The sequence below is a fragment of the Mercenaria mercenaria genome, chromosome 4, assembly GCF_021730395.1.
Source record: "Mercenaria mercenaria strain notata chromosome 4, MADL_Memer_1, whole genome shotgun sequence".
Taxonomy (NCBI): domain Eukaryota; kingdom Metazoa; phylum Mollusca; class Bivalvia; order Venerida; family Veneridae; genus Mercenaria; species Mercenaria mercenaria.
In genome coordinates, this window is record NC_069364.1 from 4148575 (window position 1) to 4387872 (window position 239298).

Here is a 239298-nt window from a genome sequence, read left to right on the forward strand (position 1 = left end):
GCTCACCATGAGCCTTTGGCTCAGATGAGCTAAAAACTAGATACATCTGAAAAAAAAAAGAAACATAATAATTTAAGGTTACATCTCATAAAGATTTATTGAGCGGTGCCCTCTGGCAATCAGGTGATTTTATCCTTCTCAACTTTTTATTTAGCTTATAAAATATAGGTAAAATCTTCCCCATCAGCTTGGGACCATAATTATCTGGGGATCATCTTCATTTCAGCTACTTAAGATCATATAAGCTAAATCAAGATGATGAGTTGGTTGGTTTGGGCTTTATGGCGTACCAAATCAGCTAAAATATTAAGAAAGTAGATCAGTAGATCATATTTATGGTCACTGAAAGTCAGTTTAAAAGTCACTATGCAAAACTGTAAATGTCATCCGAAGTTCAAGACTGTATCTTAAAAAGCAAGAAAGTAGGTCAGTAGGTCACATTAACCATTTGACCCGTATTTAAACTTTTCCTTTCATTTCACCTGGTGACCTAGTTTTTGACCCCACCTATCCCAGATTTGACCTTGGTCTAAACGTCACCAAGATTAACATTCTGACTAAAGTTCATTAAGATATGGCCTCTAGTGTTAACAAGCTTTTCCTTTGACTTGACCTGGTGACCTAGTTTTAGACCTCACAAGACCCAGATTCAAAATTGACCAAAACATCATCAAAACAAACATTCTTACCAAGTTTCAGGAAGATGCAGTCATAAATGTGGCCTCTAGACTGTTAACAAGCTTTCCCTTTGATTCGACCTGGTGACCTAGTTTTTGACCCTACATGATCAAAATTAACATTGACCTGAAAATGATCAAAATAAACATTCTGACCAATTTTCAGGAAGATGCAGTCATAAATGTTGCCTCTAGAGTGTTAGCAAGCTTTTCCTTTGATTTGACCTGGTGACCTAGTTTCTGACTCTTCATGACCCAAATTTGAACTTGACCTGAAGATCATCAAAACAAACATTCTGAGGAATTTTCAGGGAAATGCAGTCAAAAATGTGGCCTCTAGAGTGTTAACAAGTGAATGAAGTATTGCCATGCAATACAAAGTCCCCTACTGGAAGGCATCTAATTTTCTCTACTGCAGTATAACATAATGAACTGATATCTGTCAATGATGTATAAACAATATTGTACTACATATACAATATGTTATAACAACACACTTGGATTAAAATGTGCATATATAAAAACCCAGTTGTTCTCATATTGAATTTTTTTGGCTGATTATAAAAATGTTATCATGTAGTAACAACAAAGGGAAATTAATCTTTAAAAAAAAAAAAAAAAAAAAAAAAATCTATATAATATAAGTCCACAAGAAACTCTTTACCAGGTAGAGATAGGTCAAAATACACCTAAAAATTGGATGTAACATGCATGCTGTACCACAGAAAAGTGGTCTCGATTTTTCTCTACCGCCAGTAATAAAAAAGTTACAATAAAATCTATTTATAGTAACAACAAAGGGACGTAATTCTAAAAACAAGGGTGCCTCATGGTGGTGAACATTTGGTCCAAGTTACATCAAAATCCCTCCATGCATGAAGAAGAAATGTTCCTTACAAAGTCATTCTTGAATTTGACCTTTGACCTCTAAATATGACCTTGACCTTAGACCTAGGGATTTGGTTCTTGCGCGTGACATGTTGTCTCATACAGGGGAATATTTGTGCCAACTGATATCTAAATCCTGCTTTGCATGACAAAGTTATAGACCGGACAGGGAAAAAATCCTCTTGACCTTTGATCTCAAAGTGTGACCTTGACCTTTAAGCTAGGGTACTGGGTGTTGCGCATGACACGTCGTCTCACCATGGGAAACATTTATGCCAAGTAATATTGTAATCCCTTGATGGATGACAGAGTTCTGGATCGGACAGGGAAAACACCTTATTGACCTTTGACCTCCAATTGTGACCTTGACCTTTGAGCTAAGGGTCTGGGCTTTGCGCATGACATGTTGTCTCATCATGGGGAACATTTGTTCCAAGTAATATTAAAATCCCTTCATGGATGGCAGAGTTATGGACGGGACAGGAAAAAAACTCTGTTGACCTTTGACCCCCAATTGTGACCTTGACCTTTGAGCTAGGGGTCCGGGATTTGCGCATGACACGTCGTCTCATCATGGGGAACACTTGTGCTAAGTGATATTAAAATCCCTTAATGAATGTCAGAGTTATGGACCGGACACGAAATAGACCCTGTTCATGCTATGTTAACATTTGACTGCTAAGTGTGACCTTGACCTTTGAGCTAGGGGTCTGAAAGTTGTGCATGACACATCGTCTTATTATGAGGTACATTTCTGCCAAGTAATATTAAAATCCCTTCATAGATGGGAGAGTTATGGACCGGACAGGAAAAAAGCCTTGTTGACCTTTGACCTCCAATTGTGACCTTGACCTTTAAGCTAGGGGTCCGGGTTTTGCGCATGACATGTCGTCTCCTCATGGGGAACATTTGTGCCAAGTAATATTAAAATCTCTTCATGGATGGGAGAGTTATGGACCGGACAGGAAAAAAGCCCTGTTGACCTTTGACCTCCAATTGTGACCTTGACCTTTGAGCTAGGGGTCCGGGATTTGCGCATGACACATCATCTCATCATGGGGAACATTTGTGCCAAGTAATATTAAAATCTCTTCATGGATGGGAGAGTTATGGACTGGACAGGAAAAAAGCCCTGTTGACCTTTGACCTCCAATTGTGACCTTGACCTTTGAGCTAGGGGTCCGGGTTTTGCGCATGACACGTCGTCTCATCATGGGGAACATTTGTGCCAAGTAATAATAAAATCCCTTCATGGATGACAGAGTTATGGACCGGACACGAAATTGCGGACGGACGGACGGAAAAGTGCATTCCTATAGTCCCCGAAACTGGTTTTCAACCAGTAGAGGACTAACAAGCTTTTCCTTTGATTTGACCTGGAGACCTAATTCATAACCCCAGATGACCAAATATCGAACTCGTTCAAGATTTTATTGAGGGTAACATTCTGACCAAGTTTCATTAAGATTAGGCCAAAATTGTGACCTCTAGAGTGTTAACAGTCAAATTGTTGATGACGGACGGACGACGGACAAGGCGATCACAAAAGCTCACCTTTGAGCACTTTGTGCTCAGGTGAGCTAAAAACATAAAAGGGATATTTATCTTGCATTTCAATTACAAATCATCTATGGGGGGCCTCTGTGGCCAAGTGGTTTCAACATTCTGGGTCAAGAGCTCTCAAGTTACGCAGACCGGAAATGGTTTTCAATGTTCAGGCCCCCTGTAACCTTGATCTTACATAGAGTGATCCCAAAATCATTAAAAGACGTCTACTCTGCATGTCCAATCATCCTATAAAGTTCTTGGTCAAGTGGTTCTCAAGTAACTGACCGTAAACTGTTTTCCATGTTCAGGCCCCTGTGACATTTACCTTTAATCGAGTTATCCCAAAATCAATAGGGGTTCATCTACTCTTTATGTCCAAGGGTCACTGTGACCTTAACCTTTAATCTACTCATTCGTAAAACTGTATGGTTCTTGAACTGTCCACAGGTCAATATACTTTATTAATTTTGACATCTGTAGGCCAAAACCTTCTTTAATTATTGTGCAGAATCCATTTTCATTCTCAAGGTCACTATGAACTTGTAACTTGACCTTCTGACCCAAACACAATCATCCTCTGAAGTTTGACCATTCTGGGTTAAAGCATTCTCTAGTTCCCGATTGGACCAAATGGTCTGATGACTGAATGACAGGCAGACAGACAGACCATGAGTGAATCAATAAAACTCACTCATTTCGAAGAGAAAGGTTTGGGGGGATAGAAGTAATGTCTGCCAAGAAAAACACAAGACGATATTTGTTTGCATAATCATTTTTATTAAAACTTTATAATTTATCATTATACAAATATATACATTATGTACACATAACTCATTATTAACAGTTTTGTAATGAATATTTGTTGCAAACACCTAAATAAAGCCAATAAAATAATAAATCCTTAAATAAAAGGTACTGTTTCAAAGGAAATTTAATGACAATAGAATTTAGGCTATTTCTAAAATGGCAAAAGATCTAATCTCTAAATCACCATAACTGATGTCTTGGCTTAAAACTACAAATATCAAATTACAGATTTTATCTAATTTTGTTGAAAACTTGGGCAAAATTTTTTAAGGTGTTTATTTACTTTTATTATATAAGAAAATTTAGGTGTGACCACAAATTCCAAGACATGTTCTCTACAAATACTTAGGATTTCAAAGTAAAGTGAGTAAAATTGGAGAAAAAAACAATTCATTCAAAACATAATAAGCAATTCTTTCAAAAACAACAAGTTACAGAAACACACTGAGAATACATAACAATTCATTCAAAACAGTATACAAATATATCTGCCTATAATCTTACAGTGCTTTTAAGATAATTTGTCAGTAACAAAATCAGCTATGAAATTTTACATTTTCAAAAAGGTATATCAGTGTATTTTGCATTAAATTTAGTTGTATTCTAATGCTTCACTTTTTGATGTAAATCAAACTTATCCCTCATGATCCAGTTTCAAACTTGATCTAGAGTCATCAAGACAAACATTCTGACCAAGTTTTGTAAAATTTGACTCACAACTGTGGCCTATAGTGGCCATAACTTTTTCCTTTGATTTGACTGGGTGACCTGGTTTTTGACTCCATGTGACGCAGATTTGAAACTGACCTAGAAGTCACCAAGACAAACATTCTGACCAAGTGTCATAAAGATCGGAACACAACTGTGGCCTCTAGAGTGTTCACGAGCTTTTCCTATGATCTGGCCTACTGACCTAGTTTTTGACCCAACATGATCCAGTTTCAACCATGGCCTAGAAATCATCAAGACAAACATTTGGACAAAGTTTCATAAAGATTGACTCAAAACTGTGACCTCTAGAGTGTTCAATTTTTTTTTCCTTTGATTGACCATGTGTCCTAATTTCTGACCCCATATGACCCAGAATCAACCAAAACATTCTGTCCAAGTTTCATAAAGATTGGGTCATAACTGTGGCCTATAGAGTGTTCACAAGTTTTTCCTATGATCTGGCTTAATGACCCAGTTACTGACCCCACATGACCCAGTTTCGAGCTTGACCTAGAGATCATCAAGACCAACATTCTGACAAAGTTTCATAAAGATTGAGTCACAACTGTAGCAACTAGAGTGTTCACAAGCTATTCCTTGATTTGAGCGGTTGTCCTAGTTTTGATCCTAAATGACCCAAATTCAAACTTGACCAGCAGATCATCAAGGCAAATATTCTTACATGTTTCATTAACACTTGGTCACAACTGTGGCCTCTGGAGTGTTCACAAGCCTTTCCTATGATCTGGCTTACTGATTTAGTTTTTGACCCCACATGACCGAGTTTCGAACTTGAACTAGAGATCAACAAGAATAACATTCAGACCCAGTTTCCTATAGGTCTGGTCACAACTGTGGCCTCTAGAGTGTTCACAATGCAAATGTTGATGCACGACAGATGGTGGACAATGACAGGTCACAATAGCTCACCTTGAGCACTTCCTGCTCAGGTGAGCTAAAACAAAATCTTAATACATTAGATTTCTATTTGAGTCTGTGTTCATCAGTGTTCAAAGTCTGTATTTTAGACTGGAACATATAAAGTCATGACTTCTAAGTTACATTATTTTGCATTACGATTATCAAATGCTCAAGAAAGCTGTGCAAAATTCAAACACAGTGAAAATTGAAAATTGAGAACTTAAAATTTTAATCCAAAATATCAGAGAGAACACTGATGAAAAATAGACCATGTACCAGAATTAAGTACATATAAGTCTTATAATATAACTAAATATATATGCGAGTCATCATTTTTAAATAGGACGTACCATAAATATGAAATCCTAGTTTTTGTTTTAGTAGGAAATATCATTATATTTTTTCTAAAAATGTTCATTTTTGAAATAAAAGTTTCTAAGCAAAATCTTGCATGAAAAATTGCCAACATATCAATTTATGCATAAATTGTGTACAAAGTGGTCCTTTTAACGTGAAGGCATTCATTCACGTCTAGTTATTCTGTAGATACGTACATACGTGAAAACATTGTAAAAACATTGAATTACATAATAGTTTGAAGAGCAGGCCTTCCTGTCTTCTGAAGCTGATAGTCAGGTGTCCAAGCCTTAAAGATATGATTTGTAAGCTAGAAATTATGCAAATATACCACCCAGGTAGAAATCCTTTAACATGTTCATTGAAACAAAATATGTTTGAAGTTGTTTTTTTTTTTTATATTTTGCTGCCAGGCACCAAAAATGCATAATGATCAGATGCAATCATTATGTGAAAAGAGCAATTCTATTGTAATTATATGGCCTAAGTGCCCCATTTTAACAGATGTTGCATAAGACAATACAATAAAGTTACAGAGCATGTTTGATAAGATCCATTCTTGAGACATACTTTAAAAATACTTTTATTCTAAACTCCAGTAGTCCCTAAAAAGAGACCAAATTCTCCAAGTTGAACAAATAATTGGTAAAGGGCTACATAATGATGCTACAGAACAAGGTTTAATGAAGACTTATCAAGCAGTTCGTGAGAAGAAGTTATTTTAAGCTATTTCTATTTTCAACTCTAGGAGCCCCTTAAAGGTGCCAAGTGTCTCCATTTGAGCACATTTTTAAAGGACTTTCTGATGATGTTACAAATGAAGTTTGATGAAGATTTATCAAGTGGTTCATGAGAAGAAGCCATTAAAAGGCATTTCTATTTTTAACTCTTTGGGCAAAAAGTGGGGACCAAATGCCCCAACCACAAAGTTATATTTTATAACAATTTCAGTAATTATCATCTCTATAATGACCTATTCACCTACTTTTTTGAAGCTTAAGCAAACATATTTGTTTCAGCAAGCAACTCAACTCAGGTGAGTGCTATAGGCCCGCCATGGTCCTCTTGTTAGATATTTGACTTAGAATCTTTTTTTGTGTGTTTGTGTCATTTGGGTTTTATGCCAACTGGGTTGGTATTTAGTTCAAATTAATTATCTTTTCATCACAGAGCCTACAAGCAGCTGATCTCTTGAAAACTCACATTGCTAGAGTGATCAGTCATGGCCATGGTGGTTTCCATACATTCATAGCTAAAACCCGCATGACCAAAATTTCGCTATAAATGTTATTTTGATGATGCTGGGTAGAAATGCTCAACGTAATATAAGTACATGTATTTATTTATATATAATGCCCCATATTTTGTTGCATAATTCTTATAACTCACATTACATAATGTGTAGATAATACTCATATGTCACAAAACATTATGAGTTACAATTTCAATTGTTGTATAAAATTTTCAACATGTAATTTACAAACTTTAATTGTTGTATAAAGTTTTTCTTTTCATCATTTAAAAATGTAAAAAAAAAATGTATAAAAAAATATAACAATAAAATAAAGGAGATTAATAGAAATGGAATCTTATAACATTTCTGTGTTTCAACAACATTTTTAGTTGTTTGTATAAATATATATTTTTCAAACTTTGGATTATGACACTTTGTACTAAGCTGTTACTTATTCTACTTATAATTTTGAGAACTTCCTCTTTTGAATGTATAGCTAAATTAAGAAATCGGGTGCACGACATTTCGTCGAAACACGTTTGGTCGAACAGACAAATGGACAAAAAGACATTATGCCTAATGGGCATTATGCAGAATGCGACAATTAGTCGATAAAATCAAAGAAGTATAAAATACACAGAATGGCAACTGGCTGTAATCTCGCGTGAGCTCGTGTCAGAGCGTGATTCGGCGTTATCTTACTAAAAACAAACATCGGCGAGCATGGAGTTACAATTTGTACCTTTAAAACTACATTTAAAATACATGTTAGCTTCTAAAACAAAATTAGTTTAATGTGAAATGGTCTTAAGACACGAAGTACATGTTTTTTTTTGCCATCGAAAGAAGCGTGGTCATACGGTGATAATTATTTTACCGATGAATAATTGCTTTCGCATACAAAATGGCGCGTGGAGAAAGCGCCACTTTCGGTAAACGAGATCTCGTTTTTTTGTCACGGGAGGTTGGCGAGATTTGCTCTATATGCCTGTCAAGTTGCCAATCTATTTATTTTTATAGCTCTTTGATAAAATTAACAGGCCACGACACTTGGTCGAAAATAAATTATTATTGATACATTTGTAATTACTCAAATTACACGATCAGTAAATGCCTAAAGGTGTTGTTTGTTGTTGATTCCCTAAAGTCCTTTTGATTAGAAAGAATATTAGACGAATTATGTTCACAAACGAGAAATTATAATCCGGTCTTGGATTTTCTGAAGGGAATAAGCTTTAACATCAAATATTGACTTTATGGTGTATCTAGACAATGTTATTTAAATGGAATTTCAAGTTCTGCTGTCATCAACTGTAATGTAACATGTGATTTTTTAACAGTATATTGTGTACTGTTCGAATAGAGTTGAGGTTAAGTTATGATGAATAAATATTTGATGATGAATCAAGCTGAGTCTACTTTAATCGAGTTGAAAACTGTAAACATATCGGCAAAGTGGGTAAGTTAAGTTCGACTAAATTCGACCAAATTCAATGAAAATTCTGTTAAATATTCATTCGACATAAAGTCCTATGAGACCAATTGTACACTCGACTAATTGTCCTTTCTGTCTAATGTCTTTTCGACCAAATGTCTTTCGACGAATAGTCATGGAAGCTAAGAAATCAGCCTAATTATTTGACTTTCAAAACTGCCTAGCACCTTTTTGTCTAGAGCATAATTATGTTTTATGAAAATATACTAATTGATAGCTTGTGAACAGAATATGTTTTCAAGTAAAATGTCATCAAGTTGTTTGCAGAACAACTGCAAACATCCTCTTACTGGTGATAACTTTTTAGCTTCTTCAAAAGAATGTTTGTTTTCAAGATTTTAGCACCTAATCCCTGGGATGCTCACATTTCCATATAAAAATGAAGCAAACCTAGAGTCCAGCATAACCATTTTATGCTCAGAATTGAATAGTTAATAAAAGTATTACAACTCTAGGATCTGCTGACTTCTTTTCCAGGTATGTTGAATTAAAATTATTGTCATTTCTTATTCTTTTTCATAATGAATGTTGTAAGCAAAATATTTAATTTCATTTGGTATTAACTCTTTATGTTAGTTTACAGAAACTTGGATATATAATGTACATAATGTAATTACAAATTAAGTGAAATCAGTTCAGATCAATTGCTATTACTGGATATTGGAATTTTGTTAGTATTATACAGTTCGAATTGTCTGAATATTAAAGTTTACAGATTTGATTAAGTGATACAGTCTGCATACATAATGATATGTTGCATTGTACATTTAAAATACAGAGAAGTTTTTTTCATTTTATTTTTTTTTCAGCAACATTTTCTTCTAGTTATCGATAATTTTAGCAGTTTTCCCTTAATAAAATGTCTAACTTTGATTTGACTAATTAATTTATGTATGAATTACGGATAAACTTAAAATTCGGATAGAACAAAGGAACATGGCAATGACCTTTATTTGGCAATTTATACTGCGTGGGTTGTAGCCGATTCCTTTGTTCTTTTTACTACTGTTAAAACTTTACGGGAGTCACTATACATTATTAACTATGTCATTTCCCATTAATATTCTTATACTAGCTCGAGCTAGGTCATTCATTCACTCGAAGGCTACAGAGATGGAGTGTTGAAAATCAGCAGATAAATATGAATGTAGATTCCAACCGGTTGCAGATATTCTGGCATAGAATAAGCGGAGGAAATGGCATTGACCCTTGTCATCAGAAGTTCATTTGGCCCGAAACACAGTATTTGGTGTCTGCATTGGATATTCAAATAACATTTTTAGATATTGGAAGCAACAACTTATGTGATCCTGCTGTGGAACCACCCTAAAGAAAACAGAGCATGACTGAATTGGCTTGCAAGCTACATGGCTATGGGTGTAGAATTATTGTTTTCTGAAATTCTGCCAAGGAGGAATGCTGAAAATTTCAACCACAAGGTGAATCAGACTAATGCCCTGCTCCAAGAAATATGTTCCACAGATCCCTCTTCAATTATTTGGTCACATTCCAGAAACAACTACAACAGACATTTTCTGACAGAATAAGTGGCTCAAGATGGCATCCACGAAAGACAGTGTACGTGGTATGCCATGTTATTACAACTTGGTTAGGGGAGCACTCTTGTTTGATGAAAACCATCTGTAAGAGTGTTGTATTATCCAATACCTTGTATATTCATGTACATTATGTCAATATAATTATGTTATTTTTCTACGTTTGATTACTCATGTTTACTGTACATTTCAGATACATTATATCTAACTACAAGCTCCAACTACAAATCTGTTCTTCTACATTTTGGAAACAGGAAGGGTACATTTGTTTGGACCTGGTCCTTCAGAGATACAAGGAAATAATTAGAAAAAGATAAGAAAAAGGTTATTAGACCATGAGCCAAGATCCCAAATTTAATAAATTGGTACTAATCTACCAATCGGACTGGCAAAACAGTTTTAGAGTTTTTGGATAGATAAATGCCTTGAGTCTTTGAAAAAGTTGGAGGCGGGGAGGGGGGCTTCTGTATGGCACAGCTTAGTGACCAAGTTTGATATGTTTCTATGACAACAATAATTTTGTTAAAATCCTAAGCAAAATATCTATCATATTTTGAATACAAAAATTCTGTATCATTTTGTAAAGATTGGGTAAATATATTATCATACTGGTACTGATGATAAACCCGGACAAATGATAAAGTCGACCACCTTGGAAATATTCGAGCGCAAGCGGTCATTTTTAAAACTGAACTCACCATCTAATAGTTTCCACTTACAACACCAACTGGTGTAAATAAAAACAAAATTGGTAAATATTCTGTATAAATAAATGTCATTTATTTGTATAAAAATATTTATCCAAAATTACTGGGGAACAGGGTGTTTTTTGCGCATGCTCACTGTCGAAACATGAAGGCCTGACATTGGGTAACTTTTCATTACTTGATCAGGAATGACTGTTGCAGCTTTTTGGGGAAGGTTTCAATATAATAATATGAAGAAAATTTTGTAAATGACAAAGTGGTCGAATTTATCATCAGTCAACGTTCATACAGTCCCCATTTTACAAACCCCTTTCAGGGCCTCACTTTGTGCGAGTTTGCTTACTAAATATAAAATTTGAATTATGTAAAGTTTTCGGCAAATGTTAAGCTTTATTTTGATACCAACCATTGATTTCAATTTGTAAAAATAAAAAAATTAAAATTTTCTGTTCAGGTTTATCATCAGTACCAGTATTATCACTTACTTAGATGCAAAAAGCACTTGCAAAGTGAAAATGTCAAGTTGAGTTAAAATGTAACACATTTTTAGCTCACCTGAGCAATGCTGTATTTTTCAATCGATCTTCATGAAATTTGGTTACAATAATTGCCTTGATAAAATCAAGGTCAAGTTCGAATACACATCATCTATGGTCAAACACTACGTCACTAGGTCAAATCAAAGAAAAACCTTCTGTATGCAATAGAGGCTAAATTTTTCTATTATTGATCTTCATAAAAAATTTTTTTGTTGGATTTAATGTCGCACAGACACATGATAGGTCATATGGCGACTTTCCAACTTTAACCGTGGAGGAAGAACCCAGGTATCCCTCCGTGCATTATTTCATCACGAGCGGGCACCTGGGTAGAACCACCAACCTTCCATAAGCCAGCTGGATGGCTTCCTCACATGAAGAATTCAACACCCCAAGTAAGGCTCGAACCCACATCGGTGAGAGGCAAGTGATTTGAAGTCAGCGACCTTAACCATTTGGCCACAGAGGCCCCCCTCATAAAATTTGGTCAGAATGATTGCCTTGATAAATCTAGTTCGAATATGTGTCATCTGATACAAGGCAGAAGGTGGAAAGCAGATAGCCGTATGGACAGACTTATAGCAACTGCCCTAGCAAAGGATAAAAGAACAATACAAGAACTGACATACGAGCAGGATACAACAGTTACTGATGACAAGGATGTGCACACAGATCAGAGAGAAGATGGTACTTATGTAGATAAAAATGACAGTGCCATTGTCAATCTCAAAGATGAGGGTACTGCCTCTAGCTCCGGTGATTCATTTGAGGGGTCTGACTCGGAGTTGGATTATGATCTGATAGGTACCTGCGCTCCGGGTAGCCACTCCGGAGAATCCGCAGACCTAGGTACTTTCTCGGCAGTACACTCCCCTGTAGATAAAAGACTGAAAGAAAAAATATTGAACATGCAGTATTTTGACTTATCTCACCTTTACTACAAAAATTCTCTTTCTGAAACCACTTCCATGAAGAAGTCAAAGTCAGAAATAGTAACATCTGTGCAAAAATCATACCATTCCTTCAACTAATACAAGTCAAGCCATACAGAAAACAGAAATGGCTTTAAATGATACACCAGCTAATGCTTTAACTGAATCTTAGTGGATTATAGGTCTCTATCGTGAAAATGGTTGAAAAGCAGGAGTTAGAACAAAAGGTATTCATTTCATGTTTTTCCTTTGTAACAGATTATACTTTAAAATAGCAAAGTATAAAATTATTGGTGTTAGACAGTCAGATACATGTAGTTAGATTTATAACCTATACCAGCATGACAAATGCAATAAAGATAATTCCTGTGTTAAAAAAAAAAACTTCCTCAGGGTAAACTAGCCTCCTCTGGGTAAACTAACCTCCTCAGGGTAAAAGAATCTCCTCAGGTTCAGTTTTGTGTGTAAGTGCGTGTGTGTTTGCAAAAAAAAATCGTTAATGAGTTGAATAAGGAACCCTTTTCCACTAATCACAGGATAGCATAACTTTGTTTTTTGCTGTTTTTTATTATTTTTTTTTTTTTTTACATTTTAAACAGACACTCTTTTTCAATCTAGTACTTTCATTTAACCAGAGTATAGTGCGTAGACGTGCATGCACTGTATTGATATAAATGAAGGGCATCTAAGCGTTGGAACCACCCTTTCTTACATAAAAGGAAAAGTACATACCTCACACAACTATTTATATTTTCAAATTAACAAGAGCTTGTCGAACATGAAATGCCCCCTTGATGCATTCAGTTATTGCACAAGGAACAGAAATTATTTGCTCACTGTAAACAAAAGTTCTACTGTTCTGGTTTAATGCGACATTGACCTTTGACCTATTGACCTCAAAATCAACAGGGGTCAAATGATGGTCATGATCAACCCCCTATTAAGTTTAGTGATCCTAGACCCAAGCGTTCTCAAGATATCGTCCGGAAAGGGTTTAACTGTGCCGGGTCAATGTGTTCATTAATCTGCATTTGTGTTGTGAATTAATTATTTCAAAATTCAATACCAAACCACTTATTTCACAAGTCAATGATAACGGTGCGAAATACCATTCATCATATAATATCTTATTAATATTATAAAACATACTTTTGTTTCAACTTAAAAACAAAACGTATCAGTGGGTGCCACCAGTCATTTCTTTAACTAATACATACAAAATACCCGCCACTGGACACCTGTCAGTGACGCCGACTTACACCAAAAGCAGCCAAACGAGCGTTTGTTGTCTGGTCATGTTTTCTCGTCTGCTAATGGTCTGCGACAGTGCTTTCACGTGACGTCTGGCCTGTAGGCTTATAGGCAACTATTACAGACTATTTTTGTCACACGCATTTGAATCACTTAAAGTGTTAAGATGATATTTGTTATGATTCTGTAGGCATTTTTGCCACTTGTGGACTCTTCCGGTCAACGAAATGGAGAATCATCGAGATGCTCACACAGGTGGAATGGACTTGGAACAGACATCAGGGAGTTGACCGTGTACCAATGGGACGGCACTATCTTGTTTCCTGCCAGTACCAGTGTGAGAGTGTACGGCAGCCCCAGAGCAGATTGTACTTCTTGCAAGTATTTTGACAATTCGGTGACGGTCAACGGAGAGAAATGTTCTTTAGACAAGGTAAATTTAAATTAATTTGTATTTCTGTTTAAATGAAATTAAAATACTTCCTTTAAATGAAAACTAAAATTACATGATAGTAAGGTAGTGAGTGGCTTAATCGAATAGATTTACATTGCACAGTGCACTTCAAATAATCGATTAATAAATACATTAATAATTTAATAAAATCATACAGACTAAGCATCGGACAGACAGAGAAGAATTTTTCCTATTTACGCAAAGTATTTTTGCAAATTAAGCAAGTTAGAAAGTAGAACATAATTATATATACATTCTGAAGCATTATATAGGCAGAAAAAATCTATCCGTGAATACGATCGATAATGAAAAATGACTGGGTGTTACAAAATCCCCTTCACACATTTGCAGAGGGTATCATAATCCCCTCTGTGATTAACATTATAGATATATAGATATCAGTGCTCCAAATTATACTATGTTTGGTAAAGGCATTGTATTTACGTGTTTTATGCAATAGACTTTTAAGTTGTAAATATATATTATGATACCCCTCTGCAAAAGTATGAAGGGGATTTTGTAACACCCTGTTTTTTTCAGTGTAGGGGATTTTGATTGTCCCCATATTTTAGCAGCTTGGTTCAATTAGATTCAGATGACTGTGGCACCTTTTAATCCTGGGTGCTAATAGTTTGGCTTCCTGAACTTGTGTTATGTTGTTGTTAAAACAAACACAGAAGTCTTTTTAGGAAGGAAATGTCACAAGTAGAGGAACTCTTTTTTTCAAACAGGGTGATAACTTGTTAAACTTAATTGTTTGTTTTTATCAGGACAGCGTACTATTGATTGTACAGCTTTTGAGGACGAAGTAGTTGTGGGAATGGTTGACTTTATGTATGGCATTAATTGCACCATAAATGAAAGGAATGTTGACGACCACTTATCATGTGCCACCTATTTTGGTGTTGCTGACTTGAAAGACAAGTGTGAAGAGTTTCTTAGTGTTAACTTGAGCTATGATTGTGTTTTCAAAGTGCTAATTTTATCAGATAAATACACTCTTCAGACCTTATATAAGAAATGTATTGAATTTGTAGACTATCACTTCGAAGAGGCAGTTGCAGAAAGTGAAGATTTTTTTTATGCTTCCCTTGGATTTACTGCTTGAAATATAAAAAGACATGAGTTGTCTGTTAATGAAGAATTTCTGTTTGATCAGATAATATTGTGGGTGCAGAGGAACAATGGTAACTGGAATCATATCTTGAAGTATGTCCGCTTTTTAAGTATGAACATTGAGTATTTTGTTTCGAAATGTGTACATCTTCCCTTGAGTGAGAAATGCAAGGAGAAGATTTTGGTGTTTCTTATCTGATAAATTTTCTATATTATTGTCTTGCTTCTTGTACAGGTAAGTACCTTTTTCGTATTACTTATAGTAACTGTAAAATGCAAATTTAAGGTCAATACAAGATGCTCATTTTTGCAAATTATTTAGGAACAGTTAAAATATGAGATTAACATTTTCATGCTTGTAAGTTGTATTCTGTCTGACAACAATTTATTACACTTAATATTTGATAATGTCATCACATTTTCATGCTTTATTATGTATTTTAAAACAGTTTATTACTCTTAATATGTGATAATAAGTAGTTACATATTGATGATATAATGTATTAAAAATTAATTATGCATATATGTTATTATATGTACACAAAAAAATCTCATTATACAGTGGACTGCCGGAATAAAATATCTGTTAAATTTTCTATATTATTGTCTTGCTTTTTGTACAGAGACGTAAATAAAATCCGTCATATGCTTACGGCATAAAATATATATAAAGTGCCACTTTAATTAAATGGGCTTCCCATTACATTTCATCGCTCCTTGATTGTAATAACTTTATTTCATAATTTCATCATTTTCATTAGTTTACGAATAATAAGTCTTAATAATAATACATTTTTTTTATTATTATTACAGATTCGACATAGTCCATGGAAACTTTGTGGGAACATGTCTGGCACAGAGATCGTGCTCGACAAAGGAGCACTGATGGAGCACTGATAACCATGGCTCAATCCTTCAGGCTTTTGCTAACAAGGTGTGAAGAGGCAGCTGGTGCAGCTGCTGCCGCTGCAAATCATCAACTACCTCTGTCTGGTGACGAGGAAGCGACGCCAATGATGCCTGGATTCAGGCGTCTGGGAAGAGTGTTAGACTACAAATCCTCCCCAGAACATGACAATGGTGACAACAAACTTAGCGCTGATGATGATGAAGGGATTTTTGTCACACAGAGATTCCCAGACGATACAGACACAGAATCGGAACACTCTATTCAATACACCCGAGATGAGGACAGCCAGCATTGGTTTACGGACGGCAAGGATAGTGACGATGACGGAAACAGTGATGAGATGTAAGTTGATGTCATAGATTTAACAAGTGACACTGACAATGATAATGATGATGAACCAATTGTGGATCTTACTGCTGCTGACACCAACGATTATAACGAGAGTATTGTTGAGGATGACTACTATCTCCAATGACTACCAGACTCAGTCCTCTTGAAAATAGCCAGAAACCTAAGTCTTAGATATCTTGCTAGTTTCAAGAGAACTTGTCTAAGGATGAATTTCATTACGGAATTAGGAGTGTTTTGGTTGGCAAAAGTCAGATTGCATTTTTGCACGGACATTAGCATAGACAGCCTCGGACAAAGCAAAAGTGTTTATACTTTTGAGTGAATGCCGTTTTGTTGATGGAACATTTTCGTTGTGAACACGTTGACATTCAGCCAACAGGACTTATTTGTTGCATATCATGATGATAGAGGCTGGCTTATATTTTATATTCATTCCATTTATTGTTGCCACTTGTTTTCATTTTATTTTCACGCTATTAAAATCAAATTCAACTGAATGTTTACTTCGTTGTTGGCTCACAGATCAATCAGTACACTGCTATACTACTAGGATTGCATACAAAATCAAGTGCCTAAGTTTTGAGTAATAAAAGTGAAAACATTAATTTGTTTATGGAAAAAAATGTTTTGTAAATGTCATTATTTTTATCATGACAGAACTGTAGCACTCTAGTTTTATGTTTTTCCTATTTTGCAAATGTGCATACCCTTATAAAAAGGAAGTATAACAACAACAACAACAACTGCACAGAGTTAGCCTTGGCCATTTTAATATCATAGTCACTCAAAAGACAAGTACTTAAGCGAAATAAAGTTTTTTTTGAGCATTGCTTTTTTTGAGGCTATTAGAGTGACTGTCTAAATGTAACGCAGTGCTCTTTCGCGGGAATGAGGCTAGACAGCATACAAGACACAATGGATCACAGCACTTATGTGAGTCTACAAGAATAGCCAACCCAAAGTATATTAACCCGTCAGGCGTTAACAAACAACCTTTTCCTTCACTACAACAGAGGAAAGACATGGAGAAAGAAAAGCAGCTGGAAGCTGAAAGGGAGAAACAGCAAAGGAAAGATGAAGACAGGGAAGCCAGGAGGAATGTTCAACATGTAGAACTTTTTGGATTAAATTCAATGTCCCCTGTGGAGTAATTTTAGACTATTACGATGAGATAAGTCACTGGTTGTTCTAAGTGTTAATTTTCAGTCATTTATACTGGTACAGTTTTAGATCTCTAGAACACTATTTTGTCAATTATTTTGGTCTTATTTTCATAGTGAAATTTCTATCCTTTTATTATATAAAACTGTTATGTAAAATTGTTACTTAAAGAATCTATAGATATGCATGCAAGTCATTACTATACTATTTTATAATTTAAGAGTTATATGTTAAATCAGTAGGTTTCAAGTATATTATAAAATTTTTTTAGGACGGTTTGTTCTTTACCCATTTTTGGTTTTGATTCTGAATTTAGTAACTCTTAACTTAATACTTAAGTCAGCATTAAATATAGATCTACTTTGATTTTTTATTCACATAGATTTTTTCATACTTAAAATCTTTTCTCTAGCTATTCTTGTTCACTTGTTGTTGTAATTCATGGGCGCCGCCATATAGTCTCCATTGAATGTATTTTACTAAGTATCATTTCATTGGTTAATAATATTGTTTAGAGTATTTTCATTGGTTTATGTAGAATCCAATTATTAATTGTTTATATCTGTCATGTGACTATGTGCGGGAAATTTCATTTATATAGCCTTGCATAGCATTTTGTTATTTGGATAGGCTGTACTGTGCAACCGGTACGTCACTGAAGCCTAAGCACTTCATCTATTTAATTGAGATTATTCTCACATATTTACTTGCTTATAGCAAAACACAGATAAATTTCTCTTCTTCTCTTGGATTAATGGATTAATTATGGATGCTTAACTTACACTGTTTTTCTAAAAGTTTTGAACATCACTACGCTGGTATTAAAATTATATGTCATTTAAAACAGCCATTCATTGAAACAAGAGGACCATGATGGTCCTGAATCGCTCACCTATCCCCACATGACCCAGTGTTGAACTGAGTATGACATCGTTATTTCTATTATTTGACATAGTGACCTAGTTTTTGAGCACATGTGACCTAGATATCATCAAGATAAAAAATTCTGACCAATTTTCATGAAGATCCATTGAAAAATATGGCCTCTAGAGAGGTCACAAGCTTTTTCTATTATTTGACCTAATGATCTAGTTTTTGAAGGCACGTGACCCACTTTTAAACTTGACCTAGATATCATCAAGGTGAACATTCTCACCAATTTTCATGAAGATCTCGTGAAAAATATGGCCTCTAGAGAGGTCACAAGGTTTTTCTATTTTTCGACCTACTGATCTAGTTTTTGACCCCACGTGACCCAGTTTCGAACCTGACCTAGATATCATCAAGGTGAACATTCTGACCAATTTTCATGAAGATCTCATGAAAAATATGGCCTCTAGAGAGGTCACAAGGTTTTTCTATTTTAAGATCTACTGACCTAGTTTTTAACCCCACGTGACCCAGTTTCTAACTTGATCTAGATATCATCAAGGTAAACATTCTGACCAATTTTCCTGAAGATCCATTGAAAAATATGGCCTCTAGAGAGGTCACAAGGTTTTTCTATTTTTAGACCTACTGACCTAGTTTTTGACCCCATGTGACCCAGTTTCGAATCTGACCAAGATATCACCAAGTTGAACATTCTGACCAATATTCATGAAGTTCTCATGAAAAATATGGCCTCTAGAGAGGTCACAAGGTTTTTCTATTTTTAGACCTACTGACCTAGTTTTTGACCGCAAGTAACCCAGTTTCGAACTTGACCTAGATATCATCAAGGTGAACATTCTGACCAATTTTCATGAAGATCCATTGAGAAATATGGCCTCTAGAGAGGTCAAAAGGTTTTTCTATTTTTAGACCTAATGACCTAGTTTTTGACCCCACGCGACCCAGTTTCAAACTTGACCTAGATATCATCAAGGTGAACATTCTGACCAATATTCATGAAGATCTCATGAAAAATATGGCCTCTAGAGAGGTCACAAGGTTTTTCTATTTTTGGAGCTACTGACCTAGTTTTTGACCGCACGTGACCCAGTTTCGAACTTGACCTAAATATCATCAAGGTGAACATTCTGATCAATTTTCATGAAGATCTTGTGAAATATATGGCCTCTAGAGAGGTCACAAGGTTTTTCTATTTTTAGACCTAATGACCTAGTTTTTGACCCCACGCGACCCAGTTTCAAACTTGACCTAGATATCATCAAGGTGAACATTCTGACCAATATTCATGAAGATCTCATGAAAAATATGGCCTCTAGAGAGGTCACAAGGTTTTTCTATTTTTGGAGCTACTGACCTAGTTTTTGACCGCACGTGACCCAGTTTCGAACTTGACCTAAATATCATCAAGGTAAACATTCTGATCAATTTTCATGAAGATCTTGTGAAATATATGGCCTCTAGAGAGGTCACAAGGTTTTTCTATTTTTAGACCTACTGACCTAGTTTTTGATGGCACATGACCCAGTTTCGAACTTGACCTAGATATCATCAAGGTGAACATTCTGACCAACTTTCATAAAGATCCCATGAAAAATGTGACCTCTAGAGTGGTCACAAGCAAAAGTTTACGCAAGCATGCACGTCCGCACGACGGACGCCGCGCGATCACAAAAGCTCACCTTGTCACTTTGTGACAGGTGAGCTAAAAAGATATTCGAATATAAAAATATGAAAATTGTAAGTATTTCAAAACTTTTTGAATTTTGAAAATCTATAAAAAATGAGCAAAAAGTTATTAAAAGTTAAAAATTCCGATCCCATACACAAACGATGTAAAAAAACATTTGTTTTGCCCACCACCAGATAAACAGATGTTAATGCATGATGTCACGATGATCTCTCCTATTTGATTGATTTCTTTCTTTCCCCATCATCTTAGTAACCAAACTGGAAGAGCTGTATTATCAGCATACAAAGGTAAGCGTGTTGCTACAGCTTTATTTTGGCAACAAGTAAAACTATGTGTATGCCTCTCCCCCAGCCAGCTCCAATACACCTAAATCTCAGTCAAATGGAATATATCCATCCATATAAGTTTACTCTTAAAATCTCAGAAAAATCTTTTGTTCTTAAATTGAACGGCAATCTACACCAATCAGCACATAATTGATAATCACATCAATGTGAAGGACAATAAGTCCACATTTTGAATTCCAAAGTGGCAGAAAATGCTATTTCTTACACTGTGCTTCATTGAAATAGTTCTGTGAATGGTGACAGACTAGTCTTTCAGTGTACTTATCAGTCGTAGATTGAAAAGAAAAGACCTTTGCGCTCTTGCTGAGTTGTTCTTGGAAAGAACAAAAGGATTATAACTGCCTTTCCAGTAAAGACAAAATGAGAAAGTTGTGTTTCTGCGATCCAATGAAAACGCCATATTTCTTTTAACATTTCGCTTTTTCGGGGTGTTAATTTCCTTAAAACGACAAAATGTTAACTGTCTTTCATAAAATGTTTAAATCACTTCATAGAACGAACATACCATGTCCAATGAAATACGGTGTTTTCATTGGGTCGCAAGTAATGCTTTGTTTTTTACGGTAACAGTTTACGGTCTCCTGGCGCCCTTTTTCATAGAACATATTCATAATTATATACTACTTATATATACTAGCTGCTTTAAAGAAGGAATATATCGTTGTTGTGTTTTTTTTTTCAGTGTTACATACTACCACACTATTTTGTCATGGCAGATGACCATTACTTAATGTCTTTTTTGTTTCCAAATGAAACCCTTTTGTACACAGCCAGCACAGATGAAATCATCCGAGAAAGACAGAGGCTCGAAAACAGACTTGGGATATAAACAAATGTCCACATTGTAATGTAGACTTTCAAGAGATGGCAACCTGAAAAAGACTGACAATACACCTAAATCTCAGTCAAATGGAATATATCCATCCATATAAGTTTACTCTTAAAATCTCAAAAAATCTTTTGTTCTTAAATTGAACGCAATCTACACAATCAGCACATAATTGATAATCACATCAATGTGAAGGACAATAAGTCCACATTTTGAATTCAAAGTGGCAGAAAATGCTATTTCTTACACTGTGCTTCATGGAAATGGTTCTGTGAATGGTGACAGACTAGTCTTTCAGTGTACTTGTCAGTTGCAGATTGAAAAGAAAAGACCTTTGCGCTCTTGCGGAATTGTTCTTGGAAAGAACAAAAGGATTATAACTGCCTTTCCAGTAAAGACAAAACGAGAAAGTTGGGTTTTTGCGATCCAATGAAAACGCCATATTTCTTTTAACATTTCGCTTTACCATAAAACGACAAAATGTTAACTGTCTTTCATAAAATGTTTAAATCACTTCATAGAACAAACGTACTATGTCCAATGAAATACGGTGTTTTCATTGGGTCGCAAGTAATGCTTTGTTTTTTACGGCAACAGTTTACGGTCTCCTTTTTCATAGAACATATTCATAAATATATACTACTTATATATACTAGCTGCTTTAAAGAAGAAATATATCACTGTTGTGTTGTGGTTTTTTTTAGTGTTATATACCACCACACTATTTCTTCATGGCAGATGACCATTACTTAACATCTTTTTTGTTTCCAAATGAAACCGTTTTGTACACAGCCAGCACGGATGAAATCATCCGAGAAAGACAGAGGCTCGAAAACGGACTTGGGGATATAAACAAATGTCCACATTGTAATGTTGACTTTCAAGAGAGGGCAACCTGAAAAGACATGATCAATACACCTAAATCTCAGTCAAATGGAATATATCCATCCATATAAGTTTACTCTTAAAATCTCACAAAAATCTTTTGTTCTTAAATTGAACAGCAATGTACATCAATCAGCACATAATTGATAATCACATCAATGTGAAGGACAATAAGTCCACATTTTTGAATTTCAAAGTGGCAGAAAATGCTATTTCTTACACTGTGCTTCATGGAAATGGTTCTGTGAATGGTGACAGACTAGTCTTTCAGTGTACTTGTCAGTTGCAGATTGAAAAGAAAAGACCTTTGCGCTCTTGCGGAATTGTTCTTGGAAAGAACAAAAGGATTATAACTGCCTTTCCAGTAAAGACAAAATGAGAAAGTTGGGTGTCTGCGATCCAATGAAAACGCCATATTTCTTTTAACATTGCATTTTCGGGCGTTTAATTCCATAAAACAACAAAATGTTAACTGTCTTTCATAAAATGTTTAAATCACTTCATAGAACAAAACGTACTATGTCCAATGAAATACGGCGTTTTCATTGGGTCGCAAGTAATACTTTGTTTTTTACGGTTACAGTTTACGGTTCTGGCGCCCTTTTTCATAGAACATATTCATAATTATATACTACTATATACTAGCTGCTTTAAAGAAGAAATATATACGTTGATGTGTTGTTTTTTTTTCAGTGTTACATACCACCACACTATTTCTTCATGGCAGATGACCATTACTTAACAGTCCTTTTTGTTTCCAAATGAAACCGTTTTGTACACAGCCAGCCGGATGAAATCATCCGAGAAAGACAGAGGCTCGAAAACGGACTTGGGGATATAAACAAATGTCCACATTGTAATGTTGACTTTCAAGAGAGGGCAACCTGAAAAGACATGATCAATACACCTAAATCTCAGTCAAATGGAATATATCCATCCATATAAGTTTACTCTTTAAATCTCACAAAAATCTTTTGTTCTTAAATTGAACAGCAATGTACATCAATCAGCACATAATTGATAATCACATCAATGTGAAGGACAATAAGTCCACATTTTTGAATTCCAAAGTGGCAGAAAATGCTATTTCTTACACTGTGCTTCATGGAAATAGTTCTGTGAATGGTGACAGACTAGTCTTTCAGTGTACTTGTCAGTCGCAGACTGAAAAGAAAAGACCTTTGCGCTCTTGCGGAGTTGTTCTTGGAAAGAACAAAAGAATTATAACTGCCTTTCCAGTAAAGACAAAATGAGAAAGTTGGGTGTCTGCGATCCAATGAAAACGGCATATTTCTTTTAACATTTCGCTTTTTCGGGGTGTTAATTTCCATAAAACAACAAAATGTTAACTGTCTTTCATAAAATGTTTAAATCACTTCATAGAACGAACGTACTATGTCCAATGAAATACGGCGTTTTCATTGGGTCGCAAGTAATACTTTGTTTTTTACGGTTACAGTTTACGGTCTCCTGGCGCCCTTTTTCATAGAACATATTCATAATTATATACTACTCATATACTAGCTGCTTTAAAGAAGGAATATATCGTTGATGTGTTGTTTTTTTTTCAGTGTTACATACCACCACACTATTTCTTCATGGCAGATGACCATTACTTAACGTCCTTTTTGTTTCCAAATGAAACCGTTTTGTACACAGCCAGCGCGGATGGAATCATCCGAGAAAGACAGAGGCTCGAAAACGGACTTGGGGATATAAACAAATGTCCACATTGTAATGTAGACTTTCAAGAGAGGGCAACCTGAAAAGACATTTGAAACAAAATAACTGCAGAATAGTTTCCGAGAGTCGTGACAAACGTTACAAATGCAAAAAGGTGACGGTTTTCTTCAACGTTCTGTTTAAAGAGACATGAACAAACATGCAGAAAAAAGTCTGTACATACATGTGAAATATGTGGGAAAACATTAATGAACGACCATTGCTTAAATAGACACATAAGATTACGCATTATGCTGCCCGATATGTAAAGAGACAATGAGTGACAAGAGTGAACTGAAAAGTCATGCGCGAGGCCACCTCTTAGATGACTTTTGACGCTTCCTCAGCCGCGAACACTGAGGAGAACTGTAGGAAAATCTGCTATTGTCCAGCCACACACATCTTCTGGATCAGCAGCCTCCTCTGCTCAACCTGTACCTTCCGCCTCCCCTCAACCTAGGTCTTCCGGGAAAGGGCATGCAAATCGGGATCATCAAGCCTCACCTTGGCCATCCGGAGCAGAACGTGTTGTGATGCCACCAGTATTCCAGCAAATGTCGAGACAATTACATGGAAATGCCGGAATGGTGACAACACTGTACCATTGGGTTAAGCAAAATACTCCATGTTAAACCTGTTCTCAGAGAAGAGGGAAAATCTAGCCTGGAATCTGAAAACACGTGTGCTATTTTTAACTTTTATTGTTGTTATTCTTGTCTTTGGTCTGAAGGAAGTAACCCAGAGCTCCAGGTAAGATTTTAGGTTAAAGGGTATTTCACCCCCTAGTTTTTTTTCAAAGGGTATTTTACTTCTAGATATTTTTCGAAAGGGTATTTTAGAATTTCTAAATGGTATTTCAGTTTTCGAAATCATTTAAAGGGTAATAATAATAACTGTTTGTTTGTACAATTTTCCGGAATTCTTGTGCTCCACTGATGTACCTTTGTCGACTAATGCCGTTTTCCTGAATATTTTTTTAACCTTCATTCAGATGGTTTTAACATTTTGTTTACTGCATACACTACATCTTACACTACATCTTAATTTCAGGTACTGACCACATCAATCTATCCACAGCCAGTGATATTTTGACTGCAAGTGATACTTTGACTTTCAGTGGGTTTTTTTTGTGTTTTTTTTTTCAGAAACACCCACATGGTACTTCGGCTTTTTTCTTGGCTGTTTCAACAGTTACCCATAATATGTCATAGATCATGGACTTAGCAATCTGACAGGCATTGTCCGAGTCATCTCTTGTCACACACTTTAATATACTTGAAGAAGAAAATGGCATTTCTTTACGATATCATCAGCATTTGCTTTATGAGATGCCATTTTTGTTTGTTGTACTCGATTACAAAAAGGATGTGCTTAATTTACAATAAAATTGGATTACGCACTTTAATCGTGTAAAATACATATCCTGTTTTTTTCAATGCATACCAGTACGTGTAGGTTTGATTTTAAATGCATTTTTCGTAAATTTCAAAAGGTATTTACGCAAATACGCATTTTATCTGGAGCTCTGAGTAACCTGCTATGTATTTCTGTTGTCTTTAACCAAGTTTAAGGGAGACAATTCCTCCTGACTTGTCTTACTTATCAGATTATGGAATTATACTTCATATTCCTCTACTATTAAATGACTTGTTTATGTAGAACATAGAAATGTACAGCAGCAGAAACATGTGTGTACACAATGTCATGCATTATGTTGATTGAATTTCAGATGGAGCAACGTGAAGTGGTACCTTTCAATAAGGACACATATGATTCGGCTTGACAGTGAAGAGAATATAAGGTAAGATGACAGCGATGTAGGTCGTCTGTGTTCGTTTACAATTCCATTATTATCTCCCTTTATCAATAATGACTCTACAAAGGAGAATTCTCGTTTTACCAGAAATGAAATATTCCGAAAGAGAAACTCTTAAACAAATTAGAAAGTAAAACCTGCCGAAGAAATGTAGGTACTCGCATCTGATTTAGATCCATGCAAACGCAGTTACTTAGATATGTATTCTTGTTAAACCGAGACTTGTCAACATAATATAGGGTACTGACTTGTTGCGAGATATTACAACACTAGAATTTTTACCAGTTGTTTTTGGCCTTTTATGTTTGGGGTACTCAGTTTGAAGGATAAAAGATTATCTTGCACACTGACAATCAGAGCTTAGTCTGCATCTTGAACAAGAAGTCTGCACAGTCCAAGCGCATCATGCATCTTATGCGTCCACTCGTATTGCACTGAATGTTACAAAATATTCAGTTTAAAGCCAAGTACTTATCTACTAAGCAAAATGAGTTAGCCGATTCTCTCTCCCATTGCCAATGGCAGTGTTTCAGGTTCCTGGCCCCAGCTGCAGACAGACGGGCAACCCCAGTGCCAGAAGGATTTCTTCAGCTGGCATCAGAGTACAAGGAAATCATACAATAATGCAATTAAGGCATTTAAAAAGTTCAGGGTTGATAACCATTTAAATTGTGTATGGCTGCCACTTCTCAGTAAAGTCATAGACTTTATTGCCTATTTGTTGATAAATAATTTTTCGCATAATACGGCACGCTTGTACATATTTGGAATTTCCTATCAATGCAAAATATCATATCTTAATGATGTAACTCAAAATTTCATTATTAAAAAACTGCTACTAGGATTTGGTAGATTAAGCAAATCTCCTGACTCCAGGCTTCCCATCACAAAAGATATTTTAGAAAAAGTTTTAGGTACTTTGTCATTTATCTGTTATTCTCAATTTGAAGCTGTGCTGTTTAAGGCTGTTTTCATTGGCATTTTATGGTCTTTTTCAGGTGGGTGAGCTGGTAGTTGATTCTGGCAGAAGTATCAACAATATCCATGCTCTAAGGTTTGCAGATGTCACTTTTGTCAATACTGGCGTACAGTTGCTGCTCCATTCATCTAAAACTGATCAATGTTCAAAAGGGGTGGTTATTCATATACAAGCAGTTGCTAGTTGTGCATCTGCAGTCAGATCACTAAAGTCCTACACTGATTTAAGGGCCAATATTCATTGCCCATTCTTGTTCTGTCATATGAATTGTCTACTGGTAACGCGTTATCAATTTTGTGCCGTTCTAAGGAAGGCTTTATACCACCTAGGCATCCCGTCTGAGCATTACAAGTCTCATTCTTTTAGAATCGGAGCAGCTACCACCGCTTTGCTTAATGATTTTTCGGACGAAACCATTAAGCTGTTAGGGCGTTGGCACTCCAACGCATTCAAAACCTATGTTAGAATCCCATCAAGTCATTTTTATTTACAGTTACCAGTCCGCATGCCGCACATTAACATAGTGGCTAAGCATTTCAGGCAGACGAATATGGTTAATCTGGTCCTCCATCATCAAGTGGGGTTTCTGTCATGCTCGAAGGACTACATGATCGCACATGGGACTAGATGAAGCACAAGCCAAGGTCTTCTGGCAGAGGTGCAGCGGTATGAGATGGAGTCACCTTATTCCTTTATTAAAGCATTTACTCAAATATGAAGATTCACCGACCATACTAATAATACATTGTGGGGGAAACGATACTGGACAAACAAATGGTGTTAAACTAAAGTTTTTAATTCGGAATGACCTAGTAAAGATAGGGGAAATGTTCCCATCGTCACTTATAGAGTGGTCCCAGATTTTGCCACATTTAGAATGGCATGTCGAGCATTCGCACTCGGGGGTTGAAAAAGCCAGGCAACGTTTGAACAATTATACTGCTAATTTTTGTATAAACAGGAAATTTGAATTTTAACTTGGAACTAGGAAATCTTGTTTGTGTTTGTGTCATTTGAGTTTAATGCCAATTGAGTTGGTATTTTATAGTTCAAATTTATTACCTTTTCATCACAGAGCGTACACATAACAACAAGATTAAACAAGAGCGCCGCCAAGCAGGGCAATATACGCACGAAGGGTTACATCAGAGGATGGGAGTAAAATTTCAAGAACTTGACTGTTGAAGCCCAAAGGACAGGAACAACAAAAAGAAAAAATTCCAAAAAGAAAACTTCTAAGTCCAAAAAAAAATTCTTACCAGGTAAAGTTATGTCAGAATACATCTAAAAATTGGATGTACCATCCATGTTGTACCACAGAAAAGTGGTCTCGGTTTTTCCCTACTGCCAATAATAAAAAAGTTTCAAAATAAGCTATTTATAGTAACAAAAAAGGGAAGTAATTCACAAACAAATTCTGTGAGAGAACAAAAAGGGATCTGCAAAAATAAAAATAAGAGCACTGCAATGCATAGCAATCTACACAAAGCAAAGTCATATATGACCTTTGACCCCTAAGTGTGACCCTGACCTTGAAGCGAGTCATCCAAAACATGCGCTCTGCACGTCACCTCAGTGTGGTGAACATTTGTGCCAAGTTTCTTTGAAATCCTTCAAGCAGTTCAAGAGTTACAGAGCGGACACAGCAAAGTCATATAAGACCTTTCACTTCTAAGTGTGACCTTGACCTTGAAGCTAGTCATCCGAAACAAACGCTCTGCACGTCATCTCAGTGTGGTGAACATATGTGCCAAGTTTCTTTGAAATCCTTCAAGCAGTTCAAGAGATACAGAGCGGACACGAAACACACTCATATGATCTTTGACCCCTAAGTGTAACCTTGACCTTTAAATGAGACATCCAAAACATGCGCTCTGCACGTCATCTCAGTGTGGTGAACATTTGTGTCAAGTTTCCTTGAAATCCTTCAAGGGGTTCAAGAGTTACAGAGCGGACACGAAATTGCTAACGGATGGATGGACAGACAGACACCGAGACCATAACATAATACGTCCCTTCGGGCGTAAAAAAAAGAAAGAAAAAAAAAACCACACAGGTGTTTAATATAAATAAAAATTGACTTTCTTTCAAGACCTATCATATTTCATCTACTATTAACTTCACACAGTTTGTCAGTTACCCTTTTACAGAAATAACATTTGACTTCAAAACATATAGAAACATAACAATACCTTACACTTGGGGAAGGTTCTATAACGGAGTCATTGTGTCAAAAGTATTGTTAAGTTTCAATGCATTGATGAATATGTTGACACTTAGCTTATTGAACTTCACAACTGCTTTTGATACCGGGTACTTATGAAAAACTTAGCTTTCACTGTACCTTTCGAACACTTTCTGGTATTTCTCCATTCTTTTTTCTTGTGATAATGGACAAACCTATCAGGATAAAGATTGGTTTCCATAAAAACATTACAGCAAAACAAAGCGACTAGTACATCAATGTTTACATAAATGACAACGTGTTTGAAGATGGAAAACTGGTAAAGGACAAATCTCAATCTGTGTGGCTTAAATGGAATGTAACTGTTGAGCTGAGGGATGCTATTAATGGATTTTCGTGAAGGTTTTACTACTAAGTCTGCCACTAAGCCTGCCCCTAAGTTTGGCAGAAGTTTTTCTGAACCACAACTGTAAGGAGGAGGATCAGTTACTGCATTGCCGGGGCAGGGTAGAGAGAAATATGGGTACAAGTTCTTGAATACAAACATCCGACAGATTGCATGGACTGGGTCTAGCGAGGGACTTGTCTGAATCTGTATTTACTGTTTCCATACATTCAGATTTCAGCCAATACCCGCATGTACCAAATCTCACCATAAATGTTATTTTGATGATGCTGGGTCTAAGAACTGCTAAAGGTAATTTAAGTATTTATTTATAGAGTTCAAATTATTTTTTTTATACTTCTTAATTTATACTCCTTAAGGCTGTCCTATCCAGTTAAACTCTAGATTCATGCAAAATGGCTACTATGATATTATCATAATGATAATATGACAAGAGGATTGTTGAAAGTTGCAAATAAACTCAACCAGCATCCAAACTTATCACTCAATCAGTTCTTGGATAGCTGTTTATTTTTCTTTTCAAAATAATACAAATTTACAACTATCGTATAGGATCAATGAAATTTCAATTCACAGGATAGAGTACTTCCTACAGTTCTCTACATACAGGAAAGAAAAAGGAATTAACTGTTTCAAACCTTTTAGATGAAGATAAAAATAGAATCAGGTGAATAACTGTGCGAGGGAAAAAAAAACAGATATGTGCTTGCCTTTTTACAGCTGATAGTAGAAAAGAAAATATTTAAGGTGGTTAAAAGCTAATTTTCTTGTTTCACAATCTGGGTAAACCACTCCAAGTGGCAAATAGGTTGCTTTTGTGTTCAAACCAACTCAGATCACTGGGCGCAAATGGTACCTTGAAAACAGCGCTTTTTGAGTAAAATTGTTGAAAAAAATAAAAAAAATAACAGTTTCAACATAACATTCAATTATAGATTTGTTAAATCACTGGAAAATGTAAGAGTCGGTGAATAAATGTCCACTCCATTTTCACAAATCTGTTGTCACTGAACCTCAATATTTTGAGGCGTGTTCTGCAAAAAGATACATTTTCCATGCATTAAATGGCTTGTTCTGGCAATTTTAAAGTTAATACTGTTGATTAAATATTAAATAATACAACATGCCAGATTTTGTTTAAAGTCTGAAACTATGTGTTTGATCCTCTTAATACATTTAATGGGTTTACTATTATAACAATTTTGGCACCATATGTCAAGTTTACCTGTTGGACATACTCACGAAGACACTGATGCAAGGTTTTCGCTAATAGCATTAGGCAACTGTATCAGAATGACACAGAAGCCTTTGAGGATTAAAAAAAAAACTATTAGAACAGCCAAAAGCTATAAAGACTATGATGTGAAGTCCTGTTATGGCTAATGCCATGCTTACCTGACTACACTAGTGGTACTTCGGACCCTTTACATCATAAATTTAAAAGAATCAACAAGAGCACCGCCTTGCGGGTGCTGACGCTCATCTGATTTTTTTTGTGTAATAGAAATATTGTCCTACCCATGATTTTCTAAGTCTAAAAAGGGCCATCATTCTTGCAAAAAGCAGGATAGAGTTATGTTTCTTGATGTACAGTGTCCACTTATGATGGTGAAAAATGGTTGCAAGTTTTAAAGCAATAGCTTTGATAGTTTATGAGAAAAGTTGACTTAAACATAATACTCAACCAAGAAAATGATTTTCTAAGTCAAAAAGGGGCAATAATTATTGCAAAAATCAGGATGGAGTTACGCTGCTTGCTGTACAGGGTCAGCTTATGATGGTGAACAAGAGTTGCAAGTTTCAAAGCAATAGCTTTGATAGTTTAAGAGAAAAAGTTGACCTAAACATAAAACTTAACCAAGAAATCTGATATTTTCTAAGTACAAAAGGGGCCATAAATCTTGCAAAAAGCAGGATGGAGTTATGTTTCTTGCTGTACAGGGTCAACTTATGATGGTGAACAAGTGTTGCAAGTTTTAAAGCAATAGCTTTGATAGTTTAGGATAAAAGCTGACCTAAACATAAAACTTAACCAAGAAAACTGATTTTCTAAGTCCAAAAGGGGCAATAAATCTTGCAAAAAGCAAGATGGAGTTATGTTTCTTGCTGTACAGGGTCAGCTTATGATGGTGAACAAGTATTCCAAGTTTCAAAGCAATAGCTTTGACAGTTTGGGAGAAAAGTTGACCTAAACATAAAACTTAACCAAGAAATCTGATATTTTCTAAGTACAAAAGGGGCCATAAATCTTGCAAAAAGCAAGATGGAGTTATGTTTCTTGCTATACAGGGTCAGCTTATGATGGTGAACAAGAATTCCAAGTTTCAAAGCAATAGCTTTGATAGTTTAGGAGAAAAGCTGACCTAAACATAAAACTTAACCAGGCAACGCCGACGCAGACGCCGACGCCGACGCCGACGCCGACGCCGACAACCGCTCAAGTGATGACAATAACTCATCATTTTTTTTCAAAAAATCAGATGAGCTAAAAATGTGGTTACGCTATTAAATAAGCTATTTAAATTAACTGAAAACAATAAATCTTTATTTAAAACAACTAACATATAAGAAATAAGGAATATAGAAGAATAACAAGAGGGCCATGATGGCCCTATATCGCTCACCTGAGTACCATTGCTCTTAATGATAAGATCAAGTTTTGACATAGATCACATAGGCATACACATTAAATATCATCAGGATAAATATTTTCTTGTAACAGTCCCTTTTGACCTATGGATCATTTTACTAGTTAAATCTTCGTAACAAGTTTGAGGGTCCTAGGCTCAAAATAATGCTCCATTTTTGTACTAACATGACTATTCCTTACCCTGGAAGACTTAAATAACATTTAAAACCAATCTCATTAGATGCTGCTGAGGTATATTCATTTACATAAAAAATAAAGGGAAATAATTTGTCATAAATTCAGTCAAAAGTTATCTACCCTGATTGTCCGAGTCCATCTGATGGCATAAATGACATTACAAATCAGTATCTTCATTGATTACTGAGATACACCCATTTTAATTTGAAACAAAGGGAGGTAATTTGACATAAAATCAGCCCATAGTTATCTAACCCTGATTGTCTCAGTCCAACTAATGACAATAATGAAATTTCAAATGAGTCCTATAAATACTTACTGAGATAAATCCATTTTTATTAAAATCAGGGGAGGTAATCATGCATTTATGTAGAAGATACAGAGTACAAGCCTTTACAACAATATATTAGAAAAAGTAAGTAAAAGATGGAAGACATAAATAACGTTTCAAACCAATCTCATTAGAAGGTATATTCATTTACATAAAAAATAAAGGGAGGTAATTTGTCATAAATTCAGTCAATATGTATCTTCACTGATTGTCCAAGTCCATCTGTTGACATAAATGAAATTTCAGATCAGTATCTTCATTAGTTACGGAGATATACTCATTTTAATTTGAAATAAAGGGAGGTAATTTGACATAAAATCAGTCCATAGTTATCTACCCTGATTGTCTCAGTCCAATTAATGACAATAATGAAATTTTAAATAAGTCCTATAAGTACTTACTGATATAAATCCATTTTGATTACAATCAGGGGAGGTAATCAGATATAAAATAACTCCAGAACCTATGACTGGATCTGACAGATTCGTCATAGAATCCAAGTTTTATTGTTGTTGAAGATATTTTGAAAGTTTGTATCAAATCAAACCATAAATGAAGTCTCTATATGGCTGCAAAAGCCAAAATAGCAAATTTTGGACCTTTAAGGGGCCATAAGTCTGGAACCCATGATGGAATCTGGCCAGTTCAAGAAAGTAACCAATATCTTGTGGTGATACAAGTTGTGTGCAAGTTTGGTTAAAATCAAATCATAAATGAAGCTGCTATTGTGCAGAAAAGTTAGGGGCCATAACTCTGGAATCCATAATGGGATCTGGCCAGTTCAACACAGGAATCGAGATCGATGGTGACACAAGTTTTGTGCAAGTTTGATTCAATTCAAATCAAAAATGAAGCTGCTATTGTGCAGACAAGGTCAAAACAGCTAATTTTGGACCTTTCAGGGGCCATAACTCTGGAACCTATAAAGGAATCTGGCCAGTTCAAGAAAAGAACCAAGATTTTATGGTGAGACAAGCTGTGTGCAAGTTTAGTAAAGATCAAATCATAAATAAAGGTGCTATTGTGCAGACAAGGTCAAAATAGCTAATTCTGGCCCTTTCAGGGGCCATAACTCTGGAACCATAAAGGAATCTGACCAGTTCAAGAAAGGAACCGAGATCTTATGGTGATACAAGTTGTGTGCAAGTTTGGTTAAAATAAAATCATAAATGAAACCTCTATTGACGGATGGACGGACACACGGACTGACGACGGACGAAGGGTGATCACAAAAGCTCACCTTGTCACTATGTGACAGGTGAGCTAAAAAACCAAACAAGTCAATGAAAAATGAATCCTTCCAGACCTGCCAATATAAACAGACCATATGCCTCTTACTGTGAGAAGGATCATTACCTACCATAAACAGTTCATCAGTTACTGCAGTTAGCATAGTTAGTTAGGTATTTATCCTTAATAATATTTCTTTTCTTTTCATATACATCAATCTACTTTTCTTTTTATATACATCTATTTATGTTCTTTAGATGTCCTTGACTTCTTTAGATTTTTTTCCACAAAAACGTTCATGTTTTCACAAATTAATTGGGTTGTGTTGCAAATAATTTTGTTTGTTTCACATTTTATATATTATTTTCTTTTGTTTGTTTTGGGTTTAACGCCGTTTTTCAACAGTATTTCAGTTATGAAACGGCGGGCAGTTTACCTAACCAGTATTCCTGGATTCTGTACCAGTTCAAACTTGTTCTCCACAAGTAATTGCCAACTTCCCCACATGAATCAGAGGTGGAGGACGAATGACTTCAGACACAATGTCTTTTATCAAATTGTCACGGAAGACATAAGCCCTGCCCGCAGATCGAGTTAACAACCCCACAATCCATAGATCTGCACTCTCCCTATTGAGCTAAGCGGTGGGGGGGAGGAGGGGGGGCTTTATATATTTTACTGTTATATGGTTGGGGTATATGCCTTTTCAAAACTGCTATAAATATTAGTTACTATTATTCAGATAATATAAATCATGCCTCATTAAATCGTCGAAGGATTTTGATTGAATTTGAAGTATAAGGCGCATTTGGTGGAAACTGATATTTATAAAATCCTGATTTGCATATATACAAAATGATGGACTCATTTTTAGGGATTAAAACAGAAAAACTTGAAGTAACTTTTTCTCATGAACCACTTGACGGATCATTACCAGACTGTAGATCCTTCTTCAATAACTCTTCAATATTTTCAAAAGGTTCAGCTTGGCCCTTAATATTAGGGGTTGCCAGAGCTAAAAATAGAAAAACTCGTGATGGAGAAAAAACAATTCAGATGTTTTTTTTCAGTGCCTGCAAGTGATAGCTGCATAATTAATTAGTGTGATCAGTCAGTCAATTTTATTACAGCTCAGATTGAATTGATTCCTTGTAAGATATGTGGGAACAAGTCAACAGGTGACCATTATGATGTCATTTCATGTGAAAGTTGTGCAGCATTCTTTCGACGCAGTCAAGAAAGATTGGTTAACTATCAGTGCAAAAGAAACAAGCAGTGTGTTGTAGACAGGGTGAGTCTCCATTATGATGTCATCTCATGTGAAAGTTGTGCAGCATTCTTTCGACGACACAGTCAAGAAAGATTGGTTAACTATCAGTGCAAAAGAAACAAGCAGGTGTGTTGTAGACAGGGTGAATAGTCTTTGCAAGTATTGTAGATTGAAGAAATGCATTGTCCTTGGCATGTCAAGAGATGGTAAGTGTTATAACAGGAACATATTTTATGTTATTTTAGGGAAAGAAACTTATCTGCAGCTTTCCAAAATCTGGCCTGATAAGGGGCCATGTTTCAGCTTGGTAGTTTTAATCTAAACTAGAAATGTGTCCATGGGACACAGATGCCCCCACTACATGACATTAAAATGACAATTTTTTCCCAGGTCAGGGGCCAAAAACTCTAGGTCAAATACTTTTGGAGCTACGCACGACACAACATTAAAATGACCCATTTTTAACTAAGTCAGTGGCTATAACTCCTACATGACTGAATGAATCCGGACGCGAAACCCCAGGTGCACAACTGCATATGCTGACCAACATTCCTGTAAACTTTGATGATTCTAGGTCAAATACTTTTGGAGCTATGCGCGACACAACATTAAAATGACCAATTTTTTACTAAGTCAGGGGCCATAACTCTTACATGACTGGATGAATCCGGATGCAAAACCCCAGGTGCACAACTGCACATGCTGACCAACATTCCTGTAAACTTTGGTGACTCTAGGTCAAATACTTTTGGAGCTATGCGCGACACAACATTAAATGACCAATTTTTTACTAAGTCAGGTGCCATAACTCCTACAAGACTGGATGAATCCGGACCCGAAACCCCAGGTGCACAACTACACATGCTGACCAACATTCCTGTAAAGTTTTGTGACTCTAGGTCATATACTTTTGGAGCTAGGCGCGACACAACATTAAAATGACCAATTTTTACAAAGTCAGGGGCCATAACTTCTACATGACTGAATGAATCCGGACGCGAAACCCCAGGTGCACAACTACACATGCTGACCAACATTCCTGTAAAGTTTTGTGACTCTAGGTCATATACTTTTGGAGCTAGGCGCGACACAACATTAAAATGACCAATTTTTACAAAGTCAGGGGCCATAACTTCTACATGACTGAATGAATCCGGACGCGAAACCCCAGGTGCACAACTACACATGCTGACCAACATTCCTGTAAAGTTTTGTGACTCTACGTCAAATACTTTCAGAGCTACGCACGACACAACATTTTCGGAAGGACGGATGGACGGACGGACAGACGGACGGAAGGACGGACGGACAAGAGCAAATCTATATGCCCCCCCCCCCCCAAAGTGGGGGCATAAAAAATTAATAATTCCATATATTCAGCCCCAACCCCTACAAAACATGTTCCAGATTGAGAATCCACCACTGCAGCATTAGAAATTTTCCTGTGTACTTGACCAATACACCAGGGAGGAATAGGTACTTAAGGCATATGAAATATAAAGCTTGAATAATTAGGGCAGTTTAAGTCGAAATTAAAAATATATGTTTGTTTGTGCTCCCTACCTACCGGCTTTATTAAAAATCTGCTACCCAAAAGTTTTTGTTGGACATTGCTGTTGTCGTCAACAATTTGACTGTTAACACTCTAGAGGTCACAATTTTGGTCAAATCTTAATGAAACTTTGTCAGAATGTTACTCTCAATTAAATCTTGGATGGGTCTGATATTGGGTCATCTGGGATAAAAAACTAGGTCACCAGGTCAAATCAAAGGAAAAGCTTGTTAACATTCTAGAGGTCACAATTTTGGCACAATCTTAATGAAACTTTGTTAGAATGTTACCCTCAATAAAATCTTGAACACACTATCTAAACCTTTTCACAACTGTTTTTCAGCAAAAAGTGACGAGGGTGTTATTTACCCCCGCCCTTGAGGGACAAAGAAAGGAAGAAATCGAGAGAGAAGAGAAGCAGGGTGTGCCATGGCATTCAGGGATTTTACGTATCGTGAGAACATGTTACTTTAGTGTTTATTTAAGAATGTATAGCAAACAAGTTTTCAAGGCTTTTCAAAAATGTCTACACTATATACAACTGCATTATGTCACGTATGCGATTTAGCCACTAATTTCTGGAAAGAATATAAATGTCAAAGGCTGTAAGTTGTAGCATCAAGTCACATATGTTATTTAGCCACTAGGTTCCAGAATTAATATTCTGAAAACAGTAAAAGGAGTACATTCATTAAGATATCAAGTCACATATTTCATGAATTATCTTAAATAACACATGAGCTAAACATCAGTTTTATTACTTTCATAAAAGATGTGTTTCTTTGTTTTCTAGGCTGTGGCTTTAAGAAACATTGATATAACAGAAGAAAACTTGTTTAACTTAGCAAATCAGCTGAAGATAGTAAAAGACCAAATAAGAGAAATGAAAGATGATTTTTAAATGTAAAAAAAAAATAAAACATGGAGCTGCATTCAATAAAGGCTTGATGCCCCCAGTGGCATCCTTGTCGATACAAAGATACCTAAGTTCAAAAAGTTCAAAATGAGGTCAAGTTCAAGGTCAAACTGAGGCCAAGTGATGTCTGAAGATGAGAAATGGTCACAGGTTACATCTGCATTAGTATCGAGTCATTCTAGTTAGGGGTATTGATGCTAGACAAAACGGTCCCATTTGGTTAACCTCGTATGGACGGATGGACGAACGGATGGAAGAACGAACGGACATTTCTACATATGCATACTTATGTTGCTACTCTTTTGTTCTCTCTATTAGATTTTGCACCCAAGTCCAAAACGAGGTCAAGGTCAAGGTAAAACTGAGGTCAGGTGATAATGTCTAAAGATGAGGAATGGTCACAGGTTACATCTGCAGAAGTATCAAGTCATTCTAGTAAGGTGTATTGATGCTAGAGGAAACGGTCCCATTTTTTAACAAAGAGATGGCCCATATAAAGCAAACTAAGTCCAAAAATGAGGTCAAGGTCAAGGTCAAACTGAGGTCAGGTGATGATGTCTAAAGATGAGGAATGGTCACAGGTTACATCTGCAGAAGTATCAAGTCATTCTAGTAAGGGGTATTGATGCTAGACGATACGGTCCCATTTGGTTAACCTCGTACGGACGGACGAACAAACGAACAAACGGATGGACCGACAGGACAATCACTATATTATGCCTCCCGCATCAGTAGATGCTGGGGGCATAAAAAAATAAATATGATTCAATCTACAAAGTTCGTTGACTTTTTCTTCACCACTTATTTTAGTAGAGATCATGTTTCCACCTTACCACACACACTGTAATCTACACCTATGTGAAAAGGTTTAAATATTTAAATACAACCCTTAAGTTACCACTTGTTACTGCTAGTATTATGATATTGATGAAATGTTAATTGAATAAATTTCTTTACGTTTAATATAGTTTTAATATAAATTGGAACTGGGAGCGGTTTACGGTTATATAGTTAAGAAATCTATTATGTTAGAACAATAGAACATTGATAATGAATAATATATAACTACGTTAACAGTAAAAGAACACCATTATAAAAGATCCTCTATTGGCGATTGGTTTATTTGTGTTATTTTTGTTACTTTTTTTGTCAAGATGACTGTTTACTTCTACTTTTTTTTTCTTTCTAATTAAACACTATGTGACAGGTGAGCTAAAAACATATATGAAAAGGATTAAGCACAAAGAATATCATTACTGTTTATAGAAACAGGACACTTAGACTGACATTCATTCTACCTCTACTACAGGAACTGTTGGTGAAGTTACAAGGAAACTTAATTATATAAATATATATTATATATACATTAATTTTGATTCTTCCAGACAGCACATATATCTTCAACAACGGGAATACAGAAAACAGATTTTATAGATAAATGGGCTGATACCGAACAAGTTCTACTGTGACTCTGTGTGTGCATGTATGCTCATATTTATGACCGTTGTAGACTACAGGGACTGTTCGTGAAGTTACATGGAAACTTCATTATATAAATATATTATATATACATTAATTTTGATTCTTCCAGACAGAACATATATCTTCAACAACGGGAATACAGAAGGCAGATTTTATGGATAAATGGACTGACATCGATCAAGTTCTACTATGACTATGTGTGCGCATGTATTCTCATGTTTATGACCGTTGTAGACGATACTCCTATTGTTTCTTGCTTGAAATGTTAAGTTTTATTTACAATCATACAGACAAGAGGGCAAAGATGGTCCTAGGTCCCTCACCTGTGTAACATACCATAACAGTGTAAACTGTTTTACCTAGTGATTTCATGGAGACAAATATTCGAACCAATTAATAAACAAGAGGGCCATGGTGGCCCTGTATCTCTCAATTGAGTTGATCTGGCTTACTGACCTAGTTTTTGACCCCACGTGAGCCAGTTTCGAATTTAACCTAGTGATCATCAAGACAAACATTCTGACAAAATTTCATGAAGATTGAGTCACAAGACTGTTGCCTTTAGAGTGTTAACAAACTTTTCTGTTGACTTGACCAAGTGACCTAGTTTTTGACCCCAAATGACCCAGATTAAAACTTGTGCTAGAGATCATCAAGAGAAACCTTCTGACTAAGTTTCATAAAGTTTGAGTCACATCTGTGGCCTATAGTGTCCACAAGCTTTTCCTTTGATCTGGCCTAGTGACCTAGTTTTTGACCCCACATGACCCAGTTTCAAAACTGATCTAGAGATCATCAAGGCAAACATTCTGACAAAGTTTCATAAATATTGGGTCACAACTGTAACCACTTGAGTGTTCACAAGCTTTTCCTTGAATCTGGCCTACTGACCTAGTTTTTGACCCCACATGACCAAGATTTGAATTTGACCTTGAGATCATCAAGACAAACATTCTGACCAAAGAACATAAAGATTGAATCCCAACTGTGACCTCTTGAGTGTCCACAAACTTTTCCTTTGATTTGACCCCTGTGACCTAGTTTCTGACCCAACATAACCTAGATTCAAACTTGGCCTATAGATTATCAATACAAACAATCTGACTAATTCTCATGAGTTTCAAACTTAAATTGCGGTCTTCGAGTGTTGACAAGATTTTCCTTTGATCTGGCCTAGTGACCTAGTTTTTGACCCCACATGACTCAGTTAAAAACTTGACCTAGAAATCATTAAGACAAACATTCTGACCGAGTTTCATAAAGATTGAAACACAACTGTGGCCTCTAAAGTGTTCACAAGCTTTTCCTTTGATTTGACCGAGTGACCTAGTTTTTAACACAACTTAACCCAGATTCGAACTTGACCAAGAAATCATCAAGACAAACATTTTGACCAAGTTTCATAAATATTGGGCCACAAATGTGGCCTCTAGAGTGTTCACAAGCTTCTCCTTTGATCTGGCCTAGTTTTTGACCCCACATGACCCATTTTCAATCTTGACCTAGAAATCATCAAGACTAATATTCTAATTAAGTTTAATAAAGATTAGGTCACAAATGTGGCCTTTAGAGCGTTCACAAGGCAAATGTTGACTGATTACGCATGACGACCAGTCACAATAGCTCACCTAGAGCACTTTGTGCTCTGGTGAGGTAAAAATGTGCCCCTAGGGTGTAAACAAGCTTATTTTTTGACATGACCTGGTGACTTTGTTTTTGACCCCACATGACCCAGATAAAAACTCATACCATATTTCATGGAGACAAACATTCCGACCAAGTATCATGCACATCATATGAATAAGAGTGTTAACAAGCTTTTCCTTTGATTTGACCTTATGACCTAGTTTCTGAACCAATATGACCAAGTTTCAAACTTGGCCTACATATCAAGATAAACATTCTGACAAAGTTTCATGAAGATAGGGTCAAAAATGAAGCCTCTAGGTTGTTAACAAACTTTTCTTTTGATTTGACCTGATGACCTAGTTTTTCACCCAACATGACCCAGTTTTCATCCCAGCCTAGAGATTATTATGATTATCATTCTGTGAAAGTTTGTATCAAATCAAAGCATAAATGAAACCTCTTTATGGCTGAAAGGGCCAAAATAGAAAATTTTACCGCTTTCAGCATGTTCAGGGGCAGTAACTCTACACCAATGATGGAATCTAGCCAGTTTTCGAAAGGAACTGAGATCTTATTGTGACTTAAAAATCAAATACAAAATGTGGTCTCTATTCTGTTCACAAAGAAAATGTGGACGAACGGACGAAGGGCGATCATAAAATTTCACCCTTAAGTGACAGAGGTGAGCTTAAAAAAGTTGGGAAATCATAAAAGAAATGACTGTAAATAATCAAAACATTATGGTTGCAATAAGGTAAAGATAAAATACTTTGCTTACATATTCACAGTATATTCATCTGACTTACTTATTGTTACTTGCTTTACAGGTCAAAGTCACAAGGGACAGGTCATAAGGAAAACAAGACGTCATAGAACACGAAATGACCCCCATGATGCATTCAGTAACTGCACAAGGAACAGAAATTATTTCGTCACTGAACACAAAAGTTCTACTATTCAGAGTCAATGAGACCTTGATCTTAGACCTCCTCACCTCAAAATCAATAGGGGGTCGTCTGCTGGTCATGATTAACATCCCTATCAACTTTCATGATACTAGGCCCAAGCATTCTTAAGTTATCATCCAGAAACCGTTTAACTGTTCCTGGTCATTGTAATTAACCTAGGGGTCATTTGCTAGTTATGACCAACCTCCCTTGCAACTTTCATGATCCTAGGCCCAAGCGTTCTCAAGATATTATCTGGAAATGGTTAAACTATTCAGAGTCACTGAGACCTTGACTTTTAACCTACTGACCTACAAACCTAAGAAATTTATTTCTTGCTATTTGTTACATATTTGCAAATACTTTGCATATTATTTGCATATAATTTGCAAATACTTTGCTATCCCTTTGTGATGTATTTACCGAAGTTGCAGCTGCGAATTGTAAATTGTTTGCAAAATATTTGCATTCTGTGTGTGTGTGTAGTGTATATTTGCAAAAGCTTTGCAGAATAGTTGCACATTTCATTCCATTTCTACTCGTATGTGGAATATATTCAGCAATCATGTGCTGCAACTGTTCTGCAAAGGTTATGGCAAATATTTGGCAAAGATAAAAAGTATATTCTGCAAAGGCCCTGCTTTTGCATGGGAACCATAAGAAAGACATGGCCACAAGAAGGTGCAATTTAAATCGAACTTGACCTGTATTTTATGATGTTACACCTGCGTACCAAACAATATTTTATATCTGTAAAGAACTGTCACTGGAGTGTTTAATGACTCCAACGGTGGATGAATATTGCACAATAGCTTCAGTCTGTGTAAAAATAATAAAGATAGAGTGTACAAAAACACTAAGTATAATTCTAAGCAAAAAGGGGACACAATTCAGGAAATATTGGTGCAAGAGTTATGTACATTGTGTCATATGGTGTGGGCGATGATGTGGAACAACTACTTCAAGTTTGAAACAAATGCATTTCATAATAACTGAGATATAGTGAAATGCATCAAAATTAACCTTAATTCTATGTAAAAGGGGGCATAATTCATGAACAAGAGGGCCATGAAGGCCCTGTATCGCTCACCTGACCTATTGACCTAAAGATCAACAAGATTAACATTCTGACCAATTTTCATTAAGATATGGTCATAAATGTGGCCTCTAAAGTGTTAACTAGCTATTCCTTTGATTTGACCCCGTGACCTAGTTTTTGACCCGACATGACCCAGATTCGAACATGACCTAAAGATCATCAAGATTAACATTCTGACTAAGTTTCATGAAGATACAGTCATAAATGTGGCACCTAGAGTGTTAACAAGCTTTTCCTTTGATATGACCTAGTGACCTAGTTTTTGACCCCATCTAACCCAGATTTAAACTTGACCTAAAGATCATCAAGATTAACATTCTGACCAAGTTTCATTAAGATATGGTCATAAATGTGGCCTCTACAGTGTTAACTAGCTTTTCCTTTGATTTGAACTGGTGACCTAGTTTTTGACCCGACATGACCCAGATTCAAACTTGTCCTAAAGATCATCAAGTTTAACATTCTGACTATGTTTCGTGAAGATACAGTCATAAATATGGCCTCTAGTGTTAACAAGCTTTTCCTTTGATTTGACATGGTGACCTAGTTTTTGACCCGGTGACCTAGTTTTTGACCCCACCTAACCCAGATTTGAACTTGAGCTATAGATCATCAAGATTAACATTTTGACCAAGTTTCATTAAGATAAGTCATAAATGTGGCCTCTACAGTGTAAACTAGAAAATGCTTTTGTAAAAAAGCGCATGTCTCCCCCAATGCAAAGTCCTATAGGCAAGAAGTCAATAGGGGTCAGGAGCAAAAATCAAAGAGACACTGATGGTTGGCTGCAATAGGGATCATCTACTTGGCATGTCCAGTCATCCCGCTAAATTTCAACACTCGTGGCCTAGTGGTTCTCAAGTCACTGTTCAGGCTCCTGTGACCTTGACCTTTCATCAAGTGACCTCAAAATAAATAGGGGTCATCTACTCTGCATGTCCAATCATCCTATTAAGTTTCAACATTGTAGGTCAAGTGGTTCTCAAGTTATTTCCAAAAAATGATTTTACATGAACAGGCCACTGTGACCTTGACCTTTAACAGACTGACCCCAAAATCAATAGGGGTCATCTACTCTGCATGTTCAATCATCCTATGAAGTTTCAACATTCTGGGTCAAGTGGTTCTCAAGTTATTGATCAGAACTGGTTATCAATGTTCAGGCCCCTGTGACCTTGACCTTTAACGGAGTGGCCCCAAAAACAATAGGGGTCATTTACTCTGCATGAACAATCATCCTATGAAGTTTCAACATTCTGGGTCGAGAGGTTCTCAAGTTATTGATTGGAAATGGTTTTCCATGTTCAGGCCCCTGTGGCCTTGACCTTTAACAGAGTGACCCTAAAATCGTTAGGGGTCATCTACTCTGCATGACCAATCATCCTATGAAGTTTCATCATTCTGGGTCAAGTGGTTCTCAAGTTACTGACCGGAAATGGTTTTCAATGTTCGGGCCCCTGTGACCTTGACCTTTCACAGAGTGATCCCATAATCGTTAGGGGTCATCTACTCTGCATGACCAATCATCCTATTAAGTTTCAACATTCTGGGTCAAGTGGTTCTCAAGTTATTGACCGGAAATGGTTTTCAATGTTCAGGCCCCTGTGACCTTGACCTTTAATGGAGTGACCCCAAAATCGATAGGGGTCATCTACTCTTCATGACCAATCATCCTATGAAGTTTCAACATTCTGGGTCAAGTGGTTCTCTAGTTATTGATCGGAAATGGTTTTCAATGTTCAGGCCCCTGTGACCTTGACCTTTGACAGAGTGACCCCAAATTCAATAGGGGTCATCTACTCTTCATGACCAATCATTCTATGAAGTTTCAACATTCTGGGTCAAGTGGTTCTCTAGTTATTGATCGGAAATCGTTTTCAATGTTCAGGCCCCTGTGACCTTGACCTTTGACGGAGTGACCCCAAAAACAATAGGGGTCGTCTACTCCAGCAGCCCTACAACCCTATGAAGTTTGAAGGTTCTAGGTCAAATGGTTCTCCAGTTATTGCTCGGAAATGAAGTGTGACGTACGGACGGAAGGACGGACGGACGGACAGACGGACGGACGGACAGGGCAAAAACAATATGTCTCCTGGGGGAGACATAACTAGCTTTTCCTTTGATTTGACCTGGTGACCTAGTTTTTTATCCTACATGACCCAGATTCAAATTGGACCTTAAGATCATCAATATTAACATTCTGACCAAGTTTCATGAAGATACAGTCATAAATGCGGCCTCTACAGTGTTAACAAGCTTTTCCTTTGATTTGACCTGGTGACCTAGTTTTTGAACCCAGATAACCCAATATCGAACATGTCCAAGATTTTATTAAGGGTAACATTCTGACCAAGTTTCATTAAGATCGGGCCAAAAATGTGACCTCTAGAGTGTTAACAAGCTTTTCCTTTGATTTGACCTGGTGACCTAGTTTTTGACCCCAGATGACCCAATATCAAACTCGTCCAAAATTTTATTGAGGGTAACATTTTGACCAAGTTTCATTAAGATTGGGCCAAAAATGTGACCTCTAGAGTGTTAACAGTCAAATTGTTGACGACGGACGGACGGATGGACAACGGACGACAGACACAGGGCGATCACTAAAGCTCACCTTTGAGCACTTCGTGCTCAGGTGAGCTAAAAATTGGTGTCACAGTTATTCACCTTGTAACACATGATTTGGGGGATAAGGTGGAACATGTATTTTAAGTTTGAATAAAATCTATTTTGTAACAAGAGCTCGTCGAACACGAAATACCCCCCTTGATGCATTCAGTAATTGCACAAGGAACATAAATTATATGCTCTCTGTAAACTAAAGTTCTACCATTCTGGTTTAATCTGACCTTGACCTTTAACCTATTTACCTAGCAAGAAATTACAGAGTGATCTTGGCACCATCCACTGAGCCCTTTTTGAATGTTCCAAATTTCAAGACTAGCTAAAGGTCAAAATCAAGGTCAAATTTCATATCGGTACAAAACAATGCTATGTGGTCCAAATTTGAAAGCTGTGGCTTGAGAAATGCGAAAATAGGTCACTAAGTCAATCTCAAGATCAAAGTTCATTTCAGTACACAAAACTATGCTTGTGGTTCAAATTTGAAGACTGTAGCTTGAAAAATGTGAAAGTAGGTCACTAGGTCAAAATCAAGGTCAAATTTTATTTCGGAACAAAAAACTATGCATGTGGTCCAAATTTGAAACATGTACCTTAAAAAATGTGAAAGTAGGTCACTAGGTCAATAACAAGGTCAAAGTTTTTTTCAGTACACAAACCTATACATGTGGTCCAAATTTGAAGGCTGTATCTACAGAAATGTGAAAGTAGGTCACTAGGTCAAGATCAAGGTCAACTCATGTCAAGGTTCATCTTGCCACTCAAAACTATACATGTGGTCCAAATTTGAATGATGTAATTTATGGACGTGAAGATTCTAAGTTTTCCCTATATAAGTCTATATGAACCATGTGACCCCTGGGACGGGGCCATATTTGACCCTTGAGGAATAATTTGAACAAACTTGGTAGAGAACCACTAGATGATGCTACATTACAAAATATCAAAGCCATATTCTTTGTGGTTTGGACAAGAAGATTTTCAAAGTTTTTCCCTATATAAGTCTATGTAAACCGTGTGACCCACAGGGCGGAGCCATATTTGACCCTAGGAGAATAATTTGAATACTCTTAGTAGAGGACCACTAGATGATGTCATATACAAAATATCAAAGCCCTAGGCCCTGTGGTTTTGGACAAGAGGTTTTTCAAAGTTTTTTCCTCTATAAGTCTATATAAACCATGTGACACCCGGGGCGGGGCCATATTTGACCCCAGGGAAATAATCTGAACAATCTTGGTAAAGGACCACTAGATTTTGCTACATACCAAATATCAAAGCCCTAGGCCCTATGGTTTTGGACAAGAAGATCAGAAACCATTTAACTGTTCCTGGCCAATGTGACCTTGACCTTTGACCTAATGAACTCAAAATCAATAGGGGTCATCTGCTGGTCATGGCCAACCTAACTATCAATTTTCCTGACATTAGGCCCAAGCGTTCTTGAGTTATTGCCCGGAAACCATTATACTGTTCCTGGTCACTGTGACCTTGACCTTTGAAATACTGACCTCAAAATCAATAGGGGTCATCTGCTGCTCATGATCAACATCCCTATCAACTTTTGTGACCCTAGGCCTAAGCGTTCTTGAGTTATCATCCGGAAACCGTTTAACTGTTCAGGGTCACTGTGACCTTGACCTTTAACATACTGACCTCAAAATCAATAAGGGGTCATCTACTGATCATCATCAACCTCCCTATCAACTTTCATGATCCTAGGTCCAAGTGTTCTTGAGTTATCATCCGGAAACCGTTTTACTATTCAGGGTCACTGTGCCCTTGACCTTTGACAAACAGACCTAAAAATCAAAACGGGTCATCTGCTGGTGATGACCAACTTCCCTATCAATTTTCATGATCCTAGGCCTAAGCGTTCTTGAGTAATCATCCGGAAACAGATTGGTCTACATTCTGACCGACCGACCATCTGCAAAACAATATACCCGAAGGGGGGCATAATAACTTAGAGATAGTGATAATGCATCAAAATTAACATTAAATTCTAAGCAAAAAAGGGACATAATTCATGCAAAAATGGTGTCAAGAGTTATGCACCTTGTGTCACATGATGTGGGTGATAAGGTGGAACATCTATTTTAAGTTTGAATCAATCAAATCCATTCATTAATAACTTATATAGATTTCGGGACGGGACAGACATGATGGGTCAAAACTGACTCCTTTATAGCCCCCACAACATGTTTGGTGGGGTATAATAATCGAAATATTATGGTTGTAATAAGGTAAAGAAAAAAGATGTTGCTTACAAAGCAGTATATTTATTGATTTACTTACTGTTAATTGTTTTACAAACGAAAGTTATAATAGACTGGTTAAATGAAATAGCCAGAAAGAAAATATGCAAAAATCGTCATACATTTTTCTTTCTGCTAGACAGCACACATAGCTTCAACAACAAGGATTCAGGAGACAACGTTTATACAGAAATGGTCAGAAACAGAACAGGTTATACTACCACTATGTGTGCGTACATATGCTCATGCCAATGCACTTCGAAACGATAGTTATATTATTAGGTATATTATTCATAAATATATAAAAATATTTTTTGTTTTTTCCAGATAGCACTTAAATGACTGGTATCCAGCAGACAACCTTCCAACATAAATGGATGGAAATTGAAAAGGTAATACTATGACTGTGTGTGTGCACATATATTCAGGCTAAGGAATGAAGAGGATATTCCTATTTTTTTCCAGTTCAAAAAGTTAATTTGTATTCACATTTAGAACAATCTTCTTAACATTGGGAAATTCTCAATAAAAAAAACAACAGACTTTAAATAATTGAAACCTTCTGGTTGTAATAACATAATAGCAAGTAAAACATATGCAAAAATTGTCATACATTTTTCTTTCTGCTTGATAGCTCTAGCACACGTATCTTCAGTAACAGGATCCAGCAGTCAACATTTACAAAGACATGGTCAGAAATAGAACAGGTAATACTACGACTGAGTGTGTGTACATATGCTCATGCTAGTGACTGTATACATACCACATAATATCTTATTATTTATTGGTTAAGGGTTTTAATTTTATTCTTTTTTTAAAATAACGTTTGTTTGGAAATGTGTGTAAATGATATATCAGCTTTTACTAAGGTATGATGTTTTTCTTTTCAGCAAGTTGGCCTAGGGGTCAACGTCAGAAAGCTGTGGATCAATTTTTTGTAGCTAACGAAGGTGTACAGATTGTAGTAAACCAATCCCGAAGACCAGAGAACGTGGAAAGATACCAACGCCCAGGGAAGCGGTATCAGCCGTACTAGTGCATTTAACGCTGTTGAACTAGAACTTACATAATCAGGACTTATAATTTATGTGTTCATATAAACAATGTCACATGCTGACCTGTGGGATCACACACCCTGGGAGAATTTGAGTGAAAGAAATACGAAACAGTGCTGTTTATGCGGAAACATTTCTCTAAATGCTAACTTTAGAAGACTAGAATGACACAAACATTGTGTTTGCGTTGTTTATACAGACTTGAAACCGGTTGGGACTGTTATTGTTGGGTAGAATATCCCATCTATCATAACAGAATAACACGTTATAGCATCAAAACCATGGATGAACGTCTTAAGAAACAGAAGGAAATCTCTGTGTCTAATGTGGATTAAATTGTCTTTTTCTATTACTTTTTTTTAAACAAAATGACTCAAAAACAGTTGAATCTTGTCAATTTTCGGTTAAATTTCGGTCATTATTTTGATCTAAATCATTTGCAGAATGAAGTGATCTATCATTTGAATGACCGTTTTTCCGTTGTTGTGAAATGTTATAATCACACTGTGTATATTTTGCTTAAAGTGGACAGAAATACATAAAACTACCTTTTGACATTTTTAATGCCATCTGCGATGCGCAAAGAAGTATGAGGTACTTAAAACATTTCTTAGAAGAGAAAGATAGTACAGAATAAACCTTTTTTTTTGTGTGTGTGTGTGAAAATGTTTAAGCCGAAAACTGAGGAGAGAAAGGTTTGCTTTAAATGCAAACAATTTAAACTGTGTTGTTTTTTTTTCTGAAAGACATCTTTTCCTTGGACTTATATATCACTGATGGATACCTATGCATGTCTTGTTTCGAACTCATAAAACTTAGAATTCTACAAATGAATCCCAAAGTACGTTAACACAGGGAAATAAACAAGATATCGAAATGTTTGTAGTGTGTATCGTTATGATTTCATTGTAAGAAGATGCTGTAGATTGCTGGACATTGTTTCATTTCAAGTGCAAGACACGAGAAGCTGCAGAACATTTTGTTCAATGTTTTGAGAAAAAGGAAAAAAATAAAGATCCATTAACAAAATTCGAGTTCAGAACTGTTACGGACACCGAGTAGTACGGACTATCAAACTATAAATATTTACCATTACCAGAAATAGTTTTCAAAAGAAAAGGTAATGCATTGTTGTTGCTTTCAACGTGAATAAGAGTTTCTTGGGACGTTATTATTATTACTTTATTGTAATTATATATTTGGAAATGTCAAACACAGACTTATCCATTGAGGGCACTGAACTTTAAAATTCTTACTATTTTCGTTAACTGAAATTTCGAAATATTGGTGGTAATACATAATGTTTTCCATAATAATACCAAAATCGTAAATCAATTACATCCCCCATCACTGATACATGTGGAGAATTGTTGTTGTTTTTTTATGAACATGGGTTAGTAGTGACCAGTTTCTTACTAACTTTAACTCAAGCTAATGTATATACATTCTAAAATCTTTTTTTCCAGATGGGAAGACCTTGTAGATGATGTGGGTGTTTTATAGAAAATACGGAACAGTTACTTATCCACGAAGATGCCTACAGACAGATTGAATTTCTTAGTAGAACTGTAAGCAGTACATTAAAGTATCAAACTTCCACTTGGTTTAAGGGAATCTAAGTAAAATGTGAATTCGCAGCAAATTATCAGATCGATTTTTTAGCAAAAGTTTTTTCTTTCCCCCTTTCTTTTTCAGTGATTTGAACAAGAAATACAGACAGGAGAAATTCCAGCACAATCTGTAAACGAAAACATAATTTTTGATGTGTCATTTAACAAGAGGGCCATGAAGGCCCTGTATCGCTCACCTGACCTACTGACCTAAAGATCATCAAGATTAACATTCTGACCAAGTTTCATAAAGATATGGTCATAAATGTGGCCTCTAGAGTGTTAACAAGCTTATTTATGATTTGACCTGGTGACCTAGTTTTTGACCCCACCTGACCCAGATTTAAACTTGACCTAAAGATCATCAAGATTAATATACTGACCAAGTTTCATTAAGATATGGCCATGAATGTGGCCTCTAGAGTGTTAAGTAGCTTTTTCTTTGATCTGACCCGATGACCTAGTTTTTTACCCAACCTGACCCAGATTAGAACTTGACCTAAAGATCATCAAGATTAACATTCTGACCAAGTTTCATTAAGATATGGTCATAAATGTGGCCTCTAGAATGTTAACTAGCTTTTCCTTTGATTTGACCTGGTGACCTAGTTTTTGACCCCACATGACCCAGATTTGATCTTGACCTAAAAATCATCAAGATTAACATTCTGACCAAGTTTCATGAAGTTACAATCATAAATGTTGCCTCTAGAGTGTTAAAAAGCTTTTCCTTAGGCCTCACCAAATTAAAAAGTTGTTCATCGGATTTGCCGCACGTATATTTTCAGAAACACAAAAAAAATATTTTTTTTTTTTGGCTTGCGCTCGCCCCATTGAAAAAAATCAATCCAAATTTTTTGGTGCGCTACTTTTTACGGACCAAATAACTGTTCTAAGTTTCAAATCAGAAGCTTTAATAGATCTAGTAACACTCACATAGATATTTGATGTATCAAAAACTTTGTAAAGTCAGCTAAGAATGCTACATTTTCATAGCAGTAAATATTCAAGTCACATATGTATGTGATAAGAATGGTGTAAGGTTATGCACTGTTGTTTATTACATATTTTCTAACAGCATTTTTCAAAAGCATGCATTATTTGATTACAGTGTACTGTATGACAATGTTATTACCTTTTTTTCACGAGTTCGCTTTGTTGTGCGTCTGCAGGTCAGATTTTTTCAATCCCTGGGGACTTACTTTTTAATTTAAAAGGGCTATACATTCTATTTTAAGGTTTTTATTAGTCAGTCGAGAGCCAAATGAAGACAAATATATTTCTTCGCTCTTCACTCTCTCCTGATTTTCTCAAAAACCTAAAAAAATATTTAAATTATTTTTTCGCTCACCGCCTCAATTTTTTCAGAAAAAAATCCGATGAACAACTTATCAATTTGGTGTGGCCTTAGATCTGACCTGGTGACCTAGTTTTTGACCCCAGATGATCCAATATCGAATCTGTCCAAGAGTTTATTGAGAGTAACATTCTGACCAAGTTTCATTAAGATACAGTCATAAATGTGGCCTCTAGAGTGTTAAAAAGCTTTTCCTTAGATTTGACCTGGTGACCTAGTTTCTGACCCCAGATGACCCAATATCGAACTTGTCCAAGATTTTATTGAGAGTAACATTCTGACCAAGTTTCATTAAGATTGGACTAAAATTGTGACCTCTAGAGTGTTAATAAGCTTTTCCTTTGATTTGACCTGGTGACCTAGTTTTTGACCCCAGATGACCAAATATCAAACTCGTCTAAGATTTTATTGAGGGTAACATTCTGACCAAGTTTCATTAAGATTTGGCCAAAATTGTGACCTCTAGAGTGTTAACAGTCAAATTGTTGACGACGGACGGACGATGACGGACACAGGCCAATCACGAAAACTCACCTTGAGCACTTCCACGTGCTCTGGTGAGCTAAAAATTGAATTACACCTCTTAAAAGTGTCTTTGTCCCCTATTTTTATCCTTTGATATTTCATGTTCAGAAATCCACAGTTTCTTTTCAAGCTGACGACCAACCTGTGCAGACTACTTCAAAACTGACTTGTGACCTTAGCCATAAATCGTATCAACACAAAAAACATTTAAAGACCCATGTTCGTGCCGTTCATATCGGGAAAACCTTTTCGTGCTCAAAATGCGGAAAGATATACAAATATTCTACCCACAGAAACCATCTCGAAAAAGGATGTGGAGGCACGATAAATTCTGTTTGCAGTAAATGTAACAAACGTTGTTCAAGTCCCTATGGGTAGAAACAAGACCTTAAGTGGCACAAGAAACCGTCATTGAAAAAGTGAGTGGAAAGCACTTAACGAAAATCTTCACATTCAGCAAAGAAAAGCAGTAGCAACAAGACACAAAGTGAAAACAACATGACTGGGCCATCGAGTTACTACTGTTTGAATTGTACAAAAGTATTCCAATCTCGACGTCTTTTACATCTACATCGTATGTCCAATCATTTTCAAATGGACGGCACCTTACAGCAACCAACTTGTGCTGACCAAAATACCCCTTGGAGTCGTGATGGCATAAATGACGGATTGGGCCAGGCGTACGAGGCGAATGCACCCTTGATTCTGAAGCCCCATCGCTTAGGTCCCGTTCAATTGGTCTACAATTTTCCATTAGACAACTCATGTGTCATTAACTGATTAAGGAGATACCGCTGGGAACACACGCCTTTCGTTTAAATATCGTATTTGACTCGATTTTACAACACAGAGAAACAGGAGAGTATAGATACTTTGTTGCCTACAACAATGCCATTTTCGAGTGCCCTCTGTATGTGTCTAGATGAACAGATTTCCAACGCATTCGTCTGCGTCTAAGAAACTGAGATATTTTGTCAGAACTTCTACATCAAAGACCAGACAAGAAAAGGATTCCAGTCTTGGTCACCAACGTCCATTTCATGGTGTACACCACTTATTATCCTCTCGGGAATGGCAAACTTCCCGAATACCTATTGAAAAAAGATAGTTCTTATCCCTTGGTCAGAAATCAAAATACGGGGAAACCGTACAAAGACAACCTTTACGGCTTTACATCGAGGTCACAATATTAAATTTCTAGAAGGTTCTGTGAAATCATTTTTTTGAGAATGGTTGCAGACACCTCACAATCCTGAAAATGGATTAACATTTGAGGATTTTCCCGCATTCAAAACACAGTTTAACGTCAACCTCAACGTCTACAGTTTGCAAGAAGACGGATTCACGCGTTCAATGTATAAATCGAGAGGATTACAGGAAACCACCATGTACGTCAACCTGTACGAGAACCACCTTTCGTACATTCGCGATTTCTCTATGTACCCCCAAAAATATCAGTGCAAAACTTGTGATCATTATATCAAGCAACTGAGTGACCTTCATCGACATCAAAGGGTCTGTAGCAATAAGACCAAATACATCTACCCCAGTGGATTTTACTAGCAACCCCAGATAAGCCAATAATCCCTTTAGAATAATGCAGGAAATCGTGGGTGGTTGGTTTCAATTTATGATTTAAACCACTTACTGTTAATCAATCTTAAAATGAATAAAACATTTTAAAAGCTAACAAAATTATCTTTAATTTGATATAATTTTCATATACCTGAAAAATACTGATTTTATATCTTTATCAATGTAATTTGATTTTATTATCAAAATTCCAATACCCGCGATTATGCGAGTCCGCGGACGCGTGCCTAGAGGGGTCATTGTATTTCTATGCAAATGCGAGATGTTGCTTCCTCATGAATATTAATGAAGTTTTGTTATCCAATCAGAAAAAAGAACTGGCTTCACAATGGTGTAAATGATTATTTTCTAGAACAAAAAATGGCCGCTCTACGAAGGCATGAAGTTTACCGACTTTTGTAGAAAAGTTACCAGGTAAATATTATAATCATGTACATATTATTAAAATATAAATCTTTATCTTCAAAATGATACTAAAATTTTAAAAATCGGCCGAAAATTAATACCTCGCATTGTTATTTAAATTTGAAAGGTCATCAAATCTCGGCGAATGAAGCGCCGTGAATTATCGCCGCCATTTTGGAAATTTGCATGTGTGCTCTCGTCCAGAAAAAAACCAATAAAGTGGAAAGATAAAGCAACAAAAAAGTAGATATGTACTTAAAAGTACGAAGAACACATTTAAGAAATTAAAATATTAAAATTTATATAGTTTTTATCTATATAAATACGATAAATATTAGGCGAAATTACATCGCTGCCCGTGCGATGCCATTTACCGGTTGAACTTTGTCAAAATTTCTGTATAAAAGATCGATTTTCCCCCTTTCAAGACATATATTTTGAAAGTTATATCATTCTTCTATCAAAATTTATGTTTTACAACAAAAATGTATGAAATATTAACTCAATTTATCGTCGAATCTAGAAAGTGGTTTGAAAAATCTGTCCACGTTCTCGGCGGGCACCTGTCCCGGTCGCGCTAATTCGGACAAGCTGATTTTCGGATATAAAAATACTTATCCATTTGTAATAATTAAAACGTCGAGTAATAACAAAGAAATGAATTTTAAAGTATGTTATTCTATTTCTTACAGGTTGTTGGTATACGTGATACATATTTGAATGATGGAAAAACTGTGCCCAGGGGTTTTCTGTCATCAAATTAACTTGGATAGTGACAGTATAAATTCTGGCAAGATAGCAGCAATACCTTCAGAAACTTTAAAATATGGTGTTGTTATAGAATTAATAAGATATGCAACAAAAACTAAAACAGTAGCCAGTAAAGTTGAAGAATGGGTCTGTTCACTTCAGCCAGGCTTCCTAGAGATGAAGAGATCAACACTAAAAGCGCGCATAAAAAATGCTTTTGAAACACACAAGAAGATAGAACGCAAGAAAAAGGTTGCGTCTTATATGTCGTTATCAGAATTTCATAACGATGTATTTCTTCCATCTGGAAAAAAGCAATCGGTACAAAATAATCTTTGTGAAAAACCAACAACTGCTGAAACAGATTTATACATCTCCACAGAAAGTGCTCCGAAATCACAGGAAGAGACGGCAAAGAAATCCCCATGTGATTATGAAACAAAAGGTGATCCAAATTCCCATGAACAGAAAGAGACTGCTAAGAAATCCCCACCCCTGTTTAACAGTGAAACTGAAAGTGCTCCAGTCCCCCATGTTCAGACAGTGACTGCTAATATTGATAAATCCCCCTCCCAGTGTGACTTTGAAACAGAAAGTGCTCAAATCCCCCTTGTTCAGACAGTGACTGCTAATAAATCCCCTTCCCAGTGTGACAATGAAACAGAAAGTGCTCCAATCCCCCATGTTCAGACAGTGACTGCTAATAAATCCCCCTCTCAGTGTGACAATGAAAATGGAAGTGCTCAAAAATCCCATGTACAGCCAGAGACAGCAATTAGTGCGAAGAAACGCCACTACCCATGTGAAACAAAAAGTTCTCAGGCTGAAGCTAAGCAATATAACTTATTGCAGCATGAAATTGAAAAACGTCAAAAAGCCCTCCACAAGATGAAAACACTTGTGAAAACTGAACGTGAAACACTGGAACACATGAAAATGGTGAAGGGACACTTCTCGATAAGAAATGTTACCAAAAGAGATGAAACTGCAGCAAAAACAAGGAAAACTCTGCGGGACACTCAAGCTACGGTTTCCAAACAAAGGCGTCAACTTGAAAAAATGGCACAAACAAACCATGAACTAATCACCACTGTGCAGGACCTTAAGCGCCAAATGCAGAAGTTACAGACCAAACTTGAAAAGCTGAAGGACATTGACCAAAAGAAGACAAACGCACAAAAATTGACTAGTTATTATCGAACAACCTTAAAGAAGATACGTGAAAGCCCACATAGTAAAGAAGAACCTGGCAATGTTTACAAGAAAACTTTAATGAAGTCAGAGACTGAAATTGAAAATTTGAGAATTGAAAATGAGATGTTAAAAGAAACGCTCAATGAGAAAACAACCAGAACAAAAAATGAGGATGGAACATTTAGCAATGAAATAAGACTTTGTGTCATGGAACTTTTGGACTAGAAATAGCAGTTGAAAAGATACCGCATGCAATAGAAACTGTTTGTAAACATCTGTTTGGTATAAGCTACCAAAAACACGACCTACCCAACCGTACATCTGTCCAAAATATAGTTGATGAGGGCCACTTTCTAGCGAAGACATTTATAGCGGCTAAGATTGAAGAGTCGACAAACTTCGGAATAAACCGTGATGGCACAACAAGGCGGAAGGAGAAAATAGTTGATACATCTGTGACATTAGATTCTGGAGATATTATCAGCTTGGGCTTCACAAAAGTTTCTCGTGAAACAGCAGCAGTGATAACGGACGTAACAAAAAAACACTTTGAAGAACTTGCTCAGACTAGCGGTGCTAGAAATAAACAAATGGATAATGACTTCATTGCCAGATCATTAGAAAAGATAGCATTCACCATGAGTGACAGAGCCAGCAATGAGAAGCTTGCAGACAAGCTTTTGACAGAGTGGCGTGATGATATCATTAATCAGTGTGAAAATGAAACACAAAGAACAACTGTCCTCCATTTTCATTGTATGGCACATGTACTTCTCGGGTTCCATCGGTATGTGTGTGAAGACCTAAAAAAACAGGAAGTGATTTTAGTAGAAAAAGAAGGTCCAGTTGGTCGGGATCGTCTTCCAGTTTTTAAATACTGGTCAAAAAAGCAAAGTGTGATTGAAAGAGTAGTGTATACAACTTCTGGAATATTTGGTCCTGCAGGTGACCATCTTGGAATTCGTGACAGGTGGGAAGCCTACTGTGCAAGTAGAGGCATACGATCAGTCATTGGGAACTATAAAGACAATCGTTTCAACGCCGTTTTCCAGACATCGGCTGAAATTCTCCTTCACAGAGAAGACTTTCTTCACGTTTTGAAAACTGTTCAGAACCCGAACCTGAAATTGAAGGCTGTGCAAGCAGATCTTGAATCAGAAACCGTGCAAACAATGCTGAAATGTATGTCAGTTATGTATGTTAAAGTAACAGGACCATACTGGTGGCTAGTAACATCAAGTTCTGTAAGCTATCTTGAATTGTATTCATACATCCAATCCCTTGAGAAGTTCCTGAAAACCGGTGAAATAAATCCTGAAAATCTGTTGTTGGAAGATACAAAATGGCTGAATGACGATAACATGACAGTACCACACATGGAGAAATTTACGAAGAAACTCGCAGGTGTCGAGAAATCTGGCCTTCTGTTAACACTGTTAAGTGTCTGCTGCGGTGCTATGCTCCGGACTATCCAGAAACAGTTAGTCGATTTCCTAGAGGGAGGTCAGTACAGTCGGGCTCCAACCAAAGACGATCTTCAAAGAACGGCATATGCTCAAGTAACAAATCTTGGTTGTGAGCACCATTTCGGTGATCTGGACAGTAGCCAAAAACGACGTCCAAATGCTTCATTTCACCACCATTCTTCTGTCCAGATGTTAAAGAGAAACAGAAAGAAGCTGTTTCAATGGATTGGTGATATGAATACCGAAGAACAGGATGCACTTCTGAAAAGTGCTCGAAAAGGTGGTCGCGATTTAAGAAATCAACATAGAATTCATGATGCCGGTGTTCTCGATGAAATTGAAACCATGATGAATAATCAACCTAACATTAAACGCAGAAAAGTGTGTGACTCTCCAAACATTGACACTGAAGAAGAAGACGACTATGAGATGGAAGCACTTGAAAACTTGTTGCCAAAAACAAACTGTTTCAAAGATAATGAATATGTAGCAGTTGCCTACCAAGATGCTTGGTACCCTGGTGTTATAGTGAAATCTTCAAGCAATGAAATAGCAACTGTTAACTTTATGGCTCCTTGTAGAAAGCCTGGAACATTCATGTGGCCTGCTAGAAAGGATATTCAGTCAGTTGACAAACAATTTGTATTGAAGCAGGGCTTGATTCCAGAATGTTGCAACTCTGGTCGTCAGTGGTTCTTTTCAGAGTTTGTTGAAATAGACAAAGTGTATGCTATGTACAAGGACTATTATTTCAGTTGAACATGCTTTGTCAGTATATAGATAGTGTGGTCAAATTGTGTAAAAAGTAGTGATTACCAAAAATGCTATTTACTGAAAATTTCAAGCCGACAGATAGTTTTCATGTACTAAAATTCTCCAAGGTTACTGTGATTCTTGATTATTATTGAAGAAGTTGTTCTGTACAAATATAACATACTATAAAGATCTCATTGATGTTATCATGCATTTAATTTATTATTTATTGATATGTGATAGTTAATTGACTCTAAATAAAATATTTTTACATGATGAAATGTTGCTATATGATATGAAATTACAAACATTAAAATTGTTGAAATTTGACCATGCTTTTTTACTTTTCCTGTCCACTAGAGTCAGCTGATTTAAAATTAAGTGCCAGAAATGAATAGAGCAGGAAAAAATACATAAGTACACCAAATTTTATGAATATATGTCTGTGAATAAGAAAGTTATACTTATTTTAGTGAAAAAACCACCGAAAAGAGTTCCGTCGCGGCGTGTCTCCGAATGCCTATTTTATATAAGGAAATATTCTAAAAAATGACCGAAATTTGCGAACTTTAATTTTTCATAACTTTTGATCTAGTTAAGATATTTTCAAAATTTAAACTGTTTTGTGAAGCTATTTTCAAGCTCTTTTATTTACAATATATAACTTCAACATGGAAATACTTCTTAAAAATGGTCTGGGGTTGCTAATTTTACCAATCCAAAGAGAGTATTTTCGAGGAATTAGATCACTATGGAATTTATGTTCCAGAAGACCAACGTACGTTTCCTTGGTTCTCATACGAGGATTTCAAGGCGATACTTCAAAAGGTGAATGATCAGCCTACTGAGTTTCTACAATGGACCCAGCAGAACATGCCCATCAGTGTCCCCATCTGCAGCAATGTTCAAGGTCATACGGAGCCTATTTGTATCGTGGAACCAAATCAAGACCAACTCCTTCAATGTATGGTGGCGGTCATGACTAATATATCCAACACCGTTTACGAGTTGGTTAAAGATAAATGGGATTGGGTGTTGGAAGAAATCGATGCTAAAATGGAGAAGGAGACCGATTTTGAGAAAGTGTATAACGTAACTGAGGAAGGGTCAGAGGAAAAAAGTAACTAGAATGTGTCTGTAGGACACAGGGTGTGCCCCCCACTGGTACATTTGTCACAAATAAGGGGAAATAATTCAAATGTTTGCAGTCTTAATGGGGTATAGCCTCAACAAACATTTTATGAAAAGGATTCATTATTCTGAAACTAACTCTGAAAATAGGGGGCAGAGGCAGACAGAAAATAGGAGGTTCACAAGTTCATATCATGATAAAACTCGTGCAAGGTTTAATCAATTTATATGTAATACTTTTTGAGCTAGGTGCATAACAAAGGTGAAAATGTGCATTTTTGACTATTTCAGGGGCCATAACTTTGAAAATAGAGGCAGACTAAAAATTAAAGGTGCGCAAGTTAATACCATGATAAGACTCATGCAAGGTTTAACCAATTTGTATGTACCGTAGATACCCATGTATAATGCGCAGTTTTTTGACCCCCGGGACCACCCCCGAATCGTGGGTGCGCATAATACACAGGTATAGACAATTTTTTTAAAAAGGTAAAACAACAAATAAAACAATATTTTACTGGTTTTATTTTCGAGAAAACAAAAATCGATAGTACCGCGAGACCGATGCTGCTCTCCGCCGTGGAGATAAAATTTATTACCGGTGTCGATGTAAACTCTACTTTCGTTTTCCATCCACCTCAAAATTGACCAAAAATGTTTTTTTCCCAGGATTTTGGGGCAAAATCGGGGGTGCGCATTATACATGGGTATCTACGGTAATACTTTTTGAATCAAGCGTGTCACAAGGTGAAAATGTGCATTTTTTACTATTCAGGGGCCATAATAGCCTGGGAAGCTGTTGATAATATTTGTGCTTTGTCAGAAGAAATCATACCTAATATCTATGCATTAAAGATCACACTTAATTTGCGCTAATAAGTGTTAATTGGCATTCATGGAGTTTCTGATATTATCAACGCCTGGGGAAATCTGAAAGAGTTTCCATGTCACTGCTGATTATCAATTTTCTATAATTAGACTAATTAACATGTGATCATATTTGCTCTTGTATGAAACGAAAACGAGGCAATGCTGCCGAATATTCGGCAATTTTCGTAGATCACTAGGTCTGCATTAATATAACATCTTGATAGCTATGATACAAATTTAAGTTTATGTTGACGTATTTTAGGATGTACAAACTGGTATTTGGCCGGAAATGTTCGGAAACCTTCGGTAGTACACGATTCCGATCTGTCTTTTCCGTGAGAATTCCGTTTCTATTTTTAGCCATGGATTATTGCTTTCAGAAGTTATCGTTCTTTATTAAACACCAGCATATTTCGGGTGTAATATAGGTGACACTGCTGTCAATTTGCAGGTAGAAAAAAAGTTAGAAATTGTCAGACTGGATTCCCAGGCTAGGGCCATAACTCTGAAAATAGGAGGCAGACCCAGATGAAAAATAGGAGATGCACAAGTTCATATCATGATAAAGACTCATGCAAGGTTTAATAAATTTATATTAAACACTTTTTGAGCTAGGCGCGTCACAAGGTGAAAATGTGCATTTTTGACACTTTCAGGGGCCATAACTCTGAAAATAGGGAGGGGACCCAAATGAAAAATAGAAGGTGTGCAAGTTCATATCATGATTAAGACTCATGCAAGGTTTCATGAATCTATATCAAATACTTTTCGAGCTATGCGTGTCACAAGGTGAAAATGTGCATTTTTTACTATTTCAGGGGCCATAACTCTGGAAATAGGGGGCGGAGCCTGACGAAAAACAGAAGGTGCGCAAGTTCATATCATGATAAAGACTCATGCAAGGTTTTATCAATTTATATCAAATACTTTTAGAGCTAGGCACGTCACAAACTTCAGACGGATGGATGCACGCACGGACAAGAGCAAATCTATTTTGGGGGGGGGGGGGGGGGCACAAAAAAAGATGTTGCTTACACAGCAGTATATTCATCTGAATTACTTAGTTACTTGCTTTACAAGTCAAAGTTAAACAGACAGCTCAAAAGAAAGGGCCAGTGAAACATATGCAAAAATCATCATACATTTTTCTTTTTGTTTCAGATAACGCATATATCATCTACTTCAGGGATTCAGCAGACAACATTTCAAAACATATGGAACGAAATAGATCAGGTAATACTATGACTGTGTATGAGCCCATATGCTTTCACTAATGACTGTAAACAATACTTTTATCTTTTTCTGTTTTAAATTTTAAATTTTATAAGGTAAAGGATAGGAGGTTGGTTACAAAGCAGTATATTCATTTGATTTACTTACTGTTACTTGTTTTACAAACCAAAGTTACAACAGACTGCCTACAAGAAAAACACTATTGAAACATATGAAAAACCACCCTACATTTTCTCTTTCTGCTAGATTGCGCACATATCTTCAACAACAGGATTCAACTGACAACATTTCAGAACACATGCAATAAAATCAAACAGGTTATACATGGCTGTGTGTGTGTGGACCTACACTCACATCATTGACATTAGACACTGTTCTTATCTTTTTCTTTATGAAATGTTAACTTGTATTCACATTTACACAAAAAGTAAAACACTATAGTCTTTTAAAGGGGAAATTATAAGAGAAATGCCAAAGGACTGTAAAATAATAAACAAAACATTTGGTTGTAATAAAGTATAGAAACAGGAGCTGTCTGAGGATGGCAATACTCAACTATTCAACAGCCTTGTCAATTGAATGCATATAAGTCAAACAAGAGGGCCATGATGGCACTAATGACAGGTTATTGTGTTCAGAGGTAAACTAAAGCTGCTTTTGAGAAAAGCGAATGTCTCCCACAACTGCCTAATCATCTAAATAGCAAGTCAGTCTTTATATACTGTTTACTCACTACAATTCAAGGGCCAGAACTCCAAAATGCCTGGACCAATTTGGCTCATTATCGAACTTGTCCGAGGTCTTATGGTCAAAAACATTTTGTTCAAGTTGGTGAAGATCGGATGAGAAATGTTCGACTTAAGAGTGCAGACAAGAGTAAAAAGGCTGATATTTTGGTAATTCAAGGGCCGTAACTCCAAAATGCCTGGACCGATTTGGCTAGTTATCAAATCTGGCTGAGGTCTCATGGTTAAACACATATTGTTCAAGTTTGGTGAAGACAGGATGAAAAATGCTTGACTTAGAGTGCGGACAAGAGTAAAAAGGCCGATTTTTGGTAATTCAAGGGCCGTAACTCCAATATGCCTGGACCGATTTGGCTAGTTATTAACTTGGCCAAGGTCTTATGGTCAAACATACTTTGTTCAAGTTTGGTGAAGATCAGATGAGAAATGTTCGACTTAGAGTGCGGACAAGCTTTGTGACAGACAGACAGACAAACACACACAGACAGGAGTAAATCAATTATGTCTCCCACACCACTGTGTGGTGAGAGACATAGCAAGTGGAAACGCATCACTAGGCATGTATCACTAAGATAGTTTGAATGAGATTAAAAGAAAATTATGCTGAAAGAGAAATCAAAATGTTCATGAGTATGATGTATCATGAGACACGTTCCAGAGAATAAAAGCCAAACAAATATTAGAAATCTGTAATCATGGTAGAACATTTTAGGACTGCAATCACCATATTAAATTTTTACAAATGACTTAGTTTTTCATTTAAAGTTACTGCTGTCAAAGCTGATACCTTTGCTTTCTGGTATTTATAGGTCTTTGGAGCAATTAGAACAAAGGAAAGTAGACTTATCACAAGAGTGACGAATTATACCTCCACAATATGGCCTTGTCACAGAACTAAGCCAATGTCAAAGTAGAACTTGCTTGACCTTTGACCTACTGACCCAAAAATCAATACAGGTAATCTGCTGGTTGTGATCAACCTCCCTATGAAGTTTCATGATCCTCAGCCCAAGCATTCTCAAGTTATTGTCTGGAAAAGGTTTAAATGCTCTGGGTCACTCTGACCTTTGGCCTTTGGAACTCAAAATGAATAGGGGTCATCTGCTGGTCATGATCACCAACCTCCCTATTAAGTTTCGTGATCCTAGTCCAAAGCGTTCTTAAGTTATTGTCCAAAAACCATTTTAAATGTTCCAGGTCACTGTGACCTTGACCTGTGACCTACTGACCTCAAAATCATTACGGTCATCTGCTGGTCATAACCAATCTCCCTGTTCATTTTTATGATCCTAGGCCCAAGCGTTCTCAAGTTATCATCTGGAAACCGTTTAACTGTTTCGTGTCATTGTAACCTTGACCTTTGATCTAATAACCTCAAAATCGAACCTGTATTTTATCATGTTACACCTGTGTACTAAAAAATAATTATGATCCTAGACCCAAGCGTTCTCTAGTTATCTTCCCGAAACCGTTTAACTGTTCAGAGTCACTGTGACCTTGACCTTTGACCTAGTGACCTAAAAGTCAATCTTGACCTGTATTTCATGATGTTACACCTGTGTACCATAATTTATGATCCTAGGCCCAAGCGTTCTCAAGTTATCATCCGGACACCGTTTTACTGTTTAGGGTCACTGTGACCTTGACCTACTGACCCCAATGTCGAACTTGACTTGTATTTTCTGATGTTATACCTGTGTACCATAAATTATTTAAATCGATCAAGCTTTTCCTGAGTTATCATCCGGAAACCATGAAAACCAAAAGACGGACAGACAGACCAAACCGACCAACAAGCTCACTCCTATATTTCCCCACAAACTTCGTTTTGTGGGGGTATAACTACTCTTAAGAAATACTAAAAGAACATAATATAAATGTACACAATTATTTCAATTTTTTACGAGCAGGAGGATCTACCACAACAGTATCTTTGAAGAAAGAATATTTTTAAACCGAAACTTAACCAAAATTGATGACGCCACAATAATTATGTTGTGTACACATGTGTATGCAAAAACGACTTTTCTTGGCAATTACACATTTTTTAACGCCATATTGTATTATTTGCCCTGATGAGTAATAATAAACAAAACCGGTAGGCAAATATTATGTAACCCATTTAATGTTGTTTATTTTTTCTTTATAATTTACTTGATCCCGCATAGACTTCTGCATTTATAATATATAAAGACTAGCTGCTTCTTCACTAATTCAAATTGTTCCCACAATCAAACTGTATTTTCCTTCCTTAACCTTAATGCTTTTTTCAAAATAACTGTTTTCTGTGTGGTTGGAGGACCATTTTAGGGTATCAACATATAACAAACTGAGGACAGCAAGTTTTCTAACATACAAATCATATCTAGTCTTCAAAGACAGGATCAACCAGTTTATATAACAAGGCCCTATATCGCTCACCTGAGTACCATTGCTCTTAATGATAAGAATTAAGACCAAGTTTTGGCATAGATCACATAGGCCTACACATTAAATATCATCAGGATAGACAATTTCTTGTAACAGCCCCTTTTGGCCTACGGGTCACGCACTAGTCAGGGCCAATCTCCATACCAAGTTTGAGGGTCCTAATCTTAAATGCTGCATTTTCGTACTAGCATGACTATTCCTTACCCTGGAAGACTTAAAAACCAAATCTCATTAGATGCTGCTGATGTATATTTATATACATAAAATAAAGGAAGGTAACTTGTCATAAATTCAGTCAAAATGTATCTCCACTGATTGTCCAAGTGCATCTGATGGCATATATGAAATTTCAGATCAGTATCTTCATTAGTTAAGGAGATATACCCAATTTAATTTGAAATAAAGGGAAGTAATTTGACATAAACTCAGTCCATAGTTATCTACCCTGATTGTCTCAGTCCAACTAATGACAATACTGAAATTTCAAATGAGTCCTGTAAGTACTTACTGATATAAATCCATTTTGATTAAAATCAGGGGAGGTAATCAGATATAAATAACTCTGGAACCTATGATTGGATCTGACAGATCCATCATGCAATCCAAGATTTATTGTTATTGTAAATATTTGTATCAATTCAAACCATAAACGAAGTCTCCATACGGCTGCAAAAACCAAAATAGCAAATTTTGGACCTTTAAGGGGCCATAACTCTGGAACCCATGACGGGATCTGGCAAGTTTTGGAAATGTACCAAGATATTATGCCAATACAAGTTGTGTGCAAGTCTGATTAAAATTGATTGCAAAATGTTCGTCTCCATCATGTTCACAAGCCAAAAATAGCAAATTCTGGTCCTTTAAGGGGCCGTAACTCTGGAACCCATGAAGGGATCTGACCAGTTTACAAAAGGAAGCTAGCTATCATGCCAATTCAACTTATGTGCAAGTTTGATTAAAGTTGATTGCAAAATGTTGTCTCTATCATTTTCACAAGCCAAAAATAGCAAATTTTGCCCTGTAAGGGGCCCTAACTCTGGAACCCATAATTAGATCTGGCCAATTTTCGAAAGAAACTGAGATATTATGCCCATACAAGTTGTGTGCAAGTTTGATTAAAATCAAATACAAAATGTGGTCTCTATCTTGTTCACAAGGAAATTGTGGACGGACAGACGACGGATGAAGGGCGATCACAAAAGCTCACCCTGTCCCTGCGTAACAGGTCACTGGTGAGCTAAAGATTCACCAACTGCTTTCCATGAACACTTTCATTATTGACTATTCTTAATACTCAACCTATCTGACTTTTTCTGTTAAATTGCATACTGATGAAAATAACTGGTTTGTCTAAAAAACAAATTAAGTCAAATCTATGTACATTTACTACAACTGGATCCATATTCATCAACATCTTAAAGTCTGAATTAAGAACAGCAAACATCTTATAAAATATCTATTATGCTGCAATTTTGAAAAACTGTATACTGTTGCTACAGAATTCATCTACATGCTATGTTTCAGCACATTATGAACAAATTTAACAATGACTTAACTCAATAGAAAATTTAGCCTTTTAAAGTCAAAGTCAAAGTTTCAGACATAAAATGTTGATGAATTGATTACTACATAAATATAGTCTTTTCTTTACAGGAGCAACTGTAGATCAACACTTTCTTTCTAGGGACATGACTCCAGAAAAGCATCTATGTATAACTTCATCTAACATAGAATGCATCATACACTTTATGTCAAAATACAAATAACAGACTATAGGCATGTTTTTATAAACTCAATGAATCAAGTTAGTTTTAATTTTGACCGGTAGTAAATAATAATAGGAATTGTAAATTTGGAAATATAATGACATGAATCTGGAAAAATGCCCCTTTGAAAGGTCTTATAAATCTAGAAAATAATAATCATATCAGAGCTAAAGCTTACTCTTACATTAAGTAACACCAAACCTTTGATCAGCTCAGCCGGAAGAATCACTCTCGGAATCAGAATAATCTCCTATTAAACCCAGAGCAGAGGTTTTGTTCCCTGAAGTAGCAGAACTAGTTGTAGATGATGATTCACTTACAACTGAAACTACATTCGATTTTGTCTCTGAACGATCTTCCGTTGATTTTACTTCTTGAAATTGTGTACCAACTTTACATGAATTTTCCAAATCTGAGTCTGTATTAGTTTCAGATGCCTCTTTTATGTTGGCACACTTTCCAACATCATTATCACTTTTGTTTGCATTACCATTATTAACTGTTAACTCAACACTATCTAAAGTCTGTCCATTATTGCTTGTAGCTGTGGTAGACACTGATGGTAGGGTAGACGGCTTCTTCTTCACCACTAAGCCTTTCAGTTTCTGTTTGGATGAAAGACTTCCAACACTCTTTTGCCATGACTCTTGTGGTTTTTGTGATAGCTGTTTTTTTGAATCCTAAAATGATATAAAAACACATTGCGAAGAACTTTTCATATGTGCTAAATTGGAAAATGAACCAGGTACAATATTAGACATCAGGCCTAACAAAAAAAATTGTTTGTTTCCAGTGACATGGCCAAAAAAAATAGGGTAGGTAGGTAGGCATTTTTTTTTTTTTTTTTTTTTAACCTAACATCCTAGTTTCAAACAGGGAGATTATAAACCTTATAAACATGCATCCTATTGTTATGTTTGATTTACACCTGAATGTACAATGACTTTGATGATGTTTTAGCAATATAAAATGCCATTTGATTGTGTATTTAAATATTATGAAATAAATATATGCTTTATGTTTGTGTTTTGTTGTTGTTGTTTTTTCATTTCCAGAGTAGCCCATCCGATTAGCTCAATAGGTAGAGCAGTCGATCTACGGATCAAGTGGTCATAGGATCGTTGTGTCCTATATCATTCATTCTCCGCCGCTAATTCATGTGGAGAAGTTGGCAATTACTTGCGGAGAACATGGTTTATATTTGATTAAACATGAAACTTGAATGAAATCTTGCTGTGGATTCTCTCTTTAAATAATAATTTTAATATTTTATATTATTCAACAACCAACATTTATATTTCAAACTAAAACCAAGTAAAAGCACACTGGCCAGGAATATGATTTGCATCTTTGATCTGCATTGAGATTAATACCATCACCCCCTACCCCAGTCTAAAATTCTGGATTAACTGGAAATGCTAGACAATGGAGTTTTGACTGGTATGCCCAAATTGTGAATTAATAAAGCTGCAAGTGGTTGTTCAACGTCTTACTACTATAAATCCAGGGTTTTCCCCTCGGAAATTTATTTTGAGGGACATCATGTCCCCCCAAATTTATTTTTCTGGAAAAAAAGAGACTATTTTGGGGGACATGTTAGGATTGCTTGAATACTTTGATACTCTTTTGGGCTTTTAATAGTTTAAATTGATTGAAATTAACTTTTAATTAATTTGAAAAATTGTTTTTTTGGGAAAACTCATGCCCCCCTTTGCTAAGACAAGAGGACCATGATGGTCCTGAATCGCTCACCTGTCCCAACATGACCCAGTTTTGAACTGAGTATGACGTCGTTTTTTTTTCTATTATTTGACATAGTGACCTAGTTTTTGAGCTCATGTGACCCAGTTTTGAACCTGACCTAGATATCATCAAGATGAACATTCAGACCAACTTTCATACAGATCCCATGAAAAATATGGCCTCTAGAGAGGTCATAAGGTTTTTTCATTATTTGACCTACTGACCTAGTTATTGATGGCACGTGACCCAGTTTCAAACTTGACCTAGATATCATCAAGGTGAACATTCTGACCAATTTTCATGAAGATCCATTCAAAAGTATGGCCTCTAGAGAGGTCACAAGCTTTTTCTATTTTTAGACCTAATGACCTAGTTTTTGACCGCAGCTGACCCAGATTCGAAACTGATCTAGATATCATCAAGATGAACATTCAGACCAACTTTCATACAGATCCCATGAAAAATATGGCCTCTAGAGAGGTCAAAAGGTTTTTCTATTATTTGACCTACTGACCTAGTTTTTGATGGCACATGACCCAGTTTCAAACCTGACCTAGATATCATCAAGGTGAACATTCTGACCAATTTTCATGAAGATCTTGTGAAAAATATGGCCTCTAGAGAGGTCACAAGGTTTTTCTATTTTTAGACCTACTGACCTAGTTTTTAATCACAGTTGACCCAGTTTCGAACTTGGCCTAGATATCATCAAGATGAACATTCAGACCAATCTTCATACAGTTCCCATGAAAAATATGGCTTCTAGAGAGGTCACAAGGTTTTTTTATTATTTGACCTACTGACCTAGTTATTGACGGCACGTGACCCAGTTTCAAACTTGACCTAGATATCATCAAGGTGAACATTCTGACCAATTTTCATGAAGATCCATTCAAAAGTATGACCTCTAGAGAGGTCACAAGGTTTTTCTATTTTTAGACCTAATGACCTAGTTTTTGACCGCAGCTGACCCAGTTTCGAACTTGACCTAGATATCATCAAGATGAACATTCACACCAACTTTCATACAGATCCCATGAAAAATATGGCCTCTAGAGAGGTCACAAGGTTTTTCTATTATTTGACCTACTGACCTAGTTTTTGAATGCACGTGACCCAGTTTCGAACTTGACCTAGATATCATCAAGGTGAACATTCTGACCAATTTTCATGAAGATCTTGTGAAAAATATGGCCTCTAGAGAGGTCACAAGGTTTTTGTATTTTTAGACCTACTGACCTAGTTTTTGACCGCACGTGACCCAGTTTCGAACTTGACCTAGATATCATCAAGATGAACATTCTGACCAACTTTCATAAAGATCCCATGAAAAATGTGACCTCTAGAGAGGTCACAAGCAAAAGTTTACGCACGGACGGACGCACGACGGACGACGGACGCTGCGCGATCACAAAAGCTCACACTGTCACTTTGTGACATGTGAGCTAAAAAGGGGGACATGGACCTCGAAAAGTGGTAAATTTACCACCTTTTTTGGGGCTAGGGAAAACCCTGTAAATCCCATCTAAAACCTGACTTTTCAAGACTCTGCAGGCCTCGACCTTAACTTTTTTCAGCAGGTCCACCAACTGCTGAAATCTAGGAGAGCTGCTCAGACTTTAGTGGACCTCCAATTCTATCACATAAATTATGATGTGTTGTACACGTCATAACTTCATATGACTCAAAGAAACAGGACTTATTTCTAAAATAATTAAAAATGGAAGACTGTAGCAATCTGTTATCCCGAAAAATAATTATTTTGAAAAGTGTCCCAAAATATGGACACAATAATCATCATCCACCCGACGTCGACCCGTGTTGAAAGTGAAAAAAAAAACATTAATAATTATCGGTAATTATTCTGATGATAAACTAAGTAATTAGCCTTGTTTTCATCATCAATTAACACCCCCTCAAAGAAGTGTGTCCGCTATTATGGCATCTGAAGTGGAGATCAAAGCGGTATAGTTGCCCGAGATTGTCATTGCATTACGTCATGTTTTCGCGCCATGTGACACATCACTGTCTGATCGTACTTTCTCGATTCCTTAAATTGTTGAGAAGAAATCAATAAAAAAGTTTTTTCTTTATCTTTTTTTAAAAGCAAATGTGCAATATCCCGAATAAACTGACATGTAAATGTGTCGTGAACGATGATAGTGGATAGCCTACCTCTGTGACCTATTTGCCCTCAAGGAATTTACATTATTGTTTGAAAAGAATATCTAACAAAATGTTGTGTCAAAAAATACATGTACTATGAATAATTTAAAACTTATTAAAATCCGCAACAGCATCATACTGCTTTATTTTAAAACCACATTTCTATTTACGTTCACGAGGTCACGTAACCTATTCTGCCGTGCTAACAGAAATCTGTTTGCCAAAAATCGTTTTACTCCATGTATTTAAATTGCTGCCGCTTTTTCATTATTTAAGATTTTTTAATTGTGTTTTTTGTACATTCTGGTCAAGAGTCTGAATTTTATTACCATAGTATGTACCGTTTATTTACTTTAAGAAAGAAGTAAATAATCAAGATCGCGCTGTTTGAAATTTTACAAAACATTATATGAAAATCTGAACGTTTTTAAAGAATTTTGCCTACATTCCTGTCGATATCTTATTAAAATTGTTATAGAACTCAAACTGTATTAGTTCTCATGCGGTGTTGAAAATTTGAAGCGATTACATTGAAAAATGAATGCACCACGCGCGTTTATTGTTTCAAAAGTAACCGCGATGTAAATAAGATATTACGATAGGGCGCACGTGTTTGTGGAATGGAAAATTACCAGCATGACGTTTTGATATTTTTACGATTCGCGGGTAAATTCCAGTCAATCCAGGTAATTTTACCTGATGTATTAATTTCTCAATTTGGTAAAGTTACCACGTAAAAACCACTCGCCCGATCGGTGGAGTAGTCCATTCGTGCAAAGAGCTATAAAAAATAATAATATACTTATTTGCAAAAATATGCGGCCCGATTTTACCGCTAAAAAAAGTTTAGGGTCGGCGGTAAAAAAATAGGGTAGGTCGGGCCACCGGAAACAAACAATTTTTTTTTTTACGCCTCAGCAGTTTATTAGAGACCGTTATCGAAGCATTTACAGTTCAAGTATTACTGTACTAGTAAAATATGGTATATCACTGACTTAGATGTGAAACTAAATGTAAAACTTTATATGAGCTGCCCCATGAGAAAACCAATATAGTGGCTTTGTGATCCATGCTGTTTGCTAACTGCTTCTTTAGATGCAATAGGCTTTGGTTTTCTCATGGTGCGGCTAATCTATGTTTAATGACCAGAGGATGGTCAACTGATATGACAACTCTCTTAAAACATGACTCCATTGCCTTTAGAAAGGTTTCAAACTGAATGTCAGCCTCATTACCCAGCAACTTAAAATCAGTCCACCTTACCAGTTACACTTTGCTACATGTGTGAAATTTTTTTTTAGCCTAGATTCTAGAAATGTTTAAATTCTAGATTCTAGAAATGTTTAAACACAGATACTAACAGAGCAGTCACATAAACAAAGGCAGTCCGTAAGACAGCCAATGCTTGACTATTCGAATGATTCAGAAGGGGACATAATTTGACCAAAATGCAAGTCAGAGTTATGGGACTTGATGCAATCAACTAGTTTTATAACCCCGAAGGCACATGTGAAGTTTCAATTTAATATCTGCATTTGTTCTGCAGACAGTAACTTGCACACAAAACTTTAGTCAGAATTTGTAAGTCCAAAATGGGAATAATTTGCCCAAAATACATGTCAGAATTATGGGACCTGACCCAGTGAGATTGGTCATTGATCTAGAAAAAGAAAAAATTAGTTTCAATTCTACATGCCTTTAAGTAATAGCTGTATGCACTTGCACGCAAAACTTTAACCAGGATTTTCTAAGTCCATAAGATGGCATAATTTGGCCAAATTGCATGTCAGAGTTATGGGACTTGATGCTATCAACTAGTTTTATAACCCCAAAAACACATGTGAAGTTTCAATTCAATATCTGCATTAGTTTTGGAGATTTTAAGTTGCATGTAAAACTTTAATCAGGATTTACTATGTCCAAAAGGGGGCATAATTTGCTCAAAATACATGTCAGAGTTATGGAACTTGACCCGCTGAGGTTGGTAATTGACCTAGAAAAAAGAAAAAAATAAGTTTCAAAGCTATATGCCTTTAAATGATAGCCATATGTACTTGCATGCAAAACTTTAACCAAGGTGTGACGCCGATGCCTGGGTGATTCTTTGGATAGTCAAGCTAAAATGTTAAGCAATTCATTCAATTACAACGATTAAGCTGAACTGCAAGCAAATCTTGAATTTTTTCAATAAATTTACGTTAAATCAGCCTTTGTGGAAAACCATTACTGCTGTCATATGACCAAAGTCATTCTGAACCTACGACTCAAGTCCAGACAGGACGGGCAATAACTTAGCCACAGACTAGACCACTGCTCCCCTTACAATAATAATGTGCAGAAATCTTTACCACAGCAAGTATGTCTGTAGGTTTGCTGTCTGAAGATAGATTCACTGCAAGTTTCTTCTTTACAGGACCTTCCTCTTCACTGTCAGAATCATTCAGTCTCTTCACAACCTTTGTACCTTTCTCTCCAAATATATCTCTGTTAATAACACAAAATTTTAAACTTTAAATACATCAAATTTCAATGACATATCCCAGTTAGTTATATCTATACATCTTCTAAAATGATTTGTTTTTTTGTGAATGTCTCTTAATTTTACAATCAACTGCTGGACTAATCCAACAAACTAAATTAAACAAGAACAAGTCACTCACCCAGTCTTATCAATTTGATCTTGTTTCTAACCAAGTGTGGCGAGCATCTGTGACCATTGGTTCAGCAGCTCCAAATAGATGTGGGGAAATTATGTTTAAGTGGTAACTGACCACCGAAGACCAATCAGTCAACAGATATTTTGGAGTGTGGTCATTGCCCCTGTATGGTCGCACAAATGATAAACTCCATGTTTCAGTTCAGTAATTAATTCTTTTATTTCATGGTGGACACCAATGTGCAGTTTATGTAATATTATAGAACTGTTTAAGTATAGTCCAGTATTCCAAGTGTTATCAAAGATCTATTTTCCAAATACAGTTAAAGATAAACACATCTAAGACAAGCACCAAAATTGTATTTTATACTGTCAAATTAGTTTAGTGATGTTGCTTGTTCAAAATTGCAAAGAAGACTGATTCTTAGTTCTAAAACAAATTGTAAGTTTTCAAGGACAATCTGATTCTCTGTGGTAACCATATTAGCCAATAAAAAATTAAAAGTGATTTTATATTTAAACCAATGAAAACTATTGTAATAAAAAGGTGAAATCATTTACTTAAGCATTAAGAAGTTTACTTAAGAACATTCTTGGGCTTCACACTTAATCAGTAAAGGAAGCCAAGGTGTTTGTTAACAATAGCTCCTAATGCAAAGTGCTAAAAGCAAAATCTGTTTTATAATCAAATTTGTTTAGAAAGTGATTAAGTAAAAATAAGCAGGAAAATAATAATGTTAAGTAACATATGTCCAAGCAAATAATGTTACAAAGTAGAAAAATCAATTTTGAATAATTCTTACCTAATTCACACAAAATATGAAATTAAAATTAAAATTTTAATTTATCATTAAAATTTTATGAAAGAATTTGGCTGATTTTATAGCCTGGTTACACATCACACAAGTTCTTTTTGAGAAAAAGTTTTTTTGTTGTTTTTTTTTTTTCTTTTTAAACTTTAAACAGTTTGAAATGGTGCTGTTGCCTATTTTAAAACACAACAGTACATGCTATGTATTCAAGTTTGATGGCTACAAACCTTCATGTTTGAGATATATCATTGGGTATGTTACATGCATTTCAGTGACTCTTTATTCTAAGATGTTTTTTTTTTAGTTTTAAAAGAAACATTTTTTTATAACCAGTAACATTTCTGCTTACTGTCAACTCTAGGTCTGAAAAAGTGTTCTATATTCATGGTTTTGCAATCACCAAATTTACCAATTTTATCTGATTAATCAACACAGAATTAAGATGAGCCAAACTGGGCAATAAAGGAGTCAAATGGGCAATGTATATATGAAGTTTTGCAATATCAGAGTTTGCTACAATCAAGTTTTACTATAATTATATTCATTTTACAAGACTATATTCTGTTTTTTTTTTTATTTAAAGCACTGTAGAGTTAACTAACTTGATCTCTTCTTCCTCTTTTTCCATCTGAAGCTGTGCGAGAAGTTCCTCGTATTTCCTGTATTTCTCAATCATTTCCTCTGTGTTTACCTGGTTCTTCTTAGAGTTTATCTCTCTTAATTCTTCCAGTGTGTCAATCTGATCCATCTCAGCTCTACTTGCCTTTGTTCTGTTCTCCAACATCTAACAATAAATTGAACAAGTAATGTAATCTGAAAATACTGCATCTTCTAACTATTTTCCAAAATGGCAGGGAAAAAACATGTACAGTTGAAACAACACCATACCCCTAGTCTCAAAACAAAATATGCTTATATAGTTCTGCAGATCTGCTTTTTGTTTCATCATTGTTTTGCAAAATCACTGTAGATAGTTTCCTCAGTCTGTTGTAACAGTACTAACTTATCGTCTGCAAGTAGCTGAAAACAAACTCTCATGAATCAGACGTGAAAAACCATTGGGTGCAATGTACATCAACAACTAAAACTCAGCCTTATGTTGCTGAATTTGATTGTGCTCTGCAAGTAACTGCCAGATTTCCTACAACATTACCTAAGAGGTCGGAAACCAAAGGGAATTAATCTATGATACACAAACCTTCATAGGATTCATCTCATCCTCCTCCTTCGCTTTTCTCTCTTCTTCTGCCATCTGTTGAGCTATCTTTTCAGCCTCAAACAGCCGCTTCGCTCCTGCTTCTAATGTATAATCTGTACGCTCCAAGTCAGTCTGAAACAGAACAGTATAAACATTACTAGAGTACTATTTACAACACTAATGAAAGCATCTAAGAAAACGAGATTTCTCAATTATATCCATTTCTGAATGTTCGCTGTTTCACAATGACTGACACACACCTAAAGATGTCAACATATGCAGCCAAATTTGACTAACAATGGAAATAATTACAGCCATTTGTTTTTTGAACACCATTTTGGGAAAGATTGCCTTTGTTTTTAAAACAATACCTGCAATACTTAACAAGTAACAAAAGTCCTTAACTAGTTGTGAAGATACCAAATCAAAACAAATTGATTACTACACATGACCATAATTTTATACACCTACTTAAAACCTGGTAAACTTTAATTAGAATTAACATTAAGTACATACCTTGAATGCTATTTCTGAGACACATCGAGGGCATTTGATGTAGAATCGGAAGATTTTGAGACCTAGGTATGTTTCATCCATTACGTCCTCCTTTCTGGAATTGAATTTCTTCCCTTTATAGATGTATTCTTTGCACATATTGCATCTGAAAATAATTAACAGGGACAAAAGCCAATTAAATGTAATAAAACAATGTCCCTACAATGGCAATTTCGACACGTAAAACCACAAAATAAATATAGACCATATCTACTTTAGCATTAGCGTAATTTAATCAAAATATGATTCGACTATTTATGGACAAAAATAGTTTGTTTGTTTGTTTTGGGTTTAACGCCGTTTTTCAACAGTATTTCAGTCATGTAACGGCGGGCAGTTAACCTAACCAGTGTTCCTGGATTCTGTACCAGTACAAACCTGTTCTCCGCAAACTTCCCCACATGAATCAGAGGTGGAGGACTAATGATATCAGACACAATGTCGTTCATCAAATAGTCACGGAGAACATACGCCCCGCCCGAGGATCGAACTCGCGACCCCGAGATCCGTAGACCAACGCTCTTACCTATTGAGCTAAGCGGGCGGGCTGGACAAAAATAGGTATGCTAATGATTATGACTTATAATTCTACATATAATAAGGCTTCTAAACATTGAAATTTATATTAATAAATTACCATTAATAATCCTAAATCTATAACAATTAATATTTACCTAGCAAGGCTAAAAGCTAGTTAAAAACCCCTGCAGTACAAGTTTGAGCATAGGAAGATGTAAATGATAATATTTAAGCATCTCTGGTTAAGTAACTGACTTACCTCATATTGAACGGAGCCATTATACGAATGTTAAAGGTAGCATTTCTATTTCTCTTGCCCTTTGGGATCTTTGATGGATCATAGTCAGCTGGATAGTATTTCTAAAAATAGAAACAAATCTTCACTAAAGCTTAAATATAGCATGTCTAATAAAAAGTTGATTTGATTTTGAACTTGAAAGAGTTTTGGCCTATTTCTACTTCGAATGTTTTTTTATTGTTAAAGTTTCATATAACTCCCAATATCTCTGTCAATGTTTCAACAATATTTCAACAAAGTATCCGTTGAAATTCGAGGCCAAATTTCACCAAGAGGGCCATGAAGGCCCTGTATCGCTCACCTGACCTATTGACCTAAAGATCAATGAAAGTAGTATTTTACGACCTCGGCAAAACAATTTTTGCCGGAATAATTTGTTAACCTTGAAAAATGCGAATAATTTCACACTAGGGGTGTAACCATATGCTAGTCTGACGATACAATACATATTGTGATACAGATGCAACGATATGGTACATACCGCGATACACATTGAGTATTCATGTGACAAAATGAAAAAAACAACAACAAAGCTCCTATATTTGGAAAGTACTTACAATTTTGTTTTAAAGTTAAATAAACTGTTATAATTGATACATTTATTCAGTTATTATCTTTAACACCGATTTTATTAAAGTCTACATTCAATGTTTTCACTTTTCACTGTATTGTTACTCGTGAAACAGGTGTATGATACGATATGCGTATTGTTAGACTAAGGTATTGCGATACAGTTACTTGCGTTATATAGTTACACCCTTATTTCACACCTTCGGTTTTCGAGCAATGGAAGCGGCAGAGTAAAATAAAAGATAAAATTTCAGAAATAAATAAACTTTGAGGATATTTTTGCTAAATCTTAATGACAACAATGTTTTATGATAATCTGCAATACATTTTTATTCATTTTCTTTGTTTAAACCTTGAAAAAAGGATAATATTAAGCACTACCACTATACAGCGTAATGGCCGATACCCCCCTCACCATAAAACTGGGAACGGGTGAATATTGGTGGGTAATACTGGAAAACAGGATTTTATCATATGTCGATATCGAGAATAGCATAAATTATTACCGCATATAAAACTCCTAAAACACATCAAAAATCTACAACCAAACAGTACTGAATGGTGGTCCTTTGTACCCCTTTTGTGGTTCTGATATGCTTCCTTGTATGACAAGTCAAAGGTTCGAACTTTCAAAGTCCTTTGGTTATCCGAAATTATTACACAGGGCTTTTTTCCCCTATAAATCTACCTTCGGTAAAAGGAGGTAATCCCAATGCAAAAAAGTATGTTTTTTTTCCCAAAGTTGAATTTAAAATTCCCAAATGATTATACCTTTCAGGGTTTTTGCTGTTTTAAGGTTCATGTTAAGCGTTTGACTCTGAGACCACCCCTCAGGTAAATTTTCATTTTGGAAATTATACCGGACAGTCTCATAATATTCATAACATACATATACAGAGTTGTTTAGAAGAAGTAGAAAATACTTTCTATAGAGGTCACCTTGTTTGGTAATATGTATTTTGTCTTACAAAACATGTACTTCAGCTGTCCACATTCTATTTTGTACAAACTATCAAACTTCTTTTTCAAACATATTTTTTCTCTAAGTTTGTTTTTGTTGTGTGTCTTACATACCTATCTAGGTACTCCGGGAAATAAAAAAAAGTTTACTTTTATATTTGTTGAAATACTGCAGTTTTTTGTCAATTTGACAGCTCTACTTTCACTTTCATTTTGCAATTTTTGCCCTTTTTTTTTTTAAATGTACATGCTTTGTAACACTTTCAACTCCCGGAGTACCTGGACAAATATGTTAGACACACAATGATTATAAAAGTAATGACAAAATACTTTTGAAAAAGAAGCTTGATATCTTCTACAAAATAGAACATGAACAGTGAAAGCACATGTGATATAAGACAAAATGTATTGTTCAAAATGGAATAACCTGTCGTGAAAGTTTCTTCTACTTATTACGAACATTTTGGTGTATTCTTTATGATAGACCAAGGCCTATGTGCCTTAAAAAACTAACACAACTAGAATGTGTCTGTAGGACACAAGGTGTGCCCCCCACTGGTATATTTGTCACAAATCAGGGGAAATCATTCAAATGTTTGCAGTCTTAATTGGGTATAGCCTCCGGCTCAAAAAAAAATTATGAAATTGATTCATTATTCTAGACCATATACTTTTTGAGCTATGAGCATCACAAACAAAAAATCCACTATTTTGGCTATTTCAAGGGCCATAACTCTAATAAACGCTAAAATTCTCAAGAAGAATGCCAAGTGTGCAAGGTCACATTATGATAAAGACTTAAGCAAGGTTTCATGAATTTACATTAAATACTTTTTGAGTGCGGCACATAATTAGGTGAAAATGTGCACTTTTTACTATTTCAGGGGCCATAACTCTGGAAATAGGGGGCAGACCCAGATGAAAAATAGGAGGTGCGCAAGTTCATATCATGATAAAGATTCATGCAAGGTTTCATCAATTTATATCAAATACTTTTTGAGCTAGGCGTGTCACAAGGTGAAAATGTGCATTTTTGACTATTTCAGGGGCCATAACTTTAGAAATAGGGGGCGGACCCAGATGAAAAATAGGAGGTGCGCAATTTCATATCATGATTAAGACTCATGCAAGGTTTCATGAATCTATATCAAATACTCTTTGAGCTTGGCGTGTCACAAGGTGAAAATGTGCATTTTTGACTATTTCAGGGGCCATAACTCTAAAATTAGGGGGCGGAGCCAGACGAAAAATAGAAGGTGCGCAAGTTCATATCATGATAAAGACTCATGCAAGGTTTCATTAATTTATATCAAATACTTTTTGAGCTAGGCGTGTCACAAACTTTGGACGGACGCACGGACAAGAGCAAATCTATGTGCCCCCACCACTCATGGGGGGGCACAAAAATTCACTCGAGGGGTTGTTTCAAAAGACTTTACATGAACCTTAAGATAGTTTTGCTAATTTGTATGTATATTTAGGTAAATTATATACTGCTGAACAATTACTGAAATGCAATTCATTAATATTTCACATAAAAACACATTTATGTAAATTTTGGTAATTTGCAAATTGTCCCAATTAAGACAATTTCCGAGAGCTTATCTAGAAAAAAATCAATCATAAAATATCAATACACCCTTAAAAATACTCCCCTGGAATTTCTGAAGTCAATCAAATATTTGGGGGTTAATATAACATGTGATCTTACTTGGAATAAACATATTGAAGAAACGTGTAATAAGGCATACAGAACACTGGGATTATTAAGACGGAATCTACAGGCTTGTCCTCAGGATGTCAAACTTCAAGCGTATAAAGGTTTAATAAGACCAGTTTTAGAATATTCAAGTACAATTTGGGACCCACATCAACAATATTTACAAGAAAAAATCGAAGCGGTACAAAAACGATCAGCAAGATTCATCACATCAAACTACAACTTCGACCCAGGAAGCATGACCGGAATTTTAAATGACTTAAAGCTAAAACCTCTAAAGGAAAGAAGAAAACAGAGTCGTCTAATCTTAAGGTTTAAATAACACTGCGTCAGTACCAGTGGACCATCTAGTTAAACCTATACGTGTCACTAAAAACAAGCACGAGTCACATTTTAACCTTATATATGCAGGGGTGTGGAATTCCTATGTCCGACTTGTCCGACTCGGGACTTTTTGACGGCGGACAAGTGAGTTTTCGCATTCCGTTTGTCCGCGGACAAGCACAAACTTTCTGGTTTGAAATGAAAGAAGGAAAGAATAATTTAGGAACGCTGAACAGTACTTCAAGCTTATGGAGTTAATAAAAGAATTTGATGTACGAAACGGATGTTTCACCCACCAAGGGCCTCTCGATTTCTCCAGTTTTGGGAAAACCATACTGTGTCTAAATTTAGCAGTTCTTTCTCTGCGTTCTGATTGGTTCCCTGTCATGATCTCGTGTGATTTTTGCACACGTTAACTTGTCGAATAGAAACCGGAAACGTAAACAATTATCACAATGTTTTGGACAAATTCGTTCAATGGTTACAACTTCGTCTGCCAACAAAAATTGAAGTAAATAGTCAAAGCACAAAGAGCTCGCTAGTACAAGTCAGGAAGTTTCATGTTTGTTTTTCTAACAGCGAAAAAGTGTCATGCTTTCTCACATGGGTTCACATGGCATGATGAGCAGTGTTTAGGTATTTCTGTTGAATGTTTGATGGCCTCGCGGACGAACACAAGCTAGAGTGTCGAAAACTTATTTTTTGAAACAGCTACAGTATTACACTTTGTTATGTTCGCTTTTGTTACTACTTGTAGATTATTGTCCAAAATAAAGAATTATTTGCATGCTAAAATGTTGAAAATGCGGGCAAGTAAGTTTTGACTGCGGACAAGTAGATTTTTAAGTCTCATTTGTCCGTGGACAAGTGAAAAATATTGGGATTTCCACACCCCTGATATGCCAGGACAGACGTTTATAAGTACAGTTTCATGGGCAGCACGAAAAACCCAAATCTACCCAAATCTTACCCAAATCTACCCAAATCTTGAAAGGAATGATCAAATCTTCGTACATTATGAATATTTATAATATATTTCAACATAAATATATCATTTTGATGTATTATAACGATAATTAACTAGAAAAATCGGCGTTGAATTGAAATCGCTCAATATTTGTAAATATCACAGTCAAGTATTCTTACATAGGTGCTGTACGTAAGAATAATCGACTGTGATATTTACAAATTTCCCCATTTGGAGATCTATTTTCTTAATTTCATTTACTTCAAAACTATGGAAAAAAATGAAAATAAAATCTTTATCATTATTGATGAATTATATTAACGCTTTACAGTTAGCACTGTTTGGGATGATAAGCGCGACGAGATATAACATTCATTTTCAGGATTTAAATTTTCTGTGATTCATGTCATGAAACGTGAGATTCTGTGCTATTTTCATATCAACATACGATATGTTGATGAATTTTGTGCGGTGACATCGAATAATGGCTGCATCCATATCGTTTTCGGTGGCAGCGCCTACGAATTTAATTGGGAGAGAAGTTTTTGAATGAATAACAATATTATTCTCAGGATCAGAAATGGACAGGAAATATTAGTTCCCGCTTTTGATTTATTTTTGGACCCAAAGAGAGGCTGGAGTAGCCCTTCCGCAGACACAATATCCGTCATGGAATGCACGTGATTCTTTCCCGCCAAAATGCTACTAACGCGTCCACAACGTAATTGTTTTCACAAGGTGCACAATCAATCTCATTTCAAATTTATCGTAAGTATCCTCAGATGTAAAACAAGGGAATTGCTGTCTTGATCATGCTTTAAATTTCATTGAGAGCGTTGATGGTCACCGAAAGAATTATGTCAATCAAGATGTCATCGTGCCACCGATTTTTCTGTATTTCGCACTTGAGTAGATGTCTATAAAACTGATTTTTTCATTTTCCCGCCATGCACGTGGCGTTTATAATGGAGGCAGCATGCCTCCAGATTTGGCTAAAAAAATAATTTTTCTTTCAAATTGAAGTTTTGGTCATATTATGAACATTAGAATATGAATCTTTGTTTCTAAAATATTTTAAAAAGACGACCGCGTCGGGAATCAAACTCGGGACTGCCGCGGCAATAAAGACATTTTCCCATTGTCGTAACCAATAGTGCTATAGCTGAAGTAGTGAATAATGACTTCAAAATATAGATATTTATAATCGAAACAGTTTACCTTGAGTAAAAGCGTGACAAACGCTTTTCGATTTTCAACAGCAAATTCTCGAGCTGTTCTTCCGAAAGTTTAAATTGAGTGGAATTTATGAATATTACTTTCGAACTCCATTCTACTTGAGGTCTACGTGTATGATACTTACCCGAGTTTGAGTCAAGTGTGAGTTTCAGTAACGGCTATAAATCTTGGCCAAAGTTTGCTGACATTCTGTTAAATTTTTTTTTAATTTATTTTTATTTTATCCAGTCAATATTTTCAACGATGTTATCAAAAATAGGAAGTTTTGAAATAATCCGTGAACAAAATTCATCTCTTTGTGTACTGTCCCGTTTATATCAAACATTTGTGAATGTACAATACAATGAAAAATGCCACGGAGCAGGATCACTCCACTCATTTAAATCACCAACAGTAAAGTTAGATAGCAGTTGAAAGCCTTGTCGGCGTCGGGACATGATACGTGCAAGTTTTAGAATAAAAATGCCCTTGGCTTTATATGATTTTTTTTCCAAAACCGTATTTCCGTAGAAAATATGCTAGCTCGACATAGATCTTCTATACATTTTCCTACACTGACGGGCAGAATTGTCCGAATATTTGGTTGCACGTGGGAGTAAGTTGTAAAGAGCCAGCCTTAACGAAAACGCGACTAAAATATACTTAAATATCGTGTAATCCATGACTGTTAACAGCAAATCTAGTACATTGTTTTTGTGTTATATTTCGTAATATCAGGCCATCTTCTACGTTTCTTCAATTGTTTTGGCAGGAAAATTGCACGTGCCTTCAATGATGTTCTTTTGCTACTGACCGCGTTTTACATGCATTTTATTTTCGTGTCAGTAGCTATGATAAATTTTCATGGAATTGTAAGCAAAATGTTTTACAACCAAATGAAAATACATGCTTCAGAGCTTGAAATTATTTCATTTCTGTAGACCAGTGACCGTCTCTAAAATGGTTGAGGTTATAATATATTTCATTCAAGTTCTAAGTATATAAATGATGTGATCAGCTTCCAAAAAGAAAGGATGTTAATGTTTAAACAGCGGTTGGCTGATAATGTCAATTCTTTCCTTTATACTCGTAATAGTGATACACTAAACCCAGTGGCCTGAATAAAAAAAGGGCTTTTTAGCTACGTGCCAAAAAAAACACAACGAAATCATGACTTTTTAAAGAAAGTTGCGTTTTGATTCTTGTTCAAACTCCCCTGGCCTTTTTTATTTAGGTACTGATTTGTTCTTTCAAACAAGGTATTATGTACTGGCTTGTTCTCATGTTCCAACAACGTATTATTTTAATAAAATCGGACATCAGGTAATAAAGACATATTCCACCCCTCATTGATATATTTTAACGGAAAATAGTACATTTTGAGAGGTTCCTACGACTGAACCGTATGAATTATTATATATGAATTATGTATCTGTTTAGACAATAACTTGATTTAATTTTAAAGCTATTTCACTAAAATATCTTGCGTCTGTGGTAGAGAGGTACTAAAGTTACAATCAGAAATTTTATAATATTTTACAACAGCTGAAATACAAAGGAAATTTAAGAATTTCATGAAAAATTAAACCCAAAGTAAATTGAAAGTAAAGAAATTTAGATTGCAATTTGATAGTAATTTACATAAATTCAATTCAATGCAAAATATGCATTCCACATTTAGATGTGATTTAAGTTACATATATATTTTTTAATGCACCACTCAGGGAAACGCCTTCAGAACGTAATTTTTTATTGGTGATAGCTGATTGGTCAGTAACAATGATTATATCAAATAATTAAATAGCCAACGGTTCCGCCTATCTTTATGACCACCAGCCAGGCGCAATACACAGCCACTGTGCACTACGGCCAGCATTCAATAAACAGAATCGAGCTACTGGAATACATGACCTGTATATTTTTGTGACGTAAAATTAATTAAATTTACAGCTTTTAAATACAAAGTAATTCATATAAAGTTAATTTTAAGGACACTGCCGACTTTATATGAGCCGGTATACCTTTTTAGGTTCCGCCTATCTTTATGACCACTAGCCCGGCGCAATACACAGCCACTGTGCACTACGGCCAGCATTCAATAAACAGAATCGAGCTACTGGAATACATGACCTGTATATTTTTGTGACGTAAAATTAATTAAATTTACAGCTTTTAAATACAAAGTAATTCATATAAAGTTAATTTTAAGGACACTGCCGACTTTATATGAGCCGGTATACCTTTTAAATTAAAAGGACAGACAAAAAAGCTAGACATGATGGACATGATCGGAATACACTTTCCATAACCTGATTGTTTTTAAAAGAATTCGATCATATGTAACATAGATAATTAACGAAAGGAAAAACTAACACATTCGCGCAGAATGTTTTATACGAAATTGGAATTGTGAACTCGTGGGAAATTTCCATTGCCGAAATGCAGCCGTAGCTCTTTTTTTTTTTTTTTTTTTTTTTTTAAATAAATGGTGTTTTTGCAGGACGGTTATGGCAGCATTCAGGGGTGTGGAAATCCCAATATTTTTCACTTGTCCACGGACAAATGAGACTTAAAAATCTACTTGTCCGCAGTCAAAACTTACTTGCCCGCATTTTCAACATTTTAGCATGCAAATAATTCTTTATTTTGGACAATAATCTACAAGTAGTAACAAAAGCGAACATAACAAAGTGTAATACTGTAGCTGTTTCAAAAAATAAGTTTTCGACACTCTAGCTTGTGTTCGTCCGCGAGGCCATCAAACATTCAACAGAAATACCTAAACACTGCTCATCATGCCATGTGAACCCATGTGAGAAAGCATGACACTTTTTCGCTGTTAGAAAAACAAACATGAAACTTCCTGACTTGTACTAGCGAGCTCTTTGTGCTTTGACTATTTACTTCAATTTTTGTTGGCAGACGAAGTTGTAACCATTGAACGAATTTGTCCAAAACATTGTGATAATTGTTTACGTTTCCGGTTTCTATTCGACAAGTTAACGTGTGCAAAAATCACACGAGATCATGACAGGGAACCAATCAGAACGCAGAGAAAGAACTGCTAAATTTAGACACAGTATGGTTTTCCCAAAACTGGAGAAATCGAGAGGCCCTTGGTGGGTGAAACATCCGTTTCGTACATCAAATTCTTTTATTAACTCCATAAGCTTGAAGTACTGTTCAGCGTTCCTAAATTATTCTTTCCTTCTTTCATTTCAAACCAGAAAGTTTGTGCTTGTCCGCGGACAAACGGAATGCGAAAACTCACTTGTCCGCCGTCAAAAAGTCCCGAGTCGGACAAGTCGGACATAGGAATTCCACACCCCTGAGCATTCATTCGTATATATATTATAATAATAAATCTTTCCATAGGAAAGTAATATACATCCGCTTAAAACGTTTTTATAATAAATACGAGTTAGAATTTCCACGAGAGCACGCGAAAATTTGCGCATTCGTAAATGAATTTCCTAAATCTATAAGAGACTACTTTTTTTTTTTTTTTTTTAAGATGCACAACCATATTCAATCAGATTGAACATAAATGAATAAAACCGAGAGAAGTTTATTAAAAGTTATTTCTTTGAAAAGTTCGAAGCATTTATGTTTTTATTCTAAAATCATTTTCATTTTATTTTAAATATTAAATAATTATAGTATAAATTGGTAAAATTTGGTGCATTTTTAATTTTATTGACTCTATTATACCCGTCAGTGCAAACCCTAAAAAATAATTGAATGTTAAGACTATGAAAAACTGAAATATATTTACAAATGTGTAGTGTGTTACCTGGGAGAGTTCATTTTCAGGGGTCACACTGGGAATTTTTTTCTCTGAGCCACTGCTTTTTCCGAAGATAAAATTATGAGGCCAACAACGGCGAAAACATAGCATTGACATTCTTGTAGGACTACATTATATGTACCAAAGTACTCATACTACTCAAGAAAGTAATGTAGTTATTACATATTTCTTAGTAACCCTTTAAAAAGCTATTTAGAAAATAAATTTGTGTTAAATAGTGATGGGCCGATTAGCGGATATAATCGATTGACGGCTAGAAAAGTCCAACCGATTCCGATAATCGATTATGTTTTCTCAGAGTCGATAGCGGGTACGAATCTACACGGGTATGGACGAAGGTTTCCGAAGGGAAATACGGTGCGTGAGAATTTATGTTTACCTGTTAACACTGTTAAATTAATTTCTAAAATTATCATTTTTATAAACATCATTCTGCCATTTAATAAAAAAATTCTGAAAATCACATTGAAAATAAAGATGTCAAAAAAGAAAAAAAAACATTGTTTAAAAAAAAACAGTGTCTTTTTTTTTGCACATTGCCTATAAGTGGGTGGGGTTCGATGCCTTCGCATGTTGTATTCTCGAAAAATACTTCAAAATAAGAGCTCCTTTTGCAACAGTTGTCATATTTTTCTTAAATGTAGACTTTTTATTGGCTTTTTATTAAGATTGCGCTAAAAAATCTCGTCAGAAATGACAGAAATATCCGAAAATCTTGGTCGCGAAAACGGGTGACAAATTCAGAAAACGTAAGTTAGAATTAAATATTTGATAAAATACCTATGTTTTATTGCTTTTCTATCATCATAGCTATTCAATACTTACAATTTCTGCTTGTCTAAAGCATTTTTATCTGCTTTTGCCCGAACTAACCCTCGGCAATCATAGAAAATTTGTCAAACGGCCGACTGCTCATAAAACCGTATCAAGTGCACAAAATGTTGATTATAATTATCCAGTTTGTTATTCAATAATCTAATTATCGCCAATTAACTGCCTGATCAAATAAAAAAAATGCAAATTGGCTCCCTCCCTTTCAATAACGGATGTTGTGTCTACACAGATTATCGATTTTTCACACCTTTTGGTTCGTAAAACTGGCAATATTCGTAGTTTTGCAGACAGACATAGCTTCGGGCCATTTTCGCCAATTAGAAAATTTCGGAGCCACATTTAATTTTTTGTCGCAAACGGCTCAAGTGGCGATCGACAGCGTGACCCCTGATTTTCATTACAATTAAATATATATTTCTTGCAACTGAAGATTCTTTGCGAGTTAAAACGTGAAGTTAGGATTAATACATATATGAAACTGACATGTTTAAAAATTAGGGAACTGAAATTGCACGTGCCTGTTTTAAAATTGCACATCAGCCTCTACAGAGAAAACACATTTTAATAAGAATAATACCGTCTTGCAAATGATACAAGTTGATAATTTTTCCTCAAAAGATATTAACTCTATACCAACTTACTAAAGATACACATATTTCATTGGATGTCTGACATATAATTTTTACTATATGCGACTATGCACGAGAAAATGATTTAGCTGTATTTCGTGTAATTATGCGAAACATTATTTTTACTGAAAAAGCAGTGTTTCATTTTTTTTTCAAAATATATTAACACTATACTGACGAAATATTTTATTTGAAAGTCACTATATTTTTGGAGCACGGGAACTTTGATTTGGTTTTCCGACTAGCTTTGTATCGACTATGTATTCAATATACATAAGTCTTTTTTTTTCCATTCTTTATCCGAGACAACACACCCCTATTAAAGATGTTCTACTGGAGTAAGATTTTGGCATTTTGCTATCAATCTTATACTTATTTTATGGAAATTCTTGTTATACGTGTCTGTCGAGCAAGAGTGTAGTTCCATAGTACTATATATACTAGAACACACAGCAAAAGGAATTAAAATGCAAGATAAAGTTACTCGTTAGAGCAAACCCTGTAACAGAAATAAACACATTCTCAGATTGTTTGTTTTGAATGAATCACATACGGTTGAAGGTTGAATTTCATGAAAGAAGTGTTAGATTTAACTAAAATTTGTGCAATGCTTCAAAAGACTAAACAATATTTCTTGACAAATCCTTTGTCGCTGATGTTTTTTTCCGACCACATTTTAGATACCAAGAATATAACCGATACATATTTGATAATATTACTTTCGCGTGGTACCCTATATAGGCTTTGTTGGCCCGTGCCTTCACTCAAACCCCCCCCCACACCCCTCCTCCTCCAAAAAGAAAAAAAAGACATGGTAATACATCCGGAATGCATAAGATTGCACGAATATACATGCATTTTCATTATTTTTCTGTGGGGCATGCCTACAGACCCCCTACCCAATCCTACCTTCGGTTTTCTTATCTTATAGAAAGCGTCGTACACAACAAGAAACTATTCATATGCACATAGTTGTCTGCTGTTTATTGCTGTCCGTTCTAATGAAATATCATTTTGGCGGGAAAGAATCACGTGCATTCCATGACGGATATTGTGTCTGCGGAAGGGCTACTCCAGACTCTTTTGGGGTCCATGTAAACAAAAGCGGAAACTAATATTTCCTGTCCATTTCTTAGCCTTAGAATAATACTGCTCTTCATTCAATAATTAATATAATTCATCAATCATGATAAAGATATATTTTCTTTTCATTTTTCCCCATAGTTTTGAAGTAAATGAAATTAAGAGATTCATAGATCTCCAAATGGGGAAATTTGTAAATATCACAGTCAATTTTTCTTACGTACAGCACCTATGTAAGAATACTTGACTGTGATATTTTCAAATATTGAGCGATTTCAATTCACAACGCCGATTTTTCTAGTTAATTATCGTTATAATACAGCAAAATGATATATTTATGTTGAAATATATTATAAATATTCATAATCTACGAAGATTTGATCATTCCTATCAAGATTTAGGTAGATTTGGGTAAGATTTGCATAGATTTGGGTGTTTCGTGCCGCCGCAGTTTCATACCTAATACACTACGCGATTGGAATTCTCTACCACGCGAACTCATTCAGAGCTACAGAACCTCAGAAAAACCAGTGGATTTACTTATTTGTTGTATCAAAAAGTTGGACTAATTATAAGTTCCCAACACTTGGCGAAGGCGCGGTGAGAAAATGTCGATGAGATGTATCACCGTAAAATGTCAAGATCAAGATCATTTTCCCAATTCCACTGGTGTCGGTGGCATTCCCAAATTGATGAAAAAAAGGCCTGTTACAAGTTAGCTGTCACTATCATCATCATTATCATCTTCAATAATTGGCAAGCAGTCCTTTTGGAATATAATGGCCATGCGTGGGGGTTAGGAAAAGTGAAAGATTATCAAGCCTCCCAAGTAGTCGAACTAATCCGACGTATACAGTTTGTTTTATTATCAAGCCTCCCAAGTAGTCGAACTAATCCGACGTATACAGTTTGTTTTATATTGTGACGGTCAAACTGTAACTGCGATGGCTGCAAAAGTCAGAAATTAAAAAGCAGCCACTCAGCGACAGTAAGCTTGTCTAGCCTCCCAAGCTACTCAATCCACCCAGGAGGACATTGACAATGTGATAAAAAATATCAATATACCACTCATTTCCTTGCTTAAAACCGAGACATGAATATATAAAGCATTAAATTTATCTATCAAACATACATTTAAAACTTTTCTTTCCGACATTGTTTACCGTCAGGCAATATTTTTCTTGACAAAATATCTGTGTAGTGAACAGCGCCACGAACGTATTTGAAAGCGTCTGCTTGATGCAGATCACATATTAAAAGCAACAATGGAAAAATAAATACCACAAAGGCCACTCTGAAAGTTTTATAGCTGATGACAACGGTTATGTTTGTAAACTTTTCAATATCAGTGCATATTCAACAACCACAGGTTATAACATTTACTCAAGCGATAAGAATGGTATGTTGCATATTGACTGGAGATACTAACTTTGCAGAGAAAATACAGAACTATATTCTCTTCAAGAGACGCATACTTTATTGTTAGGTGATGTTCACAACTGAAAAAATAGATAGAGGATATTTGTTTGTTTCAGCAGAAAGCATAACACAAATGACGTCATTTTAACGACGTCATCGTCATTATGGTCCCCAGTATTCATAACGCTCGGTATACAATTACACTTCAATCGCTACTCCGTCAGGTTGTCAGACTATTCCCCCCCAAGATGATTCCCCCTCAAGACAATTCCCCCCCCAAGACAATTCACTCCCGGACAATTCCCCCCACAATGTTATGTAAGGGTGACAGTTCCCCCTCTCCATATTATAATATGTTTAAAGGGTTGTAAAGTTTATTTAATATGGAAAAATCCTATACTCCAATACTGTATATTTAAAAATAAATAGAAAAACTTATATTTGATGCATTAATTTGGTACCCAAAATAAGGATTTTTTTATGTGAAGTAGTAGCATTTTGGATAAGTAGCCATGGCTGAGAACTTAATTATTTTTAAAGCAATTTATTTATTTGTTAACGGTATCTATAATGGAACCTCTATGCAAAGATGTATGTAAAAAAATAGAAAATATTTACATTTAATAAGGTAATCTGATCGTCAAAATAGCATATTTTTCTATGTGAAAATGTGGCATTTTCGGGAATGTGGAAATCATAAAAGTGCTTAGAACTTAAATACACTTAAAGCAATTAAGTTAATTTTTGTATTTATCTACAGAGAATTAACCTTTATGCTACCACATATATAAAAAGAAGTAAGAAATATTTACATTTGATAAGGTTGTCTGATCGTCAAAATAATGCTTATTTCTATTTGAAGTTGTACTACTTTGGATAATAGCTAGCTAGTGCTATAAAGCATTAAAGTATCATTTTTAGCATTTTCATTAGTGTTTTATATACATAATTATTTTACATTCTTTCTATTTTTATGTAAGTAGTTTATATATTATTATACTAGAATAAAAAACGAATCAAATATCTAATTACATGAGAGATAATCTAACCATAATGTTCTTTCAGGTTTTCCGAGTTTCCCGATGTTGGACAATAAAACTATCTTAATCATATTAATTGGGGAATACTAAAAAGATTACAGTTATGTTAATAAAAGCCAATAATACCACTTTAAACATTAATATGAAAAACTTGATCAAAAACGAAGCTGCAAACATGAATTAAAAAAACGATGAAATATCAATACAATTTTACAAGTTGAAACGTCCTTGGAATTCACCATGAAATTTATTAAGGATGTTACATGTGTTAGTTTGCTTTCATTCCAGAAAGCATGGAGTAATAGTATTTTCTCTGGATAAAAAGTACTATATCCTTACAATACAGGTTTTGATAAATTTCTTACAAGAAGAAGTTGATTGGCATTATCTAATTTTGGTTTATCACAATTTCCAACAAGTGCTTCATCAAAAGTATCACACAAAGTTAGTAATACTGAATACTGATAATTGTCATTATACATGGACAAATTGTTATATTGTTTATAAATATCATAATCCTAACACATAGAACACAATTAAAATGTAACAACAACAATATCATAATTGATTGATAAAATTTAATGTCAGCTTTGATTACTGTTTTACAGCTGGTAATTCAATCAAGAGGTGTGAAAGATTGACTGGTTACCATTTTGATTAAATTTGTTTATTGCAATAATGTCATTACGCGATTCTGGTAATCAGCACCTTTCAATCGAATTGAGAAGTCAAAGGAACAATGATTTGTTTGTATGTATCCCTTAATTATTATACATTTTAGGTTTTTTTTCTGGAATAAAATATCCCAAAAAGGTTTGAGATTTATTTTATACAAGTACTATTTCCTGTTTCATGTGTAAATAATCATTCTGTAAGATGGAAGTATTTATCATATTCTACATATATATAAAATCAAATAAAGCAGATGCAGTGGTCCTGTGAGTTATAATTGTCCGTAAGTACTGACCTGGCACTCTTTTTTTATTTATTTATAAAACAATATTTTCTGGCGTTCTCATATTTTATGCGATATTTGTGTCCTGAAAATATCTACATTAGTTAAAATAATGGATACAGTTAACATAATTATTTAAAAATCTCTTTTTGAGTCTTTTGGCTGAATTTTGTTCTTTAATAAGTCTAAAGTGCATCAGTTATCGATATTATACTCTATGATTATAATTATTTTCAAGACACCTCTTTCCATTCACATTCATTAGATGTAGATAATTATAGATATTGAAAAATCCGCAGAGGATTTTGTCCTACACTCAATATACAGATATTAGAAAGAAGAACCTTGGTAATAGACAATGGCCCACTATTCAGAAAAATAATAATAATTCAATGTCTTCGAAAAATGCTAAGCTGCTTCTAAGATAGCTAAGTTTATTAAAGAAGCCTCACAATATAGAGTCAATACACTTAAAAATGATACCACATAATATACACTGCCGCTAAGATCCAAGGAATTAATGAAAAAAATTAAGAAAAATAATTGTCATGTTTTTTTTTATGGAAGAGGTAATTAAGTATTAAGATTTATCACACCGCTAATATGTAAGGAATTAATTGCATAAATTGTTTTTACTCAAAAATTGATATTTCAAACAAAATAAGAAGTGAAGTTTAACTTACGTCATATCTTTTATAATACTCATAATGGATACTCCTAACCAACCACTAAATTTCAAATTTCCAAAACGCACTTTTGGAATAAAAAATCCTGAACAGTGCTCATTCAATGTTCAGTGCTTGGCTTCACTATGATGAGGTACGTATTCTCTGATTTCACATGTTTTCATCATGAAAAACTTTTTAAATCATTTCTTAAATTTGTAACATTATGTAAATAGTAAGAAAATACTGGAGTCAATACCCCTAAAATGTACCAGAACAAAAATTTTCTGGGGAGCCTCCCCGTACCCCCATTATGGGAGGAGGTATCTCCCTCCAGTACCTACCCCACCTTTCGCAGCCCCAATATCAAACACCTTCCGACGCCCGTCCTAAGAATATTTTCACAATGTCTAACTAAAAAATGTAGATAATAGAATAAAGGATATAAATATAATTATCCAATGAACTGTTAGTTACCAGGTCAAAGAATAATAATTTCTTCAAGTAGAATAATAAAAAGCTCACCTTAGGACAAAATTAGTAAAAAAAAAGATATTTTTACATCAGTATAAAGAAAAAATAATATAAATAAAATAAGGTGACAATTTCCCCCAGTTTGGGGGGGAATCGTCAGGGGGGGAATTGTCAGAGGGGGAATAGTCTTGGGGGGGAACTGTCTGGAATTCCTCCGTCATGCGACGGAGAACCGGAACTAGTTCGCCAAAAACAGTGAAAAATAAAATTATAATCTACTGTTTCAAAACTGTGGAACAGTGAAAAATAAAATTATAATCTACTGTTTCAAAACTGTGGATTATCACTTTTATTTCACTGAGAAAACTCTATAATTCACTGGAAAACATAAAATAAATGGACATAATGTTCATTATATATCTATCACACAGTAGATATATAAATTTTAAGCATTTGTTTTAATAATTGTTTATATTAAACAAATGTCATTTAATTGTAAGGAAAGTACAATAAGTTAGTTTTATAAAACCATTCTCAAGCCTTTCATAACGCTGAAGGATTTTTTGAAATAGGACCACTATTGAAAAAGATATGGCAGTTTGAAATTTAAGAAATTGGCTGATCATAGAAGCAGCCATTTTAGTGTGTTTATGCAAAGAAAAAAAACACCTATAAAATACATTTATCTCAATATTTTCCAAGGCGTTTGAAAAGGTCGATCACATAAGACTAATTTATAAACTACAAAGCCTTGGTGTCAACCCACAAATTACCAAATGGGTCAAATCTTTTCTGTCCAACCGATCCCAGAAAGTCGCTGTTGATGGTCATTTTTCCAGTGAACTTCCTGTACTGTCTGGAGTTCCCCAGGGGTCTGTTCTTGGGCCTTGTCTCTTCCTGGTATATATCAATGACTTACCAGACTCGGTCAAATGTAACGCAAGAATGTTTGCAGATGACACCATAATATACCTTACCATCAACTCCATTTCAGATAGCATATCTCTGCAACAAGACCTCATTAGCTTAGAAACCTTGGAGAAGTCATGGTCCATGGAGTTCAACCCGGACAAGTGTGAAGTCCTTAGAATCTTTAGAAAGAAAAATCCTGTGGTCTACCCCTACAAACTTCACAATATAGAGTTAAAAAATTGTGAGGCAGCTAAATACCTAGGCAAAACCATTCCAAAAATCTAAACTGGTCCAAACACATTGACAATATCACTTCCAAAGCAACTTCCACTCTTCGCTCATACAACGAAAATGTCAAAACTGACAATAAAAAGGTCAAAATTACTGCCTATAACACCTATGTCCGCCTCAATTGAGTACTGTTCAAGCGACTGGCATCCTTGGCAAAAAACCCCACTAGCAAAGTCGAAAAATGTCCAAAGGTCAGCTGCTAGGTACGTCATGTACGACTACAGTTACACCAGTAGTGTTACACAAATGCTGAAAACTTTAGAATGGAATACACTCCAATATAGAAGGTTACACAATTCATTAGTAATGTTTTATAGAATAAGGACCCAGACAGTTGCAGTCGACCAATCTCATCTTATTCCAACTAGAAACCTAAATTACTTAATCCCCATGTCTCACACTCAGTACTTTTTATAACTCCTACTTCCAAGGACCATCCGACTCTGAACTCCCTACCAACGATGTTAAAACTAGCCCCAGTCTCAGTATCTTTAGAGAGAGGCTGGCGGTGGTCAGTTTGTAATTCTATTGCCTCTGTCCCATTTTAACTGTAGCATATACTGTCTTTTTTAGCTTTTATTCTTTTAACATTGTAACATATCATTTCTTTAACAACTGTTTCTCTGACAGCGCCATCCAGTGATAGTCGGAAATCGACGGTTGGGTGAAAGATGTAGATGTAGATGTAGATAGCTCTTCTTTTTATGACGTCATTTACACACTGCTGAATTCTTTTTTTAGCAAATAACATTTCAAATAGATTAATCTTCATATTACTGTATGTTTCTTGAGTGTAAGGTGTAAAACATGAAAATGTCTGTCATTATAACTTGAAAAAGTAGAGAAAATTGTTTTCAAAAATAAATCTATACAGTTCAATTGTGTATCTAAAATTTATTAAATCCGCCATTTTGCTTTTTGTTGCCATGAAAACAAAATGGCCGTCAGTTTGACCAAATATTTAACATAAATAGTCATAACTTTCTCATTTTTACTCCGATTTTGAAAATTCTTTCACTTCTTTAAATGCTTTCAGAATTCCCAGCTGATGAAATTAACATCAGAACAAAGTTGTCTTTCCATTTAAATATGGGGTATTCAGAATCGCCACTGTGACACTTAATTTGTATCTGATTTATTTGTATCAACTATTTGTATACTAATAACAACAGTGCCCCATTTCTATTTCATCATAATTTTGACATGGCCAAAACATTGAGGAATAATACTAATTTCACCTAGGTAATGATTATATTATACTCGGACTTTATCATTGATTCTCTTTGTAAAGCGTCAAACTTTAAACTAAAATCAAAATGTTAAATACATATTATATTTCAATGAAACTTCAAAGTTTTGTAGTTTGTAGCATTGTTTGTTGCATGTACAGTCAAAAGTCTAGTTTGATGTCTGAAATGATGTGGTATTTATCATTATTATGCTCATCGTAAAAATACTTCATTTTACCCAAGTGGAAACTGGAAGGTACTTGAAAATGTAGCTCTCTGATTGGTCAGTGAGAACTCCTGATGTCATGATTAAATTATGAATGTACGCTTAAATATTTACCAATGTCACCCAATTCAAGGCCCCCTATTCTTTTGAAAATGTCTTGAACGTGTCAATAGCTAGTCTGGACCATTCTAAATGCTACTATATGTTACATGAATTGCGGTTTGTTTCAGTATTGAAATTGTAACAATGAATATAAACAACATTCATTATGGTCATATTTTTTAACTTAACCTTATCATTTGTATTATCTAAAGGAATATAAAGATTTTATAGCATTCTGAAAACCACTTCACTAAACTAATACCACTTGGTAGACTTCTACAACTATAATTCGGTAAACCCTAAAATGACTCAAAATAGCAGAAGTCATAGAATTCGGTAAATTTAGATATAAAATCATGCAAAGTAACCAATATTTTATGAGTCAAATAATGTCTTTTTATTGGCAATATAATCATTTATTCATAGATTAAATTTAATTTCTTATGAAATCCTATTTTGAATCCTAGATGAGAACAATTTATAAAGTAGCAGACCTCCGTCCAAAATATATATATATATATGCAATAAGGCAAGGCCTCAAAGAATGTCCGAGGAAATCATATATTACATTTTCATGGTCACTCTAAAAAGCGACCAGAACCTTTTGACGAAAAGGATCCCAATCCTCAAGAAAGTTTATTTATATTCTGAGTCATTTTCAATTAGTAATAATGATTGCAACGTTCGATGATGACTTTAAAGACATTATAACATTAAAAATATTCTTATCTTTAAGTAAGTTAAAACAAAACAAACAAAAAATCATGAATGACAATTTGTCTTGTCGTTTTCAATATTAAGGGAAGAAGCGTCAAGAAGTTTTATTTTTATCATGACCTTTCTCTATAACTATGATTGAAAGCTAAACATATTAGTACTTTTAAAAATAACATTTGAGCCGCGCAATGAGAAAACCAACATAGTTGCTTTGCGACCAGCATGGATCCAGACCAACCTGCGAATCCGCGCAATCTGTCAGGATCCATGCTGTTCGCTAACGGTTTCTCTAATTGCTATATAGGCTTTGAAAGCGAACAGCATGGAACCTGACTAGACCGCGCTGATGCGCAGGCAGGTCTGGATCCATTCTAGTCGCAGAGCCACTATGTTGGTTTTCTCATGGCGCAGCTCATTTTATCATTATGTGTCTTCATTAACATAAGTAATCAAATCGTGCTCGGAAGATCATATTCTTGCTATTGGACCTGCCTTGCATTATGAAATGTCAAGACTTACTGTAATTCTAACTTTTTTTTCCAAATAATAATGATGGACTTTCGACCGTAATACTTTAGAATAACATTGAGGTTGTTACATTATAGGCTAGTCCACTGGCGAATCACAGCTATCAGATCTACTGATAAGCACCGCCCACTGACCACTCTCTTACTTGTATGTTTGTTGTACATAGAATATTCATTCCTATAGATTAAAGCTTAGAAATCAGTTGTGTCTCCTTTATATCCACCAACATTATAACAGAGGTTATTATATTATTGTTTCAGCAGTCTAGCCTCCGGATCTAGGGGTCCGTAACCAGACCCCCAGTCGCTGCCGATCCGTATTGCAACCGAACTCCAGAAAAAACTTCCATGGGAGCTAACTTTTGTCAAATGAAGTATAAAACACCAATTTATTCTGTGTGATATGCAGGCTCCATAACCTCAGATCCCCTATCTAGATTTCAATTTGTTTTATTCAGCGCACGTTTTCTCGCTTTAACCGAAGAGATATGTCGCGCTTTATCGAACTACATTCTGTGTATCATTGAACAATCAAAAGTTGAGGGTAGATTTCTTTGAGGCATAGAACATAGCAAACACAGCCATGTATAGAAAAATAGGCCCGAAACAAATAAAAATTGTAATAGAAAGATATAAGAGATGGTCTGTTAAAATATCACCTACAAGGTACAGAAATTTTAAGATGCAAATAAAAAAAGATACAAAATTGGGATAGTGGAGGGGGGGGGGGGGGGGGGGGGGGGCGGGGGAGAATAAAGGAAGGGCGAAACGAGTTAGAGGAAAAAAATGGAAAAAAAAGGATAGAACAAGCAGAATGAAATGTTCAACAGGAAAGCCGGTTCGAAAAAACGCAGTTTCCCTAAGCGCAAACGATACTGACAACCACAGCCATAACATGTGACATGCATAGACAAGGAATGCAAAAAACATGTGTTTCCTGCTCATATCAGGGAGTCTGATGTTTAGGAACCTCATTAGTATATGTTAGACTGATTGATATTTATCGTAATTGCTGAGAGATATCATGCCTTTTTTTCTTTTCGATTCAAGAGATATATGTTCTTAAGCGCAACTTTTGAATAAAATGTTTACGACAATATTTCTCTTTTACTTATTCTATTAGTGTATTTGGATCTTGTCTGTGCTATATCTCAGCAATTATAGACCAGGATCCAGCAGTTGTTCGAAACTTTAACTGACTGTTAAACTAACCGCCTGTTGTTAATTTGGTTCAAAATTATCTTGGTGGGAAAAACTTGCACGTGTATTGCTTTTACTGAAGAAACTTTTAGTGTTACATAATCCTCAACTCAAACAACTGCTTTTCTTAGTCTTCTAAATTGCCATAATATAACTGTTACAGTTAATCAGCCGTTAGCTTAATCGACTGTAAAGTTCGAACATGGCCGGATTCAAGCATTCATACGTTGTAACTACGATCAATAAACTTTTTCCGGTGAATGTTCAGTTTTGGTGCAAATTGCTACTATTGTGTTCCTTGTCCAAAATGTAACTTGAATTTTTTTTGTTGAAAAAATCTATGTGCGGGGTTGCAGAAGCTCGGGGTTACCTGAATTTCCGCTGTTACTATATAATCTATATGGAATTAGCGGGGGTCCTTTACGGCTTTCCATACACTTACAGATTGAAGGATGGGAGAAGAGGGTCAGGGGAGCGGGGTAAGAGAGAACAATTTCTTCTAGTAAAACTTCGTTGTGGACTGACAAATATATTATAACTATTCGTAACTATTACCGCCCTTTATCTCCAATAAGATTTATAACGTCATTTCATTTCGGAAGGTGAAAAGACAACGTTTGACAGGGCTACGTTTTGCTACGTTTTGTCGGGGCAACATTCGGCGGGGCGAATGTTTGGGCGGGGCAACGTTCGGCGAGGCACCATAAAAACTTTTGTCATAGTGCCGCTGCGACAGAACGAAATAACGAAATGGCACAAATCAGCCGCCAAAGCCATCTGATAAATATTTTTATTCTTTTAACAATTACTTTCATTTTCATATTTTGGAAAGCGGGGTCTGTTTACAGTAAAAAAATTAACACAGTAGTTTTGTAATGAGACTATGAAAGGCCGGTGTGCCATGCTAATTTTCAAAATAAGATGTCGTCCTTTCGAGATAAGATGTCGTGCGCACGAAATAATTTAATCTGAAAAAATGAATGCCTTTCCTAAACATACCTCTGTAATATTTATACCAAATTTCGGATTTAAATTATTTTGGGTTTTATTTCGTGTAAATAAATGAGTCAAAATGAAGTTAAAATATATGCTGCAAAGGTACAGTTTTACAATAATTGTATACACGTGTAATACACATCTTGTAAAAAAATACGGAATGTAACTCTAATGCCAAGAACTGAAATATAAGTCGAGCAAAAACAGCAAATATTTTTAGGTATAGATAAAGTTTTACAGACTGATTTGCATAACATTTGGTTAGCCATTTATACTGCTCATAAAACTGATGAGGTTTTTAAACAATTAACTAGACAGAGGAGACTGTGTGGTGTGCATGCTATTTATTATTTATGAAACATTTGCATAGCATTTATGTGATATTTCAGCAGATCATTTAAAAATAATTCTATGTATTTTTTTTTTCATACGAAATTATTTTTCTAGCGCTGTATCCACTTGTAAATGAAAGTACAATTCGATATTTAGGGAAAGTGAATATTTTTGTAGGGGATGACTATCGATCCCTACGATTTTAATGGACTCGTCAGCAGAGTTGTGACAAATGTTTCAAAAAATGAGCCTGTACATATAAGCCAAAAATAAAGCCAGTGATTCCCTGAGTCAATCTTAAACATATTTCCATATAATTTTCTGGTGGCAAAGTAATATTATCAGTTTACGAACAAAAATCATATAAAAATAGGTATGCAAATTAAACTAAAAATAAGACTAACTTCGAGTAAATTTTCAATTTGTAATCAAAGACCCAACTTCATGTTATGACTTTACTCCAACCAAATATACCAAATTCCCGTGTGTATAAATTACATATTTGTTGATTTATTAACTAATTGATAATTAAATGTCAGTGTTAGAACACGAGTATAATAAATGTCCAGTATACCATATTGCGCATTTGCAGAACAGATAGCGTAGGCGGATCATTTATGTAAATAGCGACAGTCCATAACTCGAAAAATACAAGTGATTCAAGGGACCTTAAAGCGGGGAATTCTAAGGATTTACAAAGGAAAACAGAACGATTGAAAATATTGAAGCAGACACGCTTCCTTCTTATTGTAAGCAGTGCTCTACCGTGAACATTGCTCTACAGTGAACATCATTATTGTTACCTTATTGTGTTTCCTTGTCCGGAACATAACTTGAAAAAAAAAATCTTAAAATATTTTAGCGAAACTTAGAATATAGACATACATTAATGAATGTTAATTCATAGCATATATATAACGATCAACGAGCCATTCTCAAAAGTCAACTACATAGCCAAGAGAAATATAAAAACACTTAACAACAGGAAGCATGATATTAGTGTCTTCCTATAAATACCTGTATATTTATTCAAAACGAAACTGAAGGGTAAAGTGATGAATATGTAAAGTGTAGTGTTAAAATTTGCGAATTATGAAAATCAATGAAAACTTTGAACGTAACCAAAAAAAAAAAAAAACAACAAAAATGTGATAAATATTAAGTTGATTGGGCGAAAACCCCGAGACGCATGCCATCACTTGGATGGAATAAAAAAATTCTCGAAGAATCATATACATGTAGTTGAAAAGATTTAGCATTTCAAACAAGAATAAGACTGAATTCTTGCCGAAGCTAAGTTAAATAGTTTTCTTAATTTTTAGAATAAATGATGCATTTTGAAAATTAGTCAAAGCGCATTGAAGGAGACTCTATATTAGACGCCACAGACCACAACATGAAGAATATCAGTTAGGAAAAAATGAATATCAGTACGGACCGATCAAATCACATCGGATATAATTACACTAACGGATATAATTATAGCACCGACGGATATAATTATAGCACCGACGGATATAACTATAACACTAACGGATATAATTATAGCACCGACGGATATAACTATAGTATTATTAATAATGTCAAAAGTACGCATCTCTTTGATAAAATCCAGTTTTATTTTGTAGTCGTTCAGTGCATTATAGGGCTAACTGGAAACACAATATCTCTGATTGTCTGGAATGCAGGCAGAAAATGTAGACATGTTACATGTTCTACATATTTTAAATTACTTTCAGCCACCGATACATTTGCAGTATCATATCGACTAGTTCACGAACTTTACACCAACAGTTACTTTGGGATTCATAAAATAAAATCCCAAATGTGGTGCAAAGTAGATCAGTTTTGCTTTAACTTTACACCACAACTCTCAACCTGGATTATCGTGTATTTGTCTACCGAGAGAATGTTGAGTTTGTGTTTTCCGTTACGGTTTAATATGACCGATTCAAAAAGAAGGGTAAAAATGGCATTTTCTGTGATTTTGATGGGTGCTGCTGTACTCAATACGCCACGTATCTTCGAATCATCGGAAGACGAGGACGGGTACTGTAACCATACCGAGTTTGATAAAGCAATCGAAACAATTTCTGAAGTTTATGTACTTTGTGTACTTCCGTTTGTAGTGTTGACAACAACAAATGCAATAACTATGACAAGAATAATGTTTCTGAAAATAAATCAAAGTAATGTTAACAGCAGAATGGGGATTTTCAGGACACAGATTACAAAAATAACTTTAGGGACAAGTATACTTCAGTGTTTGTCTATTCTTCCTACGATGGTTTTAGAAATTGTATGGGACAAAAGAATTGACAACGGTATTAGAAACATTCCTGAAGTACTTTGGCCAGCTGTTGTTTTCGGTCAAACCACTCTTTATTTAAATAACTGTCTAAATTTTATTTTGTATAGCTTCACTGGAAGGCTTTTCAGAAATGACTTTAAGGAAATCTTTATCGGCCGAAGTTGCTAGATTCGTTTGTTGTCATAAAAACGTCAGTGTAATAACAATGAATTAAAGTTTGAGAACAATGGCAAATATATGTAGTGTGCATGTCACTTTATATTCTCAGAACTGCAAAATAGATTAAGATTGCATCGTACATGTGGTTATAATCTCAGAATTGAAATGTATGAAATCTGGAAGTTCTTGTATTGTGCATGCGATGTTATATTGCCAGAATTACAAAATACATGTGAGCCGCGCCATGAGAAAACCAACTCAGTGGCTTTGCGACCAGCATGGATCCAGACAAGCCTGCGCATCCGCGCAGTCTGGTCAGGATCCATGCTGTTCGCTAACGGTTTCTCAAATTGCAATAGGCTTTGAAAGAGAACAGCATGGATCCTGACCAGACTGCGCGGATGCAAACAGACTAAATTTGTTTTCATTTTTAAATACTGACTTTATGATTTTTGAAAATAAAAAATGACTAACCCTAAAAGGTGGCAAGTACTTTTGCATTATTTTATATATACTTCAGTATCATAGTCATATGTGTGTCCTTGTTAATATGTTTATTAAGAAAATGATTCAGATTGGTTTAACCAGTTGAAAGATTATGTAATATTGTAGGTCTCCAGTAAATGACAACAGGGGCATTTTGAGCTCACAGAATGAATGCCCACTTGTGCCTCCGTTTCGTATAGCAATATTGTTTGTCAACGCAACTATTACTATACAGAATGATTGTTCCTAAAATTGGCAAGTCACTCTTGACTGAGCAACTGATGCGAAAGCTGTGGTCATTACAAGCTGGCCAATCTAACTCCGTGACCTTAGAAATAACCTATGACGTTAAACTTGTTCTTTCCAAATTGAGGCGACTCTCTGGCTGTATTACTAAACCCAAGGATGGAAAAGTGGCGTTGTTGAAACATGCCAAGCATCTTCTTTGTTTACAATTCTTATGACGGCCACATCATGAATGCGCCCTTGTGTTTTGAGAGGTATCATATATCACGGTACGGACTTGGTCACATAAGTGGAGAAAATGTGTCAGGCAGCCGGTTAGCTCAGTTGGTAGTGCGCTCGCTCCCAGGTTCGAGCCACGACTGACTGCACGTTTTCTCATCCTGTGACACTTGACGTTATTTTGATGGTTCAACTAAAAATAGATTTGCGAAAATAAAAATAGTCGTTTGATTGGTTCAAATAAAAATAGATTTGCGAAAATAAAAATAGCAACATCGGAAATCCAAATATACAGAAAGATGACTATGAACCGGTCATCCTCACTGACCTCAGATCTTCGTTTAGAAGATCAAGTACTTTAGTCAGATTGGCACAAGTGAAGCTTTAAAGAATGAACGTTGCTTTTTCTGACCAGTTTACAAGAAGACAAGAATTATCGATATTTTACGAGTAACTTTCAAAGAAACTTCAACAAACGAAAGTTAGTATGGACCACTGGCACCAGACCAGAAAGAAAATGCCTCTGTACATGTTATACCCTATCCGAACTGAACAATCTCGGACGACAACACTTTTAGTTTCCACTATACACATACAGAGAAATTTACCATACCCGCTAGAAGCAAGGTTTTCGACGATTCGAAACAACATAAACAATTTAAGAGACACTCCTGCAAGGGACATTTGTGTGAAATTATTTTGTAATATGACAAGTACTTTCTGATATGAAACGTTTCTAATATATACATACTGGGGAAAGCGACCATACCCATTGGTGGCCACGGATCTTGTCCAGGCTAAACAATTATGGTAGAGAGTCAACCAACGTTCAGTTTTGTAAATTATTTCCAAACGGGGCTAGAATATTTTTAAACATACTAGGAAAAGTTGGCATGATGTCTTACGAATCTAAGTAAAATTTGAACAATCTTGCTAGGGGCCACCTAAAGATCATTTATGTGAAACAATTTCAAAATCTGTGCAGCAGTTTCTGACAAGTAGATTTCAATGTTATTGGTAGAGGGCCACCAAAGGAACAAGTACGTGAAATTATTTGGAGATCCTTGCGATATTTTTTCGTTTCTCTTTTCATTGTAATGGCAACCACTGGAATTCTTTGAACGATTTCGACAAAAGACCAGGCAATGAACATTCCTGTGAAGTTTGAAATTTGGTTCATATCTGCCAAGTGGTTTAAATGTCGTTTGAAGTGTGGACGGACATCCACTGGACGGACGGTGACTGATCCAAATACTAGTAGTTCACCCTAACATTTGGTATTTGTCAGCTAAACATCATTGAAATGATCTCTATCTTAAACTGAAAATATGAATAAGTTCAGTAGATGGAGAAAAGAGCCGGAATATCAATGGTGCGAAATTCTTAATAATAACGGTGGTAGGGGACACGAGAGGTTTTGCACATTTCATTACCTCTCTTGAACAAGTCTGCTGTTTTTGTTTTTTTTTAATTTTGTTTTTGCTTGCGTGCGTTCTATGCTGGAATGATCTTTTTATCCCCCCCCCCCCCACACACACACACACCCCTCCCTTTTTCTGTATTTTGCATATAATTAAAATTTGGATTTTTGGAACAACTCGTCTACAATATTTTTCCGTTACAGCATCTGGTTGTTGTGGGCCTAATTTGCAATGCATGGCACTATGACTGTGTTTGGGGTGCTCTATGCTTCCGGGAAATCTACCCTTACCTTTTATTATCCAGTTTTTCTTCGATAAATGGTCGGAAATTATTAAGATTTTAAAATTGCAATTTAAAAACTTCAGACCAAATTTCACAATATTTCGATAAATAATTTATAAGCTATTTATTTTACTTTTACGTAGAGTTAAATAACCTTGCGGAATAACACCTACTTCTTTGAAAACCTATGAAATTATTAAATTTCACATATAAAATGTACTTGCCAAAAATGTGTAAAATATTGTAAAGAATATACTTCTTACAAAGCATTTTTGGAATAAAATGACAGGAGTGACGTGATTTAAACTATAATGCTTTTATACCACTTTAATGCAGAGACTGAAAGCTCACAAACTTTTGTCTTTTAACTATTCAACCAAGGATATATTATTATTTCTACTAAAATGTTGTCTTCAAATCTCGTTTACATCGAAATAATGAGATTTTGAATTAAAACTTTCATACACGTGTTCATACCCTATTAATTGCCTCTTACGATCATGCAAGGGTAAAGCAGCGGTTCCAGTTCTTGTCTTCTCATAACCACATATTTCTACTATTCTAAAGACATGTCAAAAAGCCTTAAAATGAGCATTTCTGAGGGGTAAGATGTCACATTTAGTAATAGCTCAGTCACGTTTGGATTGTGTCGCCTCTTTTATTGTATGTAAATACTATATTTAGGGGAATGCTTCAAGGCGTCAGTGTTACTTTACTAATAGTCTCTTCTTTGATAAGAGTGGATGTGAAACAAAGTGATAAAGAAATGGAGTCCAACAATTGCTTTTAACCGTTTGGTTTGGGTTTAGCGTCATTTTTTTCAACAGTATTTCAGTAATATAACGGTCAGCAATTAACCTAACCAGTATTCCTAGATTCTGTAGCAGTACTATCTGCCAACTCCTCCACAAAATGATTTAATTAGACACAATGTCTTTTATCGAGCGTTCGGACACACTCTTGACCTAAAATGAACTCATGACCCTGACCACATATAAAGATCTGAACTCTCCCTATTGAGCTAAGCATGCAGACTTTGCTTATGATAAAATATATTTGTATTAATGATATATTGTAAGGGATAAGAGAGAAACACATAATTTTGGACAATCTCAATTCAGAAGAAAAAATAAATTCCACAGTGTTTGATATCTTGGACCTGCATTGAGAAATCATACACATAACTAAGACATGAAGAGAAGACCCTAATGCAAATCAGACTCTAAAAAAATCCATTCAGCGTACAACTTTCCTGTGACGAAACGTGTGGTTTGCCACAGATCCTCAATGCCTCCATACAGTTTCTGGTGGATTGAGGTAACTATCGGCCAAGTCGCAGCTCGTCCCTGGTCATGCCTTTTACATCTCTGAAGTATATGCTCCGCAGTCTGATCTTCCTCACCACATGGACAAGTTGGCGATGATGCCAGTCTGTATTTCTTGAACATGTGAGCATTGAGCTTGTTGTGCCCTGAGCGAAGCCTGACCAGCATCACTTGTTCAGACCGATCAAGGAAATGAAAAGCATCTTCCGCCATCCTTAGTGCCTTGGTGATGGTGACTTTCTCCTTGTAACTCATGTTTTGTTGGTTATTCTGACTGAGCTCCTAGCTTAGCCAGTTTGCCTGTCTCTTCATTGCCTGCAAGTCCACATATGGATGGAATCTACTGAAGTGCTACTTTGCAGGTTATACTCAGGCTCTGCATTCTCCTGGCTAGCTGCGGAGCTTTATCGTTGATCAGCGCTTCCATGACAGACAGTGCATCTGTGAGAAAGACGACTGAGGAGTTTTCTTCTGCCGAGTCTTCAACCATTGAGACGGCCTTCTTGAGTGCTTCAGTCTCTGCCTTGTAATTGCTGCTGCATTTTCCTGTGGCTGCATGTAGTGTTTCTCTCCTGCCAGATGGGTATTGAATGAAAACTACTGCTCCTCCATCTTTGACGGCGCATGTGGCTGATCCGTCTGTATAGACATGAGTCCATGATTCCGGAGGATATTCTTCATTGATCATAGCAAGTATGAGGCTCTTCCGAATACCTTCATCCTCTTGCTTCCCACGGTCAAGACGAGGAACAGCAAGTCTCACAGTCACTGAGGACAGATCATTCGCTAGTGGGTTCATTATGTCTTCACTACCTAGGGGAGTCGTTGGTATGTTCAGCTCAGTTTTGAACTCTCGGTTGAGTTTCTTTGCCTCATAAACGAAGATGTTACGTTTGAGCCGATTTATGGTGTAGCCATATAGCTTGGCTTTCATGGGATGGTCTTGAAAAGACCTGAACCTCTCTGCTTGAAGCAGGACCTTTGCATGTCTCCTGTCTTGTAACGCTGTGTGCCTGTTAGCTTCTCCATGAAGGAGATTGGTGTAGACTTTGCAGCACCCGTCATGATCCGCAATGCTTGGTTCTGAACCTTGTCTAGAGCCTGTTGGTTAGTTTTGGCAGTAGTGGACCAGGCAGTTGAGCTATACTCTAAATGGGGTCTCACTGTTCCCTGATATACTGTCTTGAGTATTTGCTCATTTGCTCCCCGCGTTGTTCGAGCAAGTTTGCGCATCATGGAAAGCTTCCTACGAGCCTTCCCTTCTGCTTGACTAATGTAGGGCTTCCAGGTTAGCCGTTTGTCAAAGGTCACTCCAAGGTATTTTGCCTCGTCTGCTTCAGTCAGCGAAGTATTTCCCATCTTGATTTTACCCGCCCTCTGCTTTGACGTCAGGGAGAATAGTGTAGTGGACGATTTCTCTGTATTGATCGATACACACCAATCTTCAGCCCAAACTGAAAGCTTGTTGATGGCTTCTTGCATTCTGTACCTGGCTGTAGTGGCATGGTCTTCCTTACACCATAACACCAGGTCATCAGCATAGAGTGCAGCCTTAACTCCTTTCGGTAGTTCAGACACCAGATCATTGACGAAAAGCAGGAAGAGTGTAGGGGATAAGACTCCGCCTTGTGGGACACAATGACGCAACAGGAACTTCCTACTGCTGGCATGTTTTAAACTGACTCTTTCTCTCCTGTTGTAGAGGCATGACTTAATCCACCTCAGCATGTGACCTCCTAGTCCATCAGTCCAGACTTTGTCAAACGCTCTCTGCAGATCAATCCATGCTGTAAGCACGACCTCCTGCTCTTGGAAGTCGTCCTCTATCTCTTGCGATAGTTAAGTGGTCTGGTCCTCAGTGGAGCGGAATTGTCTGAAGCCAGCTTGTTGCGTTACAAATAGGTTGTTAGTCTCCATGTACCACTACAGGCGTGCATTCACAATCCTCTCCATGGTCTTTCCAACACAGCTGGTTAGGCTGATTGGGCGATAGCTTGCAGCCTTCTTTGGATCCTTCCCTTTCTTGTGGATGGGGATCACGACTGCCTCTTTCCATATCTGTGGAAGCAGTCCTTGTGTCCAGCTGTAGTTGTAAATTTCCAGGAGTTTGCAAATTGCTGCAGTGCTTAGATGGGTCAGCATTTCATTTGTGACTCCATCTGGTCCAGGAGACTTCTTTGTCTTCAACTGCCTAAGAGCTGTCTGTAGCTCATGCAGTTTAAGACTCTGCTTCATGCATTCTGATGTCGCTTGGCTTGTCTGCCTTTCCCTTTTTAGTTCACCTGAGCAATGCTCAGGTGAGTTATTGTGATCGCTCGATGTCCGGCGTCCGTCGTCTGTCAACATTTAGCTTGTGTATGCGATAGAGGCTGTATTTATCAATTGATCTTCATGAAATTTGATCAGAATGATTGCCTTGATAAAATCTAGGCCAAGTTCGAATATGGGTCATCTGGGGTCAAAAACTAGGTCACTAGGTCAAATCAAAGAAAAACCTTGTGTATGCGATAGAGATTGTATTTTTCAATTGATCTTCATGAAATTTGGTCAGAATGATTGCCTTGATGAAATCTAGGTCGCATTCGAATATGGGTCATCTGGGGTAAAAACTGGGTCACTAGGTCAAATCAAAGAAAAACTTGTGTATGCAATAGAGGCTGTATTTTTCAACTGATATTCATGAAATTTAGTCAGAATGATTGCCTTAAAGGCCTAGATTTTGGCAGTGGGCCAAGGGATTTCTGTCTTCACCAGCACAGTTGGGGTCTAATGACCATCACAGTATGGTTCCAATAAACAAGGGTCATTGTTTATTGGAGAGTCAGTCTACCTTTCAATTGTATTAATTAGTGAGAAAGAGAAACCATGTAATTTATTTTAAATTAATGAATAATTAATAACATTTAAAGTTATACTAGGTTTTTTTTGCATTTCTATGTAGATCTAAAGAAAACTATTGTTGATCAAACACAATAATAAAATAATCAGAAACTTATTTTCACAATAATAAAATAATGAGAACTTTCTTAAAGAAATATGCAAGTTTTTATTTTTTCAAATTCTGTCTGGAGAATTGTGATATTTCAGAAAAGTGTGACTTTCACTGGCAGAATACTGTAGATAACATTTGTCTAAAATTGAAAACAGTATGTGCATTTCAAAGTTACAAAGCAAAGTGTGAAAAAAGTCACTTTTGGCAACAAACTGAAAATGAAAATTGAGTCTAGATGGAACACAATAATTTTACCTTAATTTTTTGTCAGCACAAAGAACTCGTGAAGTTTTCACTATACTTGTGTTTTATTATCATTATTATTTTCAATATTGTTACTGTATCTTTTATCATTCTATAATTATTATGTAATATAATAATAATTATTATTATTATGATTAATTTTATTATTATTATTGTTATAACATTAAAGTAATAGTTATTATCATCTATATAATATCAAAATAATAATTATTATTATTATCATTCCACATTCACTGAAGAAAAATTAATTTCTTTCAACTCCCCTGCACACATCTTCATGGTCTAGTTGGGGTCCCTGCTGTGCTAATTGCCCTCTAATCAGTTACTGTTACATAATCGCTGATAAGCAGCAGATAAGATGGGAGTTGTATATTGGATTTGGGGGGGGGGGGGGGACACTTATATAGTAGTGAATCTAGGCCTTTAATGAAATCTAGGTTGAGTTTGAATATAGGTCATTTGGGGTTAAAAAGTAGGTCACTAGGTCAAATAAAAGAAAAACCCTGTGTATGCGATAGAGGCTTTATTTTTCGATTGATCTTCATGAAATTTGGTCAGAATGATTGCCTTGATGAAATCTAGGTCAAGTTTGAATATGGGTCATCTGGGGGGTGGGGGGGGGGGGGGGTCAAAAACTAGTTCACATCAAAGAAAATACTTGTTTAAACTCAAGAGACCACATGTAAGGTCCAATCCTAATGACAATTGGCAAGAATATTTGTTTCCATGAAATCACTAGGTCAAACATGTTTACACTGTTATGGTGTGTTTTTCAGGTGAGCAACCTAGGGCCATCTTGTTTCTCTTCGGGCTTCCCTTTGCCGTTCCCTGTTGATGGGGATGTTGGAAACATCTTTCTAGTTAGGGGCAAAAGTGTTTGCCACTTGTTTACCCGTCAACAGTTCACCATTCTCTTCCAAAATTACTGAGCCTCTTCCTGTGTCTTCGTCGTTCAGCTGTCTCGTCAGTCTCCACAGCTTTTGGCCATCTCGCTCTAGGTTGAGCGGGGCTGTTTTGTTTCTCCAGCATTTCCTCTGTGCTTCCCATTTGTGCCTGTGGAATTTGGCCTTGGCTCGCTGTAGAGAGAGGTTACTTTCTTGTGAGGGATTGTTTTCTGCTTCCTCCCTTGCTTCTGATAACTTTGCCTGTAGATTCTCCAACTCATCACTCCAGTAGGGCTTATAGTCCTTTCTTGCTCCCCTTGGAATGGCGCTGTAAGCAGTCTTTAGTATACTGGCGTTGAAGTCTTTGACAACACGGTTGATGTCTCTACCTTCCACTCTGATGTCTTTACAGAGCTCATCACTCAGACTTTGGTAAAAGGTCCATCTGGCCATCTTGTAGTTCCATCTAGGGATGTTAGGTGAAGTAGAGGCTATACGGTCCATAGTAAGATGGACTGGGCGACAGTCGCTACCTGCTAGTTGTTCATCGACTTCCTGCTTGACATGTCCATGTATGTCATCAGTACATAAAGCAAGATCAGGGGTTGATGTTGTTCGCCAGCTTCTGGAGTAAAAAGTTGGGGGATCTTCTGGCTTGTTGATAAGGTTTAGCTTGTTATCATCTTGCCAGGTCTCCACTTCCTCTCCACGTTTATCTAGGTGGTCATATCCCCAGCTTTGTGAGTGACTTTTAAAGTCTCCTATAATGATGAACCTGGTTTCATCAGTTGTAACTTTGTCAAGGGACAGAGCTTTGTCACTTAAAGAGTATATATTCACAAGTTTAAAGTTGAACTCGTTCTTTCTGAGGCTCAGAACTTGGAACTCGGAGTCATCCATATGCGTGTTGGTCTGGACAGCGCTGATGTTGTTCCTGACCAATGTCATTATGCCTCCTTTTCGTCTGCCAATTCTGTCACAGTGAAAACACTGGTATCCTCTGACTTTGAAGGATTTCTCTGGCTGTAGGTGTGTTTCCTGAATGCAACAGACATTGATGTCTTTCTCATGGAGGATATGCTCAAGTTCAGCTTTCTTGTTGAAGACACCCTCCGCATTCCAATGTATCAAACTGAAAGGCTGATGCGGATTGGTTCTTCTCCTTGGTATGTTCCTCCTTCTTCTCTTTGCATGTTGTGGACTGAAGGAGGGACCCCAAGTGGCTGTTGGTGGACTCTGTCGAGGCTCAGAGCCCGGCACTGAATCCCCCGGGAGGGACCTCAGAGATTCAGCACCACATTGTTGAATACCGGATGGCTGTGTAGTCATAGCTGTGATTCATGACATGTATTGTGAAATTTTACAATCAAAACCATAAAATGGATGCCATTAAGTAAAATACAGATAGTTTTTTGATATTTATTATGCATTTTTAAAAGCACATATATTATGTATACACAGATCAACCTTAATTGTATATTCAATAAAATATATTAACCATTCCTAGTTAAAACAAGGGTTACTAACAATATCGGTGATGTCATTTGCATAAGAAAACACAACTATGTACACAAATGATTTTTTTCATGTAGATATGAACAAATTGGGAATATACTTACATTGCTGCTTATTGAACAAACTGGTTACATGTATGCTTATTTTACTGTAACTACAGTAATTCAGTCAGAGGTAACAGGTGTGTATATACACATTAAGCATATACCCAGCTTGTTGCAACTGTTATAAATGTAAATGTTTACAAGGTAAGCATATACCTTTTAGTAATTTGTTGTAACTGTCACAACAAGAGTGTGTACACAAAGTAAGCATATACACAGCTTGTAAGCATTTACCTAACTGTTTCAACATTATGTGTTCACAAAGAAAGTATATACCCAACTTTTATATGATACATTCAATAATTATTCATCACCTGATCTTACCATATCACTTTGTGCAAGAAAACCCTATCCATTTTTGCACAGCTTAATTCTAAAAATATTCATCAAACAAGAAGAAATGAACAAACACAGATGTAAAAATGCAGATTAAAAATTACTGCATTGTAAGCATAATCTCATAAAGTCTAAATGAAGCAAAGTCAAGGAAAATTTTTAATTTCGAAGATTTAAAACAGCTGAATTACATGTGTTTTGAAATCATTAATTTTCATTGTCGATTAATTGCCATGGAGTTTTTAAGGCAGAGTCAACCCATCAAATTAAATCTCCAATGAACAAGTAAAATCTCCTTTCCTTTGAAACCAACTAATCCATATCACCATGAAATAGTTGTTTTGGTCATGACCACAAGATTTTGTACCTACTAAATCAATCAATTTCATAGTATTTGAAACAAGATTCATAAAACTTTAAAAACATTCAATTTTTGCTCAAAATCAGTGCTCTGCAAATGCTAAATATATGCAAGTACCCTTAGGTATATTAACTTGAGTGCTTAAACATATAAGCATATGAACATTAAGACACATTATAATAATTTCAAATCATCCTGTAATTTTGAAAAGAAGTGAATAAGGACTTATAACAACATAATACAGTTATGTTTTATCATCTTTAAGCATATAATTTTGAAAACAGTGGCATGAAAAGTACATGTTTCAGCCAAAAACAAAACAAAACTGTGACCAAGACAACAAATAAACTCCAATTCTAAATGCACAATAATAATGCTTATAATACTTTCAGGTTGTATTTTACAGAAAAATAAAAAGAGAAAAAAAACATGGCCATTGTAAACATATGACTAGTTGAACTGTTTCGTATAATTCATATCAAAATTAATACGCTTAGTTTCACTGTAATAATGGAACATACTGGTCCAGTACCAGTACCTCCAAACATATATGGTGTTATTTTCATGAAATCATCATGTTTGTTCTGTCTGTATAAAAACACTTCTACACAAGACTCGATTTGTGTTAAATTCTATATCTCACCTGTTTACAAAACAACCTCCAGTCTCATTAAAGCACTGAGACAGCATTGTGCCTAAAATAATTTACAGAGGGGCACTTGTAGATTTCCTCTACTATTTAAAGCTGGTGGGTTATCATATTATCTAAACTGTGTTGCCGTGTATTAAATCCAAGAAAGTATAAAACAAATAAAAAGCAAAGCAATTCGCTTACAGCGTTGTGCAGTTCCCTGATTCTGTATTGCATGGCCTTTATTGCCAAATTCATGTCTCCTAGCATAAGGCTAATGACACGCCAGACATTATACATCTTTATTTTTTAACTATCAAATATACAATGTTTTGAGATCACTTCATTTGATAATATATTCAAACAGAATATAGATTTTATAATACTGTAACATTCCGAAAGTTGATTGTTCATCTTATCACAAAACTGTAGGATAATGATGTACAGACATATTTTAACATCTCAAAATTTTAATATTTGTTCACTTTCATAAAAACAAAATGCATGAATGTAAATCAGTTTACACACTACATTAACCACTAGGTTTGCTGAGATTCTGTTGAAAATGGTAATATTTGATTATATGACTGCACCATGCGTCAGCTAGTTAAACCTTCACCTTTTCACATGACTATAAAGTCGCACTTTAACATAAAAGTCAATAAAAGTTCCTTCACATTTTTATATGACAAGGAAGTCACACTTAGAGATTCAAGATCCTATAGGCAAGCAAAAATAAAATACAGTCAAACCTGTCTATAAAGACTACCCTTGGGAGAGCCAAAATATGGTCTTTATTCACAGGTTAAAATACACTGTAAATGTTAAAATGGGAAAGTAAACATGTGGTCTTTAGAGCCAGGTGGTCCCTGTTCACAGGTGGTCTTTAACACAGGTCTGACTGTAGCAGAAAGCTCTTTAACAACTGAATATTGAACTTCACATCTTTTTGTTGTATTTCAGCATAAAAATTAACACCTTAATTACCTTAAATCCATACAAAAATCTCATAGTTCTAGTGAGTTTTTAATTTTTCAATGGAAATAAAACTTTGAAAATGTTGCATTCAGACTGTTTTGGTAGTTATAAAAACAGGAATACCATTATATTTTGGTCCAAGAGTCTAAAACTGAGTTTGAACACCAGTCTCAAATCCCAAGCATCTCAATGGTAGTTTTTAAGAACAATTTTCAAATGAACCAATGGCAAAGCAGTATTTTGAGACTGGTTTTCAAACTCTTGTTTTGATATCTTGGCACAATGTTTAGAGTGATTATACATGTATACCATAAATAGTCTTTACTCAGAAATTCACATAGGTTAGTTGATATCAACAACATGAATGGCTCACCCACATGGTATTTACTAGTGAAGAGATAAATGAGCCGTGCCATGAGAAAACCAACAGTGGGTTTGCGACCAGCATGGATCCAGACCAGCCTGCGCATCCGCGCAGTCTGGTCAGGATCCATGCTGTTCGCTTTTAAAGCCTACTGCAATAAGAGAAACCATTAGCGAACAGCATGGATCCGCGCAGTCTGGTCTGGATCCATGCTGGTCGCAAACCCACTATGTTGATTTTCTCATGGCGCGGCTCATTAATAACCTCAACACAAACAATCACAATGAAATACACTCAGTGATCTCTATAAAATTTTGTATCACAAAAGGTCCCATATATCAAATCTGTCAATGGAGATCCAGTATTCACAGATCTATGGAAGACTGAGCATCAACTGTCCAGCACAATTACTTCTTCTGTTTCTTACTTGGTGGACCTAAAACAAAAGACTGTAGTTAATATTTGTATGTATTAGAGAACTGGATTTTCATTTAATATGGTCTATGTCTAACTGATTTCAAATATATTACTGTAAACCATCACTGAATATTGTTAACACATGAAGATTACAAATACTGGCAATTATAACGGAAGAAATTTGCTTCTAAGTTAATTCGAACATATTTACTTGTTGCATCATTTGTCAGTCAGTAGTCAGGAAAAATCACACCAGTCTATAAAAAGCTAAATGAACTGTAACTAATCATAAAAAGTCTACTATAATTTTGAAATGAGAGGGCCATAGTGGCCCTAAATTGCTCACCTGACATTGACTGCACTTGAATATATGTATGACACACTAATGTTACAGATCAAGTTGGATGAAGATCTATCAAGATGTTTATGAAAAAGAGTTCTTTAAAGATATTCTAATTTTAGCTTTAGCAGACCCTAACAGGTCATGCACCCCTATTCAGTAACAAGACCTTGGATCGCTCACCTGAGTAATATGAGCTACTTGTTTCAAATGTCAAACTGATGCAATGCTACATGTGAAATATCTAAGCTCTAGGCCTTCTGGTCTATTTTTAGAAAATTTTTGAAGATTTTCCTATGTAAAATCAAGTGACCCCTGGGGCGGGATCAATTTTCACCCCGGGATTACGATTTGAACAATTTTAGTAGAGGTCCACTAGGCAATGCTACATGTCAAATATCTAAGCTCTAGGGCTTCTGGTTTTTGAGAAGAAGATTTTTTAAGATTTTCGTATGTAAAATCAAGTGACCCCTGGGGCGGGGTCAATTTTGACCCCGGGTTCATGATTTGAACAAACTTGGTAGAGGTCCATTAGGCAATGCTATACACCAAATATCTAAGCTCTAGGGCTTCTGGTTTTTGAGAAGAAGATTTTCAAAGTTTTTCCTTTTGGTTGCCATGGCAACCAGAATTCTGTATGGAATTCAATTCTTTGAATAATTTTTAAAGAAGACCATCCAAGGAACATCCCTGGTAAGTTTCATCAAAATTGGCCTGTTGGACGGCCGGACGCCGGACGGTGAGCGATCACAATACCTCACCCTGAGCACTTTGTGCTCAGGTGAGCTAAAAATAGGAGGGGACCTTATGATGATGCTACATAGCAAATTTCATGAAGATCCATGAAGCGGTTCATAAGAAGAAGTCATTCACAGGAATTTCTACTTTTACCTCTAAAAGGTGTCAAGCTCTCCCATTTAAACTTATTTGGGAGCGGATCTCAAAATGACACTACAGACCAAGATTGATAAAGATCCATCAAGTGGTTCAGGAGAAGGTGTTGTTTACAGGAATTTCTGTTTTTAGCTATAGTGGCCCCTAGAAGCTAAGAACACAATTGGGAGAGGACCTTTAATGATGCTACTGACCAAGTTTGATGAGATCTATCAAGTGGTTCATGAGAAGAAGTTATTTAAATGTACTTCTTTCTTAGTCTACCCGAGTCTGGTGTAATTCTGACCATTTTTTTCAGAACAGCAAATGTTTATGTAAACTTTGGATGATGGACGACAGCTGATCGATGCCGGACCAGCCACCTACAATAATAGCTCACCCTGAACCTTGGGTTCAGGTGAGCTAAAAAAATTATGGTAATATTTCTCATTGCTCATAATAACATTTACAAAATAACATTTTTGCAATAACATTTACACAATATAAGCAGTCCTGAAAAATGAAATCAACAAGCAGCAGTAAGAAGAGGTGGAGACTCAGCCCTGGACTATTTTGATGCTGGATAGAACAAAACACCCTTGTGATACATAGCAACTGTTTTCAGTTTGAATCATATCCATAAAGTAATAACAAAGATAGACAGACAGTGCATCAAAACATGGACCATGCCGCAAAGGTAAGTAGTACAGGTTTCCATATATTTAGTATAGTCAAGCTAAAATCAATGTTGCTTCTCTAATTTGGTTAAAATCAGCAAATACTTAGATGAATGAAATGTTAAAGGTGGATAATCAGATTTTGGCCATGTAACGGATTTGTTCGAAACTTTAGCATCTGATCATTTACACTCATTTATGTTCACTTAACACTTAATACAAATTAGATTTTCACTGGAGGTATTTTTAAAATTTCATTTTCCTATCCTGGTTGCCCAACCAAGATAGAGTTATTTTATCATAAGTATAAATTTGATAAACATACTTTGCCTAAGGAAATGTATAAATATTAGACATATTGTAATATATTTGTAAAATATTTGCATTAAAAATTATGTATTTAGATGGAATTCATTACAAACGCAAGTTTGAAAAAATATTATTACCTCCCTTTGCCTATCTTGGTTGCGCAACCAAGATAGATTGGAAATACATGAATTCAGAAGCTACACACAGCTTTTAAACTTGCATTTTGGTTCAGATTGTTCAATAGTTGATATATCTATCAAATGCAAATGTAAAACTAGACATTGTATCGAAATAAAAAGAAATACCCAGCTTTTTATATACTTTCATATTAAAGGGGAGTAATTACAAAATTTTATAAAAAATAATAAAACAAACATTTCTAATAGGAATCTAACTCTATGTAATGGGTCTTTTTGTTCCTTAAATAAATCTCTACCAGATTATACAAAAAGTAAAAAATGGCATTAAATGTTGTTTAAATGTGATTGACCACCTTTAAATATGTGAATTTTAGCAAAATCATTTAATCCAGTCTGTGATATACAATGGACAAAAACAAGGACATCTTGTTTCTTAAAGTAAATATTTTTGTAATTTAAAACAAAGCGCTATAAAAATAAATAGATCGGCAACTTGAAAGGCATAAAGAGCAACTCTCGCCAACATCACTTGGGAACTGAATGAGATCTTGTTTTACCAGTGTATGAAACAGACAGCAGAAGGATAAACAAGAGCTGTCTCCATAGGATGACACATGCCCCCAATGGCACTTTGAATGAATAGTTATGGCGGATGTTAGAGTTTAGGACCTTTGACCTACGGAGCTGGGTCTTGCGCGCGACACGTCGTCTTACTGCGTCACACATTCATGCACAGTTATTTTAAAATCCATGCATGAATGACAAAGATATGGAATGGACATGCCCATCAATGCACTTTGATGAAAAATGACCTTTAACGTCTAAGTGTGACCTTGATCTTTGAGCTACGGACCTGGGTCTTGCGTGTGACATGTTGTCTTACTGTGGTACACATTCATGCCAAGTTATTTGAAAATCCATCCATCGATGACAAAGATATGGACCGGACACGCCAATCAATGCACTATCCTTTAACGTCTAAGTGTGACCTTGACCTTTGAGCTACAGACCTGGGTCTTGCGCGTGACACGTCGTCTTTTACTGTGGTACACATTCATGCAAAGTTATTTGAAAATCCATCCATCGATGACAAAGATATGGACCGGACACGCCAATCAATGCACTATCCTTTAACGTCTAAGTGTGACCTTGACCTTTGAGCTACAGACCTGGGTCTTGCGCGCGACACGTCGTCTTTTACTGTGGTACACATTCATTCCAAGTTATTTGAAAATCCATCCATCAATGACAAAGATATGGACCGGACACGCCCATCAATGCACTATCCTTTAATGTCTAAGTGTGACCTTGACCTTTGAGATACGGGCCTGGGTCTTGCGCGGGACACGTCATCTTACTGTGGTACACATTCATGCCAAGTTATTTGAAAATCCATCCATCGATGACAAAGATATGGACCGGACACGAAAATTGTGGAGAGACCGACAGACCGACAGACAGACGGTTCAAAAACTAAATGCCTCCCTTTGGGGGCATAAAAATTGTGCCGTGAAAAACTTTCTATCAGATCGTTTGTTTATAATGATAATGGTGTTTTTTAATGTTATTAGTATTTTCTACACGGGGAAGGAATGAATTTAAATTTGGAAGTCTGCGAAATCAACACCAGTGTAATACTTCATAAGCGTCTGTTGATTTTATCACGACTGATCAAGTCAGCAAACGCTTCAATAAGATAATGCGCTGACACGAGCTTATGCGAGATTATCTCCTGTTGCCATTCTGTGTATTTTGTACTTCTTTATTCAAAATGAATTGATACAAAATATACTCCGAATATTAAATATACATGTACATGTAAATACAAACTTCATGCCAGTCAAACTTAAATATGCATCACAATAACAAGCATACAAAACTTACTCAATCACACGACAGCTGATAACAAACAGGTAAAAAACTTTGTATTAATTTTACAAACATGATCTAGAATTCAGTGTTATAATTTAAAGTTTTCATTGATTTTGGATGGTTTTAGCATGATCCAAATACTAATGAAATTTCAAGCACTTTCATTAATTTGTTTTATCAATATTTACCTTTAACAGTGACATCTTAGTGTTATTTGCTTCTCAGCAGAACTTGCATTTGCAGTTTTTCTATCAAATCTATTAAATTATAAATGACCCATTTCTTCTCAAGAAGAAGTCCAGAATTTTAAAAGACCCATTGTCAGGCAAAGTCACTCTTTCAACTCTTTGCTGAGGTGGTGAAACAGAAGTTAAACTAGAATGTGTCTGTAGGACACAGGGTGTGCCCCCCACTGGTACATTTGTCACAAATAAGGTGAAATAATTCAAATGTTTGCAGTCTTAATGGGGTATAGCCTCAAAAAAAAATATGAAAAGGATTCATTATTCTATACCATATACTTTCTGAGCTATGAGCATCACAAACAAAAACCCACTACTTCGGCTATTTCATGGGCCATAACTCTGAAATAAATGCTAAAATTCTCAAGAAGAATGCCAAGTGTGCAAGGTCACATTATGATAAAGACTCAAGCAAGGTTTCATGAATTTACATTAGATATTTTCTGAGTGAGGCACATAATTAGGTGAAAATGTGCATTTTTTTACTATTTCAGGGGCCATAACTCTAAAAATAGGGGGCGGACTCAGGTGCGCAAGTTCATATCATGATGAATTTATTTGCGGACCCAGATTAACAAGAGCTGTCACAGGAGACAGCGCGCTCGACTATTTCGATGCTGGATAGTGAAACTGGGCACATCTGAGGAAACTAGAGCTGTCACTGGAGTGTTTAATGACTCCAATTGTGGATGAAGATATTGCACAATAGCCTGAGTCTATGTCAAAAATATCAACTTAAAGAAATAAGAGAGGTAAAGATAAAATGTATCAAAACACTATATAAGTATATCCTAAGCAAAAAGGGGCATAATTCATTAAATATTGGTGCCAGAGTTATGCACCTTGCATCATATGGTGTGGGTGATGATGTTGAACAACTATTTTAAGTTTGAATCAAATCCATTCAGTAATAACAGAGACAGAGTGAAAGTGCATCAAAACTTTAACCTAAAATTCGAAGTAAAAAGGGGAAATAATTCAGGAAAAAATGGTCCCAGAGTTATGCACCTTGTGTCATATGATAAGGGTAATGATGTTGAACAATTGTTTAAGATCCATTCAGTAATAACAGAGATAGAGTGAAAGTGCATAAAACTTTAACCTGAAATTCTAAGTAAAAAGGGGAATAATTCATGAAAAATTGTGCCAGAGTTATGCATCTTGTGTCATATGATGTGGGTGATGATGCTGAACAACTATTTTAAGTTTGAATCAAATCCATTCAGTAATAACAGAGGTAGAGTGAAAGTGCACCAAAACTTTAACCTGAAATTCTAAGTAAAAAGGAGGAATAATTCATGAAAAAATGGTGCCAGAGTTATGCACCTTGTGTCATATGATGTGGGTGATGATGTTGAACAACTATTTTAAGTTTGAATCAAATCCATTCAGTAATAACAGAGATAGAGTGAAAGTGCATCAAAACTTTAACCTGAAAATAAAAGTGAAAAGGGGGGATAATTCATGAAATATTGGTGCCAGAGTTATGGCCCTTATGTCAGATGATGTGGATGATGATGAGGAATAAGTATTTCAAGTTTGAATCAAATCCATCAAGTAATTACAGAGATAAGTTGAAAAAAGAGAAAGTACACCAAAACTTTAACCAAGGTGGGGACGTGGAAAGACGCCGACGCCGGGGCGAGTAGGATAGCTCTCCTTATACTTCGTATGGTCGAGCTAAAAATAGGAGATGCATAAGTTCATATCATGATAAAGACTCATGCAAGGTTTCATCAATTTATATCAAATACTTTTTGAGCTAGGCGTGTCACAAGGTGAAAATGTGCATTTTTGACTATTTCAGGGGCCATAACTCTAAAATTAGGGGGTGGAGCCAGACGAAAAATAGAAGGTGCGCTAGTTCATATCATGATAAAGACTCATGCAAGGTTTCATCAATTTATATCAAATACTTTTTGAGCTAGGCGCGTCACGAACTTCGGACGGATGGACTGACAGACAAGAGCAAATCTATATGCCCCCACCACTCATGGGGGGGGGGGGGTGGGGGGCACAAAAAGATTTATTGTTGTGTACCTACTTTTACTTTATCCAGAATAGCAGGAAAAAATTTCATATTTCCGATATCCACTTGCTAATTTTGTTATGATATATAAATGAACTATAACCAAACTTTGCTATGTGCAAAATTTCATGTCAGCTTTACAGTTCTTATTTAGTGTTACCTGAACTCTGACCTATAATCGACCTTGTTTTGACTTGGCGTGTGAAATGTTTCCGCCAGAAACTTAAGTAGCTTAAATCACATTGAAGTTTCTTTCACATTTAAATATTGCAGGACAAAGTTATTTAACACATAACAATCATGACAACTAGAGCTATCAGTTAAGATGATTATTATCCCAAGACACCACTTTGACACATGTAAAGACCAACCTATGAATGGAATGACCAACCCTCAAATGTGGCCTTGACCAAAGACTTAGTGACCTTGGTCATGCCCTCTGCATGTTGTTCTGACGAGGGAAACCTTAATTTTGGACTTACTGACCTGAATACTGTGCTATACATGTTGTCTTGATGTGGTTAAACACATACTTATTTAAAAAACAAGAGGGCCAAGAGGGCCCTAGGTCGCTCACCTAAGAAACTCTCCATAACAGTGTAAAACATGTTTGACCTAGTGATTTCATGGAAACAATTATTCTGACCAATTTTTATTAAGATTGGACCAAAAAATTGGTCTCTTGCAATAAAACAAGCATTTTCTTAGATATGACCTAGTTTTTGACCCTAGATGACCCATGTTCAAACTCGACCTAGATTTTATCAAGGCAATCATTCTGACCAAAATTCATGAAGATCAACTGAAAAATACAGCCTCTATCACATACAGAAGTTTTTTCTTTGATTTGACCAAGTGACCTAGTTTTTGACCTCAGATGACCCATATTCAAATTCGACCTAGATTTCATTAAGGCAATCAACCTGACCAAATTTCATAAAAATCAATTGAAAAAAACAGTCTCTATCGCATACACAAGATTTTTCTTTAATTTGACCTAGTGACCTAGTTTTTGACCTCAGATAACCCATATTCAAAATCGACCTAGATTTCATCAAGGCAATCACTCTGACCAAATTTCATGAAGATCAATTGAAAAATACATCCTCTATTGCATACACAATGTTTTTCTTCGATTTGACTTAGTGACCTAGTTTTTGACCCCAGATGACCCATTTTTGAACTCGGCCTAGATTTTATCAAGGTAATCATTCTGGCTAAATTTCATGAAGATCAGTTGAAAAATACAGCCTCTATTGTATACACAAGGTTTTTCTTTGATTTGACCTAGTGACCTAGTTTTTGACCCCAGATGACACATTTTCGAACTTGGTCTAAATTTCATCAAGGTAATCATTCTGACCAAAATTCATGAAGATCAATAGAAAAATACAGCCTCTATCGCATACACAAGGTTTTTACGTGATATGACCTAGTGACCTAGTTTTTGACCCCAGATGACCCATTTTCGAACTCGGCCTAGATTTCATCAAGGTAATCATTCTGACCAAAATTCATGAAGATCAATTGAAAAATACCGCCTCTATCGCATACACAAGGTTTTTCTTTGATTTGATCTAGTGACCTAGTTTTTGACCCGAGATGACCCATTTTCAAACTCGGCCTAGATTTCATCAAGGAAATCATTCTGACCAAAATTCATGAAGATCAATTGAAAAATACAGCCTCTATCGCATACACAAGGTTTTTCTTTGATTTGACCTAGTGACCTAGTTTTTGACCCGAGATGATCCATTTTCAAACTCGGCCTAGATTTCATCAAGGCAATCATTCTGACCAAAATTCATGAAGATCAATTGAAAAATACAGCCTCTATCGCATACACAAGGTTTTTCTTTGATTTGACCTAGTGACCTAGTTTTTGACCCCAGATGACCCATTTTCGAACTCGGCCTAGATTTCATCAAGGTTATCATTCTGATCAATATTCATGAAGAAGAATTGAAAAATACAGCCTCTAACGCATACACAAGGTTTTTCTTTGATTTGACCTAGTGACCTAGTTTTTGACCCGAGATGACCCATTTTCAAACTCGGCCTAGATTTCATCAAGGTTATCATTCTTACCAATATTCATGAAGATTAATTGAAAAATACCGCCTCTATCGCATACACAAGGTTTTTCTTTGATTTGACCTAGTGACCTAGTTTTTGACCCGAGATGACCCATTTTCGAACTCGGCCTAGATTTCATCAAAGTTATCATTCTGACCAATATTCATGAAGATTAAATGAAAAATACAGCCTCTATCGCATACACAAGGTTTTTCTTTGATTTGACCTAGTGACCTAGTTTTTGACCCGAGATGACCCATTTTCGAACTCGGCCTAGATTTCATCAAGGTTATCATTCTGACCAACATTCATGAAGATTAATTGAAAAATACAGCCTCTATCGCATACACAAGCTAAATGTTGACAGACGACGGACGACAGACGACGGACGACAGACGCCGGACATCGAGCGATCAGAAATTGCTCAGGTGAGCTAACAAGAGGTGTCTCCATAGGATGACACATGCCCCCGATGGCACTTTGAATGAATAGTTATGGCCAATGTTAGAGTTTAGGACCTTTGACCTACGGACCTGGGTCTTGCGCGCGACATGTCGTCTTACTGTGGTACACATTCATGCCCAATAATTTTAAAATCCATGCATGAATGACAAAGATATGGACCGGACACGCCCATCAATGCACTATCATGAAATATGACCTTTAATGTCTAAGTGTGACCTTGAGCTTTGAGCTACGGACCTGGGTCTTGCGCGCGACACGTCGTCTTACTATGGTACAAATTCATGCCAAGTTATTTGAAAATCCATCCATCGATGACAAAGATATGGACCGGACACGAATGCACTATCATGAAAAATGACATTTAACGTCTAAGTGTGACCTTGACTTTTGAGCTACGGACCTGGGTCTTGCGCGCGACACGTCGTCTTACTGTGGTACACATTCATGCCAAGTTATTTGAAAATCCATCCATGGATGACAAAGATATGGACCGGACACGAATGCACTATCATGAAAAATGACCTTTAACGTCTAAGTGTGACCTTGACCTTTGAGCTACGGACCTGGGTCTTGCGCGCGACACGTCGTCTTACTGTGGTACACATTCATGCTAAGTTATTTGAAAATCCATCCAACGATGACAAAGATATGGACCGGACACGAAAATTGCGGACAGACTGACAGACCGACGGTTCAAAAACTATATGCATCCCTTTGGGGGCATAAAAATCCCTTCAGGGCTTTAGAAAATACTGAGCGGAGACAAAATAAAGCTATCTGACATTTTACCTCAAAGTATGCCCTTGACCTTGATCTAATGACCTTGGTCGTTAGTGTATACCCTCTTCTTATCATGGTGAACATTCATCATCAGATTCCATCCAACTTAAACATTGCAGGACAAAGTGACTGAATGCACAAAGACTATAATACTAACAGTAATATAAAAACATAATTTTAACTTACCATCAACCTCTTTTTTACTGGGAGATGCCTGACCAGGTGTGAAATGTTTCTTCAATGGCTGCCAGCAAGTATAGTAATCCTCATCTACTTTAGTTTTGTTGGCCCACTCTGTCACTCTCCAACTCAGAGATGATTCAAACATGAATGCCTATTGGAAATTTGTACATACACACAATTAGAGTGAGTTGGGTTTTACAGCGAATCGACACAAAATGGTCATATATAGCTGAGACATACAATTAGATAAAAATATATTAGAACACGAAGTAAGAGAAAACATGAAGAGTTTTATTTTGGCATTTTTTCTTGAAAATGAGCACATTTTCAACAACATTTAAAATGCCAACATCTGCCACTGCCGATATAAAGCAACATAGAGTAACAGAAAACCAGAATTTATTTCAACAGTGACATTAACATACCTGTGTTCCGTCTGCTACACGGACAGGTTTGAGTTCTTCATTGGAAGCCTTCTCAAAACAATCAGCATCAGGCCCATGTGGTGTCATTATACTGTGTAATGTACAACCGCCTGGCAGAAAACCACTCTCCTGCAAACACACAACATAAAACATGGTTCATTCCATACCAAGCAGTCAACATAAAATATGGTTCATTCTGTACCAAACAGACAACATAAAACATGGTTCATTCCATACCAAGCAGACAACAAACTATGGTTCAGTCAGCAGTAAATCTCTCTTCAGCATATCATGAACTCAGACTTGTTATATTTTCTGGTCCTTTGGGATCATACAGTCCATTCAATTTTACTATTACAAAGTTCCGATTAAGCTGGTGCTAGAGGTCTGAGGGATGTTGCACATTTCATAACCTCTCATGAATGGATTCAATCAAACTGAGTCTGCTGTTATTCAATATGGCTGGTTCTGTGTTTCAACTGATTTCATTAAGGTAATGTTGCTGAATTTCAATTCATTTGCCCTCTTATCAAAGTACCCTTCAGGCTAACAAGGTAAAGTTGTCATGCCAGAAGAAAGTTGACTTTCGAAAGTTCAAATAAATTGCAGAAGGGCACATACATTCCTCCTTCACCATTTGAGCTGGAAATAGTATCAGGTTACAGAAAACACATTTACAAAGCCAAGTTTTCATCTAAATATTGGTGAACCCTAGGAAACCTTTGCCACTGGGGCAAAATACAAACCTTAAGCTCATGTAGACTAAAGAATGGTTCAGGAAAGAATACATACCTTAGCCTCATATTTTCCAAGTATCAGTCCCATAAACTCACTCATACAATTTCCTGAAAAATATCACAACTAAATATGAAGTTTCATGTGCCCCTTCAAACCTTGTGCATGTAGTGCTCGCGTACGGTCTGGTACGGCCTACAGGGCGATAGCCTGAATCCGGAACACAGCAAGAGTGATTTCCCTTGGCGCGGGCAGCACGAAAAGACATTGCTGGTGTTGCTAGTCAATATTATTTGGCTATTGTCCCGAACAGCATAAAGTACAGACTGATTCCACCTGGTAAGTTTCCCACAGTTACAATATTGGTGGCAGCGGTTCATTTTGAGCCCATATTTCGCCGACCAATAAATCGCTACCGAACTTCTATTTTTAGGCTTGGCCAACTTGCCAGTCTAAAAACGGTTGTGACTTGTGTTGGAAAAGGGACCAGGTAAGGCGTAATTGAATTTAGTCGATTATGTTCTAGGTCTAAAACACTTATTTAAGTGTAATAGGTTGAATAATTGAAAAATTATTCGACATTTCCAGACAGTTTGTTGGGACTTATACAATTGGAAATCCCTATAGTTGGCATTGTAGTTTACCTTTGTTGAAGCTTTAGGATCCTTAAAAGAATTTTTTTGGATCATTCTGGAATTGAAATAATTAAATTTATTTCTGATTTTGTGTTGTTATTTTGATTTTTATCAAAGATGTCACAACAAAAGAGTCCAGAAGGTAAGTCAGTTACATCTGGTATTAGTGCACAAGTGGTTTCAATTAATTTTGCTACCCTTGAGCAATTGAGAATGATACCTGGAATTAATACAAAAATTGCCAGTGCAATTTTGTTGGTGCGTGAGGCAACGGGGAACATAACCCCGGAAGTCTTGTCTGTGCTGTGTCGTAAGAAATTTACAGAGTCTGAGCTGGGTCGAATTGATTTTACCCAGAATAAACTATGGCCACTTCAGGACAGTGATAAGGAGCCTGAGGCTAGAAAAGAGCCCAGTGCTTGGTCACAAATTAAGACCGGAAATACTCTAGCTAGGCATGGGGACTTGATCACCCCTAGACCGAGAATGCATACTGTAACTTCTGGTATGCAAAGGCCATTTTTGAAAACTCCGGCTGAATTCCTTGGGACACCAGCATCGGGCAGGAATAAGGTATCGTTACCAGAAACGAAACTGAATTTCAACCTTGGTGAAGGTAGCACTCCTTTTGGTGATGATGGTAATGCCAATGCAAGTAGACCATCATCAGATGGGGGAGTGGGAGCCAACTATAGTCAGCTGGCAAAGAAATTAAGTTCTTTGCAAAAGCATTTGGCATTTGATGGTAAGGGCAGCTGGGAAGCTTTTGATTTAAAGTTTTCCAGATATGCTGAGGCATGCGGATGGTCAGATGCTGAGAAATTTGAGGGCTTGTGCTGGTGTCTTACTGGCAAAGCTATGGACTATTATGTACTGATACATGACAGTGGTGAGGTGAACTCTTACCAGGGTTTACATAGTAAGCTTGAGGCGCGGTTTGGTGAGCACGAGTTGCCAGCTGCGGCTCAATTGCAATTTCAACAGGCTTGCCAGGAAGAGGGCGAGTCGTTAGATGATTTTGCAGACCGGCTTTTGACACTTGCAGAAAGAGCGTTCAGAGGCCTGCCAGATTCATTTGTGACTAATCAAGTCATAAGTCGTTTCTGTCAGGGCCTGTTAGATAAGGATGCAGGTCACCATGTGTTTATGCTTGATCCTATGAGTATCCAACAGGCCAAGCAGGTAGTCCGTAAATACCAACAGGCACACATGGCTATATTTGGTATGTCAAAGCACCAACCTAAGCCGTTCGAAGAGGAGGAATGGTGCGAAGAGGAGGAACATGTTTTTGCAGTGGGAGAAATGGCCGGTAGCACACAAGGGGCACCAGATAATAGGACTGTCATTGAGGCACTTAAGCAATTAGAGCTTAAATTTGAAGAAGTCATGACAGTCAGATCCAGTAGAGGTGAATCTGGTGAACTACCACAGAGGCTTTATAAAAGCAAAATCTGTTTTATGCTTTGACAGGCAAACTTCGGTTTGTGTGGCGGGGAGAGTGGGTCAGAGCTTTTGAAGTTTTGATAAGAGGCTCTGATGCAACCGCCTGGGTTAGCCTTGCTGATGGGGATGATGAGTTTATGCTTTACACCAATGCATGGAATAAATAGATCAGTGCATGGGTACCATAGGTCCAGGTCGGCAAGAAAAAGGTCATTGCATATGGTAATTATGGTAGTTTCTTATTTGGTAGACTTTATTGTACGGAATGACCACTCAAGTTTGAGGTGGTTCATGGGGTTCCAAGAGCCTCAAGGTTAACTGGTGAGACAGTGGCCGGAGGAGCTGTCTCGGTTGAATATTGTGCTGCAGCACGGGGTAGGTCGTGAGCATGATAAAGCTAAGGCAATGTCTTGAATGCCGGTTGGAGGCATTGCAATGAGTATCATGCTGGGACACGACTGGAGCAGTTACCTTGTGGCAGGTGTAATTACTGTTAAGAAGACAACGAAAGTTGGGGTCCTTTAACCTTGTAGACGACGCAGTGCCGTTGGTCATAGGGGACACCGAAGCTTCCATCATAGAGCGTTTGAGGAACCTGAGACCAACATTGGCATGGGTACGACTGTCTACGGGTATCAGGATGGAACCACAGATGACAATGAGGGTAAGAGTGGCAAGCCAATCCTTACAATAGTAGTCTCAGATGCGGGATGACCCTTCTGAGAAAAGTAGCCTACCAGATGCTGGTATGGATTTAGACTACTGTGAGGTAGTAAGCTTCTTTGTGGTAGATATGTTTAAACATGCTGTTGTAAACATGAACATGGTGACCACAAGGAGGGTTGTGACTGAGGCTGTTTAGGGCCTCGGTAATCGGTAATACAGTCACGTCTGGACAGTCAGTTCAGTGCCTACTGTAGGACGACCAAGTTCACAGTCTAAGGTCCTTTCCTCCGGAAAGGACAAACTAAAGACTTGCCGTGCTTAAGGGTGCGACAGGTACCTCTGACTCTACAAAGGGTCTGGGGTCTAGCCTTCAGAATTCCATCTCGGTACCGGATCTAGGAGCTCTGAGGGATAAAACTGGACTGTATAGTTGGTGGTTCTCAGTGGAGCTGAGTAAAGTGTTGAAACAGGATTAGAGATGGCTGTTTGTTTTTTGGTAACGAGGTAGGACAGATCAGGCATGGTCCGATCTGTTTCGTGCCAGTCAAGCGGCTGAGTCAAATCGGTGAAACAAGGAACAATTTCTTCTGTTAGATTGTGTTTTATGTTAGTGTGACTAAGGTCAAGATGGCATACATCTTGGTATGCTGAAAAGTCTGAAGGAGGAAGCTATTGAACTCCCTCATAGCCTTCCCTCTTTGAGACATCGGACTCTGAAACAGATTAGTCCGATGAAGCCTCGTCCAAGAGACCCCAGACGAGGAAAGTGTGGTCTCACACAGTTTTACTAGGATAGGGCAGGCACTGCAAGGCCCTGTCACAGAGGAGACTTGAGCTCTGCTTGGACTAGCAGTAAGGTTACCTAGGCCCCCCTCTGTTAGGCAAAGCTCAGGTAGAGGCAACTGTGTGAGGTAAAAGTCAGCCGCCTGTTTGACTAAAGGTTGTTTTATGGTAAGTGTTCGGCTGCTGACCATTCTTGGAGTAGGAACAGTTCTTATGATAGCATTGACTATCTATAGAAGAACTGAGTCTGTTTAAGCCATAGGGGCTGATCCCGGTGCACTATGGATGCGGAGATCCATGGTCGCCGGTAGCGATGGTATTGTGGCTAAAGTGACACAATACTAGTACTGGTTAAACCCAGGAACATCTCATATTTATGAGCAAGAGACCATGGTATACTTCCATGGTCTAAGGGACCATGGTATACCTCCATGGTCTAAGACACCATGGTCTACTTCAATGGTGTAGGGACTACCTCCTTTCAATAGGACGGGGAGGAGTGTAGTGCTCGCGTACAGTCTGGTACGGCCTACGGGGCGATAGCCTGAATCCGGAACACAGCAAGAGTGATTTCCCTTGGCGCGGGCAGCACGAAAAGACATTGCTGGTGTTGCTAGTCAATATTATTTGGCTATTGTCCCGAACAGCATAAAGTACAGACTGATTCCACCTGGTAAGTTTCCCCCAGTTACAATATGCATGAGGGAGTGGAGAGTATATAATATGTAACATATGGTAAAATCAGTAAATTAGAATATAGACACAGCAAACATAAAATTCTACTGAAGTATTTATGTGTATATTAATTTAAACATATTTATTTTGAAATTTACATCAAATCAGAATTTTACAAGTATACATATATCACACAAATACCAAAGGGATTAGAATGAAAGAAAACTTACGTACATTTTTGTAGTTCTTCTCCCTAAAATGTGTATATATTGTTATCAGGTCCTCAAGTTCCAATGAAACAATTTTAATTTTAGGACAAACTGAATAAACCAGTTCTAATTTTGGCCCCTACTTACTGTGGTAGTATGGTGGACGGAATGTATGATCAGCAGTTCCCCACCGTGGGGGAAATATCACAAAATCTGCTATGGCAACACCTGGTTTGGTAGACTGGCATGTTAACACAGTGAAAATAGATGGATCCTGAAATCATGAAAAAAAATTTTCATTAAAGAAATGAACAACTGTTTTAAAATTTATCTGGGCATGAAAAACAATTCCAAGTTTAAAGAGTATGCCATCTGACAGCTTCAACACATAGTCTGAAGACAATCTATCTACAAATTTAGTTATGAATCTCTTAAATAAGAAAATCATCAGCAAACATTCTGAAGTTACATGTCAAAGCATGCTTTTTATATGCAGCCAAGTACCATGAATAAATCTCATAAATCATGATGATGTGATGTATGTTAATACATGTAGCAAGGGGAGCATTATGACCAAAGGATCGTTCTACCATTAAGGTAAAATGTAATCCATAGGACCTGAAATATGATTGCTGTATAGTTTTTAATATCAGTTAAACTATAATTGCAAAAAGGATTCCTTACATGTGCTACATGTTCCCTGTGTGGAACTGAAAACTACTCCATAAGACACTGATTGTGAGTTTACACTTTTTCTTCAGGGGTGGGGAGGGGATGAAACTTTACACTGACAAAATTTAGGTCCTATGGCGACTTTTCCAGCTTTCAATAGTAGAAGAAGACCCTAGGTGCCCCTCCAGGAATTATTTCAGGCATAAGCCAGCTGGTTAGCTTCCTCAACAAGTTTTCGAACCAACATCATCAAAGGGCAAGTCCATGACCTTAACCTTTAAACATGTTTTGCTGATTAACTGGCATGAAAAACAATTGCTTTGTCTGAAGAGCAAACTTGATCAACAATCAGGTGTTTCCCTAATGAGCTAGGTAGGAAGACAGACAGGTAAACAGAATTTTAAAAGTGAGGAGGGAGAAGTCATTTGTTGGAATATATAAGCTTACAGCATGATCAAAGGCCACGGCATTGATCACCATGAAGTTTTTCAGGTTGTACTTGTATGGTGTATAGTTACCATGCCATGCTACTACATCAAATGGTGAATGGTCCTGAAAAAGATCAAAGTCAGAAATAAAACATGCATTTATCCTGAAAAAGTTAAATTTTGCTGGCATTAACCCTTAACCTGCTAAATTTCTATAATGAACTTGTCCATCTTTCAATTTGGACAGTGCCATTGACTGTTTAAAAGGGTGCTTACTAAAAAGATACTAACTGAATGGTGAACAGTGCAGATCTTGATCAGACTGCACAGATGTGCATTTATCTATTTTATTTTGTTGGGTTTAACGTCGCGCCGACACAATTATAGGTTATATGGCGACGTTCCAGCTTTGATGGTGGAGGAAGACCCCAGGTGCCCCTTCATAGAACCACCGACCTTCCGTAAGCCAGCTGGATGGCTTCCTCACATGAAGAATTCAACACCCCGAGTGAGGCTCGAACCAACATCGATGAGGGGCAAGTGATTTGAATGTGCAGGCTGATCAATATCTACACTGGACGCAAAGGCAGAATCAATCAAGTCCAGCATGATAATGGTTAAATTTCAATAGTGTTGGCTGAAAAGACTATTTCCTGGGGACTTTAATTCATGGCTTTTAAATTTTTAAGATAAAATAAAATTGATCTGCACTTTCAACCAGAAATATTTTTTATCATGATTGTATCATTTACAGTTTTAATATCACAGACTGGTAAACAGACCTGTAAAGCTTGGAAGAAATGTCCCTGGAACTTGCTGATCACCTTATAACCCTTCACCTCCTTGTCCTCATACCAGGCTTCAGGTGTGAGGAAATCACGGGGATTGGCTAGACCATTAGCACCTGCAAATATATTCTATACTCTTGTTTGTTTTGTGGAATGCTGTGTTTCAACAGAATTTCAATAAAGTAATGGAAGTTGATTACACTGAGATCCTTGATTTCTTACCCGTGTGATCGTGCTGTCAGTAACCAAGCTGGAAGACTGTCAACATATAGACAGTTGTATGAATCAATATTGGCAAAAAAAAAAAGAAGCCTATTTAAGATTGTATGCATCTGCAACTGTCTGTTATATTTGGGTTCTTTTTTTCTGAAAGGCCTGTTAACATAACAGTGTATTTAGGAAATGTAAAAGAAATATATTATTTATTTGTTTGATACAGGTTTAAAGTCATTTTCAACAATATATAAATTACCGGTAGATTATAGTGGTTAGTTAATATAACTAGGATAATAGTCACTGTATCAAAACTAACTTGTTCTCCAAGAATAACTGACAACTAGGTAGACAATGAATGAATTTTGTCAAGTGAAAATGGCACACATTTCCGTTACCCTGAGACAGACCTTTTCCTCTATTGACTGAGCTAACCTGAGGCAGGCTCTACCATAGAAATATTTACATGACAGGTAAATAAAAGACAATTTTACAAAGAGGGAAATGTTTTTAAAAAAAGTTAAAAACAGTTCTAATATGGTCAGTACAACAAACCTATTGGTCCGAGATCTGGAAGCTGGAAATGCCCATCAAACACTTCTAACATGTACCCTCTAGTTGGCCCCGACACTGACACATTGAATCGCATACCTTGCTGAAAATACATACACATCCTTGGCAACATTAATACTCTTAGGTATAAAAAGTCTATGACATTGTGACCTCCACTTTTGAAAGTCTGTTGAATGTTGGCTGTCAAATTATGTCATTAAATATTACATATGTCTTAACAGAGCAAGAAATTTTTCAGACTTAAAAGCCATTCAAATAAATCATTCAATAACAGAATGAGGACAGTCTCTGTGAAATTTTACACACACATGCTCGACACTACAGTTAAATTTGTGGTTCATGACAGTATTTTACCCATGCTTCAAATTCTTAATTTAGTGTCAAATCTTCATTTGAATAATTAAGGGCTGTAACAACTGTGTTTCCACTTAGTGTTATTCTAAAATATTAAATCAAACAAATATCAACATATCCATAATTTATTTTCTGTGTAAATTTCAAACCTAAGTGAGTATATGTCAGATACAATATTAACATGCTGAATTTAGCACCCACCTGTATGACACAGATTTCATTTGGCTCCACCAACATCCTTCCAAACTCTGTTGTTATGAAGAGATTTCCCTGCTGTGGCACTGAAACATTTACATGTACTACACCTTACAAAATTATATCGACATTGCATTATTAATTATTGCATTTGTAAGTGGTCTTCCATGGGTGAGGCGTTAGTCACCTCCCTATAATTATTATACTGACACTGCATACCAGTATTTCTGTGGAGGGTCACTAAAAACCCTATAATTGATATTGTTGTATCGACAACTTATTTTTAGCCTACTATGACATGAAAATCCACTGATCCTCCACAGAAATACAGGGGGTCGTCACTTGACTGCCTTTTATCCAATGAAAATGCTTGTCAAAGTTACAGTCCTTTCAAGATCAGACAGACACTAAAAAATATATACAGTTCAATCTCTCTACAGCGGCCCTCTCTTAAGCAAAAACCTCTCTATAACAACATCATCAAATTTTCCCTAAGCTGAAATATACTATCAAATTTACCTCTCCAGAACAACAACCTCTGCATAACAGTCAATATTTATATCTCCCAAAGGGTGTTGCTCTACAGAGGTTGTACTGTACACTATATATCAAAATACACTGAACCACCATTTTGAAGCCTTTCGCTCACAAAGTGGGCTAGACGTAAAACAGATGTTTTAACGTCTTAGTTGAGTTTAACTCAAGTGATACAACTTAAACCATTAATCCCATTGCACACTGTATGAAGTATTCAAATAAAACTTACCAATTAAAAAATCTCCATCTGCACTGTAGAAACATCTGGTATAAAAGAAAGACTACTATATTTATAAGATAGATATAAAGTTAATATACCAATTTGGCTTTTTTTTGCAGTTGCACCAATCCACTAAATGAAACTACAATGAATGTACGAAATTCCAGTTCTTTGTAATCCATAACAAGAAGAATACTCAAATTTATGTTGGCTTAAATTGAAACGGGAAAAGTGAAGACGATCACCTACCCAGTTAACCTTGTCTTCCCCATGTATTGTAAAAGCAAATATTTTTGCCTAGTTAAAATTTCATGAACTTGAAATTTTGAGTATGTATTTAAATAGCTATGCAGGTCATACAATTTCTATTGTTAAGAGAAAACTAACTCTTCTTCTTTGACTGAAATGATACCTTATTAACCTTACCCTGCTAAATTTCTAAAATGGACTGGTCCACCATTCAATTTGGACAGTACCATTTATCATTTGAAGGGGTGTTCAATGAAAATTTACTGACTGAATAGCAACCAGTGCAGACCCTGGTCAGTCTGCATGGACGTGTAGGCTGATCTTGGTCTGCACTGGTCACAAAGGCAGAATGACTTGCTGACAGCAGGCTAAAGATTAAATAAAGTTAAAACATATACATCACATATACTTCATTGGCAGGTACCTAAATATGACATGTATAATTTCTGATAAAGAAAACACTACCAGTACATACTTATTTCCCATGGGAGAGTTACATGTATACATGTAGATAGCAGCACCATGTCTGGACATAGGATCCCCAGCTCCACAGACAGTGGACAATCCCTGCAGAAAAATAGAATTGAATTTCAGCCATCACATCAATTCATTTAACGAAGACTAGCAAAACTATTTTCTGTAGTTATGGTTTTATCTGCATACACAATAAAATAAAGAATAACGAAAGGTTTGCTACCACCTTTTGAAATGAAAAAAAAAATGCAGTCTTTGTTAACAGGTGTTCTTTTAAGAAATGTTTCTGTATTTATATGCAGTTACATACCTGTACAAAATCTTGTGTTTTTTCCTTCTTGCTTGGAATGTCGAATGGAAGCCATCTCAACTATAGAGTAGGAAAACAAAACTGGTTTGTTTGTTATACCAGTTATATGATTTAACAATTTGGTTTATACAGATATGCTTCAACTTGTGGGAAATAGTCAAAGCTTCAGTCCAGTCACTCTCAGAGATTATTAAACTAAGTTCAGACACTTGCCTAATCAATGCAAGCTGCAAGTTTGACATTGGTAAATTTCAAAACTTTTTTCTCAAGAACCAATCAAACACTGGTCTGTAAACATAGTTGTATATGACTAGGGCCAAGCACCGATGCATAGCACATGGTTTACATAGATTTAACTGATAAATTTCTTATGATTTGCCCATGACCATTTTCATTTTCCCGCAACATTTTACTCTAAGACAAATAGCTCAAAACCAACACTTCTGGTTACAAGAATCAGTAGGAAATGGTACAGTAGGAAATGGTACATTGTTCAAATGATTACCCTTGGAAATTATCTGGACAAAAATATGTACACATCTGACTTTGTAACACATTTAAAATTGCATTATCACAATTTTATCAAAGAAAGTAGGTAAAAACTCAATTTTATTTGACTGATTATCTTTTGTAATTTTAATAAGGCTATCTTTGAGAACTTCCCTGACTTTTTCATGACAAAACCAGCAGTTTTTAAATTCCATGACTTTGAAGAAAAAAATTTGTCCATGACTTTTCCTGGTCTGTGTGAACCCGGATTCTGAAGACTACCTGTTGTACTATCAGTCTCACAGTAGATAAAATGTAAAATGTAAACAAGACTCTGATGTTACCTGGTTAGGGTTTGGATGGGCAGTGTGCCAGTCATCAGTCATCTGTCCTCGGTCTGCCTTCTCAAATGGTTTGTGTACTGCTGATGGCCTGATCCTGTATAACCAGCTGTCAACACAAGTTTACCACTGGTTAGAGCTTATCAAATATTGGTTTTGTTTTCTTGGTTTTTAATCAAGTAAAATCAATAATTTTACTTATCTGGTGATATTACAGCTTTAACCTTTAGCCTGCTAAATTTCTAAAATGGACTGACCCATCATTCAATTTGGGCATTTCCACTTATTATTTGAAGGGGTGTTTACTGAAAATTTTCTGACTGAATAGCGAACAGTGCAGACCACGATCAGACTGCACGGATGTGCAGGCTGATCTTGGTCTGCACTGGTCGCAAAGGCAGAATCACTTGCCGCCAGCAGGCTAAAGATTAAAGGTCTCATGTGCCTGTGCATGCATTAGTTTAGATCTTTAGACACAGGAAGACACCTAGGTAGAATGAACAACCATCTGCAATACATCTGATCCATAGCTTCACCACAACTTCCAAACATGTAATAACAGTGGAGTACATGGGACTTCAGACACAACGCTGCTTGTCAAGCCATCAAAAAAATTATTTACCCGGATGGGATTCATACTTAAAAACTGCGGATTGGTAGACAAGCCTTGTGTTTTCATTTTTTTTAATTTCATAATAGGTTTAAGCCCGAGAATGATTTTCAAGTGACTTTCACAATATGTGGTATCAAAATGAAGAGTACTGAACTTAAAGTAACGTATTACCTTCTTTCATTGGCTTTCCGAGGAGCTGTAAAGGCTGTACCAGACAACTGCTCCGCGTATAATCCATAGGGACACTTCTGTGGGTTGTTCTAAAATTAAAATACACAATAATCCTTTGTATGCTTTAAAAAGATAAAGTGAACTTTTATTTTGCAACAGTACCAAAGCAATGTTCAGATATAAAAATATTTTCAAGAATAACTTGTAGATTTCCAGGAATATACAATATTGAAACATTATTTAAGAGAAAATATTGAACAAAGTTCATTTTACATTTTAAATCATTTAGCTTGTATAAAAAGTCATCATTGCAATTAAACTTATTGTACCATACCACAAATCCCCTTAAGAGTGAAGCCTCATGGTCTATAGATATAAATGTATATTATCTCACCTGTCTTTTGGGTAAAGCTAAAAGCTCTTTACATATCCAATATGAAAAATAAATATCATCTGTTCTTGTGGCAAATTTAAGCTACATGTAATTTACATATCTAATATAAAGTAAAATCCCACCATTCTGTCCTTTTAGCAAAGCTATAGAGCCTTCAAATCTCACCTGTCATCTAATATAAAACCAAACCTCACCTAGTCTTTAGTTGTAAATCAAATGTCATCTGTCCCTTTGGTAAATCTACAGGGTCTTTTTACATCTAACATAAAATCTAACCTATCAGTGGTAACATAAAATCAAATCTATCTGTGGTAACATAAAATCAAACCTATCTGTGGTAACATAAAATCCAACCTATCTGTGGTAACATAATCAAACCTATCTGTGGTAATATAAAATCCAACCTATCAGTGGTAACATAAAATCCAACCTATCTGTGGTAACATAAAATCCAACCTATCAGTGGTAACATAAAATCCAACCTATCAGTGATAACATAAAATCAAACCTATCTGTGGTAACATAAAATCAAACCTATCAGTGGTAACATAAAATCAAACCTATCTGTGGTAACATAAAATCAAACCTATCAGTGGTAACATATTATCAAACCTATAAAATCAAACCTATCTGTGGTAACATAAAATCAAACCTATCAGTGGTAACATAAAATCAAAGCTCACCTGTCCTTCAGGTAAAGCTCCTGGACACCTAGGATCTGATGAGGCAAACTCATTGCCAAACCCAGACATATACTGCAATTAAACAATTAAGTCCATTTACTGGCTTTAAAATGCTTGATCCATCTGGTAGAAGTAGCCACAAATTGCAGGTAAACTGTGGAAAGTAAACTGCATCACAAAAAACTGGTACTCTCCCACGCATCGGTCGAATATTACAATACATTTTCATGTGTGAAGTAACAGTAGTGTATTCTCAACACTGATAAAGAAGCGTAAAACAAGAGGGCCATGAAGGCCCTGTATTGCTCACCTGACCTATTGACCTAAAGATCATCAAAAATAACATTCGGACCAAGTTTCATTAAAATATGGTCATAAATGTGGCCTCTAGAGTGTTAATTAGTTTTTCCTTTAATTTGACCTAGTGACCTAGATCAGCAAGATTAACATTCTGACCAAGTTTCATGAAGATACAGGCATAAATGTGGCTTCTAGATTCTTAACAAGCTTTACTTTTGATTTGACCTGGTGACCTAGTTTTTGACCCCACCTGACCCAGATTGTAACTTAACCTTAACATCATTAAGATTAACATTCTGACCAAGTTTCACAAAGATATGTTCATAAATGTGGTCTCTAGAGTGTTCACTAGCTTTTCCTTTGATTTGACCTGGTGACCTAGTTTTTGATCCCACTTGACCCAGATTCCAAACTGGCCTAAAGATCATCAAGATTAACATTCTGACCAAGTTTCATGAAGATACAGTCATAAATTTGACCTCTAGATTGTTAACAAGCTTTACATTTGATTTGACCTGGTGACCTTGTTTTTGACCCCACATGACCCAGATTCGCACTTGACCTAAAGATCATCAAGACAAACACTCTGACTAAGTTTCAGGAAAATACAGTCAAAAATGTGGCCTCTAGAGTAATAACAAGCTTTTCCTTTGATTTGACCTGGTGACCTAGTTTTTGACCCAAACTGACCCAGATTTGAACTTGACCTAAAAATCATCAAGTTTAACATTCTTACCCAGTTTCACAGAGATTTTATCATAAATGTGGCCTCTAGAGTGTTAACAAGCTTTTCCTTTCACTTGACCTGGTTACCTAGTTTTTGACCCCAGATGATCCAATATTTAACTTGTCCAAGATTTTATTGAGGGTAACATTCTGACCAAGTTTCATTAAGATTGGGTCAAAATTGTGTCTCTAGAGTGTTAACAGTCAAAGTTGACAACGGATGACGGACACAGGGCGATCAAACTGGGTAAACTGCAACAGAGGACACTATGTGACTAGATAGATACATATACATATCTATATTTATGTTTTTTTATGTGTCTTTTTTTTTTTTTTTTACATATAAGTTCTTGAATTTCATCTAAAAAACACTTAAAACAAAAAAAAATCCCCTCTATCATAAAAATTTTCCCCTCTATCATAGCACGTGACAGATCCCTATGTCTTCATGAAGCTTGGTCAGAGCGTTTATCTTGATGATTCCAAGTTCGAAACTCGGCCATGTGGGGTAAAAAACTAGATCACCACTCAAATCAAAGAAAAAGCTTGTTAACACTGTAGAGACCATATTTATGACCCTATCTTCATGAAACTTGGCTAGAATGTTTATCTTGATGATTCCAAGGCAAAGTTTAACAGGTGAGCAATATAGGGTCATCATCAACCTCTTGTTTATCATATAAACGATGCCTATGGGCCAGTCTGTTCACAGCCCATGCACAGTTTAAACCATACTGTGAGACTACTCTACGTCCATTCTACAGATAGAGGAGCAACTTGGACAGTAAAAGTGTCCCCACATCTGATGTTCCCAAATATAATCAGATTTTATTTTATTTAGTTGTTTCATGCCTTTGGAGTACACAAATTAATTATTTTAGTTAACTATCGACAATTTTTCGTTATTTCATTAATTTTGCAAAGATAGCTGTAAATCAGCGACAGATACGTTACACTGTGAATTTCATTCAAAAAAACTATTTTAATATAACAGTTATAACAATATTTGTGTCGGTTATTTACCTGTCCAGACTAAATACTCTTTATAGTTTAATAAGAAATGAAGTTAATAACTGTTATTTATATATCATGATTGATAAAATAAATCAAATTGTATGGAAAAACTAATTTAATTTACACAAATATCAATTATCATAAAACGCACTTCAAATTGGATTATGAAATAAGATCTACGTCATTATGTAGATTAAACGCACTTGAATTGATGAGGGAAAAATACTACATGAACAATATAACTGTTGGTTTTTAGATATATCCGAAAATACAGTCTTTTTGGTGAAAATAATCTACCCATTTCGTATAAAAGTATCTGTCGCATTTTTAAATTGATTAATTGGCGTTACATTTGCTTTATATTTCATACATTCTGATATGATTCTATCTGAAAATAAAGAAATATAACACAAAATGTATATGTTTTGTATAAAAAAAAACTTTAACTTGAACATCTAACATAAAAATAGAAATTGTAACGTATCTGTTTTATTCATTATCTATGATGTCTTATTAACTCCAGATATCAATAATAAAACCGTAATCAACTTTTTTCTAAAACTTTAAGTTAAGGTGATGATTATTCAAACAATTCAAACATTTTTACACATTTATAGCACAGTCGTATAACGTATCTGTTGTTTGTAACGTATCTGTTTTTAATACGTTTTCTCAAATGAAAAATATGAAATCTGGACTAAAAGTTAAATACTTTAACTCGGATACAAAGTTAAACACATGTTCTACTACACTGTCCAGTAACATTTCTAGATAAATGCAGTATAAATGTATGCTGAATGAAACACTTCGTAACGTATCTGTTAAAAAGAAATTGAAACACGGTGGCAGTTGAACATCATCTTATTTTATTTTCTACAATATGTTTTTTTCGTTAATAAATAAATATTATTTTGATAATCATATCATTAAACATTCAAACTGTCAATAGTCGTTCCGGAACATGCATTACACACCTGAGTATTTGAGGTGAATAGATGTTGTAACGTATCTGTTGTCAAAATTGCCGACACAAAATGTACGTGGTCAATATACAAATGATTGACACATATTGAAAAAGGCGACGTTTTGTTCAAGATATATATCATTAACTAATCATTTGAGCATAACAGTTTAATAATTGTCCAGATATTTAAATTTCAGTACCATGCAATTTAATTTAACCCTAGATCGCCGACATAGATTTTTGATCTCATGTGCATGTGTAAACGTCTGATTTCGAAAATTAGTTATCTCTAGTGGACATTTCAGTGCGATTTTAGACACTATAAAACATGCCTACTTCATTTTGAAAGCAAAATAATGATAATACCAAACAGTATAAAAAGTTGAACTGTGTCGACATGTTTAAATTGGAGTTGATCCTCTATCTGTAGAATGGACGTCTAGATCATTATTAAATGAAGACGATCATCTGTGTAATTCATCTGGATAAACATCCCAAAGGGTGTTGTATTTTGCAAATCGGGGGTATTTTTTTATTGGCCATCTTGTCACCTTAATGAAGTGGTGGCTACGCCCATGCAATTGCCTATCTCAGTAACCAATCAGATTCTGTAAAATTGTCACACCTCCACGTGAATTTTCCCTTTTTCAAAGACTTTAACATATTCTTAGATTGTATATACATAGTGAAAGTGATAAAATCAAACATTTTTTACCGCAATCACAACATTAGCAATTGTAAAACAAGATTTGAACAATGACATTGAAACGTCCTGAAAATAGGTCATTTCTGTTTATTTTTGTGAAAATACTTAAATAGCTTACTCAGAATTGAATGACAGTTGAAAATAACAAATGAAAACGTTAGAAACAATGTGTATAAAACGAATATTACAGTCATTTTTGAATGATTGCGATTAATTTGCAAGTTTTCTTTTAAAAAATACCTTTAGATCTTTCGTCATGATTGCATGAATTTCGGCACGTTTCGGTTGATAATTTTCTTTGGATAGGTTAAAAATGTCCCAGTCTAAAAAATTTTCCTATATCAAACAAAATAACATATTTGAGGTTCTCAATGCTGGCAAATATATCCATAGAAATATTTAATGTGCTTGTTAGTATCTTATATAATTTAATTTCAAAACCTTTACAAGAATTTAAACAATGTGAAACCAGTCCATTCTGACCTTGACCTTTTACTTGGAAAAACAAAAATCACACCTGTCAGTGCATAATTTGTTGTTATCTTGTTAATTTCCTCGCAAAACGGGATGCGTTTTCATGCTTTTGTACTGCAAGAACCGTATTTAAGTAAGTACCATTGCATCATGCAAGTGCAGCATAAATTGCGTTGTTAAGTTGGAGTTTATTTTCCAGAACTTTTTTGCACTTGTAATCAAGTTTGCACCGAACTGAACTGGATTCTTTAAACATTAATGAACTGACTTCTACTTCCTAGTAATATGCAAGACCTGCGCTGTAGCATCTTCTAGTTGACTTGTAAAGTATGCAAGCATGTACATACAGATAAAATACTGTGAAAGAGTCCTTGTATAAAAGGTGCCACCTCTCTAGTCTAACTCAAACTTTTAGAAGTGTTCAGAACGCTACGGAACTTGGCTCCAAATAAAAAGACAGATACATTTCTGAAGAAGTACTCAAACGTCTGTCCAGCAAAATGGCTTGATCCAGCCATATTAAAAGAAAGTTGCCATTAATAGAAAAGACCTGTAATTTTTAATCCAAAATGTTGTATCCAAGTACTGGTACACATTCGGATACTGGTTCACATTACTTTTATGTGATTTTTTTCTAGTTTGCTTGACAGATTTTGGTTAGCCTAAGATAGTTCATAAAATTACCACTTTATTTATCATTAAAAAATTATAAGTGACATTTCTTTTGATTAGAATATCTTGGCGGTAACTCACTAACTGATGCCAGTGATTGAATGAACACAGTCATGTACTTTTGTCGTCAACTCTGTACTGTATTCTCTTAGTACTTTTACTTGTGTTACTTATAAAATAGCTAGAGAAATATCATTTTAATTTAAATCTTTTTAGTTTTCATTATGAAATTTTAAAAGGCAGCAGCTACTTCTCTCTTTGCCATTGGAGCCTCTCCAGTTACCCCAGCTATACTTAAATACTTTAAGGGTGACAGCAATATCATTTCTGTAGAGTGATTCCTCGGTGTATTTCACCACTTTTAAGGAATTACAGAAAAATTGCATAAAACATAGATCTCGTATATTAGAAGTGTCAATGAGCATTCAAAACTTATTTTTGTTTTTGAAATTCAAAACGACTAATAGTTTTTCAGTTGAAAAAGACCAAGCTGCATTGATATACCAGTAATGATCTCTTTACATCAGTTTCAATATATTTGGTAGAACCACAATGTCACAGGATGACAGTTTAACTTACAGTGTAATTCATGTTGGACAAGACATGTCACAGTGTGAGAAATAAGTGCAGCCAGGTTGGAACTCAAACATGGGGTCTGGTGCTGTGCCACTGCTTTACCATATTAACTACTAGGCTGCTTACATATTCTGTTTATAATAAAGCCTTATACTGTGACAAAGTAACATAAGTTTCAGTACTGATTCTGGACAAATATACTTGGTAACTGGTTACTATCTAAAACTTGAATTTCCATTGCAGGATACATGTGCCTTTTCTGGTTTTGTACAAATTAAGACCCTACACTGACTTTGGCACTTCAGCCAAGAAAGTGGGTCATACTTGTATCATACATATAGCTCTTCAGATTGTGGCATATTGAAAGTGTAAGCAGGGTATTACCTGTTTATGTGCAAAGAATTAACACAATCAATAATGGCATATTTTTTCTAAAGCCAGTACCAGCATGGCTGCCAATCAGAATATAGCTTTGAAACAAAACATACAACTTAGTTTCACACAAGAGGTCCTAGTCTTACAACTTAGTTTCACACAAGAGGTCTTAGACAAGCAGATTTTACATTTTGGATTTTAGCAAGACTTTCAACATGGTTGATGGTCATAATAATCTCATTAACAAACTTGAATAGCTGAGAGTGCATCCTCTGGCACCATGGTAGGTTAAAGCGTTCTAAAAGAGTGTGCACATTGGTTGGCCAAGTGCCATTTGACTTGACTCAGTCTGGTTGAATTTGTCAGTAAGAAGCCAAAGGTTACTATATTTGAAATCTGCATACTAAGTTATCTGTATACAGAGTAAAGTATATGGGTAATCATTGAGTTTTTTTCAAAACGTGGGAAAATCTTTATTGCACCTATGTTTGTGTTCGTACTTATATAACTGAAAAAATCTATGTAAAACAGAAAAGAATTAAAGTTACAGATCATTATAAAACTATTATGAGAAACATTTACCTAACTTTTTTATATCTGCAGGTAATTTACCATGAAAGTGGTATCAGTAGTTGATGTCACTACCCCAGGGGTAACTGCCCCCGGGGTAACACCGGATCCTAAGAATGTGAATCCAATAACTTTGCTGACCAATAGGAAAAATGCATTGGAGCAAATTGACAAGGCTTGCAAAAGGTATTATTTTGTTATAGTTAACTTTAAAAGTCTATTGGCATTATGTGTAAAGTATACATTTTAAAGTTAGAGCAGAATTTGAATTTGAAGCATTAGGCTTAGGCTTTTAGCACCCTATGGCACCATGTGGTTCTGGGACTATCTGTATATAAAAAGAATTGGAACCACTGCCTTACCCTTGCATGATCGTAAGAGGCGACTAATAGGGTCTTAACACTTGGTTTTGCAGTAACTCTGTGATTCCAGCAGGTATGCAAATTTTGATGAAATTCCATACCTCATGTTTTTATTTCAATGTAAATGAGATGTGGAACCAAAATTTGTAGTCCTGTTTGGTGCAATATAACCTATACTGTGTTGGTGCGCCGTAAAACCCAAATAAATAAATTTAGCACCCTATGGGTTCACCAAATGCATAAAATGCCAAATTCATAGTCTTGAAAATCCCGAACCTGAGGAAAAATACAGAAGTTCATGTCCGTCTTCCACTATAATCAATATAGAAAGAAGAATTAATGTCTTGAACAAAATGAATATGTGTAAAAATTAATAATTATTTTTTACTGTTTTCCATTGCAGTATTGAAGCTACATTAGAAAATATTCAGTTCCAAAAGCTGGATTTTGGTGAGACCCAGATTCTGGACACATTCTACAATGCAGATGTTGTAATAGTGGATATGACCATAGCAACACAACAGTCATCTTTATTTTACCATGTTGGAGTGAGACAGAGCATGGGAATGAAATATAACGTTGTTATAGCAAATGATACTGATCCAGAGTTAACTGTTTCTCTCAGGGTGAGTCTTAAGCTTTTGTCCAATGAGGCCTTTCGTAACAAATATATGAAAATTGTTAATGCTTTGGCACTGCTTTGTCAATTTATTTCTGATTTAAATGTTATATTGTTATTTGCAGCATGCTGTGATTTTATTGTTTTCATTTTGTTTAGTAATATCATAGAAATTTTGAAGTGAATTAGAAATTTTCATTTTCTAGTGGGCTAACAGTAGGCATTGTCAGTGATTAGGGAGTTTCTAGTTTTGAATTAAGTTATATGAAATAACATGGCCTTCTGTGGGAGCTTGATTAAGGGGTGGGTGAGGAGGTTTTCCTGTGCTATTGTGGTCTGACGCCCCATCTACTTTTCCTGTAGTAAGTAAAATTGGAGGGCCCCATGCCCACTCCCAGTACCCCTTCTATTTTGCAATTTCAATGTACTACTTCAATAATTAATGAAACCCCTGATTCCTTAAATAGTTGTGAATAAAACACATAGATATGTGTTAACATGCATGCTTTTCAAGAAATTATTCCTCAAATTGTATCTTGTATTGCAGTTCAGGCTAAAACTTAAAAAAGACTAACAGACTGTTTTTGTAATTCAGGTATTTAGCTTTGAAGTAGTTTTATACATGGTATAGGAGGTTCCAGTTAATTTACAATTAGTCTTTTGAAAAGAAAAATTTAGATTATGTTTATTTTTTTTTTTTCAGTTATTTGTTTTAAAAAATAAATATAAATCGCATGAGCCATTATAATGGGGCTTGAATGTAAATGGTTCTCCCTTTTTTTCCAATCAGAATATACAGTCGGATCATAAAAACAGTACATTGCATCATCAGAAGGTTTGAATTAATACACTGAATATATATACCTATATACATAATATAATGGTGAAAGCAATTAACAAAACCAGAAGACTAATTGATTTTTGCCTGCTTAACTTTTTTGTGTACCTTATACCTGATAGAATAAACTAGAAGGATTTTATTGACCTTGGTTAGTGTTTGGCCGTTTTACATTAACGTTCAGCCAATGATTTCTTAGATCCTCTTGTAACTTCTGTGTCTAACTTTGATTGTGTTTCTCATAGTCTTGTATACATGTACCAGCAGAAGAAAGGATGGAAATTTCTTGTGTTTTTATGCCCCCACTATTAAAAATGGGAGTGCATATCATATACCCCTAGCCATGTGTTATATGCACAAATTGTGACCGGTCAACTCAGTTATGCATTGTCTGATCTTGAAGTACATTGTAAAGTGGCACCAACCTTCACCATAACAAGATTTCATGTTGTGTGAAAATCCCAGGCCCTACATTAATGATTAAAGGTTATGGTCACGCACGGAGGTGAAAGATTTATGGTAATTATTTTTGTTCACAGTATGAAGTTTTGTGCATACATCAAAATTCAAGTAACAAAGTACAAACATTAACAATAACAAGATCTGTTGTGTTCAACACTCTTTCTGAATCTCCTACTCAAATGGTCAAGGTCACAGGACACATTTAGAAGTAAAGGGGACCTCTGCTGTAGAGTGGTTAAGGTCGCTGACTTAGAATCACTTGCCCCTCACTGAAGTGGGTTCAAGCCTCTCTCTTGGCATTGAATTCTTCCTGTGTGGAAGCCATCCATCTGGCTTACGGAAGATTGGTGGTTCTACCCAGGTTCCCCGCTCATGATGAAATAATGCACGGAGGGGCACCTGGGGTCTACCTCCACCATCAAAGCTGGAAAGTCGCAATATGACCTATACTTTTGTCAGTGCAATGTTAAACCCATTAAAAGCAAAAAAAAAAAACATTTAGAAGTAAAAAAACTTACATTATTTTTTATGTCCAGTGAATAACTTTGTATGAACGGATGGATATTCAAGGAACAACATACAAACATTCACTATAACTAGACAATGTTTCGTGTACAAGACCATTAGAAGTCAGAGATTTTATTTCTTTAACTTTTGTATGATTGATTAAATATTCACTTAACTTGGCATAAACATTCACCATTACTAGATGATGACCCTTATCTTGAAGGTCAAAGTCACACTTAAAAAGGTCAATGTTTACTTCATTTTTCTTTTTCGGTCCATAACTTTTGTATATTAAGATTGATATTCAGATAGCTTGGCACACATATCAGAATGTGACATGTGCAAGACTTGGACCCATACGTCAAAGGTCAAGATCATAATTGCAAGAAATGTGGTTGTCAAAGGTTTTATATCATTAGCTCGACAATTTGAAATTTTTCAAATAGTAGAGCTATTGTTGTTACCCTTTCATTGTCATCTGCATCCAAATCACAAAAGTTTTAAATGTAGATAGTAACTCTAAACTTATGCAGACCTCACACATGTATTCTGTATCATGAAATGACCTCACAGGACAAGTTAAATAACTTCTGTTTTGTAGATTATTATACCCCTATTAACTCAGATTTACAGGTTTTGCATGTAAGCACCTTTCTCAAAAACAACAAGTTAAAATGCTTATGAACATAATAATAATTATGGCATTGCATGTCTTCAGAGTCATGAGATAACCTAAGGGGACTTAACAAAGTGACATAACTCTAGCTTTCACTTTGTCAAAATTATGCCCCTTTACATACATGTAGAACTTTAGGTTAAAAATGTGCATGTAAGCAGGTTTCGTAAAAAGTACTAGACCAAATGCTTTTAAGCTTGATGCATTTCTTTGGCATCATTGGATGACATCACAATGCAAGTGACATCTCTGTAGCTTATAATATATTTAATAAAGTTATGCCCCCACCCCACCCTTGTTTAACAGTTAACAAATTTCTCAGTAATTACTTGACCAAATGTTTCCAGATTCTCTGCACATCTTTTGCGTCATGGGATTATCTCACTTGGTAATCTTCATAACTTTAGCTTACAATTTAGCAAAATTATAGCCTTTTTCAACTTAAGAGTATTTGCTAAACTAGTACTTGGTTGAAGGGCTTCAAACAGTGGAGCTTGCTGTCATAAAACAGCTCTTGTTTTTCTTGTCTGGTCTATAAGTGTTTTTGCACAGAAGGATATTCAGATAGCTGAAAGTAACAAGAAGGTGTGACATTTAAAGGTGAAATAAATTGTCCATATCTTTCCTACATGTATATGTATTCTGTTGTCATAGTACTCACACTTCTGTGTCGTAATATCTCATGGTGGCTGCATTCATTCCTATGAACACATTTGTAGAGAAATAATCTACCAACAAAAGAAAATTCATTTACCCGACCTTAGCGGTGGACCGTTGGACCGACGCAACCAAAATATCGACAGGTCCACTAACTATAAAAAGTTGGGTAGACCGACGGTCAACCAATTTTCAGTCACGGTCTGCAAATAAAATAAAACCCTTAAAAGTAAAAAATAGGAGGGAAAATCGTACCCATATCCGCGAATTCACAAAATGAAAGTTGATTTTGCCTTAAGGATAACATGGTGTAATAGCGATATTTCATATCTTGTAACTGGATGGTAATATTTAAATGAAATTAGGTAACTTTAAAGACATTCAAAATTAAAAACGTTTCACCGAGAGATTTTTGGAATTTTATCATTTTTGGGGGAGATAACCGGTATTGAAGTTAACATTGATGCCTATGGGAAATATATAATTTCTTTGATTATGAGAAAATGAGCTTGAGTTTTGAGAAAATTTGCGGTAGAAAGCTGCATTATATGATTCTGATACAAATATCAAAAAGAAATCTAAAATTCCCCGTAGGGAAAAAGAGAAAATTAATTTTTTTCTAGTTTTCAGGGGAGATAACTCATGAAAAACCAAAATTATCAGGGGAGGTAATCTAAAGGAAATTTTTGAGAACATCTGTCACTATATAACTTGTCAATATGCACCTTGTTTCTATCGTTTGACATTTTCAAAGCTTACATTATCAAGTTTCATGTACGCTTTTGGTGAAATTGAGGCCTATTACGGGTAGTCATCCTTAAGTACCGCATTCTACCGTTATAAGCATTGGCGAGTTAAAGTCAGGAGAGCACGAATGGACTACTCCACCGATCGGGCGAGTGGTTTTTACGTGGTAACTTTACCAAATTGAGAAATTACATCAGGCAAAATTACCTGGATTGACTGGAATTTACCCGCGAATCGTAAAAATATCAAAACGTCATGCTGGTAATTTTCCATTCCACAAGCACGTGCGCCCTATCGTAATGTTTAATTTACATCGCGGTTACTTTTGACACAATAAACGCGCGTAGTGCATTCATTTTTTAATATAATCGCTTTAAGTTTTCAACACCGCTTGAGAACTAATACAGTTTGAATTCTATAACAATTTTAATAAGATATCGACAGGAATGTAGGCAAAATTCTTTAAAAACGATCAAATTTTCATATAATGTTTTGTAAAATTTCAAACAACGCGATCTTGATTATTTATTTCTTTCTTAAAGTAAATATACGGTACATACTATGGTAATAAAATTCAGACTTTTGACCAGAAAGTACAAAAAACACAATTAAAAAATCTTAAATAACGAAAAAGCGGCAGCAATTTAAATACATGGAGTAAAACGATTTTTGGCAAACAGATTTCTGTTAGCGCGGCAGAATAGCTTACGTGACCTAATGAACGTAAATAGAAATGTGGTATAAAATAAAGCAGTATGATGTCGTTGCGGTTTTTAATAAGTTTTAAATGATTCTTTGTACATGTATGTTTTGACACAACACTTTGTTAGATATTCTTCTGAAACAATAATGTAAATTTCTTGAGGGCAAATAGGTCACAGAGGTAGGACATCCACTATCGTCGTTCACGGTTTGACACATTTACATGTCAGTTTATTCGGGATATTGCACATTCGCTTTTAAAAAATTAAAGAAAAAACTTTTTTGTTAATTTCTTCTCAACAACTTACGATCAGACAGTGATGTGTCACATGGCGCGAAAACATGACGTAATGCCATGACAATCTCGGGGAAACTATACCGCTTTGATCTCCGCTTCAGATGCCAGGAATAACCGACACACTTCTTTTAGCTCTTTGTGGGGGTGTTAATTGAAAATGAAAACAAGGCCAATTACTTAGTTTATCATCAGAATAATTACCGATAATTAATTGTTGATGTTTTCTTTTTTCACTTTCAACACGGGTCGGGAGGATGATGATTATTGTGTCCATATTTTGGGACACTTTTCAAAATAATTATTTTCGGGATAACAGATTGCTACAGTCTTCCATTTTTAATTATTTTAGAAATAAGTTCTGTTTCTTTGAGTCATATGAAGTTATGACGTCAACAACATCACAATTTATGTGATAGAATTGGAGGTCCACTAAAGTCTGAGCAGGTCTACTAGATTTTAGCAGTTGGTGGACCTGCTGGCAACTGCTGAAAAAAGTTAAGGTCGAGGCCTGCCAACAATTAAAGGCTTGTGTCTTAAAAAAACTTTGTTAACCTTGAAAAAAGGACATTTCAGCAAGTAAATTATGTGACCCTTTTTTTTATCGAAAGCTTGAAGAGGGCATGTCAGTGTTAACGCTTAAATGCTGCAAGTGCAAAGAATTGAAATGAAGTTTGAAAGCATCTTCCAGTGTAATCATTAGTATCAGAAACATTATTTTGTAAGAATTACAGCTGAAATAGATTTCAGTAATTGTGTCTCCCACATGTTGAGGGGGAGATGTATTGTTTTAGTGCTGTCCATCCTTCAGTCTGTCTGTCACAGTTTGTCTACACAATTCCCCTGACCCCATGGATTGACACAAAAATTTACAAGAGTGATCGTTGCCAAACCTAGTTGTACATATCAGCATTTTCTGGTTCGATGATTTTCAGCATTTGATAATTTCAGCGGGGTTATGTCCCGTGATTTGTCAAATGACTCGTCTTATATTACTGGGCCAGTTTTCACCAAAACTTACAGAAATGATCAGTGCCAAGCTGTATTTTGTATATTATCAGCATTTTCTCTTTCGATGATTTTCAGTAGGGTTATGGCCTTTGATTCATCCAATTTTATGATGTTTTGTCCACTTCTCTTATATTTTTGGGTGGATTTCTACCAGTCCTTGCTGGAGTAATAAGTGCCAAGCCTAGTTATACAAATCATTTACATGTTCCAGTTCAGTGGTTTTCAGTGGTGTTATGGCCCTTGATTTGTCATATGTTACAACAGGCTGCAAACAGTGGGGCTGAATTTCACCAAACCTCATGAGTGATTTATGTGAAGTGTAGAATGTGTATATTATTGTCAGGTTCTGATTAAATGATTTTAAGGGGAGTCATGACCCTTGATTCGTCAAATTCTTTGCTCTATGCTTCCCTCCTATACCACTGGTGAATTCCATCAAACTTCACAGTAGTTACCACTGTCAAGCCTTTAGTTGTGTACATTGTTAGAATGTAATGGTTCAGTGATTTTCCTTTGAGTTATGGCCCTTAATTTGCTGCATTTTGCAATTTTTGCATGGAGAATGGGGGAGACATAAGTTTTTCGTAAAAAACGATCACTAGTTTTTATATGCTTTGGCATAATTGCTTTTCCTTGCTGATGTAAGGTTATCTAACTTAGAAGAGATAGAAATAGCTGTATATAGATTAGTATATGTTAAAAGAGTATTAATCATTCATCATATTGCTTATCAGTGGATGGAATATTTGCAGTGTATTAGCTTGACTATTTAAAGAACCGATAGCACTATTGGACTCACCTTGTGTCTGAGCCCACGTCTCACTTTGGTTATTATAAGTTTTTGTATGTAAGCTGGTATCTCAGTACCCATTAATGGGAATGGATTGAAACTTAACATCACACTTGTTCATTGTGCTGATTTGACATGCAGTGCATATGTTAATTAACTCTACTTCACCATGTTTTTTAGCTCACCTGAGCCAAAGGCTCAGGGTGAGTTATTCTGATCACTCACCGTCCGGCATCCGTAAACTTTTGCTTTAAATGACGTCTCCTGATAAACTGCTAGGCCAATTTCATCCAAACTTCACAGGAATGTTCCTTGGGTGAAGCTCTACAAAAATTGTTCAAAGAATTGAATTCCATGCAGAACTCTGGTTGCCATGGCAACTGAAAGGAAAAACTTTAAAAATCTTCTTCAAATCTCAAAAACCAGAAGCCCTAGAGCTTAGATATTTGGTGTGAAGCATTGCCTAGTGGACCTCTACCAAGTTTGTTCAAATCATGACCCCGTGGTCAAAATTGACCCCGCCCCAGGGGTCACTTGATTTTACATAGGAAAATCTTAAAAAATCTTCTCAAAAACCAGAAGCCCTAGAGCTTAGATATTTGACATGTAGCATTGCCTAGCGGACCTCTACAAAATTTGTTCAAATCATGACCCCCCGGGTCAAAATTAACCCCGCCCCAGGGGTCACTTGATTTTACATAGGAAAATCTTCAAAAATTTTCTAAAAATAAACTAGAAGGCCTAGATCTTAGATATTTAACATGTAGCATTGCCTAGTAGACTTCTACAAAATTTGTTCAAATCATGACCCTGGGATCAAATTCCCTATGGGGTTACTTGATTGTACATAGAAAAATCTTCAAAATTTCCTAAAAATAAACCAGAAGGCCTAGATCTTAGATATTTGACATTGTAGCATTGCCTAGTGGACCTCTACAAAATTTGTTCAAATCTTGACCCCCCCAGGGTCAAATTGACCCAGCCCCAGGGGTTACTTGATTGTACATAGGGAAATCTTCATAAATTTGCAAAAAATAAACCAGAAGGCCTAGATCTTAGGTATTTGATATGTAACATTGCCTAATAGACTTCTACAAACTTTGTTCAAATCATGACCCACGGGGTAAAATTGGCCCCGTCCCAGGGGTTACTTGATTGTACATCGGAAAATCTTTGACATTTGAATGTAGCTCATATTACTCAGGTGAGCGATCCAGGGTCATCATGACCCTCTTGTTTTACAAAATTATGCCTTGTTTTCAACAATTTGAAAGTAATTAAAATTGTTAAGTTTCTGTATGAAAGCTTGTATCTCATACATAATGGGAATTGATTGAAACTTCACACACATTCACTGTGATTATCTGACATGCAATACAGAGGTTCCATAACTCTGATATGCATTTTCACAAAACTATGCCTTCTTTTTCAACTTTTATATACATTCAGTTGATGAGGCTATTGAATAGTGGAGCGTTGCTGTCCTCCGCCAGCGCTTGTTTTTTAGTTTTGCAAATTTTCATGCACATGTATGAGCTGAAGTTATACAGATCACTTGAATATATTACCAGTAGTGCCTCCAAAGTATAACCACATGAGAGGTGCACATTGTTGAGAACACAAATTTGGCTGCTGTGTACCAAATCACCATAAAAAGCTCAGTATATAGTAGGTCATAGACAAGAAAGGGTGACAGAATGAATCCTGCTTCTGGCTGTTCAGGAAATATGGTCATATCAGGGCCGTCGCCGGCTTCGGATAAGTGGTCCGGCCTTCAGTGTCCCGTGAGTGCTGAAGGCAGGAGAGGGGGAAGACCACGAGAGAAAGATGTCCCCTTCTTCCCTATGCCCCCCCCCCCTCTCTCTCTCTCTCTCTCTCTCTCTCTTTCTCTCTCTCTCTCTCTCTCTCTAAGAGGGGTTCGGGGGTTCTCCTAAAAAAATTTAAGATTTGGGATGCCAGTAAGTGCGTTAGTGCGTTTTTCTTGCATCTCGAAAGCAGTTTCTGTTAAGATTTCAGTCAATTTCATGATATTTTTCAAGGATAACTATCCAACATTAGACCAATTTTAGCTGGTTCTCTTAATGTCGATGCATTGTTTTATAGTTGAGATGTATTTCGGTATTTTTTGGATCAAAAACAATTATCTAAGATAGAAAATCATATCTTAAAACAATAACCAAATGGTGTCCCGCGAGTGCCGAAGGCAGGAGAGCGGGGAAGAGCACGAGAGGTGAATCCCCACCACATCCCCACCCCTACCCTGTCTTTCTTATATGAGGGATTTGGGGGTTCATCCCCGAGAAAATTTTAAGATTTGGAATACCAGTAGGTGCGTTTTTCTTGCATCTCGAAAGCACTTTCTGTTAAGATTTTCAGTCCATTTCATGATATTTTTCAAGGATAACTATCCAACATTAGCAGATTGCTATAAATGTTGATGTAAATATTATAGTTGATATGTATGTTTGCATTATTTAAGATAAATAATCATTACTGAAAGTAATAACCAAATGATCTGAAGAAATTAGCTTTCGGTAAGTTTTGTTATAAACAAAATTATTTTCCATTGTTTTAAGATACGGCATGTTTTTTTATTATTATTATTTAAACAATTATTGTATATTATAAAAGAAATCGTCTTTTAAATCATATCGGATTAAAGATCCATCAGATAATTGTTAAGTTATGATTAATCCAGTCAAGCAGGGTTGATAAGTTTGAGACGAAAAATGCCGAAGTTGTTTTCACACCTCAGGGCAATCATAAGGATACCGCTCTTGGTGGATAATTGCATAAACAAGGCAATATTTCGACACTTTTAATCAAAGCAAAAGATGACATTTAATGCGAAAAACTGGTCTGGATGATTACAGCCGAAGTCATGCTCGGCCAAAAAGTGGTCCGGCCATGGCCGGACCGGCCGGACCGTCCACGACGGCCTTGCATATTCTTAGATGCAGAAACTGCACAGCTTGCTTTTTGAAAGCTAATGACTTACATAGGTACTTTGGTGCATGCTCTTGCTCAGTAACAGGCTGGGCAGGGCACCTGCCGTGTTCGTCAGTTAATATTGTTAAGAGCTTGAAGAATGCTATCTTGTTTGTTGCTTAGGGAGCAGATATGGTAGAAACGATTATACGTGGTATTATAATGTGATTTTTTTTTTGCATGCTGCCTAACAACATTTTAATTTTTTTTTTAAATGAAAGTTTTATCTTAGAAATTAACTTTAAGACAGAGGTTGTTTGACCAACTCGAGGTATTAACATTGAATAGAAACTTGTATGTGTTTGATTGAATATGGTTTACTAATTTTCATTTCATATTTTTTGCTGCATATAAAATTATAAACTTTTGTGTAATTGATATTTTCAGCTGTCTTGTGGGCCAGGTGTTGTGTTTTTCCCCTACACAAAAGATGCCAGTGGTGTGATAATAGTGCAGGACGGCACAGTGGCGTATACTGATGTTTGTGTACACCCAGAAACTGGACCGTCATTGTTAAATAAACTGAAGAAATTTCTCAGTGATGTAGATGATGAGAGTGTGTAAGTTGTGTAAAGATATAGGTTTTCATGCTGTACTTCAGTTTTTAGCCCCTATTTAGTGCACTTTTTTTTCTCTAAAGTATTATTACATGACATTATACATAGTTTACAGTTTTTATACACCGAAATAACAAACATGGCATTGATCATTATATATATATATGAGAAAGGTCTTAAGTTTTTATGATGAAGACTGAAGGAATATTGACTGGAAGGTTATATCAGGTGAAATTATAGTTGCTTTAACTAAGGTTTTATTCATGACTGTATGTTCATTTGAAATGATTTTATAAAAAAAAAGAAAGGTTGAACTTCAGCGTGTTATGATGTTATGTTGTTTAGTCATACAACATTGTTCTTTGAAAAAACTTTTTCCCTTGACTCGTGTTTCTCAAATGTTTTATATTTTAGGACTCACTTAAAAGAAAGATTTTTGGCTGATCTTAGAAAGGCTCGGGACAATTACAAGGGAGAAGATCTAGTCAAGGTATATGGAGATGTTCTAATCCATTCAAAACATAATAAGCATTAAATATATATAGTCACTTCTGTTTGTTTTAAAGGTGGTCAGATTTAAGCAATATTTTGATATTTTTCTGTATTCTGGTAGTGATTTTTTTAAGAAACAAAAGACTATTTATATAGCATTAGATCCCTATTGGAAACTGAAGTACTTGCAGAGAACTGATTATTACTGGTACAGAATCAATGTAAATTGGTTAGGATCACTTCCAGCCGTTACTAAATTGAAATACTGTTGAAGAATGGTGCTAAACCCCAAACCAGCAAACAGTACATGTCTGCATTATTATGTAACAGAAGTATTTAAAACAAAAACTTATAAGTATTATAAAAGAGAGAATGGCATGATGTATTGCTGATTTATGTTATATATATTCTCTAGGCTTTACATGGAATGAAACGTAGACTGGATGACCCTCAACTCCTGTCTGTGGATGTGGTAGTCAATCTGCTTATCTCATTTAGAGAAATACAGGTTTGTCCTCAACAAGACATGTTATAACTAGTTTATTTGATAGAGTTATCAGTCATCGCACTGAGTAAACATGTTGCTAATTAAAATGCCAGCTTTTCAACAGATGATGGTACATCTTTCTATTTTACATCTCCTACCTTGTCAGTAAGGATTTGCAGATGAAAGATATTAAGCCACAACAGTATCCTTGAGTTGCAGTATTTGATTTTGTCCATCTGCTTATTATCTCCAAATTTAGATATAGGAAGGATTGAAAATATTGAAGGTAGCTGAAAAAAGTATTGTATAAATTATGAGTATGCTTGGTAAAAAACTACAAATCTACATTTTGTACACTCGAGAGTTACGGCCATCTAATTGAATAAGAATTTTGCTGAATTTTGTTTCTGACTAAAGAATTCTGTCACTACTTACTCCTAGTACTCTGTCATTTGTTGGAGATCTTTGAGGAAAGTTGTAAAACTTTTAGATATACATGAACAATTTACATACATGTAATAGTGACATTGTTTCTGACTGAAGGACTATAACTCTATGGTAAAGCTGGTTGAAGACTTGGATACGATACCAAACTTGAAGATATCATGTACTGTAGCTGTACAAAATCTGTATGCCTTTGCACTCAACAGGAGAAATAAAAATGGGGACAGAACGAAGGCTCTCAGTGTTATCTTGAAGGTTAGTCAGTGTATGCAAAAAAACTAAATTTATTACAGACAGAAGTGCTAATTCCAGTTTTAGTTCTTAATTATTTTCTCTTCTAAGTATGTAGCAAGCAGTATTGATTTCTTTATGCTAAAAGTGTTTTGGCACCAGCGTGAAGACCTACAGATTGCAGGGACAAACACAAAAATATGTGCTAATTTGTTTTAGTTTATACTAGTTTATTTGAGGTCTAGTGTGATAAAAACTTTAGGCTTAAGACTTAAGACTGCATCCTGGAAAAACCAGTACTATTGTCAAAAGATAATGTTATTGTTACCTCAGTAGGGCTCAAACCAATGACCTCTGAGTTGAGCTGCAGGCACTATCTTCTATACTACTGTGCCTATTTATACATGTTATGTCTGCTTCATACAGGTTGCCCTTATGAATTTTTAATGCAAACTGAGAAGATACAAAAGATTCATTTGTTCAGATTTTTGCGCAACTCGAGAATAAGGAGGGCTATTGCACTTGTCACAGCATCAGCCTTATTGGTTAAAGTTTTTTTTATGAAGTCCATTGGCCTTTTCATTACTTAAAATATTCATTTGAAACATGCTGTACTTACTCGTAGTCACAATCTACGTAAGTGTTCCATAATGTGTAACTGTACCTGCAGTATTTCCAGAGTAACATCCCATTTTAGCTCATCTGAGTTTTTTGGCGAAAAAATGATTAGTTATTGTCATCACTTTATCGGTGTTGGCGTTGGTGTTGGCTTTGGCGTTGCCTGGTTAAGTTTTAAGTTTAGGTCAGCTTTTTAGCTCACCTGAGCACAAAGTGCTCAGGGTAAGCTATTGTGATCGCTCACCGTCCGGCGTCCGGCCGTCCGTCCGTCTGGCGTCCGTCCACACTTTCCTTTAAACAACATCTCCTCCTAAACCACTGGGCCAATTTTGATGAAACTTCACAGGGATGTTCCATGGATGGTCCTCTTTAAAAGTTGTTCAAAGAATTGAATTCCATGCAGAACTCTGGTTGCCATGGCAACTGAAAGGAAAAACTTTAAAAATCTTCTTCTCAAAAACCAGAAGCCCTAGAGCTTAGATATTTGGTGTGAAGCATTGCCTAGTGGACCTCTCCCAAGTTTGTTCAAATCATGACCCCGCCCCAGGGGTCACTTGATTTTACATAGGAAAATCTTAAAAAATCTTCTTCTCAAAAACCAGAAGCCCTAGACTTTAGATATTTCACATGTAGCATTGCCTAGTGGACCTCTACTAAAGTTATTCAACGCATAACCCTGGGGTCAAAATTGACCCCGCCCCAGGGGTCACTTGATTTTACATATGAAAATCTTCAAAAAATTTCTAAAAATAAACCAGAAAGCCTAGAGCTTAGATATTTCACATGTAGCATTGCCTAGTGGACCTCTACAAAATTTGTTCAAATCATGACCCCCGGGGTCAAAATTGACCCCGCACCAGGGGTCACTTGATTTTACATAGGAAAATCTTAAAAATCTTCTTCTCAAAAAGCAGAAGCCCTAGAGCTTAGATATTTGACATGTAGCATTGCCTAGTGGACCTCTACTAAAGTTATTCAAATCATGACCCCGGGGTCAAAATTGACCCCCCCCTAGGGGTCACTGGATTTTACATATGAAAATCTTCAAAAATGTTCTTAAAAAAACCCAGAAGGCCTAGAGCTTAGATATTTGACATGTAGCATTGCCTAGTGGACCTCTACAACATTTGTTCAAATCATTACCCCCGGGGTCAAAATTGACCCCGCCCCAGGGGTCACTTGATTTTACATAGGAAAATCTTCAAAAAATTTCTAAAAAATAAACCAGAAGGCCTAGATCTTAGATATTTGACCTGTAGCATCGCCTAGTAGACTTCTACAAACTTTGTTCAAATCATGACCCCCGGGTCAAATTGGCCCCGCCCCATGGGGTTACTTAATTGTACATAGAAAAATCTTCAAAATTTTCTAAAAATAAACCAGAAGGCCTAGAGCTTAGATATTTGACATGTAGCATTGCCTAGTGGACCTCTACAAAATTTGTTCAAATCTTGACCCTCCAGGGTCAAATTGACCCAGCCCCAGGGGTTACTTGATTGTACATAGGGAAATCTTCATAAATTTGCTTAAAATAAACCAGAATGCCTAGATCTTAGATATTCGATATGTAACATTGCCTAGTAGACTTCTACAAACTTTGTTCAATCATGACCCCTGGGGTAAAATTGGCCCCACCCCAGGGGTTACTTGATTGTACATCGGAAAGTTTTCCAAAAAAATTCTAAAAATCATCAGTTTGACATTTGAAACATGTAGCTCATATTACTCTGGTGAGCGATCCAGGGTCATCATGACCCTCTTGTCTCCTAAACTATCAAAGCTATTGCTTTAAATCTTGCAACACTTGTTCACCATCAATAGCTGACTCTGTACAGCAAGAAACATAACTCCATCCTGCTTTTTGCAAGAATTATGGCCCCTTTTGGACTTAGAAAATATCAGATTTCTTGGTTAAGTTTTATGTTTAGGTCAATTTTTCTCCTAAACTATCAAAGCTATTGCTTTAAATCTTGCAACACTTGTTCACCATCAATAGCTGACTCTGTACAGCAAGAAACATAACTCCATCCTGCTTTTTGCAAGAATTTTGGCCCCTTTTGGACTTGGAAAATATCAGATTTCTTGGTTAAGTTTTATGTTTAGGTCAACTTTTCTCCTAAACTATCAAAGCTATTGCTTTAAAACTTGCAACACTTGTTCACCATCAATAGCCAACTCTGTACAACAAGAAACATAACTCCATCCTGCTTTTTGCAAGAATTATGGCCCCTTTTGGACTTAGAAAATCAGATTTCTTGGTTAAGTTTTGTGTTTAGGTCAGCTTTTCACATTAACTATCAAAGATATTGCTTTAAAACTTGCGACACTTGTTCACCATCAAAAGCTGTCTCTGTACAGCAAGACACATAACTCCATTCTGCTTTTTGCAAGAATTATGGCCCCTTTTGGGCTTAGGAAATATCAGATTTCTTGGTTAAGTTTTGCCTTTAGGTCAACTTTTCTCCTTAACGGTCAAAGCTATTGCTTTAAAACTTGGAGCAGTTATTCGCCATTAAAAGTTGACTCTGCACAGCAAGTACCGTAACTGTATGTTGCTTTTTGCAAGAATTATGGCCCAATTTGGACTTAGAAAATCATTGGTAGGACAATATTTCTATTATACAGAGGCAAAAAACTCAGCCCGTAAGGCGGTGCTCTTGTTCAACATTGCAATTTTCGTTTAAAGATTTTCAAATGGGAACAGTTTTGTGTTCTGAACCATTGAAGATACTATGTTAAAACACTCATCCCTGGAGTAATAACACAAGGTTACAACATCAAGTCCCATAACTCTTACATGAATTTAGGTAAAATTATCCTCCTTCTTGGACTTGGACATCTAGGTTAATGTTTTGCATTCAAATTGCACCCTCCAGTACTAATGCAGGTACTTGGTTGAAGTTTCATACAGATGTTAGGTGCAGTTGAACAAGATCACAGCATCAAGGCCCATAACTCTTATTGAATTAGGACAATATAATTATCCTTAGATAGAAAATCCATTTTACTTTGAATAGTCAAGTGTGCTGTCATGAGACGGCTGTTGTTTCATTCACTCACATTGTTATTGACATTTGAAAGTACTGTAGGTGATAGAGACTACAGAGAACCCGGTACCAGATCTGCTGTGTTTGGCTGGGAGGATTTATAAAGACAAGTTTGTAGAAGCGGACTATGAGGATAAATCGGCTCTGGAAAATGCTATTGTTTGGTAGGTATAGGCAAAATCTGCACCAGTTACTGTAGTTTCAGAAGCATTAAATTATTATTTTGGGCTGTCATGGATTGAATATTTTGTATTGATATATCAAAATGTAAGTATTGACATTGTCGTATAGAAATCAGTCCTATACAGAAGTTATGGCATTTTCAAGATAACCATTCTGATTTTTTTTTAATCAATAAAGACTGTACAGAGAGCAAGTGGTAATGAAAATCATCTTTAATAGCTACAGTTATTTTATTTTGAATAACCATCTGAGAGTTTTTCTCTATTTTTCCATTTCTGATGGTGTAAATCTTCCAAATATCTATTGGTGTTGATATTTTTGGTTGTATCATACTTTTTCTGAAATAAAAATGAAGAAGATTTTTAAAGTTAACTGCCATTTGTAAGTTTTCTTGTTCAGCCTGCCTTTATGCAAAAAAAAAATGTATTATAGGTATAGGAAAGGCTTTGAGATACAGCCTAATGAGTATGCTGGTATCAACCTTGCCACATTGCTTGTCATCTCGGGGAAAGAGTTCTCCACTTGCAGTGAACTGAAGAGAATAGGTGAGTATGACTATAATCTAGTATACTTACAAGGGTCATAAATAGTAATATTGTTACGGCTTGGGTAGAATTTTTTTTAAAAATCGGCACTAAGCAGAGGGTACTCTTCTTGCTTTATACCTAGCTCAAAACTAGACGGCTTTCAAAAGTTTTTATTTGATTATTGCATGCTTGAGTTCTGTGCCATGTTAAAATTCTGTATTTTGTGGATGATACTTGGTGCCCTGAAGTTTAAGATTGATGATTAGACTTTTCATTGGGGATTAGTTAAAAGTGTTACTTTTTTGCTTTTCTTAACCTTTACCCTGCTAAATTTCTAAAATGGACTGGTCCATCATTCAATTTGGACAGTACCAGTTATCATTTAAAGGGGTGTTCACTGAAAATTAACTGATTGAATAGCGAACTGTGCAGACCATGATTAGCTTGCACTGGTTGCAAAGGCAGAATCACTTGCTGACAGCAGGCTAAAGGTTAAAAGTAACATTTACACACACTTGCATGTATTTAGATTTGTTAGCAAGACATTATACTTTAAAACTAAATTTAAATATTATTGATTATATTTCAGGTTTGAAGTTGAACAATTTGATAGGAAAGAAGGGTAGTTTACAGACATTGACAGATTACTGGGATGTAGCCACCTTCTTCGAGATCTCCGTGCTAGCACAGGATTATGGGAAGGCTGTACAGGCAGCTGAATGCATGTTTAAATTGGAACCACCATACTGGTTAGTCCATGATGCTAGTTGAAAGTGTAATGTTTTTAATCAACTGTTTAGTAATGCATGCATGAAGGATAATGGAATGTAAAATAATATGGCTTAAATTGTTGCAAAGAAGCAAACATTGAAGGACAGAACATGCTGCCATCAATGGGTCAGTTTGAAGCATGCAGTATGCACTTGAATTCCATTTTAAACTGTTGCAATATTGGTTTGATAAATAAGAGGACATATGGAATCTCATTTCAAATGCCTTAGTTTCCAACCTGAAGCCATATGAAAGCTTACACACTATCTTATTGATTTATGGTTGCTTTGACACTTTTTCTTATGCATGAACATTTGTAAAAATGTTGCACCTCTTTTAACAAAATTTCATTGCATTGGTATGAAGTGGCAGTTTTAGTGTACCTACAAATTGGATGTATAAACTGAGATTTCAGTTTGAAATTGGGATTTCATAAACATCATCATATTATATGTGGCATATCTTTGCCCATTATGTGGTTTTATGGCTTGTAATTCAGGTATCTGAAGTCAACACTGGGAAATATTCAGCTGATCAACAAGTTCCGTAAACCAAGCACTCACACCAATCAGGAAACACAGCTGTTTAATTTCTGGATGGAGTTCTTTATGGAGGCAACCAAGTCGGAGGTGTCACCACTGTGGTACCCAGTAAGTTTGGAAACCAGTAACTGGGGATTCAAGCAGATTTATTGCAATTTCATTGCAGATAGAGTTATATTGATAAATAGATGCTCATTTGAAAAAGCAAGTTTAATATGCAAATATTACTTACTCCATAAACTGGATTAATATCAATATTTATAAATCTCAGTTTTGGCAAAGGGCCTCCATGGCCAAGTGGTTAATATTGCAGACTTCAAAGACACTTTAAAACTCCATGTTTGGGAAGAATACTTATATGTGCGGAAGCTGTCAAGCTGGTTTGTGAAAGGTCTGCCTCACTGTGCTAGATGTAATGATCAGAGGGGCAGCTGGGATTTTTCTATGATGATTGGACTTAAAAAAACAAAATATGTCCTCTCAAAACTTGCAGTACTATGCACTGAGGAAAGATTTAGAAAATATACATGTATTTTCACAGGTACTGATATTGGAACCAAACAAGGTATTTGTACCAAGCTACCTTCAGGTGAACATGGATGAAGATAATAAGGTACAGTATTGAATATATTCACCCTTAAATTACAGTTACATTCTGCAGAAATGCTAGGAAAGCCAACAAGTTGATATACTGTTTTGAGGCTATACTTAGAGCCTTTGTCTATGAAGTCAGTAATTGTGAACTAGATTGCTGTCTGGTCATTAACACTGCATCAGTCAACTGATATTGGAAACTTGTCATTATTTGCAGAGAACTGGAAAGTATTGAGGCAAAACCAGAAATACTTTGTGGCCTAATTGACCCTTTTATGGCCTAACATACCCCCTTAGTTTCTAGCTAACAGTCCTTATGGTCTAACTAACCCCCTTTTGATATAACTAACTCTCATGTGGTCAAATTTACTATTTAATGGTTAAGCTGACCCCCTTATGGTCTAACTTGGCACTAAATGGTATAACTGACCCTCTTATGGTAAATTGACCACCTAATGGTTTAACTGACCCTTTATGGTCTAACTGACCACCCTATGGTTTAACTGACCACTAATCATTTAGCTAACCCACCTTACCTCTTGTGGTTTAACTGACCCCTTTATGGTCTAACTGACTTGCTAATGCCTTAAATAACTGCCTAATGGTCTAACTTGCCACTTTATGGTCTTACTGACCCACATATGGTATAATTGACTACCTTGCGGTATTAACTGATCCCTTATGGTCTAACTGACCCCCTTAGGGCCTAATTGACCACCTCTTAGTCTAAGCGGCCCACCTAGGGTCTGACTGAAACCCTTTGTGGTTTAACTGACCATCTAGTATTCTAACTGACCCAATTACGGTATAACTGACCACATAGAAAGCTAATTGACTTCCATAGTCTAACCTGCTGTCTAACTGACCACCAAGGTACGACCACCCTACCTAATGGTATACCTGGCCATCTAGTATTCTAACTGATTACATTATGATTTAACTGACCACCAATTGGGCTGATTGACCACCTAAGGGTCAAACTGACCACTTGGTATCTGACAATCGCTTAATGGTTTAACTGAATTGATTGTATTTTTACAGTCTGTTCACATCTATGGATTGTTTAAAACTTATTATATGTTTATTGTCTGTTCATAGCTGTAGGTTATTGAAAAGTTTCTTGTATATTTACTGTCAGTTGACATCTATAGATAGTTCAAAAATTGTTACTATGTTTACAGTCTGTTCACATCTACAATGTGTGTAGATCTGAAAAGTTACAGCATGAGTGGGTGTTTCCTGTACCAGCTATAAAAGGAGTCAGGTAAGTCTTCCATTTGTACTTTATACACAACCAATGTATTTCATACCCCTAAACAAGCATGATGTATGTTAATAAATGTGACAGAATAAATTTCATGACATAAATTTCCTGACCTGATAAATGCTCAGCTCTTGACAGTGTAATTCATCAGATATTGAAATACAACTGCTGTTTGAGGGTTTCTTTGGAGGAAATGCCTTTAAATAGGATACTGTTGATATTGTTTTTATATTAACGTATAATTTTACAGTCTGTATAAAAGAGATGTTCGAGCAGTGTTTCTGTATGTGGTGGATAACTCGGATGATTTTCACATATTCTTCTCATCAGAAATGCAGAGACAGTTGTAAGTCAAATATTTTACCATTTATATTACCGGTATTTGGCTATTGAACATATTCTGTGTAATACAGTAATGTATTTGGACTAGTACCCATTTGAAAAAACATACTGAAGGAGCTGATAGGTGGGTTCAGTATGTTATTTTGATGAGTAGGAGTCCAAATATATGTCATATTGTGCCAGACAGTGTTAAGTAATCTTTTTATGCCCCCGGCATCTACTGATGCGGGAGGCATATAGTGATTGTCCTGTCCATACGAGGTAAACCAAATGGGACCGTTTCGTCTAGCATCAATACCCCTTATTAGAATGACTTGATACTAATGCAGATGTAATCTGTGACCATTCCTCATCTTCAGACATCACCTGACCTCAGTTTGACCTTGACCTTGACCTCATTTTGGACTTAGGTTGCTTTATATGGGCCATCTCTTGGTTAACCAAATGGAACCGTTTCGTCTAGCATCAATACCGCTTACAAGAATGAATTGATACTAATACAGATGTAACCTGTGACCATTCCTCATCTTCAAACATCACCTGACCTCAGTTTGACCTTGACCTTGACCTCGTTTTGGACTTAGGTTGCTTTGTATCGACAAGGATGCCACCGGGGGCATCAAGCGTTTATTGAACGCAGCTCCTTGTTATTCTTTGATTAGTTTCCTCAGTAAGATATTGGACACCATACATACACAACTCCATCTTAAAGGTACATAGAAACATCACAAGTATTTTTTGAAGTTTATATTCATTCAGATACTTTCATTGGTCAACAGTTTTTATTGGTGCACTAATGTTGAGATTCGAATAACAAATTTGCATTGTCCAATAAAGAATATAATGTATACAAAACAGTAATAAAATAGATGATCAATGGTACAAAAAGGTCGTATTTTTTTACAGATTTTATGATGATATGTGTAAACTTATAAAGGAACACCAGCGAGGGTTTGAGGCTGAGCTGGAAGAGAGGGACAATATTGAGGTACGACTGTAGTAAATTGTAATAACTTGTAGGTGTGATTGTAATAATTATTGCTCTTTTTGCTCGCTTACTTGATATTCCTGCAAAATATGGCACAAAGTTAGAAGTTGACCTTGATGAATTGAAGTTCTCTGACATGGCTGTTGTGAAATGGCTTCATTTCTGTTTTTGGAATGTTTGTCTAACTAAACATTTGTTTCTCATGGGTGAAAGAGTAGCCTGATATTTTATTTAAAATGCAGTAATTTTGCATGGACAAGATGTATTTTTCCATTAATATTTTTGAAAGAAATAAGCTCTGCTTTGAACTTGAAATTTGTATTACAGTGTAAGGGTTGAATATATGGTGTCTAATTAGCTTAAAAAATCAAACAGATTATACCCCAGTTACATAGGAAATCCACATGATTGAGTTCCATTTCCTTTGTGGTTGTTTTTTTTGTCACAAGAAGGTTTCTTATGATAAATAAAATTCTACTTTCATTATTTGATAACGTATTGACAACACCTTAAAACTTTTAAATATTTCAGTTGTTGAAAACTTTGCAATCTGATTTCTTGATTTTGCCTACCATTGTAAGTATCATCAACCGTTCGACTTGTAATCTCTGTTACTCAAAATACCTTTCTGATTCTTATACACTACACCTGCACCTGCAGATCTTTTCCTCTCCTCAAAACAAATCTTCTCATTGTCTTTTCCTGTTCTACTTGTACATTATTAATCCTCACAAGTAGTGCAACAGAATCATTTTCAGCTCACCTACAGGGGTGAGTAATCATCACATTTTGGTCATCCAATACTTGTCCATTGTACACCCACACTTTACCTGTATCAGTGATACACCTAAGGTAAGTGTTATAGGGCAGCATTTGCCATCTTGTTTGAGATTTATCTCCACTGAACTCTATGTTTATTTTCTCTACTCGGCAAGTTTAAAAAGCTCAGTTCCTGTTTTCTTTTCCTGACTTCTTTCTTTACCTGGTATTTATCTGGGTTAATTCAAGTTCTATGAGGTTTTGACAGCTCTTTGCAGTGGTTACAGTGTAATTCCCATTAAACATCAAGACATCTCTTATTAAGGAGGTAGGTTACCTTGTTACCAGGGTAAATTCAAATTAGTTTAACCGCAGCAATTTTTTGTATTTCGTGTAATTTAATGTTTTGACTGCTACAATTGCGATTTCTTTTATCTCTGGCCCTTCAAGTACAATTTTTATACAGGTTTGAAGAACATGACCCTCTAAATGTATTTTATATAGAAAGAAGAAGGAAAATACGTATATTTAACAGTTTTCAGTGCATTTTGGTTTCATTGTTATCCGTAGAAGTCTGCATAATTAATAATTTTACTAGTATGCGCGTTAGCTTTCTAATATAAGCTTAAAATATATATGTCGCGGGGCTCGTGTTTCCATGGTAACGCATTTTCTCTCATTTTTAAACAACTATGTATGAAAACGGGTTTTTCAACGGCTTTAGTGCCATTCTGTCAATGACCAACATGGAATATTTGGGTAATATTATTAGCAAAATACCAAACACTTTACATGGTTCACTATTTTTCTTAAAGTTTAAAGTAACCATGGCAACAGAGATGTTTAAAATAGCTTATATCTTGCTTTTTATCATAATTTCTTGTAAAAAAATATTAAATAAGATAATCTTTCTTGTTAATGTAGCTTTAAAACATTTTAATTCTAACGTAAGTAATATTTTCGTGTTATTTGCATTTACTTAAACAAATTTCACAGCTTAAAATACTTACAGCAGTACTCCTCGTCTGACATTTTTTATGGAAAAATCGTTCTGCATGCTGCTATTATTATTATGGATATTTATGAAATGAAAATAAAATGCCGAAGCTGTGTTCCTTAAATAGACCAGTGTTAACGCTTTTGAATTTTACATTTAGATATATAGGTCACGGGCTTCGTTTCCATGGTAACATCAATTCAATTCAATAAACCACAATTTTGTAGTGAAATTTGAACAGTTTAGAGCTTAGTTTTAATATATAAGTAACAAACTATCAACGGAAAGTGAAAAATGGGTATTACAAATCAAACTGCCCAATTTTTATTTTAAAATGGCCGTATTAAGTAACCTTTCACCCAGCTATATTCCCAAAAACATTGGTTACCATCATCCATTTCTTACATTCTGCATAACATTTCAATTTAACTATATACAAGAAGCAAAATATTGATTATTATTCAGAGCGAAAGATACATAAAAAATATTTCAGTAAATAATGGCTGTTTAAAAATAGTTCAAATAAAGAAAATGCACAGAATTACGTACTTTAAAAATAAAAGCTATTATTTTTACGCGGTAACTGGCACGTAACGTCATGACGTCAATGACGTCATTTTAAAGCAACAATGTTTTGAAGCGTTTCTGCGGCAATTTATTAGTTATTTCTGCATAATTAAACCATTAAGCATCAGATCGGAGACAGGTACATGTTTTCTTTCCAGACGAATGGATATACAAACACATTTGGTTTGTCGTAAACGCTGTCGTAAATCGTCACGTTAGCTTCCGGTTGGGCATGCGCACATACAAATATGAAGGTAACCTACCTCCTTAAGGCATCAGATCTTGCTTTAAAAGAAATCAGATGCAAGAATTTCCCTTTTTACAGTGAGCAGATAATAAGCAGTATAAACAAACCTAACCAAACTCATGTAAATAAGTCGGCATTTAACCCTTACCATGCTAAATTTCTAAAATGAACTTGTCCATCTTCCAGTTTGGACAGTGCCATTAACTATTAAAAGGGATGCTTACCAAAAAAGATACTGACTGAATAGCGAATAGTGCAGATCATGATCAGACTGCATGGATGTGCAGGCTGATCATGATCTACACTGGTCACAAAGGCAGAATCAGTCGCGTCCAGCATGGTAAGGGTTAATGTATTTTTTTCACTGTCCTAAATTCCATACAAAAGCACATGAAATAAATCTGCAAGCAATGATACTGAAATTCTAATTTGGATACTAGTACATGTATACTCTAAATCTACAGAATTTTAAAGTCATTTTTTGAACACAGCATTTTTGTTTTGTATAAAAAAGAATATTGTAGGATGAGTAGCAGAGATAAAGGTCTAGGCAGATTTGAAAGAAGGGAAAAATTTGTATTAACTACTGTATGATTTGCATATATTCGGTGACTGCAGTTTTTCAAAATTTTGCTAGAATCACAAATCACTATTATTCTGAAGGTCTCCAGAGTAGTTGCAGGAATTCTTTGAATTTTAACCGTTACCCTGCTATAATTCTATAATGGACTGGTCGATCATTCTATTTGGGCAGTACCACTTATTATTCAAAGGGTTGTTCACAGAAAATTTACTGATGGAATAGTGAGTTGGTGTGCACTGGTTGGAAAGGCAAAATCACTTGCTGCCAGCAGGCTGAAGGTTAAAGAGATTTAGATTGATATTATGGTAAAAAATCTGTAAAACTCTGTTGCTGAATATGCAAATCAGACATTAGTTAAGTGACTGCTTGTATAGATATATTTAGCAGACTAGTAAAAGGTTGAAGTGTTTTAAAGCAGTTTCTTCAACAGGACATGTCCAAAGGAAGTGCATGGAAAATAGGGTTTAGCTTTATATTGTCAAGATTTCATCAGTGTCCACGTCCAAGTCACAAAAACTTTCGCTTATAAACAAGTTTCCCGGAAACTTCTTTACAGAATGTTTTCAAACTTTACACACCTCTTTGGCATCATGGGATGATCTCACATGGCAGGTTTCATAACTCTGGCTTACATTTTGGCAAACTTATGCACCTTTTTAGCTTAGAAATATTTTGAAAGTTTTTCTTTTAAGCATGTTTCTTGGGAACTATTGTACTGAATGCTTTAAAGTCTTTATAAGTCTGCAACATCATGTAATAATCACTCTGAGTTAGGTTCCATAACTGCAACTGAAGTTTAAAAATTTATGCCCCTTTTTTTAACTTGCAAAAATTTTGATATGGCTTTTGAATGTAAGCTAGTATCATAAGTAGTACATGGAATGGTTTCATATAGTCAGGCATGCTGTCATTAAACAGCTCTTGTTCTATTAATAAGAAATACCAGGTACCGTAGTTTGTCTGGAGAATTTTTTTCTACATTATAAGAAATAGCTTGTGTGGATAATGAATTGTTGGAGCATGTACAAACAGCAGATTGGGATAAAGCTACCACAGCATGTGATTATACTTAAGCATGATTTGATCACAGATTTTCTTGCACAATTTAAATCCATTCTTCTGAGTATAGACATGAGGTGTGCTGTTATCATTTATATAGATAGAAAGTTATCAATTTAGAGTACATGCATATACCAGACAAGCCCTATTCATAATAAACTCAGACTTTCTCCATCAGATGGATTTTTATGCAAAATTATGTTCTAGATAAACAGGTGGGTTCTTATAAAATCTTTTAATTAAGATATAGGGGCCTCCGTGGCCAAGTGGTTAAGGTTGCTGACTTCAAATGACTTGCCCCTCATCGATGTAGGTTCGAGCCTCATCCGGGGCGTTGAATTCTTCATGTGAGGAAGCCATCCAGCTGGCTTACGGAAGGTTGGTGGTTCTACCCAGGTGCCCGCTCGTGATGAAATAATGCACAGAGGGGCACGTGGGGTCTTCCTCCACTGTCAAAGCTGGCAAGTCCCCATATGATTGTGTCGGTGCGACGTTAAACCCAACAAAATAGATAAATAGATTTATTTAAGATATAGAAGGATTATAAGGAAAAGTATTGTGGCATTATCTCCTGGAGCCTGCCCAATGTGCATATATCTTTACTTGTATCGGTTCGCTAGTATAACTTTCCTTTTTTTTTGTAAGAACAGTCTTGATCACAATGTTTTTACTGTTGCGATATTTCATACAAATTTTAATGTTTATTTAGTAATGAGTTTGTGAATGCCTAGTTCTGCATTTCTTTGCTTTTTTTCTTGCCACCAGGACAGGGTTCTTACATGTGCATTTTGTCTACTTAGATTGATTGTATACCCATGCAGTTTGCTTTTAACAGTGATTGTGAAGGACACATGTTATTGTATCATATCAGAATGATGGGAGTGAGGGAAGGTGGGATGGGGACCTAAAGACTTAAGAGATAGGTTTTTTTTTAACATATTCCATTATTATTACTAATATGATATTATGTAGTTTTTCAGCCAGTACCAAAGAGTGATGTAATGTTTTTTGAGATCCATCTTGTATTCCTTATTTTCATCCTTTAGATATAGACTTTTTCAAAGTTATAACTTTGTAATATTCACTAAAAATCTTTTTTAAATGTTGAATTACTAGTTTATCTTTGGAATGTGAAGTAAACATAAGATTTATACAAAGATTTTGTGTTTGTTTGATTGACTTCCATTATTAAACTGTAAGTTGAAGAATTTCTGAGTAATTGGTGAATGTATTTCTGTAGTTTCCTATAAATATGAGTACATGTTTGTTCCAATCCAGTTTGTTGAATTTTGCTTTTCTCTTCATTTTGGCAAAGCAGCAGTAACAGAAACGCAGTCATTTCTAATTAATAGTAGGTAGTGGGCTGTATGATACGTCATATGCATGCTCTATGTTCTGCATGGACAAGGTAGAAATAATATGAGTGACTGTTTCCTAGCTGACATTTCAGCATTGATTTTTGTTGTTTTGCTTGCACACTAAGTTAGGAAGGTATTTACTTCTCTAATTATAGTATGAGTATGAAACAGATGAAAAAGGTAACCGTGTTGTACTTGGACGTGGATCATATGGGGTTGTCTATGCAGCAAGGGATAATCGTACCCAGGTCAAGGTCGCTGTGAAAGAAGTGCCAGAGAAATTCCATGAGTATGTTCATTGATGCAGCAGTACTTTGTTTTATCAGAGTGATCTATATCTTTTCAAAATAAAGATAATTACTGTTTAACCTTTAGCCTGCTGGCTCCAAGTGATTTTGCCTTTGCGACCAGTGTAAATCATGATCAGCCATGCAAGTCTGATCATGATCTGCACTGTTCGCCATTCAGTCAGTATCTTTTTGGTAAGCACCCCTTTTAACAGTTAATGGTACTGTCCAGATTGAAAGATGGACAAGTCCGTTATAGAAAATTAGCAGGGTAAGGGTTAAGGCATTTGTCTTTCACGTGCATTTTATATCGGGAATTTATGTCACAGTCATGTTCTTCACTTCTGGTTTATGTAGGAAAGTTTGAGGCCACAGAATTTGAACAAGTAATTAACAAGAAATCATTGAGACTCCTAGATTGCTATTTCTTAAATTTTTTACTAAAATGGCACAGATTAAAAAAAAAATATAATTGAAGAAAAGTAAAATTTCTTGGCAGAAAAATATTTTTGTAACTGCATCATGTAGATATGCACCTGATATTTTTATTTATTTTCAGAGAAGTTCAGCCTCTTCATGAGGAGATCAAGCTTCACTCGAGACTGAGCAACAAGAACATTGTGAAATATCTCGGTTCTTTAAGTGAAGATGGTTTCTTTAAAATTTTCATGGAACAGGTCCCTGGAGGTTTGTACTTGATATATTCACTATATGCTTTGTACAGCGTAATTTATTCATAGCTAGTGTCTCTTTAAATGGTTATGATATATAATTGTAGCAAATGTCAGTTCAAAATTTTTTTGTTGAAATTTATATTTAAAAAATGAGCTGAGAAAGATCAAATGCATTTCTGTTTAAAATTTAGACTCTGTCATCTCCATATCAAAATAGTTCAGCACAAAATTTACTTTGGTGAACCTCTCTGTGCTTTTGCTATTTAGAGGATGTCGCAGTCTGTGGGGGCATCCGTGTCCTATGAACGCAATTCTAGATTTTTAATTAATCCCCCGCCGTGGCGGAGGGATTATAGGAATGGTCTGCGTCCGTCCTTCCGTCCTTCCGTCTTTCCGTCCTTCCGTCCGTAACAAAATCGTGTCCGGTCCATATCTCCTAAACCCCTTGAAGGATTTTCATGAAACTTGGGTCAAATGATCACCTCATCAAGACGATGTGCAGAACCCATGAGTCAGCCTTGTCGGTTCAAGGTCAAGGTCACAACTCAAGGTCAAAGGATTGAGCCTGCCATTTTGTGTCCGCTCTATATCTCCTAAACCCCTTGAAGGAATTTTATAAAACTTGGGTCAAATGATCACCTCATCAAGACGATGTGCAGAACCCATGAGTCAGCCATGCCGGCTCAAGGTCAAGGTCACAACTCAAGGTCAAAGGTTTGAGCCTTCCATTTTGTGTCCGCTCTATATCTCTTAAACCCCTTGAAGGAATTTGATAAAACTTGGGTCAAATGATCACCTCATCAAGACGATGTGCAGAACCCATGAGTCAGTCATACCGGCTCAAGGTCAAGGTCACAACTTAGGGTCAAAGGTTTGAGCCTTCCATTTTGTCTCCGCTCTATATCTCCTAAACCCCTTGAAGGATTTTCATCAAACTTGGGTCAAATGATCACTTCATCAAGGCGATGTGCAGAACTTACGAGTCAGCCATGTCGGCTCAAGGTCAAGGTCACAACTGAAGGTCAAAGGTTTGAGCCTTCCATTTCGTGTCCGCTCTATATCTCCTAAACCCCTTGAAGGAATTTTATAAAACTTGGGTCAAATGATTACCTCATCAGAACGATGTGCAGAAATTATGAGTCAACCATGCCAGCTCAAAGTCAAGGTCACAACTAAGGGTCGAAGGTTTGAGCCTTCCATTTGGTGTCCACTCTGTATCTCCTTAACCCCTTGAAGGATTTTCATCAAACTTGGGTCAAATGATCACCTCATCAAGAACTCATGAGTCAGCCATGTCAACTCAAGGTCAAGGTCACAACTGAAGGTCAAAGGTTTCAGCTCTGTATCTCCTAAACCCCTTGAAGGATTTTCATGAAACTTTGGTCAAATGATCACCTCATCAAGACGTTGTGCAGAATTCATGAGTCAGCCATGTCAGTTCAAGGTCAAGGTCACAGCTAAAATCAAAGGTTTTACCCTTTCACTATCCATAGCAGTGGCGGGGGATTTAGCTGTCATTCAGACTGCCTTGTTAATTTTGAATTTTTATTTCACAGGGAGTTTGTCACAGCTCCTGTCATCAAAGTGGGGACCACTGAAGGATAATGAACCTACTATAGCCTTCTACACCAAACAGATCCTGGATGGTCTCAAATATCTGGTAAACATTTACACTTCCCAGTGTATGGTACAGTCTGGTTAGCTGGCTCAATTGTGTGCTTTGAACTGCTAGTTGAATAATCAAATACACAAATGTTCTGAGTAACAGTTTAAGAAGAATAATTCTGATGTGCCTTATATTACTTCCCTTCATATGTTGTATGTTTAGAATTTGTCAGTAATTAACTGGTTACAGAGTGAAAGTTTGTAAATTTCATGTTCAGTTTGTTTATTTTAATCAGAGGATGAGTTGGTTAACTTGTTTTAATGTGATAAAAATATGATAGATGAAGCAAGGGAGTTAACTCTTAAAGTAGTCACATATTTACATGATATAGAATATTACTGTGCAACTTGCATTAAGAGACCACAAAAATGAAGGACAAAATGTGGCATGTTAACACAACTGGTCTCTTAATACAACATAATTTGTTCATTAACAACACAAAAGTAAACTGAAAAAGTGGACTCCCAAAGCAAGTGGTCTCTTAATAAATGTGGTATCTCTGGCAATTTTGACCGTACTTAGAGATATCAAGGGAGATAATCTGGGGTTTTTTTTTTTACAAATTTTGTGGTTTATTTTCAGCATGATAATAGAATAGTACATCGAGACATCAAGGGAGATAATGTGTTGGTAAACACTTACAGTGGAATATTGAAGATCTCAGACTTTGGCACCTCGAAGAGATTGGCTGGAATTAACCCTTGTGCTGAAACATTTGCAGGTTTGTATGAAGATGTTGGTTTCATTGTTCTTAAATTCTATGACTATGGTATTGATTTCTTGCAAAATTTACATGGTGATTGGCGGCCCCAAATGTCGAAATCTCTATTGTCAAATATACAAATAGTGTTTTTTAAAGATTTAGCTTTTTCTTTTTAGCAGTAATTTTTTAATTGCTGCATAACAGAAGAACAGATCAGGGATTTAGCCTCCACATCAACAACTGTATGATTGTGCAAGTTGAGTTCTGCAAGCAATGTGTATTAAAATGTTAATAAAGTATGTATATCTTCAGGCACAATGCAGTATATGGCACCAGAGGTTATTGATCGTGGAATGAGAGGTTATGGACCTCCAGTAAGTATTTCTGACATCATAATGTTCCACTTTATGTCAATGTCATTTTGTAACAGCTTTTAGTGTAAATTGGATTTATTGATAGAAAGTGGGTTGTGTGTTAATTAAAAACTTAATAGTGTAATAAGTGCATTCTAGATAACATGATAGCTTACTGTTAATTGAATGATTAACTTGCAACAGCAAATAGATAGAAGAATGTCAGCATAGTGTAAGTTTACTGTGCATAGAAGAAAAGTAAGAATCAAGGTCAGTGTTTGAAATTGTGGCTTCTGATAAAACAGTCAAAAGTTTTATTATAATTTTGACCATGTCTGTATATGATGAATTATATTAGACTTTTCAGTTTCTTGGATTAAAAAAATCTATGAGAGATATTGTCACTTTATTGTCAGTGTAGGTTGATAATTTTAGGTCCACTTTTCTTTGAAAACTATTAGGAGCAGTACGAGGGCTGAACGTAATACTGTAGTAACTCCTATTAAATAAAGAAGGACTTACGCTTCTAAAGGCTTTTAAAATTTGTACACTTGTTTCTCATCATAAAATAGGTAAGTAGGCAGAACAATAACTCTCCCTTGCAATTTAACAGAATTTAGCCCCTTTTATAATGTAAAATTGAAATTTCTGTTTTAATTGTTCAGTTTAGGTTCACATTTTCTTGAAAACTGAAAGAGCTATAACTTTGAAACTTGGTACAGTTTGCTTTTATTACAGACAGATGTTGGCACCCACAAGCAGTGCTTTTGTTATATGTTTAAGATGATGCATTACCAAATAACCAAATAAGCATTACTATTTCAGGCTGACATCTGGTCATTAGGTTGTACAGTGATAGAGATGGCTACAGGAAAACCGCCTTTCATAGAGGTTAGTGACATGTTGTCCATCTTTATTTGTAGGGTGTCGAAATTAAGGTAGTTCTAAATGGATAAACTAAAACTTGAAATGTCTAATATGAAGTTTTTCAATGTAAAAGGTGTTAATAGTTGATTTACATGAAGCTCTTCCACTGCAGTGTGGATAATATAGATGCATTTACCTGGTGTTAGAAATGAAGAAAAGAAAATGTAGATATGTAGGAGATTCCAATTTCTAATTCATTGATATTTGGTGTATTGTCTACTGCCAAACATTTCTTAAGAGTTATGTCAACACCACCTTTTAGTGAGAGACACATTCAAATATAACAACTTTCATGATGTGCATATTTCCCAATCACCAGTAGCTAGTCAGACTTTATCAACAATAACAGCAGCAAATTTGTCATATCTTGCAGAATGTTACTCAGTGGGAAACCATATCAAATACTGATGTAAAAATTCTTGCGGTAACATATTGTTGCTTTTGATTACACTCTTTTTAATACAGTTTATTGGAATATAAGAAACATACATATGGTAACTTGTCATATGACTTGTATATTGTCTGTTTACAGCTTGGCAGTGCAGAGGCAGCCATGTTTAAAGTGGGATTCTACAAAATGCATCCAGAAATTCCAGATTCCTTGTCCGATATAGCTAAAGACTTCTTGCTCAAGTGAGTTCTCATCTGTACTTTATCTGGTTCCAAGGTTAAAAAAACAAGTATGTGGACCAATCTTAAAACTCCGACATCTGATTGGCTGTTTCTGAACACACAAATTTCAAATTGATCAATGGCAAGGCTGCTTTCTGGCAGTAGCATCTAAACTTTGTTCTAAGTCTTATGAATATGAACCAGTTCTTGATGTTGGCAAAATGCCGAACTCACTTCATTCAGAAACTGGTCTAAAAACAGTTTTATAATCTAAGACCTTGAAATCTACCATGTAAGAATTTTTTTAAACAAACTATTGTACACTTGTAACATTTTTTTTCTCATTCAAATTGCCATTATATATACATTCTTCAGAAAAGTATAATGTGATAACTACATTTACACATCTTGCATTTTATAGGGTAATAACCTTTTCTTCAGACAGAAAACCTGATTTAGATAGTAAACAACATTTCCCAGTTACTTGTAGGTGATTGAACTTGTCTCTCTCAGTGAAGGTCATCTCTAATTGTACTAGAATGCTGTTGGAATTGGTGTTACTTAAAGCCATACATTTGCTTTTATAGAAATCAATATCCGTAAACTCACAGTTTGATATTATGATTATTACCCTACATAATAGTTATACTGACAGTTAAAAACAGCAGTATTAGGCAGATGTAGATGTAAATTCTTATTCATTCGTATATAATTCATTTAGCAGTGTTTCTTAGTCTTTCAAAGCATGAGTTTTGTGCTTGCCAAATCCTTAGAATTGTATATTATACAGATATATCAAAGAAACTTAGTAAAACAAAACAGATTGTTTTTTTTACGTTTTTAGCTCACCTGAGCAATGCTCAGGTGAGTTTTTCTGATCGCTCGATGTCCGGCGTCTGTCGTCCGTCGTCTGTCGTCTGTCGTCCGTCGTCTGTCAACATTTAGCTTGTGTATGCGATAGAGGCTGTATTTTTCAATTAATCTTCATGAATATTGGTCAGAATGATAACCTTGATGAAATCTAGGCCGAGTTCGAAAATGGGTCATCTCGGGTCAAAAACTAGGTCACTAGGTCAAATCAAAGAAAAACCTTGTGTATGCGATAGAGGCTGTATTTTTCATTTAATCTTCATGAATATTGGTCAGAATGATAACTTTGATGAAATCTAGGCCGAGTTCGAAAATGGGTCATCTCGGGTCAAAAACTAGGTCACTAGGTCAAATCAAAGAAAAACCTTGTGTATGCGATAGAGGCGGTATTTTTCAATTAATCTTCATGAATATTGGTCAGAATGATAACCTTGATGAAATCTAGGCCGAGTTCGAAAATGGGTCATCTCGGGTCAAAAACTAGGTCACTAGGTCAAATCAAAGAAAAACCTTGTGTATGCGATAGAGGCTGTATTTTTCAATTCTTCTTCATGAATATTGGTCAGAATGATAACCTTGATGAAATCTAGGCCGAGTTTGAAAATGGGTCATCTCGGGTCAAAAACTAGGTCACTAGGTCAAATCAAAGAAAAACCTTGTGTATGCGATAGAGGCTGTATTTTTCAATTCTTCTTCATGAATTTTGGTCAGAATGATTGCCTTGATGAAATCTAGGCTGAGTTCAAAAATGGGTCATCTCGGGTCAAAAACTAGGTCACTAGGTCAAATCAAAGAAAAACCTTGTGTATGCGATAGAGGCGGCATTTTTCAATTGATCTTCATGAATTTTGGTCAGAATGATTACCTTGATGAAATCTAGGCCGAGTTCGAAAATGGGTCATCTGGGGTCAAAAACTAGGTCACTAGGTCATATCACGTAAAAACCTTGTGTATGCGATAGAGGCTGTATTTTTCAATTGATCTTCATGAATTTTGGTCAGAATGATTACCTTGATGAAATTTAGACCGAATTCGAAAATGGGTCATCTAGGGTCAAAAACTAGGTCACTAGGTCAAATCAAAGAAAAACCTTGTGTATGCAGTAGAGGCTGTATTTTTCAACTGATCTTCATGAAATTTAGCCAGAATGATTACCTTGATAAAATCTAGGCCGAGTTCGAAAATGGGTCATCTGGGGTCAAAAACTAGGTCACTAGGTCAAATCGAAGAAAAACGTTGTGTATGCAATAGAGGATGTATTTTTCAATTGATCTTCATGAAATTTGGTCAGAGTGATTGCCTTGATGAAATCTAGGTCGATTTTGAATATGGGTTATCTGAGGTCAAAAACTAGGTCACTAGGTCAAATTAAAGAAAAATCTTGTGTATGCGATAGAGACTGTTTTTTTCAATTGATTTTTATGAAATTTGGTCAGGTTGATTGCCTGAATGAAATCTAGGTCGCATTTGAATATAGGTCATCTGAGGTGAAAAACTAGGTCACTTGGTCAAATCAAAGAAAAAACTTCTGTATGTGATAGAGGCTGTATTTTTCAGTTGATCTTCATGAATTTTGGTCAGAATGATTGCCTTGATAAAATCTAGGTCGAGTTTGAACATGGGTCATCTAGGGTCAAAAACTAGGTCATATCTAAGAAAATGCTTGTTTTATCGCAAGAGACCAATTTTTTGGTCCAATCTTAATGAAAATTGGTCAGAATATTTGTTTCCATGAAATCACTAGGTCAAACATGTTTTACACTGTTATGGAGTGTTTCTTAGGTGAGCGACCTAGGGCCATCTTGGCCCTCTTGTCTTAAGAAGTACTTTGAGTTGAAAAAAAAGTCTGTTAGAATTGAAAAAATAAGTGAGATCATATATTTTTGGATCCGCCAGCTTAGTACTCTGCACCCAGTAGGGATCAATATTTCCGGATAGAATGGGAATACTCAGCCACTTCATTTAACTAGAATGGAAAAAGGGTTAGGTTTGAAGATGATCATGGAGTGTTGAATATGATCATGGAGTGTTGATTATAATCACTTGTTTGTGTTTTGTTGTACAGATGTTTTGCCCCGGAACCTGAGAAGAGATTTACAGCACAACAGTTGTTAGAACATCCTTTTATAAAAGAGTAAGTAATCACATTTCTCTATTATATCTCTTTCAAAAAAAATAATCTGAAAATATCTAAACTTTCAGTAAAGATATTTGATTTCTTGTCTGTCTCATTCAGATAACAAATTAGTAAAGGAGGAGACAGAGTTCATATGAATAATATTGAGTTTCAGTCTTTGCTTTTTAACCTTTAGCCTGCTAAATTTCTAAAATAGACTGGTCCATCATTCAGTTTGGGCAATACCATTTATTATTCGAAGGGGTGTTCCCTGAAAATTTACTGACTGAATTGCGAACAGGCAGAATCCCTTGCCGCCAGCAGGCTAAAGGTTAAGTATGTAACAAGGCTTTGTTCTTTTGTTTGAAAGGAAATAAATTTACAGCTGGATGATAATTTTCTTCCAATTTATCAGCCTAAGTGTTCTATTTTCTGCACCAGTATTTAGCTCGTTGTAGCGTAAAAAAATTCCCATCAACCTCTATTAACGAGGTTTTCGAAACAGACCTTGTTTTTAGAATGGGGTATGTTGTTTTTCAAACTGGCGGGTGGTTGAGCAGAGTCAAACACATTGTTTCCACTGAGCAACTTTGGTTTTGATAGGCCTTTTGTTACCAAATTTGGTCTGTAAGAAGCTTTAATCAAGACAAAGGTTGATTTATATTTTTATAAAAAAAATAAATGTAGAAAAAAAGTTTCTGCTCAGTATCACTTTAGTTTAGGTATACCTTTTTTCACCTTACTTGGTATGTATATAATCTTTAAATGAAACAAAGATTGTGATTTTATTTAGGGTCACTCTTGTCAAGGTCAAGGTCACTGTTACTAAAGTAGATAACTGTTTTGAGTCAATAACTTTAGTTAAAAATTAGTGGTAGTGATGAAATTTTGTCTGTAAGGTTACTGTTACTGAAAATATAAAAGTAGTTCTGTTTAGTATATTTAGTTGTACTAAATATACAATAATGGTTTCCTCTCAATAACCAGTTAAGAATGGCATATATATAGTGATAAAACTTGGTTTCTAGGTAGATTAGGTAGAGATGAAAGCTGTAATTGTATTTGGAGTCACTTGGGTCAAGGTCACTAAAATGGAAAATGGTTTCTGCTCAATATCTTTAGTTTGGGTAGCCATGTTGTCCTCAAACTTACAGTGTAGATAGCTTTTAGTATTGTGACTTACATTACAATTTGGATTGCTAGGGTTACAAACATTCTGGTATTAAGTTGATGTTAAATGTGACTGGAATCTATACGTTTCTGTCTGACATACAAGGCAACTTGTACTTAAGTTTTACTTTTAGAGAAGATGTATATTGATACTTGATATTTTTGTAGGACTCTTGCACCAAAAAAGAAAAGGAAGAAAATGACAGAGGTAGAATACTTGAGAAGTACATCAGGTAAGAGTTACTGGCCTTTAAAGTTTTTAAGGAATATGAAATACAAAATACAGCTGAAATACAGGGCTGTACCATGAGGCCCTCCAGGGTACCTCATAAAGATGAGCACAAACTTTCTATCAGACTGTTTAAGGGTTGAATCTCAGTCAAGGCATGTGTTCTCCATGAAAATCAGTTGAAGACAAGTATGTCTAAAGGTCATTGCATATTTTCAGAAAAAAAGTAGACTAAGTATTTTTACATATGTTCAGAAATGCAGTGTCATATGTTTTTGTATATTTCCAGAATACATACTTCTTTCATTTTCCCACAGAGACTACAATAGGGATGATCATCCTATATACATCTGCTGTTGTTCTTTTTGTCCATCTGAAAATACTACATTTCTTGAATGTGCTAAAATTTAATTTTCCAAAAAAAACTGATGAGATGGCATTGTTTTTTTGATGTAGCATCTTCCCTATATTTACAGTTCCAGCAAGCAGTATTGCTAGTAGGAGGACAGACATGACCATGAAATTGAAGCTTCCGCAAAAGTCAGGGTAGGTAACTGTTTTGTAATGTGGCATGACATTTCTAGAGTGTATTGATGCCTTGATGTGAGAGGATTTTTTTATACCCTGACTATTGTGTTTGTCTTGATTTAGCTTGTTTTATCACCCGCTTGTCATTGATTGGATATCCTACAAAATGGAGTGATGTAAATTCTTAAATAAACCAAGTAGACATGATTTTATTGTCTGTAGCATAAGGTGTAGAAATGATATTTATAGTTTATTAACTTTGTATCGAGAAATATGCACTCGTTCTCTAGGACCGCATTATTATTCTAAAGAATGGGTGCATGTTTCTCAATGCAAAGCAATAATCTTTTTATTACGTATGTATCTGTTCGTATTAATATATGAATATTACGAATTTGTTCAATAGGCTGAATAAAATTGACTATACAGGTGTAAATTTTAAAAAACAACGTAAAGACACCGGTTAGAAGGACATCACGTACCCGATATGAAATTCAGTTGTCAGTATGGAAAAATATTGACGTTTCTGATTCCATTGTAACTAAATACGGAGAATGAAATAGAGTATGTAATAAAGGATGGGAGTGGAAAACTATCCCATTTCTCTTGTCTCTGGTCCAATTAAAAGTTCATAGGTCAGAATCTGATTATTGGTAGAACTTTGCTGTGGTTTAAAAGCTGCCTAGGTAGCCAAGTGCCTGCTTCGATTGTGGGTTTCTCCCTGGCTAGGTCATACCAAAGATTTAAAAAATGGTACTAATAGCTTCCTCGCTTGGCACTCATTATTAAAAGTATAGTACTAGGACTGGTCAGTCCAGTGTCAGTATAATGTGACTGGGTGGAGTATCATGTCACATGACTACAACTTGATATTCCAGTGAGGCAGCACTATAAAGTTCAAGTTAGTTGGGCATTGCACTCACTGCTACAAGTAGACAACATTGTTCACCCTTACCATGCTGGACATGATTGATTCTGCCTTTATGAACAGTGTAGATCATGATCAGCCTGCACAGCACTTCGCCATTCAGTCAGTATCTTTTTGGTATGCACCCTTTTTAACAGTAAATGGTACTGTCGAAATTGAAAAATGGACAAGTTCTTATAGAAATTTAGCAAGGTAAGGGTTAAATTAAAATATGACTGAAAAATTGTTTAAAAAAGTCGCAAAACTTGAACACACTAACACACACACACACACACACACACACACAAAGCTGTGGTCTCCACAAATCCTGTCATTGGCAAAGAATCAGGAAGCATTTATCAAAAAGAGCTGAGAGAACTTTGTAACTTTGTAAAATGCATATTTTAATACAAGTTAACAAGTTTAACAGCTTAGCTTTAAAGGAGTCCTACTCTCTATTATTTTTACAGCCCGGCTTCGGTGGTGGCTAGAAATACCATTGGATTCTCTGGAAGTATGGAGAACATTCTGGATGACATTGACACTGTTCAGGAAGAGCGGTATGTTTTAAGTCCTCGCTAAAGTTCCTTCTGCGTCCTATATATAGAAATTATATGTAATTGAGCATTGTGACCGTTTTTACGTAGTCGGAGAAACATGCTGAAATACCTAACGCTAAATCTAGTAGATGTTTCTGTGCTAGTGAGCATCTAAAAGCATTATCTTTTTAATTAGGTATGTTAACAATGTTGTTTTAATATTACTTTAAAAATATCAAGTGCATAACAATAAAGACAAATGTTATATCAGAGTATAAAAATCACCTACACTGTTAGGGATAGTTCTTGACTGAAAATGTTACAATATAACTAAGTAATAAAAAAAAAAAAACAGGTAAATTTTATTTGACTGTTTTTTGCTGTTAGATATTTTGGCATTTTATGTTAAATGTTTAACCATAATTAAAAAAAAAGGTATTTAGGTAAACTTACCCGGGACGATTGTTTTGTGGTTTTATATAAATAATACTAAATGTATAAAGAAATTACATGTAATATCTGCATGTTAGAATTGTGTAATGGTAAACTCTCTTTCATGAGGGGAAGTTACCATTTACTCGTAAGTGTATCAAGTGGGAACAGACGTTGATTATCTAGGCAACATTTATTTGAAAAAAAAAAAAAACGGCTTCAGTATAAAACCGTTCTTCAAAAGCATAGCATCATGCTTAGATAATTATTAAAACCACCCCATAATATGTATTTAACCACACATAATATGACTGATATTCTAAGATATTCTAAGTTTTCTTAGTTACTTTAATTATTTCAACTCTGTTATAACTACAGTTTAACACTAGTTGCTTAAGATGCAAAGGAATGAGCAGACCTTTCAAGTTATGCAACCAAAACATGGAAAAATGGTTTGGACCATAAAATTGTTGGAGTGAATTTGGGCGCTTGAGCCATCGATGCCAAAGCCAGGGGTGTTTCACTGTCTTGTTAATTGTAAATTTGCTATAGCAGTGAATTTAATCATTTTAAGCAACTATAATTGCCCCACATACCGTCTTTCCAAACAAAAACCTGCAGTTATGATTATTTACTCACAAAAATATCACCCTGTTGAAGCTTGTTACATTATTGAAAATTTTGAATCTCTTTGCTTACTATTCATTTTATCATCTTAGTTATCAGTTTTGTTAGTCTCATTGTATGCACATAATATGAGTCGTGCCATGAGAAAACCAACATAGTGGGTTTGCGACCAGCATGGATCCAGACCAGCCTGCGCATCTGCGCAGTCTGGTCAGGATCCATGCTGTTCGCTAACGGTTTCTCTAATTGCAATAGGCTTTGAAAGCGAACAGCATGGATCCTGACCAGTCTGCGCAGGCTGGTCAGAATCCATGCTGGTCGCAAAGCCACTATGTTGGTTTTCTCATGGCACAGCTCAATTATGAACACCATTGCTTAAAAATCTTTCAAATATATTTTGTTTGGTGAATACATTTTGGTGACAGTATTTTTCCTGATACGCAGGAGAGTTTGACAAACTGTAGGGAAGTTTTTATCGCTATCCAGGATAAAGGAAGCTTTTGTTTATGCTGCCTTTTTTCTAAAAAAGATAAAAAACATGGACTTAACTAAGAGGAATATTTTCTAAAATACAATAGAAGAACTTTGTGGTAATAAATGTTGTAAGTGACGGTGGTTGATGTTGGAATTTATTTCAAAGGTTGAAATGTTTTACAGGTTATAAATATTAACTGAATAGCACTAATTACTGGTTTAATGTTTCCATTTGGTAGATTATTATATATTATCTACTTGATATTAAATGTACCAAAATACAGTAGCTGTGACATAAACATAGGAACATCATAGAGAATCATTCACCCCATATAGTATCATGTTATATATGGAATGAGTGTTTATGCCACATGTATATACCAATTATTAGTTTCCTCCATATTTGCTACTTATATACTTTTAAGTTTGAAAAGTTATCCCTAAATATATTGCATTTTTGGTTTTCCCTCATTTTCTTTGTTGTCTGTCCAAAGTAAGATAGTACATTAGAATAAAGTGTTATTAGTTTATATCCTGTAGCATCCAGATATTTTTAGATTTTAGTTCAGTTTTCCTGTTATAAATGGTTTTTAAGGTTTATACTGTAGATCCAGCTAAATTTCACCGTATTGTGTCACCCACAGTTTTGGAACGGGGGTTTGGGGTCACTTAGATTTTCCCTTGTCTTTGTTTCATTATAGAGTATATCTCAGAAGATATTTAGCGTAGTCATCAGACTTGATAGCATTGTTATTCAGCATGTGAAGTTGAACACCTGGGGTCTTGTTTGGGACTTCACTTAGTCTGACCAGAGTTATGGCCCTGAACTTAGACAATAATATGCATAAAAGGCCCTAAAAGTTTGTCACACGTGTCTCAAAAATATATGACCTAGGGTCATGAAACCGTGTAGATTTATTATTCTGCTTGTGAAATGATGCATCTAGGGTCTCATTTGGGATTTCACTCAGCCCGAGTAGTTATGGCCCTTGACTAAATAAAAATATACATACAGGGCATGTATCTCAAAAAGTTTTAGACACCAGGGAATTGTTGTATAGCATGTGAAGTTTGCACCTGATGTTCTGATTGAGATTTCACTCTACCAGACAAGAGTTATGGGCCTTGAAAAGTAAAAGATATGCATGAAGGCCTTAAAAATTTGTATTACATGTCTCAAAAAGTATTTGACCTAGATTCATAAAACAATATGAGAATATTATTCTGTATGTGAATTTGTGTTCCTGGGGTTTTGTTTGGAATTTTACTGTGCAATACCAGAGTTATGGTCTAAAAAGTGTTGCATGTTTGTCAAAAAGTATTTAATCATGAGTCATGAAACTTTGTACATTGTGTTCAGCATTTTAAGTCAGGCGCTTGTAGTTTTTATTTGGGATTTACCGCTTCCACTCCCTTGCCCCACATTCTTGATGATGGTTATGGTGTCCAAATACCCCCAGCTCAAGGTAATAGAAGAATTTGCTTAGTTCTACATTGTCAACAAGTAACATATGACAGTATAGTGACAGGAAGTGGAGGGACCAGCATCCTATAGACACACCTCAAGATTTTTATGCCCCCGAAGGGAGGCATATAGTTTTTGAACTGTCTGTCGGTCTGTCAGTCTGTCGGTCTGTCCGCAATTTCCGTGTCCGGTCCATATCTTTGTCATCGATGGATGGATTTTCAAATAACTTGGCATGAATGTGTACCACAGTAAGACGATGTGCAGTGCGCAAGACCCAGGTCCGTAGCTCAAAGGTCAAGGTCACACTTAGACGTTAAAGGATAGTGCATTGATGGGCGTGTCCCGTCCATATCTTTGTCATCGATGGATGGATTTTCAAATAACTTGGCATGAATATGTACCACAGTAAGACGACGTGCAGTGCGCAAGACCCAGGTCCGTAGCTCAAAGGTCAAGGTCACACTTAGACGTTAAAGGATAGTGCATTGATGGGCGTGTCCGGTCCATATCTTTGTCATCGAAGGATGGATTTTCAAATAACTTGGCATAAATGTGTACCACAGTAAGACGACATGTCATGCGCAAGACCCAGGTTCGTAGCTCAAAGGTCAAGGTCACACTTAGATGTTAAAGGATAGTGCATTGATGGGCGTGTCCGGTCCATATCTTTGTCATCGATGAATGGATTTTCAAATAACTTGGCATGAATGTGTACCACAGTAAGACGACGTGTCACACGCAAGACCCAGGTCCGTAGCTCAAAGGTCAAGGTCACACTTAGACGTTAAAGATCATTTTTCATGATAGTGCATTGATGGGCATGTCCGGTCCATATCTTTGTCATTCATGCATGGATTTTAAAATAACTATGCATGAATGTGTGACACAGTAAGACGATGTGTCGCGCGCAAGACCCAGCTCCGTAGGTCAAAGGTCCTAAACTCTAACATAGGCCATAACTATTCATTCAAAGTGCCATGGGGGGCATGTGTCATCCTACGGAGACAGCTCTTGTTCTTAAATAAATTCACATATATTTTGTATTTGCAGAAGTTCCATTGGCAGTCATTTGTTTATGTTAGATATTTACTATTATGACATTGGGAAATGTTTCACAATTCCTGGCTCTTTTTTCTGAAAGTAATAGAAAAAATGTTGAGGATTTAGCTGTGTCTACAACAGTTTTTAGCATGCCTCCTATGTTATGCTTGCAGCACTGGACAAAAAGGTCACAATAGGTCACAAAGTGTGCACACTTTTGGTGGGCTTGATTACGATACCAGGTATGCTTTATTTAGAACTTGTTTGAACAATGTTCTCCCATGTTGACCAGGAAAGCTGGTAAAGTAAGTGCATGGAATTGGCTTCACTTTCACAGTTCTTTTCACATTTTTTGGAGAAGACTTACTAGTTCTCATACATCAGATTTATTTGCAAAAAAGAACCAGGACCATGACCTAAAATGTACTGAAGATGATATACTTTTAAAATGTTGTTGAAATCACTTTTATTAGCTCAAACCTATCAGGTATTGTTGTCACTTGATTGTCGGCATTAGTGATGGTTAAGAATTTTTATTAGGTTCATTTTTCCTGAAAAAAACAAAAAACTGTACACACTTGTTTTATCATCATTAGATGAATAAGTAGGCTAAGAACCATAACTCTCACATGCATTTTGTCTGAATTATGGTTCTTTTTATACTTAGAAAATTCTGAATTTGGTTGCTTGCTTTACTTGTTTGTCCACAGTAGAGAACTGGACATTTGTTTTGATCAGTTCGAGATAATTTTGCTGTGAAAGTTTAGCAGAACTCTCCCTGCCTTGCATGTAGACTTGATGAGAATATTGGTTCCATTTCTGTTCATCATAGTTTGCTCACTAGTTGAAGTGCCCCATGTTGTATACCGGATCCGTACTCTTAACATGTCATTTTGCAGCTAATATTATTAATAGATATACCTGTATCGGCTTATTTTGAAGTATACAGTCGAGATTTAGCACTATTTTATTTAGCAGCGGCTTTGATATTATATTGTTATCATTAAGTCTGTCTCTGTCCTGTCTGTCCATCTGTCTCTGTCTGTCTGTCAGATATCTAACTGATCTTCATGAAACAATAGATGTGAGATTTTCTATTTAGTAACTGTTAAACAGGATATATTTTTATAGAATTTTAGAAATTGTTTATACCTTGAATTAAGTTCATCTCAAACTTTAAAGAATACTTATAAAAAATACACATTTGACACAACTTGTAAAAAAAATTTTCTGTACATTGAAACCTAGGAGTATACTCGTCAACTTATATGTCTTGCGAATTTTCCTGTTTTCCAGCAACTGTAAATTTGCAAGACTGCCTTCCATACAGTAACAACACCTAAGCATACAGTTTATGGCTTATCTGAGCACGAGGTGCTGAAGGTGAGCTAGTGTGATCGCAAAGTGTCTGTCATTATGTGTCATTATCAACAGTGTTACTGTAGACATTTGGGGCCTCCGTGGCCATGTGGTTAAGGTGGCTGACTTCAAATCACTTGCCTCTCTCCGATGTGGGTTCGAGCCTCACGCAGGGAGATGAATTCTTCATGTGAGGAAGCCATCTAGCCGGCTTTTGGAAGGTCAGTGGTTCTACCCAGGTGCCAGCCTGTGATGAAATAGTGCACGGAGGGGTACCTGGGGTCTTCCTCCACTATCAAAAACTGGTTTACTCAGGTGAGCGATTCCGGGCCTTCATTTTCCTATTTTTCTGTTGATTGCAAGAATTTTACCTCATTGTAGGCCTGTTATTTAATGTTCAAGATAATTTTGAATTAGAGTGCCAATAGATTTAAGGATGGACTATTTTTTGGAGAAATATCCCAATCAGAAAAAATGGCCCAGTTATTTCCTTATATGCCTAGGTGTTAGTTACAGCAAAAGTGGTCTGTCTTCCAACTATCACAAATATCTAAAACTAAGTAAGCATTTATTAGTACCTTGTATAGTGAATGTTGAGGTATATATAGGGGTTGATCCAGAAGTAATGTCATTAATTTTGTTCACTCTAATACAAAAGTTGTATCATTATAAAGAATAAATCAAGTTGTTCGATAATTCCTTCCTAATGATTCTGGTAAAAATTATTTTCTAGAATAATTTTGTTTTAGATACATAGAAATTACAAGTATACCTTTAACACCAGTTAGCTGCATTTTAAAACTACGTTTGATTCATAAATAGAAAGAGCATTCAAACAAAGACAGTCACCAATTAATATCAGACTACCAGAAATTATAGATATGTGAGGTTATGTCTTTCTGTGCCCTGCTGTTAGAACTTTGATAACATCAAGTTCATATTGGCTTTGTAGTTCCAACACTTGTTTCTGCTGGGTGCAAATTGTTGCTTTCTCATGTTATGCATGTCAGTAACATGCTGCATTCATTATTACCATGCTTTCCCATAAATGTTGATTGCATGAAGTAAGCAATATGTTCTTAAGATATTTTTTAAAACATTAGATAATGATTCAAGGTATTTTGGTTTTTGATATTCCTTTTCATTATTATACATGTTTTTTGGCACCAGAAACATTACTTCTTGATCAACCCTTGTATATATACACAGTTATGAAATGTATTTCTATAGATATCGTACACACGCAATTATGAAAACTGTCTCCGGATATAGTATACACACAGTTATGAAAACTTTCTTCTATCTAGATGTTGTATATACTGAGTTTTGTAAGCCCTCTTTCTAGGCCAAAGTCTTTCCGAAAGCGAGCAGAGTCTGACGGTACCCTAGTACATGCAGAGTAAGTTTACAAATGTTTACTGCTTTCCCCCAACATATGATTTTCTTGTTCTTTCTGTTCTTTATATGCCTGTTTTTCAAGCTTACCTACCCCAAGGGCACAGGGTGAGCTATTAGTATAGGTGGGTTCTCCAAATGTTACAGCTGTTTGGAAAAATAATTTTTTTTGTCAAACTGCGTATCATTCAAACATAGTATACATCCCAGGGCAGTTTTTCATCGGGCATATCTAAAGGGACAAATACAGTTTGTCCTACTCTCAACTAATAAATGGAGCTTTGCTTCAGCTAATCCTAGGAGTTTCTTAAATTTTCTCAAGGGACAAGATGATAAAATTTATAAAGAAATTACTTAAGGAAAACTTCACAAATCTTGACTTTTGATTTCTTACAAAACTGTTAAAATGATTCCAGTGCAAAGCACAAAGAGAGAAAATAAAAGATTCATATACAGTCCCTATCTGTGACTTGATTTACCTCCCCTGATGTTCTGCAACAGGCAGTGGGAGGGGTCTATTAAGAATTGGCATATATGAAGTTACTTAAGTTTTCAAGGTGTGATTGCAGAAAAGAAATTTTTCTTTTTTTTATTCATGTAATATGTCATGCCATGTGCTTTTTGCAGTGACACACTTACCAGTGTTTTCAAGATGTTTTTCGTCATTGGTGCAGTCACACTTTTATTATGTCACTGTTAGGGCATTTCAATTAGGGTCTTGAACCAATGCCATATTAGCTGTTACTGAAAAGCAATATTTTCAGGCTAGTTCTGAGGGCAATAGCACAATTTGATTTTGATTTTTATTAAGAAGCAACACATTATACAAGAGATATCTCCCTATTTTATTCCCTTTTGCCTGTTCTTTTATGAAGGGGCAGAATACACCTAGGTGTACAGATTAATCGTACCTGTATTCTGCATTAAATCTTGTATGATCATGCATTCATTTTAAAGCTGCAGAACAGACTGCAAAAACTTAGGGACCCCAACAAAAAAAATATTATCTATTGCAAATTAAAAAGTTTTTTCTGAAGTTTGCAATTCATCTTTGGCAGTGAATCACAAATGATCACAGTTTTCCAACATAAATGAGTTGGACATAATATCAGACTAGAATGTTATGAAAGTGTTATTTACATGAGACTAGTTCATATCCAGATGAGCGATTATGGGCCATTTTGCCCTCTTTTGTTTAATATTAACTTTGTTTTCAGTTGCTGCTTTTAAAACATATACACCTGTGTTTCGATTTGTTTGGCTAGGTTTCAGGTTTATATTATTTTATTATATATGATTATTTTTAGTTTTCTGCTAGTAAAATGTTACTGTTATTTTCAGTGCGTTTTTTGCCAGTTTGAAAAATAAAGTTTACTTATGACTGATTTTGATACAGCTTTGTTTAGCACAGCAGTTTCTTTAAGTAATTTGTAAGAGAGATTGAGCTTTTTTTGCTGCTTGTAAGATGAAATGATCTTGCGAAATATTTAAGAAGAAATAGTTTAATTTAAAACGTGATTTTTTTTGGTATATGCCAGTATGCAAAATTTTAACTTCTCCTTTGTTGGAAAATATAAAAGATTTAGGGACAACTATGCTGAATTTTACAAGATGTTGGGAGATTTTTTTAAGGATGGAAATTAATGCTTGAGCTTAAGCTCGAAAGAAAAAAAATGTATTGTGGATAACATTTATTTGCATTATTTATTTATGAACAAAAATATTTATAGATATAGTTTAATTTATTTGGTTTTTATTCCATTTAAGGCATGTTTAAACAATGCATGTAATTACTAAACTATTTTTTACACGTATGTTGTACCAGTATTTTGGTTACATAAAGAATAGGTTAAGTACAAACCATTTTAGTATATGTTTTTCTCTTGCATATAATGATGCGTTCAGTACAATATTTTTTCACTAGTATAAAGTGATGCATCTTTATAACAAGAACTGTTTTTTGTTGAAATTTTCACTTCACATATATTTGATACTTTATTTTACCATTTATTTTGTTTCCCGTGCAGGCGAGTGCTATACAAGGGGTAGGTGTCACATGCCTGATAGCTTAGTAACTATTGGTTGCCATGTTTGATGTAATAAACACACAATCATTTATTTCTTAACAGTTCCTTACGCCTTCTTCAGAAATTGAAGAGCGATAATGGGGTTGGGGGGATGGCGTTTTGGAAGTGGGTTGGTAGGAGATTTAAATTTCTTCTTGTCTCTCTAGTAAGTACATTCATTAAAACTTACTGTAAAGAATTCTCTATTCCTTATCAGGTGAAATTCTTTCAGGTATCATTAATGAATTGATAATTTTAAAGTTATCCTAATACTGTATAAAGAAAGCAATAGAGGGTGGGGGGTGGGTGGGGGGGATGGAGGGCACATAGAAATATTTCAATGTAATGTCTGGTTATGAAAGATCTTGCTGTGAAAACTTTAATCTGGAAAGCGATTTTTATTTCAAGTCCTGGCTATCTATAAAAAAAATTAGGCTTAAGTTCAGCTAGTTTCCAGAATAGTTGAAACACACAATTTATAGGCTTTTGCAGGGCATTTTATATATGCTTTATACATATTAATTATCATCAGATAGACTTTGAATTGCTGGAAGTCCTCTAAAACCCCATTTATAAGAAATAATATTGTATTAACCTTGTTTTAACTTGATACAAAATTTGTAATTTACATATTTGCAAAAATAGCACTTGATAGGAATTCAGAGGGAAGCTAAAATAGTCTTTGTGACTTCCTTACAGATAGTTTTAATTAAAGCCAATGAATTTCACAAAATATTATTATAAAGATATGTGTGTTTATTGATCAGATAGATACTAGATATATTGGGAATGTGCATACTGTTTGATCCACCATTTCTGTAACAAGGTGATTTTTCATAACATTCACATTATCTGAATTATCTACATAATCTAAAGAACTCTAAGGATGGTAATAGGCAGTTTTTAAATTTTAAGAATATCTTGATTAGTTTGGAATATGTAATCAGAAAATTATTTTTATGCCCCCAAAGGGAGGCATATAGTTTTTGAACGGTCTGTCAGTCTGTCTGTCCGCAATTTTCGTGTCCGGTCCATATCTTTGTCATCCATGGATGGATTTTCAAATAACTTGGCATGAATGTGTACCACAGTAAGACAACATGTAGCGCACAAGACCCTGGTCCGTAGCTCAAAGGTCAAGGTCACATTTAGACGTTAAAGGTCATTTTTCATGATAGTGCATTCGTGTCCGGTCCATATCTTTGTCATCCATGGATGGATTTTCAAATAACTTGGCATGAATGTGTACCACAGTAAGATGACATGTCGTGCGCAAGACCCAGGTCCGTAGCTCAAAGGTCAAGGTCACACTTAGACGTTAAAGGTCATTTTTCATGATAGTGCATTCGTGTCCGGTCCATATCTTTGTCATCCATGGATGGATTTTCAAATAACTTGGCCTGAATGTGTACCACAGTAAGACGACGTGTCGCACGCAAGACCCAGGTCCGTAGCTCAAAGGTCAAGGTCACACTTAGACGTTAAAGGTCATATTTCATGATAGTGCATTGATGGGTGTGTTCGATCCATATCTTTGTCATTCATGCACGGATTTTAAAATGATTGGGCATGAATGTGTACCACAGTAAGACGACGTGTCGCGCGCAAGACCCAGGTCCGTAGGTCAAAGGTCCTAAACTCTAACATCGGCCATAACTATTCATTTAAAGTGCCATCGAGGGCATGTGTCATCCTATGGAGACAGCTCTTGTTTCATGTTATTTTGCTGAGTAATTAAATTTCAGCTATTTTTGACACAAAAACATTTTCAGAATTTCAGTTTTGTCTGTATTTGTTGATGTTTTGTTATGAAACTTTCGGGATATATCTCATAGTTAGCATAAAACCAACATTTCCATATAAAAAATTTAAAATGGAATTTTTTAATATTCCTTGGTGCCAGAATTTAATGAAAAGAAAATTCAGAGGCCTTTAGATCCAAAATTAAACCACAGTGTACAGAAAAAGCCTTGTTACAGATTTGGTGGATGAGACAGTAGAAAGAATGATATACATAGAATGCTGGAATGATCCCCTCAATTTCTAAAACCTTTTCCTTTAGTATATCTGTTATGTGGTGAAAACAGTTTACCTGAGGGTTTTGGTATCATTTTCCATGACAATAAAAAAATGTTTACTTTTATTTTTGGTTATTAGTTTAGTTTGGTCAAATTTGGAAAAATATGTCTTTTAGTATACATATATTCATGAACAATGGGAAATAAGCACAGTAACAGTATTGCATTATTGTGGAATGTTGATTTAGGTAATTTAATTGAGTGTGCCATAAAACCCTCCCTGAAGTTAAAGCCTTATATATATTATGTTGTACTGCTTGTGAAAAGAACAGACTGAAAAGGGAAAAAAATAATATAAAGGTTAAAGGACATGTTATATTGATGATGTTTTCCTGCTTTTTAATCTTTGGTTAGTATATATGCTGGCCGAAAAAAGGAAGCTTGTATGTCGCCTCTTCTTTCGTCTGTCAGTCCTGCATTTCTTGGCTGCAGTTTTTCTCAGCAAACACTCTCTGCAATTGTGCGAAATTTCATAGGAAGCTTCACTTACAACAGGAGATGTACATATTACCTTTGTTTTCTGGTTGGATGATCTTTCACTAAGTTATTGCCCTTTGATAGTTCAACATTAGTTTACTTTAGCACCATTTCATGCCTGAGTTTTCCACAGTAACCACTAGCTGGAATTTAACAAAACTTCTTTGGAAGCTTCAGGTGGAAATGTACATAACATTATCTTAGTTCCAGTCCAATATTTTTCATCAGGTTTAAGAGATTGCCCTTTGATTATTCAACATTAGCAAAATATAATGCCATCCTTGTCTGGAGTATTTCTCCCATTTGGCTGGAATTCAGAGACAATTTATAGGAAGCTTTTCTATCAAGAGGAGATACACATATTATCTTCATGTTCTAGTCTGATGATTTTTCATCAAGTTACTGCCTTTTGATCATTCAAAATTAGTCTACTATTGTACCATTTCTTGTCTGGAGTATTATTCAGCAAGCAGTCAATGATATTCAATGAAACTTCATACTATTAGGAAGCTTTACTCCTAATTATGTTATATATATCTTGTGCACATGCATTTTCTCAACAACTACTTGCTGAAGTTCTAAGAAACTTCTTTGGAAGCTTCACTACAGTATCTGAGACAAGGTATGTACCCAGTCAATGAAAAATGTTTTTGTTCTTTTAATAATTATGCTATAATCATACTTCGGGGAGCATTCATCGGTTTTACTGATGCTTTCACTTCATATTGTGTTAGAATTAAATGCAAAAGAAATAAGAAATTACTGTACAAACTTACTTAATTTGGAGGATTAGCATTTGAAGATAATATAATTTAATAAGAAATTTACAGTTCTGTAAAAAAAGATTTTAGATGTTTACCTGTGATAAAAGATTATGGGTATTTTAGGTAGGATCTACAGCAACATTACAGAAGAAGCCAGATTGAGAGCTATAAAATTGATTAAAACTTGCTTCTCAAGTAAAAACTATATCTACCATAACTTCTTATACAAGCTTCTGTAAGCCTTAAAAGATGCAAAACTTTTATTTTTGTTTACCTTCTTTGTTATATTTATACCTGCATGTCAAACATCAGTAAAAGCTTCTCATAGAATTTTTCAAAAGAATGTTAGTACAATTATACATTGTATATTATACTAACAGTTTGTATAATTATCTCTCCAAAAAAGAAGAGGTGCCGGTAAACCTTTCGGTTTCTGATCAGTAACTAGAACATGCTTGGTTCACCAGTGGTGAAACTTAATAGGATAATTGCCTGAAGTCAATAGATGACCCCTATTGTTTTAGGGATCAATAGGTCAAGGTCAACGTGACCTTGAGACTGTCAGTAACTAAAGAATGTTTTGGCCTATACCCATTAAACTTCATAGGACCTTTAGTGAGTAGATGACCCATATTGTTTTGGGCATACTGACCTTGAGACTGAAAATGATTTCCACTTAGTAACTTAAGAATCCTTTGGCCTACTGTCTTCAGATTGATAGGATAATTGCCTGTGGTCATGAGATGACCTATATTGTTTTGGGTGTCAGTAGGTTGAAGATCCAAGTCCCAATGACCTTGACATTGAAAACATTTTCAGTTCAGTAACTAACGAATACATTGGTCTACAGTCCACAAATGTAATAACATGATTACACATGGTAAGTAGATGACCATTATAACATAGGGTTTCAGGAGGTCAAAGGCACAGTGATTTTGCAATGGAAAATAGGACAGGTGATCATGGGGGACATACAAGTTTTACAAACAATTATTGTTTCAGAATTTTTGGGAGATAAACACAATTTTGACCATAATATTAGGAGAAATCCTTAATTATTTTATACCACTAATGCTTGATGTTGTAACTGAAGGTCTAGTCTGTACTTACTGATAACATAAGATTGTGTTGTATAATTTTTGTCATTAAGGATATTAGAAATTAGCTTTCAGGCTAAAAAGACATAGATATAAAGTTATTACTAGAGTCTAAAGTTAACAAACATGTGCTTGATGATATTATTAAAAAGTCTTTGTTACTGTTTACAGTGCTTTTTAAACATAAAGAAGCTTTAAAAAGTTTTATTACAGGTACAAACGTAACTTCTCTGAAGGTGCAACACCGTAAGCATGAAAAGCTTCTCAATACAGATTTGAAAAAAATGGCTTTGCTTGGCTGTAGAAAAAATACTTCTCTCTAAATGAGTTTGAGTTCCCATATATTGTTTTATTTTTTTGCTTTGGTACTTATATCTCTACCTACTTTCTATAAAGGGCTACAGAGAGTTTTCAGGAAACAGCAAAAAGAAGGTATTATTACCCCACCCACTTGCTGTCTGCATGCTATACCTCAATGCAATGTCATCATTCCCAGAATTTTCATCTGTACTTGCTTGACTGGTTCCAAAGTTATGATACTTTACTAGTTTGAAATATGACAAAATGTTGAGAACCATTCAAAATCCAGCAGGCATCTACAGGAGAAGAATGTACTTGTAGCTGTGTTGTGCCGTATTTGTGTTGAAATGCACAATAACAGTGGCATAAAATGAAGTCCATAGATTCTTTGTTTAGTTTAGTGGCTGTACATATACAGTCAAGGCAGCACAATTTCCCTTTTGATATTTTTAACAAATTTTAGTAGATTTCCATTAAAAGCATTGATAGATGTAAGAAATAGTTGTACATATCACTTTTATAAAGGCTTGAACACTTTCTTTAACTGTTCTTTAAAGATTAGTGACTTGTAATAAATACCTTTAAATAAACCTCTTTGTGTAAATGCTATAATGGGAGAGTTTTTTTGGGTTGTGTAATTTAGAAAGCTTTCTGTTTGGTTCAAAAATTGGGAAAAAAACTTTGCAATATACAAAGAGTTCTTAAGAATATATACATATCAAAAACTAAATGTAGGTTTTCTGAAAAAGTGAGACATGAGTAATATTTGAAACTAGATATTTGTAGGAATCATCTATTTTACTATAGCAAAATGTAATCGCCTCAAAACTTAATGCATTAAGCAGTCACCAAATATTTAATAATCTATCTATATAGCCTTTTCCACAGAGAATATAATTACACAATGACAGGTGGTTGGTGATCTTTCCCTAATTGCTTCAAGTTAGTGCCTTTCCATAAAAAACGCTAGCTGTATTTGCAGGTTTTTAGCTCACCTGAGCACAAAGTGTTCAGGGTGAGTTTTTGTGATCGCTCAATGTCCGGCGTACGTCGTCCGTCCGTCCACACTTTCCTTTAAACAACATCTCCTATAAAACCGTTTGGTGGAAGTTGATAAAACTTGGCCTGAAGGTTCCTTGGGTTAGCAGGTCCCCTTCCAAACTTGTTCAAAGAATTGAATTCCACACAGAACTCTGGTTGCCATGGAAACCAAAAGGAAAAACTTAAAAAAATGTTCTTGTCCAAAACCGCAAGGCATAGAGCCTTGATATTTGGCATGTGACATCATCTAATGGTCCTCTATGAAGATTGTTCAAATTATGCCCCAGTGGTAATAAGAGGCCCAGCCTCAGGGGTCCCAAGTTTTACATAGACTTATATAGGAAAAAACTTTAAAAATCTTCTTGTCTGAAAGTTCAAGGCCTAGGCCTTTGATATTTGGTATGAAGCATAGCCTTAGGGTTCTCTAACATGATTGTTCAAATTAGACTACTGGGGTGAAAAGAGGCCCCTCCCCAGGGGTCACTTGTATATGAGTTATATAGGAAAAAATACTTCAAAAATTATCTTATCATATTTCCTAGACTGTTAAATTATAATTACCTGATGACCCCAAGTAATTATGGGCCACTTGACTGTGACCTTGACCTACTGACCTACTTTCTTGTTATTTTTAAGATACAGCCTTGAAATTTGGATGACAAATACAGTTTTGCACACCGATTTTAACACTGACTTTCAGTGACCATGAATATGACCTACTGACCTACTTTCTTAATATTTTAGCATCAGTTTTACATGATTTGAAATATGTAGCTCATATTGCCCAGGTGTGCGATCCAGGGTCATCATGACCCTCTTGTTATATAGACTATAGATTTTGTGACTTATATAGAATATTTTTGAATTATTTAATAAAATATTTAAAAAGAAAATTTATGCTAAGTTATGCAACTCTGTCACTTTTATTTGAGATATTGTAACTGATATAATGTCAACTAATATCAAAAAATACTTCAAAAATTATCTTATCATATTTCCTAGACTGTTAAATTATAATTACCTGATGACCCCAAGTAATTATGGGCCACTTGACTGTGACCTTGACCTACTGACCTACTTTCTTGTTATTTTTAAGATACAGCCTTGAAATTTGGATGACAAATACAGTTTTGCACACCGATTTTAACACTGACTTTCAGTGACCATGAATATGACCTACTGACCTACTTTCTTAATATTTTAGCATCAGTTTTACATGATTTGAAATATGTAGCTCATATTGCCCAGGTGTGCGATCCAGGGTCATCATGACCCTCTTGTTATATAGACTATAGATTTTGTGACTTATATAGAATATTTTTGAATTATTTAATAAAATATTTAAAAAGAAAATTTATGCTAAGTTATGCAACTCTGTCACTTTTATTTGAGATATTGTAACTGATATAATGTCAACTAATATCAAAAAATACTTCAAAAATTATCTTATCATATTTCCTAGACTGTTAAATTATAATTACCTGATGACCCCAAGTAATTATGGGCCACTTGACTGTGACCTTGACCTACTGACCTACTTTCTTGTTATCCCCCGACGAAAGTCGGAGGGATATAGTTTTGGCGTCGTCCGTCCGTCCGTCCGTCCGTCCGGAGCCATATCTAGGAAATGGTTGGGAATATTTATTTAAAACTTCATATACATGTTCACCACAATGAGTTCTTGCGGCCCATCAAGTTTCAGTCAGATTGCCCAAGTAACACCAGAGTTATGGCCCTTAGAAGTTTCTAGTGTTAACTATATAGGGTACTATAAATATGGCAATTTCTGCATCATAACTTTTGATATATTTGACCTAGAACTATGAAACTTAAACAGAATTTAGATCACCATAATGTGGTTGTGTACACACAATTTTATTTGGATTTATTTGTAAATTAAGAGTTATTGCCCTTTAATTGTATAAAAATCCACATATTTGTACATAACAAACTTACCATTTGGTACAATTTCATTAAATTTCTTTCATTCTTTTCCATGAACATTTATTGTAAACATGTGAAGTTGTGTACCCACACCTGGTCACCCCCTTACCTTGATCACACACCCCCCCCCTTATCCCCCGACCCCCCCCCCCCACACCAAAAAAAAAAAAAACAAAAAAATTCATTCCTTATTTTAGATTTTTTTCAAACAAACTTCATATACATGTTCACCACTATGAGGTTATGGGGCCCATCAAGTTTCAGACAGATTGCCCAAGTAACACCAGAGTTATGGCCCTTAGAAGTTTCTAGTGTTAACTATATAGGGTACTATAGATCTATAGAAATGCCAATTTCTGCATCATAACTTTTGACATATTTGACCTAGAACTATGAAACTTTAACAGAATTTAGAGCACTATAATGTGGTTGTGCACAGACAATTTTGTAAGGATTTCTTTTTGTAACTTCAGAGTTATTGCCCTTTAATTGTCTAAAAATCCACATATTTGTACATTACAAACTTACCATTTGGCAGAATTTTATTAAATTTCTTTCATTCTTTTCTGTGAACATTTATTATAAACATGTGAAGTTGCGCACCCACACCTGGTCACCCACTTGCCTTGGTCACACCCCCCCCCCCCCCCCCCCCCCCCCCCCCCCCCCTCCCAAATTTTTTTTTTTTTTTTCATTTATTTTAGATTTTTTTCAAACCTTCCAAGTTGTACCATTCCCCCACCTCACTTCCCCATCCAGTCATGCCCACCACTGATCATGCATCCTCTCCCCCCCCCCCCCCCCTCCAACTTCACCCTTTTACCTTTTTTTTATTTTTTAATTTTCAATCAATATTTATAATCAACATGTGAAATTTTGTTTCCTCTCCCATTCCCCTGCACCCCCACCCCCTAAAAAAATAAATATATACATATATATATTTCCATTCCTTTTTTTTTTTTTTTTTAAATGTTCAAACCTTCAACATGTTAAGTTGTGACTGCACAAACCTTGCCCTCAGCCGTTTCAAGATATCTTACCTGTGTTCTCTTAAGGACATCTGATCTTTTAAGTTCAAATGTACATGTAAAACAGCAACACCTGGTGCCAAACCACTCAAAGACAATATTTCATTCCCGTTAAACTTCAAGCTCACATTTCAATTAACTGCATTTAATTCTAAAAGCTAAGCTTATTACAGTAAGCATATCCCATTCAAAATAAATTCTTAAGTCAGGATCAAAGTATCATACATTTATTATGTACTCTTTAATTAAACATTTGTTTTCTGTTAAATTGATTTTGACTAATGAAATTATTTGCTTCTTATTAACATCCTTAACTTTTTGCCGGATATATCTTTTTGCCATTCCTCACCACAAACCCTTTCGGCGGGGGATACCAATTCATCGAATTTGCTTGTTATTTTTAAGATACAGCCTTGAAATTTGGATGACAAATACAGTTTTGCACACCGATTTTAACACTGACTTTCAGTGACCATGAATATGACCTACTGACCTACTTTCTTAATATTTTAGCATCAGTTTTACATGATTTGAAATATGTAGCTCATATTGCCCAGGTGTGCGATCCAGGGTCATCATGACCCTCTTGTTATATAGACTATAGATTTTGTGACTTATATAGAATATTTTTGAATTATTTAATAAAATATTTAAAAAGAAAATTTATGCTAAGTTATGCAACTCTGTCACTTTTATTTGAGATATTGTAACTGATATAATGTCAACTAATATCAACTAATCAATTTGATATTTGATTTAATGTTGAATAATGTTGAATAATTTATGTTTGTCTTTACCTGTTTAAGGCCAGGTAGAAGTATGTGGTTATAATAATTAGAAAACCTTTTGTGTTGAAGAAAAGAAGTTTGAAAGTTGGTTGTGAAATTTGTGGACAGTAGATGAAGTAATTTATATATTATCATAGCAGTTCATCAGAGATAATGTGTTTGTTTATTTAACAACATTTATGAAATTTTAGAAGTGAAAGTAACATTTTTAATTTTGAAAAATGCCTATTTAGATATAACCACATATTTTTAAGGTCAAGGTCAGTTCAGTATTAGATTTTATTTGTTTTAATTCATGCACATGTATGGTCTGTTGACTTGAGTGTACCGTAATTCATATTTCATCTTTATCTGTTGATTGGGTATACTTTGCTATGCATTTTATTGTCAACCGTTGTTACAAACTTAACAAAAATGAAAAAAAAAAAAAAATAAAAGCAGTGCAAATAATAGCCAATCTACATACTGACATACATGACTGTAAAATCAGTGTTCAATCAGTGTCACATTTATTGCAAAACATTCCATGTATATGAGATGGTTTCTCATCTGAATATTTAAACTGTCCAACCTGTATTCAAGACCACCTTTACAGATGTCCTGTTCTGAAACAGTAGTCTTCATTTTCTCTCTCTGTTTACCTAGAAACTGTACATTTTACATACAGATTAATTTTTACATACAGACAGTAGACTTTTTACCTAGGAACAGGTCAGTTTCAATTAGAAACAGTTAAGTTTTACCTACAAACAGTAGACTTTTACCTTAAAACATTGTATTTTTACTTACAAACTGTACACTTTTTACTAATAAAACAGCTCATTCTTTCCCACAAACAGTACACATTTACTGACAAACAGTACACTGTTACTTACAAACAGTATACTATTACTGACAAACAGTACACTGTTACTTACAGACAGTATACTATTACTTACAAACAGTACACATTTACTGACAAACAGTACACTGTTACTTACAGACAGTATACTATTACTTACAAACAGTACACATTTATGGACAAACAGTACACTGTTACTTACAGACAGTATACTATTACTGACAAACAGTACACTGTTACTTACAGACAGTATACTATTACTGACAAACAGTACACTGTTACTTACAGACAGTATAGTATTACTTACAAACAGTACACATTTACTTACAAACAGTACACTGTTACTTACAGACAGTATACTATTACTCACAAACAGTATGTATTTACTGACAAACAGTACACTGTTACTTACAGACAGTATACTATTACTGGCAAACAGTACACAATTATGGACAAACAGTACACTGTTACTTACAAACAGTGCACTTTTACTGACAAACAGTACACTGTTACTTACAAACAATATACTATCACAATAAACTTTTACCAACAAACAGTACACTTGCTTGTTACTTACAGACAGTACACTGTTTCAGTTCACTTTTGCCTACAAATGGTATGCTTTTACTTACAAACAGTATAGTTTTATGTGTGTACTGCAAAAAGTTTCACAAAAATTTCAACTACTACCTTTTTCCTCTACCAGAGGTGGTGTAGATAGGTTTGACTGACTTAAAAATTTCATGCGTCCAGGTAAGGACTTCTCAAGATAATTTGTGAACACATCACATGATAGCAATGATTTTACAGTCGGTAGATTCTAAATGTGTGTGCATGTGTATAATTTCAGAGCATCATCACCATATTTGTCTGTGGACTATGGAAGGTATTTTTAGTTCAGTGGTTTGTCTTCCAGGATTTGTTTCTTTTATTAACAAAAATGTTTTGTTTTTCTGTTTTGTTTTTGTTACATTCCCCACTGTATGTGTGTCTTCTAGCATGTCACAGAGGTTTTGGAATAAATATGTGTTTTTCTGTTATCTTTCTTGACAAAATCTGCCCTCCAGAAATTTCTGTTTTTTATCAAAGCTCTGATTAGACTTGCGCAGTCTTTGTAAATGAAATGTTTTTTTTTATCTATCATTCATATTGGTTTCCTTATGTTCTAAGATGAAAATTTCATTATGCCCATAGTTACCATTCCTTTCATATGGTTACTGATTTCTGCCATTTTTAGCTCACCTGTCACATAGTGACAAGGTGAGCTTTTGTGATCACCCTTCGTCCGTCGTCCGTCTTCAGTCCGTGCGTCCGTCCGTGCGTGCGTGCGTCAACAATTTCGTGTCTGCACGATAGTGGTTTCATTTATGATTTTATTTTAACCAAACTTGCACACAACTTGTATCACCATAAGATCTCGGTTCCTTTCTTGAACTGGCTAGATCCCATTATGGGTTCCAGAGTTATGGCCCCTGAAAGGGCCAAAATTAGCTATTTTGACCTTGTCTGCACAATAGCAGCTTCATTTATGATTTGAATTTAATCAAACTTACACAAAACTTGTGTCACCATAAGATCTTGGTTCTTTTCTTGAACCAGCCAGATCCCATTATGGGTTCCAGAGTTATGGCTCCTGAAAGGGCCAAAATTAGCTATTTTGACCTTGTCTGCACAATAGCAGCTTCATTTATGATTTTATTTTAACCAAACTTGCACACAACTTGTATCACCATAAGATCTTGGTTCCTTTCTTCAACTGGCGAAATTCTATTATGGGTTCCAGAGTTACGGCCCCTGAAAGGGCCAGAATTAGCTATTTTGACCTTGTCTGCACAATAGCAGCTTCATTTATGATTTGAATTTAATCAAACTTGCACAAAACTTGTGTCACCATAAGATCTCGGTTCCTTTCTTAAACCGGCCAGATCCTTTAATGAGTTCCAGAGTTATGGCCCCTGAAAGGGCCAAAATTAGCTATTTTGACCTTGTCTGCACAATAGCAGCTTCATTTATGATTTGATTTTAACCAAACTTGCACACAACTTGTATTACCACAAGATCTTGGTTCCTTTCTTGAACTGGCCTGATTCCATCATGGGTCCCAGAGTTATGGCCCATTAAAGGTCCAAAATTGCCTATTTTGGCTTTTGCAGCCATATAGAGACTTCATTTATGGTTTTATTTGATACAAACTTCCAAAATATCTTCAACAACAATAAATCTTGGATTCCATGACAAATCAGATCCAATCGTAGGTTCCAGAGTTATTTTATATCTGATTACCTCCCCTGATTGTAATCAAAATGGATTTATATCAGTAAGTACTTATAGGACTTATTTGAAATTTCATTATTGTCATTAGTTGGACTGAGTCAATCAGGGTAGATAACTATGGACTGATTTTATGTCAAATTACGTCCCTTTATTTCAAATTAAAACGGGTATATCTTCGTAACTAATGAAGATACTGATCTGAAATTTCATTTATGTCAACAGATTTATTTGGCAGATCCTTCTTTTCTTCACTTACAATATTTTTTTTTTTTAATTACTTCCCTTTTACATTACTATAAATAGCTTATTTTTAGTAACTTTTTTATTATTGGCCGTAGGGAAAAACCGAGACCACTTTTCTGTGGTACAACATGGATGGTACCTCCAATTTTTAGGTGTATTTTGACATATCTGTGCCTTGTAAGAATTTTTTTTTCTTTTTGGTTAAATTTCTTCCCTTTGTTGTTCCTGTCCTTTGGACTTAGATATTTTTTCTGAGGACCTTCTTGTCCACAAGTGCAATGATAACAGGTGAGCGATATAGGGCCATCATGGCCCTCTTGTCTTTGTTTTGTGACTGTCTGAATTCCCAAACTGCTGATCTGCGACAAAGACATGAGGAAGCGCAAACATTTGAGATGAATTAATGAAACTTTTATGTGCATGATTAAAATTGTATCCTACATAATGCTACATATAGGTTAAAGCCACAGAATTTCCTTTTAAATTTTTTTTCCCTTCCAATCCTGTTATGCTTCTAAACAAGAAGACCTGTTTAGACATATGCCAAAACTTGTAATACATAAACATAAATTTTCCAATATCTTCATCCACATTTGAGTCATTAAAAACACTCCATTGACAGCTCTAGCTTCCACAGATGTGCCCAGTTTCACTATCCAGCATTGAAATAGTCGAGCACGCTGTCTCCTGTGACAGCTCTTGTTGTTGTTTGTGGTAAAGACACAAAAGCATGAAATGGCAGTATTCAGCTACCATATCTTTACTACCATACATACTTTACAGAAGCTGTTTGGAGGGCAGATTTTGTTCAGGTTTCATATTCATCTTCATCCTTAGAAGAAACTTAGGCATTCACATTAAAATGCAAAATGTATTTCCTATGTCACAAGATAAACGTGAACCCTTTTAGTGTGAATAAGCCTAAATTTCTTTATTTTCTTTATATCCTTATTGTGGTGGATATGTATTCTCTTTCAGCTTTGTTATGCACCTTTAAATTGAGTTTGTCTCACACACAGCCACAGATATCTCATTTTCAAAGTCTGTTTAAAAAGTAATATAGCATTTATTTAAAAGCTACATTTACCTTCGTTTTTCTCTGTCACTGTCTCTTTATGTAATAGAATAGATTCTTAGAAACTATTTTAATATTCATAAAGTTGAGATTGAAGGTAAATTGCCGTGTCATGCAAATTAGTCATTATTTGATTGGTCACCAGGGACTGCCTGTTTTGTGCAGGGAGTTTGGTAAAAAATCAAGCAGATTTTCTGCTACTTCAATAATATGATGTCGGTGTTTGTTTTTGCAAGAGTGTTTGCAAGATCATGTTTCTGCCTTTTTCGAGAACTAAAATAAAAAAAATCAGTGGTCTCATTGTTTTGGGAAAAATATTACTCGTCTTTATTTCTGTTTTATCCCACTGCTCATGGCGCATGTTTTTATAAATCTCTGCTTTAAAGTCACATTATATGTGTTGCAAAGAGCTCTTTTGTAAATCCATTTATAGAATTGTTTCACTTTCACTTGAAGCTACACGTGTACTGGTATTAGTTTAGTGGTGACATATTTTCCTCCTTTTCTGTTGCCACGTTGATTGTTCACTGTATGCTGTCAATTTAAGCTGTATTGTATTTAACTTACTTCTGAGTAACCATCGCTTATTCTTTGAAACTCTAATCTCAGTTTATTCAAGAGTGTTGTAATACGTGCCTGCCCCGAGTCAAGTCCATGGGGAGAGGGCAAAAGTTTGTGAATTCATTTCACATCAAATGAATATTCTCTGTGACAGTTTGGTTTTAGACAGTATGCCGGAAGTCATTATTTGTGTGTGGATATAAATGTCTTTGAGAGAACACTGCACTTCGAAAAGGCAGAATTGGCATCCTTGATTTAATTAGTTATTTGCATAATTACATCTCTTTAGTTTTTTTTGTGGGTGTTATGTCATTTTTAACTGAAGCTCAGTGACACAATGCAGTTAGATTCTTCTGGATTTTGTTCATACTTATAATACTGCTGTATAGTTTTATCTCCCTTTAACTGTGATGTTTGTGATACACGTGGACTTTCTAACTGCTGCGGTCAAGTTACTTGTGTATTGACTTTCAGTATATCATATGGCTAGACAGACTTACTTTGATCTGTAGCCAAGCATTGTTAACCCTTACGATGCTGAACACGGTTGATTCTGCCTTTGCCACCAGTGTAGATCATGATCTGCACTGTTCGCCATTCAATCAGTATGTTTTTGGTAAACACGCCTTTTAACAGTTAATGGTACTGTCCAAATTGGAAGATGGACAAGTTTATTATAGAAATTTAGCAAGGTAAGGGTTAATTTCTACAGGTACTTCTTGTATATATGCTTCAGCAGTCTTCTTGTGTATGTCTCAGCACTTTGATTTCTAATAGTTTTAAAGGCTAGACAATTATACTTTGTGTATGACATAAAGCTTATTTCTGGCTAGATAATCTTATAATATTTTATGTGTACAGATGTATAATTGACTTAAAATCACTTGCCCCTCATCGATGTGGGTTCAAGCCTCCCTCAGGGCGTTGAGTTACTCGTGTGAGGAAGCCATCCAGCTGGCTTATGGAAGGCCGGTGGTTCTACCCATGTGCCCACCTGTGATGAAATAATGCACAGAGGGGCACCTAGGGTCTTCCTCCACCATCAGAGCTGGAAAATCGCCATATCTGTAATTTTGTCAGTGTGAAGTTAAACCCAACAAAAATAAACAAAAACAAAAACAGATGTATAATATAGAAGTATATTATGTCTGTGAAATGTTTATACATGTAGGAACCAATTAAGGAGACCACAGTCAAGGAAATAATAATTCTCCATAAAATATGATGTTTTCTGAATTTAATTCTAACATCTTCATAAAATACTTTGATTTCTGGATTATTTTCTGATGGCTTATCAACTATAAAATGTGAACTTGCACTTTTTGACAAAATTTAAAAACAGAAGAAGAAGACTTTTGAAATAGACTTATTATATATATTAAGTGAAATGTATTTTTGTATATATTCTATATAATTTATATTTGAATGTATGCTGTATGTTATTGCACTATGTTGTTGGGAAATTTTGCACAAGCAGTTATCTTGGCAGAAGGAGTGAATTTCAGCACTGTATGGACAGAGGCTTGTTATTTTATACTTCTTGTATTGCTGTCAAATAGTTTCATTCTTATCAATCATTGTAGATATAAATCAATATGAAATAGATTTTAATTACTCAAATATTACTAACTAAAGTTTATTATTTAATAGAACTCACAGTTGATTAATATTTGATTTGAATATTGATTCACTTAACATCACATTTAAATACAGGCAACTGAGTATCGAAATTAGAATGTTTGTCTTTCAGCAATCAAAGATTGTTGTTATATTTTCAGCCGGTCACCGTCGCCCACCTTGACATCGCCCGGGCCGCAGTCACCCACTCTTGGTTTTAGTATTTCTATGAATGAAGTTATACAAGATTCTGATGGAACACACAGCGGAACGGGGTCACATGACAGCCAATCTAGGGAAGGATTTTATATGTTACGGAAAGACTCAGAGAGGAGAACAACACTGGTACTTATGCTGTCGAAAGAGAGCGATTTTCAACGGGTAAGATTTTGATTATGTTATCATGACTTTATTTTTACCGATTATGGTTGGCTCTTGTTTGATTCTTTTTTATATGCAACATATGAGCTGCTCTTGTTTTGGTATTTTTAATGTGACATTTTAAGTCCTTTAACAGCAATGTATTATCTCTTGTATAAAGTAAACAGATGGTTTACTGTTTACAGTTTTTTATGCTTTTTGGTGAAATACTGGTCCATGAATCTTTCTGTATTTGCAGGTGGTGGAGACATGGATGGAGTTGATACACAGAGATGCAACAATATCTCATCCAAAACTTGGCAAAGTAATGTAGATAATGTTTGCTTGCAGAACATAGAATTTCAGCAAAAATACGGTTGAATCTTATGTGATAATACAATTTTTAGTAAAAATTATTTTAAGATGGAGAGAAGAATCTGATATTGTACATATAATACTACCTACTTTTGTAACATTGCTGTACTTTGATAACATTGCCCTACTTTGTTACCGTTACTTAACTTTGGTAAGATATCATTGCCCTACTTTGTTACCGTTACTTTACTTTGGTAAGATATCATTGCCCTACTTTGTTACCGTTACTTAACTTTGGTAAGATTGCCCTACTTTGTTAACATTGCTATACTTTGTTACCGTTACTTAACTTTGGTAAGATTGCTATACTTTGATAACACTGCCCTACTTTGGTACCGTTACTTTACTTTGGTAAGATATCATTGCCCTACTTTGTTACCATTACTTTACTTTGGTAAGATTGCTATACTTTGATAACACTGCCCTACTTTGGTACCGTTACTTTACTTTGGTAAGATATCATTGCCCTACTTTGTTACCATTACTTTACTTTGTTAACATTGCTATACTTTGATAACACTGCCCTACTTTGGTACCGTTACTTAACTTGGTAAGATTGCTCTAGTTTGGTACCATTTCTTTTCATTTGCAGAAAGAGGAAGTTACCAGTACTATAAGAGTTGCTCAATTTATTTTTAGCTCACCTGAGTACAAAGTGCTCAGGGTGAGCTATTGTGATCAATCACCATTCGGCGCCCCGTCCAGCGTCCGTCTGTCCACACTTCTCTTCAAACGACATCTCTGAAACCATGCAGTGGAAGTTGATGAAACTTGGCCAGGATGTTCCTTCAGAGCTAAAAATAGAAAAAAATGTAAACAACATCTCCTAATCTACAAGTCTGATTTAAAAAAAATTTCACACAAAATGGTCCTTATGTAACCCTCTACTAAGATTGTTAAAATGATTCCAGTTCATCAAAAAACATGGCTGCCAGGGTGCTAGATGTATATAGTGGAAACTTTAAAAATCTTCTTGTATGAAACTGCTGACTTGATTCTAAATTTATTTCACACAAATGGTCCTTTTGTGACCCTCTACCAAGATTGTTCAAATTATTCTGATTTGTCAAAAAGCATGGCTGCCAGAGGGCATGGTCACTTTTCCCTGTATGTAGATAGTGGAAACTTTAAATTTCTTCTTATAAGAGCTGCTGGCTTGATTTTAAAATAATTCCACACAAATGGTCACTGTCTGACCCTCTACCAAGATTGTTCAGATTATTACATTTGTCAAAAAACATGGCAGCCAGAGGGCATGGTCACTTTTCCGTATATGTATATAGTGGAAACTTTTAAGATCTTCTTGTATGAAACTGCTGGCCCGATTTTAGAATAATTCCACACTCAAAAATGGTCCTTGTGTGACTCTCTACCATGACTATTCAAATTATTCCAATTCCTCATGAAACATGGCAGCCAGGAGGTGTGGTCTCTTTTCCCTATATGTATGTATGAATTGGAAACTTTAAAAATCTTCTTGTCAGAAACAGCAGGCCCAATTTTAAAATAATTTTATACGATTGATTCTTGGGTGACCCTTAACAAAGATTGTTCAAATCGTTCTGTTTCGTAAAAACATCACTGCCAGGGGATGTGGTACTTTTCCCTATATGTATGTAGTGGAAACTGTTGGATATTGTCTCCCCCATTCCCCCCCCCCCCTCCCCCCCTTTGCCCCACACCCTACACACACACCCATTACCTGCACTTACTATGCCCCCGAAGGGAGGCATAATGTTTTTGAACCGTCTGTTGGTCTGTCTGTCAGTCTGTCCGCAATTTTCGTGTCCGTTCCATATCTTTGTCATCGATGGATGGATTTTCAAATAACTTGGCATAAATGTGTACCACAGTAAGACGACGTGTCGCGCGCAAGACCCAGGTCCGTAGCTCAAATGTCAAGGTCACACTTAGACATTAAAGGTCATTTTTCAGATAGTGCATTCGTGTCCGGTCCATATCTTAGTCATCGATGGATGGATTTTCAAATAACTTGGCATGAATGTGTACCACAGTAAGACGACGTGTCGCGCGCAAGACCCAGGTCCGTAGCTCAAAGGTCAAGGTCACACTTAGACATTAAAGGTCATTTTTCATGATAGTGCATTTGTGTCCGGTCCATATCTTTGTCATCAATGGATGGATTTTCAAATAACTTGGCATGAATGTGTACCACAGTAAGACGACGTGTCATGCGCAAGACCTAGGTCCGTAGCTCAAAGGTCAAGGTCATACTTAGACGTTAAAGGTCATATTTAATGATAGTGCATTGATGGGCGTGTCCGGTCCATATCTTTCTCATTCATGCATGGATTTTAAAATTATTGGGCATGAATGTGTACCACAATAAGACGACGTGTCGCGCGCAAGACCCAGGTCAGTAGGTCAAAGGTCCTAAACTCTAACATCGGCCATAACTATTCATTCAAAGTGCCATCGGGGGCATGTGTCATCCTATGGAGACAGCTCTTGTTTATTATTTAGATATCCTTGTTGGAAAACACTTGCACTACTTCAAAATGTTCAAGCAAGCAGCATAACTCAGGTGAGCTATCTAGGGCCATCATAGCCCTCTTGTTATGTAATGCAATTATTTTATGGAATATTTGTTTTCAGGAACATCTCAGTGTATTGCTGAAGGCATTGACAGAGTATATCAGAGATCAGAACAGTTTGGTTATCAAAGATGCGCTAGGTAAACAACTTACCTTATTGAAATTTCTGTCTTAATTAACTTGAAACTTTAGTAATTGCATATAGATAGTTTGGTACTAAGGTGACAATTTGTAGGAATACATTTCAGGGAATACATTACACCTCTAGATTTAATTTTTTATGTAAATCTTTTTGAAATGTAGACATTATTTTTTTATATGGACAGAAGATAAAGTATGTGACCAGTGGACAGAAGATAACATGTTTGACCAGTGGACAGAAGATAGAATATCTGACCAGTGGACAGGAGATAAAGTATGTGACCAGTGGACGGGAGATAAAGTATGTGACCAGTGGACGGGAGATAAAGTATGTGACCAGTGGACGGGAGATAAAGTATGTGACCAGTGGACGGGAGATAAAGTATGTGACCAGTGGACGGGAGATAAAGTATGTGACCAGTGGACAGGAGATACAGTATGTGACCAGTGGACGGGAAATAAAGTATGTGACCAGTGGTCAGGAGATAAAGTATGTGACCAGTGGACAGGAGATAAAGTATGTGACCAGTGGACAGGAGATAAAGTATGTGACCAGTGGACAGGAGATACAGTATATGACCAGTGGACGGGAAATAAAGTATGTGACCAGTGGACAGGAGATAAAGTATGTGACCAGTGGATGGGGGATAAAGTAATCGACCAGTGGACAGGAGATATAGTATCTGACCAGTGGACAGAAGATAAAGTATTTGACCAGTGGACAGAAGGTAAAGTATTTGACTATTTGACAGGAGATGAGTATTTGACCAGTGGACAGGAGATAAAGTATCTGACCAATGGAGGGGAAATAAAGTATCTACCCAGTGGATGGGAGATACAGTATTTGACTATTTGACAGGAGATGAGTATTTGACCAGTGGACAAGAGATAAAGTATCTGACCAATGGAGGGGAAATAAAGTATCTGCCCAGTGGATGGGAGATACAGTATCTGACCAGTAGATGGGAGATAAAGTATTTGCGCAGTGGATGGGAGATTGACCATTGGACGGGAGATAGAGTATCTGACCAGTGGAAGGAAGATAGAGAGAGCATCTGACCAGTGGACAGGAGATAAAGTATTTGACTAGTAGACGGAAAAATATTTGACCATTTGATGGGAGATAAAGTATCTGACCAGTGGACGTAAAATAAGAGTATCTGACCAGTGGACAGGAGATAAAGTGTTTGACTAGTAGACCAAAAAGTATTTGACCATTGGACAGGAGATAGAGTATCTGACCAGTGGAAGGAAGATAAAGAGAGCATCTGACCAGTGGACAGGAGATAAAGTATTTGACTAGTAGATGGAAAAGTATTTGACCATTTGATGGGAGATAAAGTATCTGACCAGTGGACGTAAAATAAGAGTATCTGACCAGTGGACAGGAGATAAAGTGTTTGACTAGTAGACCAAAAAGTATTTGACCATTGGACAGGAGATAGAGTATCTGACCAGTGGAAGGAAGATAGAGAGAGCATCTGACCAGTGGACAGGAGATAAAGTATTTGACTAGTAGATGGAAAAGTATTTGACCATTGGACAGAAGATAAAGTATCTGACCAGTAGACAGGAGATAAAGTATTTGACAGTTGAACAGCAGATAATTTAGCTAGAGGCTGGACAGAAGATATGGTATTTGACTATTGAACAGAAGATAAAGTATCTGACAGTTAGATGGAATGTGAAGTGTCTGTGAACTGAATAGAAGATAAAGCAATTGATGACTGGACACAAGATAAAGTATTTGACTATTGAACAGAAGATCAAGTATCGGATGATTGGAAAGAAAATAATTTTTCTGAGGATTGCATGGCAGATAATATATCTGTCCAATGGACAGAAGATAAAGTACCTGAAGATTGAACAGTTGATAATGCATCTGGTGTCATTTTTCCATCACCTCTGATTCATTTGGGGACAACAATTTCAGTTTGAAATGTTTTCTAGTCTAAAAAGTTGAAAAATCAGGGTGAAGCTTAATCGGGGATAAAATTGGGAGATGACAACATAGTTGGGTGGAGTATGGATTCAGGGATTCAGGTTTCATTGCATACTCGTCATTCATACTTTTCAGATGAGGTGAAAATGAAATTAGAATATGATCACACAGCCTTGATGGAGCTTCAGTTAGCCCTATATGTCTTCCAGGAGGCTGTAAGTATTAATGGCTTCTCTGTTTCTTATGTACAACACCTCAATACCTGTTTCATCTTGAAAATGATCAAATATTTTGTCAACTTTGTAGCAGAATCTAAAAATTAAATCAGTATCTCTTGATGCTTGTCCTTTTACAAGTGTTGTCATGACCATGATGGAATATTCTATCCTGGCTACAGACTTGACTTAATGAAAATTTAACAAAGTGCATTAAAGTTTGTGTTGCATATATCCTAAAAAATATTTCTCCTCGAGTCATGAAACCATGTACAGTGACAGGAAGTGGGGGCACCAGTGTCCTATTGACTCACATCTAGTTATAAATAGAATCAATGTGAAATAAGTCTCAGCCGAAGGTGAGCACTGGTCTAGTGGTTTAGGTGTCATAGTGTTTAGCCTTGCTTGGGTCACCTTATTTTACATCAGTAATAGTTTTGCCAGGAAACTGACCCAAGAATGAAATAAGCAGGTTTAAAGATTTCTTCATTATCAAGCTAATGTAAGTTAGTATAAACTCAGTTAAGTACAGTCCTGTAAATATGTTTCTGATCAGCTTATTGTCTGCAATAAATCCATTGCATAGTAAGTGAATTTAGCTGAGAAATTGAAAAGGCGAGTAAATATTAAATGTAATAATCGATCACTTCTGTAAGCAACATTTTAGCAGACATGAAATGCTGTAGACTGTTTTCACCAGCAATTAATGACTTACAGTGTGGTTATGTGAATTCTTTTTGGAGCACTTAGTTTATACAGTAGATATCTAAGATGTAATTGGTACATCACCCATGAAAAGGTCATTCTGTGATAATCACATTTCAAAGGCAATAAAGATCGTGCATTGCATTAGTAATTTATATATACAATAGGCTACATTATTGTTACATTGTTTAAAGGAAAAATAGTATCAGATTGTGAAATTAAATAGCAGTAAGAAATGTTACAGGGATAAGTTAAAAATCAACAAGAAGCAAAGAAACACTGGTACTATTCGCTGCCACATAATTTTTCACCTGCTCAACACAATAAGGTTGCAGCTTTTTAACCCCACTTGGATTTTAATTGAATATCAGCATAAGGGGACTGGTTATTGTTTTTTCTGTTAAAAAGAAGCATACTATAAACTTTAGACTAAAACTTCAATCTCAGGTTAGTGAAAAGCACTTTGTTATACTAAATACTAAATTAAGAGGATTGTTTGAACTAATGGTTGAGTTTCTATTTTTAGGTGAGTATCAACATGAGATTGAGAGATATTCAGCCTCACTGGATGTTTGCACTAGACAATCTTCTGAGAAACGCAACCCAGGCAGCAATTACAGTGTTGTCCCCAGGTATGTAATATTATATAACTGGAGTAGCAGTTCCTTTTAAACTAACCTTATAATCTGTAGGTCTTACACAGGATCAATACATAAAGTTGAGATTTTCTTAATTGGTTAGGTAAGTGAATCAGGGTCGAGGAAAACTGATGTTTAGACCTCTTAGAGCTGATATGAGAAATTATGTTGGGTCAGCTATGATATATTACCTGTTGTAAATTACCGTTTTAGGAAGATGGACACAAAGTCAGTAGCTAATTCTTGTCATATGAAATAACTAGGAAAAGAAACATGTCTGTATATTGCATAACTATTCATGTTCACCATAGCTTGAGCTCAGCAGTCAGTGTAATACAACAAAATAATATATATTTATTGGGGACAAATTTTCATGGATTTCATGGTTGAGTATATCCACAAAACTAAATACCAACAAACGAGTAAAATGCCCATCCATTTTATATTCAGAATTTTAAATCCATGGATTTATGTCCCCAGGAAATATCTGTTTTGGCCAAATGTTTGTGCCCATGAAATGGAATGATTTCACTAAGTGTGGAGATGTGTATCAGTTTTGTCCAGGATGCAACTCTAATATGCCTTAATCAATTTTAGGAATATTGTGAATTTTTGATTTGCAACTATATTTACAGAGTTGGGAGCTAATTTAGCAGGAGATGCTGACGATAGGGACATGGGGACATCTGGGGTCCCCTCAACAACTTCTGGCAAGTCAGCAACAGGGGTGTATAGAAAATCTGTGAACATGGAGATTAGAAACCAGTTAGAGTCATCCGAGGATGAGAATTTAACGTAAGTTGATACAGATAGAAAAGATATTTTATGTGTTTAATAGACTATAATTATCTATTTGGAATTTTAAATATTACAGAGGTTCTGGTTACGTAGGTTGTGCCACTGTAATTCATTAGAAAATTAACTGATTGTATGAAAGTTATATTGTGTCTCTATTAATCAATGTAGAAAATCGCACATAGTATATTGCACAACTGTAAATCGTAAATATGGTAGTTCTAACAAATTTATTATTAACTAGTAAAGGCAGAAATTGTTTTATGTGACTTACATGCTATGCATCAATTTTTATTATATTGAATAAAAACTATATATCGTAATGGTTTCATAAAGTCAGTATAGTGATTTTAAAAAACAGTTCTGATAACATTTTAAAAAATACAAAAAAAACATGTTAAGTTGTCCATAATAATGGGAAAACTAACAAACATTTTGAAGGATATGAAAGTTTTAAAAAAAAGTGTATTACAGGTATAAACTATTAAGCAACTATAGATGCTTGAACATACTTTCGCTGGAGATTAGATTCTGCTTTACTTTATTCCTTCATGGGGAAAAATGAAACATTCGGTATGATTAACTTGAAATAGTTAATTTTGTTGCCAGTCCATTCAGGACGGTTATTGACAGAAACAAATTGATGGCACTAATAGCTCTTCAAAACACTATACTGTGAAATCATTTAAATTCGCTGGCATGAAATTTCGCGGAAACGTGAGGAAGGACTGTTTCACGCGGGCTTTAATTCGCGCATTTTCAATTTTAGCAATAAAAAATATAATAAAAAATAATAATAGGGCGGTCTTAAATTCGCGCATCGGTCCTAGCGCGAAATACGCGAATAAAAATGATTTCACAGTATAACCTCTGTTGAGATTAGCCTAGAGATAGAAGAATTTTCTGAGGTAACTTGTGACAGCCCTGGTTACCTGTAACAAAACTATATTTGTGAGAGTGCTGTCCATTTTCTCAGTATTTTGTTTGCAGGTTGTTACAACAGTTGTTAGAGGTACAGAGAGCCTACAATGAACTCTTGAAGAAATCCATTACTGAGAAGAAGTTACAGATGGAAGTATTACAGTAAGTGTACTATGCTTTTCTCCCCACGATTCGTGACTCTTATATTGAAATATCGCGCATGCGCAATATATATGAGACGTACATGTATATAAATTGGGTATTTGATAATTCAAAACAATATCTAAAAGTTAATAAACTTTTACTTAGATACAAATTTCTAACTAAAGCCTACCTGAACATGACAACCTTGACAGTCTTCATCATTTGGGCGCTTTCTCATAGATTCGTGAAATTCCAAGAAACCTGTGACGTCATCAATATATAGGTGTGCTTTAAATGTTATTGCACCCCAGTTTTTTTGTCTGATTTATCTCTGTCCAATTTGGTCAGTGTGCACATAAATATAGTGAATATCTCCAACACAATTTGAACATACTTAGCTGGACTGTTAAAGCATTTAACAACTTTTGTAACATCACAATAAAACAGAATCATGTAATTTAAACATTCATGAATGGTTGGGGTAGCGACTGACACGTCACCCACCCCTGAAGTTTGCAGTAGGAAATTATTGGTAAACTGTTGATATTATCATACTTGAAAAACGTTAACTAGTATAAAATGAATTGAAAAAGAAAACTCAATTAATTATATAGAAAAAACATTAACAACAAAAGAACTGAATCAAGAACATAGTTGCTAATAGGTTTTTATTGTGCACAGTGAGGACACAGGAAGGTGCTGTGTCGTCTAACAACTCTGATGCTTGTGCAGAAAGCCAGATGCACCCAGTGCATGCACTCGTCACATTGAGCCCAGTTGACGATTTTAAGTCTTGGGAAGTCGTGGATAGCTGGTGGGGAAATCTTCTTGCAGACACAGCAGACGTCACTTCCTGTGGTTTCTTCCTCATCTGTGTCAGGATCTAGATCGAGATCAGCATTAACTGGTGACAACTTCTTCAAGTTAACCCCACTTGTCGATGACTTAGGACTTATACTTGGTTGTTTCTTCTCTGCTGACTTGTTTTTCTGTTCTTTTCGTTCTCATTTAGCTCTACTACGTATTTTTCTCCAGTTATCTCTGTGTTTCCTGCATTGGGCTTCTGTATGGCTGATTTTTTCTTCATACATGTACATGATGAGCAAATTACCTGCTGCTGGCATTCTTCTTTTACCCTCAGAAATTCAACCACTGCATCTTTTCCAGCTTTTAGTGCCTTCACCTTGTCTATTGGCTTTTCTTCTCTAAAACTCTCGCAAGGAATCAACTTTTCTGGAGAAACAGCCTCCTTATGCAAACGGAAAATGCCTGTTTTCCGGAATCCTGACTGGATATTTAAAGGGGTCATTGCTTTCAAGTATGCCTTGCAAGCGATAGAACATATTTCATACTTGGTAATGGTTTGACCCAGGTGTTGATACAGGAATGAAGAGCACTCAGAGTAATAATAATTCTTGAATGGACCAAAGATAGATACGCCCAAAGGCTGCAACAAGTGGGATGAATGAGCTGGCAAAACAAATAACACAAGACCCTGCTCTTTTGCCCAGTTTATCAGCTGCGGTGTTTTGTGGGAGCTGTGACCATCGTATATCAAAAGTATAGGCTGGCGACTTGTTGATGTAGGTCTAACCTTTGGCACCGGTTGTTGCCCCTTTCATAAGGTCAGGATTCCAGCGTTTGCCCTTAAAAATGAAAAATGCGGTATAGAATTGCCCAGTGCATTTGCACAAGCTGTAAGCATCGTGGTCGTGCTTCTTGGCGAAGTAATGGCCTGAGGCTTCGACTTAGGGTTTGCAATAACGTTGGGTGGTCGGTGCTCTGGTTGCAGTCTGGTTTCATCAAGATTGTAAATGAACTGCGGCTTGTCTAGTAAGTCATGTTCTGTCAAAACCTCTTTCAAGTTACCGAAGTACTTCTCTAAAGCCTCGGGGGTTGCGCTCTTTGAGTACTTTCAAGTCTACGTGGGTTAAGAGAAGTCAAGCGATCATTCCAACATCTTAGAAAGCCTGCTAACCAGTTGTTACTCATTGCCTTGTTCAGCTTCTTTTTGCCCAAGTCAAAGGCCAATTCCCCTGCAAGCTGCTGTAATCTTACATTGCTGTAACCATAACCTAGCTCTGCCAAGGTCTCCACATGCTCAACCAGTTGTTGTTCCTCTTCACGTGTAAAGAATGTCTCACCACCAATGCAATAACTTTCAGCATTAATGTGCCCTAATACACAATCCCTTAATGTCTGCGATGGAACACCAAACATTCTAGCAGCTTTCTGAACCTTTACTCCCTTTTCTTTAACGAGATGATAGGCTTTTAATAGAGCCTCTGGGGTGTACCTACGATACTTTTTAATCCCCCGCCGTGGCGGAGGGATTATAGGAATGGTCTGCGTCCATCCTTCCGTCCGTAACAAAATCGTGTCCGGTCCATATCTCCTAAACCCCTTGAAGGATTTTCATGAAACTTTTGTCAAATGATCACCTCATCAAGACGATGTGCAGAACCCATGAGTCAACCTTGTCGGTTCAAGGTCAAGGTCACAACTCAAGGTCAAAGGTTTGAGCCTGCCATTTTGTGTTCGCTCTATATCTCCTAAACCCCTTGAAGGAATTTTATAAAACTTGGGTCAAATGATCACCTCATCAAGACGATGTGCAGAACCCATGAGTCAGCCATGCCGGCTCAAGGTCAAGGTCACAACTTAGGGTCAAAGGTTTGAGCCTTCCATTTTGTGTCCGCTCTATATCTCTTAAACCCCTTGAAGGAATTTTATAAAACTTGGGTCAAATGATCACCTCATCAAGACGATGTGCAGAACCCATGAGTCGGTCATGCCGGCCCAAGGTCAAGGTCACAACTTAGGGTCAAAGGTTTGAGCCTTCCATTTTGTGTCCGCTCTATATCTCCTAAACCCCTTGCAGGATTTTCATCAAACTTGGGTCAAAGGATCACCTCGTCAAAGCGATGTGCAGAACTTATAAGTCAGCCATGTCGGGTCAAGGTCAAGGTCACAATTTAGGGTCAAAGGTTTGAGCCTTCCATTTCGTGTCCGCTCTATATCTCCTAAACCCCTTGAAGGAATTTTATAAAACTTGGGTCAAATGATTACCTCATCAGAACGATGTGCAGAAATTATGAGTCAACCATGCCAGCTCAAGGTCAAGGTCACAACTAAGGGTCGAAGGTTTGAGCCTTCCATTTGGTGTCCACTCTGTATCTCCTTATCCCCTTGAAGGATTTTCATGAAACTTGGGTCAAATGATCACCTCATCAAGACGATGTGCAGAACCCATGAGTCAACCTTGTCGGTTCAAGGTCAAGGTCACAACTCAAGGTCAAAGGTTTGAGCCTGCCATTTTGTGTCCGCTCTATATTTCCTAAACCCCTTGAAGGAATTTTATAAAACTTGGGTCAAATGATCACCTCATCAAGATGATGTGCAGAACCCATGAGTCAGCCATGCCGGCTCAAGGTCAAGGTCACAACTTAGGGTCAAAGGTTTGAGCCTTCCATTTTGTGTCCGCTCTATATCTCTTAAACCCCTTGAAGGAATTTTATAAAACTTGGGTCAAATGATCACCTCATCAAGACGATGTGCAGAACCCATGAGTCAGTCATGCCGGCCCAAGGTCAAGGTCACAACTTAGGGTCAAAGGTTTGAGCCTTCCATTTTGTGTCTGCTCTATATCTCCTAAACCCCTTGCAGGATTTTCATCAAACTTGGGTCAAAGGATCACCTCATCAAAGCGATGTGCAGAACTTATAAGTCAGCCATGTCGGCTCAAGGTCAAGGTCACAACTTAGGGTCAAAGGTTTGAGCCTTCCATTTCGTGTCCGCTCTATATCTCCTAAACCCCTTGAAGGAATTTTATAAAACTTGGGTCAAATGATTTCCTCATCAGAACGATGTGCAGAAATTATGAGTCAACCATGCCAGCTCAAGGTCAAGGTCACAACTAAGGGTCGAAGGTTTGAGCCTTCCATTTGGTGTCCACTCTGTATCTCCTTATCCCCTTGAAGGATTTTCATCAAACTTGGGTCAAATGATCACCTCATCAAGAACTCATGAGTTAGCCATGTCAACTCAAGGTCAAGGTCACAACTGAAGGTCAAATGTTTCAGCTCTGTATCTCCTAAACCCCTTGAAGGATTTTCATGAAACTTTGGTCAAATGATCACCTCATCAAGACGTTGTGCAGAATTCATGAGTCAGCCATGTCAGTTCAAGGTCAAGGTCACAGCTAAAATCAAAGGTTTACCCTTTCACTATCCATAGCAGTGGCGGGGGATTTAGCTGTCTTTCAGACTGCCTTGTTCTCAACTCATTTAGGAATTTTCTGCAAAGATACATGTAAGGGCATTCATATGCATACTTATTCACAAAAAATAACACCAAATTCTTGATATTTTAACTTAATTTTATTTATTGCAGTATTATTCACTCAAGTTAATCAAAATTATCAACCATGAAAAACTGTGAGTTTAATATGTTCCTTTTTAACTATTACCCTAATTAAGTCCTAAATTAAAGACACTTTTTTAATAGGCAAAGTTTTATAAAAATGTAGATTCTAATTGAATGTTAATTGGATATGGCTCCGTATAAGTTATTGATGAAATAACCATAAGTAAATTTAGGACGACCCTTTACATGTTCATAAATCACCTCGATTATCAAGATTAAGGGCAGACAACTTGGGAAAGATGCTGCTGCAGAAAAAAACACAAAACTTGGCAATAAAATAGAAAATTTTGGGGTAAAAACACAAATTTATGAAATGTTTTGAAAATTTGTTACATATTAATTACAAATACTAACTATTTACCTGCTTATTGCGCATTTTTGATAAATATATTGTTGAACTGAATGTAGGCTAAAAGTTGCGTAGTTTTCTGATGACGTACGTCGTGGCACGAGCGTCAATTCTTGACGTTTATTGACGTCACGAATCGATGGGAAATCGCGATTCGATGAGATCAAGGCGTACTGTTGTTGGTGATTTTTCTGAGGAGGAAAAACACAGTTTTATCACATTTGTTCACCATTCTCCACACATATGACAGAAAAACACAAGAATAAACAAAATAAACATTAAATTACTTTAAGTTCTTTGCTTACTAAATTCTTATAATAGATTATAGCTTATTGAATTTGAAGTTTATGTACAAATGAAGTTTATTTGCTTATTCTGTTCTTAAAATTTTGTTGCTTATTCTAATTTCACATAGTTCATTGGATATTCAATTCTGGCAGAGCAACTCAACATTGAATTTGACAGTGATGGTTGCATTGAAACAATCAGCTACTATACCCAGTACATCTAAATTAACCTTCAGCTGCTGGCAGCAAGTGATTCTGCCTTTGCAACCAGTGCAGACCAAGATCAGCCTGTATGTCCGTGCAGACTGATCATGGTCTGCACTGGTCGCTATTCAGTCAGTAAATTTTCAGTGAACACCCCTTTGAATAATAAATGGTATTGCCAAAATTGAATGATGGACCAGTCCATTACTGAAATTTAGCAGGGTAAAGGTTAAAAGAGACATAACAGAATGAAGCAGCAATGCATTTTTTGTGTGGTTTATGTTATGCTCAGCCACTCGTACCCAAACAAAAATAGAACAGTATAAATTTGATGCAGCAAAAACTTCATGAATTTAGCAAATAAAATCTAAACTATATCAGTTTCCTTTCTGTGAAAACACATCTAAGTATTGGGTTATAAAGGTTAATTTATTTTACTGGTAGATGAAATTTTGTATGTGTAAATTTTCTGCAGGCAAGCATTAAGTGGTCAGGGTATAATTGGAGCATCAAGTTCGGGATCAACTCCAGTAACTCCGGCTGTAGTGATCAATGAACCACCAGATGAGCAGCTCATTCAGTGGTTACGACAATGTAGAATAGATTCCGGCTCAATAGATCAGGTTTGTAGCATTTTGTTCACAATTAAAGTGTATTATGTCTGCACTGTGAATTCCATATATATAGAATTTCAGTACAGTAAACCTCACTTATAAGGAACTCTGATATAAGGAATACTCGGTTATAAGGAACAGTTTTCAATTCCCCGATCTAATTCCTTCTTTATTCAATGTTAAAATCCTCTGTTATAGGGAACTCGGTTATAAGGAACACTCGGTTATAAGGAACACTTTTTCCTGTCCCAAAGTATGAAATTCAATGGGAAACCTCTCGGTTATAGCGAACAGACATAAAGAGTAAAAATTATTAAAAACCGGAAATAAACAGGAGAATCGCTGATGACTTCAGAGTAACGTCGGCACTTTCACGCACATAAACACAATTATTTCATTACTATGATCTATAGTTTGTTAATTCACGGATACGATAAAAAGAAAATATATAATATCATCATTAACATTTACCAAATACTAGACGATTATGTATTATGCTTAAGTCTTTAAAATATACTCGTAGATAACACACTTGTGCTGTTTAGTTTATATCCCTACATTTGTAGAGACTCACAAAAAGTATTATAATCAACGTAACCAAATAATACAACACGCATATTTCTGCGTATTTGGACGCATACATTTTGAAAAAGGACGCTAGAAAATCCCAAACGCGATTCCCCAGGACACATATTTTTTTTGCCATGCGCGTGCTTGCTCAGTAAATGAATTACATTAACGGAACACAGTTGCGCCTGTCAATCAAACGGCGGAGTTTACGATGACTCTTTTTGCTCCTGGCCAATCAGAGATAGGTGAATGGTCGATTAAGGTACATGTAGTATTGTGTGTTTACGTAATCTAATCAACACGCGACAAACCACTCTGATTATGTCCAGCGTACTTAGGAGTTTTGAATTCGCCGCTAATCGCGATAATTGGATTAAATGATGGTTGAAATTAGACTGTTTGCAGGACAGTCACAGGACTTGATTGTGTTGTTTTTCATAGCCGTTCCGGAATCAATTAAACAAATATTGGCTCACATTGTTTTCAAAATGGATGCGATACGAAATATATTCTCTTGGCCATTTTAAGTATAGAACTTCCTTGTGCTAGATAAATATAAACAATGGACAGAGTCTCGCAACTTTCTCACATAAAGATTCATGGTCTGCCCGGAGTGAGAACACATAGCCCTTTTCAAACGTCATTCAAATAGTGTTCGCTATACAAATTGTGTTCGTTATACCAACCTCGGTTACAAGGAACTAGTTCACTATACGGATATAAGGAACCTCGGTTATAAGGAACAATTTTTAAAGGTCCCAAGCTGTTCCTTATAAGCGAGGTTTACTGTAATAGTTTGACAAGATGAATGTTACGAAGTACAGTGTCCTTTAAAACTACTCTTGCCAGATGTTACTACAGGTTTGTTAATAGGTATACACCATTATCATTTTGTCTTTGAAATAAAAACTATAGAGTATCCTTTTGAATACTTCTAATTATTAGTTTTTGGTTTACAGATACTCAATGAGCAGTACACATTAGATGACTTGTTGGAATATGTTACATTAGAACAGTTACAAAGACTCAATATAAAGTAAGTAGTTTGATATAGATACCTTTTTAGCTTATCTGATTTTCTGGGGAAAAAAATGAGTTATTGTCATCACTTGATCGGCGTTGGCGTTGCCCGGTTAAGTTTTATGTTTAGGTCAGCTTTTCTCCTTAACTATGAAAACTATTGCTTTGAAACTTGCAACACTTGTTCACCATCATAAGATGACCCTGTACAGCAAGAAACATAACTCTATCCTGCTTTTTGCAAGAATTATGGCCTCTTTTGGACTTAGAAAATCAGATTTCTTGGTTAAGTTTTGTGTTTAGGTCAGCTTTTCTCCTAAACTATCAAAGCTATTGCTTTGAAACTTGCAAACTTGTTCACCATCATAAGCTGACCCTGTACAGCAAGAAACATAACTCCATCCTGCTTTTTGCAAGAATTATGGCCCCTTTTGGACTTAGAAAATATCAGATTTATTGGTTAAGTTTTATGTTTAGGTAAACTTTTCTCCTAAACTATCAAAGTTATTGCTTTGAAACTTGCAACACTTGTTACCCTTCATAAGCTGACTCTGTACAGCAAGAAATATAACTCCATCTTGCTTTTTGCAAGAATTATGGCCCCTTTTGGACTCAGAAAATCAGATTTCTTGGTTAAGTTTTGCGTTTAGGTCAATTTATCTCCTTAAAGGTCAAAGCTATTGTTTTAAAACTCAGAGCAGTTATTCGCCATTAAAGGCTAACTCTGCACAACAAGTACCGTAACTCTGCATTGCTTTTTGCAAGAATTATGGCCTTTTTTGCACTTAGAAAATCATGGGTAGGACAATATTTCTATTATACAGAGACAAAAAAATCAGATGAGCGTCTGCACCCGCAAGGCGGTGTTCTTGTGTTAACCTTTAGCCTGCTGGTGGCAAGTGATTCTGCCTTTATGACCAGTGCAGACCAAGATCTGCCTGTACATCCGTGCAGGCTGATCATGGTCTGCACTGTTCGCTATTCAGTCAGAAAATTTTCAGTGAACACCTCTTTGAATAATAAATGAAATTGTATTGCCCAAATTGAATGATGGACCAGTCCATTTAGAAATTTAGCTGGGTAAAGGTTAAATTATTAATATTTGTGGGGACTAAGTTTTGTGCATTTCATGGTCCCAGCAGTGCTTGAAATTAAACTCCCATTCATTTAGTCTTAAAAAGTTGAAATCCATGAATTCATATCTCAACGAATAAGCGGGTTGGTCAAATACACAAAATTTCGTGCCCATAAAATAAATGATTTTGTAGGATTATTTGTAAGGGGCAAATTTTCTTGGATTTCATAGTTATGTCTTTCCACAAAACATAATCCCACTTTTTTTCTTTTTTTTAAAATAATAGTAATAGATGAGCAAAACTTAAAAACTGCATGTTAAAAGGCTAAATTGCATGCTATCAGTTGTTTAAATCTTATAGTGTATCCGCAAAGAAAATATTATACAAAAATTCATTAAGAAGAAGTGCATGAATAAGTTAGTTTAAAAGAATTGAAATATTTTAACCCTTCATTGGGCTGTATTTTAGCCTTTTTCAGAAGAAATGTTTACATGTGAAGTATCCTAGATTTATATTAAATTCTTTTCCAATTGTTTCTAATGAGATAAGGCATGGTCTCTTTAGTGATTTGACTACATTTTGGAGTATTTAACTTATGTAGTAATGTTGTTATCATTGTATATTTCAGAGGAGGTATTGTTTGTAGAATATGGAGAGCTATACAGGCACATCGTGCTAAACATAAGAAAGTTAAAAGGTAGCAGTGACTGTCAGCAATATGTTCGTCTGTCTGTCTGTCAGGGTCATTTATCCATCCCAGCAACTGCCAGCTCTGTGTATTGTGTGTTGTGTATTGTTTCAAAAATGGATTCACCGGTGAACAGAGCTATAGACCACCCTATAGCTTCCACGTCAGAATTGTGGGATTTAGTGGCATACCATATTGGCTTATCTGTAAGCTGTACATACAAACTGTAATTAACATTGTGTTAGACTTGTGTAGAATACCGGTAATAGAGTAGGGGTATGATATACCAACACCCGCCTTGAAATTATTGTTTGAAGTAATCCAAACTGTAAATTATATATTTATACAACAGTTCTGTACTTTATTTAAGCTTGTGCCATAAGGGAAGTTGGATTATACAGTGTGTTTAGCTATAAACTGGTATAGTGTGCTGAAAATATCTCTTGATTTAAAACTACATGGCATCTGAGATTAATTGAACTACAACAGATGTTTCTGCGTGCACAGTATAGCTGGGTTGAGAAATAGAGCCATTAACAAGAAAAATGTTCCTGATTGCTTTTATGATTTGAATAAATGGAGTAATCCATTGTGAGGGTTGGATATAACACTTGTCTGGCAGAAACGTTCCACTTGGATTTTGGAAGTCCTATTCAAATACTTCTTAACCAGAGGCTGTGAATATAAATATGTATTTGCCTGATCCTTTACGACAAAAGATACGAAAATTATGAAATATCATCCAGAGGAGAATTACATAACTGTTACAGTTGTAATTACATGTACATTAAAATGTTTGTGAAGAAGGTTTAGAAATTAAATGGAGAAAAGGAAATATATAATGGGAATGGTTCTGTCTCAAATAAAATGAAAGTGTTTACAAAATAAATCCAATTTCAAGAATTAACTGACTTTAATGTGAAGCTCATAATAAAGCAACATTTTTGTTTTATCATGCAATTTATCATTCTGTGTTTTGAGTTTTGAACATGGTCATGCTTAAAATTCTGATTCATGTACTGGCAATACCTTTGTCATGAGTATTTTGGCACACCTGATCAGGATGATGAGGAGTCGTAAAAATGTAGCAGGTTTTGATTTACCTGCTTAAACGGTCAGTGCAGTTAAAACAATCTTTAAAGTACATTGCTAACAGATTAGTGACATAATTTTTGTAACTTCTTCAGTTTTATTAAGAACATATTTTTTGTTTATTTTAGTTTAGACTTTTTCAGAGGTAACAGGTAATGTCTTTTATTATTATTATTTTTTTTTTTTTTTTTTTGGTATTTTAATGTCTGTGTAACTTTGTTCTGTAATGTGTTTGTTTTAAAGCTGGTTTAAATTATGTGCAATAGTATAATGATTGAAGTTTTGATTTTATCCGTTGCAGTTTATTTGAATATTTTCATGTTTTACAATCAGTATTGCACTGTGAATAGTGCAAACATTTGCATAGTTTGTACATTTATTTCTACCATTTTACCAGTTTTGGTAATATACATTTCTACCATTTTACCTTTCAAAAATGCACATTTCTACCATTTTACCTTTCAAAAAATGCACATTTCTACCATTTTAAAAGCTGTAGTAATTTACATTTTTACCATATTACCAGTTCTGGTAATATACGATGTCATTTCAGCCATTTTACCAGAATTTTTTTACCATTTTACCAGTTCTGATAATAAACATTTCTACCATTTTACCATTTCTGAAACGTTTTACAACTTACGGTTATATACACGCGTGACATTTTACCCGTTTTGGTTATATCCATTTCAACCATTTTACCTTTTCTGAAAATACATATGTGTACTATTTTACCAGTTTGGTAGTATATATTTCTACCATTTAATCTTTTCTGGAAATAATATTTCTATACGGATTTGATGGTTAGCTGGAGTTGTAGCCCTTTGAATTTTACGTTTCTTTCAGCTGTACTACACCAGTTATGTATACATGTATGTCTGAAAAGGTTTTAAAAGCAAATTAGGGTAATTTTTATTACTGCAGCAATTTAATAAATTAGGGCAACAGTACATATAAAAAGATGAAGTACACTAGTGCCTGATTTTCTGATAATCCAGCCAGCTAAAAGGGTACATAACACACATTTATAATGACATACATATTTATCAGTTTTACAAATTGTTCTATTTGGAACCTATACTAGAAAAAAAAGGGTATGAAAGAAAACTTTACCTTTGGTAAAAATTGTCTTCTTGATAAACCACTGTCACCATCATCAGGAATGTAACTGGTATGTCAGTCATGTTTATGGAATTTTTGCCCACAAATTTTTTTCATGTTTTTTAATTGGTCAATCCTGAGTAGCAGCCCCTGATCTCAAAATCATATTTCCTTGTTTATGTCATGTTTAGATATTTTAATCCTGTACTTCAGAAGTATAGGTGTTTCTGTTTTCATTGAATTTTGCAGTACAGCTGGAATAGATTTGTTCATAGTTTTGTACGTACAAAGTTTTTAACTTGCCATTTGTAAATGTGTTTTAATTTATCATTATTGAAGTGCTAGAATTATGGTGTATGGCATAATGTACCATTAACTATGATAACAAGCAGTGGTCAGTGATTTTGATTTATTTTCTTTGGCCAGAAAGCCACACTGGTATACTGTCTGTATCAGCACTCCGGAAATTTTGAAAAGAATCTGTCCAAAACAAAATCACGACATTGGCACTACCCCACCCACCCTGATATACCTATGTACTATATGTAAAATATGATAAAGTAAAGAAATTAGTATGTCATGCATTAAAAATTATTTACCAGTCACCACGAGTTACCACACAATGAAAGACTGTATGACTCGATTGAAGGATTTGTAGAGAGATATCTGTTTAATGCCCTTTAAATTGTTACGGCTTAAAGTGAGTGCATAATCAGTTTTTATTCATTAGCAAAAATTAGGTTTTATCATTCTATTTTTGTTATTGCTATGTCTACAAAAGCTTTACTCAATTTTTATCTGCATTATAAATACTATGGAAATTTTGCTCACAGTCTTCTATCTTTTCTCATTTACTCTATTTTTATATCCATTTAAATATAATATTAGCTGCAGTACTATAATGTTGTTTTTTTTTGGTAAATATGGAAATTTTGCATATAGCAGAAATGAAAACCTTGAAACTTTACCCAGATTCAACTTTAGGATGCTTTATTTTTTTTATTTTTTTATTTAACGTCTCGCCGACACATGATAGGTCATATGGCGACTTTCCAGCTTTAATGGTGGAGGAAGACCCCAGGTGCCCCTCCGTGCATTATTTCATCACGAGCGGGCACCTGGGTAGAACCACCGACCTTCCATAAGCCAGCTGGATGGCTTCCTCATATGAAGAATTCAACGCCACGAGTGAGGCTCGAGCCCACATCGATGAGGGGCAAGTGATTTGAAGTCAGCGACCTTAACCACTCGGCCACAGAGGCCCCTAGGATGCTTTGTAATTATGCAGGTTATTGGTTCTCAAAGTTTAATATGACCACAGTACAATTCACTGTAAATTACATGTGTGGGATAAGTGTGATTTGTCTTAAAGTAAAGTGAGGTTTGTAGTGTAGAAATGACAGTTCGTTAACCCAGTTTTCTACCTTTTTCTTGTAAAACATAAATATGTTGAATATAGAATTCAGAATAGTTTGCCAGTACTAAATTTTAAAGGTTGTAAAGTTTACCTCAGATGAACTGCTTGTTTTACTTCAGTGGTTAAAATAGCAGACACTGCTTTCTTGTTAGGGTCTGAATGTAATGTTACACAACTGCCTTATACAGTTTATCGTCACTACGACTGCTTTGTCATCTAGGACTGAATGTCTCTGTTATATGCAGTTGTTTTGTACAGTTTATTGTTGACACAACTGCTTTGTCGTCAAAGACTGAATGTAACACTACTGTGTTATGCTGTTTATTGTTACACAACTGCTTCAACGTCAAGGACCGAGTGTCACTGTAACACAACTGCGTTGTACTGTTTATTGTTACACAACTGCTTTGTACCAAGGACTGAATGTCACTGTAACACAGTTGCGTTGTACTGTTTATTGTTGACACAACTGCTTTGTCATCATAGACTGAATGTAACACAACTGTGATGTGCTGTTTATTGTTGCACAACTGCTTCGGTGTCAAGAACTGAGTGTTACTGTAACACAACTGCTTTTTCGTCAAAGACTGAATGTAACACAACTGTGATGTGCTGTTTATTGTTGAAAAAACTGCTTTGTCGTCAGTGACTGAGTGTCACTATAACACAACTGCGTTGTACTGTTTATTGTTACGCAACTGCTTTGGCATCAAGGACAATGTCACCGTTATATAACTGCTTTGTACTGTTTGTTGTTGATACAAATTATTTTCAGTGAAGGACTGAATGAAACTGTAACTGCCTTGTACTGTTTATTGTTACTACAACTGCTTTGTACTCTTGTTGGAATTCTCTGTGATTGTTTAGAATTTTTATTGAAACATATTAAAGGTATCTTTTAATGTTTAGTGATTATTCATTGATCTTTTTTACTCGACATTGTTTTTTCAACAGAAATTTTATAAAACTTTATGCTTTTATATGTTTTATTGTCACCAAATTCCAGATAATAAGGGTATAGTAATGTCTATGGAATGAAATATTTAGTAGAATGGTGCCTTTCAATGATAATGGCCCAGACAAGCCCGAAGGCTGATATCAACTTCCAGGGCTGTTCTCACTCAAAGGCACCACTGTCTCATTTAATTATGCCCCCCTTCGAAGAAGGAGGGGTATATTGTTTTGCAGATGCCGGTCGGTAGGTCGGTCGTCTGTCTGTCGGTCGGTCGGAATGTAGACCAATCCGTTTCCGGATGATAACTCAAGAACTCTTGGGCCTAGGATCATGAAAGTTGATAGGGAGGTTGATCATCACCAGCAGATGACCCCTATTGATTTTGAGGTCTGTATGTCAAAGTTCAAGGTCACAGTGACCTTGAATAGTAAAACGGTTTCCGAATGATAACTCAAGAACCCTTGGGCCTAGGATCATGAAAGTTGATAGGGAGGTTGGTCATGACCAGCAGATGACCTGTATTGATTTTGAGGTCAGTATGTTAAAGGTCAAGGTCACAGTGACCCTGAACAGTTAAACGGTTTCCGGATGATAACCCAAGAACACTTAGGCCTAGGGTCACAAAAGTTGATAGGGAGATTGGTCATGACCAGCAGATGACCCCTATTGATTTTGAGGTCAGTATGTCAAAGGTCAAGGTCACAGTGACCAGGAACAGTAAAATGGTTTCCGGGCAGTAACTCAAGAACACTTGGGCCTAGTGTCAGGAAAATTGATAGTTAGTTGGCCATGACCAGCAGATGACCCCTATTGATTTTGAGGTCATTAGGTCAAAGGTCAAGGTCACATTGGCCAGGAACAGTTAAACAGTTTCTGATCTTCTTGTCCAAAACCATAGGGCCTAGGGCTTTGATATTTGGTATGAAGCACAATCTAGTGATCCTCTAGCAAGATTATTTCCCTGGGGTCAAATGGTTTATATAGACTTATATAGGAAAAAACTTTGAAAAACCTCTTGTCCAAAACCACAGGGCCTAGGGCTTTGATATTTTGTATATGAAATCATCTAGTGGTCATCTACTAAGATTGTTCAAATTATTCCCCTAGGGTCAAATATGGCTCCGCCCTGGGGGTCACATGGTTTACATAGACTTATATAGGGAGAAACTTTGAAAATCTTCTTGTCGAAACCACAAAGACTATGGCTTTGATATTTTGTAATGTAGCATCGTCTAGTGGTTCTCTACCAAGTTTGTTCAAATTATCCCTCTAGGGTCAAATATGGCCCCGCCCCAGGGGTCACATGGTTCATATAGACTTATATAGGGAAAAACTTAGAATCTTCATGTCCATAACCAGGGTTCAAACAGCCAGACTGACAAAAAATTCAAGGGGTTTTCAAGCAGTTTTCAAGGACTTTTATTACGTTTTCAAGGATAAGCAAAAAATTGAACAAGCACTTATTACACACGAAATGACTTACTTACAATTGGTGAACACTTCGTACATCCAAAATTACTATCACGTGATATAAGTTTTTCTATAAAGTTCCAATTTGCAATTGATCAACACTTTATCACACACAAAATAACTGGCAAACAATTGATCAACTCTTCTTACATCAACAGCGACTTATCATGTCATATAAGATAAGTTTTAGGTGCCTCTGGCTGCTGGGGGCGAAGGTGAAATAGTAAACACATCAAGAGTGTCCGTGGGTGACTCTCGATCAGGTACATTTTTCTTGTGCTTCTCAGACTTGACGTGCGATTTCAGCGCCGATTCACCCATTGAACTAATGTCAATAACTTTGTTACAATATTTGCACATGGCTTTCCATTTGTTTTCGAGCTCGAGCAGCCATGGATAGGATACAAGCCACTTTTTGTTGAAAATACACGACATTTTCTTCGATATCGGTAACGGAAATGGTGTCCGTCTTTTTACACATCGTAATTTTCCTAGTCCCGGTCTGTTTAAAACCCGTATCGTACGGTACACATAGGTTATGTAGACATAAAACATGGCGATGCGTACATATAACAAAGCGTCTTTTACGATCCTTTTTTATTAAGCTGACCAAAATTTCTGAAGAAGGAAATTCAAGGACTTTTATCATAAAATCAAGCAGTTTTCAAGGCAAGAAACGAATTCAAGGAGTTTTAAGGAGGTTTTTGCAAATTCAAGCACTTTTCATCTAGCAGCTTGAAATTCAAGGAGTTTTCAAGTCTGTGCGAACCCTGATAACTTACATTATTCAAATTTGGACCACATGTATAGTTTTGAGTGGCAAGATGAACCTTGACATGAGTTGACCTTGATCTTGACTTAGTGACCTACTTTCACATTTCTGTAGCTACAGCCTTCAAATTTGGACCACATGCATAGGTTTGTGTAGCGAAAAAAACTTTGACCTTGTTATTGACCTAGTGACCTACTTTCACATTTCTGAAGGTACAAGCTTCAAATTTGGACCACTTGCATAGTTTTGTGTTCCGAAATAAAATTTGACCTTGATTTTGACCTAGTGACCTACTTTCACATTTCTCAAGCTACAGCCTTCAAATATGGACCACATGCATAGTTTTGTGTACTGAAATGAACTTTGATCTTGAGATTGAACCTACTTTCACATTTCTGAAGCCACAGGCTCCAAATTTGGACTGCATGCTTATTTATTGTGTTCTGAATTGAAATTTGACATTGATTTTTACCTATTACCTTCTTTCACATTTCTCAAGCTACAGCCTCCAGATTTGAAGCACATGCATAGTTCTGTCTACCGAAATAAACTTTGACATTGAAATTGATCTAGTGACCTACTTTCACATTTCTCAAGCCACAGCTTTCAAATTTGGACCACATACACTTTATTTTGTACCGAAGTGAAATTTGACCTTGATTTTGACCTTGAGCTAGTCTTGAAATTTGGAACATTCAAAAATGGCTCAGTGGATGGCGCCAAGATCTCTCTGTAATCTCTTGTTAGGTTAAAGGCCAAGGTCAGATTAAACCAGAATGGTAGAACTTTTGTTTACAGTGAGCATATAATTTCTGTTCCAGGGTTCATACAGACAAGGCCAAGTCAAATTCAAGGACTTTTCAAGCACTAGTCATAGTTTTCAAGGACTTTATAAATAATACTTACACAGATTTGTAACGAATTGATGCCATTTTAGTCAGGGGAGACAACGCTAACAGAAAGTACGAAACATTCGTACCCAAACTTCGCTTTCGTCCCGAACACATTCGACCTTTTTTATTACGGCGTTTTCGTAGCTCTGCCCATTGCTCGAAACGTGCCGATTTTATTCTAAAAGATTTACTTTTGATTTTCAGGGAGATTTTAATTGTCTAGCATACGAGAAAATAAGTAATTCAAGTACTTTTCAAGGTCTTTGGGCAATTTCCAAGCACTTTTCAAGACAAATTTTGTTTTCAAGACTGCCCTTCATTTTCAAGTACTTTTCAAGCCTGTGCGAACCCTGTGTTCCTTGTGCAATTACTGAATGCATCAAGGGGGGCATTTCGTGTTCGACGAGCTCTTGTTACCTATTTATAACATGTTTACCTCTGACATAGCAAACCAATGTTTGTAGAATTTTGTTGTAATTGGGACTAACAAGAGCAAGGATTTATTAGTACAATTATTTTCAGCCATGTTTCAAGCATTATTTTTCAAAACTTTACTTAAAACTGGATGCAAATCAAATACTTTTATCCTTGTTCATAGAGTATCTCTTGATGAAAAAGTTATTTCACTGAGAGAAAACGACGTAAATTTACACTACAGATAATAAAACTTTATAAAATATCAACACAAAGAAACCTTTACGGTATTAGTTACCCATTTTAATCAGAATGAATTGGAAATTAAGATTTTTTTCTGTTAAATAGTATTAAGTAAATTAAGTTCAGAATAACATTAAAAGTGACAGTATGTTTTGGTGAAAATTAAAAAAAAAAGATTATATATTTTTCTTATGGTGATAATCCTTTTATCATTCCATCAATATATCTTGTTGTACTCTTTCATTTAGATGATTTTTTATTAGTTAGAATGTGGTTTAGACCAAAATAACAATTGGATGGACACACAAATTAATGGATTTCAAATTTTAAAATATGTAAGGTATTTCATTTCATTTGTTTGCTAGAATTTCATTTTTTGTGTTGACACAAATCAGTAAAAACAAGTCCCCTTGTAAGAATAATCATGTCAGAAGACAACACAAATATAGTTCCTAAACCTTGTTGTTATAAACTTTTGGTAGTTAATATTACTTGTGCCTTCTAAACATTTGCCCTAACATTGTTGAAAAAAATCTTCCCTGTCATTCCAGATCAGTGTTCAGACACATTTGGTTCACCCATATAATATAGATTACATGAAGAAAGGGTTTGCTTAAAAAGCCATAATTCTTAGAAATACAGACTTGATATCTATTTTTAACATAAAAATGTGTCTTGGGCTCCAAACTTTTGGGCATTACTGAACACACATACTAACTAGGAAGGATTATGGTAATCCACTTAGAAGAGCACTAAGCTTTTTTTCTCTTCACTCCAGTCCATCTCATTTTATGTACTAACTGTTGCAACTGCTAAGAACACTAAACTTATCGAGACTGTCATATCTGAACAAGTCGGAAATCACAGTTTGTGTGTATCTTATGGACTAGATCATATTTTTTATCAGGACACAGTGTTTAACCTGTGCACCAATGTATGTTACTCATGTTTCTGTTGTTAAGTGATGTTTGGAGTTTTATTTATTTCACCCACGGTTGATTTATATTCATGATCATTTTATTATGCATCTTTTTTTTTTTTTTTAAATCAGAATGTCTGTTGATTTATTTGAGGTAATATTTTTAAGTGATTATGATTTATTAAATGATCTAAATGAGATGTCTGAAAAAATAAAATCTATTTCCTATATGTGTTCATTTTTTTCTTTGAGAACTGACACTTAAGGACGGTTGCGGCATTTTTAGGTAAAAACATTCCTAATAATAGAATTTGTTCAAACTTTGTATATGAACACAGTGTCATGTTAGAAACAGAATTATGAAAACAAAATCGAAGGTCACCATGCTTGTTCATGAGTTATCTGCCCTTGAATATGCAAGTTTGAAGTAAAGTTCAGTTTTAAAGGCAAATAACTGGTATACAAGCACAGTGACCTGTGATTGTTTTTGCATTTTTCTGTTTCTAACATAGAAATGTGTACACAGTTTGAACAAATTCTGTTATTGGGTAACTTTTGCCCTATCTCTCATACAAGAAACTGCAACAAGTGTCTAAGTGTATATAACTTCAGTTTTCTTTTTCTGAGGGACAAGATTATGTCTGGGTCAAGGCTGCAAGCTTAAATTGAATATCTTGGCTGGGCCATTTAGATGGCTGATACTGTATCACTTACCATGCTCAACTAGTATCCAAGTATTGTCCAGGCTGAATCAATTAATACCAGAAAGCCCTAAAACTGGCTTGCAGGATGTCACTGGTTCTACACTGGCGCTTTGACACAGAAATAATGCCTAGTAAAGGGTTCATTTACAGACAACTGTCAATCACATTACGAAGTTTGACCATGCGAGTGTTTGTCAAAGTGCTCAGAAATCAAATAGTACACCAACTGACAATGAGCAAAACAATATATCCCCTCTCCTTCAAGGGCCTGGGGCATAATCAAACTTTGTGTACATAATGTAGTCGTGCTCATTTTCCCCACCCACCACATTGTTACTGGGTATTTCCATAATAACATCCTGATTTGTATTGTGCATATCTCAAAAAATGCCTGACCTAAAGTTATCAAACCTCACAAGATTGTTATTCAGCATGTGAAGTTGTGCACCTGGTGTTTTAATGGGATTTCAAAAGCTAGACCAGAGTTAATGCCCTTAACTTAGTCAAAAATTTGCATAAAGGGTGTACAAGTTAGTGTTGTATGCATCTCCAAAAAGTATTTGACATACAGTCCTGAAACATTAGAAAACTGTTTCATAAGATGTACAGTTTCGCACTATGTTTCTGTTTGGGATTTCACTCAGCAAGACCAAATTCAGTCTTTTACTCAGTGAAAAATACACATACAGCACTGGGAGTGTGTGTTGCATATATCCTTAAACATATTTGACATATAGTAATGAAACTATGTACAAAAATGTAGGAATATTATTTAGCATGTGAATTTGTGTAAGCGAGTTCTGTACTAGATTTCACATTGCATGACGAGCTATGGCCCTTTACTTACGGTAGTCAAAATATGCATTAAGGACATAAAAGTTTGTTTCACATGTACCTCAAAAAGACGTATTTGACTAAGTGGATCAACGGCTGTCAGACGACAGCAATGCTCTACTATTCCAACAGACTTAGTCATGTCAATTGATGAGTATCAAAGTTGAACAAGAGCTGTCCGTAAGACAGCATGCTCCACTATTCGGCGATTTGACAGTAAAATGAATATATGTTTGAATAAGAGACCTCTACTATAAAAGGAAGATACACCAAGGGGCATATTTCCATCAAATACACAAATTAGAGTTATTAGGATTGTTACAACATATGCAGATGATGATGGTAAAGATATATTTTGAGTTTCAAGTCATTATCTTATATAGTACCAAAGTTATGTCCAGAAAACAAAGTTTGTTAAAAAATTTAAGTATAAAAGGGGCATAATTTGGTCAAAAATACAAATCAGAGTTATGGGGATTGTTACCACACATGCAGATGATGGTGATAAAGATACATTTTAAGTTTCAAGTCTTTATCTTATATTGCATTAAAGTAATATCCAGAAAGGGAAGATTGCAAAAAAAGTTTAAGTACAAAAGGGGCATAATTCTGTCAAAAATACAATTAGAGTTATGGGGTATGTAACCACACATGCAGATGATGATTAAAAACAAATAGTTTTAATTTCAAGTCATTATCTTTTAAAGAACCAAAGACATGTCTATTAAAAAAGCTATCGAAAAAATTTAACATGAAAATAATTCCAAGTATAACTCCTTGGTGACCTTGACCTTGGGTATAATGGCCCAGCCCCTGCATATACTATGTTTGTATGCTGGACAATGTATATGAGAACTTACAGTAAGGTATAAGCAAAAGTAATAAAGTTATGACAGAAAAACAAAGGTTGCCTAAAAACTTTCTTAAAAATAACCTAAGTACAAGACCTTGGTGACCTTGACCTTGGATAAAATGGGCCCAGTCCCTGTACATATTTTGTTTGCATACTGGACAATGTTTATGTAAAGTTGCAGTAAGAGATAAGCAATAGTAACAAAGATATGACAGAAAAACAAAGGTTGCCGAAAAACTTTAAGTATAAACACCTTGGTGACCTTGACCTTGGGTATTATGGGCTCAGCCCCTATACATACTTTGTTTGCATACTGGACAATGTTTATGTGAAGTTACAGTAAGATATAAGCAATATTAACAAAGATATGACAGAAAAACAAAGGTTGCCGAAAAACTTTAACCTTAAAAATAACCTAAGTATAACAGCTTGGTGACCTTGACCTTGGGTATAATGGGCTCAGCCCCTACACATACATTGTTTGTATACTGGGCAATGTTTATGTGAAGTTACAGTAAGATATAAGCGATAGTAACAAAGATATGACAGAAAAACAAAGGTTGCCGAAAAACTTTAACCAAGAAGAGTCATGCCGACGCCAACGCCAGGGCGAGTAGAGTAGCCCCCCTATTCTCCCAATAGTGGAGCTAAAAATGGGCATAATTTTGTATAAATAGCAAAACAGGGTTGTGGAATCTGTAAAATGCATGTCAGTTCATCGCGGTGGTCTGGTGGACAAGAGTTTGAAGTTTCAATCTATTCCCTTTAGTGGGTGATACAGGCTTATATACAAAAACTTAAACAAAAATTGCAAAAAAGGGGTATAATTTTATTCAAATGCAAAGTAGATTGAACTAATGCACTGCATGTCAGATCAATACAGTGAACAAGTGTGTAAAGTTTCAATCCATTCCCATTAGTGGGTACTGAAATACCAGCTTACATATTTTGTTTTGGGTTTAACGCTGTTTTTCAACAGTATTTCAGTCAGGTAAAGGCGGCCAGTTAACCTAACCAGTGTTCCTGGATTCTGTACCAGTACAAACCTGTTCTCCGCAAGTAACTGCCAACTTCCCCACATGAATTATCAGAGGTGGAGGACGAATGATTTCAGATGCAATGTCTTTTATCAAATCGTCACCAGCTTACATATGAAAACGTTGAAAACGAAGCATAATTTTGTAAAAAAGCAAAACAGTTATGTGCAATAAAAGTCATTTCATCACAGCGAAT

General features: G+C 35.7%; 4 protein-coding genes across 34 annotated transcripts; 2 read left to right on the forward strand and 2 right to left on the reverse strand.

Moving 5' to 3' along the window:
- Positions 1 to 53651: 53651 nt before the first annotated feature.
- LOC123553803 (uncharacterized) lies at positions 53652 to 56245 on the forward strand. The gene is made up of 2 exons (XM_045343462.2): positions 53652 to 54085; positions 54769 to 56245. Exon 2 carries the CDS (start codon positions 54797 to 54799, stop codon positions 56243 to 56245), a length of 1449 nt encoding a protein of 482 aa, XP_045199397.2. The 5' UTR covers positions 53652 to 54085; positions 54769 to 54796.
- A 5338-nt stretch (positions 56246 to 61583) lies between these two features.
- LOC123550859 (splicing factor YJU2-like) lies at positions 61584 to 89683 on the reverse strand. The gene is made up of 7 exons (XM_045339279.2): positions 89605 to 89683; positions 76324 to 76424; positions 75507 to 75651; positions 74991 to 75122; positions 74395 to 74576; positions 72673 to 72808; positions 61584 to 67095 (listed from the first exon to the last, which is right to left on the reverse strand). Exons 1-7 carry the CDS (start codon positions 89626 to 89628, stop codon positions 66628 to 66630), a joined length of 1188 nt encoding a protein of 395 aa, XP_045195214.2. The 5' UTR covers positions 89629 to 89683; the 3' UTR covers positions 61584 to 66627.
- Positions 89684 to 112343: 22660 nt separating this feature from the next.
- On the reverse strand, positions 112344 to 142279 carry LOC123550861 (homogentisate 1,2-dioxygenase-like). 2 transcript variants are annotated; one of them, XM_053540224.1, is made up of 17 exons: positions 142066 to 142279; positions 138116 to 138187; positions 137039 to 137127; positions 136258 to 136363; positions 135425 to 135484; positions 135116 to 135207; positions 134401 to 134435; positions 133641 to 133720; positions 133068 to 133167; positions 132294 to 132415; positions 131531 to 131635; positions 130559 to 130685; positions 126058 to 126110; positions 125266 to 125394; positions 124844 to 124991; positions 119078 to 119092; positions 112344 to 114873 (listed from the first exon to the last, which is right to left on the reverse strand). In XM_053540224.1, the coding sequence occupies exons 1-16, from the start codon at positions 142081 to 142083 to the stop codon at positions 119082 to 119084; spliced, it is 1347 nt and encodes a 448-aa protein (XP_053396199.1). In that variant the 5' UTR covers positions 142084 to 142279; the 3' UTR covers positions 112344 to 114873; positions 119078 to 119081. The 2 variants fall into 2 exon arrangements, with proteins under 2 accessions (XP_053396199.1, XP_053396198.1); XM_053540223.1 differs by lacking the exon at positions 119078 to 119092 and having other exon boundaries at positions 142066 to 142278.
- A 22-nt stretch (positions 142280 to 142301) lies between these two features.
- On the forward strand, positions 142302 to 235902 carry LOC123550860 (mitogen-activated protein kinase kinase kinase 15-like). Of its 30 annotated transcripts, XM_053540192.1 has the most exons (42): positions 142302 to 142432; positions 144526 to 144678; positions 145258 to 145480; positions 155534 to 155706; positions 156118 to 156193; positions 156611 to 156703; positions 157226 to 157381; positions 161065 to 161186; positions 161638 to 161750; positions 162322 to 162481; positions 163003 to 163153; positions 163587 to 163658; positions 164821 to 164903; positions 165154 to 165249; positions 166152 to 166233; positions 166765 to 166809; positions 171959 to 172092; positions 172650 to 172777; positions 174321 to 174424; positions 175013 to 175151; positions 175446 to 175507; positions 176312 to 176377; positions 176946 to 177046; positions 179961 to 180029; positions 181350 to 181414; positions 181887 to 181956; positions 183316 to 183405; positions 187600 to 187668; positions 190131 to 190184; positions 192208 to 192225; positions 197059 to 197094; positions 203455 to 203490; positions 208536 to 208755; positions 208994 to 209059; positions 211726 to 211804; positions 213883 to 213962; positions 215194 to 215299; positions 215941 to 216100; positions 217091 to 217183; positions 222906 to 223053; positions 224574 to 224650; positions 226339 to 235902. In XM_053540192.1, exons 2-42 carry the CDS (start codon positions 144536 to 144538, stop codon positions 226409 to 226411), a joined length of 4131 nt encoding a protein of 1376 aa, XP_053396167.1. In that variant the 5' UTR covers positions 142302 to 142432; positions 144526 to 144535; the 3' UTR covers positions 226412 to 235902. The 30 variants fall into 30 exon arrangements, with proteins under 30 accessions (XP_053396167.1, XP_053396170.1, XP_053396169.1 ...); XM_053540195.1 differs by lacking the exon at positions 203455 to 203490; XM_053540194.1 differs by lacking the exon at positions 197059 to 197094.
- The last annotated feature ends 3396 nt before the right edge of the window (positions 235903 to 239298 follow it).

What these genes read in the sequence shown, in the direction of transcription:
- LOC123553803 (XM_045343462.2), top strand. Translation starts at nt 54,797, where the DNA reads ATGATGGAAAAACTGTGCCCAGGGGTTTTCTGTCATCAAATTAACTTG.
- LOC123550859 (XM_045339279.2), bottom strand. Translation starts at nt 89,628, where the DNA reads ATGTCGGAAAGAAAAGTTTTAAAT. An exon ending in CGGAAAGAAAAGTTTTAAAT is followed by an intron (nt 76,425 to 89,604) that starts GTATGTTTGATA and finishes TTCTATTTTTAG; the next exon opens with AAATACTATCCAGCTGACTA. An exon ending in ATGAGATGAATCCTATGAAG is followed by an intron (nt 74,577 to 74,990) that starts GTTTGTGTATCA and finishes ATTTATTGTTAG; the next exon opens with ATGTTGGAGAACAGAACAAA.
- LOC123550861 (XM_053540223.1), bottom strand. An exon ending in CGGAAAGCCAATGAAAGAAG is followed by an intron (nt 136,364 to 137,038) that starts GTAATACGTTAC and finishes TTGTGTTGACAG; the next exon opens with CTGGTTATACAGGATCAGGC. An exon ending in AAACACAAGATTTTGTACAG is followed by an intron (nt 135,208 to 135,424) that starts GTATGTAACTGC and finishes ATTTTTCTGCAG; the next exon opens with GGATTGTCCACTGTCTGTGG.
- LOC123550860 (XM_053540192.1), top strand. Translation starts at nt 144,536, where the DNA reads ATGAAAGTGGTATCAGTAGTTGATGTCACTACCCCAGGGGTAACTGCC. An exon ending in CCAGCTATAAAAGGAGTCAG is followed by an intron (nt 164,904 to 165,153) that starts GTAAGTCTTCCA and finishes ATAATTTTACAG; the next exon opens with TCTGTATAAAAGAGATGTTC. An exon ending in GTGCCAGAGAAATTCCATGA is followed by an intron (nt 172,093 to 172,649) that starts GTATGTTCATTG and finishes ATTTATTTTCAG; the next exon opens with AGAAGTTCAGCCTCTTCATG.